Raw genomic sequence first — 287049 nt, 5'->3', positions numbered from 1 at the left:
GCCAGCCTAGAAATGAGCGTGAGGGTCTCCAGCCTGCTTTGGGCCTGTCCTGGGCCTCTGACATGGCCTCTGATGCCCTCCTGCCCCAGGCAGGAGAGAGTCTGCTGCCCCCCTTGGAGCTTCTAATAGGAACTGGGAGGCCTGGGCTCTCCTCCCTTCCCTGTCCCTGGACTCAGGGTGACCTTGAGCAAGGCCCTTCCTCCAGTCCTGAAAGTGTGGAGAAGACTCCCACTCCCAGCCCCGCCGTGGGGAGAGGCTATAAGGAAGGCAGAGAAAGCCTGCGGCAGGGAAAGGACTGTTAGCCTGAGCCTCCTGAATTATAAATGCGCTGCTGCTATGGCCCATTGGGACACTTAAGTGCCTCTTAACCAGCCAGTAAAACGTACCTCCGACTGCCCTTTAAGTCTTTCTGTGGAAGGAAGTTGTGTTCTTAGCATGCTGGCTCTCTGAGGTCCTGGATGCGGCTGTGATTGTGATGACTCCATGGGAGAAGTTTGCCGGGCTTGGTCTCTGAGCCACAGAGGAGCCCAAGGCCCACTTGGTGTCCATCCCTGAGCATAGCTCACGCCAGTGGGGCTCTTCCCTGTTAGTGCTCAGGGCCCTGTGCCTTGGAGAACAGATACAGGTGCAGGAGGTACAGCTTGGCCCGGAGACCAGCGGTCTGGGCTCCACTCTGCTCCTGTGTGACCTCCAGAGATATGCGTGACTCCTCTGGGCCACAAGCTCCCAGCTGCAAAAGTTGCAAACGCTCCTTGTGGAGACACTGATGCTGGTGACGGGGGCCAGCTGGGCTGCTGGGAGGAGCGGCTCCTACACTCCCACCCCTCTTAGGGGAGACAGAACTGAGGACACCTGGGATTTGCAGCCCAGCCGATGTGGGCCTGACCCATCACTTAGGAGCTGTGTGGCCCCTGGTGGCGACCCCACCCCTCTGAGCCTCACAACATGTAAAGTGGAGAGAACAGGGGTGACCTTGCAGTACTGTCACAACAATGTGGAGATGGAGCACCTTGCCTGGGTCTTAGCTCAGTCCCCTCAGCAGGCTCAGTCCTGCCTGGAAAGCGCTCATGTGTCTGAGGAACCCACATCCTAACCTCCTGCTCTCCCCACCCCCACGAAAACCTGGGATCAAAGAAAGAGCCTCTTCCCCACAAAGTCCGAATACCCACGTTGCTGGCTCACTGGGCCCAGCCCCACGGGCTCCTGGGTGACCTAGGAAGCACCAGCCATGTCCCTCCCGCATCCTGAGACCTGGCATCCAGCACCACATTGTTTTGTTCGAGCTTCTCCTTTCAAAGGGTCTTTTTTTTTTCTTTTAAATTTATTTATCTTTATTTATTTGGTTGCGCCGGGTCTTAGGTGGGGCTCGCAGGCTCCTTAGTTGCGGTACACGAACTCTTAGCTGCAGCATGCATGTGGGATCTAGTTCCCTGACCAGGGATCGAACCCAGGCGCCCTACGTTGGGAGCGCAGAGTCTTAGACACTGTGCCACCAGGGAAGTCCACAAGGCATCTTATCTGGGTCTGTGTCCAGGGCCTACCCTGGCCCCCAGGCCCTGGATACAGGTATGAGGGGCAAATGCAGGGCAGGGCCCTGGCTCTGGCAGCCAGGGGGCGGGCCCGCCAGGCTCGTGGCGGGTGGCGTGGGTGGTGTGGTGCCCCTGCTTGGCTGTGGAGAGCCTGTCCGCCTCCCCTTCCCCATAGCAGGAGCAGGGCTGGGGCTGCGTTTCCGCCTCTCCCCTCACGGGAACACGGGAAGCAATCAGCCTGAGGAAGCCGCGCGGCGCTTCCTTCCTTTCTCACCAGACCCTCCGGAGGCCTCGACAACCTGGGCTTGACCTGTGGGGGCTGCAGTTTTTGGGTTGTAGGCAGGAGACCAGCAGGCCCGATGGGACCCCCTGGAGGTTCCTGGGACCAGGGCTTGGGACTCCTGCCTGGGTGTTCCCGGGCCAGGGTACCCTTGCACACACACCTGCACACACTGAGACCACCAGGCCATGGCTGAGTGACCCCCTCAGGTCTTGAGCAGTCCGGAGACCCACCCTCCCTGGGGCTAATGGAACGCAGTCTCTCCCCACAGCCCCGGGGTGGGAGTGGGGGAGAAAGAGAAGCATCTCCTACCTCCTGCCCAGCCGCTTGGGCCCCTCATACTCCCTTTCATCAGAGGGAGGCCGGCCACCCAGAGACAGGGGCTTGGAGTTGGGGGCTTTGGGGAGGGAAGGCTGGATCCTTGGTCCTGAAATCAGAGCTGGGTGACTGGGTTCCCCCACCAAGAGCCATGTGCACCTCCCAGCTCTGAGCAGAACTGGGAATGGTGCAGGAAAGGGGGTCTCTCCAGGCCAACTTCTCCCCTCTCCTCCCACATGGCCTGCCCCTCCATCACCTAGCGGCAGTGCACACTCGCTTGCTCTCACCCTCCTGCCTCTCCCTGGTCAGATCTGCTGTCGGGCAAGTGTCTAACAAACACATTCACCTTGAAGTGTCAGAGCTGTATGAGAACTGTCCCAGGAAGGTTTGGGCCAGGCCCACGTGACGGTGAATCTCGGCCAGCCAGACGGGAGACTCGTAAATTGGCCTCTCTCACCCTCCAAATCCTTATAGATGCCCTCAACCAAGTCTGGTTTGGGCGGGGAGGGGGAGGGGGGAATAGGCACCCCTGGGACTGGGACCAGAGTATGATCTCTAGAGTCAGACTCAGATCCTGGTTCTAGCTCTCCTCAGCTGTGTGACCTTAGCCAGCTGCTTAGCCTCTCTGAGCCCCAGGCTCCTCTGTAACCGGGGCTGTAAGGAGGATTGAGGTAACACGTGGCAAGATGCCCAGCCCAGGGATGGGTCCGATAAATGGCACCTGCTGCTCTGCCTGAGGGGTACCCTGAGGAGGGACCCGCATTCCCAGCACCTTATCAGCAGGAGGATCCCTGGCCCTGGACACACAGAAAGGCTGGAAAAGGGTGTCCTGGTCTAGCCATAACACCATTCCGCCCATTTCCAGAGGGCTGCCGAAGCAGAGCTCGCTGGGTGCCACAGCCTCCTTTTCGTTCCTGAAATAGAGCAGGGCACCCTGTCTGCTCAGTGCTCGACTGTTAGGGCCAGGATGAGGGCCCATGCCGGTCCCCCTGGGCGCTCAGATCCAAGTCCAGTCCCCAGGAGCATCTGTCTTCTGTGGCTTAGGCCGCGCCAGCCTCAACTGGGCTCAGCTTTCAGAACTGACTTACTTCGAAGAATAGGAGCCACTCCCAGGTCAGCTAGAAACTTCCAGAACCCCAGCCCCTCAGCACCCCGGTGGTCAATGGCATAGAGTGCTCCCGCCCTGTCCAACCTCCAGGCCCCTTCCCTGCCATGGGTAGGCGGGGAACTTCCTGTGGTCCTTAGGCTGGGCCCTGGGGTACCCAGTCCGGGCCGGCTGGGGGTGGCCTCCTAAAGGGGAGCCTGCCACCTAGCACCTCATTCAGCCTCACAGCTGGTCCAGCAGGTAGGTAGTATGAGCCCATTTCACGTATGGGTAACTGAAGTCCAGAGAGTCCCTGCTTTGGCTGAGCTGGGACTCAGATCCTGTACCACTTCCTCCCCCAGGTCCAGGCCCTCCTTACCGTCTGACGGGGTCCCTGTCCTCAGCCTCTGCCCTCCAGACCCCAGGTGGCCTGGGGCTGTGTGGATCGGAGAACCTGGTACTGGGGACCTGGGCCCAGGCCCCCAGCAGCCCCCAGCCCAGGGGCCCCCCGACGCTGAGCAGCAGTGTCAGGATCATCTTGGCTTGGGGCGGACTCAGCCTCTGTGGGTGACTCCAGAAACTACCAGCGCTGGTGACGTTGTCTTCAAGTTAAGTCTCAGAAGGAAAAAAAAAGCACGGGGACAACAAAGAGAGGAAGTAGCCTGGGCCGGCCCACCCGGTGAGTCTCGTCCGGCCCCCCTCACCCTCGGCCTGGTCCCCACAGGGGCAGCCAACAACGCAGGCCAGTTCCCGTGTGCCCTGGGAGGACGCGGGTCTGGGACACTGGGGGTGCGGCAGACACGGGGGGAGGTAGCTCCACCAAGCGTGTCCCCATGGGAATCAGGAGAACCGCACCAGCACAGAGGCGGGGCAGCAGGAAGCGGTCGGATCAGCCTCAGGGAACCTGCTGCCCATCCACGCTGGTGGCCAGGAAGTGGGGGGCACTCGTGCCTACTCAGCACCTCTCACCACTGGGCAGTGGGAGCCAGCAGACGGGTGGAGGCTCAGAAGGACAAAGGAGCTGTCCTAGGGTCGCACAGTCTGTAGCTGGGGCCAGGGCCTGGGTCAGCTCTTTGTGGCTCAGCTCCCCAACCTGGACTTGCCCGAGCCCCAGGATGGGGGCATCCGTGGTGCTGGTGAGAAGTTGGGTAGCCCAGGCCAGTCTGGGAGGTTGGCCACTCTTGCCTGACAGACCGGCTTGGTCCTGACCCCTGCCCTACCTGGGACGCTGGTAAACAGAGGCACCTACCCTCTCTGTGCCTGCCCCCCTCTGTGACCCCTCTCTGCCCCAGATGCACACAGATACAACAGCCCCAGGCCTGGGAGCACCCAGTCAAGGCTGCCCCTGTGGGTGCGCAGGGCGGCAAATGAATGAAGGGCAGTGATGGATAAGGATGTGTCCGGCCCTCTGTGGCCCCTCCAGGGAGGGCAGGGGACAGGAGGGGAGGGTTGAGCCAGCAGGGGCTCGGGAACCCTGGGAGAAGGGGGCGGCGAGCCTGCTTCCTCCCTCCCTCCTTCCCCGCCCCCACCCCTGGGCTGGCTGGGCTCCCATCAGCCGCCGCTGCATCATCATTATTTCATTGGCAGCAATAAGAGGCAGCAGTAGGGACAGCAGCTGCGGCAGCACTCGAGCCAGCTCCAGTCACAGTTTGCCCGGGGAGTCAGGCCCCCGTCCCTGCCCACAGCCATGGATGTCTTCAAGAAGGGCTTCTCCATCGCCAAGGAGGGTGTGGTGGGCGCCGTGGAGAAGACCAAGCAGGGGGTGACAGAGGCTGCTGAGAAGACCAAGGAGGGCGTCATGTATGTGGGTGAGTTTGGGCGTGGCAGGGCCTGGCGGGGCAGGGCAGCTTGGTGGCTGCTCAGTTACCTGGGCCTGACTTTATCCCCCAGCCCCTGGGAGGCGTTTTGAGAGGGATGAGGACGTGGCAGTTGAGTCAGGGTCTCCCAGCCCTGGAGGACCGCCATTCTCCCGCACACCCCATTGTCTGTTTGGCCTCCTCAGGGCCCCAGGGGCCTCTGGGACAGAACAGCAAGGGAGGCACTTAGCCCTCAGACACACCTGTTTGTGCGCACACAGATGCACACACCAGCGCACACCAGCGCCCCCGCCCAGCATCACCCACAGGCCCCCTAACTCGGGTAAGAAGCCACACTGAGCCTGGAGCCCCGCGGACTGAGCAAGCAGGGGCTCAGCAGCCAGGCCACGGGCCCCCACCCCGCCCAGAGGGAAGGGGCGCGTCAGGCGAGATGAGACCAGCCCTCAGTGTCCTGTCCAGCCTCCCATGCACCCCACCCCCGTCAGCTCCTTCCGAAGAGGAGGCTGAGCCGATGACTCAGCTCTCGTTGACCCTGTCCTGCGCTGCTTCCGAGGCCCAGGCCATACCCACATGAGGTCCAGACCCTACCTCAGGCCTGGTCTCTCTCGTCCCCCCATCCTGTCCTGTCCACTTCCCATCCGTCCCCTTCCTCCAGACACAGCAGGAAGTGGCCTTTGAAAGGATGGCCGGCCCCCAGACACCATCCTTACCTCCCACTGACCCTGCAGCTTGTCCAGCTGTTCTGTGGTGTGTTTGCCTGGCCCACTCCCCCACTCCCAACACCAGGAGTGGGACTGGCCTGACGCCTCCACTTCCTCCACAGGAGCCAAGACCAAGGAAGGTGTTGTGCAGAGTGTGACCTCAGGTGAGGAGCCCCAGTACCCGGGGACATGGAGGCTAGGACATGCAGGGACTTTTGCACCCTGGTGCTAAAGGCCCAAGCCCAGGCACCTCCTTTCCCCCCTGCTGTATACGGACCCAGATTTCTCCAGAATCTGGGGCTAGACCCAGGGTGGACTGCCCCCATCGTCGTCAGAGCTCCCCTGGAGTCAGAAAGGGGACAGCCTAAGGTCTCCAGTAGAGCCAGCATTTTGAGCGCCCTGGGAAAGGGGCTACTCTGGCCTGACGGGAAGGCCAGGCCTGGGTGGGGTGGGGTCAGGGCCAAAGCCAGCCAGATTCCTCGCACAGTGGCTGAGAAGACCAAGGAGCACGCCAACGCCGTGAGCGAGGCCGTGGTCTCCAGTGTCAACACCGTCGCCACCAAGACCGTAGAGGAAGCAGAGAACATCGCTATCACCTCCAGAGTGGTGCGCAAGGTGAGACCTGGTCCCCAGCCCTGGCCCTCAGACCTGTCCCATCCTTTCCCCTGGGCCCCAGGGAGGCCAGCTGGGGAGGAGGCACTATCACCCCACTGACATACAGGGGAATGGAGACTCAGGGGCCCTGGTCTGCGTTTGGTGTTGTCACATCCATTAAGTCCTGGAATCCCTACGACCACCCCTGTGAGCAGAGCTGTGTGGGGCCCAGTTGGAATGAGGCTCAAAACCACATTCTCCTGATGGCGCTCAGCATTTAGGAGACACCCCATTCCACTAGCGAAAGCGGGGTCCTGAGGGCCCCAAGTGGTGACGGGCGGCCTCCCACGGGCAGTGGACACCAGCTCAGAGCTGCCAGGTCACCGCCAACCCAGTGTCCAGCCTCCCTCCGGGCCTGGCGGGGCAGGGCCTCCTCCAAGGAGCAGCAGGGAAGCAGCGCCCCCTGGTGGCGGAAAAAGAGTGAGGGTTCTGACCACACCCTCTGCCTCCACCTTTGCGAGCGTGCGTGTGTGCGTGCTTGTGCCTGGTGTGAGTGTGCCCGTGTGTGTGTGTGTGTGTGTGTGTGCGCGCGCACGCACACGTGCCGGGCAACAGAGAGCACAGGAGCAGGGGAGCACTCCCAGGGGGTGGAGGCTAGCTGGGAGAACTGTCCCAGAACCCACCACAGAAAGACTCTGCTTGAAGCATTTTACACCTACTAACTCATTTCTTTGGCCCCAAATCCCATGAGACAGGGTGTGGAAATGAGGCCCAGAGAGATATGGTAATCAAGGTCCCATGGCTAGTCTGAGTGAGCCTGCAATTCTCTGGGCAGCCTGGGTCCCGAGACTGTGCTCTGAAAGGGAGACTCTGAGCAGGAGATCGGGAGATCATGGTGGGAGCATTGTGGGCAGGAGGTTTTCCTATTCCAGAGATGTGCCGTCTCAGCTCTGTACGAGGCTGTGCTTTAGAAAGCTCTCCTACCTGGCACAGGCCCCGAGGGGCCTGTAGAGTCCCAGGCACCCAGCACTAAGAATCCCTGCTCCAGGGAGTGGGTGGGTGGAAGGGTAGGGGGTCACCCTGCCCCTGGCTCTGGGGGCAGCACCAAGGCGTCTGTTTCCAGGGCCAGCACAAGGTCTCCGGATCCTAGGAACAGGCAGGTGCCCTTGCTCCTGGTTCCCAGCTCTGCCTCGTCCTAGCTCTGTGACCTTGGGAAGCTACTCGACCTCTCGGGGCCTCCATGTTTTCAGCTGTAAAATGCCTGGGGTGGGGGGAGGGTGGGGCTGAGAGTATCCATTTCACTGGGCTGAGATGATGCAGGGAAATGGCCCCCATGAAGCAGCTTCGCCTTGCTCGTGGTGAGCACCCGACAAAGGGAGGTGACTACATCATCAGTGCCTCTGGGCACTACCCAAATGTACCCCAGGAGATCCGAGGCCCCTCCCTCCCCCATCCCCCAGCAAAAGAGGCCTTGGGATGGGGCCAGGCTGCCGCTGCACCTCTGAGCAGAAGCCTGGGCACTCCTCTCTGACTTTGGAGGAGGGCTGGTGAGCCCATGGAGCTACCCCAAGGAAGACATTTCCTGGTGACACCCAAAAACCAGCCGTGACTCACCCTCCAGTGAACCGTAGAAGGATGCAGCACTGCCAGTCTGTCTGACCGTTCATGCCACTGGCCTCATGCCCCCACCCTGGGGCAGCAGGACTAGGTAGGCGGCCACCTGTCCTTTGCCTGGAGAGCCTGCCCCAACTCTGGCTGCCCCAGTCCACCAAGGGGCAGGATGGCCCCATGGTAACAGAGAGGTGGCAGGACCCTCCAGAGGTCGGAGCTGAGACTAGTGTCCAAGCTGATCACCCAGTCTGGCCCGGCCTACCAGCTTCACACGACCACCCCCAGGCAGGCCGCCATCTCAGGCAAGCGCCTGGCCGGGTGGAGGTGGATAGAAGGAGACAGGAAGTGGGAGAGGACCGTATAACCGCTGCTGGTTCCAGCCAGACCTGCCTGAGCCCAGTGCCCATCCAGGAGGCAGGGAGAAGGAAAGTGGGTGGCACTCATGCTACTGGGATAGGGTTGGGCCTGGAGCAAGCCAGACCTGATCCCTGCAAGCCTCACTGCTTTGACCTCCGAGACCTTAAGCTGGATACCTGGCCTCTCTAGGCATAGGGTCCCCATGTGAATGGTGATAGCATGCACCTCCTCCTAGGGCTCTTTGGGGTCACAGGAGGACAAGGGTATGTGATCATGTGATTCAGGAACGCTGAGGGTGGGATCAGGCCTAGTGCTTCAGGGGCCACTGCCCACTCCACCTCACTGGGCTTCCTCATGGAGGAGGCCCAACCAGGGACTGTCAGTGACTCAGCATCTGCTTTTGGGGGTGAAGCTGGGCTCAAGGGTACTTGGTACCCCCGGCAGGCCTTGGCATCATCAGGCAGAGCCCCCGCTGTGAATCTTTACGTGAGGCTCTATCACCTCCAAGGTCAGTCTGGCCCTCATACCTCTGTCACCTCCAGCCCTCCACATAGAGCAAGATGATGAGGGCCTCTGCTCATCTTTGAGGCCAGGGTGACAAGGCCCTGCATGCAAGGAGCTGGGGACTCTGTGCCCTCCACCTGGTCCCACATCCCCTTTGCTTTCCCACAGGAGGACCTGCAGCAACCTGCCCCCTCGCAGGAGGACGAGGCGCCCAAAGTGGAAGAGGAAGTGGCTGAGGCGGTAGGACCTGGGCTCCTGGTGTTACAGGGGGGTCCCTGGGCAAGCTGCTTCCCTCCTGGGGCCCCAGAGCCCTCAAGGGAGCCTCTTGACCTGCAGGCCCCTGAGCCTGAGTGTGAGGTCTCCTCATGGATGGCCCCCTCAGGGCAGAGGGGCACAGATGACACCTGTCCCCACCCCGCCCAGGGTGGCCACTGAGGGCTGGGGCCCCAGAGCTGTGTGTGAAAGTCTCTCTCTCTCCCAGACCAAGAGTGGAGGAGATTAGAGGGCTGCAGGTGAGCTCGGAGGCCATGGTCCCCACGTCCTCCCCTGGCTGCCCACAGGCTAGTCCTCCCATGCTGCCGCCACCACCATCACCTGCCTCCCTTTTTCCCTCACCCCCTCTGGTCCTTCTGACCCCACCGATGCTGCTATGAATTTTTTTTTTTAATGATTCCAAATAAAACTCAAATCCCTACTGCATACCTGCTCAGGCCTCCTGTCTGTGCTGCCTCATTCATGAAGATGCCCTCTGGGCCCTCCTGGGAACAGGAGCTGGGCCAGGTATGCTACGGGAACACCTGGGCGTTTCTGGAACCTACTGATAGCGGGCACTGCCTTCAGGGAGTCCCCCTGCACCGCCACCCCGCCATTGCCGTTTTTTGTTTTTTGTTTTTCGGCCATGCTGCGTGGCTTGCAGGATCTCAGTTCCCCGACCAGGGATTGAAACCAGGCCACCCCCACTGGTTTTTCACATGGAGGTGGCAGCCCTGCTTTTGGCTCGGGCAGACACCTTCAAGGACACACTGTCCGCTGGAGCATGAGGCCGGGATGCCCCAGGTTTTGAGCTTTGGCTCACCCTCTGAGAATGGACCCCACTGACGACAGAGGGTGAGGATGGGCCTCCTGGGCCTTCCCTCCACGTGTGTCCTTGGTGGAAAAGTTCCTTCTGGGAACAGGGACACCTAACGCCCCTCCCTGGAGCAGATGGTAACTTTCAAAGATGGTTAGTCTAAACCCATAGTAGGGACTCTTTGCATCCTCCTCTGCGAAGAAGGACGTGACCCCAGGGTTCCTCCCGCCTGGTCCCACCCAGCCTTGAGCTCCCCACCAAGCTGGACCTGGGCTTTCCCTTTCACCGAAGAGTTCTGTCAAGTATCATTAGAAAACACAACAGCTTAGAAGCAGAAGAGCCAGCCTCCGCCTTGAGAGAAAAAGAGTAAAAACAACATTTGTTGAGCTCCTCCCAGGTGTGGGACACTGTACTGAGTGCTTTACCTCCTTTAATCCTCAAAACAAATGGCACGTCCCAGTTTCGTTGAAAATGAACTGAGAAACAGTTAAATAACTTGCCCCAGGGCACAAAGCTAGGAAGCTGGGACCCGGGCAGAAGTCCAGGTGGCCTCGCTCCAGAGCCAGGCAGCTGATTCCCATGCTCTGCTCCGTCCACCCGGACTGCGGGGGCTCCAGTGGCGTTATGGCAGATGCTGCCACCCCCAAGGTTTCAAAACAACCCGGGGACCAGGGTGGTCGTCGTCCTACACGAAGGGCTATTGGCATCACGCCCTGGAGTCTCGTCAGAGGTGCCTGAGCAGAGAGCAAGGCTCCCTTTCCTTTGACAGCCAGTTTGGGTTCAGAGCATCTAAGTGGCTCGCCCCAGCCCTCCAGCCCTGGGTGTGGGCACCAAAACTTGAGTCCACACCACCCTCCCACCCTGCCTCTGTAGTGGGGAGCAGAGGTCAAGGGCAGCCCTGGGGGCTGGGAACCAGTCAAACACAGCTGAGCTTCGTTGTATCCCAGCCTGCCGGTCATGGGTATCCACGGCTGAGGAGGCAGAAAGGAGCAGTGAGCTGCTGCTCTTGCAGCCCCCAAACCCTACCGTGGGAGGAATGAAGGGTCTGGAAGAGGTGCGGGCAGTCCCAGGTGTTCCTGCTCCGGGCTCAGACACTGCTCATCAGCAGGCCTGTGCGTGCCCCAGGAGGAGGGCATCTGGGGCCTGGGCTTGCGGGAGAGAAAGCGGGGAGGAGCTGGGCCCTCTCAGGTAACTGGGGGAGGAGGACACCTAGACTCGGCCCCTGGGGTCCCAGTGCCCTCTCCTCTGCTGAAGGAACCTGGGAGGGTCCCTGCTGCTTGCCCCCCCGCCCTCACCCCCATATTCAGGGCCAGTTCCTGTGATCAAACAACAAGGTCTGCCCGGTCCAGGTAGCCTCTTCCCCATCCCATGGGCACTGCAGTGCTCTTTGCCTTTAAGCCCCCTATTATGTGCTGTGGGATCTGTGGGGCTGCACCTGACTTCCCTAGAGGAGTTACTGCTCTCCCCCCATCCTCTCCTTATCCGAGAAGCGTCAGGCACCCTGTCCCTTTTTTTTTTTTTCGGTAGGTGGCAGTTTTGTTTTATTTTTTAATATTTATTTATTTATTTTGGCTGCGCCGGGTCTTAGTTGTAGCACTTGGGATCTTCATTGCGGCATACGGACTCTTAGTTGCGGCGTGCATGTGGGATCTAGTTCCCGGACCAGGGATAGAACCCGGGCCCCCTGCATTGGGAGCGTGGAGTCTTACCCACTAGACCACCAGGGAAGTCCCAGTAGGTGGCAGGTTTTTTGGGGTTTTTTTTTGTGGTACGCGGGCGTCTTACTGTTGTGCCCTCTCCCGTTGCGGAGCACAGGCTCCGGACGCGCAGGCTCAGCGGCCATGGCTCACGGGCCCAGCCACTCCGCGGCATGTGGGATCTTCCCGGACCGGGGCACGAACCCGTGTCCCCTGCATCGGCAGGCGGACTCTCAACCACTGTGCCACCAGGGAAGCCCAGGTGGCAGTTTTAATAAGAGAACTTACATATGAGGCTTGTCTTGGGCAGCCACAAGATGAATAGATCTCTGCCCCAGCCCACCAAAATCTTAAAAGTTAACAGAGGACTTAACTCGGGTCAGTCATATATTCAATCCAGAGGGTTTCAACAACACCTTACTCTGTCAAGGCTGTGTTCTTGAAATGGCCGCTGGTATGGGAATTGCAGGCAGGACATACATTCCAAGGACAGGGGAGGGGGTGAGGAGCCTCTGATTGCCCAGGTCCAGCTCGCAAGGCAACCAACAGTTACACCCTCTTGATGACCTCTTCCAGCATTGCTGTAACAGATTTTTCAATCATCTACCAAGTATCAGGCAAGGTGCTTGACTCTAGGAACCAAACTAAGCAAACTAGGTATGCTCTCTCCTCTCCAATTGCTCGGAATCTTGGAGGTGTCAGGGAGGAAGAAATTTTCCTTTACCTTTCTAGGTTCTTCTGGCTGGTTCAAAGAATCATACTGACATGAGACAGATTGACAGGAGAAAATCAAAATTTAATAGCGTGTATACATGGGACAGACCCAGGAAAACTGAGTAACTTGTCAAAATGGCTGAAGCCTTCACCTTAAATAGCATCTTCAGCTAAAGACAAAAGAGGATCTTGGGGCTAGAGATTTGCGGAAGAAGGCAATTGACGTGGAGATGGAAAAGCAAACGTTCGGTAAATAAATGTTTGCTGGGCCATGTACGACAATGGGACACAGAGAGGAATTTTAACAAATAGACTTTTTTCGGTTCCTCCCTGTCTACACACCTAGTTCATACTCTAGTTATTTACGGCGATAGCTCTATTCCTGTAAGGCCCTCTCTCTAAATTCAGCTAAGGGGAAAGATCAAAGTTTTTCCCTGAGTCTTTTGGGCCTTGATTGTTTTCACCTTGAAATAACTGGCTTGCCAAAATGACATTTTGGAGTGTCAAAGTTTGCTCTCCTACAGAGGGAAGAGAGAGAATTTGAAAAGCAATCACTGAAGTCTGGTGTCATGTTCGGGAAGTACAGAATGCTGAGAGGCCCAATCTGGCATACTTCATCTAATCTGTGATAGTTAAGGAAGGCTTCCCAGAGGTTGTGATATATACTTTTTAAATTAATTAATTAATTTATTTTTGGCTGCGTTCGGTCTTTGCTCCTGTGCGCCGGCTTTCTTTAGTTGTGGCGACTGGGGGCTACTCTTCGTTGCGTTGTGCAGGCCTCTCATTGTGGTGGCTTCTCTTGTTGCGGAGCACGGGCTCTAGGGCGCGCAGGCTTCAGTAGTTGTGGCGCACGGGCTCTAGAGCGCAGGCTCAGTAGTTGTGGCGCACGGGCTTAGTTGCTCCGCATGGGGGATCTTCCTGGACCAGGTCTCAAACCTGTGTCCCCTGCATTGGCAGGTGGATTCTTAACCACTGGACCACCAGGGAAGCCTGTGGTTGTGATATTTTCGATGAAACTGGAAGGATGAGTAAGAATTAGCAAGATTAAGGGGGCCTTCCCTCCCCCCACCTTGAAGGACCCTCAGCTGAGTGTCAGGCATCCATCAGCCCAGTTAATCCTCACCGTAACACTCTGGGGAGATTCTGGTATTGTGCCCCCACTGTCAGGCTTGATGAGGCTCCTTGAGACACTGAGGCGCAGAGAGATGAAGGAACTTGCCCTGGGGGTATGTGAACCCAAGAGGTCTGACTCCGGTGCCTGAGGCTTTACAGCCACTCAACTGTCCGTTTTGTCGTCTGCTTGGGCCCAAAAGCCCCTCCCAGAGAGGCTGCTGCCTCCCAGTCTCGCTCCTTGCCCACTGGGCCTGGTGCCAAATAGCAACAGCAGCTCAGTGGTGAGCTAACTTGGAGCCGTGTAAAAGGCCTTCCTGGCTAAAGGGACTGGTGCTGCTGGTGGTTTTTCAGGAGGGCTGGCAGGCCTGGGGCAGGGTCTGGGCGGGCCTCGCCGGAGTCCAGGAGGTACCATCAGGCGGCTCTGCAGCGCCTCCGTGCTCGGGGCTGGACCAGGCTCAAGGCCGGGAGGGGCGGGGCAGGGCGGGGCAGCTGCTTTCTTAGTCTGCGTTTGGTGTCCCATCCCCCCACCTGATCTCAGCGCCTGCCCCTTCCTCTTGCCCGGGAATCCTTCTCCCTTAATCAATTTCGTGTGTGTGTGTTTCCATATACCCCACACCAGGGGCTGACCCTCCAAGGCTTATCCACCCCTCCCCACGCATTACAGGCAGAGCTTGGGCCAGCCGAGTGGACCTGGGTAGGTGGGAGCTTCCCAGAGCTCCAAAATAAGGGAGACCCCGACGGACGTGCAGAAACAGGCCCAAAGAGGATGAATCAGAGAGCAGCCTTAGAGAGGGTCGAGCCGCCGCACCCAGACTCAGAGTGGGTGGTCTCCAGACTCCGAAGGCGGGCTTTGGAGCGGAGGAGCGCTGGGCGGGGTGGGGGCCCGAACTGCACCCTTGAGCGCCAGGATGTTGAGACTCTAACTTCCTGCCCAGAAAACAATGGGGCTGACAGGAAGGGAAGATGGGCTTACGCCCCACAACAGACCAACCAACACCTGGCCCTGCTGTATCCTCACCACATAAGGAATTACCCTGTATAGCAAACCACCCCCTCCCCTTGCAAGCCGCCTTCTGCTTTTACCCCAATAAAAATCCCCCTCGTCCAGTACTGGACGCGACTTCTCTGGCCCCTTTCTCTCGGACCAGTGAACCTCGCCCGGGAGCGCTCCCTAATAAAGCTCACTTGAAGCTTTCCTCTGTTTCGCGGTGCCGTTTGTTAAGATCCGACCTTACAGTGCCTCGAGGGTCTTTTGCTTTTTCTGAGATCACTGGCTGCCCTACTGACGCTCAGGTCACTAACTCCCCTCCCAGCGCCCCCGCTCGTCACCACGCCCCGCGCGCCGGTCCCAGGAGTGGTGACCTGAGAGGCCTGAGGCTTGGCCGCTCTCTTCTTCGCTGTTCGGCCTGGGGTGCTTCCTGCCCAAGTCGTTGGGCTTTGGTGACCGACAACGACTTCCTTGCCTTGGCTGGACACACACGGGCCGCCTTCTCCGTTACTCCCCCTCCACCTCAGGCTGCTTGGTCCCCAGCCAGGGTCGCACGCACGCCAGTGACTCACCCTCTCGGAAGGGGGTGGGATTTACTCGACCATCTCCCCACTGCGCTCCCTCCCTACCCCTGTCCCAGCAGCGGCTGGGCAGAGGGCCAGTCTGCAGTGTCTAGGCTGAGTGTGTGGGGACCGCCAGCTCGGCGTGGGTCAGGGCGCTAGGGTTTACAGCGCTAGGGTTTACAGACTCGGACTTGAGTCCCTGACATGTGAATTTGGGTGAGACCTAACTCGCCCTCTGTCCTCAATTGCTTCCTGTAAACTGCTAATAACACCCATTCCAAGAGTTGTGAAGGTTACACTAGAGGCTGTAAGCGTTAGGGCAGCGCCAGGCACAAGGTAAATGCTTAATAAAAGGCAGCTGCTATTATTAATTACAACTCCAGCCTGGAGATCCTGACCTGGTGCTGACCCCGCGCTCACAGGTTGGGGAATCTTCAGGGTCAAAGAGGAAAAGTCCCGCTCACGCGGTAGAGGGAGATTGGTGCGCCCCCCTCTGCCCCCAGCCGCTCTCTGGACCCCTGATCCAGTCCCTCTGCAGCCCCGAGACCCGCTCCAGACCCTCGGCCTTCCCACTACGGCCCGCCGGAGGCCAGGTTGTGCTTTCGGGCCGGCGGGGACTGGAGCAGGGCCCGGTCACTCCCCTGAGCTCGAGTCCTGGGAACCGCCCCGCGCCCCCTCCAACCCCCCTCCTTGCGGGGCGGGCCGGCCCTGGGGCGCCTTAAAAACCGGAGCTGGTGCTCGGGTCGCCGCCGCGTTGAGCAGGATCCAACGTCGCTACGGTTATCCTGAAGCACCTCGCAGACCCCAACAGCCATGGCCAGCAAAGGCTTGCAGGACCTGACGCAGCAAGTGCAGGGGGCGGCCCAGGAAGCGGGTGAGGACAGCGCGCGACCTGGGGCACATAGTGGGACTCCCGGGTGGACGCGGGGGTGGGGCCGGGGGCAGAAGCCTGGGGACTGCGCAGCCGGAAAGTCGGCGGGCGGTTCTGGCTAGGAAGGGCCCTCTCCGGAGCTGCAGGGACCCGGAAGGACGCCCACCCGGCCAGCCCGGGAATGTTGAGGGAAGTGGGAGAACAGCAGTGCCTGAGGAGTGGGGCGGGGGGGTGGGGTGCTTTGGGCATTGCCAGAGCCAATCCGAGGCAGCTGCTAGGGCCGGGAGCGGCCCCACCCGGGCCCTCGGGAGAGTGACGGTCCACGAGGAGAGCGCGCTCCGCCACCACGCCCGATCTCTGCCCGCCAGGTCCCAGAGGCGCACAGAAACAGGATGGGACGGGTGGCTTCAGACTCCCACCGGGCTTTGTTTTGAGCACTCCCCGCCCTCCTCCGAAATACTCATTTCTTCTTAAGTCCTCAGGCAGAGGATCTTCCCACCTTCATGCGGGCAGGGCAGGTCCCCAGTCTTAGTTTCTCCACCTCAGGCTCTTTCCCCCTCAGACCTGAGGTTATGCAGCTGGGGGCTGGGGATGGACTGGGGAGTAGGGTACGTGAGGAGACTTCAGCCCCACCAGCGGCAGCTCTTCCAGTCCCAGCTCAGCCTCCCTTGGGACTCCAGCTCCCAGTCTGTCCTACACATACCCCAGTCAACAGACAACACCTAAACCAACCCCCTCCTTCATCAGTGCCCCAAGGAAAGCCCACAGTTGCTCCCCTGAGGCTAAAATGGTACCAGGAAGCCTCAGTCTACACTACCCTTCCTTCTGGGCCTCACTTTCCCCATCTGTAAGCTGAGTGCAGAGTCTCCTTCCCTGTGGTCTTGACTGTGCTACGTCAGACAGAGACCCCAGGGACCTCTGTGAGCAGTAGACCCAGGGTCTGCCTGACCCCTGTACCCCCTGGTCCCCAGGGTCTGGGTAAAGCAGGTCCTTTCCTGTTCAACAGCAAGGATGAGTCAGATCTCTGAAGGCCAGAGCCACCTGTCTGCCTACCGAGCAGGTGGGGACCCACCTGAGCCCCTGGAAACCCTGTTCTTCACAGGCACGAACTCCGGTCTAGAGGAGATGGCCTGACTTTGGAAGTTTCACCTACTTTCCACACTTCGTTTCCTAATGCCTTACGCTGCCTTCTCACGGAGGCATTGGCAGTCATTGCTTGTGTGTCCTCTGGGGAGAGGCACAGGAGACAGGAGGTGGCGAGAGGGCCTTGCAAAGTAGAAGCCCCAGTGTTCTAAATGTGGGAATTCAGGCATCTGGGCCAAGCCTCTGGGGGAGAAGTTGTTAAAGGCGGCAGGGTTCTCCCTGGGCTGTGCCCAGCAGTAGCCACAGCCCAGATGCCAATTCCAGCCTGGCCCAGCCCTGCCTTCCTTCCTCACTTGGATATTTTTGCAGCAATCCTGGAGAGGCAAGGGAAGCAGGCCAGAGGGGAGGAGCCCAGAGTTACAAATAAACAAGAACAACCTGGAGTCATGGAAAGGGCTCATGCCCCTCACTGAGTGGCCTTGGTCAAAGAACTTTACCTCAGTGGCATCCATCCCTGGGCCTGTAGGACAGACCACTCTAGAGAACAGATAAGGTTGGCAATGGTGGGGCCCCTGTGGTTGGTGGTATCTCAACAGGATCCCACATGTCTCTGTTCTAGTGACGGCGGCTGGAGCAGCAACTCAGCAAGTGGTGGATGAGACCACAGAGACAGGGCAGAAAGGTCTGGTGGGGCTGGTGGGCAGGAGGGTGGACAGCCCCAGCGCGGCCCTGCCCTCCACCCAGCCCTTGCCCAGACACACCTTCTCCTCTGCAGACGCTCTACCAGCATTTCTTCCTGGGGAGGGAGACCCAGGCCAGGCTAACCCCGCAGGGCTGTGGTTCCCCAGGGCCCCGCACTCAACTGCCCTATCCTTTCCTTTCCCAGCCATGGACCAGGTTGCCAAGTCTACCCAGGAAACCATCGACAAGACTGCTAACCAGGCCTCTGAGGCTTTCTCGGGTTTGGGGAAAATACTCCGCCTCCTGAAATGACAGAAGGGAGACATGGGTGACTCCCTTCCAGGCCTGGAGCTCTAGCAGGCTCTTGGCGGGCCACCTCATTAAAGCACATATGCCTACTCTGTGTCCACTTAATGCCTCCTCCCAAACTGGGCCCAGCCCTCCCTCACTTAGAGCAGAGGCTCAGGTATCCAGAAACTCAGCCCTGACGTCCAGAGTCCTGGCATTCCAAATTCGGAAACCCAGACGGATTGTCCAATAACTCATTTCCCATGTCTTAACCGTGCGTCCAGACTCCCACTTATCCGAAGTTCAACCCCCCCATCTAGATACGTGACCCTCTCCCGCTCTATTGCCCCTGCCCCCGATTCCAAAACCGCTCCCTCAGCTCCAGGAACCCGCCCCTTCCTAGGAGGGGGATACTCGGTGCCCATATCCTCGAGGAGCTCAGGTCTGGGCGGGGGCCTCAGGAACTTCTCCCAGTGAGCTAAGCCCGGCGCGGGGAGCTGGAAGCATCGAGGCATCCCAGGGCCAGGCGCCCTCGAGGACTTAAGGGGGCAGGAATTCTTGGGGAAGAGGGGGGACGCAGGGACGGAGCTTTTGGCCATCATCACCCTACGCCGCCCGCCCGGTGCTTGCGCGACTGTCGCACCCGACGGTGAGTCACGGGGCCGGACCGGGAGGGCGAGGACACGCCCCGAAGATCTCAGTCCCACCCAGTTGTGTTTGGCGCGGTCGCCAGGAGCTCCGCCCAAGACGCGCCTCCTTGGGAGGTGCCTGCGGCGCACGGGGCGCTGCACGTGGGCGCGGCGCACGTGGGCGTGAAGCGCTGGGACCCGGCTGTGTGCGTGCGCGCGCTAGGCCACTCCCTCGGGTACCCCTTCCCTTCCGGATGCGCCTGTACTTTCTGGCCCAGCGCGGAGGTCGACTTTTTTATCGGGCAGGTTTCCCCAGAGGGTCTAGAGTTCGCTTAAACCTTATTCCCTCCGACCTCCCCAGCACGTGTCCACGTGTCCATGCACGCGATACCAACCCTGGGTAAGTCCTGCTGATGGGTGACTCAGTGTTGCCACAGGATAAGGTCCAGCCATGGCGCCGGCCGCTGGCTGCCCTATTCATCCGAACCCCCGCCACACCTCGGCAGGTGACGGCCCGTTCCGTTTCCCCACTTCCACGCCTTTGCACACACTATTCCCTCTGTCCGTAATGATCTCGTTCTCTTCTGGATGAGTACATACGTAGTCATGCCGTTTCAACTCACTAATATTGGCTACACAGCACTTCTTAGTTCTGGGGAGATTGAGGAAAAAAACCGTCATCTTTCCTTCACACGCTGACTCGGGGCCGGCTTTCCCAGAGGCTTTCCAGACATGCCAGCAGGGGCCAGTGTCGTCGTGTCCACCCCTATCCCTCCCCTTCACACCCCACAGGTGACCTTTCCCTTCTCCGATCTGAGATCCCTCCCAAGGAAGCAACAGGTCTCCTCCCTAACCCTTAGCATCTCTCACCCTCACCCCAGGGCCAGGCCCAGTTTCATGCTTGGTTCCTGTTGCTGACTGTCCCCCAAAGAAGGGCTCAGCTGCAAAATGGGCGAAGGCCTAAAGGGAAGGTCCTTGAAGAGATACCTGGGGTAATCTGGAGGTGCTTCCAGCATTTCCAGGAGCCCCTGCCCCCAGGAGAGGTTGCCAGGGTTGGGAGAGACCACCTGGGGCCACAGCAGGAGGCAGGTGGGGCTGGACTGGCAGAGCCCTCACATTTTTCTGGAATGCATCCTTCCCCTGCCTGACTCAGGAGAAATTCCAATTGGCCCAACAATCCCTCTTCATCCTGTTCTCCTTGTGGGTGTCGGCCTTAGGGATGGATGTGTGAGCCAGCTCAGGCCAAGGACAGGAGGAGTCAGGTCTAGGGCCAGGAGCCTTCTAGGAAAGGTTTTTCATCCTCAAAAAGAAAAGAAAAGAAAAAAAAACCAAGGAAGAAACATTTTCTCCTATTCCACTGAACATTTTTGTGTCTAGAAATGATTTTTAGAACTCTGACAGCTACTTCTAACCACAGGAGGAACAAGCCTAAGGAAAAGCCAACTTGCTGATTAGGGCAGAGCAGAAATATAGAAAGAACCTGGATCCCAAGTTACTTTATTCAGTCCCTAACTTAACCAGGCCTGCAGCTGCCAGGAGCTAGGTGAGAGGATCAATTTCCTCATTGTTTGAGCCGCTGTGAATTAGGTTTTCTGTTGCAAACAAAAGCTTAAATCCTGATGTTACCTCGAAGCTAACGTCCTGTATTTGCCGGTCTCACCCACCTCCCCAGCCTCCTCCCCCAGCACGCCCTCCCTCTCTGCCTCAGCCAGGTTAACTCTTGTTCATTTCCCTTAACATTGTGCTTCTGCTCATCTCAGTCTTTGCATGTGCCCTTTTTTTCTACCCGGAATGCTGTCCATGCTCCGTCATTAACCACCCTTGTCCAAGTTGCTCCTGCTCTTTCATCCTTCAGATCTCAGCTTCCCTGATCCTCCCCCAACATACACAGAATGGGTCTGGCCTCTGCCGATACGTTCTCACACCCCCGTACTTCTTTTCCACGGTTATATACTAATGAGTTGCTCTCCTGTGTGCTTCACTGATGGTTGTCCACGGGTTGCAGCCAAGTCCCTTCCACTGATTAGTGCACACCCAGAGCCTAGAGTGGGGCTCCGGCAACATCTGCCATGTGAATGCAGGGATGACGGTCCTTTGGTTCTCCTACCAGATAACAGAGCTGGCACATTGTCAGGTTCACCATGGTGCAACCTCCTACAATGCAGCCCCTTCCACAAACCCTACCGCCATGCAGCTGATCTCCCATGCACCATGCAAATGCCTGTTTCTGTGTGCCTCTATTCCCCCAACACTGAGCCCTGGGGCGCAGGGCCAGGTTGGACTTGTCTTTGGTCCTATGTCTGGGACAAGGTGGGCATGGTGCTGGGGAGCCATGGGAGCTTATAGGAGCCCAGGCCTGTCTCCGTGAGGTTCATGAAGCTAGCTGAGCCCAGATGGGCTGAGGAGAAGGCAGCTGTGGCCACTGCACCTGTTGGGTCTTGGTCAAATCTCCAAAGATTAATTCTTCCATTAGCAGTTCCTCAGATAGTTCCTAATTCTCCAAATCCCAGTTCCCCAACTAACCAAAGTCACTAACATCACATTTTGGTTCCACTGGACTTCTCAGCTCTGATTCCCATCAAATTACAGATGAGAAGGGGCAGAGTTTTCTGCTTTCCACCTTCTCTCCTTTTCTCCTATTTTTTTTTGTTGTTGTTGTTAGTTGTCTCATTCCTACTTTGTGAAAACACATAGCATTTGCATCCCATTCCTCCACACCTTCACCTTTGTTCTGTCTTCGATCTGCAACTGAAAATATTAGAAGCGCTCTGCCATTCCTTCTGCTGAAATGTTTTCTGTTATCTCTTGGTGGTTTGGAGTTAGCCCTCTAAAAGTTTCCTCAAGAATGAAATCTTTTCAGATGAATTGAGAAGACGTCTGGGATCTGAGCTGAGAACTGTTACAGCTGGGCCCCTTGGGTTATTGCATTGTGACCATGAGGGTTCACAGTGTCCTATTTTTGTGTATGGCATTTTGTATTTTTTTAAAAAAAGGTTAAAAAGTTAAAATAAAAATTTTTTTAAAAAAGAAGGGCTCATGTGAACCACATTCTGAGTTCTTAAACGTGCGGTAATGTTGGTCTGTAGCCTTTATACTGTATCCTCAACTGGGTTTGAAATTTACTTCTCACACTTTTTTCCATGGGCATCATCTAGGTGTGGCTGCCCCACTTTCTGCCACAGAAGGTTAAGCGGTACCTAGAAGTCTGATTTCTAACTCACTGGAATTTCTAATAAGTGACTTGATCTTTCTGGCTGGCTGGCTTTCTTTATCTTTTTCATCTTTTTTTATTGAAATATAGTTGATTTACAATGTTGTATTAGTTTTGTATATGATTCAATTACATATACAAAAGTGATTCAATTACATATACATATTTTTTCAGATTCTTTTCCATTATAGGTTATTGCAAGATATTGAATATAGTTCCTTGTGCTATACACTAGATCCTTGTTGTTTATCTATTTTATATATAGTAGTGTGTATTAATCCCAAACTCCTAATTTATCCCTCTCACCCCTTTATCTTTAAGGTACAATAATTTTTTTAGGGTTCGTCTCGGTGATGGTTGTTCTGGTTCAGTTTTCCCTAGTATGCTGTTTGCCCTTTCCATATTGATTCTAGATTTCTTTTATTTCAGGAACATTTCTTAATTGTATTTTTAAATATTTGCTCTGTTCATTGCTTGGCTTTCTTCTTTGGGAATTCCAGTTGTGGGTACAAAGTTTTCTACCTTCCACATCTGCCATTGTCTCCCAAACACTGTGTATGTCTTTAATACGACTCCTTCTTTTTTCTTTGTTTTTTTTCATTTCTGTTGCCATAGGTACCTACTGTGGCTCCTTCTAGTTTAGTCTTCATTTCTGCAATGGTTTGTTTTACCTTTTTACTTCTGTTTTATTCCAGAGTTATGTAAGTTCCTATTCTGCCTGCTCCTGTCGTCTGCCATCTCATCCCTGAATTCTGGTATTTCTGTTTTACAGTCTTCCTTCATAACTACTAATGCTTTATTAAGTGTCTTATTTTCTTTCTAAAATTCATGTTGGAGTTTAATTCATGTTAGGTAATAATTTTCATGTGCCTTCTTTGAGGCACACTTTTTTGTGGGATTTCTTTGTATGTGATGTCGTTTTGGTATTCTTTTTCATATTTAAAAAATAGTATGTTTTTACTGTTAGGTAGAAAAAAGTGAAGTCAAAACTGCGTATCTCTGGTATGCTAGCATTCCTGTAAAGAAAGAAGGAGGGTGCAAGAAAATATGCAGGGCACATGTCTCTGCATATTTGTGGGAAGGAAATGCAGGAGGATAAACCAGAATCAGAGAGACCAGTTACCTACATGGGACAGGTGGGAAGGCAGTGGAAAGAAGGAGGGAATGGCAACAGGGTAGCAGAGATGAGGAGAGAGTGACACTTAACTTCAGAAAAGTTAAATTTGATGTGTGAGTTGGTGATGGGCTTTTAAAAATTCTTCTTCCTGTGTTCTTGTTGCCCCATAGAGTTTCAGGAAGGAGAAATGGGCTGAATTAAGAATTAAGCTATAGCCACGTTGCTTCCAGACTTAGAAGTCTGGCAGGTTGAGCTGGTGTTCTCTGTTTACCGAGAATCCACATCCTGTCCTCCCTGCCCTCGCCCTGGTAACCTGCCTCTTGAACCGCATCACCCGGGCTCCCTCACCCTCAGGACTCGGTTGCGTTCAGCCAGTGGGGGATATTGATAGGAGATGGAGAAGAAGAGGAGAGGAATTTATTCCTCCTGCTTCCTTCTTGCTGGGTGTGGTTGGGCAGTGGCCCTCTTCCTCTGCTGACAGCTGCAGCTCCTGTCTGCTGACCCTCTCCTACAGCTGCAGCTCTCTTCGGGGTCTACAGCCCCTCCAGGCCCAGGGAGGAAACAACTCCCACTGCTCCTGGTCGCTGGGGGCCTCGCCATCCCTCTTTGGTTCCCTTAAGTCTGTCCACACCTTTGTGAACTGTCCCTTTCCTCAGGTATCCCTTTGATGTGCCCTCTGATTTTTTCCGGAACCCTGACTGACACCCATGGACGTATGAGTGCTGATATGCTGGGGAAGTCTTCCTTTGGTGACTGACAAACCGAGTCTCCAGGAGTCTAGTCTCCCTGTGGCTGGGAGGGGTCTGTATGTGCAAGGTATGTGGGCTGTATATACTGGGAGCTCAAGTCCATGAAGCAGAAGTAGGAGAAAGCATAGGCAGGATGACAGTCATAAAACTCTTGACATTCATGGCATTTGCAGTTCAAATCACAGGAGAAAAAAAACCATCATGCCTCAGACATAAGACAGCCCTAAGTATTTACTCACAGGTTTTATTTTCAGAATTATTAACTGCTCAGTTGGCAAATTGCTGTTTGAAAAATTGACTGTCCTGGCTTGACGATGTGGTCAGCTGGTCCTTTGCCAGCCTGGGCTGTTGAGCAGATTCTACTTGGAGAATTAGTTGACTCTTGTCAAGGCTTGATTCTCCCCGCCCCAAGTGCAGGACTTGACCTTCTGACTCAGGACAGGCTGACATGGGTGCCTGTGTTCAAGGCCTGCTCTGTTGGGGCCCAGCACGTACCAGGCTTCTTCCAAGATGGGGTGGTTCCCACCTGAGTCATCTCAACCTCACCCAGGCAGGTAACACTGCTCACTGCAGGAGTCACCCAACCCCTCAGACCAGAATCCCGGTTAGGAGGGTCTTGGGCTGTCCTAGTTTCTTTGGATGGGAGCCACAGATGGGCTGGGCTGAGCTGAGAGGACAGGGAGCTGGTCAGAGCTAGAGTGGGAAGGCCTGTGGGACTAGATGTGGGCCAGAGCACCAAGGTCCGGGGCCCAAGTCCAGTCTTGGGCCGCTTGGCCTCTCCAGCTCTCTTGCCTTCCCCCTGTTGGGCATTTGGGACCTGTGCCTGAACCCAGCCTTGCCAGGAGATCTGGGGCCATGGTGTGTTGTCACTGGAGTCTGGGTGCTCACACTGGGGCCAGGCATTAAGGAGGAGAGGGTCCCATGTGCAGGGGGGATGGGGTGAAGGCAACAGCAGTCTGACAGGGAGGGAAAAAGTGCAGCCGGAGTCCTGCTGAGTGGCCGAGCCGTGACCAGGGCCTGTCAAGGAGCTGGTGAGCTCCTGAGGAGAGGGGGATGGTGGGGAGGGGTCGTGGGCTCTGGAAGCTATCCTAGACCTGGTGGGTGACACTGCCATCCTGACGGGGAGTCCGGCGCAAAGGACCCCTCTGGGGGTGGGGGACACACACACGTCAGAGGAAACAGGGAAGGGGCTCTGATGGGCCTAGGGAGCATCTCTGGGGGTCTGTCAGACCAGTTCCCACCAGCCATGTCCCAGGAGTGCCCCCACCCTTGGCAGCATTGTCCTGATAGTGTGAGCAGAGCTCTCTGGTGTTTGGCTGTGGCAAGGGGAGGCCAGAGTCATCTGGACCTGCTTAAGCTCCAGGGCCCTCACTGTCATGGCCCCTCCTGAGTCCATAGGGTAGTGCATATATATTTATAAAACTTGCAAGAGAGAAGTAGTGTATTTTTTCTTACAGGGACTCTCCAGATTGTTTAAGACTTGATCTACTCCTGCCAGTGGCACGTGTGGGGCTGTGGCCTTGTGACCCAGAGTTCCTGCTGCCCACAGCATCCACTGCCCACCCCAGGCGGGCCGGCCACTGCCCAGGGCTCCCGGTACCACTCAGGAATGTGGGAGGGCCTCAGCTCCATAAAGCCTGTGTCAGGTAAACACTAATTAGATGCCACCACACCCTCCTGGACCCCTCTGAGGGATGAGGGAGCCTACATGGGGGGAGCAGCCTCAAACTCCTGCCCCAGGCCTGGACTTTTTGAGTAGGGCCTTGGGAGAGCCTTTCCTCCATGACTCCTGGCCAGTGGCGGCGGGTCCCATCTCCAGGCCCTCTCACTCCGAGGCAAGCTCATACCCCTGCCACTCTTTGCTCCACCCACTGGTTGGTCAGGGCTCACTGCCAAGCAGCCCCTCCCTAGCACATCAGTGACGAGGGGGTGGGAACAGAAGTTTACCAAGAGTTTGCGCGCATGGTTCCAGCAGCTGTCAGTGACAAGGCAAGGCAGGCATGGATGCCCCCATTTTACAGATGAGGAAACTGAGGCTCAGGCTGGGCTAGTGACTAAGGGAAGCAGCATGTAGTATGTGACTTGAGGCATCTCCCTCCATCCTGAGTAACTAGGGAGGCAGCCTGGCTCCCTAAGCATGTGTGTGGTGCATCAGGGGCTAGTAGAGCTGCTTTCTGGGAACTCTTGCTACGGCCAGAAGCACCTCCCCAGATGGTAGTGGGGTCCTCCATCTACTCCCCTAGAACCGCCTGGGTGAGCCCTGCTGACTTCATCGGGCTCCCCTGAGAGGCCAGGCCCCAAGGCGCAGGGCGGGCTGGGTTCCCTCACACGCTGGCTGTCTCAGTGCTGGGTCACTCAGGTGCTCCCATGAGTGAGAACCAGGTGACTGCAAGCCAGGGATGACTAGGCTTCTGGTCAATATTGTGTCCTCCTCTGCCTTGGGCCAGGCATGGCCCTGACTCCTCCTGCCCCCCAGCCTGTCCAGGGGAGGCTGCAAAGCCACTCTCCAGAACTGAGGTCCTTGGGAATGGGGAGGGCAGCGGCCCCCATTACACTTGTATTCCTGCCTGAGGGGCCGCCCAGGTCCCCAGGCCCACAAAACCCTAAACCCTTGATTAGGTCACTCTGGAGACTGTGGGCAGCGGGCTGGAAGGCCTAGCCCTTGTCTAGGTACCATGCCTAGGATACGGGGAGCCGAGGGGGCTGGCAGGGCTGCAGTCCCCAAGTGCCTCTCACCCCACAGGGCACTTGGGCCTCTTGCCTTGGGGCAGGGGCATGTCCCAGAGCTGATCTCTCTGTCCAGCCTCACCCTGCTCCCTGTCCCTGCCCCTCACAGGGTCCCAGGAGATGGGGTGTATGGGTCTCATGCTGCCAGAGAGGCACTGCCCCAGCCACAACGCTGGGGTGGCTCCACCCAGCCTCTTCCTCCTGCCGTCTGTGCTGACTCACCACCAGGGCCAGGGCTTGTGCCCCAGAGCCCAGCCAGGCATCTATAAAAGCAGACTGGTTCAGGCCCCAGCATCCTGCTTGATCACCACCTGTCACCGCACAATGTTGGGAGGCCTGGGGAAGCTTGCCGCCGAGGGTCTGGCCCACCGCACTGAGAAGGCCACCGAGGAAGCTGGTAAGGACCCTGAGGCTTCTTTCCACCTGCACCGTTCCTGCCACTGGGGGATCGGGACAGACTCGACTGGGCCTGTGCTGATCCCAGTAGGACTGGGGCAGGCCTTGACCCCATGGGGAGCTGATCGGCCGCATAGGGACAGGATGGAGGTGGGGGGCTATGGAAGCTGAGGAAGGGACCTCAGGGAGGAGACATGAGGGGTCCACTGCCCCAAGCAACCCTCCCAGTCAGACCTGCTCTGCCCCCTGGGCTTGATACATTCCTGGGGTCTGTGGCTGAGGCCCGGAGGGGGCAGCTCAGAGGAGGCCCCTGGTGGCAAGAGGGGAGCCAGGGTGCTGGGTGAGCAGCTGGTGGCTTAAATCCGTCACTCTGGAAAGCAGGGAGGGGCCCTTCAGTATTAAAACAAACTATTCCGAGTATCCTATACAAAAAAAGGAAGACAGAGTTTAATTTTTACCATAACTTTATTTTATTTTACATCTTTATTGGAGTATAATTGCTTTACAATGGTGTGTTAGTTTCTGCTTTATAACAAAGTGAATCAGTTATCCGTATACATATGTTCCCATATCTCTTCCCTCTTGCGTCTCCCTCCCTCCCACCCTGCCTATCCCACCCCTCTAGGTGGTCACAAAGCACTGAGCTGATCTCCCTGTGCTATGCGGCTGCTTCCTACTAGGCTATCTACCTTACGTTTGGTAGTGTATATATGTCCATGCCTCTCTCTCGCTTTGTCACAGCTTACCCTTCACCCTCCCCATATCCTCAAGTCTGTTCTCTAGTAGGTCTGTGTCTTTATTCCTGTCTTACCCCTAGGTTCTTCATGACATTTTTTTCCCTTAAATTCCATATATATGTGTTAGCATACGGTATTTGTCTTTCTCTTTCTGACTTACTTCACTCTGTATGACAGACTCCAAGGTCTATCCACCTCATTACAAAAAGCTCAATTTCCTTTCTTTTTATGGCTGAGTAATATTCCATTGTATATATGTGCCACATCGTCTTTATCCATTCATCTGATGATGGACACTTAGGTTGTTTCTATCTCCGGGCTCTTGTAAATAGAGCTGCAATGAACATTTTGGTACATGACCCTTTTTGAATTATGGTTTTCTCAGGGTATATGCCCAGTAGTGGGATTGCTGGGTCATATAGTAGTTTTATTTGTAGTTCTTTAAGGAACCTCCATACTGTTCTCCACAGTGGCTATACCAATTCACATTCCCACCAGCAGTGCAAGAGTGTTCCATTTTCTCCACACCCTCTCCAGCATTTATTGTTTCTAGATTTTTTGATGATGGCCATTTTGACTGGTGTGAGATGATATCTCATTGTAGTTTTGATTTGCATTTCTCTAATGATTAATGATGTTGAGCATTCTTCACGTGTTTGTTGGCAGTCTGTATATCTTCTTTGGAGAAATGTCTATTTAGGCCTTCTGCCCATTTTTGGATTGGGTTGTTTGTTTTTTGAGCTGCATGAGCTGCTTGTAAAGTTTGGAGATTAATCCTTTGTCAGTTGCTTCATTTGCAAATATTTTCTCCCATTCTGAAGGTTCTCTTTTGGACTTGTTTATGGTTTCCTTTGCTGTGCAAAAGCTTTGAAGTTTCATTAGGAACCATTTGTTTATCTTTGTTTTTATTTCCAGTTCTCTAGGAGGTGGGTCAAAAAGGATCTTGCTGTGATTTATGTCATAGAGTGTTCTGCCTATGTTTTCCTCTAAGAGTTTGATAGTTTCTGGCCTTACATTTAGGTCTTTAATCCATTTTGAGCTTACTTTTGTGTATGGTGTTAGGGAGTGATCTAATCTCATACTTTTATGAGATTTTTTTTTTTCTCCACTGTACATTCCTGCCTCCTTTATCAAAGATAAGGTGACCATATGTGTGTAGGTTTATCTCTGGGCTTTCTATCCTGTTCCATTGATCTAGCTTTCTGTTTTTGTGCCAGTACCATACTGTCTTGATTACTGTAGCTTTGTAGTATAGTCTGAAGTCAGGGAGCCTGATTCCTCCAGCTCCGTTTTTTGTTCTCAAGGTTGCTTTGGCTATTCGGGGTCTTTTGTGTTTCCATACAAATTGTGAAATTTTTTGTTCTAGTTCTGTGAAAAATGCCAGTGGTAGTTTGATAGGGATTGCATTGAATCTGTAGATTGCTTTGGGTAGTAGAGTCATTTTCACAATGTTGATTTTTCCAATCCAAGAACATGGTATATCCCTCCATCTATTTGTATCATCTTTAATTTCTTTCATCAGTGTCTTATAATTTTCTGCATACAGGTCTTTTGTCTCCATAGGTAGGTTTATTCCTAGATATTTTATTCTTTTTGTTGCAATGGTAAATGGGAGTGTTTTCTTGATTTCACTTTCAGATTTTTCATCCTTAGTGTATAGGAATGCCAGAGATTTCTGTGCATTAATTTTGTATCCTGCTACTTTACCAAGTTCATTGATTAGCTCTAGTAGTTTTCTGGTAGCATCTTTAGGATTCTCTATATATAGTATTATGTCATCTGCAAACAGTGACAGCTTTATTTCTTCTTTTCCGATTTGGATTCGTTTTATTTCCTTTTCTTCTCTGATTGCTGTGGCTAAAACTTCCAAAACTATGTTGAATAAGAGTGGTGAGAGTGGGCAACCTTGTCTTCTTCCTGATCTTAGAGGAAATGCTTTCAGTTTTTCACCATGGAGGACGATGTTGGCTGTCGGTTTGTCATATATGGCCTTTATTTTGTTGAGGAAAGTTCCCTCTATGCCTACTTTCTGCAGGGTTTTTATCATAACTGGGTGTTGAATTTTGTCGAAAGCTTTCTCTGCATCTATTGAGATGATCATATGGTTTTTCCCCTTCAATTTGTTAATGTGGTGTATTACGTTGATAGATTTGCGTATATTGAAGAATCCTTGCATTCCTGGAATAAACCCCACTTGATCATGGTGTATGATCTTTTTAATGTGCTGTTGGATTCTGTTTGCTAGTATTTTGTTGAGGATTTTTGCATCTATGTGCGTCAGTGATATTGGCCTGTAGTTTTCGTTCTTTGTGACATCCTTGTCTGGTTTTGGTATCAGGGTGATGGTGGCCTCTTAGAATGAGTTTGGGAGTGTTCCTCCCTCTGCTATATTTTGGAAGACTTTGAGAAGGATAGGTGTTAGCTCTTCTCTAAATGTTTGATAGAATTTGCCTGTGAAGCCATCTGGTCCTGGGCTTTTGTTTGTTGGAAGATTTTTAATCACAGTTTCAATTTCAGTGCTTGTGATTGGTTTGTTCATATTTTCTATTTCTTCCTGATTCAGACTTGGCAGGTTGTGCATTTCTGAGAATTTGTCCATCTCTTCCAGGCTGTCCATTTAATTGGCATAGAGTTGCTTGTAGTAATCTCTCATGATCCTTTGTATTTCTGTAGTGTCAGTTACTTCTCCTTTTTCACTTTTAATTCTATTGATTTGAGTCTTCTCCCTTTATTTCTTGATGAGTCTGGCTAATGGTATATCAATTTTGTTTATCTTCTCAAAGAACCAGCTTTTAGTTTTATTGAACTTTGCTATCGTTTCCTTCATTCCTTTTTCATTTATTTCTGATCTGATCTTTATGATTTCTTTCCTTCTGCTAACTTTGGGGGTTTTTGGTTCTTCTTTCTCTAATTGCTTTAGGTGCAAGGTTAGGTTGTTTATTCAAGATGTTTCCTGTTTCTTAAGGTAGGATTGTATTGCTATAAACTTCCCTCTTAGAACTGCTTTTGCTGCATCCCATAGGTTTTGGGTCGTCGTGTCTCCATTGTCATTTGTTTCTAGGTATTTTTTGATTTCCTCTTTGATTTCTTCAGTGATCACTTCTTTCTTAAGTAGTACATTGTTTAGCCTCCATGTATTGTTATTTTTTGTAGATCTTTTCCTGTAATTGATATCTAGTCTCATAGCGTTGTGGTCTGAAAAAATATTTGATACAATTTTAATTTTTTTTCATTTACCAAGACTTGATTTGTGACCCAAGATATGATCTATCCTGGAGAATGTTCCATGAGCACTTGAGAAAAATGTGTATTCTGTTGTTTTTGGATGGAATGTCCTATAAATATCAATTAAGGCCATCTTGTTTAATGTATCATTTAAAGCTTGTGTTTCCTTATTTATTTTCATTTTGGATGATCTGTCCATGGGTGACAGTGGGGTGTTAAAGTTCCCTACTATGAATGTGTTACTGTCGATTTCCCCTTTTATGGCTGTTAGTATTTGCCTTATGTATTGAGGTGCTTCTATGTTGGGTACATAAATATTTACAATTGTTATATCTTCTGCTTGGATCGATCCCTTGATCATTATGTAGTGTCTTGCTTTGTCTCTTGTAATAGTCTTTATTTTAAAGTCTATTTTGTCTGATATGAGAATTGCTACTCCAGCTTTCTTTTGGTTTCCATTTGCGTGGAATATTTTTTTCCATCCCCTTACTTTCAGTCTGTATGTGTCTCTAGGTCTGAAGTGGGTCTCTTGTAGACAGCATATATATGGGTCTTGTTTTTGTATCCATTCAGCCAGTCTGTGTCTTTTGGTGGGAGCATTTAATCCATTTACATTTAGGGTAATTATCGATATTTATGTTCCTATTCCCATTTTCTTAATTATTTTCGGTTTGTTATTGTAGGTCTTTTCCTTCTCTTGTGTTTCTTGCCTAGAGAAGATCCTTTAGCATTTGTTGTAAAGCTGGTTTGGTGGTGCTGAACTCTCTCAGCTTTTGCTTGTCTGTAAAGGTTTTAATTTCTCCATCAAATCTGAATGAGATCCTTGCTGGATAGAGTAATCTTGGTTGCAGGTTTTTCTCCTTCATCACTTTAAATATGTCCTGCCAGTCCCTTCTGGCTTGCAGAGTTTCTGCTGAAAGATCAGCTGTTAACCTTATGGGGATTCCCTTGTGTGTTATTTGTTGTTTTTCCCTTGATGCTTTTAATATGTTTTCTTTGTATTTAATTTTTGACAGTTTGATTACTATGTGTGTTGGCATGTTTCTCCTTGGATTTATCCTGTATGGGACTCTCTGTGCTCCTGGACTTGATTAACTATTTCCTTTCCCATATTAGGAAAGTTTTCAACTATAATGTCTTCAAATATTTTCTCAGTCCCTTTCTTTTTCTCTTCTTCTTCTGGAACCCCTATAATTCGAATGTTGGTACGTTTAATGTTGTCCCAGATGTCTCTGAGACTGTCCTCAGTTCTTTTCATTCTTTTTTCTTTATTCTGCTCTGCAGTAGTTATTTCCATTATTTTATCTTCCAGATCACTTATCTGTTCTTCTGCCTCAGTTATTCTGCTATTGATCCCATCTAGAGTATTTTTAATTTCATTTATTGTGTTGTTCATCATTGCTTGTTTCCTCTTTGTTCTTCTAGGTCCTTGTTAAATGTTTCTTGCATTTTGTCTATTCTATTTCCAAGATTTTGGATCATCTTTACTTTCATTATTCTCAATTCTTTTTCAGGTAGACTGCCTATTTCCTCTTCATTTGTTAGGTGTGGTGGGTTTTTATCTTGCTCCTTCATCTGCTGTGTGTTTTTCTGTCTTCTCATTTTGCTTATCTTACTGTGTTTGGGGTCTCCTTTTTGCAGGCTGCAGGTTCGTAGTTCCCATTGTTTTTGGTGTCTGTCCCCAGTGGCTAAAGTTGGTTCAGTGGGTTGTGTAGGCTTCCTGGTGAAGGGGACTAGTGCCTGTGTTCTGGTGGATGAGGTTGGATCTTGTCTTTCTGATGGATGGGTCCACGTCTGGTGGTGTGTTTTGGGGTGTCTGTGGACTTATTATGATTTTAGGCAGCCTCTCTGCTAATGAGTGGGGTTGTGTTCCTGTCTTGCTAGTTGTTTGGCATAGGGTGTCCAGCACTGTAGCTTGCTGGTCGTTGAGTGAAGCTGGGTGCTGGTGTCGAGATGGAGATGTCTGGGAGATTTTTGCCATTTGGTATTATGTGGAGCTGGGAGGTCTCTTGTGGACCAGTGTCCTGAAGTTGGCTCTCCCACCTCAGAGGCACAGCACTGACTCCTGGCTGCAGCACCAAGAGCCTTTCATCCACACGGCTCAGAATAAAAGGGAGAAAAAGTAGGAAGGGAGGGAGGGAGGGAGAGAAAGAAAGGAAGGAAGGAAGAAAGGACAACAGAAGAAGGTAATATAAAATAAAGTTATTAAAATAAAAAATAATTATTAAGAAAAAAAAAGGACGCATGGAACCCTAGGACAAATGGTGAAAGCAAAGCTATACAGACAAAATCCCACACAGAAGCATACACATGCACACTCACAAAAAGAGGAAAAGGGGAAGAAATCATAAATCTTGCTCTAAAAGTCCACCTCCTCAATTTGGGATGATTCGTTGTCTGTTCATGTATTCCACAGATGCAGGGTACATCAAGTTGATTGTGGAGCTTTAATCCGCTGCTTCTGAGGCTGCTGGGAGAGATTTCCCTTTCTCTTCTTTGTTCGCACAGCTCCCGGGGCTCAGCTTTGGATTTGGCCCTGCCTCTGCGTGTAGGTCGCCGGAGGGCGTCTGTTCTTCGCTCAGACAGGACGGGGTTAAAGGAGCCGCTGATTTGGGGGTTCTGGCTCACTCAGGCCGGGGGGAGGGAGGGGTGCGGATGCGGGGCCAGTCTGCGGCGGCAGAGGCCAACGGGAGATTGCACCAGCCTGAGGCACACCGTGCGCTCTCCCGGGGAAGTTGTCTCTGGACCCCGGGACCCTGGCAGTGGCGGGCTGCACAGGCTCCCCGGAAGGAAGGTGTGGATAGTGACCTGTGCTCGCACACAGGCTCCTTGGTGGCGGCAGCAGCCTTAGCATCTCATGCCCGTCTCTGGGGTCCGCGCTGTTAGCCGCGGCTCGCGCCTGTCTCTGGAGCTCCTTTAAGCAGCGCTCTTAATCCCGTCTCCTCGAGCACCAGGAAACAAAGAGGGAAGAAAAAGTCTCTTGCCTCTTAGGCAGTTCCAGACTTTTCCCCCGGACTCCCTCCCGGCTAGCCGTGGCGCACTAACCCCCTGCAGGCTGTGTTCACGCCGCCAACCCCAGTCCTCTCCCTGCGCTCTGACCGAAGCCCAAGCCCGAGCCTCAGCTCCCAGCCCCGCCCGCCCCGGCGGGTGAGCAGACAAGCCTCTCGAGCTGGTGAGTGCCGGTCGGCACCGGTCCTCTGTGCGGGAATCTCTCCGCCTTGTCCTCCGCACCCCTGTTGCTGCGCTGTCTTCCGCGGCCCCGAATCTTCCCCCCGCCGCCCGCAGTCTCTGCCCGCGAAGGGGCTTCCTAGTGTGTGGAAACTTTTCCTCCTTCACAGTTCCCTCCCACTGGTACAGGACCCGTCCCTATCCTTTTGTCTCTGTTTATTCTTTTTTCTTTTGCCCTACCCAGGTACGTGGGGACTTTCTTGCCTTTTGGGAGGTCTGAGGTCTTCTGCCAGCGTTCAGTAGGTGTTCTGTAGGAGTTGTTCCACGTGTAGATGTATTTCTGGTGTATCTGTGGGGAGGAAGGTGATCTCTGCGTCTTACTCTTCCACCATCTTCCCGATTCCCCCTACCATAACTTTAAAGCTTCAAAGATTTCTTGCTTAAGAAACCACCGAGTCTGATTCTGTTCAAAGTCAGCCCCCAGGGTTTACACAAAGGACATTTTCAGTTTCTTCAAAGTCCCCAGGGGCTTCCCTGGTGGAACAGTGGTTAAGAATCCGCCTGCCAGTGCAGGGGACAAGGGTTTGAGCCCTGGTCCGGGAAGGTCCCACATGCCGGGGAACAACTAAGCCCGTGTGTCACAGCTACCGAGCCTGTGCTCCAGAGCCCGCGAGCTACAACTCCTGAAGCCCGCGTGCCTAGTGTCCGTGCTCCGCAACAAGAGAAGCCACCGCAACGAAGACCCAATGCAGCCAAAAAACCCCACAAAAAACCCAGAAATCCTTTTTTGTACGTCAGCCGCTGGATGCAGGGAGGCTGATCCAGGCCCCACGTGTTGGACGTTTTGTGAAAAACAGCTTGTGCCGGAGTTTGCTGTTCTCTTTCTAAAGGGCTGCAAACCTGTCTGTGTTTCATTTGAACTTTGCAGCTGCTGTTGAGCACCCCCTTTCTTTTCACCAGCTCTCTGAGTGCTGTGTCACTCCCAGTCTGCACACGAGGGACCCAAGTGGTGGAGGTGATTCTAGGAGGGAGAAGCTGAGCCAGGTTTTCGGACCGTGGCATCTTCCAGGGCTACCCCATTACCAACCTGGGAGGGCAGAGAGTTTCGTGGTGCTGGAGGAGTTGCTCTGGGGAGCTTGGTACTGCCGGAGGGAGCTTTGACATTCAGCCTCCCACTGCAGCGCAGCCTCCGTCCGGCCACAGGCAGGACTGCAGCTCGCCTGAGAGGCCTGGTGACCTGGGAAACACGCCCGGCCTTGGCTCCAGGTCCCCAGCCAGCAGCAGGGCCTGCTCGTTGGCATCCAGGCCTCGCTGGCCAAGGGGCATGGAGAGCCCTGCGCCTTTACCTAGCTTACTCAGCTTATCTCCTGCCAGTCGGGCCCCTCTCCGGTCTCTGAAGGAAGCCAGCTGGGGGTCCTTCTTGGGAGCAGCTTGTCCTGTCCTGGCGGGGGCAGCATCCCCGAGCCCCTTCCAGCGTATCCAGGGTTGTCTGGGCCCTGCTGTGAGGACAGGCAGCTTACACTGTGCTCTCACTCTGGGCTTGTCTCATTGTTTCAGTTGACTTCGTGGAGGGAGTGGTGAAGGAGGTGGTGAAGCCTGCCAAGGAGGCTGGAGAGAATGGTACGGCCAGGGTCGGGGTGGGGAAGGAGGGAAGCTGGGTGCTGGCAGCAGCCTGATCCTTGCCTAACCAGATCACACCTTGACCCCAGTGTGGCATCCTTTCAGTTGGTGTATAATTATCTGTGCTCATTTGAGGTCACAGGCCGTACTTTGCTAAAGCAAGTTCCATCTAGATAGTCGCCTCTGTGGAATGTTAAGAGGATGACATCACAAAAGACCAGGTGCAGGCGTGCTGGAACAAAACATCTGAGACATAAGATCATATATTTACATGAATACATATTTACATAAATGTTTATATGTTTGTGCTGTGAGTATCACGATGTAAAAAAGCACGTGTATATCTCACTCCTTACAACAAAATAGATTCCGGATGGATTAGGACTTAAATACAAATACATGAAATTATTAAATTGTGAGAAGAGAACATAGATTTTGGCATAATCTCAGAGGAGGGAGGGTCTTTTTAACAATGACAGAAAATCCAACAGCTATAAAGGAAATACTAGGTAAATTGGACAATATAAAACTTCAAAATTTTCCATTGTGGAAAAAAAACTGTAAGCCAAACCAAAAGAAAAACCACAAACTGGGCAAAAATATTTGTAGTAGAAATGATAGCCCAATATAAAAATGACCAAAAGATACAAACAGGCAGTTCACAGAAAAATGAAGCATGAGTAGGCAGTACACCCACAAGCAGATGCTCTGTCTCACTAATAGTTGGAGAAATGCAACCTGTTTGGAGAAATAAAAGCAAACTTTAATGCATTCCTCAGGAGCTGTGCTGCCCTCTGCCCCACAGACTCCTCCAGGGCACGACCCGGTAAGACTGCCACATCCCACAGGCCACTCCAGGTGACTCCAACCCAGCGAGTGACTTGAATTGTTTACTTTGCTCACCTGGATATCATTTCTTCCTGACAGCCATTGCTGGAGCTTTAAAGAAGACCCATGAGACAAGGGACAAAGTGGTAAAGGAAGTCACTGAGACGGTGACCAACACAGTCACAAATGCTGTCACGCACGCAGCGGAAGGCCTGGGCAAACTGGGACAGTGAGCGTGCCTGCCACCAGCAGGCTCTTCCTGAATCGCAATAAACAGCTGTGAAATGTGTACACTGAGCCCTGGGTTTGTTCCTGTTTGGGTGGAAACATTGTGTTATGTCCTGAGTGTCGCACCACTCTGCAGGGACAAGAGGCCAGCACCTTGGCACCCACTGGGGGTCAGATAGATCCCTGTGATAAATCAGATGTGCTGCTCTCACGTTATGACTTCTATGTCAGCAAGGAGCTCTTGAGAACTGTTAGTGTCTGTGCTACATTTCTTAAAAGCCTATTTTCGCAGCAGCTATACATAGCTTTCAGACACCTCAGTGCTTCAAGGACACCCCAAGGGAGGACCACAGTTCAGCTTATGTGTTCTTTGCGTTTTCCTTGAAATATTCTTACAGCAATCAGGGATGATAACAGACCAACCTGACTGAGGGGTTAGCTGGGCAGGCTCAGGCAGGTTGAGCTGCTTCATGTTCTGAAAAAGGCTTCAGAGAAGTGTTTCTGCTGGACAGTCACAGAATCAGGTCATGGAGAAACCGAGTCCACTGCCTGTTGGCTGCTGGAGCTGCTGTCAGATCTCCACTCAGAGACTTGGGTTAGGCCTAACTGGCGGTAGTGGGTCAGAATGCCTGCTCTTCTCTCCTTCCTGCCACGAGTGAGTCAGTACCATTAAAGTTAAACATGTTTGAATAGCATTTAGCTTAACATTTTGGATTAAAGAAAAAGGAAATGACTTGTAAAGATATGGCATTGCTTATTTATCCTGCTGGAAGTTATTGTTCTTAGGGGAAATTAGAAGAAAAGGTGTTTTGTGGAATGAGTTAGTTGCTCCCCACATTTCTGGAGTTCTTTCAGAATTGGCTTCACACGTTTCTGAATGGCCCAGGAATATCCAGTGTTCTGGCTTGGAACATTCGCTATTGTCCAGCTAGATATGGACCTTATATCTTGGTTTGGGTTCTGATGACTTTTGAGTTCTCCCAATCCAGACCCAAACTCAAAAGGATGTGGAGGGCTTCCCTGGTGGCGCGGTGGTTGAGAGTCTGCCTGCCAATGCAGGGGACACGGGTTCGTGCCCCGGTCTGGGAGGATCCCACATGCCGTGGAGCGGCTGGGCCCATGAGCCGTGGCCGCTGAGCCTGCGCGTCCGGAGCCTGTGCTCCGCAATGGGGGAGGCCACGGCAGTGAGAGGCCCGTGTACCGCAAAAAAAAAAAAAAAAAAATGTGGATTGTGGGTGGCAATGTCAACCAGAACAGCCTCTTTGTTTGTTTTTTTAAATTTTAGGAGGCAAATGAAGTTTTTTTTACTTTCTGCAGGGTTTTTGTTTTTAAATTTTTATTGGGGTATAATTGATTTACGATGTTGTATTAGTTTCAGGTGTACAGCGAAGTGAATCTGTTATAGAAATACATACACTCTTTTTTTAGATTCTTTTCCTAGATAGGCCATAACAGAGTAGTGACCAGAACAGCCTCTTTGGATGGCAGTTCCTCTTACCAGACTTTATTCTTTGGGTGTACAGGCAGAGGCCTGAAGGGCGAGGATACATTCTGACATATTAATGATAGCAAGAGATTGGAAACACCCTAAAATGATAATCAGAAATTACTTGGACGGCAAGCTTTACTCTGCTTGTTAGATTTGACGGTTTAGAGTTGACACTTATTACTTCTAGTGTATTAATAATGCTTTAGCTTGAAAAATGGGACTTGTGCTTAGATGGCCACCTAACGACTGGTTAACATTGATCACATTTATATGAAATGGAATACTCTGGCTGTTAAGGAGGAAAGTATACATATATCATTAGGGAACATGTACAAATAAGTTAATAGTTTGTGAAATGTATGTAGAATAAGTTCATTTTTACAAAGCAAACATATAAGAATAGAAGAAAACTGGTAGCATGTATATAACAAATATTAAAAGTGTTCAGCTCTGTGAGAATATGAGGAATCCTCACTTTTTATATTATGTATTTCCATGATGCTTGAATTTAAGAGAAAACCAATACATATGTTTTAAAATGTGGTTGTGGAGGCCACGTACCAGCTTATTGAAGATTGCTTCCTCATTAAGTGCTACTCAGAGTTTGCCGGTTTCAAACTTTATTCAAACTTTATTTCAAACTTTATTGCCACTTGGCAACAAGGGAAGTAAGGAAACACAGTGTTTAGAAACTCTTAAAGCAATTGGGCATCTCCTGGACCTACAAGAGTGTGATCAGTGGAGAATTCTTGTCGAATGGGGTATAGACCAGTTCAGGTTGTTGAACTTGTACGGTAAGTTGCATGTGAACTAGTCACAGGAAGTAGCAGAAGTAGCACCACATGTCATGATGAATGAGGTTAAGGAACAAACCAAAATCAAAAAAACCGGACCTCCTTCACAGAGAGTTGGAGAAGCACTCCCACGTTCCTTTAACGTCACCTTGCAGTGTGCTGTTCTAAAATAGATACTTGCATCTTTCATTTTCTTTTTACTGTGTGTATTGTGCAGTGAGGGGCATGGCATCAACCCCAGACTCTAAGCATGTTATAAGAAGCAGGCAAGAGTGATGTCAAAGAAAATCGCTGACTTTCTCCAAGATCTCCAAAAATTCTCCATAAAAATCATGAGAAAACTGACAAAAATATGGTCAGAATCAACTTTTTTCAGAACTCTGGAAATTAACCAAAGGCTTACAGTAATCCAGGGAGTATTTACATAAAACAAATTTAAAACAATCTTATTTTAAGAACAGCAGCTTTGTAATGTTTTTAACTTGCCCTATTCTTTTCTCATCTCTCCCCCCCACCTTTCCAGCTCCACTGTAAGCCTTGAAAACCAATGTAGTAGGGAAGAACCTTTGTATTCTATTACAAGCTAATCACTAAAGGGATGTTGCCTGTAAGCTTAAATGATACACAACGGCCCATCTCAGGGAACCCTGCCTCCCAGGTAATGAGCATTAAGCTAAAATACCTTTGTTTAGCTCACAGGGAACATCCTGACCAGGCCCATCTGTGCAGGACTGCGGGGAGGAAGGAATTAACACATCGCCTCAGGGGCTGATGGAAACCAGAAGTGTTTGACTCTATTCCCTCCGCTATTAGTATAAAAGGAGCCTGAATGTTAACTCAGGCAAGATGGTTCTTTGGGACGTGAGGCCGCCATCTTCTTGGTCTGCTGGATTTCTGAATAAAGTCACTCTTCCTCGCCCCAGCAACTCATTTCTTGATTTATTGGCCTGTAGTGTGGTGAGCAGCACGAGCTTGGACTCTTAACAAATTTGGGCGCAGCCAGCCAGGAGCCTTGCTACTTGTGGCTAGCCAGCCCTGGTTGGGGAATTTGGGGTAAGGCCCTAGCAGCTGCCGGGACAGCTTGTCCTGAGGATCTTTACCTTCAAAATTCCCCAAAGTGGCACCGGCTTCCCCAGAGCTTGGCAGTTGGAGCAACAAATCGACGTTTGGGAGCCAACAAGCTCCGTACAGTAGGGTAAGTTGCTTCGGTGTGTACAGCCGGGAACTTTTTCCTCTGTTTGGGGCTTTTTCTCCAGAATAAGCCAGTTTGTTTTGTATTTGAGTGGAGTGCACTGTTGGGGAGAGGAAGGAGTTGTCGGACTTACATCTGATTTGTGAACTGGTTCGTTTGTTCCCGTGGATGCTAGCATTTGTGAGCGCAGTTTGTGTTTTGTTTGTCTTGAACTTCTGTCTTTAAAAATGGAGAACGTTTCAATTATCCCTGAAGTCCTCTGAGGCTCGTTTTGGGTAAGTGATCTGATTACAGCTATGAACCCATGGGTGAGAGAAAGATGATACTTCATCATAACAATGTGTGGCCACAGTACCTGTTAGGATCTGCACAAAGGATTTAGGCAGGGCTCTCTTGGGACCCTGTGCACCATGTACTGCTTTCCTTGCTGTGTTAAGTACTTTGTTTATGGTTTCCTGTGTTGTTGGTATATATAAAACCCCAAGACCAAACTTGAGGGTTTATTTAAGATTTTCTGTTTGTCGTTTGGGTTTTTCATTTCATTTTGTTTGGTACTGTTTCTCCATTTACAGCCAAATCAGTTGTGATATTTAAAACTTTTACTGATGTTAAATGGAGGAAAGGAACAGAAAAAACTAAACCAAACCAAACCAAAAAACTCTGTCTGTTCTTATCTAAGAGTGGGGCATTCTCAGGAAGAAGAGGAAGGTTCCACTTGGTTCCTAAAATCACCAAAAGCTACAAATAGAAATAGAAGCAAAATAAATATTAGTAAAAAGGGTTCAGCCATCAGCGGTCAGCCATCAGCCGGTGATCTTGACTTGTCCCATCTGCCAGAAACCCAATTTGAATCCAACCTCTTTTGTAACTGGTTAGTTTTACATTGTTGTACTTGATTCATGGCTGAAATGTTGGAATGGGAACTGTGAGGTCCCTGTGTTTGTGTGTTTGTACATGTTACAGATGTGTAGCACTGCCAACATTAATGTGCAAAAGAGCTATTTATTTGGCTTAAAGGAAATTAAGCACTTATGTAAATACTCAAATATAAAAGAAACTAGCTAGAATGAATTCTGGGTTCATGTGATCTAGGAAATACTCAGTATTGACCTAATATCTGGTATTAAGGTTTGCGTAAGCTTGTTGGTTTGATTTCCACAGACATATCTTTAGAGTCATCAACATTAAGTATAATGCTGTTATTGTGCCTAAGTTTGCTAGAAATCAAATAAGACCTATCCTTTTTTATTGTTTAAATAAATTTATTTATTTATTTATTGGCTGCACTGGGTCTTTGTTGCTGTGCCCGGGCTTTCTTTAGTTGTGGCGAGCAGGGCTACTCTTTGTTGAGGTGCATGGGCTTCTCATTGTGTGGTGGCTTCTCTTGTTGTGGAGCACAGGCTCTAGTTGCAGCACACAGGCTCAGTAGTTGTGGCTCACGGACTATAAAGCACAGGCTCAGTAGTTGTGGCACATGGGCTTAGTTGCTCCGCAGCATGTGGGATCTTCCCAGACCAGGGCTCGAACCCATGTCCCCTGCACTGGCAGGCGGATTCTTAACCACTGCACCACCAGGGAAGTCCCAATACCTATTCTTGTTAACAAAGTTTGTCAGCGAGAAGATAATAATATGACAAAGATTTTAACTAAATAAAATAGAGGTATATGAGGTAAGAGTTTTAGGTAAACTCTATAGGAATAATTATGTTTGGGGAAGGTCTATCTAAAATAGTTTCTCTAGATTTTCATAACTTGAAACTAAACTAAGTTAAATGAAGAGAATTCATTGACTCTCTGGGTCATTTCAAATAGGATAAAATATTAACATTAATTGCTGGACAGGTCTAAGTTTACCTACATTTGCCTTCTTGGAAGAGGAAGACTAAAGCATAAGTTTGTCAATCAGGAAATGCTGGTTTGACGGTTTTACAATCACTTCTTGATTTTTCACTAGAGATTAAGGTTTTAAAGTTAAGAATTATAAAGGGAGCATTTCAGTGTGCAAGATGTAGGATGTGTGTTTTCAGCAAAGAAGGTATGAGGAATGAAGACGCATCTTGTTAAAGGGAAAAAGGTGATTTTGTTTTAGAGCTGGCTGTTTTTGAATGGAAAAAGTGAGGGACAGATTAATGTGGATACAGAAAATTGTGGAAGGTTTTTGGAGGAGGAACACTGAAAGAATTTCTTGTGCATGATAGGGATTGGCTAAGATAAGACTGAATTTAAGAAAACAAATTTTTTTTTTTTTGTGGTACGTGGGCCCTTACTGTTGTGGCCTCTCCCATTGAGGAGCACAGGCTCCGGACGCGTAGGCACAGCGGCCATGGCTCACCGGCCCAGCCGCTCCGCGGCATGTGGGATCCTCCCGGACCGGGGCACGAACCCGTGTCCCCTGCATCGGCAGGCGGACTCTCAACCACTGCGCCACCAGGGAAGCCCAAGAAAACAAATTTTAAAGGTAAAGTGGTATACAACCTGAATTTGGTTTTCTAAGAGGACAAAGTTTTCTTAAAATATTGAACTGCTTTTGGTAATTGTTTGTTTAAGTGATCTGTATTTGCCATTGAGATCTTTTATCACTGGTTAAAACTTTTTGATATTTTTGATGAACTTCCCAAAGATCAAATTCTAAATGAAGTTCATTTGACCTCTAGCTAACTTTGAGGTTTTCCCAAGGGTCCCTATAACACCTCAAATTATTTGTTTTCTCTATCTCAGAGGAATATTAAACTAATTAGGCTTATTTGATATGTTAAATTATGTGGGAAGCATTGTCAAATAAGTGATGATAAAACTTCTTAGATTGTATCATATGGGTAAAAGTTATTAATATACACATTCTAGAAATTATATGGAACTCCTAAAATTCTGGTATATCCTGGTAAATGGTATCAGTCATAATTTTAGTAATTATCATAAATTGTTGTGTGTCACAGCAGTAACCAAGTTTCTTTTCAGTTGCATTGTAATCCCAGTTGGTTGATGCCAAAGCATAAAGGCATCCCTTTAATGGTTAGAGACAGTCAATGGCTATTTATGGTTTTACAGTGGCTTTCGAATGACTCTATAGCTATTGTGTGAAGAAGTGGGGAAGAAAGATGAAATCCTTTATGTGTAAGCATTTATGCTATTACATCAGGGAAAATAAAAAGGGAATGAGAGTGGGGATATGTTGCTTCAAACTGTAACTCCTACAGCTGAGCTAGCTGTCCCAGCCTGGCCAATATATCCAACTCCTCCAGCACCTTCCATTCCTATCCAGCCCCAATTCCTGGCACTGGGGCTCAGGACTTCCCTTCCTTCAAGGGATCAATTACAAAATCGTGCATTAGGTTTTGGGGCTCAGGTACATGGTCTGGTATCACCATCTAAGAACCAACAGGGCACCCAATTTGGGCCAGGAGCCACTCCCAGGGGACGGCAATTTCCCTTCCCCCATTACCTCATAGGTAAAACCTAAATGCAAATGATCTGCCCGCTGGGTTTCTCAGGCTTGTTTAATTGGAAAGATTGCAACCCTCCTGAATAGGGAGGATCCTCTACACCTGAAGTCCACTTGGCAGCTGAAATCCCTCAGCTGAACCAGATTGGGACTGCAGTGGGGGAAGAATGCCCTTATTAGAAAACTAGTTATTGGTGCATCTTGGCAGGGCTTTGAAAAGGAGAAGCAAAGCAAAAGATTTTCAAGAAATTCAGCAAAACAAATGAAGATGTCTCTGAATTTTTGGAAAGGATTTATCAGGTGTACAGATGTCATACTAATGCAGATCCCGAGGCCCCTGAAAATATTAGAATGGTAAATTTGACCTTTTGGTGAGGGCAAAGTGCCTCAGATATCGGGAGAAAGTTGCAAAGATTAGATGGTGCATTTGGAATGAACCCTTTTCAACTGGTAGATGTTGCTTTTAAAGTGTTCAATAGGAACAACAGAAGAAAGAAGACGCAAAACAAAACACCACTTTTTTGGTAGTAAGTCACCACTGGGGAAGGAAAACAGGTGGCCCTAGGCTAAAACATAAGCAGAAAAACAAAAGATGAGAGCCTCTCTCATATGGTAGAAAGAGAGAAACACTCTGGTGAATGAACAGTCCAGGGGCTCCCTTGGACTTGAGGCGCCTAATTCCTCACAGGAGCCCTGGGGAAAACTGACAGTGGGGAATGAGTTGATTAACTTTCTGGTAGACCTCACCCTGAAGTTTTTCACCAGAATAGCTTGACATCAGAGTCCCACCAGAACACACATTAAGCCTACGGATGGCACTCATGAAAGCCCCAGGAGAGGAGACAGCTCTTTCCCCACAGGTCTCTGAAAGGTGAGACCAGAAGTGTGTGCTAACCGCACCCCAGAGAAGGCCAAAAACACATGGCCAATACGAATACCATTAAATAGGGTCACTGGGAGGGGCTTCCCTGGTGGCACGGTGGTTGAGAGTCCGCCTGCTGATGCAGGGGACATGGGTTCATGCCCCGGTCCGGGAAGATCCCACATGCCGCGGAGCGGCTGTGCCCGTGAGCCATGGCCGCTGAGCCTGCGCGTCCGGAGCCTGTGCTCCGCAACGGGAGAGGCCACAACAGTGAGAGGCCCGCGTACCGCAAAAAAAAAAAAAAAAAAAAAGGTGGGGGGGGTCACTGGGACACTTAGTCTAAAAATATATCCTCTGAGGCAAGAGGATCACTTCTCCCACAGACTAACTTGTCAAAATACCAGCTGGTGTATTCCTTGTGTGTGCCCCTCCAGGACGTCTACAAAATTGGAAGTATTGGTACTGTCCCTGTGGGTGGAGTGGAGACTGGTGTTCTCATACCTAGCATGGTGGTCACCTTTGCTCCACTCAATGTTACAATGAAGTAAAATCTGCTGAAATGCACCATGAAGCTTTGAGTAAAGCCCTTCCTGGGGACAATGTGGGCTTCAATGTCAAGAACATGTCTGTCAAAGATGTGCATAGTGGCTGGTGACTGTGACCCATCAGTGGAAGCAGCTGGCTTTGTTCAAGTAATAATCTTGAACCTCCCGGGCCAAATCAGTGCTGGATATGCACCTGTGCTGGATTGCTGCCCAGCTCACGTTGCTTGCAAGTTTGCTAAGCTGAAGGGAAAGATGGATCATCCATCGTTCTGGGAAAAAAGCTGGAAGATGGCCCCAAATTCTTGAAATGTGGTGATGCTGCCATCATTGATACGGTTCTTGGCAAGCCCATGTATGTTGAGAGCTTCTCTGACTATCCTCCTCTGGGCCGTTTTGCTGATTGTGACATGAGAAAGATGGTTGCTGTGGGTGTCATCAAAGCAGTGGACAAGGAGGCAGCTGGAGCTGGCAAGGTCACCAAGTCTGCACAGAAAGCTTAGAAGGTGAAATGAGTATTATCCCCAATCCCGGCCACCCCAGTTTTAATCAGTGGTGGAAGAAGGGTCTCAGAAAAACTGTTTGTCTCAACTGGCCATTTAAGTTTAATAGTAAAAGACTGGTTAATGATAACAATGCATGGTAAAACCTTCATCAGGAAAGGAAAATGTTTTGTGGACCATTTGTTTTGTGTATGGCAGTTTTAAGTTATTAGTCTTTAAAATCAGTATCTTGTAATTGGTTAAAGCCCTCCTTAAGGAAATTATCCCCTGATTAAGGCCTTGGATTAAGGCATTAGAACTAACATTCATCCCGGAGACCACAATCAACAGGAAAAACTGAGAAAATGAATACCAACTTAACTTGGGATAAGGCCTTTCCAGTTGCCCTGCTACGGATCAATGGCTTCCAGAATTAGACTTAAATTGAGCCCCTTTGGGGGACTTCCCTGGTGGCGCTCCCAATGCAGGGGGCCCGGGTTTGATCCCTGGTCAGGGAACTAGATCCCATATGTGTGCCACAACTAAAGAGTTTGCATGCCACAACTAAGGAGCCGGCGAGCTGCAACTAAGACCTGGTGCAACCAAACAAATTAATTAATTAATTAAAAAAATTAAGCCTCTTTGAAATATTGTATGGTAGGCTGTTCCAGATGCCTGCCTAGGCGAGAATCTATAAATGCTCTAAAAGACCCAGCAGTTGGGCTTCCCTGGTAGCACAGTGGTTAAGAATCCGCCTGCCAATGCAGGGGACACGGGTTCGAGCCCTGGTCTGTGAAGATCCCACATGCTGCGGAGCAACTACGCACGTGTGCCACAACTACTTAGCCTGCGCTCTAGAGCCCACGAGCCACAACTACTGAGCCCACGTGCCACAACTACTGAAGCCTGGGCGACTAGAGCCTGTGCTCTGCAACAAGAGAAGCCACCACAATGAGAAGCCCGCACACCACGACGAAGAGTAGCCCCCGTTCGCCACAACTAGAGAAAGCCCGCGTGCAGCAATGAAGACCCAACACAGCCAAAAATAAATAAATTTATTAAAAAAGACCCAGCAGCAGTTGCCAATTATGTTGAAACTTTGGGCACTATACTAATCTTTGTTCATGACTTTGCCTCCAACAGGTCTGCCCATCCAAATGGGCAGAAGTAGATGGGAATTTCATTGTAGCTGGAGAAGGGTCAACCAATTTGTTTAATTTTGTCTAAATAAATAGCACAGGAATTTAGTATTTGTATTGGGAACTGGAACCAAAACCCCAAGTTCAATTACAAATTAGACAAAAAGTGCTAAGCAGTTTTATCAGGTTCAAATAGTTGTAGATAAAAAAGGACTAAAGATTCTAAGGAATATTCATAGCCTCTGGAAGTAGCCAGAGCAGTCTTCATCCCTTTTCCCACAAGACTGGAATGGACATTGACAATGGGGAATTGTCATAGCTAAGAAACTTTGCATTATATTACAAGCTAATTATTGAAGGGATGTTGCCTGTGAGCTTAAATTATACATAATGGCCCATCTCTGGGAACTCTGCCTCCCAGGTAATGAGCATTAAGCTAAAATACCTTTGTTTAGCTCACAGGGAACATCCTGACCAGGCTCACCTGTGAATGACTGCAGGGAGGAAGAAATTAACACATCCCCTCTGGAGGCTCATGGAAACCAGGATATGTTTGACCTTACTCCCTCCCCTTTTAGTATTAAAGAAGCCTGAATTCTAACTTGGGCAAGAAGATGGTTCTTGGGGCATGAGTCGACCATCTTCTTGATCTACTGGTTTTCCAAATGAAGTTGCTATTGCTTGCCCCAGCAACTCGTCTCTCAGTTTATTGGCCTGTCCTGCGGGCAGCAGTACAATGTTGGACACCAACAGCCCACAATCACAGTGAAAACCAACAGCCTGGCAGCTACTGGAAAGAGAACAGAGTTGGTGTCTCTTCAAAGCCTTATTCCCAGAGAAATGTCATTATTTGACTTGACTCGTGGCTCCTAGGAAGACCCCACTGCAAGGCTGTCTTTATTTGTATGGACTAGAAGCTCCCCTAGTGCAAAAAGGCTTTTCCCTGGGACTGTTTGCTATAAAACATTTAGAGGTAATTTTTTAAGTTGGTGGCAGGCAGTATGAGGTGAGGTGGTGAATAACAGTGTGAGCAAGCAATAGGCTAACCAAAAATCTTAAAAGGAAAAACTGGGGAATAAAACGTCCTTAGGGGCTTTGAAAATTCTAACATACTGCTGGGAATCTAGAAGGCCATGCACATGTGTGAGGCTCAGTAAAGGCCATGCACATGTGTGTAAGCTCAGTAAAGACCTGAGAAGGCCTGAAGTTCTCATCTCTAACCCTGAGGCTTTATGCAAGCAGGAAGTGAGAACCAAGGCCAAGATGTAAGTTGCCTGGCTGAGTGTTGAAGGTGAGGCCCAGCATAGACAGAGTCTTGGCAAAGATAGGAGACTTACTGGTTCTAGGTACTTGAAGAAATCTCTATCCAATCATTAGCTGACCACTAAGCTAACTGAGGAGAAATTTCAGTGGCCACACACAACAAAGAAAACAGACTATAGAATTAGTTCAGAAAGGTCACTAAACACTCAACAACAACAAATCTCTGGGGAGGAGTATGGAATCTGATTTCCAGAGTTGCCACTTTATATTATTTAACATGTCCAGTTTTCAGCAAAAACAAAACAAATATATGCAAGGAAAGAAATTATAACCCATTGGGGGGGGAGGGATAGAAACTGTGCCTTAAGACTTCAGAAGATGGACTTACTAGACAAAGACTTCAACTATTTTAAACATGTTCAAAGAGCTAAAAGAAACCACATCTAAAGAATTAAAAGTATGAGATCAACATCAAATGAGAATACAAATAAAGAATTAGAAATTATAAAAAGGAATGAAGTAGAAATTATAGAACTGAAAATACAACTGAAATAAAAAAATAAGGTTTTACCAAATCCAAGGCCATGAAGATTTACCAATATGGTTTCTTCTAATAGTTTTACAATTTTATGTCTTATAGTTAGGTCTTTGATCCATTTTGAGTTAATTTTTATATATGCAGTGAGGAAGAAGTTAAACTTTGTTCCTTTGCACGTAGATATCCAGTTGTCCTAATGCCTTTTGTTGAAGAGACTAGTCTTTTTCTCATTGGATAGTGTTATGTGTTGAATTGAGTTCCCCCCCAAAAAGATATGTTTAAGTCCTAACCCCCAGTACCTGAAAAAGAGACCTTATTTGGAAATATGGTCATTGCAGATGTAACTAGTTAAGATGAGGTCATACTGGAGTAAGGTGTACCCTTAATCCAATATAACTGTTGTCCCTATAAGAGACACACATAAGAGGGATGATGGCCATGTGACAACAGAAGCAGAGATTGGAGTAATGCAGCTGCAAGCCAAAGAATGCCAAGGAGTGATGGCTACCACCAAAAGCTAGGAAAAGGCAAGAAACTCTCCCCTTCAGGTTTCAGGGAGAACATGGCTGGCCCTGCTGACAATTTATAGCCCCCCAAACTATGAGACAATAAAGTTCTGTGGTTTTAAGTCATCCAATTTGTGGTACTTTAAGGCAGCCTTGGGAAACTAATACAAATGGTGTTGGCGCCAATGTTAAAAATCAGTTGACCATAGATGTTTCTGGACTCTCAGTTCTATTCCATTGGTCCAAATGTTTGTATGTCAGTCAGTACCACACTGTTTAAATTACTGTAGCTTTGTATTACATTTTGAAATGTAAGTGTGAGAACTCCAAGTTTTTTTGTTGTTGCTTTTTTTTCCCCCCAATATTGTTTGGTTATTTGGAGCCACTTGCAGTTTTGTTGCAGCAAGCAGGGGCTACTCTTCATTGTGGTCCGTGTGCTTCTCATTGCGGTGGCTTCTCTTGTTGTGGAGCACAGGCTCTACGTGCGTGGGCTTCAGTAGTTGTGGCTTGTGGGCTCTAGAGCGCAGGCTCAGTAGCTGTGGCACACAGGCTTAGTTGCTCTGTGGCATGTGGGATCTTCCTGGACCATTGGCAGGCAGATTCTTAACCTCTGTGCCACCAGGGAAGTCCCTGCAGTTTCATATTAATTTCAGAATCAGATTTTCTATTTTTTTGCAAAAATGGCCATTGGAATTTTGACTCTATAGATCGCTTTGAGAAGTAATTCCAACTTAACAATATTGTTTTCCAATGTATAATCATGGGAAGTCTTTCCATTTATTGAGGTATTCTTTAAACAGTGTTATGTAGTTTTATAAGGGTTTCAACTCCTTGTTTAAACTTATTCCCAGATATTTTCTTCTTTTGTATATTATTGTAAATGGAATTGTTTTCTTAGTTTCCTTTACAGATTGTGCATTGCTGATGCATAGGAAAATTTATTTTTGAGTGTTGGTCTTGTACTCTGCAACTTTGCTTAATTTGTTTATTAGTTCCAGTAGAGTGTGTGTGTGTTCTATGGGATTTTCTATATGTAGAATAATGTTATCTGCAAAATAGTTTCTCTTCCTTTCCAATTCAGATGGCTTTTCTTTTTCTTGCCTAAATACTCTGGCTAGAACTTCCAGTATAATGTAGAATAGGGTGAAAGCAAGAATCTTTTTCCTCTTCAGTGAAAGTTTTCTAATTTTCAGCGAGTATGATGTTAGCTGTGGGTTTTTCGTACATGTCCTTTATGTTTAGAAAGGGTCTTGAATTTTGTCAAATGCTTTTTCCACAGTGATTGTGGTTTTTTTCCCCCCTTTATTCAATTAATGGGTTTATTAGATTTTTTATAGTGAAAACTTTTATATTTAGAATTAGCCAGCTGACTCAGTTTAGATGGTCCCAATTTTGTTGGCAACATCCAAAGCATTGTAGCCAGGAGCCAGTTAAACAGATGCCTTCTTCTCTCCATCAGGCCTGATCAAGGTGTTGACCTTAGCCATGTCAATGTCATAGAGCTTCTTCACAGCGTGTTTAATCTGGTGCTTGTTGGCCTTGACATCCACAATGAACACGTGTGTTGTCTTCCATTTTCTTCATGGCTGACTCAGTGGTGAGGGGGGAAGCTGATGACGGCATAGTGGTCAAGTTTGTTTCTCCTAGGGGCACTCTTCTGAGGATATTTGGGCTGCCCCCTGAGCTGCAGTGTTTTGGGCCATTGGAAGGTGGATGATGGCTAGATCTTTTATTTTATGGCAGTGTTTGTGGTGGTAGACGCCTTTCAACACTGCTTCTTGGCCTTCAAAGCCTTTGCTTTAGCTCTGGCTTTGGGAGGGGCAGGGGCTTCCTTCTCCGCCTTTGCTGCCACCTTCATGGAAGGGGTTTCAGATTGATTTCTTATGTTGAACCATCCTCGCATTCCTGAGAGAAATTCTTGGTCATGATGTATGTATGATACTTATGAGCTTGGACTTGGTTTCTTAGTATTTTTGTGTCTGTGTTACTAAGGGATATTTTTATTTTATTGAAGTATAGTTGATTTACAATGCTGTGTTATTTTCTGGTGTACAGCAATACATATACTTTTCAGTTATATATACTTTTCCATTATGGTTTATTACAGGATATATTTTTTCTCCTGCAGTGTTCTTTTAGAAAAATTTTCCATTGAAGTATAGTTGATTTACAATGTTAATTTCTGCTGTATAGCAAAGTGACGTAGTTATACATATACATATATACACACACACACATATATATTCTTTTCCATTATGGTTTACCACAGGATAATGAATATAGTTCCCTGTGCTAAACAGTAGGACCTTGTTTATCCATCCTATATATACTGGTTTGCATCTGCTAATGCCAAAGTCCCAATCCTTCCCTCCTCTATCCCCTCTGGTAACTACAAATCTGTTCTGTTTCTATTTGGTAGATATGTTCATTTGTCATATTTTAGATTCCACATGTAAGTGATATCATATGGTATATGTCTTTCTTACTTTGCTTAGTATGATAATCTCTAGGTTCATCCATGTTGCTGCAAAGGGCATTATTTCATTCCTTTTTATGGCTGAGTAATATTCCATTGTACACCACATCTTCTTTATCCACTCATCTGTCAGTGGACATTGAGGATGTTTCCATGTCTTGGCTATTGTAAGTAGTGCTGCTATGAGCATAGGGATGGATGTATCTTTTTGAATTAGTTTTGTCCAGATATATGCCCAGGAGTGGGATTGCTGGATCATATGGCAAGTCTAGTTTTGAGGAACCTCCACACTGTTTTCCATAATGGCTGCACCAGTTTACTTTCCCACCAACAGTGTAAGAGGGTTCCTTTTTCTCCACACCCTCTCCAACACTTATTATTTGTAGACTTTTTTTTTTTTTTTTTTTTTGCGGGTCTCTCACCGCTGTGGCCTCTCGTGTTGCGGAACACAGGCTCCCAACACGCAGGCCCAGCGGCCATGGCTCACGGGCCCAGCCGCTCTGCAGCATGTGGGACCTTCCCAGACTGGGGCACGAACCCGTGTCCCCTGCATCGGCAGGCAGACTCTCAACCACTGCACCACCAGGGAAGCCCCTATTTGTAGACTTTTTAATGATGACTATTCTGACCGGTATTATAGGATATTGAATATAGTTCCCTGTGCTATAGAGTAGGACCTTGTTGTTTAACTATTTTATATATATGTTAACAAGGGATATTGGTGTGTAATTTTCTTTTCCTGTGATGTCTTTGGCTTTGGTATAAGGGTAATACTTTGTCTGGCTTTGGTATAAGGGTAATACTAGCCTCATAGGTGTTAAGAGTCCAGTATAATGCTGTAGTTCACAGTAAGCCTTATAGAACTATTTGGCTCTCAACACCGGTAATTCTCAATAGGGAGTGACTTTGTCCCTGACAGGACATTTGGCAATCTGAGTACATTGTCACAACTTAGGGATGCCGCTGACCTCTAATGGGTAGAGGTCAGAGATGCTGCTATATATCCGACAATGCACAGGACTGTCCCCCAAACAAAGGATTACCTGGCCAAAACGTCAACAGTGTTGAGGTTGAGAAATCCTGTCTACACTATGTGTAAGCTTTGATTTAAAAAAACAAGCAAAAAAAAGCCAGTAAGTTGTGAAAAAAATTAAAAACACACATATTACAAATAAAACTTTTGCAGAGGTTTCTGTGCAAGGTTCACAGATGTAGTTTTCTTCATGTGCCATGCTTTGACGGCCTTACACGTAGCAGGGCTGAGAAAGCCTGCCAGGGATGTTTAGGGGATAGGTAATTTACTTAAAGCTTGTGAATTAAGATGCAGGCTTTCTTAAAACTTGATTTTTTTTTAACTTCCCTAAACTTCAACCATCAAGGGGTAATCAGAACACATTTCTGGTGTAGGGGTTTGAGGCAACAGTTAAATAGGTGCTACAAAAGCCATCTGTGGCTATTTCAGAAACAATTAACTTTAGAGTATTATATATAAGTTTTAAAAAGAATGTTATAAGCAGATAAATTAGAACATTTCAGTGAAACCAAGAGTAATTGATCAGAATTTTCTTCTAACTCAAAACTCCAGGAACCAAAGTTGACACACTAGTGCTGTGTTGCCTTTATATAGCTAGTATGAACAATACCAGTTTTCTGACAATATCAATAACACCCATTAATGTATGTCTTTAAAACACCACTATAAATACTCCCAATATGTTAGCCAAAGACCACACTAAGATTTATCATCCTGCTTTCACATGACCAGACTCTACTGACCCACCTGGTACTGTTCCAAATATTCTGGAACTTGCTTTCACATCACTTTCCCCCTATTTTATTCATTTTTTACAATATTTATTTGGCTGTGTCGGGTCTTAGTTGCGGCACATGGACTCTTTGTTGCGGCATGCGGGCTTACCTCTAGTTGTGGTGCGTGGGATCAGCAGTCCCTCTCCCCTATTTTAATGTTCCATCTAGAGTGCAAGTAGATATCACTGTGCTCAGGAAGGCTAGGTGCCATGGGCTTGTATGTCTACTCCTTGACCCGATGCTCAGAACCATGGAAAGGCAGAATCAGGACAAAACAGACACGAAGTCCAGCTGAAGGTTATGTTTCAGATCTGGCAGCTGTGTAAGCTGGTGGAATCACGTCTAGAATCTACTTCTGTTGATTACAGTTAGTATTGTCTTCTTACATCTCGTGGCTAAATTATTAAAAATGGACCATAATCAATGCAACCTTCTTTCGTTAAAAAGTACTATGTATAAAAAGGTATATAAATTATGTTAGTATATCAGCTTTAAGCAATAGAACATCTTCCCTAAGAATAGCCATTGATATTGTTTCATAGAATGAAACACAAAAGAATTCAAGGAATAAAATTTTGGCAGCTCAAGGGCTTCCCTGGTGGCGCAGTGGTTGAGAGTCCGCCTGCCGATGCAGGGGACACGGGTTCGTGCCCCGGTCCGGGAAGATCCCACATGCCGCGGAGCAGCTGGACCCATGAGCCATGGCCGCTGAGCCTGCGCATCCGGAGCCTGTGCTCCGCAACGGGAGAGGCCACAGCAGTGAGAGGCCCGCGTACTGCTAAAAAAAAAAAAAAAAATTGGCAGCTCAAAACATTGTGGAAAGAAATGTTATATAGGTGGTGGTTTCAAAAATTTCAGAAACCCAATTATAGTTTTATCTACTAAAAGAGACAAATACATCAAATACAAAAACACAGAAAAGAAACATAAGCTTTGGAAAAGGTAGTCTTTTTAATAACTGCTTTTGTCACCAGGTTAAGTCATGCAGTTACAAAGTAGTTAGAAATTTCTGAAAGGATATTATTGTTAAAAAAAAAGAAAAGCTAATTCTTACATAAATAATATCTAGTACTTCATTGGGACACCACTACTGTTCAAAAGGCCCTGGCCAAACAACTCGCAAAACACAACCCCAGGTTGTTTCCAGCCCACTGGGAATGAAGCCGTGTGCAGAAGATGAGGCCTCTAGATGAGGACAGAGTCAGGGCCATTGGCAATGCTCAGAGCCGCCAGCCAGACTCCAGAGGGGCCCACGTGGTTTTCTTCTGGGGCACTCTACTTGAATTATTGTTCAATTAATCAACACAACAGATCTTCAAAAGAGGACAATTAATTAACATGATAAGGAGGTTACTGCATTCTTTGGACTATATGTCATAATTGTGGTTAGTAAATTCCAACAGTCTTAACAAAAATAGCCTCCGTCATTTGCAGGTATGAAGATAACTTAATTCTCTACCAGGCTTTTTATTTTTGCTGGATGACAATATGCAATTGACAAGTTATAAATGATACTGTTTTATGTTATAAAAATACTAGCTTTTTTCATTATGTTTACAGGCATTCACTGCTTGAGTCAAGGTTAGGCTTGTTAAGTGATTAAAGGCAATTTTATTACAGCAGCATGTACTTATTTTATTCTAAAAGAATAAAATGCATAAAGAGAAAGTTTTTTTTGTTTGTAACCTATAAAATTGAGTTATTTTGCTGATGTAAAATACCAATAACTCACTTGAGGACCATGCTACCTCCTGAAAATGCCATATACCTGCTTCTTAAATGTGTCAGAGCACCTGATAGATCTGTCCAGAGCTGAAGTGGCAAGTGACTGACTGCTCTTGGACAAAAGGTGCTTTTCCCAGGGCTACAGCTGACTGTGCTGGGAAACAGCCATGGAACAAGGCAGCACAGGCAGAGGGAAACGACTTTACTTAAAGGCAAAGTGCCCAAGTGGCTCTCTGACATAGCTCATTTCTACTGTCACTTATTAGCTTATTTATGATCCCCTACCGTTTCTTCTCAAGGGGCTGATTTGGATTGACTTGAGAATGGTGTCCATTATCTATTAAGTCATGAGAGAGAGATTTCTGTGGTTACGTGTAAACTTGTGATAGGTCTGCAGATGAAGAGGTGAAGAGGGTAGTGAAGAAGTCAGCTGCAGTCTGGTCCGGTCTATGTGAAGGTCACACCAGCTTCATTGTACACCTTGAAGACTTTCTCAATGGCGTTGACATAGGCAGCTGTTCTCAGGTCCAATCCCAGGTTATACTTCATGGCTGTGCGCATGATTTGCTGAAATGAAGGAGATGTGATGTGGATGGGATGTGAACCTGACTCAAGTAGCCAGGCCATGAACACACAAGGCACATAACAGCCTGGTACAAGTTACCCTAGTACCACTTCAGGACTGGACTTGGGTAGCCAAAGAGAAACTACTCAGGCAGTGAAACAACCTCGAGTCAGGAAGGACTAATTCTCTGGAATTAATACAAATTACTGTTTAGGTGACAGGAGGATGTTGCTCCTTAGAATTTAAGATGTGAGTTATCTCTGTGCCCTTTAGACATCCTGTAATCTGGAGCAAGTCTGATATACACTGTGGTAATTAAATGAACTAAGGATGGGGTGATGAAAATGTTCTGGAGTGAGTGGTGATGGCTACATAGCCTCGTGAACATACTTGAAGGCTGCTAAATTATATACTTTAAAAGGGTGAATATGGTATGCTAATTATCTCAAAAATTAAAATTAATATCTGCTTCTGCTATTTCAACTTGATGCCAAGCGGATAGAATCTGAACTCAAAAAGAAATTAAGAAAACTGGACTCGAACTGTGCTTAAGGCTTTGAAATAAGGATCAAGTGGTCAAAAAGCCTTTCACATCTACCAAATTCTATGTAGTAAGGTAGCTTCCTGTAGCTACAACAGAGTGGTGCACTAGGCTGCAACCCAGTTTGGCTGACTAAGCTAAACATGATTCCTTCTAACTTGGCATTATTTCCCAAAGTCTGGAAAACATACGGAAGATCCTAAAAACAACGCCCATCATTTAAGACTGAAAAAGCACGTTTTGGAACATTTAAACACATCGCTATTTTCTGTCACTGCACACACAATGTGGCAGCTGAGATGACACCGTTGAGCTGTACTTCACGTAACTACCAGAAACGCAAACAGCATCTGTGTACATACCCTTGCAGAGCGCTCCATGGTGTAAGCTAAACCAGAGTGCACAATGTCTTTCTCAGAGGCACCCTGTTAGGAAGAAGAATAGTTTAACAAAACCATAAAGACATGCTTCACCTATAAGAGCATAAAGGATTCTTAAGTCAACATACAGCCAGATAGAATTGTTTTTTGTCTTTCAGGAAAGATATACTTAATTTCTGTATAGTATCTTGATACCTATTTAAGTAGTCATGTTTTAACCATAATTTAGTTTTCACTATATTTGACAGCAAACAAATACTCATGAAATTAATATCATGGTAAAACACCACAGGAAAGTATGGACCAAGAAACATAGGCCAAGTAGTGGGCTCAGCACCGGTCAACCAACCATCTGAGATGCAGACCGCAACAACATGTTACCCTGTCGGTGTCAGTGTACATTCATCTCCGCTCCCCAGCACACCACACAGGGCACCGAAAAGAATCCAGCTACCTCCAATAGCAGCTGTGGGGTAAAATCCTGCCTGTATATTCAGCAATGCCACAAACTTTAAAGCTGGAGGGATCTTAGCAGCTCATAATTAACCACCCTAATTCTTCTGATGAGGAAACTGACAACCAGGGAAGTTGGCCAAAGTTACGGGTAGCTTTTTTTTAAATTTAATTTTACTTATTTTATTTTATTTTTGGCTGTGTCTGGTCTTAGTTGTGGCACGTGGGCTCTGTAGTTGGCAGCATATGGGATCTCTAGTTGAGGTGTGCAATCTCAGTAGTTGTGGCCCACGGGCTTAGTTGCCCTGTGGTATGTGGGATCTTAGTTCCCCAACCAGTGATCGAATCCATGTTCCCTGCAGTGGAAGGTGGATTCTTTACCACTGGACCACCAGGGAAGTCCCCAGGTAGCTACTTTTAGAGCTGGGATATAACCCAGCATCTTTGACCACCAAATCAGCTCCTCTCTTTCCTTTGCCAATTATCTCTATAAGTCAGTTTGTTTCAATGGGTTCCTCTAATTTGTTTTTTGGACTGCTTTCTAAAGTTAGGACAAATAACTATCACCACCACTCTTAATATGATATATATAGCTAGCAAACACATCCTGATATGCCAAATAAAAACTTGTTGTTGGTGAGCCACTTTTTATATATGCTGAACTTTATCTAAGAAAGTATATTTCTGTAACACTTGTATCAATTAAGAAACATATGGGGGACTTCCCTGGTTGGTGCAGTGGTTAAGAATCTGCCTGCCAATGCAAGGGACATGGGTTCAAGCCCTGATCTGGAAAGATCCCACATGCCTCGGAGCAACTAAGCCCATGCGCCACAACTGAGCCTGTGCTCTAGAGCCTGCGAGCCACAACTACTGAGCCCGTGTGCCGCAACTACCGAAGCCCGTGATCCACAACAAGAGAAGCCACCGCAATGAGAAGCCCGCATACCACAACAAAGAGTAGCTCCCGCTTGCTGCAACTAGAGAAAGCCTGCGCGTATGCGCAGCAATGAAGACCCAACGCAGCCAAAGGTAAATAATAAATAAATTAAAAAAAAAAGAGAAACATATGGAACTTCCCTGGTGGTGCAGTGGTTAAGAAACCACCTGCCAATGCAGGGGACACAGGTTTGAGCCCTGGTCTGGGAAGATCCTACATGCCGTGAAGCAACTAAGCCCATGCGCCACAACTACTGAGCCCATGTGCCACCACTACTGAAGCCTGTGCACCTAGAGCCCATGCTCCGCAGTAAGAGAAGCCATCGCACTGCAACAAAGAGTAGCCTCCACTCGCTGCAACTAAGACACAATACAGCCAAAATATAAATAAAATTAAATTTAAATTTAAAAAAAAACCTTAAAGAAAGAAAAAGAGAAACATATGGGTTAAGTTTTGTTTTGTTCTACCAAGTTAGGAACAGGAAAACTTGCTTTACAAGTGGAATACTGCTATTCCTTTCACCCACTCATTCATTCACCAAACATTTATTGAGTACCTACTATGTTCCAGGCACTCTTCTAGGTACTGGGGACACAGCAGAAAACAAAATAATGAAAATTCTCTGTTCTCCTGGAGTTTATATTCTAGTTAGAGGAGACAGCATATAAAAAACCATGAGGCTGAGTGAGATCACCAAAATTTTGAATTCAGACTGAGAAGTGGTTCAGGGACTGAGGACTTCCACTGTTAACAGGGTACAGGGATGACAAGGATCAGCAGAAGGACTGGCGAGTGAAGCAGGAGGAAACCCAGGAGGATGTGGTGTCCTGGAAGCTAAGAAATATTTCCAGCGGGAGTGATCACCTGTGCCCAGTGAAGTAAGATGAGGACTGAAAAATGACCGCTAGGTTTGGCGATGCTGCCACCACTGGTTACCTTGACAAGAACAGTTTTGGTGAAGTGGTGGGCAGAATAGGACGTTTGAGTATAGAAGAACTGGGGACAGAGTATACACAACTCTTAAGGAGGTTTGCTGTACGAGAAATAAAAATAGCAAGACCTGGAAGGGCAAGTGGGATTAAGATTTATATTTTTTAAGGCAGCATTTGTTACATTGATAGAAATGACTGAATAGAGGGAAAACTGATGATGCCCTGGGTAGATGTGGAAGTTCCCTGACTGCTTCACTTTTCTGTGAATAGATACCAGGTCATGAACTGGAGTGCAGGGAGAGAAAAAAGGAGAAAATATGATATAATTAACCAAGAGAATGAATGGAACAGGGAAAAGTAGTTTAACTGCTGGGCAGCTGAGAGCCTACTTTAAGTTTGAAGAGTCAGCAGGGCCTCCTGCTATAGCGGAGGAATGGAGGGGGCAGAGAGCTGGATTTCATCAGGGTTCAGGTGTTAACAAGGGAGTGTGATGAAGCAAAACAAGGCCACAGAGTTACTGTAATGATGGTCAATGGAATTTAAGTGCAGACAGGTGTGATGAAGGACAGTGAAAAGATGATGAGGTCAATGATGTAGGTCCTGGAAGGGCCACAGCATGGCTGGGGAGGGGGAAAGTAAAAGCAAGGAGCTGGGGGAAAACACTGGTTTTCAACTGACACTTATTACAAGACTCCTGCAATAAGTAAGTCACTAAGAGATGAGAAATAGCATTAAAGTCTAAAATTAGAAGCACCGAAAGCATTTGAAAACTGGAAGACTGATACATTGGGTAAAGATTATTTTAAAAAAGGATAAAAATGAAAGGCATCATGGATCTGTCTTCCTAACCAACTGGCTGTCCTCTTCACTCCCTCTCCACGTTTCAGTCTGATTGACTATGTGGCAGGCGTGTGTTGTGACATGGGGCGACCACAGGGAGGAGCAAGAATCCCATCTTAAAGCCGCAGCAACAGCAGGGCCTATAAACGCACTAAGTGACTTGTGATGGAAGGATGGATGAAATGCTGGCAGTCAGAGAGGACTTTCAGGAAAAGCCACTGAGATGTGCTACTCAAGCAGGGAGTGGGTCTGGGTGTTCCAGAAGGAGGGACCAGAACTAAGACACATGGTTCTGGGAAAGAGGAAGGTTCTTTGAGGAGAGTTACCCGGAGTGGCAAAAGCATCTTTTCTCCTTCAAAACAAAACCCTTAACATTGCCCCATTTTGCAATATAGTCTTAAATTATTTCCCATGACTGAATATTTCATAAGAAGACATATTATCACTTAGCCATTTCCCTGCCCCACACACAAACACACACGCACACTGGATTGTAAAATCAAACCTAATTTTAAAAATGACTGCAAACACAGTTCCAATGACATCGTGCATGGAATCATTCCTCTCCTTTAAAATTGTTTTCTTAGGATTAACTCCCAGAGGTGATGTTATTGTAAGTGTCAAAGGGCAGGAACTCTTTAATAAGTCTTTTGCATTGTCATCAGAATAAAGGTACAACTGCTTCACAACAGACATGGCGAGTATAAATCCATTAATTGTTTATGCTAGTTTAATACATTAAAGAATCCTTATTTTAATTTATATTTCTTTAACAACGAGGTTAAACATTTTTTTCTACCTCTGATTTTTTTCATGTCGCCTGCTACTTACTGGTAAAGAAATTCTCTTTGTGATGTGTATTAATATATCCTGTCAATAGCTAATTAACAACAAATGGTTTTTCTCATCTATTTTCTTTGACTCTTATTTGTGTCCATATAGTAATTTCAATTTTTTATATAGGTCAATCTAATGTTTACTTTTCAATTCTTTCCATTTCTCTAAAGCTTAAAATAGTTAAAATACACAATAACTCTTCACCATTATGTTAGAATCACTTGTTGAGTCATCTGTATTGTAAAAGTATCAAAAGCAGAACCATGAGTTATTTCAAACTAAATTTTTAGAATGTAAGGAAAGAGGAAGTCATGTAACTGTCATGTTGATGACCACGCCTTAATCCCATTTAATACAGCTGGCCTGACCTAAAGAAGAGAGCAGGCAGTGTATGTGATGCCGCCACAAGCACACTCACCGATATCCTGTCTTGGAACTCTGCTGTGGGTACAATGGGAATAGTTCCACCATGCTTTCCAAATTTCCTTTCCAAACTCTCTTGAACAGACACTATAAAAAGCCAAGAGATGAAGATACGATATTGCTAGTAGAAAAAAAATGAAGTAGAAACAAAAGTAGTCCCACACTATAGCCACAGCCCCAAACACTAATGACATAAAACCTTCAACACTAATAACATAAAAGGGTTACTCACTTAAATCTCAGTTAAAAGGAGTAAAAAGCACTTTGCCAAATTCCTATATAAATGTGAATTTAGGTCACTGCTCTGTTTCCATAACACCCATTAGCAGGGATTTTCCTTGGCTCTTTTAAAAAGAAAATGCTGAGGGAAAAAGGAATGGAAATCGATGGAACACTTCACCCAGATTCTCAGAGTGGGCTCAGTAAAGCTCAGCTGGAGGTCTTGGTCTTATTTCAGCTTGAGGAAAATTCTAGTGTCAACTCTGGAGCCTATTCTAGTCAAAGACAAAACAGTATTCTCATCAGAAGACTCAAAAAATTCTTGACAATAGATAGGGCTTTACCAAACGCAACCTGAGATAGAAATGGATGAGTATCAACAGGAGCTCCTGGTTTAAAATGATACTCTTTATACTATTAACTTACAGATTAGGTTCTGGGAACCAGAACATACTTGCAGAATAAACACTGGAATATAAATATATTCCAGAGAGTTAATATAGTGAATACCTATAAAGAAACTGTATATTTTTGGTCTAAGACGCATGAGTCAGAATAGTTTTCTGTTCTCAGACTAAACAAAAAGGAAATAAGCCCTTTTATTAAATGCAGGCTTTCCCCAACCTTTTAGATGGCCCAAAAGATTACTTTTGCAGAACAGGATAATCAGAACTTACTGAGCAAGTGGTAGTTAGAATCCCTTTCATATTTGAAGGTCAGACGGCCATAGCTGACATGATTTAGATTCTTCAGCCACTCAAAGTAAGACACTGTCACTCCTCCAGCATTCAAGTAGAGATCCTGTACACAAAAAAATGAGGAGATGATGGTCTTAATAAAAGCTTACAATGAACGTGAGCTCATGGTTTAATATCAAAGTTTTAATATCAAAGCAGATTAAGCTTCAAGCTTCCCAAATACATCTTAGATAGTATCAGAAATTTTACACTTAAACAAACCCCCTTCCCAATACATCTGAGGCTTTCTCCCTTTGGAAAAAAAATAATTTATTGGTTTATTAATCAGCAAGCATTTGATCAGAGGTTTTAGAGCCTCTTCTCCACCTAAAAAAATCTGACAAAATTGCCTGCCCACTAACCACTGGTTTGGATGGTCCAAGGGTGTCTTGCCAGAAGATTAGTGTTCACTCTCCCACTACATAAAGGCAGTCTATTTCAGTTAACCTGAATTTAAGTGCTTTCAGCAAAAGCAGTTCTTCAAAATGCATCACGCGTCCACACTAACTTCTAATTTCCAATGACCTTTTGGTACAGACCCCACGCTTAACCACTGAAAAACTTAAGCACACGTTACTCATATTAGCTTTCTGAGTAAGACAGCAAGGGACATTTGCAAGTTATAGTAGTACTTCTAGCACATTATATATTTATATAACTGGATTTAAGAAGTCTAAATACATACTCAAGAAAGAGCCTGAAGTTGGAAGAAAATGTTCAGGTCCAGTATAAGACAGGCTTATTATATTAACCACACTCTACTTTATTTTCTTAAAAGCAAAATAAAGGGACTTCCCTGGTGGTCCAGTGGTAGAGAATCTATCCTGCAATGCAGGGCACGTGGGTTTGATCCCTAGTCAGGGAACTAAGATCCCACATGCTGCGAGGCAACTAAGCCTGCACACCACAACTACTGAGCCTGAACGCCTCAACTAGAGAGCCTGCGTGCAGCAAACTACAGAGCCCACACGCCCTGGAGCCCGTGTGCCACAACTACAGTGCCCACACGCCCTGGAGCCTGTGTGCCACAACTAGAGAGAAGCTTGCGAGCCACAACCAAGACACTGTGCGCTGCAACAAAAGATCCCTCATCCCACAACTAAGACCCGACGCAGCCAGAAATAAATAAATATAGATAAATAAATAAATAAAAATTTAAAACAAAATAAAGATGAAGAATTCATCACTAAGCCTTGGGAAACTAACAATCCTCCTCTCCCCCCAGTTCCTTGCAAAAGACAATTATGATTCCAAGTACATATAAAATCTGGTAAATGTAGATTACTTACTGGAATAACCATGATGTTCCTCTCTAGGAAAATCTTATCAGCTTCTGGAGTTGTCGGTCCATTGGCACCTTCAGCAATGATCTGCAAGAAAGTCACGAACATAGAGAAATGCCAATAACACCGTCAAATCCCCTCCAGCTGAGCTCAAGAGATGTGTGGGGGATGGGGCTGTGGGAGAGAAGCAAAATCCCACTTTAAATTGTATGCTTGGGGACTTGTATGGCCAAAAAGTTTATTTGGGTTTTTCCATAAGATGGTAACGAACCCGAACGAACACTTTGGCCAACCCAATACATCCCAATAAAGCTGTTTTCTTTTTTTAAAAAAAGAGGAAACCCATTAGAGCTTTTCTATGACTCTCAGTGTCACTCCACATTGGTAAGGTTGAAGCCATCATGCTGTGTCACCTTGGCTTTGACTCTGGGTGCATTGGACTTGGTCAGCTGCTTCTCACTGGCAGCAGGGATCAATATGTCACAGTCAGCCTCCAAGATGCTCCCTTCATAGATCTTTGCTTTGGGGAAGCCCAGGATTGTTCCATGTTGCTATAATTGATTGAAAATCAGAATTAATGGTTGCAACAGAGTTTAAATGTTTATGTTTAGTGCCTATGATATGAAGACTCATTTAGTAGGAGGTCTTTGAGTTACATTAAAAAAAAATAAGCAAACAAAATGAAAAGACAACCCACAGAATGGGAGAAAATACTTGTAAATGAAGCGACCAACAAGGGCTCAATCTCCAAAATATACAAGCAGCTCATGCAGCTCAATATCAAAAAAACAAACAACCCAATCCAAAAATGGGTGGAAGATCCAAATAGACATTTCTCCAAAGAAGACAGACAGATGGCCAAGAGGCACATGAAAAGACCCTCAACATCACTAATAATTAGAAAAATGCAAATCAAAACTACAATGAGGTATCACCTCACACCGGTCAGAATGGCCATCATCAAGAAATCTACAGACAATAAATGCTGGAGAGGGTGTGGAGAAGAGGGAACCGTCTTGCACTGTTGGTGGGAATGTAAATTGGTACAGCCACTATGGAGAACACTATGGAGGTTCCTTAAAAAACTAAAAATAGAGCTACCATATGATCCAGCAATCCCACTACTGGACATATATCTGGAGAAAACCATAATTAGAAAAGCCACATGTATCCCAATGTTCACCGCAGCACTATTTACAATAGCCATGACATGGAAGCAACCTAAGCGTCCATCGACAGATGAATGGATAAAGAAGATGTGGTACGTATATACGATGGAATATTAATTACTCAGCCATAAAAAAGAATGAAATAATTCCATTTGCAGCAACACAGATGCAACTAGAGATTATCATACTAAGTGAAGTAAGTCAAAAAGAGAAAGGCAAATATCATGATATCATGTATATGTGGAATCTAAAATATGGCAGTCTAAAAAGGATGAAATATTGCCATTTGCAGAGACCTGGATGGACCTAGAGATTGTCATACTGAGTGAAGTCAGACAGAGAAAGACAAACATCATGATATTGCGTATATGTGGAATCTAAAAATGGTACAAATGAACCTATTTACAAAACAGAAATAGAGTCACAGATGTAGAAAACAAACTTATGGTTACCGGTGGGGCGGGGGGACGTGGGGAGGGATAAATTGGGAGCTTGGGATTGACACATATACAGTACTCTATATAAAACAAATAACTAATAAGGACCTACTATATAGCACAGGGAACTCTACTCAATACTCTGTTATCACCTGTATAGGAAAATAATCTAAAAAAGAATGGATATATGTATAACCGATTCACTTTGCTGTACAGCAGAAACTAACACAACACTGCAAATCAACTATACTCCGATAAAAATTAATTTTAAAAAAAAGCAATGCAAACAGATTTCAATAATACTTATTTCAACTTTACAACATTCAGGTGGTCAAACTGTTCAGATATTACATTAACATACCAATTTGAAGTCTTCCAGTTCCTTTGGGTCAATACCATCTGGATTCCATATGCTCCCATCAGATTCACCAACACCAACACATTTAGCACCAAAACGATGTAAATATCTCATAGAGTGCAGGCCCACATTACCAAATCCCTGTGAAGTACAGTTGTACGTGAAACAAAAATCAAAGTCCTAGCATAGATGATAAATGTCATATTCTGACCAATACAATTCTGTTGGTTTAGAAGTAATTCTCAAAATCCTTCTGATAAAAGAAACAATGTCTCTCTTCAACAATAAATTTGCTTTGGAATGTGGAACCCAACCCTTTGTCCTCTGTGATAATGAGTCCTGAGGACATTCAGTGACATGCAGCCTTGCTGGCCTATAAAGAAATGGCAGTGATGTCAATGATGCTATCTAGGACCTCAGTTCCTGATGACCAGATGTCCTATGGTCGTGAAAAGATAAGTCAGTAATTGGGAAGGGTATGGGTTTTATTTTAAAGTAGGATTCAACTTAATTTTGATTCCTCTAAGTAAACTAATCAATCACCACACAAAAGTTGAAATTTGGATCATTGTGTAAACCTTTCTGTATACACATAATAGTTTAAGAGATGTCCCCTTCTGGATACAATTGCAATTTAAATATCAAACAAAAGAAGTTGATGATAGTTTCATATGTTTGAGAGATACTTGGTTTAGTCACATGAATCTTACCAAGGTTCAAAAAATAAAGGATGTATTACTCTGCATATGTCCATTTTAAAACTTAAGAGATCCAAAGAATCAAATTTTAAAAACTGCAAATCTAGGGGCTCCAATCGAGGAGGAGTACAAGGATGTGCGACTCACCTCTTCCCAGAAATACATCAAAAATACATCTACAAATGGAACAATTCTCACAGAATACCTACTGAACACTAGACCTCAAACACCTGAAAGGACAAGAAAGATCCCCATATAATCAGGGAGGACAAAATGGAAAAAAAAAGAAAAAAGCAACTGGGATGGGACCTGTGCCCCTGGAAGGCAGCTATAAAAGAGGAAAGGTTCCCACACTCTGGGAAGCCCCATCACTGGTGGGAAGATCAGAAAGGGAGCTTCAGAGGCTCAGAGGAGAGAGCAACAACTGGTTTGTGGAAGCTTGGGATTAGCAGATGCAAACTATTATATATAAGATGGATAAACAACAAGGTCCTACTGTATAGCACAGGGAACTATAACTGAATCACTTTGCTGTACAGCAGAAATTAACACATTACAAATCTACTCCAATAAAATTTTAAAAAATGCAAATCTTAAAACAGTGAAAAAATTATTATTATATGTATATCAGTTATTCTTTAAGAAAGCAAACATTTTTACCTGAACAACAAATGTTTTATCTCCAAATCCTGGTGTCATTCCTAAAATACTCATGTAAGAAGCTTCATTGATGAAGTTTTCAATCCCATGGAAAACTCCCCGACCAGTAGCAGAGATCCGTCCGTGGATTCCACCCTGACTGATGGGCTTACCGGTAACACAGGCATGGGCATTAATATCCTGCAAAAGAAGGGCAAAACTTAAAAGATGAAATATCAACATCAATTTCTATGAGGACCAACATAAAGAAGCGTTGAAGTGCAAACACATTCTCATTTAACTAATATGCTCATTAGGAGTGTATGTGTGTTTAAGGTATACGTTCATCAATAGGGGTAAGTCTCGCCTTTTCAAGTTTCTGTTCCTAGAAAATATGTAATAAAGTAGACTATTTTCTGATGGGAGAAGCAGGGTTTTTAGGAATTAAACATCAAGGAAATACAAACAGCAGGATCACACAAGTAGAGGGAGTTCAGCTTAAAACTATTATTCCTTCACCAAGTGCTTAAGCCCTACTAAGTAAGGGTATACATGTCACCTGGAATTGTCTTAAAAGTTATCATAAGACTTGAGCACGTCACCAGAACAGAACCTAAGATAGGAAGAGCCACTACAGTGTTCATGGATGGGAAGACTCAACACTGTAAAAATATTTTTCTGCCAAACTAATCTAGAAATTCAATTAAGTGTCACTTTTAAAAAAGAACTTTAAAAGATAACTCAAGTTCACCTAAGAGTGGATTAACAAAAGTATTCAAGAAATAAAAAAGAAAGAAAAAATAACTAAGCTTTGCAGGGCAACTGGAATACCTATCAAGACAAAAAGCCATTAATCCAGAAATTCTAATTCCATACTATATATACAATTGTATATATACAAAAAATTGTGTATATATAGTATGGTATTACTGGAGTTAAAAAAAACGGGTACACGTGGGTGAGACACAGAGGCCCATGCCCATGTGTCAGTAGAGCACCTCCTGTAGTAGCTGTTAGCTCTAAGAAGCCGAGTGGGAGAGTAAGTCGTCTCCTTTCTGTACTCTCTGTATTGACAGTATGCATGTATTCTGGTTCAGAAACAAGAATAATTAGAAGGAAGAAAGGGGCTTGGGAGGGCTTCCCTTCCAAGGGATAAACTGGAAGCAACCAGTTTAGCATATACTATAAACTGTAGCAACCAGAACAGTGCATAATAGACAAATCTGTTGTCTTCTGTGGGACAGGAGAAACTTAGAGACAGTCTTATTGTATACAGGAAATGAGTATTACATACAGGAAGCATTTTAAGTCAGTGGCTAAAGTATGGACTATTTAATAAATTTGTTGAGGCAATTTGCTGCCCATGTGATGTGAAACAAGATAAAGTGCCGTACTTCATATCATATTCCCCACCCCTCAACATATGTCCTAGCTGGGTAAGTTAAAAAGTGACTGTTTAATAAGAACTTTTAGAATTGTATTAGCTGTATCGTTACCAACAAAAAGAACAAAAGTAAAAACAACAGAACAGTCTAGTAAAGTGATTTATGGAATTAGTAGTTTTCCCATGGTTTTCCTTCATGAATAGTTAATGCTTATGAATACAGAATTGCAAACCAAGTTAAGTGCCAAATGCTCTTGAACAGAGAAAATGCAAATGCTGGAGCTGACAGCAATCCTGTCAGAGGTCAGGCACGGTGCCGGTTGGCTGGCTGGCTGCGAGATGCCCAGCATACCTAATTGTTTTGGAAGCCTGGGCCCCGGTGGAGAACTTGCTTGCTCTCCAGCACCCACACTTCTGGGCGAGGCTAGGCAAAAGAAGCTGCGTGTTCAGGTATACGTCTGAAAATAAGAAACAAAAACTGCGGCTTCTTACCTTAGGCTCTGATTTTGTATTTCCTATCACTTTAAGGAGGACAGTCTTTTACCAGTGTTTAGTCCAAGGTTTAGTTGGCAGGGCCTCACAAAACTTTCTTTTGTCACCTTTGGGAGAGAGCTACGAATAACAATGTACTGCCCACTGTTTTGTACTATTCAATCTAATGCCTTGCTTAAAAAGAATGAAAGACCATAACCAGAGCTCATTTAACATAAGAAGGTGACATGGAAGAGCAACATTTTGGAAATGGCAGTCAAAACCAAACTTCTTTGAAGTGTCTCATACTGCTCCTGTTTTATTTCAGGGGATTTGTGGAATTTACCTGGTTCAGTGTTTATAAATATTTATTTTTTATGCTTACTGAGGGCCAGTTATAATTACACTATCATTCACTTAATCCTCATGACTGTCTCATGAACTAGGTGCTATTAGTATTGTCATTTCACATATAAGGAAAGTGAGGCACAGAGAGCTTAAGGCACTTGCCCCAGGTCACAGAGCTGGTATGTGAAGGAGCCACTCCCAGAATCCAGGGTGTCTGAGTGTGCTCCCAACTACACACTACATCACCCCCCAGGAAATGAGACAACCCTAAATTCCTCCATTAGATGCCCCCTTCCTTCCTTTTAGAGGAAACAATATTCCTCCTCTTCTAAGGCTGATCTTTCCACTAGGGCCCTTAAAAGATGAATCTGTGGCCCACACCAATCAACATGCCAAGAACAGCAAAAACCTTTCTCTTAGACAACAGGCACCTTTCGAGCTGTCGCCTCTAGTGCCATTTTTCTTAAGTGAGGGCTACTCTTCATGCCCTACTTCCCTCTCAACACGCCCTTGCAGTCTGGCTCCAACCTCACTATTCCAATCTAGTTGCCGAATTGCTTTCTTCTCAGAACCACCCCCTCAGGACATCCACAACGGGAAGCTCTTGGCACTTCTCATTCTTTTCTAACTAATTGTTCCTCCCCTCCACCCCCCAATCACTCTTCAATCTGTCCATTCCTCTCCAACTCTATGGCAGGCCAATATCATCTCTTTTGGACTCCTGTGTAGTCTCCTGTCCCCAACAATCCCATTCTCTGCTGCACACAGAGTGAAGCTTACTGTGTCACACACCTGCTTACAATTAGCACTTCACTGGCTTCCCTCTGTTTTCAGGACAAAGACCAAAGTCCTTGCTGTCACCAACAAGGTAGGAATCTGGTCCAACTCTCCTCTGCTGGCCTCTCTCATGCCCTCTCTACTCTGGCCACCATAGTGTTCCCTCAGCCTCTCAGGTTCACCTCTTTTCACATCAGGACCTTTACCCAGGTGCTTCCTTCTGCTTCCAACCCTTGGCCAGTGCCACTTCCCCTGGTTGATGTGTACTCATCTTTCAGAGTGCAGACCAGAAGGTTACATCTCAAGCAGGCTTTTCTGATCCTACTCCAGAGACGTGGTCAGGTCCCCAGTACTCTTCATAGCATCAAAACGTTTCCTTCCCGGGCTTCCCTGGTGGCACAGTGGTTGAGAGTCCGCCTGCCGATGCAGGGGACACGGGTTTGTGCCCCGGTCCGGGAGGATCTCACATGCCGCGGAGCGGCTGGGCCCGTGAGCCATGGCCGCTGAGCCTGTGCTCCGCAATGGGAGAGGCCACAACAGTGAGAGGCCCGTGTACCGAAAAAAAAAAAAAAAAAAACCACCACCACCAACAAAAAACTTTTCCTTCTAGCCTTTACCCCAATTGTATTGAACTCCTTGCTGTACTTTAAGCCTCCTGTGTAGTAAGTGCTCTCTCTATATTTTTAAAATAAATTGTGAGCAGTTAGGGTAGGGGGTCCCTGGAGGAAAGAGAACCAGGCATGGCTTTCTTGACATGAGAAGCCATTTTGTGATCTAAGCCATTTTGTTATCAAAGTCTGTCTACAATGCTTGGACTTGAACAGGTCTCAATTATTAATGATCTTAAGGGAACAAAAGAATGTTATCAAGCAAGAGAAGTAACAATAGCCAAGGTAATTTATCAGTTGTAAAGACTCCCAGTTCTGTTTCAATGGTAAAGATAAGCCTGAAGTGCTCAACCTTCAGATCAACTGGAACCTAAGGGATGACGATGTTGACCTTTTCTGATCTTAGTGACTTAACTAAAGCTTGGACTATGCCAACCACCCAAGTCCCTTCATGAATATGCAGGTACCCTTAACTTAAAACTTCCCCAATTTTGCTGTTCAGGGAGACACTGCTTTGGGAGAGATCCCAGTGTTCTCCCTACTTGCTGCAAGTGATAAATCCTTCTACCGATCTTTGGCTTGGTTGTGTCTTTTGGCTCGACACCACCAAGAGATGAACCCAGTTTTTGGGTAACAAAATGTCTTTTCAACTCACTTTCTCTTCCTACTCCTTAAGTGTTTTTCAAGGTTCCATCCCTTTCAAGGACGAAGTTAGTTGTTCTTCTTGTGTTCTGTATTAATAGCACTACTTCTGCTCAGTCCCCAGACTCTAAGTCCTCCTGGTTCTTTCTGACTCAATCCTGTCCTTTTCTTTGGTCCCACAGATGCAACCCAGTCCTGCTGAGTCTACCTCTGTCATGAGCCAATGCTTCTCCCCAGCCCTATCGCTCCCGGCTGTGAAGACAGACACTGACACTGTGGAGGCCATCTCTTTGCTCCAGCCTAACACTGCTGCCGCCCTCTCTCCCCTAAGGAAGGGTCAGCATCAAAGGCTCCCCCGCTGACTAGCAAGTAAAATAAAAACACTGGGACTTGAGTATTTTTCTACTCTTCCACTTACTTCATCATTCTCTTACTACCTTTCTAAATGTGCCTTATCTTCAGACAATCTGAGCTCTACAGTTTCCCCTCCTATCCTCCAAATCTCCATGTTTAAATTCTATCCATTTTCAATGTCCAGCCCTGACCAAATACCTCTTCCAGGAAGCCTGCTTTTAGAAACTCTGCACCCTGCTATTACACTATCTCCATACCTTATCTGCTTAATGTGTCTTAGTTCCTTTGAGGGAAAAGCCCGAATTTAATGCTTCCTTATTTCCCTTTAACTGTCTTGTAGTGTATCCTGCCCTGGGAGGTGATCTTTGAGGGCCCATCCCAGTGGTCAGGATAGGGTTGCATATGAGTAAAAGCTCAATCCAAGTTCACTGCATTTATGATATAAGATAGACAGAAGTAATATATAAAATCACGATATGATTAAAGGAGAGGAGAAAAACCCAGTGAATTCTCCCCTTATACATATCATCATTTGAACTGTTATTTCTGGTAGATAGCAAATGAAGCCCTCAGAGCTTTGGTGGGTACTCACATAGTGCCCTATGGTGCTAGCATAGGTGTCAGCAATCCAGGACATCTCCCGCTCGCCTGTGCTCATGTCTGGGGCAGGCACATCAATGCCAGGACCTGGGGGCACAGGGAAAGGGCATTGCACCAATTTTTAAGATAAATGCATCTCAAACACATAGATCCTTGCAATTCTCTATAATAACAAAGCTACCACGGCTAGAAAACTTTAGATTTCATCTAGGTTACCAATTCAAGACATAGAAATACTTATTAAATGTTTCATTACAAAATTTACAGATGCACAGTGTTACATGATAACTTCTCCCACTGGTGTTCACTTGCTATGTGAAATTAGCTATGCACAACTGATAAGCCACTCAACAGATTTCTGAATGTTGCAAGCATAGGCAAATCAGTTTAGCCTCTCCTGACCTCAGTTCCTTAAACTGTACTTAGAGATAACAGTACCATAAGGAGGGTTGTTATGGTTAGAAAGTTTATGTATATGAGACAGCACAGTGACATACTTGCTTACTGGGCGTGTAAGCCCTCCTCACCAAGTAGAAAAAGGGAAAAGACACACTGCTGAAGTATTATGTTAAGCCCCATAATACTTTTACCCATGACATAACGCTGCTTTGACCTATTACTCAAAGCTCACTCTGTACAGAAAGTTTTAGGCCTTGACTTTCAGTTCCTCAGATCAGCAAATAAAAAGTTCGAGGATAACAAGAAGCTAGCCCACAGGCAGCAACAAGTGCCAATGACAGCACTAATGCTGATGTCCAGTGAGATCTCAGATGGAAATGTATTAAATGGTGCCCACTCAAATCTGTAAAGGCAGGAATACATAGAAATATACCCATCAAAACAGTAAGAATACAATACAAAACAACCTAATTATTTAATGGGTCATCTATACAGCCATTACAAAGAATGATGTACATCCATGTAAATGACTTGGGATCATCACCAAAACATACATGTGGTGAAAAAAAGCAGGTTTCATATAGCATGTATAAGTTCCCATTCATATAAAATTCTCTTTATATATACCGCTGTATAATAACTATACATATTTCCATGTGTATATATGTATGCAGAGGTTTAGAAAGACATGCACAAAATTTTTCACTATGTTTAGACTTCAGCATTGTTTATAACTTTCTATATTGTTTTAATTGTAAAATACAAACTCGTTATCTTTATAAAAAGAAAAACACAACTTTTAAATGATTAAACTACTGTCTCCCAAATTAAGTTCTTTCTAAGAGGTATACTTGAGTTCCTCCTATAATTAGTACTTATAATCAACAGAATAAGGTCCATTCTAATATTCTTCTACATTTTAGGGGCCCAGGCCCTACATATGTACTTCTTGATACAAGTTGTGATGTGACGATACAGGATTGGTGTAAGACAACTTTGAAATGGTCAAAGTTTTGTTTTTTACACTCTTGCTCCCCATTCCGTACCCAACTTGTAACTCTTCTATGTCCTGGTACTCTTTTCCTTAGGCGTCTTACAAATATCAAGAAGTCTAACTTCCCCCAATCCACCCTCACCCCATACAACTTTCCTGCTTGAACAGTTAATGCCATATCCTAGCCTCATCCTCTGACAAAAGGGCTCTACTGTTCCACTGGCCACAATTCCCATTCCTTTACAGTGACATACCTCAACTAGAGGGTAATACAAGTATATTTAATCATATCGCTTTTCTCCTAAGGTATAAATGACAAATTGCTCCCACATCTCTTTAGAGATATCTACAAAAGTATTTATGCTTGTTTTCAGCAACACCAAGTGTTAAATAAGCTTGTTGCCTCAAATAACAATTCTATTTGGAGAAGGGCAAGTTTGAGGTATGTAGTTTGTAAATCAAAAACGTATAATGATAAATTGTTTTTCAAAAACAATTATTATTCTAGATATGCTGAAGTCAGATAGCTCCCCCTACCCAAAGCAAAATCACAAAATATTATTAGGCTTGTGAGTTTTCTACTCCATACAAAATCAATGTATAGGGATACAGATTACAAGCAATTCCTGGATTACAGGTAAATTCTCAAATACCTACAGGTGTGAAAGTCCATCCTTTTAAAAACAGGTAACTACCCTTAGGAAAGTTAAAATGCCATCACTCGATCCCGAAACAGTATAAATAAGATAAAAAATTGGCTGAAAAAAGCAACTGCTTTCACAGAACATGAATGTAGGGGTAAAGCTAAAAGGGTAATTTTGGTGCATAGAGATATAGTGGATGAAAAGGGAATTTCAGTTTACAAAGGTGGTATCAAAACTCACATAACAGAATTAACACCCCTGCACAAACTAAAAAAGAAGAGAGAAAGAAAAAGGAAGGACCACTTCTCAACTCATTCTATGAGGCTAGTATTATCCTGCTATCAAAGACTTCTTAAGAAAAGAATACGGCAGACTAATATCTCTTAGAACAGTATCAGAATGAATAAAATACTTATGAATAAACTTAACAAAAGTAGTGTGAGACCTGTACACACAAGCCACAACTACTGAAGCCCACGCACCGAAACCAAGAGCAGCCCCCGCTCGCCGCAACTAGAGAAAGCCCGCGCGCAGCAATGAAGACCCAACACAGCCAAAAATATATAAATAAAAAACCCCAAATAAATAAATAAATAAAATGTATGTTTAAAAACAAAAACAAATGGAAAGACATTCAGTGTTCATGGACTAGTTTAAAGTGGAAAATAGAATAAGGTATGAATGTTCTCCCTTGGATGAAAAGTGGCATTGTTGGGGGGGAAAGTGAGGGGGTGGGTGGTGGGATGAACTGGGAGACTGGGATTGACATGTATACACTAATGTATAAAATACACTATATATACACTACTATGTATAAAATAGATAACTAATGAGAGCCTACTTATAAAAAATAAAACAAAATTAAAAATAAAAAAGGTTAAGATGGCAACACTCTACAAATAGGTCTACGGAATCAAAGCAAGCCCTATCAAAACCAGAGCTGACTCTTTTCGCAGAAATTGAAAAGCTGACCTTAAACTCACACGAAGTGACAGAACCAGGACCCAGATTCAGGTCTAACTCATAATCTGAAACTCTGTGGAAAGGGAAGTGAGAAAATAACCGAAATGACGTCAGTTCCAAAGGTTTGCTCAGGAGTAGTTCTGTGCCCTAGAGAGGGAAAGAATGCCAACTGCATTCCCTTATGCTACAAAGCTTTCTGGGCCCAGATGTCAGTTTAGCTGCATGATGGCTTTTGCACATAAGCAAAAAAGTCAAATTGCTAATATTTAAGCTTTCGGTGTTTCAATGAATCACTTTTTAACCTTTGCAATTACAGGGTTCTTGTCAATATAGAGAAAATTAAGCTGGATATCCTCTATATATGGACAATAAATACAACTGAATAAAGTCTGAAACCCCTCAAGACTATTAAATACATTTGAGATTTAAGCTAAGAGTTTAAGCTAAGTTATGATATAAAAAATTATGAAGTCTATCAGAATTAGTAGATATTTCTGTGAAGGAGGTAGTTATCTCATTAACTAGTGCTACCCCTGTACAATGACTGTGTAAGTACAGCTCACGGCAGTGCCAGGGAGGATGCATGCCAAGAATCCAAATGCCTTTTAAATTATAAAAGACAGGACAAATCTAGTAAAGTTCTAGTGTTACTTAAAAGGGGCAGATGTCAAAATAAGGATATATTAAGTTCACAGGAACTTGTCAACAGTGAGAAGAATACTGGGGAAGGAAAACAAGAGGGATAGGAAAACAGAAATATCTTTCCTATTTTAGTCAGTCTTCTTAGTTTTAACTATTGTTAAAGGGGCAAAATTCTATTAAATGATTTTATTTTTTTAAAACAAATCAGAATCTTTCTAGGACAAGAAAATAAATAGACAATTTGCTTGAAATTTAAAATTATATATTACAGAAAAGAATATTAACATCTCATACACAAAATAACATATGACATAGATAATAGTACGATAGAAAATCAAGAAAATGAAGATCAGTACCCTCAGAAATTTAGTCCGAGTAACAAACATTAGGAGCCCCAGGAATCCTTAAAATCAGCCAGTGATGTCACAGTGAATGTCAATCAGCATGAGCCTCCACACTCCCAGCCTGTGCCCACTGCTTTGAAGGGAAAGGCCTGCTTAAGCCTCCAATTCTAAACAGCATCAGTTTTCTCACTGCTTTCGCAACAGGATTACTATTGCAAAACTGCTTTTTGCATATTAAAAACTGTTTATAATGCAGGCATTATTTAGTTCCTAAAATCTTTTTGGATGTCACAATTGTGATTGTGCTTGTTGTTCAATGCTGTTACACTGATCAAAAACCTTTATTATGTCTGTACAAGGAGAAGAGGTGGAAGTGACCTCTCCTCGTATCCACACTGTATACTGAGAACCTGAACTTTTCTATTAGAGAGGTGTCATGAACAGGCCCAGGTATGTTCACCATGTTTAACACAGAACCCAATTTCTCAAAGTAAGAGGACAAGTCTCTCTATGCATGTATAGACAAAAGCAGGAGTTTAAATTAAGACAATTACTTTTTAGATGTTCCCACTCTGTGTAAATCTACATGGCAATACATACCAATAAAGCCCTTCTTTGCCAGCTCCATGGTGAACCTCCTTGTGATCTTTTCCAATTCATTATCCTATAAAGGAAAAAGGTGAAACACAAACAATAATGAAAAAATAATTTTTGATAGAAAAACCACTTGTGGAGATAACTAATAGTTGCATTCTATTTTCTACTTATAGGATATTTTCATATATCTTCTTGTGTAATCTTCAGAGCAATTCATAAAGTAGGTATTTCCATTTTAAACGGAAATTAAATTTTAAATTTGACAGACCAGAAATTAGGTTACGTAAGGAACAGATAGTAGTGCTAAGGCTCAAACCTCTTCTCCTTGTATTAATATAGGATCTTATGAGCAATCCTTATGGTGTATTTTCATTTAAATTGCAAATTTAAAAAATAAAATCATATATATTGTTCGTATACAGATATTTATTCACATAATTTATTTAACTTAATACAGAGGTTAATTAGCAGCTTAAATTAACTTGGAATTGATAGGATAAATAATAAAATTTTTACCAAACTAGTTAAGATATGTCACTAGAACCTTAGGATCCCAACATAAAAACCTCAGAGCACAGTTATATATAGTATATGATAATATTTATATATAGAATACATTTATATTATAGTCGTATATAACACGCATGAATATAAATGCTTAAGAATATGAAGGTATACTAATTATATTAATTACATTTTAACCAAGTAAGGAAATGAAAAAGGACATTGATGTAAGTAGGTGACCTTTCATATGGCAAAACACTCAATGAGTTAATTATCTGCTTGTTTTTCCATTCCTTTTAAAAGCAATAGGATGACTTCCCTGGTGGCGCAGTGGTTAAGAATCCGCCTGCCAATGCAGGGTACACGGGTTTGAGCCCTGGTCCGGGAAGATCCCACATGCCGCATAGCAACTAAGACCGTGCGCCACAACTACTGAGCCTGTGCTCTAGAGCCCACGAGCCACAACTACTGAAGCCCGTGCACCTAGAGCCTGTGCTCCGCAACAAGAGAAGCCACTGCAATGAGAAGCCCATGCACCACAATGAAGAGTAGCCCCTGCTCACCACAACTAGAGAAACCCACGCGCAGCAACAAAGACCCAACACAGCCAAAAATAAATAAATAAAGAAATTTATAAAAGCAATAGGAACCATTAATCTCACTGGTATAGGGGATACACAGAAGTCCAGTAATTTCAAGTTCTTTGTAAATGCACCATGTGAACTAATGTCACTTTGATACTTACGGTATAGTTCTTGGGATTGATCTTAACACCAGCTTTGGCACCCCCAAATGGCACATCTGAAAGAGAAGTCTGAAAGTTATTCCATATAAAGGCTAAGAGAATTAAAAAGGCAGAAAGCACTGTGTAATATTATAAAAGTGTGATACTTTTAGCTTTAGTTTCAGAAAATTCAATAAATAAACCCACAATCTCTTCTAAAATGTTGTACCTCAAAATTCTAGTGAACAGAATACTAGACTAGGCAAATTACAATGCATATTTAATCAGTGTGCTTTACTATTTCTAAAATGTAATGGCATATTTATTTTCCTTATTACTGATTTGGTCTTATTTACAGAGTATAGAAAGGGATTTAAACAAAGATCTACACTTAAGGAAAATTCAATTAGTTCCTATAAAGTTCCCCGTTAAAAAAAAAAGACTAAATCTTAATTAAGACTAATTGAAAAATGGTATGTCAAACTGTGCAACCTAAAACAAAAACAAAAAACCGCCACTTCTGATGAGGTATATTTCTCTAACATCTTAAAAGTAACCTTGTATGCAAACATATTTCCCCAAAGAGTTCTTATTAGGTAGCAGCAAAAGGAGCCCACTTACCAACCACTGCACACTTATATGTCATCAGAGAAGCCAGAGCTTTTACTTCATCTACACTCACATCAGTGCTGTAACGGATACCTGGCGGTTTAAAAAAAAAGAGGGGGGTGAGAAAGAAGGGGATATATTTAGAACATCCTTCTGGCATGTTGAAAAAAGAATTCTAGAAATTGAAAATGTCCACACTTTTTATGGTTATTTTCAAGAACACCTAAAGTAGCTTATGACTAAAGAGTCAATAGGGGGACTTCCCTGGTGGTCCAGTGGTTAAGATTCCATGCTTCCACTGCAAGGGGGCTCGGGTTTGATCCCTGGTTGGGGAACTAAGATCCCACATGCTGTGTGGCTTGGCCAGAAAAAAAAAAAAAAAAGAGTCAGTAGGAAAAAAGCTGCTAATTAGATACCCAGAAAGAGCGACAGAATGAGCACTGAATTTGATTCAAGTATTTTCATATTTAAGAGAATAAGATTGGTGAAGTTCAGTGTTTGCTTTCTGGTATGAGTAGCATCAAGTAGGGTTTCTGGGGATTTCGAGATAAGATAGCCCTGTCCTTCAGGGACTTATAACCCAGTGGGAAATAACAGTAAATATGATTTCATAGACAAAAATTACCTTCAAATGAATGATTTTTACCCTTTCAGGGAGACAAGTAACTCCATGGAGGCTTTTCTTTCTTTTACTTTTTGCTTTAGGTGACCTGGTAGCAGAGAGTTCAAGAATTTTGCTATAGGCAAATGGACAGTTAACAGGCTTGACAGTTTCAACTTGAATATCAGATGTCTAAATAGAGGTTTTGGCTTCAATGGGGTATAACCAAAGAGATCCTTACCTGTAACTCCCTTCACCCACTGCCAGCCTCTTTCAACCAAGAAGTGAGAAGCTTGACAAAGTCATCTCTCCTTTCTGGAAATGAGCAATTCCCTTCACTCTTCTATAAGGATGGGAGGTAGCCAAGCAGACAGGTAACTCGGAGTCTTAATGCCCCCAATCCTCTACCAAACTAGATGTTTGGTAGAGGGGACACAGAAAGCGGCTATGCCCACTACTTTGGTTTTGGGGGTCTTAGTCAATAACCCTTACAAGTTTTGCAGGGTTAAGCCACCTCTCATCCTTTTAGTCTACTGCTTCTCAACCCCAAGGAAGAAGGCCTGAGTGAGGCTGATGTTTTGCACACTGCTTGGGGCTCCCTGACACTAAGTCACAAGTATGGGGGCCCAGGGACACCTCTTAAAGGATTCTGGGAATAAAAGAATCAAAAAATAAATATTTTTCAGATAGAAATACACAGTATTCTCATGGACCAGCAGTTTGAGAAAACTCCCTTAGTCATTTAAAAAAGCTGGCTTCTTGGATGTTTCAGAAAACACCTACCTGAACATAAACAACACGTTTCAAGAGAATTTCATCTGTCAGTACATGATCATAAAGAGCAAATTCTGAAACTGAACATATTTCTTTGTCCTATCAGAAAAATAAAATGAATATATTTAGAAAAGCAAGCTCTTAGAAAACTGTATCTTGCATATAATGGGTTCTCAGATTATTTGTGGAGTAAATTGTTATTAAAATTTTAGAATGAGAAATGACAGCGTTTTGGGGTTTTTTTTTTGCATATAGCAGATACCTGTTGCTATAAGCTTGCTTCCTCATTTTGTTCAGGTCTTTATTAAAAACCTTCTTCATTCTGAGAGGCCCTCCCTGACCACCCCTTTTAAAATAATTTAAAATAGCACTTCTTCCTCATCCCCACTCTCCAGCCCCTATTTACTTTAAATTGACTTTATGTTTGTTTACTCTCCAGCTTCCACCCCCACCACCCCCACCCCAGCAAATTAGCACCATGAAGACAGGCTTTCTTTTGTCTACTAATTCTTGGTGCCTCACACAGAAAATTTGCGTGTATTAGGCACTCAAATACATGTGGAATAAATATGACTATTTCTTGACTCTTAAAACTTAAGGTAGAAAGACAGAATCCATGTTAAAATTTTGACATACATGTAAGTCAGTGCCTGTGCATATTATGGAATAAAAAGCACTAAAAAGCAAAAGTACCAGGTCCTAAAAACTATTCCAGAAAAAAAAAAAAATCCAAAATTTGTAAGTAATATTAAGACCAAACACTGTCAACAAAAATTGTTTAATTAAAAATATTTTAAATTGAAGTATTCAGGTATACAACATAGTAATTCACTACTTTTATAGATTATACTCCATTTAAAGTTATTACAGGGACTTCCCTGGTGGTGCAGTGGTTAATAATCCTCCTGCCAATGCAGGAGACACAGGTTTGAGCCCTGGTCCGGGGAAGATCACACATGCCACGGAGCACCTAAGCCTGTGCGCCACAACTTCTAAGCCTGCGCTCTAGAGCCCGAGGGCTACAACTACTGAGCCCATGCTCCACAACTACTGAAGCCCGCACACCTAGAGCCCGGGCACTGCAACAAGAGAAGCCACCGCAGTGAGAAGCCCGAGCACCGCCACAATGGGTAGCCCCTGCTCGCCACAACTAGAGAAAGCCCGTGAGCAGCAACAAAGACCCAATGCAGCCAAAAAACAAAAAGTTATTATAAAATGTTGGCTATATTCCCTGTGCTGCACAATATATTCTTGTAGCTTATTTTATACACAGTAGTTTGTACCTCTTAATCCCCTACCCCTAACTTGCCCCTCCCTCCTGGTAACCACTATTGTTCTCTATATCTATGAATATGTTTTGTGAAATTCATCCATTTATTTAATTTTATTTTTAAAAAATTAATTAATTTATCGAACCTGTGTCCCCAGCACTGGCAGGCGGATTCCCAACTGTGCCACCAGGGAAGTCCCTATTTATTTTTTAGTTTCTACATATGAGTGATAACATACAGTATTTGTCTCTTATTTATTTTACTAAGCATTATACCTTCCAGGTCCATTCATGTGGTTGCAAACAGCAAAATTTCATTCTTTTTTAGGGCTGAGTAAAATTCATTTTTTTTTTTTTTGCGATACGCGGGCCTCTCACTGCTGTGGCCTCTCCCGTTGCAGAGCACAGGCTCCGGACGCGCAGGCTCAGTGGCCACGGCTCACGGGCCCAGCTGCTCTGCGGCATGTAGGATCTTCCCGGACTGGGGCACGAACCCATGTCCCCTGCATTGGCAGGCGGACTCTCAACCACTGCTCCACCAGGGAAGCCCTGCATTCATTTTTATATTATATATAGTTATATACATAACTATATATAATATATAAAAATTATATACATCTTTATCTGCTCATTTCTTGGACACTTAGAGTGCCTCCATATCTTGGCTATTGCAAGTAATGCTGCTCTAAACACTGAGGTGCATGTATCTTTTCGAATTAGTATTTTCATTTTCTTCGGATATTTACCCAGGAATGGAACTGCTGGATCCTATGGTAGTTCTATCTTTACTTCTTTTGAGGAACTGCCACAGTTTTCCATAAATTGGCTGCACCAATTTTATACACTCCCACCAACTCTACTAGCATTCCCTTTTCTCTATATCCTCACCAACATTTTTTATTTGTGGTCTTCTGTCCATTTTTTAATCAGGTTGTTTTTCTGGTATTGAGTTGCATGAGGTGTTTATATACTTTGGATATTTAACCCCTTATCAGTCATACCACTTGTGAATATTTTCTCCCACTCGGTAGGTTGTCTTTTCATTTTGTCGATGGTTTCCTTTGCTATGCAAACACTTTACAGTTCAATTAGGTCCCATTTGTTTATTTTTGCTTGTTTCCTTTGCCTTAGGAGACAGATCAAAAAAAAATGTTGCTATGATTTATATCAAAGAGTGTTCTGCCTATGTTTTCTTCTGAAAGTTTTATGGTTTCTGGTCTTATCTTTAGGTCTTTAATCCATTGAGTTTATTTTTGTATAATCCATTATTTTGTATAGCATGAGAAAATGTTCTCATTTCATTCTTTTACATGTAGCTGCCCAGTTTTCCCAGCACCACTTATTGAAAAGACTATCTTTTCTCAATTGTATATTCTTGCCTCCTTTGTTGTAGATTAATTGACCATAAGTGTGTGGGTTTCTTTATGGCTCTCTATTCTGTTCCACTGATCAATGTGTCTGTTTTTGTGTAAGTACTATACTGTTTTAATTACTGTAGCTTTGTAGTATAGTTGGAAGTCAGGGAGTATGATACCTCCAGCTTTGTTCTTTTTTCTCAAGACAGTTTTGGCTATTCAGGATCTTTTGTGGTTCCATATAAATTTTAGGATTATTTGTTCTAGTTCTGTGAAAAATTGTTATGAGATTTTTTTAAAATTTTTGGCTGAACTGGGTCTTCATTGCTGCGCACAGGCTTTTCTCTAGTTGCATCGAGTGGGGGCTACTCTTCATTGCAGTGTGCGGGCTTATCATTGTGCTGGCTTCTCTTGTTGTGGAGCATTGGCTCTAGGTGCGCAGACTTCGGTAGTTGTGGCACGTGGGCTCGGTAGTTGTGCCTTGTGGGCTCTAGAGCGCAGGCTCAGTAGTTGTGGCGCACGGGCTTAGTTGCTCTATAGCATGTTGAATCTTCCTGGACCAGGGCTCTAACCCATGTACCCTGCATTGGCAGGTGGATTTTTAACCACTGCACCATCAGGGAAGTCCTGTTATGAGATTTTGATAGGGATTGCATAAAACCTGTTGATTGCTTTGAGTAGTACAGGCATTTTAATATTATGAATTCTTCCTATCTATGAACACAGGATATTTTTCCATTTCTTTGTATCTTCAATTTCCTTCAATAATGTCTTTAATTTTTCAGAGTATAGGTTTTTTATCTCCTTGGTTAAGTTAAAAACTTGTTTAAATACTAAAATGTGTTTGTACAAATTGTCACTTAGTGAATAGGCATTACTTAGGCATATTATTTAGTGGAAACTATGCTAGGCCAGGGAGCTGGGTTGGGTGCAGTGCCCAGCATTTCCTAACTAAGTGAATTCACCCCAATAGCAACTGCTGTGGGCATCTGCACTTGCTCACCTGGGGAGGTGCAAACAGTGCTCTTAGGCTTCATGCCAGAATTGCTTGGGATAATGTGTTTGAGGCAGCTGGCACAGTGTCTGCATGTGGTCAATACTTCAATCTCAACTATTTTCACTGCTATTATAAGTACTGCAAAGTAGTAGCAAATAACAAAGAAATGTAGTTTTTAAAAATTTAAATGGATAGGATTTTAAACAAACAGCTCAATAAACTTTGAATTTATTACTTCTCAAGACAAATTCGTGGAGGTGGTAAAATAGTGCTCTATTAAGAATCAGCATTTTTCCTATTACAGTTGAAGCACTTTTTTCATTGTGCTTTTAGAGTCTATGGAAATAGTCACTAAGTTACATTAATTTTCCTTGCTTTCTTAAGTGCGGGAAAAGTTACTTTCCCTTACCCAGTGCTTATAACTAATGCATTCAGTGGGAAACGAAAAACAGCTTGAAATACTAACACTCATAAATCAGACAGCAATCCTAATGTTCTAGACTTAAATGCTCATTAGAAACCAGGCCCCTCCTTCTACAAAACAGTGTAAACAAAGTTTACTTTATTGCAGAAGTCCTGGAATGCTATGAGTCAGAAACTGCATGTAACAAAAAACATGTTTCCACTGGATGGCACCCAGGAATTCCTGTTTGTAAAGTCAAATTTTCTTTCCTAGCCACACCCATTTAGAGAGCTCAACTGCAAGACACTGAAGAGTAGTAGTTACATAAATCACCTCACTCCACAGGCATTTTCTGCAGGCTAGGAACCAATGAAGACTTCTAGTGAATTGAGGCAAGGGACCACTATAAGGAAAGTAGTGGAGTCAGGGGAATAAGCCCTGTAACTGATAAAGGGTGAGAGACCTAGAAATAAATGCAGGGGATGCCTAGGCTAAAGAAGACGTATGCTTTCATTTTTAACTTTCTAATTAGTGATACGTGAATGTTTTTACGTGTGGAATTTGGCAGATATACTAGTACAGACTCCAGTAATACAGGAATTACCCACACCCAAGGGAAGGCTAGTTATTCTTCTTCCTCTGCGACTGGAAACCAAAGATAATTACTAAAAATATACTGCCACCTGAAAATTCTTTACCACATTCTAATGAATGCTAAGAATATGACTGCAAAAAAGACAATATTCTCCAATAAATTTGTAAATTCAGTGGATAAGGAGATATTAGCACAATTGGTGTACATGAAGGACAAAATGATGTGACATATACTTTGAAGTTCTGAAAGAAGGGGAAAACCTAGCATTTTTGAATGCCTCCTGTATAGCAAGAATAGTAAATATGAAGACAAAGTCGTTCAATAAAGCCAAATACCCACATGCATAAAAGAAAACAAAAAAAATCTTAAAACATTTTAAACCAAAATGAAGCAAGAAGGACCTTATTTGCAGTATGAATATTCTCACTTTTTATAAAACCAAGCCTTTCTTTCCCTCTTTTCTGTGACACAGAAGGCTAAAGGTAAGCAAGACCAACAGGGATTGGATGGGGCACAGGGACAGAATCTAGAAGGAACAACTTTTATTACAAAAATGGAGAAAAGTATATTATAGTTTTTCAGTGTCCTAAAGTCTTAGAGCCTACGCTGACACTAGCATTGCTACTGTTTGGGAAGAGATCAACAGGATCTTTGAACGACAGATGTAATAATGGAGGTAGATGCTTCCAATGGAAAGCACAAGTCCCTGGCTGGGTACACTAGAAAGGGAACTGGGTGATTATACAGATGTGGACCACAGGTCTGATGTCATTATAAATGGGGTCTGGAGGTTGGGATTAACATTTACACACTACTCAATACTCTGTAATAACCTATCTGGGAAAGAATCTGAAAAAGAATAGAAATATGTATATGTATAACTGAATCACTTTGCTGTACACCTGAAACTAACACAACATTGTAAACCAGCTATACTCCAATATAAAATAAAAAAGAAAAAAGAAAAGAAATAAACGGGGTCTAAACTCAAGGACCACGGCTGAAAGAGTAATCTGTGCTTTCAGCTCACCAGAGGAAACTAAAGAAACACCACCCATGACAATGTTTATTATTTATCAAACTTGGTAAAGTTGGAGGAAAGATTGGTGATAGAACTTTGAAATCATACCTTTGATTCTCCAGATAAATTAACTTAACATATAGTTATTTTGAGCTAACTGATAATCAGATGTTTCAAAAGAACATTAATGAAATGCAGACCTCTGCAAACTATACACAGCACAAAACATTTCTCAGCCTTTTAACTTAATTCCCAAATATTTTCCTTACTACCCTCAAGAGCCTAAGATTGGTGTACAGTAAGTTTTTCTAGGAGGAAAAAAAAAATCAAAAGCAAAAACTGACTAAGTTGCTATGGTGATAAAGAAAACACATCAGCTGATTACTCTGAAAAAGATGCAGTGAAAAACAGAACTGAGTAGCTTGAATTTTTCTCCCTCTTGCTAGCTGACTCAAACTCAAAAACATACAAAAAAGCTCCTAGCGACTAAGTCACCATTGTTTTTTATGATGAATCATTAACTAAACACATTCATGAAAATTCAAATGGGGTTTTAAAAGTTACTTGAACCTGGATCTTTTAACAGGCTTTGATTTACTGACCAGAAATTCAATTTCCAACTGTATTGTCTCTTTTCAGAAACTATTTACTCAATAACCAAGAGTCCTACCCCAAGTACAGAACCCCAGAAAGGCAAAGAGGACTTAGAACTCTTAAAATTCATGCACTAATACACTTGCCATTTACTCATTAGAACCTATTTTCTCACTTAATATTCCCTAACTCGCAATAAAAGAGCATAACTTAATTAAAAATGAGGAGAGGAGGGAAAGAAGCAGTGAGGAACCAGTACCTACCCACCAGCAAGTAATGACCATGCAAAATACTAGAAGTCTCACAAAAATTCCTTCAGCTCCAGGAAGGAGCATTTAGTACAGAAACTAAAGCCTGCTTGACAGTATCCATGTACTGTTCCTTTTAAGAAGGCAGGGAACAAACACTTTACAGTCTTAACCCATTATCAAAATCTTTATTTTAAGCATTTTGAAAAGACAAAACTAAGCTTTCTGGGAAGCAAATGTTTAGCTGCTGTTGGAAAAACGAAATGAAAAATATATCTCTTCTTTCCATTAAAATTTCAAGATTATGTAACACATACGCATGTTTTCAAAATTCAAATACAGAAAAAGCTGATGTCTCCTGATTACCACTTATGACCCCAGCCCTTAGGGGTGACTATTCTTGGCAACTTAAATGTATATAGCCTTCCAAGTCATTTCCCTGCATTTATGTACATACATATCTACAGAACATAGAGTTGTTTTGTGTTTAAGTATTTAACTTACTGCCCGATGGATGGAGGAAAGAATATGAATTAAAAGGGGGATTCTGTTAATTTTTGTTTTATAGATTCCTTATTCTGATAACACTAAGCTTAGTCATATCTTCATACCAAACAGGTCCTGGAAATGATGTTAGTAAAATTGGTGAATATAAAGTGGATAGCACTTAGTAAAAGACAACAATTTGTTATAAAAAGGTTCAAAGAGGTAAAGGCTCAAAATTTCAGATATCTAGTTTCATATCTATTATTTACAAGTCTAGGTGATATCTGAGAGGGATCTTAAGAGAGGACGAGAAGAATTATAGGGATATGGGAGACAAGGTAGGGACGGGCACCACACTGTTTTTTTTGCAAGGGTAAGATTGAGAAAAACATACGCCTGTATCTCCATTTTTCCTAAGGATCATTTTACACCAGATTCCCTTTATTTTCAAAATTCAGTCCTCTTTCCTAGTAACACTTCTTTCCCTGATACCAGTTTTTCTACCAGTGTCTCAGATTAGAGTTACATCTTTGACTCCCTATTCCATATATTCTACCTGTAGGGGAACCCTGAAGCTAACCAGGAGCCCATCAAGAGTTGCCTCATTAGAACAAAAGGTGCTCTTATCACCCAGGAAATTCCAAGGGATTTAGGAACTCTCTACCACCCCCCATAACTCAGGAAATTACAAGGGTTTCAGGGGCTCCGTGTGAGCAACTGGAGTCAAAGGCCAAATATTAGAACAATGGATACTCCCAGAACCCCTATCACTAAGGAAATCACAAGGATTTTAGGAGCTCTGTATTAGGAACTGCAGGCAGAAACCACATAAATATTTATTATTCCATAAAACCTTACTTTTCACTATTTACAAACATATTCTGTCCTCATGACCCCAACACACAGTCCCACCTCCTGCCTGAGCTGATGCCACCCCCTCTAAGACATATCTATCTGAAATGACCTTTCCCCAGTCTAACTCCTAACCAGCCTTCCCTACTTCCAAATCAAGATGGTCTTTCCTGGGCATCTTCCTTGAACTCCTATTGCAGTAACATATTATCCAGTGTGCTTCCAACTGTGTCACTTATTGACTGGTTCCAGGAAAGGAAAATCAACCTTTATAATTTTCATTTGTGTCATCTTTCACATTTTCCTCTAGCCAAGCAGCAATTTAGAAAAATTAGAAGGTCTGAAAGACTTTCTCCAAGAACAATCAAGAGAACAGCAATTCACGATAAACAAAGGCTTTTCTTAGTTTTTAGGAAGAGACACCCAGAAGAAAGCCATTTAAAAATTAGTGACCTGGGCTTCCCTGGTGGCGCAGTGGCTGAGAGTCTGCCTGCCAATGCAGGAGACACGGGTTCGTGCTCCGGTCTGGGAAGATCCCACATGCCGCAGAGCGGCTGGGCCCGTGAGCCATGGCCGCTGAGCCTGCGCGTCCGGAGCCTGTGCTCCGCAACGGGAGAGGACACAGCAGTGAAAGGCCCGCGTACCGCAAAAAAAAAAAAAAAAAAATTAGTGACCTGAGTAGTAATAAATTTTGACTAACTCTAAAGAATAAACATATTGCAAAGTGCTAAAAGAATTATCGCACTGAAGACCCATAAAGATACATGAAATAACACTGGTGGAGAAATGAGTTTTTCTGGCCGACATAAACTGTTTAAACACCAAAGCTCTTGAAACCTCTTTCAACGGAAAACTCTTTAAAATGTTCCTTCATTGCCTAAGTAATTACAAAAAAAGGGACTGGTAAAGTCATCACCTGTGAACGCCATTTATTTTCTAGCAAGAAGTTAGGTCTTCTAATAGCTATCAATAAATTTCAAATGATCCAAAGTAGTAGGAATCATTGTGTTGATGGCATGACATGATTCTCAATCAGTGCTTACCCCATGATACAATTTGTAACTTTTTACATGAATAAATCCAGACAATGACTAAGAAGGTGGGTGCTGGAATCAGATGGCTGGAGCCTGAACCCAACCCTACTACTTACTGCTGTGTAACCCTGCCAAGGGAGACCTCACTCTTCAGCCTTAGTATCTGCATCTGAAAATCTGGGTCAACAGTGCATTCATGAGGTTGTCCTGAGGAATCAAAGCAGTGATGCACGAAAAGCTCTTAGCAAAATGCCTGGTGTACACGTAAGAGCTCAATAAATGCTATTATTGCTATCCCTTGTTTTGCCAGTTGACCTTTGTGAAGGCAGACTCTCCCAGGTACAGCTGCCTTTTGAAAGGTAACTAAAAATGTCTTGAGCAGCCCTCTCCCAGATTGTCTTCGTGCCCTTCATAAAACCTGTCCTGCCTTTATCAGTAGTATTTCATACATTAACATTTCAGTCTTGATAGTGAGTACTTCAATCTGCATTATTTTCTGCCTCTGGAAAGGGGAAAACACTGATTCATCTAGATAGCTAGGTCAGTTTTAGATAATAGCTGTGGACTTAAGACTGTTCACGGTTATCTTGTAGGAACGGATTGGGAGTAGAGCTGCTTCATTTTATAACTTTCACTATTATTACAACATTTGAGTCATACGTATGTATTTTAACAGGGGTTTGTTGGGTAGAGCAATTATGGGCCATTTATGAATCAATGTGCTTCATTAAAGTGATATTAAAGGTTTTTTCCTTTATTATTTACATTATAACAACCTAATTATTATTGGTTGTTGGCAAAGCCCTCAGTATCTTTAACATAATTGGATAAGAAACAATTTTCCCAAGCAATCTAAATTATCACCAACAATCTAAACCTAGATTCTTCCCACTGCATAAGTTATAAAATCTAAGTCATTTCTTAGAAATTTAAACGTTGTCAGTTTATCTGGAGTTTGATACATACTACTGGTGTTTGTCCTCCAATTTTTGATGCCCCAATTCCTGAAAAGTGTCTTTTGCATATTAAGTGAGCAGTAAGTGTTTGTCTTCCTGCAAATGGGGTTTTTACTGCCAAAGCAAACTAGCTAGAGGGATTCACACAAAGTGACAGGAAGACTGAAGGACAACCTGGCTTACAGGTCTCCACCGTTATCGTAGCTCTTCATTCCCTAGTATTTTCGGGGAGGGCATTTGGCTCCCATGAAATAAGAAGACCTTTATAACAGCAACGCAATTCATATTTAACTAAAAAAGTATTAAAAACAACAATAACTCAAGGCTAAGGGCTAGAGGGTAGAAGACATAAACTACCTGTGTTCTAACTGAACTTCCAGGTTGAGTTAAATTTATATACAAAGACTACATTTACCTTGTGGCAGCAGATGTAGACACATACTCACATTCTAAAAATATCAGACAGTGTGAATTTATTCAAAGTTACCCGTTTTGATGGTTGTCAATTCAGCATAGGAGAAGTAAGAAACATTTTTTTTCCAGTGAAAGCAGAGGATGTCTCATTTAAAACCAGTATCAGAGACCTACTAGAGAATGGACTTGAGGATATGGGGAGGAGGAAGGGTAAGCTGTGACAAAGTGAGAGAGTGGCATGGACATATATATACTACCAAACGTAAAATAGATAGCTAGTGGGAAGCAGCTGCATAGCACAGGGAGATCAGCTCGGTGCTTTGTGACTACCTAGAGAGGTGGGAGGGAGGGAGACGCAAGAGGGAAGAGATATGGGAACATATGTATATGTACAACTGATTTACTTTGTTATAAAGCAGAAACTAACACACCACTGTAAAGCAATTATACTCCAATAAAGATGTTAAAAAAACAAACAAAAACCACAGTATCAGTACTTTCTAGTGTTTTCTCAAAAAGCACTACCATTTACCACAAACTTAGATCCCAAAGGCCGAGGGGGACTTCAGTACTGTACTGACTCCAACCCTTAGCTGGCTGCCCTGCCCCCAACCCCTGTATCCTGCCGCCCAAAGACAAGAACAAAGACCATCTACCTCCTACTGTTTCTTTTTTTGCATTTTGGCTCTTAAAAACAAGTCAATGGGTCAACATAAGGTACACTTTTTTTGGGGGGTGGTGGTGCTGATATTTGCAGTTAAATGAAAGATTTAGGTCAGTGCATCAGGATTCCATCAACTTTATTTAAATGATAATTTTAGAAAGTTCTAAGAGGAAAAATCAGTCACAGGAAATTTGGACTCAACATTTTTAATCTGAAGACCTGAGGGGGGTGGAGGATGGGAGGACAGGAGGGAATAGAAAGTAAACTGACTCCTACATCAATGAATTGCTATCATCAATCTCTCTACTTCTCCCCCAGTGAGTTAAATAATAAATTTCCTTCTAAAAAGGTATATTAATCTCAGGTTGAACCAGGGCCAATAAAATACAGAAAATTTATTCTGAAAAAGTTAACAGGAATAATCACTGATAATGTTTTCAAACACATAAGAACCTTTGAAAGTCTTCTTAAAGTAAATTCCCACAAGATTCATCTTTGCTGAAAATATTTTTAAGGCCTCCCTTAAAACTTCCTTTCAGAGCATGAAGCACACTCTTTTGCAAATCCTTAACAGATGCAAATCTATTGCGTTCATTTAAATATGGTTATGTGGGAAAAGAGAAGCACAAAAACAGTATCATTAAATATTTACTTATTAAATATTTACTCAGTATAAAGTACACATCAGCCACCCTCAGGTCTTAAAACCACCTGTTTCACTTACCCATATTATAAATTAGATTGTTGCTTTGCTACAACCTTGAGAATTTTATGTTGGAAAACTCAGGTTAAAGGTTGCTCTTGATGAAAGATTAGAAAGCTGAGGGTTGGGAAAAGGATGATGCAGAGCAGACAAGGGTCCCCCCCAACCCAAAGAAGTTGGTCAAGAAGGCAGTTGAGTTAGGATGGGGAGAGAAAAGTGTGCTTAGGAGGGTAAGTTCACATGGCTTCTCCAAAGCATTTTAAAAAATCTCAGTCACCTAATATTCTAAAACAAGAGTGAGACCAAGGAGGTTAACAACTTTCTTGTACTGTTAAATTAGAGGGAAAAAAACCCACTGAAAATAAGTCCCTCTTGGAATATACATTCTCTGCAACAAGATGGGGGTGATAAATGGGTAGGAAAATCCCAGAGTGTCATGAAAGCAAAGCATGGATGTCTACAGTACCCCCATTTTGCTGATCATCTATTCATCATCACCCTGTTCATTATCTTAAGCACCCCAAAATATGTTGAAGAGCCTGCATAGCTATCTGATCCTCCCCCATCCTTTCTCTCCATAAAGTCTTTCAAATTTCTTAAGATAATAAATTTATCACTTTATATTGGCTGATTTTCTTTCATATTATCTTGCAATGCTTGCTACTATTTATTAGTTGCACTTCCGTTTCTCTGTTAATATGCTGGGATTTAGTAGTGCTTTCACTAGCAAGCCTTCTTGTAAATGGGATAAACAGAACAGAGAATTGTATCTTACGTTCTAGTAGGAACAAGTGTTACAGTAACAGTGCTTTCTATAGCTGATGCAATTTGTTGCTAGGTTTATTATTATTTTGGTATAAAACTGCTGTGGCAAGAGGAAGAGGACTAACAAATTAGGTCAAACTTTAGTTGCTTTATTGAGTCTGTGGAGTTGTGACTCATGATAGGAGAGGGCCTGGCATAGAAAGAACAGAATAATACAAAGAACTTCAAGGAAACGAAGTCAGATCCTGCAGAAAAACAAATATACTGGTTTCCCTGCATACCTTTTAAGCAACTGGAAAATACTGCCAATAAGATAGTATATAAACTAGATGTCCATTCTAAAGAAACACTGCAATTTAATATTTGCTAACTTTGCCTCTTCTTCCATCATCTTTGATTTTCTTGGGAGCTTGAACTTGTATTCTTGGTTTAGAGAATAAGGGAGTGGATAGGAAGAAGGCGCTGTAGATGGACAGTGTGTATGTTTTATGTAGTATTGGAGCTGGAAAGGGAAACCAGAGGTCAAAGTGGTTCAAAAGTTGGTTTTAGAAGAGGAAACTGAGAGCTAGAGGATAATTAAGCTCTAAAGGTTAAGTCCTAGAAGTGGGTGGGGTCAATGCAAATTTAGCAAGTAGTAGAGGTAAATCATTTACCTTTGCAGTTTGAAGCAACCTTTGTTCCTGGGCTAAGAATGCCAGCAGAGCTCAAATTTTTCTGCTAGAGAGATTTCTAAAAATCATCCTTAGAAGTCAGCTGGTATAATAGAACACTGGACCAGATTTACAGAGACAAAGGGTCTAGCCCAACATCCTCTGTGCTTATTAGCCAAGCAACCTCCAGCTAGACTGTACCTCCTCAGGCTCTTTATTCTACATAATTTTTTAATAGAAAAAAATGGTTTTGCCACGTTACTTTTAAGCACTATTAAAGATGCATTGTGCGATTTTAAGGGGGAAAAGTAGCGGGGGAGCCTTTATTTGCCCAAAGAAAGCAATCTGACTGCAGAAGAAGCCAAATCTACAGACATTCAAAAATTTAAGCTACAGGATAACTTAGTGACTATCAAATTTTAACCGACTCATCCCCTTTCTTCAAGCACTTTATCTTTTCCTCAAGCTCAAATCTGGTGCTAGCCTGAACCAGCACACACCCACAGGGCTATTTCATTCCATTGGCTGGCGGGCCGTCCTGCAGTCTACACCCTTTAGACTTACTGTCAGGATGCCTGGTGTTTGTCAGGTGTTACACTGCTCATGTATTACCTTTTTCTGTGTGTGCAAAACTGAAGCTGCCAGAGTAGGAAAGTAATTTAATAAAATGTCGAAGTATAATTAATAAATTCATCTGGTTAGTAAAACTCTGAATTTCAAACTTAAAAGGCAATTCATTTTGTATGTTCCTGTATCATCTGTCACTGTTGTACAAAGAGTGAAAAAATCCGAAAACAATTATTTTGTGGTTTGCGTTCGCCTGAGTCATAGAAGCCCACAAAATCTTGTAGAGGCACAATCTGATGGGCCGGTCATTTCCTTTTCTACAAGTGATTTCCGTCAAGACCCACCCTGTTTGTCACAGTCGCTAGGATCAAAAGAGCGGTGGCAGTGTCTTCTGCATACAGCATCAACAAGCATAAGCCGGGGATGACGGCTCGCGGGGGAAGGACCAACTACGTGGTGGGGATAGGGCGGAAAATTCACTATCCACCAGAGCCTGACACATCCCAGGCCGGGGCTGGGAGGGAGCGGGGAACGTGGGAGGTGGACAGTGCCCGCCGGGGCTGAGTCGAGCCGTGACCGGGAGGCAGGAGGCAGGAGGCAGGAGGCCGGGCGGGGCGGGGCGGGGCGGGGCAGGGCCGCGGGACAGGGCGCGAGGGGCTCACCTCCCTTGCAGGGCGTGCGGTGCTGGCTGTGCTGGGCCCGGTAGCCCTCGATGACCTCCCAGGAGCCGTCGTCGCGCCGGATGGGGAAGGACAGACTCAGCACATGGTTGCAGGGCTTGATGATCCGCAGGATGCCACGCACCCGGTTCCGCTTCTGCTCCTCGCTCTCCCGGATCTTCAGGTCCTCCACCAGCTTGTCCTCCACGATGCTGGCGCCGCGGTCGAAGAAGCCCTCCACCATCTTGAAGAAGTTGGGGTCGTCCTCGCGGTCGGCCGCCGCCTCGCTGTACTGTCGCCGGCCGGGCGGCGCGAGCCCCGGCTGCGGAGTGGCGGCGGCTGTGGCGGGCTGCCCGCGGGCCCGGCCCAGCAACGCGGCCGAGTCGGCCGCCGCCGAGCCTAGGGCTGCGGGCCCGACGCGGGACAGCTGCAGCGCTTCACCCAGGCACCGGTACATGTCGGCAGGACGGAGGCCGCAGAGGCAGGCGCTCTCACAGGCCCGGGGACGGACAGAGGGAGGAAGGGCCCCGCGCGGGCTGCCCTTTTAAGCTGTAGCTTCCTGCCTTCTTGGCTGTCCCCTCCCCTCCGGCGCTCGCCGCCTAACGGGAGGACGGACTTAGGGTGCAGTGGGCCAACGTCGCCTGTGCCTTGCAGGGCGGGGGCGCGCGCCGCCCAGGGAGCCGGGTCGGCGGCGTGCGCCGGCGGGGGCTCTCGGGGGCGCGCAGGCGTGGGCCGTCCTGGTGCGCATGCTCGCAGGGTGAGGGGCGGGGCGGGCACCCAGCAAGCTTCCGGAATTTGCGGGGAGCAGGTGTCTCAGGTTTGTACGCGCCCCGGGCCTCGTCCGGGGGGCTGTTTTGCCGGGGGAGGGGGCCTTCCTGGGGAAGGGGCCCACCCGCCTCTGGGGGGCGCTGAGAGTCCGGTCCCGAGACCGCGCGCGGGTGAAGGTGGTGCGGTCTGGCGGTGGGCCGAGGGCGAATGAGTCATGGGTGTCCCTCCTTTCCGCCCTCGCGCCCTTGGGCGCGGGGCAGCCATCCTGTCACCCTTGCATCTGTCTTGGGGCGGCCCGGAGAAGCAGCGTTTGGAGGCCGGGCTAAGAGCTTGGCTTTATCCGCTGGGACTTCGAAGAACTCTTGTCATCGGAGTTGGAGTTTTGAAGTGGCTTGCAGGAAGTGGAAGGGAGAAAGCCTGAGAGCTGGGGAATCCCTTACCTATTGGCTTTCACCACTTTAAGTTTTAAATTTTGTTCCATTCAACCACTCAATGAGGTTGAGATGAAATAGTTATGTTGTATCAAATGCAAATTTGATACAAATCGTTGTATCTTTCTGAAATTTACTGAGTGTGCTTCCCCATTTCAGAGAGACGTTCTTGAAATAGTCTAAAAACAAGGACACTGTAGAAATGCAATAATAACTCCCGGATATTGTTTCTCAGTAGTATATGTATTAATGGTCCAGAATAGGATTTGTAAACGTTAAGGGACATGAGGGTTTAATTATGTACTTACACATACTTGATGAGAAATACTAAAGTTATACATTAGATGCTTGGAAAAGTCTAATGACTCAGTTTTTAAGACAAGCTATCAAAGGCCGCATAACCAGCTTTAGCGGTCCCAGTGTACTTTCGTGATTTTAAAATGGCACTTTTTTGACCTGCAAAACGATTTTGCTTCCTGACATTCACTTTATTCATCTATTAGCATATGGAAGAGAATGTTTTAATTCTCACAGTATTATGTACAGTATAAGGTGATAACCTAGATGAACTAAATTACATTAATCTATTCAGTGTGCTGTCAAAGCAAAAAAGGCGGAGCTTATCTTATTTTTATCTTTTTTTTTTGTATTATCTTATTTGCTAGATAAATGATAGTCATTATATTTGTATTGTGTTTTTCAGTGATAACTATTCTCTGGACTGAATCCTGAATTTGTCTTGTTGGTCAAATGATTAAGGTACTAAATTTCCTTTTCACTTGATAGTATTATTTTATATTGCAAAAACAACAACAAGCAAATACAAAGTATCAGAATAAAGTGATTAGAATCAGTGAACGTGGAAATTTTTCCCCTTCAGATTAAATTCTTAGGTATGTTTTGAGGAAAGTGGTTTAAAAGCTTAGTTTTATTGCCCTTGTTTATCTCTTTCTTGATAACTATAGCCTTCAGAAAAATAAATGTTTAACTTTGCTTCTTCCCAGTTTTGTTCACCTGAATTCAAGAAGGTAGAAAGGCTATGGAAGGAGAGAGGAAATTTTAACTGGGAGTCTCCTATGTGTAGATGTTTTACGAAATATCTCTAAAAGAACCTCTAAAAGTAGATTTTTTAGTTTTTAAAATCATTATGTTTTTAAATTATTTACAAGTTGTAAAAAAAATTCAAATTGTATAGATAGATTTTTTAAAAAGAGTGGAATAATCCAAACTCTGTCCTGACCCCCACCTTCCCATTTAGTAAGTAGTTGGAATGTTTCTTTTCATTCTGAAGTAGGTATTAGAATTCCCGATTTATCTGGAGGGTGAACTGAGGCTCACAGAGACCAGGCAAATTGTTGATGATCACCTAGATGGTAAATAGCACGCTAAGATTCACACCGTGTATCTGACTCGAAGTTATGCTGTTTCTGTTATTCCAAGAAATATTTTAAGTGTTTGTTGCATTTAGTTTAAAATTATTTACTGTGATGTAAAGTCTAGCAAGTTTCAGCTTTACACTGATGATTCCTTTATAAAATATACAGATACTTTGTAAATTAAAGTTTATTGATAATAATTTTCAGTTCAAAAGGAGACTAGATTGGGATTGACATGTATACACTAATATGTGTAAAATAGACAACTAATAAGAACCTGCTGTATAAAAAATAAATAAAAATTAAAAAACAAAACAAAACAAAAGGAGGCTAGAATTTAACTTGAAGGGAATTTTGGTCATTTGATAGCATTCAAAAAAGGCAACTGGTTTTCTGCCTTTAAGGTTTATGAGTTTTCCTTAGCTGTTTCAAAATTCCAGGTCTTTTCCCTTTGATTCATAGCATGCGTTTGTGCTTTCAAGTGCTTTTAAAAATATTGTAGAATTATTTTAGGATTTAGAAAGACAGCATATAAATACAGGAACAACATAGTTGTTTTCAAAATAATTTAATTTGGAAAGGTAATACATACTTTCTACTTTCTGTCTCTAGATTTGTCTGTTCTGGACATTTTGTTTAACTGGAATCATGCAATCAATATATGGTTCTATATGGGAACATATGTATATGTATAACTGATTCACTTTGTTATAAAGCAGAAACTAACACACCATTGTAAAGCAATTATACTCCAATAAAGATGTAAAAAAAATTTAAAAAATAAATTAAAAAAAATATGGTTCTTTGTGACTGGCTTCTTTCACTTAGCGTATGTTTTAAAGATTCATCCGCGTTGTAGCATGTAGCAATATTTCTTTTCTTTTAATGGCTGAATAGTGTTCATTGTATGGCTATAGGCCTCTTTTTTTAATCTATTTATCTTTGATGGACATTTGGTTATTTCCACTTTTGAGGTATTGTGAATAATGCTATTATGAATGTTCTTGTACAAGTTTTTGTTGAGATGGATGTTTTCAATTCTGTTGGGTATGCACTTCAGAGTGGAATTGCTGGGTCTGTGTTTTATCTTTTGAGGAGATGCCCAGCTGTTTTCCACATAAGCTGGACCATTTTAATTCCTATAGGCAGAGGATTCTAATTTCTTTGTATTCTCCCCAACACTTTTTTTTTTTGCAGATTTTTGAGTATAGCTGCTTTACAATGTGTTAGTTTCTGCTGTACAGCAAAGTGAATCAGTCATACGTATATATATATATCCCCTCTTTTTTAGATTTCCTTCCCATTTAGGTCACCACAGAGCATTGAGTAGAGTTCCCTGTGCTATACAGTAGGTTCTCATTAGTTATCTATTTTACACATAGTAGTGTATATATGTCAGTCCCAATCTCCCAGTTCATCCCAGCCCCCCAATACTCATTATTATCTGGTGTGAAGGGGTGACTCATTTTGGTTTTGATTTGCATTTCCTTGATGGCTAATGATGTTGAGCATCTTTTTATGTACTTATTGATGATTTGTGTATATTTTTTTAAAAGAAATGTATATTCCTATCCTTCCACTTTTAAATTGGATTGTCTTTTTATTGTTGACTTGTAAGAGTTCTTTATATATTTTAGATATAAATCCTATATCAAATGTTTGATCTGCAAGTGTTTACTTCCATTCTGTGGCTTGTCTTTTCAGTTTGTTGATGATGTCCTTTGAAGGACATAAGTTTTGAATTTTGATGAAGTCCAACTTATAAATGTTTTCTTTTGTGGCTTGTGCTTTTGGTGTCATGTCTAAGAAACCATTGTCTAATTGAAAGTCGTGAAGATTTACACCTGTGTTTTCTTCTAAGAGTTTTGTAGTTTTAGTTTTTACATTTCAAGTTGATTTTTTGTGCATGGAGTAAGGAAAGAGTGCAATTTCATTCTTTTGCATGTGGATAACCAATTGTCCCAGCACTATTTGTTCAACAAAAGACTATTTCTTCCCCACTGAAGTGTCTTCACACTCTCTTGAAATCAGTTGACCTAGATGTGAGGGTTTATTTCTGCATTCTTTAGTTCTTTTCCACTCACCCATATGTCTGTCCTTATGCTGGTACCACAGGGTCTTGGTTAGTGCAGCTTCGTAATAAGTTTTGAAATCAGGAAGTGTGAGTCCTCCAACTTTGTTCTTTTTCAAGATTGTTTGGTTCTTCTGAGTCCCTTGAATTTTCATATGAATTTTAGGATCAGGTGGTCTATTTCTGCAAAGAAGTCAGCTGGAATTTTAGTTTTATGTTGACTCTATAGATCAACCTGTGGAGTGCTGCCATTTTAACAATATTACATCTTCTGATTCATGAACATGAGATGTCTTTTCATGTATTTGGGTCTTCTAAAATTTCTCTCAGCCATGCTTTGTCTTTTCAAAATACAAGTTTTGCACTTCTTTTGTTAAATTTATTTCTAAGTATTCTTTTTGATGCTATTATAACTGGAATTGTTTTCTTAACTCCATTTTCAGATTATTCATTGCAGGTATACAGAAATACAGTTGATTATTGTTTATTGATCTTTTATGCTTCGACCTTACTGAACTCATTTATTCGTTCTGATAATTATTGTAGTGGATTCATTAAGATTTTCTCTTTACAAGATCATGTCATCTGCAAGTAGAGGTAGTTTTACTTCTTTCTTTCCAATCGGGATGTGGTTTATTTTATTGCCTAATTGCTCCTTACTCTTTGTTACTGTTGTATAGTTCTTCACTGTATGGTTGTGCCATGATTTTTTTTGCTATTCTATCATTGATGGACGTGTAGGTTGTTTCCAATATCTTGAAGTTACAGTGGTGCAGCAGTGAATAACCTATTACATAGAATATCAGTTTTCAAACTCTTTCATCTCAGGACTACTTTACCTTAAGAGTGAGTAGTGAATTTGAACTTAGAAAGAATTTAATAGACATCAGAATTTTGTTTTTCTTATAGAGTTGTTTAGTTTATATTTGACATAAATTTTCCTATCTGGATATTAAAAATGATATAATAAAACCAAATGATATAACAAATCAAATATTTAATTTTTTAAAGGGCTTTTAAAACAAGGAACTAAAAATCTTGATTTTTTATTTAAATCAGGTCCCTTTGTTATTAATTTTTATTTATTTATTTATTTACAAGGCTGCTTTGGGTCTTTGTTGCTGCGTGCGGGCTTTCTTTAGTTGCAGCAAGCGGGGGCTACTCTTCGTTGTGGTGCGCGGGCTTCTCATTGCGGTGGCTTCTCTTGTTGCGGAGCACGGGCTCTAGGCACATGGGCTTCAGTAGTTGTGGCTCGCAGGCTCTAGAGCTCAGGCTCAGTAGTTGTGGCGCACGGGCTTAGCTGCTCCGCGGCACGTGGGATCTTCCCAGACCAGGGCTCGAACCCATGCCTCCTGCGTTGGCAGGCGGATTCTTAACCACTGTGCCACCAGGGAAGCCCCCCCCCCCCGACACGTTACTAATTTTAATAGGTTTTAGTTCTCAAGTGCTTGTCAGTACCTCATTAATCAGCCAGATGAGTGTGGGGGAGAGAAGAGTACCCCATAAAGAGGGGAGACCATTTGCAAAGTCCTGAAGATAAATGACAGCATGGTTTGAAAATACAGGGTAGTGTATATTTTGGTTAAAAGCAGTTTGATCATCATAACAGTTTGGCTTAAACAGCTGTTATGAATATCTCTAGTTCTGTTTTTTATTCAAGTATTGGTAATTTGGGTGCATCATGGATTGTTTTTCAAGTCTTTGTGCCATAGTTTTCAGGATAATTTTTTCTAATATTTGCTTTTGTGCTTCTGATTGATATTCAGAAAAGTTTGTAATTTTGGATTTTTTTCCCCCTTTAGTGAGTATGTTTTTGTAATAAGCAGAAAAACAGTAAAAGAAACTATATCCAAGAAAAGGATCTGAAATTTTCAGGGTTTGTAGTCTTTTTCCTCTTAAAAAGCTTTTTTTTTTCTTAATAAATCAAATGTCAGGTATATCTGCTTGGCTAGTTTGGCTAAGTTTTCATTTTGCTGTGTTGCTGAATAATATTCAACAAAGGTTTTATCAACTCTTGCTTAAGGGTTCTTTCCCTGTTATGAGTAAACATGAAAAATCGTAGTAGGTTCTTTATCCCTTTAAGCATAGCACGCAAGAAACAAGTGAGGTCTCTTAAAAATTAACTGTTCTAAGGTAGGATTTTGAACTCACGTGTATGTAATTCATTATGTCTCTGTCTCTCTCTTTTTTTAAATTGATGTTAAGTTTTTTGCTTTCCTTACAGGTAAAAAGGATAGTACCTTGAGTTATTCATTATTCAAGATGCCTCACCATTCAGCTCCACTTATTGATCTATGTGGATGACCCTCTATAACAGCAAATCTTTATTCTATCTTTAGCATTTTCTCTCTGGAAATTTTAGGTCAGTTGTGATTTCAAGATGGAATTAGGGAAAAGAAAGAAAGAAATTATAAGCTAAAAATTGCAACACATTTCTGATGCTGTTAAAAGCAAACGTAACTGAAAAATATACTGAGGAAGCAAAAAGTACCTTCCCGTTGGCCATCATGGAGAGTTGCAGAAGAAACAGACTTTACTGTGAAGCACAGATGTGTGTATAATTATACTGAGTTTGCTTCTTTGTGAAAGGCAGAAAAGAAAAACGTGAATGAAGCAGGTGGGATTAAGGTAGAGACACTGGTAATGTAAGCAGATAAGGGGTCCCTGGAGAAAGAGAACCAGGAGTGTTTTTCTTGACATAAGAGAAGCCATTTTGTGATCTAAGCCTGGCCACAATGCTTGCCCTTGAACAAGTCTCAGTAATTTTGATCTTAAGGGAACTGAGGGAATGCAGGAACAGAGAAAAGCCAAACAATAGTGCAGTGATAAAGCAGAGTCCTAGTTCCTCCTCAGGGGATAGACATAATAATATACCTTTGAGTTCTGCAGGAACTGAAGTCCCATCCAGGTGGAGGATGGAATGATGTTGACCCTCCTGACTTCGAAACACTAAAGCTTGGACTCTGTTGACCTTTCCCTCAATTTGCCCCAGTTTGTTTTTGTTTTGTGTTTCTTGGGCCATGCGTTATGCCATATTCTCCTCTGCTCAAGTGCCTACATGAATATGCAGGTACCCTTACCTTAAGACTTCCCCACTTTTGCTGTTCTGGGAGACACTGCTTTGGGAAAGATCCCAGGTGTTCTCCTTACTTGCTGCAAGTAGTAATAAATCCTTCCTTCTCCTGATCTTTGGCTTGGTTGTGTCTATTGGCTGGATACCCACCCAGAGGCCAACCCAGTTTTTAAGTAACAGTAATGGCTGGAGTTGGCTAAGTAGCAACAATTTAACTTCCTGATCTGGATAGCATGCAATGAACAGATATTCGTTAGCGTTGTTAGTTAGGATGCTTTGGCCCTCAAGTAACAATATCCAAATAAAGATGACTTAAACTAAAGCCATAAACTAACTAGTAACTGTTATCCAACAAGAAGTCCAGAGGCAAGGATATTCATTGTTGGTACAGGGCTTAGTGATCCATTGCTTCAGGGACCTAGGGCTTTTCTCTGTGTTATTTTTAGCAACTTGGTGATATCTCTCCTCATGGTTGCAAGATTGCTACAGTGATTCCAGGGGTCACATGCAGACACAACCAAGTATTATGTAGAAGAACAGCAGTTTCCTCCCATACATATCTCTTTATTGGTGAAGAAAACCTTTTCCAAAGGCCTGCCAGCCAGCTCAGCTCTCTTAGGCCCCAGTAACTAGGATTGGTTATTTGCCCATGCTTTTGCTGTAAGGGAGGCTAGAAAGAGGACTTTTTCTGGCACTTCTACCTTCGAAGTATAGGCAGGCTCTAACGGCAGGGGAGAGAGTTGTGGAAGGAATAACTGTTCAGTTGGCAGCCAACAGTGTTTACTGTATTTGCCATCAAAAATAACATCCTCTTCATGCTATCTTATTGTGATAATACATTTTTTTAGAATATAAGTACAGTTTAAGAGGGGTGAAGCCAGGGTCTTAACCATGACACTGGGAATAGTGATGCTTATGGTTTCATGTTCTTTACATCGAGAAATCAGCAGATTCTAGTTCCCTTTGAAACTATCGTCATTCTGTTTCATGTTCTCTACACTGAGAAATTTGCAGAGTCTAGTTCCCTTTGAGACCTTATATAATGATGATAGTTTTAAGATTATGCCTCCTTTTTTTGAACAGCTTTTTACCATTGACAGCTTGTGAGGCAATAACTCCATGCTGTGGTGTTTGCTCTGTTGCCACACAAGAGGACAGAACAGAAACCCATCCTCAACTTCTGAGGAAAAAATCTGGCATTTATAATGAAATATCAAGTGCTCAAATGATTTCAACAGATTTTCAGATGGAGCTGCCATCAGTAACTTATTGTCAGTGGTGTAACACAGAGGCAAATGGCTTAAATTAAGATGACTAATCTAGCATTTATGTTGAAATTAGAAGTTCTTCTTATCTTTGTCCTAAGGTTGGAAATGACAGCCTCATCATAGTCTCTGTTACAGTAACATACTGTCAGAAACACAGCTTGAGATAAGACTGTTTTGAAGATATATGGGTTAGCTATGTAAAGGTGCCCTTTACATAGTTTTGTCCTCCACAGTGTCTTCATCAACTGTAGAATCTTTATGATTGCATTCTTGTAGGGCCATCTAAAACCAAAGAAACACAAAGGGATTACATCTTAGATTCTAGAAGTTGATATCTGCCAGCCATACACACTGAAAATTCCAGTCAGCTGTTTAAAAAAAAAAGAAAAAAAGAATGAAGTATTGGTGAAAAGGTGTTAATACAGAAAGAACAAATATCTGGACTTCAAGAACATGGGGTATTTCTGATGAAAGGGTCAAATTAAAGCAAATATTTATCCTTCATGTGTTTTTTCTAGGTCAGGTATAAAATGAAATTATTTTGAATAATAATTATCTGGTATTTTTTATGTCTACTTTAATGAATTATAGACTTTGACTGCCTTCTGTAATTTCATATTCTTTTCTGCCTTTTTAAAAAATACAATACAAACACCAGAAAAGTGAACCCAACCACATTCAGCAAGCAATCACAATTGGCTTTAAATTAATTAGAAAAAATTTAAGTGGAAAAACTAAAAAAACCAAGCCCTGAGAAGTTCCAATTCCTTGCGTCTTATGGTTTTCATTTATTTTAACACTTACTTAGGGAAGAATGAAACAGTGTACAAATGAGAATAACAGAAGAACTACCCCTAAGTCCATGATACCTTTTTAACTACAGGTGTTCTTCACTGACCCAGCTCTTGGTGTCTGAACTCAGAAACAGGCTAGACAGGATAGCAAGTGTTGCTTAGATTTTATTCCTAACCTATTTCTATAGATACATGTTGTTTCTAATCTAAATCACAATTTTTTCATATTGGTTCTCAATATGGAACAGTTACGTTTTTCTAATTTTTCTCTATAGTTATCCGTGAAAGCAGAAATAACTGGCAAAAAATCAATTACAGGAAATTCCCTGGCAGTCCAGTGGTTAGGACTCAGCACTTCCATTGCAGGCGGCCTGGGTTCAATCCCTGGTTGGGGAACTAAGATCCTGCAAGCTGCACAGTGCAGACAAAAAAAAAAAAAAAAAAAAATTAGAATTTTAAAAAGTAGGATAACACCTGAAAAATTTGAAATATAAAAGAATAATGCTTAAAAATATATATCTAGGATCATAAAAGCACTCCATGATGTAATTAAGGTAGAATACAGGTATCCCCCACTTTTGGAAAGTTCACCTTACTCCACTTCGCTTTTATGAAAGACCTACATTAGTACCGGTTTTCAGTACCTAAAAGAAATCTGAAGAGGACTTTCACTTTATGAAAAAAGGTGAAAAGCAAAAATAGCTCTCGGCGTTTGTCTTGAAGGGAGCCAAGCTGTTATAGAGATGGTGCACCACCAAGCTCCTTCTCAGGAACCACACTCAGCATGTCAGCGTCAAACAGCCATAGCTTTGAACTGTTCCTGTGTGCATCTATGCTTTATCTCAGTTTATTTTGTGCATCCATTAGCTAGATGTCTCCTAAGGTAATTGCTTCTTCACTTTACGCCATTTCAGCTTATGAAAGGTTTCAGAGGAATGCTCTACTTTCGCATAGTGGGGGAGAACTGTAATTGGAAAAACAGAACCAAAAACAGTGACTAGGTATTTTTGATTTTTCCACTTTTGAAAATTGATTTTTTATTTATAATAATTTTTCTTGGAATAATTTTTCTTTAGAAATAATTTTAGATTTACAGAAGAGTTGTAAAGATACTACAGAGTTCCCTTCGACCATCTTTCCCTACTATCAACATCTTATATAGCCACGATGCATTTATCAAAACTAAGAAATTAATGTCGGTACAGGTATATTTATTTTTGATTGTCATTTCAGCCAAATTATCATGTTGACCAACATGCTTTTTGCCAAATTACCTGTAGCTGTACTGTGGATCTTAATCAAGATCACTGCTATGTCCTCATAGCAGGACGTGCTTTCAGGTGGTCATGTGACCTTAATCCCTTGTTCCTCAGGCTACAGATGATTGATTGCCTTTCAAGAAGGTGCCTTTGGGCAGCAGGTGCCTTTTGGCCAGCCATGTCCAGTCTAAATGCTGGCCTAGAAACCTATGATGTGACTTGGTCAGATAGATGACTTGCCAGTTTTAATTTCATTTCTCATCTATGTGTATCTTTATAATATCCTTGTCCCCCCTTCTAAATGTGGTCCAAGTGTTTTCTTTTTTTAAACAAAAGAAAATCCTGGTCAAAATGGTATGAATTAGGTAGCACTGTCATAGTTCACTGTGGCTGGAGTGTGAGTATATGTGTTGGGGGGGGAGGGGGAGAAGCAGGAGAAGAAATGGGAAGAGATCAGGTGGGACAGCTCACCAGATGGTGTGTCTCTTCAGAGGACCATTTCATTGGCTTTACTGATATCCTCTGTTGTATGTTCATTCTTTGTGATTTTTGATTCTAGAGATGGGGATCTTTCATAGTTCTATGACATTTTCAACTGTCACCTCTTCAAATACTGTCTCTACTCGGTTCTGGCATCTCTCACTTTATCTTCTATGTATCTTACCTATTCTTTTTATGCAACTTTTTTTTTTTAATGTTTTATTCTATAGGTGCCTGGGGTCAGGCAAAGTGCCACCTTAATCCAAGGTTTGTAATTCCCGGGACCATGACACAGTTGCAGACCTTGGTTATAGGACTTAAGGGACTGGTTTACTTTCAGATGACTGTTAGTGTGAGGGTGTTGCCCTTTAGGGTTACAGATTATTGTGGGGATACTCTCTTACTAGACTCATCATTTTATGTGGGTCCTGTGCTTTGAATTGTGTTCCTCATACACTATGACATCATCAAACAAAAATTTATATTTTCCCTCATGATCAAATGCCCTCGGATCAAAAGCAGCTCCATTGCTAACTTACTCTAGGTTCCTGGTTTTCTCTTACAGTTTTAACTAGGTAATTCCTTACTATCTTGTTATGGCTTAGTGACTTTTAAGGATTTGTTTTTTATATTTCACCTAGTGTTTTTAGTTGTTTTCATAGGATGAGTTGGCTTGACTCTTGCTCATCACTTTGGAGAGCTGGAACTTATGTTGTTATTTACATATTTAAGTATGTCTAATATTGTTCATTGTAAACACACACACACACACAAGATCCTTTTGTATTCTACTTAAAGTTGCATTACAGTTATAGATTCATATGGGAAGAATTGATATCTTACATTATTGAACCATAAAAGTATGAAGCACCTTCCATTATATTCAAACAGCCTCTATTGTTCTTCACAGTTTTTGTAGGCTAACTTTTATTCCTATGGACTTTATTTATTTTAATTTTTTTTTAAAGATTTTTTTTTTTATGTGGACCATTTTTAAAGTCTATTGAATTTGTAACAATATTGCTTCTGTTTTATGTTTTGATTTTTTGGCCATGAGGAATGTGGGATCTTAGCTCCCCGACCAGGGGATGAACCCATACCCCCTGCATAGGAAGGCATAGTCTTAACCACTGGACCACCAGGGAAGTCCCTATTTATTTTAATTTAAAAGAAACTTGTCTTGATTCTTTGCTGGATTTGTTTCTGTTTTGTGTTTCTGTTTTAAATGGCTTTAGCCTGGAGAAGGCACCCTATGAATTTACATAACTGTCTTTGTAAAACTCTGTAATTGCATTGTTCTTAAAATGGAAATAGGAACTTATTTATGGTCTTTTATTTGACTTTCATATCCAAATTAAAATGTGGTGGGTGTCTACTTTAAATTTTTTTACTCCTTAATACTCAGATTTATTAGAAGATTTTAAGGTTTATTTTCTCTCACATTTTACTTAATTATTCATTCATTCATATAGAACTGTTTATTGAGCACCTCTTATTGACCAGAGCCTGCAGTGAACAAGACAGACAAGGACAGAGCTTGGGAAGCTAGATTGCAAGGAGTGCTAGAGAGGAAGTAACAGGGCGCTGTGCTGCTTTAGATAGGGTGGCCAGAGAGCCCTTTTCAAGGAAGAAACATTTACATTGAAACTAAAGGCTGAGTTGGAGCAACCTATATAAAGAGCTGTGGGTACAAGTGAAGGAAACAGCATGTGGAGAAGCCATGAGAGAGGAAAGACCTCGACATATTTTAGGAATGGACAGAAACCAGTGTGATTTTGGAGAGGTAGATTATGTCGGCAAGGGCTTTACCTTTTCACTTTTTGTTCAGTGAGAAACCCAATTGTAAGTGTAATGGGCATAAATTTTGTAAACTACAAATTTGAATGTGCAAACATGTAACTTTCATTATTTCTCTATAACTAAAACTTCCTTAACTCTGGAGCTTCTTATTTCTACTGGGTAATAGAAAACAATCTTGCCAATTTAGGATAAAGTCAGTACCTTCTGGTCTAATTTGTTAGTTAATTCCAGGTTTACTCAGACCCTTGGGTAAATAATCAGTCCTTTGGATAAATGTTCAGTTTTTTTCACATCCCCCCCCTTTTTTTTTTCTGGGGTGGAAGGTATTCATAGAGAAGCCTTATAATATTTTCTGGCATTGAGGAAGTGGCCTCTCATCTTTGTGCCATCCTCTGCCCTTGGCCACTACTAGGTTGTACCTTGTACTGGCTTAATCTTGAGTGGCCCTGTCTGCTCTGCTGCATCTGAGGCTGATGTCCCTGATGCTTCCATGGCTTCTGGTCCGCGGGTCTGTGTGTGCTGGGTCCTCCTTAAACCCAGGCTCTTTTGGGCCCACTGACCCAAGGCAAACTCCTTAATGGTTTCCACGTTTTGCTGGCATGCTTGGGACTCTGAGGTAGCTTTTCAGGAGTGTGGTCTGGGCATGTCATTGGTATTGCTCCCCTACTACATTGAGGTAGTGTTAGTTGCAAGCTTTTGCTAAAAGGCTTGCGGTTCCCTGGACCATAACTTGGGAAGGGGAAACATGATTATCTTGTATTCTTGGCCCTTCCCCACAAACATACTGGAGATCTTTCTCACCCTTCCTCACCCTGAGACTTAGCCCCAGATGAGACAGAAGGTAAGAATTTTGAACTTGTATCTAAACTATTTCTAATTCCTCTTTCTTTCTGCACTCCTCTCCCAGGTTTTTATGTCCTCTAAATTGCTGGGGAAGAATTGCATTTACGTCACCACCTGCTACTTCCTCTGTGCTGTAGTTTACAGTATAAACTCTGCCAGCAGAGTTTTCTTGCCTTGGGATGTGATATTTAAAGCCATGGTTTTAGAATTTAAAAAGCTCTTTTTACTCTTAAGCCTTCAGATACTGCCATTGAAATCCTTATCTTTCAAGAATTATGGTTTCAGTGGATTAAGGAGCTAACTTGTAAGAGTTGAAGCTGTAAAAGTCTTAGAAAAAATGTAGGTATAAATATTTATGATCTTAGACTAGGCAGCAGTTCCTTAAATAGGACACCAAAAGCACAAATAGCCAAAGAAAAAATAGATACGTTGGACTTCGTCAAAATTGAAACCTTTTGTGTGTCAAAGGATATTATCAAGATAGTGAAATATCCAAGTACCAGTATCTTTTCATAGAGTAAAAGCGTCCAGAACTCCGGATAGAATTCTCAGCTGGAGATGTAAATTTTGTCATCATCAGTGAGTAGGTAATGTAAATACAGTCATCCTGGGGTGAACGTTAGAAGAGCAAAGAGAGGAGCCCTGGGGGAGTGTCAGAATCTAAGGGCTGAGTAGAGAAAGGAAGGATCTGAGAGGTTGAAATATGAGTATGAATTACCATAAAAGCTTCCCCAACTCGATTTTAAGTTTCTTGAGGACTAAGACCATCATGTTCATCATTTTATCCACAGTTCTTACCATAAAGTAGGTTTTCAGTAAATGTCATTAAATGAAGACTGAGAAGTTTCAAGAAAAGAGTGGTCAGCAGTGTCAAATGTAGAAAACAGGTCAGCTACTATAACGACAGAGCAGCAAGTAGCTGATTGATCATCTTCTATAGAACAGTTTCAGTGGAATCTCCATGGTAGAGATAAATGCCAGGTTGCTGAGAACTAGAGTGAATAGTTGTGAGAGAGTGGAAGCAGTAAGTGCAGGCATTCTTTTCAAAAAGCTTGTAGAGATACAGGATCATAGGTAGAGGGCATATTCTATCAAGATGAGAAAAAGTTCAGCATGTTTATGTGCTAAACAGAAAGAGTTAGAAGGAACGGAGAAGTTGATGATACAGGAAGAAGGAGGTATGTGAGATTGATTGAACATTGTCCTTAAGAGTAGAGGGAACAGAGTGAGGATACTAGGTTTCAGTAGGAATAGGAATATTGTTTCCATTGAAGTAGGAATAAAGAAAGGATGGTGCAGATGGAGAAAAGTGTTGGGTGGTAGGTGAGGAATTTGGGGTATCAACACACTTGATGAATTTTTCAGTGAAGTGGGGGGATCACCTCATCAGCTGAGATTATAGAGGATGGTGATGGTGATTTTAGGGGAGAGTTTGAGGAGAAAGGGAGAATTTCATTGAGAGAAATGAGAGGGCTAACTGAATGGGATTACTTAAAGGAATTGTAATAATTTTTCATGGCTCTGGTATATATAGTTGTGTGATGATTTTTTCCCCCCTCTCTCAGGCCTCACCAGCCTGAGGGGCTGAGCAGACAAGTTGAACAACTGGATTGATTTTGGTTTGAGTTTTACAGGCCAGTGTGGCAGACAGAGTAAGGATGCAAGAAATGACGGTAGTTAGAGCATTTCAAGTTCTGGGCCATTGAGTCTAGGCTCAGTAGCGAACAAATGAAACCAGAAAGTAGCTGCTGGGATATGAAGTGGTCAAGACTGGATATTGAATTTTACGATTAAATAGGAGCAGTTGCTGGTTATGACTGGATGCAACATCTGGCTATGGAATGGGTTTCTGAAGTGGAGAGAAAGTGAAGGTTCCTGGAGTTGAGATAAGGGAACTATAGAGCTAGAATTTTACAGGAGTCAGCTGCACAGGAAGTGAGTTGCTCAGAATGGTGGCAGAGCAAGGGGTGGAAAGATTTTGAACCAGGTTCCAAAGCCTTTAGTGAATGTGGGAGAGTGACCAAGAGACCAGTGGATGACAAGGAGAGAGAGGTAGTAGCAGCAGATGACTTAAACCTCAAAAGACGTACCTTTATCTGAGGGTAAAGAACTGTGATGGTGAACAAGGCATGACTTCCATGCTTCACGTTTGCTGAGTGGGAGAGAATAGCTCGCACCCAGATTAGTTTAGAGAGCAAGACTGCTGGCAACCAATTTAAATTGGTTGGGGTTTAGGGAATTTGTTTGCAGTGGAACAGTGTAAAGGGTTATCAGGAAGTATAGCTATTGGAGGGTGTGTGATGGTCGAAGAGAGAGACAGTACAGAGCAGAAATGAGATCAGAGTGCAGCAGGAAAGAGGGATTAATCGTAGGGGCTTACATTTTGGTTGATTGTAAGAATATGGTGATTTCAGCTAATCTCAAAATTTTTATTAATTTTGTGGGTAAAATGCGTTGATGCTGACAGACGGAGGTTCTGGGTTATGCACAAAGCTAGATGAGTTCATTGTTTTCAGGTCTACTTGGCAGTGTTTAGCCGTCTGTGGCCTTTGCTCAGCATGTCATAAAGAACCCTAGCATGGGGCTGTTTTCTTTTTGGCAAGGCTTAGCCCTGGGAAAGGAGGAAGGCAGGGGTGGAAGCGATTGGTGCTCACTTGATTTTTTCGCCTTGACAAACTTGTCTCTGAGGGGTGGGCATATGGGTAGAGGTAACCCTGAGTACATATTGGGTCTTGAGAAATCATTAGGTCTTCAGCCCTTTGCACAGCAGACGCCAGGTTAAGAGGGAGTGTAAAACTTTCTGAGTCACAAAAGGAGGGAATGGCAGTATAAATAGTTCTTGATCTCTTTAAAGGCATGTAAATTTAGTAATATTGCAGCAATAGTTTAGCCATATTTGTTATAAAGTATAACCTGAAATACTACATGTTAAATGTGGTTTTTTTTTTTTTTTTTTTTTTGGCCAGACCGTGCAGCTTTCAGGATCTTAGTTTCTGCACCAGGGGTTGAACCTAGGCCACAGCAGTGAAAATGCCAAGTCCTAACGGATGGACCCCCAGGGAATTCCCTAAATGTCTACTTTTGGACATTTAGAAAATGTATCAATTGATAAAGTTACAAAATAATATTCTGAGACTTTTACGTCTCCCAATATGCCTTAAAACCAAAGGTTACACTACATTAATATTTGGCATATTTTAAATATGCTTTCAGACTTCCTCAAGTCACAAAATACTTAGAATCATGATGCATGGTGTTTTGGCAGAACACTAAGAAATACTGATGTGTGTGATTTCATTGTACAAACTAAGAACAATTTTGCTAGCAGGTAATATGACTTCGTTGTATGTTTAACCATTTCTGCCTCTCACAAAACGATAAATAACCTTTGAAAGAAATCACATTTCATACTTTTCCCGTCTTTGACCACTAGGCCAGTTTGCTTTGTTTTGTCATCTAGTAGAACTTTAGCTCAAAGGCAAGTGGTATCAAGTAAGAGTTAAGCAAAATTGACATACTCCATAAAAAAACTTGGAAAATGTAGAGAAGTAGGAAGAAGGGTCACCTATGGCTCAAATCAACCATAGTTGACATTTGGGTGTTTGTTTATTTATTAATTTATTTTTTGTTTCTTGGTTTTTTTGGGGTTTCTTTTGGATTGGGCTAAGTGGCTTTATTAGAGAAAGCCAAGATTACAAAGGACTTAACAGTTGGCATTGGGGCCCTTCTTCTTGCTGAAGGTGGGCACAACATTGACAAAGCACTGGTTGTACTGCATACGCTTCTTGGCCCGGCCCATTTTCTTTTTCTCTTGTTTGGCCACCTTGGGAATCTGACCTCTTACTTTCCTGGCACGGGTCAGGGAACCATGGACTTTACCTCCAAACATGCGGCTGGCTACTTCCAGAGTGCTCGGAGTGCTCACAGCCTCCACCCCACACTGGCCCAGGGTAGCCTCATCCTGCAGGAGCAGGACCTGATCTTCTGGAGTGAGGCCCTCCAACGAGGCTACATGAGCCTTGATCTGGGTGACTGTCACCTGGCCAGTCACCTGGAGAGTGTGTAGCTCCTGCGCGCAAACAGCTGCATGTTGGCAACTGAACCGCTTTACCACTGCCGCTAACGTGAAGATGGAGTTGAGAAAGGAAGGAATGAGGGTGTGCACATCCTCTCCGCCTGCTGTTGCCATGTCACTGGGTGTACTTTTATTTTTTTATTTATTATTATTTTTTTAAGTTAATTTATTTTTGGCTGCATTGGGTCTTCATTGTTGCCTTCGGGCTTTCTCTAGTTGTGGCGAGCGGGGACTACTCATCATTGCAGTGCGCGGGCTTCTCATTGCGGTGGCTTCTCCTGTTGCAGAGCACGGGCTCTAGGCTCACGGGCTTCAGTAGTTGTGGCACGAGGGCTCAGTATTTGTGGCTCGCGGGCTCTAGAGCGCAGGCTCAGTAGTTGTGGCGCACGGGCTTAGTTGCTCCGCGGCATGTGGGATCTTCCTGGACTAGGGCTTGAACCCGTGTCCCCTGCATTGGCAGGCGGATTCTTAACCATTGCGCCACTAGGGAAGCCCTTGGCGTATTTTTAGATTTAGTTTTTGTCTTAAATTTTGATTACTTGGTGTTTTGTTGGCTTGTTATAGAAAATTATGCTTATACTACAAAAATAAACTAGTAACTTGCTTTTTCACATAGCATTATTCATAATCTTTCAAATATAATTTGTAATGACTGTGTAATGCAAGTAATGTACCACTCTTTGTTTCATCCTTCCACTAAAATTAGACTTATTTATTTATTTATGGCTGCACCAGTCAGCTTGCGGGATCTTAGTTTCTGGACCAGAGATGGAACCTGGACCAGAAATGGAACCTGGGCCCTCAGCAGTGAGAGCTCTGAGTCCTAACCACTAGACCACCAGGGAATTCCCTAGACTTCTTTAGTATTTCTAATTTTCCACAATATTGAACAATGAGGCAATATGTGTATTTAAGGTTTTATCTTGTATTCTTATTTATTTCCATAGTATAGATTCTTGGAGATTGATTTGTTTGATCAAAGGTTGTAAGCATTTCTGAAGATCCTGACACATACTGCTTAGAAAAAAATTCTAAATGGAAGGGTAGCATGATCAGCACTATGATAATGACTGTAAATTTGCCAAATGGGCACAATAAATACCAAACGGAAAACACGCCATCATTTGAATATTGACTTCTATACAACAGACATGAGACTTAAATAGATGTATCTTGATAACGGAAACTATTCATGTCCTTATTCAAATGATTGCAGGCTGGGTGATAATGAATAGGTTCCATATAGTATCTTGGATAATTGAATGACTACTGTGATGAGATGTGATCACTTGAAGCCACTGAGGGCTATGAGAATGGAAAATAAAACAATGCTCTATTCTACTACATGTATAGGTTCCAGGCACTGAACCCATGTGCTGGAATCTGTAAGGAGATACTACTGGCTTATTAAGGATACAACTCAGGAATAGTCAAGTGGAAGAGATGTGTAGGGCAAGGTATGGGGGAAGGGGTGTGGAGCTTCCCATGCCTTCTTCCACATGCCACCCTTCCTGCACCTCGATGTGTTCACCAACTGGGAAGTACTAAACTTGTATTTTTTTTAAACAGATTTAATTTTAGTGATGGAATTCTTTATTGTTTCTCATAGTGTTTTTTGTTTGTTTTGATTTGATTTTAAAAGACATTAATCAGTCTTGAGGGATGGTCTGTGGAAAAGTGGGTTCTATCATATAAGTTTGGGAAACTGCATACTAGGTATATCCCTTGACTCCTTGGAGATTCATGATGAGCATCAACTTTTATCAGGTTAATAAAGGCTCAGGGAAATGATGTTACTACTAATAATTTAACATTTATCAAGCACTTATTATTTTAAGGCTCTGTTCTAAGAACCCCAGATTTTTTTTTAAAACATCTTTATTGGAGTATAATTGCTTTACAAAGGTGTGTTAGTTTCTGCTTTATAACAAAGTGAATCAGCTATACATATACATATATCCCCATATCTCAACCCCAGATGTATTAATCTTTCTAATTTTTACAACAAATCTGTATTTGCAATTGTCTCCTTTTTTTTTTTTTTTTTTTTTTAACAGGTGGGAAACCTGAGACCCAGAGTAGTGAAATAACATGTTCCAAATCTCATGGCTAGGCCAGGAGGTGGAAGAGCAGGGATTGAAACCCAGATAGTCTGATTCCAGCGGGCTCCGGGCACTATGTTGTACTGCTTGTAACCAGTGAAGAAACTGGTTTAGTGTTAAGTCCGGCATTTCTCAAACTTGTTTGACTGTGGAAACTCATTATCTTTCAATATTTTTATAGGGATTAGTCTTCCATGAAGTTAACTCTGAAAAATGCTGCTTCGAGCCAGCCTACGCTGGTGATCTGCAGTCTTTCAAAAAGTGTTGCTTTAGAATAGAACTATTTTTTTTAACTTGGTTCTCTTTTGATAATATTAAATGTATACTTATTTATTTGTTACTTTTTTTCTACTCAAAAGCCTAATATTTTTGACTTGAAGGTATTTTATATTCTCTTTCACAGTCACCGTCACAGGAATTTTTAAAAGGGCGACATCACTCTTTAGTACTTTTGAGGTACTAAAACAGTTCATAATCCAAATCATTACTTTACTCTGCTTTCTCAGCTCTAATATTATCATAAAGTTTTTTTTTTTATTTTATTTTTATTTTTTTTTTAAACATCTTTATTGGAGCATAATTGCTTTACAATGGTATGTTAGTTTCAGCTTCATAACAAAATGAATCAGTTATATATATACATATGTTCCCATATCTCTTCCCGCTTGCGTCACCCTCCCTCCCACCCTCCCTATCCCACCCCTCCAGGCGGTCACACAGCACCGAGCTGATCTCCCTGTGCTATGCGGCTGCTTCCCACTAGCTATCTACCTTACGTTTGGTAGTGTATACATGTCCATGCCTCTTTATTGCTTTGTCACCGTTTACCCTTCCCCCTCCCCATAGCCTCAAGTCCATTCTCTAGTAAGTCTGTGTCTTTATTCCTGTTTCACCCCTAGGTTTTTCATGACATTTTTTTTTTCTTAAATTCCATATATATGTGTTAGCATACGGTATTTGTCTCTCTCTTTCTGACTTACTTCACTCTGTATGACAGACTCTAGGTCCATCCACCTCATTACAAAAAGCTCAATTTCGTCTCTTTTTATGGCTGAGTAATACTCCATTGTATATATGTGCCACATCTTCTTTATCCATTCATCCGATGATGGACACTTAGGTTGTTTCCATCTCTGGGCTATTGTAAATAGAGCTGCAATGAACATTTTGGTACATGACTCTTTTTGAATTATGGTTTTCTCAGGGTATATGCCCAGTAGTGGGATTGCTGGGTCATATGGTAGTTCTATTTGTAGCTTTTTAAGGAACCTCCATACTGTTCTCCACAGTGGCTGTATCAATTTACATTCCCACCAACAGTGTAAGAGGGTTCCCTTTTCTCCACACCCTCTCCAGCATTTATTGTTTCTAGATTTTTTGATGATGGCCATTCTGACTGGTGTGAGATGATATCTCATTGTAGTTTTGATTTGCATTTCTCTAATGATTAGTGATGTTGAGCATTCTTTCATGTGTTTGTTGGCACTCTGTATATCTTCTTTGGAGAAATGTCTATTTAGGTCTTCTGCCCATTTTTGGATTGGGTTGTTTGTTCTTTTGTTATTAAGCTGCATGAGCTGCTTATAAATTTTGGAGATTAATCCTTTGTCAGTTGCTTCATTTGCAAATATTTTCTCCCATTCTGAGGGTTGTCTTTTGGTCTTCTTTATGGTTTCCTTTGCTGCACAAAAGCTTTTAAGTTTCATTAGGTCCCATTTGTTTACTTTTGTTTTTATTTCCATTTCTCTAGGAGGTGGGTCAAAAAGGATCTTGCTGTGATTTATGTCATAGAGTGTTCTGCCTATGTTTTCCTCTAAGAGTTTGATAGGTTCTGGCCTTACATTTAGGTCTTTAATCCATTTTGAGCTTATTTTTGTGTATGGTGTTAGGGAGTGATCTAATCTCATACTTTTACATGTAGCTGTCCAGTTTTCCCAGCACCACTTATTGAATAGGCTGTCCTTTCTCCACTGTACATTTCTGCCTCCTTTGTCAAAGATAAGGTGACCATATGTGCGTGGGTTTATCTCTGGGCTTTCTATCCTGTTCCATTGATCTATATTTCTGTTTTTGTGCCAGTACCATACTGTCTTGATTACTGTAGCTTTGTAGTATAGTCTGAAGTCAGGAAGCCTGATTCCTCCAGCTCCGTTTTTCGTTCTCAAAATTGCTTTGGCTATTCGGGGTCTTTTGTGTTTCCATACAAATTGTGAGATTTTTTGTTCTAGTTCTGTGAAAAATGCCAGTGGTAGTTTCATAGGGATTGCATTGAATCTGTAGATTGCTTTGGGTAGTAGAGTCATTTTCACAATGTTGATTCTTCCAATCCAAGAACATGGTATATCTCTCCATCTATTTGTATCATCTTTAATTTCTTTCATCAGTGTCTTATAATTTTCTGCATTCAGGTCTTTTGTCTCCTCAGGTAGGTTTATTCCTAGATATTTTATTCATTTTGTTGCAATGGTAAATGGGAGTGTTTTCTTGATTTCACTTTCAGATTTTTCATCCTTAGTGTATAGGAATGCCAGAGATTTCTGTGCATTAATTTTGTATCCTGCTACTTTACCAAATTCATTGATTAGCTCTAGTAGTTTTCTGGTGGCATCTTTAGGGTTCTGTATGTATAGTATCATGTCATCTGCAAACAGTGACAGCTTTACTTCTTCTTTTCCGATTTGGATTCCTTTTATTTCCTTTTCTTCTCTGATTGCTGTGGCTAAAACTTCCAAAACTATGTTGAATAAGAGTGGTGAGAGTGGGCAACCTTGTCTTCTTCCTGATCTTAGTGGAAATGCTTTCAGTTTTTCACCATTGAGGACGATGTTGGCTGTGGGTTTGTCATATATGGCCTTTATTATGTTGAGGAAAGTTCCCTCTATGCCTACTTTCTGCAGGGTTTTTATCATAAATAGGTGTTGAATTTTGTCAAAAGCTTTCTCTGCATCTATTGAGATGATCATATGGTTTTTCTCCTTCAATTTGTTAATATGGTGTATCACGTTGATTGATTTGCGTATATTGAAGAATCCTTGCATTCCTGGAATAAACCCCACTTGATCATGGTGTATGATCCTTTTAATGTGCTGTTGGATTCTGTTTGCTAGTATTTTGTTGAGGATCTTTGCATCTATGTTCATCAGTGATATTGGCCTGTAGTTTTCTTTCTTTGTGACATCCTTGTCTGGTTTTGGTATCAGGGTGATGGTGGCCTCGTAGAATGAGTTGGGGAGTGTTCCTCCCTCTGCTATATTTTGGAAGAGTCTGAGAAGGATAGGTGATAGCTCTTCTCTAAATGTTTGATAGAATTCGCCTGTGAAGCCATCTGGTCCTGGGCTTTTGCTTGTTGGAAGATTTTTAATCACAGTTTCAATTTCAGTGCTTGTGATTGGTCTGTTCATATTTTCTATTTCTTCCTGATTCAGTCTTGGCAGGTTGTGCCTTTCTAAGAATTTGTCCATTTCTTCCAGGTTGTCCATTTTATTGGCATAGAGTTGCTTGTAGTAATCTCTCATGATCTTTTGTATTTCTGCAGTGTCAGTCGTTACTTCTCCTTTTTCATTTCTAATTCTATTGATTTGAGTCTTCTCCCTTTTTTTCTTGATGAGTCTGGCTAATGGTTTATCAATTTTGTTTATCCTTTCAAAGAACCAGCTTTTAGTTTTATTGATCTTTGCTATCGTTTCCTTCATTTCTTTTTCATTTATTTCTGATCTGATTTTTATGATTTCTTTCCTCCTGCTAACTTTGGGGTTTTTTTGTTCTTCTTTCTCTAATCGCTTTAGGTGCAAGGTTAGGTTGTTTATTCGAGATGTTTCCTGTTTCTTAAGGTAAGATTGTATTGCTATAAACTTCCCTCTTAGAACTGCTTTTGCTGCATCCCATAGATTTTGAGTCGTCGTGTCTCCATTGTCATTTGTTTCTAGGTATTTTTTTATTTCCCCTTTGATTTCTTCAGTGATCACTTCGTTATTAAGTAGTGTATTGTTTAGCCTCCATGTGTTTGTATTTTTTACAGATCTTCTCCTGTGATTGATATCGAGTCTCATAGCGTTGTGGTCGGAAAAGATACTTGATACAATTTCAATTTTCTTAAATTTACCAAGGCTTGATTTGTGACCCAAGATATGATCTATCCTGGAGAATGTTGCATGAGCACTTGAGAAAAATGTGTATTCTGTTGTTTTTGGATGGAATGTCCTATAAATATCAATTAAGGCCATCTTGTTTAATGTATCATTTAAAGCTTGTGTTTCCTTATTTATTTTCATTTTGGATGATCTGTCCATGGGTGAAAGTGGGGTGTTAAAGTCCCCTACTATGAATGTGTTACTGTCGATTTCCCCTTTTATGGTTGTCAGTATTTGCCTTATGTATTGAGGTGCACCTATGTTGGGTGCATAAATATTTACAATTGTTATATCTTCCTCTTGGATCGATCCCTTGATCATTATGTAGTGTCCTTCTTTGTCTCTTCTAATAGTCTTTGTTTTAAAGTCTATTTTGTCTGATATGAGAATTGCTACTCCAGCTTTCTTTTGGTTTCCATTTGCATGAAATACCTTTTTCCATCCCCTTACTTTCAGTCTGTATGTGTCTCTAGGTCTGAAGTGGGTCTCTTGTAGACAGCAAATATATGGGTCTTGTTTTTGTATCCATTCAGCCAATCTGTGTCTTTTGGTGGGAGCATTTAGTCCATTTACATTTAAGGTAATTATCGATATGTGTGTTCCCATTCCCATTTTCTTAATTGTTTTGGGTTTGTTATTGTAGGTCTTTTCCTTCTTTTGTGTTTCTTGCCTAGAGAAGTTCCTTTAGCAGTTGTTTTAGAGCTGGTTTGGTGGTGCTGAACTCTCTCAGCTTTTGCTTGTCTCTAAAGGTTTTAATTTCTCCATCAAATCTGAATGAGATCCTTGCTGGGTAGAGTAATCTTGGTTGCAGGTTTTTCTCCTTCAACACTTTCAATATGTCCTGCCACTCCCTTCTGGTTTGCAGAGTTTCTGCTGAAAGATCAGCTGTTAACCTTATGGGGATTCCCTTGTGTGTTATTTGTTGTTTTTCCCTTGCTGCTTTTAATATGTTTTCTTTGTATTTAATTTTTGACAGTTTGATTAATATGTGTCTTGGCGTATTTCTCCTTGGATTTATCCTGTATGGGACTCTCTGTGCTTCCTGGACTTGATTAACTATTTCCTTTCCCATATTAGGGAAGTTTTCAACTATAATCTCTTCAAATATTTTCTCAGTCCCTTTCTTTTTCTCTTCTTCTTCTGGAACCCCTATAATTCGAATGTTGGTGCGTTTAATGTTGTCCCAGAGGTCTCTGAGACTGTCCTCAGTTCTTTTCATTCTTTTTTCTTTATTCTGCTCTGCAGTAGTTATTTCCACTATTTTATCTTCCAGGTCACTTATCCGTTCTTCTGCCTCAGTTATTCTGCTATTGATCCCATCTAGAGTACTTTTAATTTCATTTATTGTGTTGTTCATCGTTGCTTGTTTCATCTTTAGTTCTTCTAGGTCCTTGTTAACTGATTCTTGCATTTTGTCCATTCTATTGTCCATTCTATCTCCAAGATTTCAGATCAACCTTACTATCATTATTCTGAATTCTTTTTCAGGTAGACTGCCTATTTCCTCTTCATTTGTTAGGTCTGATGGGTTTTTATCTTGCTCCTTCATCTGCGGTGTGTTTTTCTGTCTTTTCATTTTGCTTATCTTACTGTGTTTGGGGTCTCCTTTTTTGCAGGCTGAAGGTTCGTAGTTCCTGTTGTTTTTTGTGTCTGTCCCCAGTGGCTAAGGTTGGTTCAGTGGGTTGTGTAGGCTTCCTGGTGAAGGGTACTAGTGCCTGTGTTCTGGTGGATGAGGCTAGATCTTGTCTTTCTGGTGGGCAGGTCCACGTCTGGTGGTGTGTTTTGGGGTGTCTGTAGACTTATTATGATTTTGGGCCGCCTCTCTGCTAATGGGTGGGGTTGTGTTCCTGTCTTGCTAGTTGTTTGGCATAGGATGTTCAGCACTGTAGCTTGCTGGTCGTTGAGTGAAGCTGGGTGCTGGCGTTGAGATGGAGATCCCTCGGAAATTTTTGCTGTTTGATATTATGTGCAGCTGGGAGGTCTCTTGTGGATCAGTGTCCTGAAGTTGGCTCTCCCACCTCAGAGGCACAGCACTGACTCCTGGCTGCAGCCCCAAGAGCCTTTCATCCACAGGGCTCCTTAATTTGGGATGATTGGTTGTCTATTCAGGTATTCCACAGATGCAGGGTACATCAAGTTGATTGTGGAGCTTTAATCCGCTGCTTCTGAGGCTGCTGGGAGAGATTTCCCTTTCTCTTCTTTGTTCTCACAGCTCCCAGGGGCTCAGCTTTGGATTTAGCCCCGCCTGTGCGTGTAGGTCGCCGGAGGGCGTCTGTTCTTTGCTCAGACAGGACGAGGTTAAAGGAGCTACTGATTCGGAGGCTCTGGCTCACTCAGGCCCGGGGGTAGGGAGGGGCACGGAGTGCGGGGCGGGCCTGCGGCGGCAGAGGCCGGCGAGACGTTGCAGCCTGAGGCGCGCCTGTGCGTTCTCCCGGGGGAGTTGTCCCTGGATCCCGGGACCCTGGCAGTGGCGGGCTGCACAGGCTCCCCGGAAGGGCCTGTGGCTAGTGACCTGTGTTCGCACACAGGCCTCCCGGTGGCGGCAGCAGCGGCCCTAGCGTCTCATGTCTGTCTCTGGGCTCCGCACTTTTAGCCGCGGCTCGCGCCCGTCCCTGGAGCTCTCTCAAGCAGCGTTCTTAATCCCCTCTCCTCGTGCACCAGGAAACAAAGAGGGACGTAAAAGTCTCTTGCCTCTTCGGCAGTTCCAGACTTCTCCCCGGACTCTCTCCCGGCCAGCCGCGGTGCACCAACGCCCCGCAGGCTGTGTTCACGCCGCCAACCTCAGTCCTCTCCCGGCGCTCCGACAAAAGCCGGAGCCTCAGCTCCCAGTCCCGCCTGCCCCGGCGGGCGAGCAGACAAGCCTCTCGGCTGGCGAGTTCCGGTCGGCCGGATCCTCTGCGCTGGAATCTGGCCGCTTTGCCCTCCGCACCCCTGTTGCTGTGCTCTCCTCCGCGGCTCCCAAGCTCCCCCACTCCGCCTCCCGAAGCCTCCACCCGCGAAGGGGCTTCCTAGTGTGTGGACACTTTTCCTCCTTCACAGCTCTCTCCCGCTGGTGCAGGACCCGTCCCTATCCTTTTGTCTCTGTTTAGTTTTTTCTTTTGCCCTAACCAGGTACGTGGGGGGTTTCTTGCCTTTTGGGAGGTCTGAGGTCTTCTGCCAGCGTTCAGTAGATGCTCTGTAGGAGTTGTTCCACGCGTAGATGTATTTCTGGTGTATCTGTGGGGAGGAACGTGATCTCCGCGTCTTACTCTTCCGCCATCTTCCCGGAAGTCTCTTATCATAAAGTTTTAAAAATAAATTAAACTGACAGGTATTTAGTGCCATGGAGCATTATAATAATTGACATCAGAGTTTGAACCTTGGCTCTGCCTTTTTATTAGCTATGTAATCTTTTTTTTTTTTTTTTTTGCGGTACGCGGGCCTCTCACTGTTGTGGCCTCTCCCGTTGCGGAGCACAGGCTCTGGACGCGCAGGCTCAGCGGCCATGGCTCACGGGCCCAGCAGCCCCGCGGCACGTGGAATCTTCCTGGACCGGGGCACGAACCTGTGTCCCCTGCATCGGCAGGCGGATTCTCAACCACTGCGCCACCAGGGAAACCCTTAGTTATGTAATCTTAGAAAAGGTACTTCATTTCTCAAAACTTCTGTTTCTTCCTCTAAAAGGTTAAGGTGGCTGTGAGAATTAAAAGTAGTATCTGGCACATAGAAGGGTCACAGTAAATGTTAATTACCCTTCTTTTTTTCTTTTCTTAAGTTATCTCGATTCTATATACCATTAATGATTATGAAAGTAGTTGGAAAAGAAAAATCAGTTTTAAATTTGAACTGTCTCAGCATTATGCTGATATCAGCTACATTTCTGATAAAGTGATGTTGTCATGATACAGGTTGTATGGGAGTTAAAACCAGTTTCCTTCTGGCTTTCCAACTGGCATAATAAGCAAAACCTGACTAGGCAAACATAGACCTATTTATTAGATCACTTATTATTAATGTTAAACTAGCTTTGGTGCTGACTTTTCCTGTTCTTTTTGAAATTTCACTGTTGTCATTTAAAATCTGACCTTCAAAAGCTTTGTAAAATGCTTAATGGTTTAAATTATCCTTCAGAACATAAGAAGTATATTTTCCAAAGTGGTGTTCTCTATCTAGCAATAGGGTCAAAATCATGCAGGAGGACAGAATTGCTTATATTTTCACATTATCTACTGGAGGCTTATTCAGTTTTTATGGCAATCAACTTCTGGCTTTAGGGACAGTACTTAACATGTATAACCAAAGCATGAATAATCATTTAAAACAAAGCTACTAAAAGAAAAATCTATGGGGATTTTTCAATTTCACAATGATTTACTGCCTAAGCAAAAAGAAGATGGGTTTCGTTTGAGCTGTATGTGGGAGATCTCTAATATTCTATTCTAAGTGCTTCGTCTAGCCCTGGTACATAGTAAACACTCAGTAAATATTTATTGACTGACTGAATTTAGTTTCTAATCCCAACTATGTGCCTTGCAACTTCTGTAACCTTGGACCTTCTTGCACCTTCTAAACTTCAGTTTCTTATGTAAAAAAGGAGGCATCAATATTTACTTCCCAGTATTGTTGTAACAATTAAGTGTTCATGCATTAAAATAGCCAGTCCAGCACATGGCACATAGTAGGCAAACAGTGCACTGCATGTTTCCCCAGGCACATCACTTCATTCTTCCGTAATGTTCTTTTCAAGCACTCTTTTTCTTTCTCATTACCTAAACATTTAGAAGCTGTATTAAAGAGATAAGATGAATGTTTGCCAATTAAACTGAAATTATATTCCTTTGTAGCCCACACTTGGAATGTTTTAGCAAAAATGATTCTATGTCTGACAGACCTTGGTTTGAATCCTGGCTTTGCAGTGTACTAGTGTTGTGACCTTAGGGAAGTTACTTAACCTCTCTGTAAGGTATTGCGAGCAGAAATGAGTTAAATATATAAAGCCTCTATTTCCATTGCCTGGTTCGCATAGGCCCCAAATAGATGTTATTATTTTAAGTTGAAACTGTTATTTAATCTGATAATTTACATAATTAATTCATGTAAATTGAGAGCCTACTCTACTCAAATGCCATTAAGAGCAAGCAGGAAGATTGTGAATGGACTCTGGGCAAATTATTATGTAGGCGACTGAATTTTACCTTGCCTAGAATCAGGTTCAGCAGAAGTGGTATTTTCTATTATATTTGAGGTAAAATAAATTAATGGGCTATTATTGCATTTGGCATGGCCTTTTTTTTTTTGGATGTTGCTTTTCTGTATTGAATATCAAAATTTAAAAAAATGAATGTCAGAGATAGCTTCATGAGGGCTAAAGCAGACCAGGTAAATTTTGCTGTCTAAAAAGTTTTTCGGGGGACTTCCCTGGTAGTCCAGTGGTAAAGAATCCGCCATACAATGCAGGGAATGTGGGTTTGATCCCTGGTCAGGGAACTAAGATCCCACATGCCACGGGGCAACTAAGCCCGCGTGCCACAACTTCTGAGCTAGCGCGCCACAACTTCTAAGCTAGTGCATCTCAACTAGAGAGCCTGTGTGCCGCAAACTACAGAGCCCACGTGCCCTGAAGCCTGCACACCACAACTAGAGAAGAAGAAAAAAACTCTCATGCCACAACTAGGGAGAAGCCCGCGCACCGCAACAAAGATCCCGTGTGCTGCAACTAAGACCCAACACAGCCAAGAATAAAGTAAATAAATCTTAAATAAATAAATAAATAATAAATAAAAAGTATTTTGGGACTTCCCTGGTGGCGCAGTTGTTAAGAATCCATCTGCCAGTGCAGGGGACACGGGTTCAAGCCCTGGTCTTGGGAGATCCCACATGCTGCGGAGCAACTAACCCCCTGAGCCACAACTACTGAGCCCACATGCCACAACTACTAAAGCCCATGCACCTAGAGCCTGTGCTCCACAACAAGAGAAGCCACCACAATGAGAAGCCCATGCACCACAATGAAGAGTAGCCCCCACTCGCCACAACTAGAGAAAGCCCGCACACAGCAATGAAGACCCAGTGCAGCCAATAAATAAATAAATAAAATAAAAAGTTTTTCATCTTTTGCTGATCTTCTTCGTTAGAAATAAACATGTTCCTCTCCTGTACTAAAATTGAACATACGATATTGGTAAGCCAAATTTAATAAAACATTCTGCCTATTTTAAAACTCACTTGACTTGTTTAGATATTATGTAAAATTGATTCCTACCCTGGCAGACTAAGCATTGCAAAGCTGGCAATAAAAGATTTTTATGCGAATTCCTGACAAATAGAAAAGCTTAAGGATGGTATTGGGCATTATAGAAAAAGGTTTATTTCTGAAAATATTTCTAGGGACTTCCCTGGTGGTCCAGTGGCTAAGACTCCATGCTCCCAACGCAGGGGGCCCAGGTTCGATCCCTGGTCAAGGAACTAGATCCCACATGCCCAACTAAGAATTCGTATGCCACAACTAAAGATCTTGTATGCCACAGCTAAAGATCCTGTATGCGGCAACAAAGATCCCGCACAAGGCGTGGAAGATCCTGCATGCCACAACTAAGACCTGGCACAACCAAAATAAATAAATATATAAATAAAAATGTTTCTAATGTCCATATCAAATTAACAATAAGGTTTTTAAAGAAATACCAAAATAATCATCATTTATTTTGGAAGTTAACTTTCTCTGATAAGATGTTAGCATCTGTTTTTGGTTTTGTAGGGTTTCTTTCATTAATTAAAGTATAATTCACATAGCATAAAAGTTTCAGTGGCTTTGAGTATAATCAGTGTTGTGCAACCATCACCATTATCTAGTTCCAGAACTTTTTCATCGCCCTCAAAGGAAACCCCTCTTAAGTTTTCCCCCTTCTCCTAGCCCCTGGCAGCCATATATCTGTTTATATTTCTATGGAGTTGCCTGTTCTGAGTAATTTATATAAATAGAATCATACGATATATTGCCTTATGTGTCTGGGTCCTTTAGTGTAGCGTGTTTTCAGAGTTTACCTGTGATGTGGCATATCAGTACTTTGTAGCTCTTCTGGGCTGAATAATATTCCATTTTGAGGATATACCACATTTGGTTCATCCATTCATCAGTTGATGGATGTTTGGGTTATTTCCACTTTTTGACTGATAGGAATGATGCTGCTATGAACATTCATTTACAGGTTTTTGTGGACATATGTTTTCAATTCTCCTTGGTGTATACCTAGGATGTAATTACTGGGTTATATGATATCTTTATGTTTAACTTTTTGAGGAACTGTCAAACAGTTTTTCCGAAGCAGCTGCATCATGTTATGTAGTTTTTAGTGTTATTTAAGATACTTGGAAGAAATGAGAAAAAAGTTTATGAAAATGTTAACCTAAGCATGTTAGTACTCATGAGAGTCATTCTGGCAAGCCAGGTGGAAGTCTCAATTTGCCTCATTTGCTTTTCAGAATGAAAACATTAAAATATAAACCTACACTATAGAAGTAGTGTGAATTTTTATTCTCTCTTGTTCCTTCACCCACCCACTTCTCCTAAAAGTTTGGAAATGCTTGGAATTAATGCTGTTTACTTTCATCTAAGGATAGGTGTCTAAAAGTGACATATTAAGTTTCCTGCTTTGCTTTTCCTTAATGAGTTTCATATTTTATTATACAGTTTACTAAAGCAGAGAAACTGATCTGGTCTTTCTACAGAAAACATTCTTAATCAAAATTCAACATAAAAAACAATTAAAAAATTAAAAGTAGATTTAATTGCTTATGTTTAAATTTTCTTGGATATAAAAATATTTTTCAAAAATACCACATAAAGACCTTACTTAAAAATCTTTGTGTAAAAAATGTTGTGTTAATGTAGTGGATGCTTTAGAGATGCTTTTGTCTCCTCTGCTGATGATGCTACCCTTGTCTCTTGTTCTCACTAGTCATTATCAACTATTCAAACAAACTCCTATTCTAACAAATATTTATACAACCTTCATAAATTTACATGAAATGAAATCATTATAAAGAAATAAAGTATATTGGTTTCATTGGGGAAATAGACTTTCAAAGCAGAAAGGGTATTTATGGAGTAATTTCTAATGCTAGATTGGAGCTTACGTTCTTTTCATGCCTTTCTCATTTAAGGTGACAATCCACATGAATTTTATGTTTGGAAGAAGAAATGTGATTATCAGTCATTCCATAAAGCTTGATGTGAACCCTGGCTCTCTAGGCTAAATTAATCTTTATTTCTTTAAGGATGTATCATAGAGATTGAGTTGTTTTTTTGAGTAATGAAAAATTAAGGGTGTTCTTTTTTAGGTAAACTCAGGTTTTAAACTATGGAAGTCAGCTTTGCAATGTGGACATCCAATTCATTGTTTACTAAATTCTGTAATGTTAACCTATAATTTTCAGTTGTTTTGCAATTATTTTTGTTCTTAACATGATTTATGTTATTGGGTTGGGTAATTTTATCTACTTTCATTTCTGGAATGTTTAAGTATAGGTAGTTGGCATTTGAACTAGAGAAATGTTGGGTTTTAAACAGAATTTCTTCTGAATATTGAATCTTGGTTTTTTTTTTTTGGCCATGCTGCACCTGGCATCCAGGATCTTAGTTCCCTGACCAGGGATTGAACCTGTGCCCCCTGCAGTGGAAGCATGGAGTCTTAACCACTGGACCGCCAGGGAAGTCCCTGAGTATTGAATCTTTTAATAAGTGTTTTTTATTACATTTTTTGGTCCATTGTATTAATTTTTCAGTTGATAACCTTTGGTACTGACTAGAGGTAGTATAGAAACTGCTTTCTACCTCAAAAAAATTTAAAAATAAATTTTAGATTAAAAAAATCGACCTCAAAAAATTAAAAAATAGAATTACTGTGTGATTCAGCAATTCCACTTTGGGGAACATATTCTAAAGAAGTGAAATCTCTGTCTTGAAGAGATATCTGCACCCCCATGTTCATTGTAGCATTATTTATAATAGCCAAGACATGGAAATAACCTAGGTGTTCATTGATGGCTGAATGGATAAAGAAAATGTGGTATATGGGACTTCCCTGGTGGTGCAGTGGTTAAGAATCCGCCTGCCAATGCAGGGTACATGGGTTTGAGCCCTGGTCTGGGAAGATCCCACATGCCGTGGAGCAACTAAGCCCGTGCACCACTACTGAGCCGGTGCTCTAGACCCTGAGAACCACAACTACTGAAACCTGTGCTCTGGAACCTGCGAGCTACAACTACCTACCCCATGTGCCACAACTACTGAGCCTGCGTTCTAGAGCCCGTGAGCCACAACTACTGAGGCCCGCGCACCTAGAGCCCGTGAGCCACAACTACTGAGGCCCGCGCACCTAGAGCCCGTGCTCTGCAACAAGAGAAGCCACCACAATGAGAAGCCCACGCACCACAACGAAGAGCAGACCCCACTTGATGCAACTAGAGAAAGTCCATGCGCAGCAACAAAGACCCAACACAGCCAAAAATAAATAATTAATTACAAAAAAAGAAAAAATACTGACTTGGACCTGGGAGGCCAAATCATTTTAAAAAAAAAGAAAATGTGGTGTGTATATATACAATGGGGTATTATTCAACCATAAAAATAAGGAAATCCTGCCATTTGCAACAACATGGATGGACCTCAAGGGCATTATGCTAAGTAAAATAAGCCAGACCAAGAAAGACAAATACTTTATGATATCACTTAAATGTGGAATCTAAAAAAACTGAAGGCACAGAAACAGAACAGATTGGTGGTTGTCAGAGGGGTGGGCCTGGGGAGATAGGGGAAGGTGGTCAAAAGGTACAGACGTCAGTTATAAGATAAATAAGTTCTGGAGGTGTAATGTACAGCATGGTGACTATAGTTAACAGTACTACATTAAATATTTAAAAATTGCGAACAGAGTAAATCTTAAGCGTTCTCATCACAAGAAAAAAATTTATAACTATGTGAGGTGATGGTTGTTAACTTATTGTGGTAATCAATTTGTAGTATATACATATATCAAATTATTATACCCTATACCTTAAACTAATGCAATGTTATATGTCAATTATATCTCAATAAAACTGGGGGAGGAATCCTCCCAGATAAAATATTGATGGCTGCAATTTTTATATAAGATATTGGTGAAGGGAAAGAAGCAGGGAATTTTGGAGGTCAAGTTTTATATTATGAAACCCAACTTAGTGATTTATACATACTTCAAAACAGTAGGAGTGATCTGTGACCAAAATGTGATTTCTAGGAGAAATGACTATTATGTAGATGGAGTATCTGCCCAGGCTTTATTGTTCTTGGTGTTCAAACTCTGATCTTTTTGCCAAGATAAAGGAAAATGTTCCTTCAATTGCAAATTGTAGTGTATTTCTCCATAAAAAGAGTATAGTTCAAATAGTACTCTTAATTCTAGTTATTCATTTGTTAAATAAATATTTTAAGCTTCTAATAGAAGTCAGGTACTCTGTTTTACTGTTTATGTTTACAAGTATCCAAAGATGAATAAAACAAAGTGTGAGACAACTCTTAAGTAACTATTTTTTTGCTAGCTGTTAGAGCACAAGAGATTGAAAGCCACCTAACATGGTTATATTTATTCTTTTCTTTTTTCCACAGTTCTTAGGTATGTGTGGATTAAATTGGCCTTTATTTCTTGCCCAGGATCTGAACTTTATTTCATACTTTTCTCCTTTGGAAAAATGTTTCTCAGGTTTCATAACAAAGTAGAACTGAACTTGGAGAGCACAAGTTGGAGACTTTATCTCTTTAGAAGTGGAAAAATGCTGGTCTCAGCATTATTGAGTTAATGTATAGTTAGGACCAAGTTTTCAGTTCTAATTGCTGACTTACTTAGTGAGTGAATGATTGATCATAATCAACTAAGAAGTGTAAGATAAAGCCTGGTATCCTGAGTAGTTTTTCAGGTGCAGTCGGTTCTTCAGAATGATAAGCATCTTCAGAGACAGCCTTCATTAATTGTTATTTCTGTTTCTCTTGGGTCATCAGACAGTTTATCTTCTTCCCCCCACAGTGCCCCCCACCCTTTTTGGAGATATGGGAAAGGGTTAGAGGCCTTGATGTTTGAATAGACAAGGTAAGCATTCAAATAAACTTTTCAGTATCACTGTGACAATTAAGTTGAATGATTTGAAATAAAAAATAATTTCAGTTATTTAAAAAGAGTTAAAGTATTAACTGTGTTAATATTTATTTCTAACACTGCTGTAAGCACTTTATGTTCATTATTGGGTTGAAGCCTCATTACAGTCCTGGGAGAGGGATACTGTTACACACACTTTATAGACGGGGGAACTGAAGCACAGAAACCTAGGGATTTCTGCTCTTGACGTCACGCATTTGACAAGAGTTATGATAGCACAGGCGTAATGTTGCTTTTTTCTTGCTCTTTTCCACGCATCAAATGCATTCGTTTGTGTTGTTTTCTATTTTGCAGGACAATTTTGTTAGACTTCTTGGTTTCCAGAGGTCACATTTAGTTGCCAAGATGATTTTATGTCCTTGGGAAATCCTTAAGTACCTTATTTCCTTATCTTCCATATTTTTCTTCTTCAGAGTTATACAGTTTAATGAGCCAAGTAGTTTGTCAGGGATTGTCCAGACAGACAGTACTTCTTGGTCCCCACCTTCACTTCCCCTTCTCAGAGGTAACCACTCTCAACTCCTAGCTGTTTTGTGTTTACCTGTGATTTTTCAAGTAATGTATTTGATGCTTTCAGTTTGGGACATAACTTGTTTATATGGCTTTTTGTGTCCTTATCACTAACTCAACTCAAAATTTGCTACCAGTTGCCCAAATTTCCTGTTTTCTTTCACATAATTTATTCTGTCAATGTCGTCATCTCAGAGAAGTCCCTCCAGAGTAACGTGCTCCAGTCTGGAGTGGTTTCCATTTTCTCATAGTGCCCAGCTATCATTCTAGGCACTTCCTTTTCTTCTGTGTTGGATCTTCTGTTTCTTCTGTTCTATGTCTTCCTCTTTCTTGGTTTACTCCCACAATTTGCTGAAGAAAGGGTGAATGGGAGGCAGATTATTTGATATGTTGCATTTCTGAAAATGCCTTTATTTCCCTCTTAACTTTGATAAATAATTTGGCCTGAGTATAACATTCAGATTGGGAATCAATGCTGTTGTAAGGTTCTTAGAACAGGTTAAGCGGTACTGTCATTCTTTGTTATCCCCGGGAAGTGGTTCCAGGACCTCCCTTGGATACCAAAATCCTCAGATTTCTCAAGTCCATTATGTAAAATGGCACAGTATTTGTATGTAACCTATGCACATCCTCCTGTATACTTTAAGTCATCTCTAGATTATTTATAATACCTAAAACAAGGTAAATGCTATGTAAATAGTTGTGAATACAATGTAAATGCTGTGTTAATAGTTGCTGGCATGCAACAAATTTAAGTTTTGCTTTTTGGAACTTTCTGGGTTTTGTTTTTTTTTTTGATCTGCAGTTGGTTGAGTCTGCAGATATGGAACCCATGTATATGGCAGGCTGGCTGTATGTTATTTGAAGACTGTGTAAAGTTAAAGATGTAAATTGACAATCCTATAGCGATGGCTAAAAAACCAGTACAAAGCACAAATGAAACAAATAGTAGTGCCATTAAGCACTGTTTGGAGGGAAACATTGCATTAAATTCTTATATTAGGAAAGAAGAAAGCTCTCAAATCAATGGTCTAAACCAGAGATCAGCAAACTTCAGCTTGTAGGCCATATCCAGCCCATTACCTGTTCCTGTGTGGCTTGTGACCTAGAATGGTCTATATGTAATAAAATGGCTGAAAAAGAATCAAAAGGAGACTCATATTTTGTGACATGTGAAAGTAGGAAAATCAAATTTCGGTGACCGTAAAGTTTTATTGGAACATAGCCATGCTCATCTGTTTATGTATTTTCCATGGCTGCTTTCTTGCTACATCCACAGTGTACAGTAATTGTAACAGACTGTATGACCTGCAAAGCATAAAATACTTACTTTGTGACCTGTTGTAGAAAACATTTGCCAACCTTAGCTATAGATCCTAAAGATTTTAAAGCAGTAATGTGGATATTTATTTCTCTTTCATCACCTTTATTCAACATTGAACTAGTGGTCCTAGAAAGTGTAATAAGTCAAGAAAAAGAACATAATCAAGCATAAAAATTAGAAAAGAATTAAAACTGTTACTTACATATGACATGATTGTGTACATGGAAAACCCTATGGAATCTACAAAAAACAATTTTAATAAGTGAATTTAGCAAAATCACTATATGAAAATAATTCGTAGTTCTCAATATTAGCAATGAACTATTTGAAAACTGAAATAAAAACTGTTATTTCTGATAGCATAAAAAAAGTAAATACCTATGAATAAATCTAACTAAGGATATGCTCTCAACACTGAAAAGGTAGAAACATTGCGAATGTAAGTTTTAAAAAAAACCCAGATAAATGGTGATATTCCATATTCACGGATTGGAAGACTCAACATTATTAAGATGGAATTCTCTCTAAATTGACCGATAGATTCAACTCAGTCTTCTTTAACATCCTAGTAGGCTTTGTTTGAAGAAATAGATAAGACAATTCTATGAACTTACCAAGATGTAAAGGTCTAAGAATAGCCAAAATAATTTTGAAAAAGACAGTTGGAGGACTTTTGTTTACTGATGTCAGGATTTTCCACAGAGCTACAGTAATCAAGACAGTGTAGTGTTGGCATAAGGATAGACATTTAGATCAGTGATACACAATAGAGATCTCAGAAATAGACTCATACATTTTCCCACCAAAGTGCCAAGTCAGTCCAATGGGAGGAAGAAAGACAAATGTTGCTCTAACTTGATATCTATATGGAAAACAATGAACTATCACCTCAACTCATTCCATACACAGAAACTAATTTGCAGTGGATCATATATCTAAAATGCAAAAGCAAAAACGATACAATTTCTGTATTATCTCTCACTTCATAACAAATTTCCCAATACTTCCTGGCTTAAAGTAATAAATATTTATTATGTTACAGTTAATCTGTGTCAGGAATACAGGAGGAATTTAGCTAGGTAATTCTAGCACAGAGTCTCTCATCCAGTTGTAGCCAAGATTTTAGCAAGAATGTAATCATCTGAAGGCTTGACTGGGGCTGGAGACTCCCCTTCTAAGATGGCTTATGTCCCACGGCTATTGGCTAGAGGCCTCAGCTCTTCACTGGCTATTGGCTGGAGACTCAGTTCTTCACCACATGAGCCTATTCTTAGGGCTGTTTGAGTGCCCTCATAACACGGCAGCTGACTTCCCTCAGAGTAAGTAAGTGATCAAAGAGGGAGCACAAGGAGGAAGTGGCATTGCCTTTTATGACAAAGTCTTGGGAGTCACATACCATCACTTCCACCATATTCTACTCATTACTCCAGCCCATGTTTAAGGGTAGAGGAATTAAGCCTCACCTCCTGAAGGGAGGAGTATCAAATAATTTGTGGACATATTTTTAAAATGTCAAAGCTTCTAGAAGGAAAAAAAAGAGAATATCCTTATGACTTTGGAGTATTCAAATATTTATTGGATAAGATCCTAAAAGAAAAAAGATACGTAAAAGAAAAAAAATTGATAAATTGGACCTCAACTAATTTAACATTACTGCCTTTTACAAGATAACACTAAGGGACTTCCCTGGTGGTCCAGTGGCTAAGGCTCCACACTTCCAATGCAGGGGGCCCAAATTTGATCCCTGGTCAGGAAACTAGATCCCACATGCCACAACTAAGAGTTCTCATGCCACAACTAAAGATCCCATGTGCCACAACTAAGACCCAGCACAGCCAAATAAATAAATATTTTAAAAAGTAATAAAAGATACCACTAAGAAAAAGAGTAGGTAAGTCCAGAGTAGGGAAAAAAAATTTCCAGCATATCTATCTGTCAAAGGACTTATATCTAGGGAATGTAAAGAAGTGCAATAACTCAATAGTAAAATGAGGAAAAGAGGAATAACCCAGTAACAGACTTCCCCAAAGAGGATATACTAATGACCAATAAGCACTTGCAAAGGTAGTCAACAACACTTAGTCAACAGGGAAATAATGCAAAGTAAATTCATAATAAGATATCGTCTCACACACTCTAGAGTGGCTAACAAGAGAAAGGCTGAAGATACTAAATGTTGGGCATGATGTGATGCAACTGGAATTCATCCATTGCTGATGGGTGTGCCAGATAGGATAGCTACTTTGGAGAGCTGTTTGGCATTTTCTACTGAAGTTAAACATATACATCCTATGATTTAACATTCTACCCCTATATATTTAATGAAGAGAAATGAAAACATATTTCCTCAAAATTATGAATTCAAGAATGTTCATAGCAGTCTTATTCATAAAAGCCCCAAACTGGAAACAACTGAAATGTCCATGTACAGGAAAATGGATAAACTACTTGTGGTGTATTTTGTGTGTGTGGTGTATTCACAGTACCCAACACCTGATACACCCAACAACACAGGTGAATCTCAAAACCATTGTGTTAAGTGAAAGGAACTAGACATAAATGAGCATATACTGTATTGTTTATATGAAGTTCAAGAAAAGACAAAACTATTCTGTAGTGATAGAAATCAGAAGATAATTGTAGGTTGGGAAGGGAAGGAAGCTGTTTAGAAAAAGACATGAAAGAACTTCCTGAGATCATGGGAATGTTCTGTATTTTGTTTTGGGTGATGGTTACATGGGTGTAGACCATTGTCAATAGTCATCGAACAGAACTGTTAAGACCTGTGCCTATTATTGAATGTTTAATTATACTTCAAATTTTAAAAATAGTAAACAAGAGTCTAGGGGAAGAACGTTTAAGGCTGAGGGAACAGCTAGTGCACATAGATGCTGAGGTATACCTTGGGGTATTTAAGGTGAAAGGAAGAAAGTGGTTTAGGTCAGGCAAGTAGGTCTGTCATCTATGGTTTGTTACATTTACTCTGTATATTTTAACTTGCTAAGCAACAGGTTTTTATTTTTATTTATTTATTTATTTGGCTATGTTGTGGCATGTGGGATCTTAGTTCCTTGACCAGGGATCGAACCCATGCCCCCTGCAGTGGAAGCGCAGAGTACTAACCACTGGACCGCCAGGGAATTCCCAGCAACAGGTTTTTAAATTTGAATATTTAATGTCTAGGAAATTTATCATCCCATTGCCAGATGACTAAAGAGAGGGAGAGAGAGGGAGAGGGAGGGAGGGAGGGAGAGAGAGAGAAAATTTGTCAGATTTGAAGGAAGGTATTAAGAAAGAGAAAGAGAGAGAGGTCCTCTTAAAAGCTATTTATTATTCACTTCATTATTAACTTTACAGTAAACCTTCTAAGTGGAATTCTTTGATAATGTAGCTCCTTTATGTTGAAGTTCTTTTCTTACCTCTCTAGATAAGCCAGTGCTTTTTTAAAAAACATAAATTTATTTATTTATTTATTTTTGGCTGCATCGGGTCTTCATTGCTGTGCTCAGGCTTTCTCTAGTTGTGGCGAGAGGGGGCTCTTCTTCGTTGTGGTGCGTGGGCCTCTCATTGCGGTGGCTTCTCTTGTGGAGCATGGGTTCTAGGTGCGTGGGCTTCAGTAGTTGTGGCTCATGGGCTCTAGAGCAAAGCCTCAGTAGTTGTGACGCATGGGCTTAGTTGCTCCGAGGCATGTGGGATCTTCCTGGACCAGGGCTCAAACCCATGTCCCCTGCATTGGCAGGCAGAGTCTTAACCACTGTGCCACCAGGGAAGTTCCACCAGTGTTTTCTGAGTGTGTTTCATATGACTTAATGGCAGCGTTCCGGCTTGGATTCTAGCTCCACAGTTGTGCAAAGTCAAAAACCCAGAGAGCCAGTGTGGTAGACTGGTTAAGATTTTAGGCTCTGCAGTTTGATTTCCTCATTCCAGTCTTGGCTCCACTGCCAGCAGGCTGTGTGACCTGGGGCAAGTTCCCTTCACTTCTATAAACCTGTTTTCTGAGGAGGCAGTAGAATAAAAAGGAAAATCAGGTTACTGCAAATAATCCAGATGATGGTGATTTGAACCAGGGCAGGAGCAGGTGAAGGTGGAGAAAAGTGGTCAAGTTCTGAATGAATTTTAAAGGTAGGGCTAAAAGGATTTGATGACAAATTGGAAGTATGAGAGAAAGAGAGAAGTCAGAGAGGATACCAAGGTTTTTGGCTTGAGGAACTGGGAGAAAGGAGTTGCCATTTGCTGAGATGAACATGGACTTTTTACAAAGGAATGTCAGGACTGAAGTTGCAAAGTTTTTTTTTTTTTTTCCTTGATTTTGTGTTTTTCACCTTTTTTAGGGGGTGGGTGGAGATAAGAGCAAGTACAGGTGTTGGCAGGCAGACCCCTGGGACCCATGTTTTGCTTGAGGTCATGATTACTAATCTTACAGTTTAGTTCTTTTGCAGTTACATAGTGTGGGAGATGGGGGAGTGAAGTGTGACATTTTAGGATTGCTCCTTTGACTTCCCTTAGGAAGTGTGAGTCTTGGATAAGTTGACATCTTGCTGTCTGAGATATTTTCTAGGAAGACTGGATCCAAAAGATTTTATACCTGTATCTGCGGCCTCATTACCCAGAACCCAAAGCTAGATTCTTTAGCTGCCAAGCAGGTTAATTCTCTTTTCTACCTCATTTAATTTTTATCTGTGTTGTGAGATTTCTTAAATGCGTATTATATATTTTAGATGCAATTCAGCCTTATTTCTATTAGTGTTTTATTTTTAAAAACTTGTTACAGGAAAATGAAACAGAGTGTTTCTCTTTATTTCTTAAGTTGTTCCTAACTATTGTTATAATGTTTCTGATAAAATGTATTAGGAGGCACACTCTTCACTAATAGGACATTTATTCGTGTATTTATATGGTTCTTAACTAGGACACCATGTAATTTATTCCTAAACCGAGACTTTTTTTTTTTTTTTTTTTGCTGTACGTGGGCCTCTCACCGTTGTGGCCTCTCCCGTTACGGAGCACAGGCTCTGGACGCGCAGGCTCAGCGGCCATGGCTCACGGGCCCAGCCGCTCTGTGGCATGTGGGATCTTCCTGGACCAGGGCACGAACCCGTGTCCCCTGCATCGGCAGGCGGACTCTCAACCACCGCGCCACCAGGGAAGCCCCGAGACATTTTTAAGAGTGAGAAGGGAGACCAACGAAACAGGACACCAGGACAGCATGCTTAAACTAGGACCATACTGGGCAGATCAGGATGTCCGGTCACCCTATTCTTTAAGGCAGAAGAGCAGCTAGATTAAGGGTCACTTCCTGTTTAAATACTTACTGGTAGAAGGAAAATGCCTGGAATAGGGGCTGGGAGGAAGAAATTCCTACTGCATTGCAAGCAGGACTAAGAGGCTCACTGCACCGCACTAATCATAGGGTACCTCAGGTGGTGATGAGAACATGATTACAAATCTCTCACTTGAAAAACCAAAGCCTGTCGCAAAGGAAATGAGAGCTTATGCAAAAAGATTTAAGAAATCAATTGTCTGCTTAAAGGTTTGTTTTAGTAGCTATTATTTTAGATACAAGAATGAGTAATAGCTTTAAACTTCAATTGATTTTGTTTTTGAGGGCAGATGGTGTGTCTTATACCCTTTAGTGACATAAAATGTGGCAACATTCTATCTTTTTAAGTAGGAAATTCAGATAGTAGCATTTAGTAACTATTGGGTATTTGTAAGAGTGACAAGTTTACCATGAATGTGCATAGTAGGTGGGTTACTAATATTCAATGTTATTTCTTAGCACAGTGAATTAAGATAAATTGGATTGATTGAATGAGGTTAAAGAATAGAACTATTTCTTTTTTAGCACCGCTTGTATCAGTCACTATGGAGAACACGTGGAAACTGTAGAAATGGTTTCTAACTTCAATGTAAATAGTAGTAACCTGAATACTGTTTTTTTTTAATAAATTTATTTTATTTATTTTTATTTTTGGCTGTGTTGTGTCTTCGTTGCTGCGCGCGGGCTTTCTCTAATTGCGGTGAGCAGGCTTCTCATTGCGGTGGCCTCTCTTGTTGTAGAGCACGGGCCCTAGGCATGCAGGCTTCAGTAGTTGTGGCATGTGGGCTCAGTAGTTGTGGCTCGCGGGCTCTAGAGCGCAGGCTCAGTAGTTGTGGCACACAGGTTTAGTTGCTCCGCTGCACGTGGGATCTTCCCAGAACAGGGCTTGAACCCGTGTCCCCTGCATTGGCAGGTGGATTCTCAACCACTGCACAACCAGGGAAGCCCCTGCATACTGTTTTTATTTTTTATTTATTTTTTTGGCAGTACGCAGGCCTCTCACTGTTGTGGCCTCTCCCGTTGCGGAGCACAGGCTCTGGACGCGCAGGCTCAGCGGCCATGGCTCACGGGCCCAGCCGCTCCGCGGCCTGTGGGATCTTCCCGGACCGGGGCACGAACCTGTGTCCTCTGCATCGGTAGGCGGACTCTCAACCACTGCGCCACCAGGGAAGCCCCTTGAATACTGTTTTTAAAAAAATAAATTAAAATAAAATCTTTCCATATATAATCTTCTATAGTCTCCTTGTTTTACATAGCAGTATATTAAGGAAAATTTTTTGTGGTAATACATATCTTCATGACTTTAAATGGCTATATAGTTTTGCCTTTGTATGGATGTGCCATAATTTATCAGACCTCAGTCAATGCACGTTTTCCTCACTTTTCTAACATTTTACATGATACTGCTGTGAACATCCTTGTAGCTAAATCTATGAGAGTGTATACGATGTTTTTCTCTATAGGTTAGATCCCTAGAAGTATAATTATGGGGTCAAAGGGATACAGAATTTTAAGACTTTTGACATACATTGCCATATTGCCCTCCAGAAGGATTTTACTAGTTTAAACTCTTATTAGTATAAGCTATTGCCCTGCACCTTTGTACCCTTTTCATGAATCTTTACAAGTTTGATAGGTAGAAATGTTTTCTCATTCATTTATAAAATTTTATTTTATTAGGAGGTTGAATGTTTTCTTTGTTTCTAACCATGTATTTTTTTCTGTGCTATAAACCTGGTTATCCACTTTTTTTATTTTTTGGCTGCACCATGCAGCTTGTGGGATCTTAGTTCCCATACCAGGGACCGAACCCGGATCCAAGGCAGTGAAAGCCCGCATCCTAACCACTGGACTGCCAGGGAATTCCCAACCTGGTTATCTTCTTAACCCATTTTTCTATTACTTTGTGTGTCTGTGTGCACATGCTTCCATATTCCTTATATATTAAGGATTTTAATCCAAATGTAATTTAAAATTCACTATTTTTTCAATTTGGAAATAATTGGAGAAATGCAAATGAAACACCAGTGAAGTACCTCTGTACCCTCACTATTAAAGTTACTTAAAAAAAAATTCTATCTATTTATTTAGGCTGCACTGGGTCTTAGTTGTGGCATGCACGGGGGATCTAGTTCCCTGACCAGTAATCGAACCGGGGCCCCCTGCATTGGGAACGTGGAGTCTTACCCACTGGACCACCAGGGAAGTCCCAAAATTACTTTTTAATATGCTAACAAAGTTGTGGTAAGACTGGAACTCTTGGCCATTGTTTGTGGTGTTATAAACTGTCCAGTTCTTTTGCAAGCAACACGATAATAAATATTAAGAGCTATAACAATGTACATTATCTTTGACCCAATAATTCCATACCTGGGAATTTATCACAAGAAAATAATTAAAAGGAAATGCTAAATTCCTCAAATTATTTATTGCAGCAATGGCTATAATAGTGACAAGTTAGAAACAAATGAGTGAATTAGAGAGTAATGGTGAACTAAATTAGATTCATTATGAAAATATTAAGCTAGCGTTAAAAATGATTAGGAATGGGGCTTCCCTGGTGGCGCAGTGGTTGAGAGTCCGCCTGCCGATGCAGGGGACACGGGTTCGTGCCCCGGTCCGGGAAGATCCCACATGCCGCGAAGCGGCTGCGCCCGTGAGCCATGGCCGCTGAGCCTGCGCGTCCGTAGCCTGTTGCTCCGCAACGGGAGAGGCCACAACAGTGAGAGGCCCGCGTACCGCAAAAAAAAAAAAAAAAAAAGATTAGGAATGGCTTCCCTGGTGGCGTAGTGGTTAAGATTCCGCCTGCCAATGAAGGGGACACGGGTCCCCTGGTCCGGGAGGATCCCACATACTGTGGAGCAACTAAGCCCGTGCACCACAACTACTGAGCCTGCGCTCTGCAACAAAAGAAGCCACCACAATGAGAATCCTGTGCACCAAAACGAAGAGTAGCCCCCGCTCACGGCAACTAGAGAAAGCCGACGCGCAGCAATGAAGATCCAACGCAGACAAAAATAAATAAATAAATTTATTTTTAAAAAATGTTTAAGAATTTACAGGTTGACATAAAAGAGTAGCATTACATGGACTGAAGCAGAATACAAAATTATTTCAATTTTATGGTTACAACTATGTAAAAATACACACCAAAAAAAACCCCTGAAATACAATGGGCTGGTTTTTATGTGTCACCAAGTATCGATATGTATGTGTAGAGTTCCTGAGGTTTAAGACTCAAATCTTTATTAAGTACTCTGTGCCCATCTCACAGCAACACTGTAAGATAGGGATGGATGTTATTCTCATTTGAAAGATAAGGAGACAATTCTCACTGGACATATAAAGAAATTAATTTTGTTATTATGGATGTTTTCAACTATATACAAAAATATAAAGAATATCTATATCTATATCTATATATATGTATGTATGTATCTCACCTAGCTTCAACAATTTCAAGTTTACATTTTTAGTAAGTTGCAGAGTAGGGTTTTAACCCATGTCTATCTTGCTTCAAAACCCATACTTTTTTTTTTTTTTTTCAAAACCCATACTTTTAATTACAATCCTATGCTGCCTCTTCATGTTGTCATTTGATGCTTTTGAGTAACTTTATGATGCTCGGTTTTTTTTGGTAAAATTGACATGGAAAGGCCTTATAATGATGAGTTTTTAGGTTGGTAATAAGATGGAGAAAGCACTCCCTTTTAACCACATATATTTTGTAACAAGCATTTTTAGTTGCAGTGTTCTGCAAAGACAAACCTGCTGATATGGTTCATCCTGTTTTATAAATCTTTGACCCATTCATCAGACTCTGACCACTCTAAAGATAAAGGACTATGGTTGCATTGGTCTTTCTGACTAAAGTGGCCTTCTGCCGATTGAGAAATTGTATAATTATTAACTATGGTAATGGATATGTACTTGCAAGTTTCATCTGGTATCTTAATGAGCTTTAACCCTCTGAGTCCACCCAAAAGTTATCCAAAGATCATTGAAATATGTCAGTGTTCACAACTTAACTCTCAGTCAGTGTATTTTTGCTATAAATATTTTGTTTCCCTCTGGCCTCACCACATCGCATCCCCGTGCTCACAGACTCACAAATCCTATAAATTAAAGGAGTTACTAGCTGCAGCCTTAGATATAAAGACTTCTTTAAAAAATTACTCTCTTTTGAATTAACAGGACCATACTTTCACGTCAGTTTTTGTTTTTTTTCTTTTGAGCAGGAAGGGGGAGTCCCACACGTACACGGGTATATATTCAGACAAATAAGTGAAGGCAGACTAAAGTAATTGTTATATACAAATAACCTTGTATTTTATAGACCTTTAATTTATTTCAGACATCTCTCGTCCTGGGAGATCTTGTCTGAACTCTCAATACTGCTTCGTGTCACCCCTGTGTGCTTCAGCGACTTCCCCTGCCTAGAAGGCAAGGAGAGCTCTGAATCTTGGGAATCTGTGGCCTCTGGGCCTCATAACCTTCAACCCAAACTTGAACCCAAGGACTATGGAATCTAGTCGGATATAGGATCATTTAGTCAGATTTTTCCCTTCAAGAAAGAGACTAAATAGAACATTGCTTTCTTTTTTTTTAATTGAGGTATAGTTGATGTACAATATTATATGTTTTGTGTGTATGACATAGTGATTCATAATTTTTAAAGGCTATATTCCATTTATAGCCATTATAAAATATTGGCTATATTCCCTGAGTTGTATCCTTGTAGCTTATTTATTTATTTTATACATAATAGTGTGTACCTCTTTTTTTTAAAATTAATTTATTTATTTTTGGCTGTATTGGGTCTTCATTGCTGTGTGGGCTTTCTCTAGTTGCGGCGAGTGGGGTCTACTCTTCGTTGCAGTGCACGGGCTTCTCATTGCGGTGGCTTCTCTTGTTGTGGAGCACGGGCTCTAGGCAGGCTTCAGTAGTTGTGGCATGCGGCCTCAGTAGTTGTGGCTTGCGGGCTCTAGAGCACAGGCTCAGTAGTTGTGGCGCACGGGCTTAGTTGCTCCGCGGCATGTAAGATCTTCCCGGACCAGGGCTTGAACCCGTGTCCCCTGCATTGGCAGGCAGATTCTTAACCACTGTGCCACCAGAGAAGTCCCTAGTGTGTACCTCTTAATCCCCTCCCCTTATCTTGTCCTTCTCCCCTTCCCACACCCCACTGGTAACCACTTGTTTGTTCTCTATATCTGTGAGTCTGTTTCTTTTTTGTTATATTCACTAGTATGTTTTATTTTTTAGATTCCACATATAAGTGATACCTTATAGTATTTGTCTTTCTCTGTCTGACTTCATTTAGCATAATACTCTCCAAGTCCATCGATGTTGTTGCAAATAGCAAAATTTCTTTCCTTTATTATGGCTGAGTAATATACCATTGTATTGTATACCACATCTTATTTATCCATTCATCTGTCAATGGACACTTAAGTTGCTTCCACATCTTGGCTATTGTAAATAATGCTGCTATGAACATTGGGGTGCATGTATCTTTTTGAATTAGTGTTTTTGTTGGTTTTAGATATATACCCAAGAGTGGAATTACTGGGTCATATGGTAGTTCTATTTTTAGGTTTCTGAGAAACCTCCATAAGAACATTTCTTTTTTATCTACTGTGATTGTGTCAGATATAATGATACTAGAAATATAAGTCTGATGTTAGGGAGAGTGGTTGGTTCAATATAGCCTGGTAAAGCATAATTGGATATTTAGTAGTTAAATGAATGCAACTGGATGGAATTCTGCAGCGTTGTATGGAATGAAAAGATAGGATGGCCCAAGGAAAAAGAGAGAAAGAAAACCAGAGAGGTAGAAGAACTAGTCAGGAAAGAGTAGTGTTCTAGAAACTAAGGAAAGAGTTTCACAGTTGGAGTGGTGAAGTACTGTGGATACTTATTTGACAATTTGGGCTTCACTGTTGTCTTAATAGAGGTAGAAAATAGAAGTCAGATTGCAGGACATTTAGGAGAAAATGTTAAGTGAGGACCTAGAAGCAGTGAATGTCTTACACTCTTTTTAAACCTTTTGGAGATTACCTATTGCAGGTCTGTCCCTTGGGTAAGACAGTGGAGGCTGCTTTACTGGCTCCGGTGTTGGGGTGGAGTGCAGGGATGCCTTGGGACTGTATTGCACTCCGTTTTTATGAATATTATTTAAAGTCAGTTTCAAAATTTTGTCACTAAACGTAGTCCAGAGAGCCTATGAAAAATGCAGGTAATGGGCAGTCTTACTTGGTTGAGTTGCTCCAGGCTTCTCCCTCCTAGGGACACCCTGCATGTATTCCTGTGGTTACTCAATTTCTCTATTTTACAGTTGTCATTTGAGCTCTCCCATTAGACTATAAGCTCCTTAAAGCTCTTTTTTATTGTTGTTGAATTCCCAGTGCTTAGCATGATGCCTGGCACACACTACTGAGTATTTGTTATGTGAATGATTGAATTAATAAATCAAGAGTTTTCTGGTTTTTTAAGCAGAAAAGAATTCTAATTTGATGGTCTCAGAGAATCAAAAAAAGTAGAGTGTTTCAGGAAAGAGGAATGATAAACAGTCTCAAATGGCAGTAAGATAAGTGTTGAAAACTGACCTTTGGATTTGGATATTAGAGTTCATTGATTTCCATAGTAAAAATCGTTATAGCAAAATGATTGGAGTTAAGAGCCATATTTAAGTGGGTTGAAGAATAAATAGGAAGTGAGAACAAAGAAGCAACATGGGAGTTTAGTTTGTTTTGTTTTTAAAGATTTGAGGCTAAAGGGAAGAAACTATTGGAGAAAAACCCAAAGATTCTAGAGAAGGAAGTTAGTTAGCATAGGAATTTTATGCACTTGATTTGAACATATCTAATTGTTTCTACCTATGTGTCAGAATAATATATTCCTCCCTCTTCCACTTGGTTTTTTAAAATATTTTTATTTTTATTTTTTTTTACATCTTTATTGGAGTATAATTGCTTTACAATGGTGTGTTAGTTTCTGCTTTATAACGAAGTGAATCAGTTATACATATACATATGTTCCCATATCTCTTTCCTCTTGCATCTCCTTCCCTCCCACCCTCCCTATCCCAACCCTCTAGGTGGTCACAAAGCACCGAGCTGATCTCCCTGTGCTATGCGGCTGCTTCCCACTAGCTATATATTTTACGTTTGGTAGTGTATATATGTCCATGCCACTCTCTCACTTTGTCACAGCTTACCCTTCCCCCTCCCCATATCCTCACAGACCTCTCTAGTAGGTCTGTGTCTTTATTCCTGTCTCACCCTAGGTTCTTCATGACATTTTTTTTTTCTTAAATTCCATATATATGTGTTAGCATATGGTATTTGTCTTTCTCTTTCTGACTTACTTCACTCTGTATGACAGACTCTAGGTCCATCCACCTCATTACAAATAGCTCAATTTCGTTTCTTTTTATGGCTGAGTAATATTCCATTGTATATATGTGCCACATCTTCTTTATCCATTCATCCGATGATGGACACTTAGGTTGTTTCCATCTCCTGGCTATTGTAAATAGAGCTGCAACGAACATTTTGGTACATGACTCTTTGAATTATGGTTTTCTCAGGGTATACGCCCAGTAGTGGGATTGGTGGGTCATATGGTAGTTCTATTTGTAGTTTTTTAAGGAACCTCCGTACTGTTCTCCATAGTGGCTGTAAGAATTCACATTCCCACTGTCAGTGCAAGAGTCTTCCCTTTTCTCCACACCCTCTCCAGCATTTATTGTTTCTAGATTTTTTGATGATGGCCATTAATTTTGCATTAATTTTTATCCTGCTACTTTACCAAATTCATTGTTTAGCTCTAGTAGTTTTCTGGTAGCATCTTTAGGATTCTCTATATATAGTATCATGTCATCTGCAAACAGTGACAGCTTTACTTCTTCTTTTCCGATTTGGATTCCTTTTATTTCCTTCTCTTCTCTGATTGCTGTGGCTAAAACTTCCAAAACTATGTTGAATAAGAGTGGTGAGAGTGGGCAGCCTTGTCTTGTTCCTGATCTTACTGGAAATGCTTTCAGTTTTTCACCATTGAGGACGATGTTGGCTGTGGGTTTGTCATATATGGCCTTTATTATGTTGGAGAAAGTTCCGTCTATGCCTACTTTCTGGAGGGTTTTTTGTTTTTGTTTTTGTTTTGTTTTGTTTTTGCGGTATACGGGCCTCTCACTCTTGTGGCCTCTCCCATTGCAGAGCACAGGCTCCAGACGTACAGGCTCAGCGGCCATGGCTCACGGGCCTAGCCGCTCCGCAGCATGTGGGATCTTCCCGGACCAGGGCATGAACCTGTGTCCCCTGCATTGGCAGGCGTACGCTCAACCACTGTGCCACCAGGGAAGCCTCTGGAGGGTTTTTATCTTAAATGGGTGTTGAATTTTGTCGAAAGCTTTCTCTGCATCTATTGAGATGACCATATGGTTTTTCTCCTTCAATTTGTTAATATGGTGTATCACATTGATTGATTTGCATATATTGAAGAATCCTTGCATTCCTGGAATAAATCCCACATGATCATGGTGTATGATCCTTTTAATGTGCTGTTGGATTCTGTTTGCTAGTACTTTGTTGAAGATTTTTGCATCTATGTTCATCAGTGATATTGGCCTGTAGTTTTCTTTCTTTGTGACATCCTTGTCTGGTTTTGGTATCAGAGTGATGGTGGCCTCGTAGAATGAGTTTGGGAGTGTTTCTCCCTCTGCTATATTTTGGAAGAGTTTGAGAAGGATAGGTGTTAGCTCTTCTCTAAATTTGATAGAATTCGCCTGTGAAGCCATCTGCTCTTGAGCTTTTGTTTGTTGGAAGATTTTTAATCACAGTTTCAGTTTCAGTGCTTGTGATTGGTCTGTTCATATTTTCTATTTCATCCTGATTCAGTCTTGGCAGGTTGTGCATTTCTAAGAATTTGTCCACTTCTTCCAGGTTGTCCATTTTATTGGCATAGAGTTGCTTGTAGTAATCTCTCATGATCTTTTTTATTTCTGCAGTGTCAGTTGTTACTTCTCCTTTTTCATTTCTAATTCTATTGATTTGAGTCTTCTCCCTTTTTTTCTTGATGAGTCTGGCTAATGGTTTATCAATTTTGTTTATCTTCCCAAAGAACCAGCTTTCAGTTTTATTGATCTCTGCCATCGTTTCCTTCATTTCTTTTTCATTTATTTCTGATCTGATCTTTATGATTTCTTTCCTTCTGCTGACTTTGGGGTTTTTTTGTTCTTCTTTCTCTAATTACTTGAGGTGCAAGGTTAGGTTGTTTATTCGAGATGTTTCCTGTTTCTAAAGGTAGGATTGTATTGCTATAAACTTCCCTCTTAGCACTGCTTTTGCTGCATCCCATAGGTTTTGGGTCGTTGTGTCTCCATCGTCATTTGTTTCTAGGTATTTTTTTATTTCCTCTTTGATTTCTTCAGTGATCACTTCGTTATTAAGTAGTGTATTGTTTAGCCTCCATGTGTTTGTATTTTTTACAGATCTTTTCCTGTAATTGATATCTAGTCTCATAGCGTTGTTGTCGGAAAAGATACTTGAAACAATTTCAATTTTCTTAAATTTACCAAGGCTTGACTTGTGACCCAAGATATGATCTATCCTGGAGAATGTTGCATGAGCACTTGAGAAAAATGTGTATTCTGTTGTTTTTGGATGGAATGTCCTATAAATATCAATTAAGGCCATCTTGTTTAATGTATCATTTAAAGCTTGTGTTTCCTTATTTATTTTCATTTTGGATGATCTGTCCATGGGTGAAAGTGGGGTGTTAAAGTCCCCTACTATGAATGTGTTACTGTCGATTTTGCCTTTTATGGCTGTTAGTATTTGCCTTATGTATTGAGGTGCTCCTACGTTGGGTGCATAAATATTTACAATTGTTATATCTTCTTCTTGGATCGATCCCTTGATTATTATGTAGTGTCCTTCTTTGTCTCTTGTAATAGTCTTTATTTTAAAGTCTATTTTGTCTGATATGAGAATTGCTACTCCAGCTTTCTTTTGGTTTCCATTTGCATGGAATCTCTTTTTCCATCCCCTTACTTTCAGTCTGTATGTGTCTCTAGGTCTGAAGTGGGTCTCTTGTAGACAGCATATATAAGGGTCTTGTTTTTGTATCCATTCATCCAGTCTGTGTCTTTTGGTGGGAGCATTTAATCCATTTACATTTAGGGTAATTATCGATATTTATGTTCCTATTCCCATTTTCTTAATTGTTTTCGGTTTGTTATTGTAGGTCTTCTTCTTCTCTTGTGTTTCTTGCCTAGGAGAAGATCCTTTAGCATTTGTTGTAAAGCTGGTTTGGTGGTGCTGAACTCTCTCAGCTTTTGCTTGTCTGTAAAGGTTTTAATTTCTCCATCAAATCTGAATGAGATCCTTGCTGGGTAGAGTAATCTTGGTTGTAGGTTTTTCTCCTTTATCACTTTCAGTATGTCCTGCCACTCCCTTCTGGCTTGCAGAGTTTCTGCTGAAAGATCAGCTGTTAACCTGATGGGGATTCCCTTGTGTGTTATTTTTCCTTGCTGCTTTCAATATGTTTTCTTTGTATTTAATTTTTGATAGTTTGATTAATATGGGTCTTGGCGTTTTTCTCCTTGGATTTATCCTGTATGGGACTCTCTGTGCTTCCTGGACTTGATTAACTATTTCCTTTCCCATATTAGGGAAGTTTTCAACTATAATCTCTTCAAATATTTTCTCTTTCTCTTTTCTCTTCTTCTCTTTTTCTCTTCTTCTTCTGGAACCCTTATATTTCGAATGTTGGTGTGTTTAATGTTGTCCCAGAGGTCTCTGAGACTGTCCTCAGTTCTTTTCATTCTTTTTTCTTTATTCTGCTCTGCAGTAGTTATTTCCACTATTTTATCTTCCAGGTCACTTATCCGTTCTTCTGTGTCAGTTATTCTGCTATTGATCCCTTCTAGAGTATTTTTAATTTCATTTATTGTGTTGTTCATTGTTGCTTGTTTCCGTTTTAGTTCTTCTAGGTCCTTGTTAAATGTTTCTTGCATTTTGTCTATTCTATTTCCAAGATTTTGGATCATCTTTACTATCATTATTCTGAATTCTTTTTCAGGTAGACTGCCTATTTTCTCTTCATTTGTTAGGTCTGGTGGGTTTTTATCTTGCTTGTTCCTCTGCTGTGTGTTTTTCTGTCTTTTCATTTTGCTTATCTTACTGTGTTTGGGATCTCGTTTTTGCAGGCTGCAGGTTCGTAGTTCCCGTTGTTTTTGGTGTCTGTACCCAGTGGCTAAAGTTGGTTCAGTGGGTTGTTTAGGCTTCCTGGTGGAGGGGACTAGTGCCTCTGTTCTGATGGATGAGGCTGGATCTTGTCTTTCTGGTGGGCATGTCCATGTCTGGTGGTGTGTTTTGGTGTGTCTGTGGACTTATTATGATTTTAGGCAGCCTCTTTGCTAATGGGTGGGGTTTTGTTCCTGTCTTGCTAGTTGTTTGACATAGGGTGTCCAGCCCTGTACCTTGCTGGTCGTTGAGTGAAGCTGTGTGTTGGTGTTGAGATGGAGATCTCTGGGAGATATTCACTGTTTAATATTAAGTGGAGCTGGGAGGTCACTTGTGGACCAGTGTCCTGAAGTTGGCTTTCCCACCTCAGAAGCACAGCACTGACTCCTGGCTGCAGCACTAAGAGCCTTTCATCCACACGGCTCAGAATAAAAGGGAGAAAAAGTAGAAAGAAAGAAAGGAAGAAAGAAAGAGGATAAAATAAAATAAAATAAAGTAAGGTAAAATAAAGTTATTTAAATAAAAAAAAATTAAGAAAAAAAATTTTTTTAAAGTAAAAATACGGATGGATAGAACCCTAGGACAAATGGTGAAAGCAAGGCTATACAGACAAAATCTCACACAGAAGCATACACATACACACTCACAAAAAGAGGAAAAGGGGAGAAAATAATAAATCTTGCTCTTAAAGTCCACCTCCTCAATTTGGGATGATTCGTTGTCTATTCAGGTATTCCACAGATGCAGGGTACATCAAGTTGATTGTGGAGATTTAATCCGCTGCTCTTGAGGCTGCTGGGAGAGATTTCCCTTTCTCTTCTTTGTTCGCACAGCTCCCGGGGTTCAGCTTTGGATTGGGCCCCGCCCCTGCGTATAGGTCGCCGGAGGGCGTCTGTTCTTCGCTCAGACAGGACGGGGTTAAAGGAGCCGCTGATTCGGGGGCTCCGGCTCACTCAGGCCTGGGAAAGGGAAGGGTACGGAGTGCAGGGCGAGCCTAAGGCGGCAGAAGCCGTCGTGACGTTGCAGCAGCTTGAGGCGCGCTGTGTGCGCTCCCGGGGAAGTTGTCCCTGGATCACGGGACCGTGGCAGTGGCGGGCTGCACAGGCTTCCCGGAAAGGAGGTGTGGTTAGTGAGCTGTGCTGGCACACAGGCTTCTGGGTGGCGGCAGCAGCAGCCTTAGCGTCTCATGCCCGTCTCTGGGGTCCATGCTGTTAGCCGCGGCTCGCGCCCGTCTCTGGAGCTCCTTTAAGCAACGCTCTTAATCCCCTCTCCTCGCGCACCAGGAAACAAAGAGGGAAGAAAAAGTCGCTTGACTCTTCAGCAGCTCCAGACTTTTTCCCAGACTCCCTCCCGGCTAGCCATGGTGCAGTAACCCCTTCAGGCTGTGTTCACGCCGCCAGTCCTCTCCCTGCATTCTGACCGAAGCCCGAGCCTCAGCTCCCAGCCCCGCCCGCTCCGGTGGGTGAGCAGAGAAGCCTCTCGGGCTGGTGAGTGCCGGTCGGCACCGATCCTCTGTGCAGGAATCTCTCTGCTTTGCCCTCCGCACCCCTGTGGCTGTGCTCTCCTCCACAGCTCCAAAGCTTCCCGCTTTTGCCACCCGCTGTCTCTGCCCGCGAAGAGGCTTTTGGTGTGTGGAAACCTTTCCTCCTTCACGGCTCCCTCCCACTGGTGCAGGTCTCATTCCTATTCTTTTGTCTCTGTTTATTCTTTTTTCTTTTGCCCAACCCAGGTACGTGGGGAGTTTCTTGCCTTTTGGGAGGTCTGAGGTCTTCTGCCAGCGTTCAGTAGGTGTTCTGTAGGAGTTGTTCCACGTGTAGATGTATTTCTGATGTACCAGAAGGGGAGGAAGGTGATCTCCGCGTCTTACTCTTCCGCCATCTTCCCCTAGATCTTCCATTTGGTTTTGATGTAACTTTTGAACTTGAACATTTTTGCTGTGCTATTTGGGGCCCCCTAGTGGCCAATTTAATAATGATATATAGATAGTAAACTGTCAATTAGATCTAATGTTCCAATTATTCTTTATGCAGATTATTCTTTCTATGAGGATTAGATGGGGGTGGGATATGTAGTTATAGTACTTATGATACTTAGCCCTCTTTGTTTTGTTATGGGTCAAGACTTGACACCTAAACTTACTATAATTTTGTTTCCTTAGTAATAATTCACTATTATAAACTGTTTGAAAATAGCGGTATATCTTTGTTTTAGCTGCTAATAAGTTAACAGCTGACATCATTGTTCTCAGCTCTTTTTCTCCAATGTTAGATTTAGGTCCATTGTTGTATGTCTATTGGAACACCATATCCAGTTTGAAGATTATGAAAGAAAAGCCTGAATTACCAAACAAAAAAATCTGATTATTATAAAAATAATAGACATTCATTATTCTTCACAATAAAACTTTTAAAATATAGAAATCTTAAAAAAAATCATCCTTAATCTTGCTTCCCAATGTTTTTCTTTCTAGGATTTAAAAAAAATATTTATTTGGCTGCACTGCATCTTAGTTGCAGCACGTGGGATCTTTCAGTTGTGGCATGTGGGGTCTTTAGTTGCGGCATGTGACCTCTTAGTTGTGGCATGCAGGATCTTTAGTTGCGGCATGCAAACTCTTAGTTGCAGCATGTGGGATCTTTAGCTGTGGCATGTGAACTCTTAGTTGAGGCATGTGGAATCTAGTTCCCTGACCAGGGATCGAACCCCTGCCCCCTCTGTTAGTCATTAGTCATTAGTTGTGGAGATATACATCTGGTGGTCATTAGTCATTAGTAATGGAGATATACATCTGGTGGTCATTAGTCATGCCATCAGATATACATCTGGTGGTCATTAATCATGCCATCAGATATACATCTGGTGGTCATTAGTCACCAGTGATGGAGATATACATCTGGTAGTCATTAGTCATTAGTAATGGAGATATACATCTGGCGGTCATTACATCAGATATACATCTGGTTGTCATTAGTCATTAGTGATGGGGATATACATCTGGTAATCATTAGAAGGTATTTAGATCCTGAGACTGAAAGAAAATCACCTAGGGGGTGAGTGCAGAGAGAGAGCCAAGTACTCGGCCATTGAGTAAGAAGTTGAGGAGATGAGGAGGAGCTAGCAAAGGAGACTGAGAAGGAGTGACTGGGGGGTATTGTGAGGTGGGATGAGAATCAAGAGGATGTGGTATCCCTAAAGTCAGATAGAAAGAAGAAAGCGGTGATCAGTGGTGTCAAATCCTGCTGACAGTCCGAGTAAGTTGAAAATGGGGAGTTGACTGATGCTAAGGTGGAGGTTATTGGGAACCTTGAAATATGCCGTTTCAGTGGAGTGGTTTGGACCAATGCTTGACTGGAATGGGTTTAAGAGAGAATGGGAGCAGAGGGAATATTGACAGTTCTTTCTTTTTTTTTTTTTTTTTTTTTTTTTGCGGTACGCGGGCCTCTCACCGCCGTGGCCTCTCCCGTTGCGGAGCACAGGCTCCGGACGCGCAGGCTCCCCGGCCATGGCTCACGGGCCCCGCCGCTGCACGGCATGTGGGATCTGGCCAGACCGGGGCACGAACCCGCGTCCCCTGCATCGGCAGGCGGACTCCCAACCACTGCACCACCAGGGAAGCCCTGAAAGTTCTTTCAAGGAATTTTGCTGTAGAGGAGAGCGGAAAAGTGGTGCAATAAGTGGGGTGGAGGAGCTGAGGAGTAACACCTTGAGGAGCAATCACAGCATGTTTGTTTGTTGATGGAGATGCTCCAGTAAAGAGAGAAAAATCAAGATTTAGGAGAAAAGGGGAGACTTGTTGAAACCTGATTAGGAAAGAGGGTATAAGATCTAATGTCTAAGTGAGGAAGAGATGGCTTTGCATAGTAGCACGAACAGTTAGTTCGTCTGTAGTAATAGGAAGTTGGGCAAAGTATGTGGGTATGATAGAAGTGGGTAAATATGTTGTTGACAAGTTGTAAATGATCACCAGCTGCACTTGAAGGTAGGGGAGGAGATGCTGGGGATTTAAAGAGTAAAAAGGTATAAAAGAGTTATCTTGGAGAACGAATGGACAGGAAAAGATAAGATTGCTGGGTACTACCTTGAGGTTAGTGGTAATGAACTAACGAATGACTAGTTTTCATTGGTTACAGGTGTAGAGTAGGTGGAACTAGGGTTCGAGTTTAGCTGGCCAATACCTTGGAGATGAGAGCAGCAGAATTAGAGAAGTATGATAGGGAACGATTATAATAAGGGACCATGGAATCTAAGCTGGTTAAGGAGGGAAGTGAAGAATGAGGCTGTAAAAATGAAGTATGATCATTGTGTTCAACGTAGATCCCTTGTGGTCAAAGAACTGTTGGAGTTGTGCATTTAGAGGGGGTAAGTTGAAGATAGGAGAAAGTAGAGTTGAAAGCTTAAATTGAAATTAAGGAAAAGTATGTAGTTATTGATAATGGTAGTTATATGATTATGAGAATGGATAACTGAGGTAGGGTGGAGAATAAAATAAGTGGAGGAGAAGAGGGCAAGGAACCAAGAGGCCAGGTTATTAGAAGGAACACCCACATTGATACCAAAATCACAAGAATTATAATTGGATAGGTTATTAGATTTGGAAGAGATGACCATGAACAAATCTTCAAGGAATGATAAGAGTGATTGGGGATAATAGCTGTTGTTTCCTATATACTGCCATACTTCCCATACTTCCAAATGGACTTTTCATGATTTGAAACTTTCTTACCTTTTTACAAAGGACCCTGTACTCTCATCAAAAGTCCTCAAACATACCATGGTCTTTCATAACTCTGCCTTTTACAGCTGCTCGTTCTTTTGTTTAGATGCTTATAGCCATAGTGCTTACCTTCCATAGGAGCATTGCTCCCCAGGAGACTACTGTTTCCCATTTACAGCTTATAGTATTTATTACATTATTTTTAAACTATGAGTTTACATTCACTACTTTTCTCTCCTTTTTGTTCTTTTAAAACCAGGCTGACAGTTCTCTTAGGCCAGGGACTTAATCTGTCTTTTTGTCCCTGTAGCACTATAAAAAATTTATCAGCAAACTCTAGGAATAGATCTATTTAATAAATACTCTTTGGGGATTTCCCTGGCGGTCCACTGGTTAGGACGCTGCACTTTCACTGCCAAGGTCATGGTTGTATCCCTGGTTGGGGAACTAAGATCCCGCAAGCCACGCAGCGCGGCCAAAAAAAAAACAAAAAAAAAACCCACAAACTTTTTGAAAGTCAGTTATTATTAAGTAAATATTGGTATGTTTCTTTATTTCTATCTCACTAAATATGATGCTTACTTAGGTTTACTTATATCAAGTGCCACAGTTAATGAAAAACTGTTTAAATTATAATGAGTTTTTTTAATCTGTGTATTACAAAGTGACTTTTCTTAATCTGGTGTATTTTAGAGAAGATTAAAAATACAGAAGCAACTATTGATTATGCTAACAGATTAAAGATAGATAATACAGTCACTTGGACATCTTGAAAAGAGCCTTGGTTTGTTGGGTTTTTTTTTGCGGTACGCGGGCCTCTCACTGTTGTGGCCTCTCCCGTTGTGCTCCGGACGCGCAGGCTCAGCGGCCATGGCTCACGGGCCCAGCCGCTCTGCGGCATGTGGGATCTTCCCGGACTGGGGCACAAACCCGTGTCCCCTGCATCGGCAGGCAGACTCTCAACCACTGCGCCACCAGGGAAGCCCCAGAGCCTTGGTTTTTTATTTTCTCTCTGGTTCAAGCCTTCTGTTTTGATCTTGGGAATTGAAACGTGTGTGTGTGTGTGTGTGTGTGTGTGTTTACTTTTTTTTTTTTTTAATATTTATTTATTCATTTTGGCTGTGGGGATGTCTTAGCTGCAGCACTCGGGATCTTCGTTTCGGCACGCGGGATCCTTTATTGCGGCATGCAGACTCAGTTGCGGCATGCGTGTGGAGTCTGGTTCCCGGACCAGGGATCAAACCCGGGCCCCCTGCATTGGGACCATGGAGTCTTACCCACTGGACCACCAGGGAAGTCCCTAATCTTGGGAACTGAGTTCACAGTTGAAGGAAGGAGGCCCTAAACTTACATAATCAATGGAGTAAAGGAAACAGGAGATTTAAAGGTGACTATAGTGCAGTTAAACAAATGCTGTTTCCCGCCTTCTTTACTAAGTTATTGTTTAAATGGTGCAAGTTTTTCAACACAAAAAAGTGACCATGCTAAGGATTTACTCGTTTGATGTTAGTATACTGAGCTTTATTTTCCTTAAAGAGAGTCTTTATGTGAGCGATTTTTGTGGATGCTTTGGTTTCTCCTTACGATTTCTTATATATTTCTTACTTTTATAATTAAATGGAGTAACAATGTAAATCACCTATTAATTATGTTTTTGATTCATAGTTTATATTATATTTGCTTTGGGGATATAAGTTAATATCAACTTATAAAAATTTAATGACAAAGGCTTATTTTAGATTTTTTATTTTTTCAGAAACCATGAGTGGAGGATCTCAAGTCCACATTTTTTGGGGTGCTCCAATCAGCCCACTGGAAATGACAGTATCACAGGAACCAACTTCTTTAGTGTCCACTGCGGACCCCTGGAAAGAAATTCAGCTTTTGTACAATCACCATTCCTTACATCTGAAGGATGAAAAATGCAGGCACAAAAGTCTTGAGGATTATCAGGCCCTGGAACCTCTGGACCCTCCAGATCTTCCTCGTGGTCATTTTCCAGCAAACTCTGTGAACAGATCTGTTCACGTGAAAGATGACTTCACACATTGCATTTCTGAAACACAAACTATAAAATCCCAGAAGAGTCACCCCTTGGGGTTGAGTGATAGAACCAACTCCAGTGATCAAATATGTGGATTTAAGGCCGGATTTCAACATTTAACTGAAGAAGAAAAGTATCAAAAGCTTTTCAGTGAACATAAGAAAATCACAGTTGAACAGCCTAAAGATCAATCAAATATACATGGTCAGAATGTTCCAAAAGATTCCTTTCAGTTAGATCATAAGTGTGCAGCTATATTGGATGTGATCTGTGGTGCTGAACAGACTAATACGGGGCCAGGAGCTATGGAAACAAACTGTGCACCAGCAGAGCATCATGAAATACAAAACCAGTGTCGGGAATTATTTTCCTCTAGCACAGTAGACAAACCAAGGCCTGAAGGAACAGTTAGGAAGGTCTCAGGCCTTAAAATATCCACTGATACTGAATTTCTCAGTGTAATGACCTCCAGCCAGGTTGCTTTTTTATCTCAAAGGAAGTATAAAGGGCAGAATTCTATAAATAAAGGAACCATTAAAATGGAGATTGAACCAGAGGCAAGTCATGGGGAAATAAGAATCACTGAAGATAATTTGATTCAGCCCAATGATGATTCTACAGAAGGATATGAAGGTGGACAGAACCAAGCCTGTTCCCTTGAACTTTTTAGTCCTGAAACAAAAAATAGCCACATTCTCTTGAACACCGATAAAGGTCTTGAAGAAAATATAGGATCTCAAGAACTTTTCCGTTTTGATGATAAATTGAAGCCAAATGAGATGCGCATTGAGTCATGTAGCTCAGGAATACTGTGTTCCCAATTGAATACCTTCCACAGAAGTTCTGTTGAAAGAAGTTGGACCTCTGAAGATAAATCAGGCCATCCTCAAGCTCTATCTGAAGTCCCCCACGTCGCTAAGAAAAGCAAGTTGATTTCTAATCAGAGAGATCATACTGTAACAGTGCACCAGAGGAATGTGTCTGGATTTAAGGGCATTAAAAAGACATCGTTAATAAAAAACTGTGATTCTGAAAGTCAGAAGTATAATTGCTTAGTCATGGTGTTATCTCCGTGTCACGTGAAAGAAATAAACATAAAATCTGGACCAAATTCTGGCTCTAAAGTGCCTTTAGCAACAATTGTGGTAATTGACCAATCAGAAATTAAGAAGAAGGTTTTTCTGTGGAGGACTGCAGCGTTTTGGGCACTTACAGTGTTTCTTGGAGATATAATTTTACTCACGGGTAAGGTCATCATGGTATAGTGGGAGTTTATTTTACAAAGCTGTGGGCTTTTTCCCCCTCCCACTTTAAGCCTTTGAGGATTCTCCCTTTACCCTTTGTCTCTCAGGGTTCCAGCAATGATCGAGTTCCTTATGGCATCCGCGTTGGTCTCTTCACCCCTTCCCAGGGTCCTGTGCATTGCCATTTCTGAGCGTTTGTCTGTCCTTCTTAGTTCTGTCCCTCCTTCCCACTCATCTTCTCCTTAAGAAGGCTTCTCTGCTTGCTCCTCCTTTCATTCACTGTGCTAGCATTCATGTCGTGTATCATCAGACTCTTTCTTTGTCTTTTATAGTTTTATTTATATCTTTTTTTTTACCCTTTTCCTTAGGTGTATTAACCATCTTATGATAAAAGGACAATATATCTACTACTTAATCCCTAATAAAGCTGTGCACACTACATTCTTATTGAGGGAACATAGAATTTCTATTGCATTTTAAAATTATTTAAATTACTGTAAGGCCTTGAACAACATGGGTTTGAACTGCATGGGTCCGCTTATATGTGCATACTTTTCAATTGTAAACACTACAGTACTCCACTGTTTGTGGTTGGTTGAATCCGTGGATGTGGAGGAACAAGGGATATGGAGGGCTGACTGTAAAGTTATCGATGCGTTAACCCCATGTTATTCAAGGGTCGCTATTAATCACATTTGGAAATATGGAAAAGAGAAACTCCTGGTATTATACCAACCTCGTATAACCGCCAGTGGAGTTTTGGAGTGTTAACCTTCCTCTTATCTTCCCCGTACTTCTCAATCTGTGTCTGCATACATGGGTAATAGCTGATATTTATTGGGAACTTACTTAGTGTCAGTCCCTGTTTCAAACTTTACCTGTCTTTCAACTCTATGAGGAGAGCACTGATTATCATCCTCATTTTTCAGCTGGAGGAAATTGGGACCCAGGGAAGTGAAGTAACTTGCCCACTGTCACCCAGCTAGGAGGTGGCAAAGCAGGGTTTCACCCAGACTCCAGAATCCCTACTCTTAATATACAATTGTAATCATGAAAAACAGTTTGTATCCTGCTTTTTCACGTGAAAAAAGAAATCTTAACATTTTGTTACATGTCCTTTATTGATTTAAAGATAAACACACCAGTGTATTAGGGCAGAGATACCAGTCATTTTAAGAATGAATCCCAGGACTTCCCTGGTGGTGCAGTGGTTAAGAATCTGCCTGCCAATGCAGGGGACGCGGGTTCGAGCCCTGGTCTGGGAGGATTCCACATGCCGTGGAGCAACTAAGCCCTTGCACCACAACTACTGAGCCTGTGCTCTAGAGCCTGTGAGCCACACTACTGAGCACGCGTACCACAACTACTGAAGCCTGCGTGCCTAGAGACCCTGCTCCACAACAAGAGAAGCCACTGCAATGAGAAGCCCACGTACCGCAGTGAAGAGTAGTACCCGCTCGCCGCAACTAGAGAAAGCCCACACGCGGCAACGAAGACCCAACACAGCCAAAAGTAAATAAATAAATATAAATAAATAAATAAGTGGACTTCCCAATCTTAATTAAAAAAAAAAAAAAGAATGAATCCCAGGACTTCCCTGGTGGCGTGCAGTGGTTGAGAATCTGCCCGCCAATGCAGGGGACACGGGTTCGAGCCCTGGTCCGGGAAGATCCCACATGCTGCAGAGCAACTAAGCCTGTGTGCCACAACTGCTGAAGCCCGCGTGCCTAGGGCCCCTGCTCCGCAACAAAGAGAAGCCACTGCTGTGAGAAGCCCGCACACTGCAACGAAGAGTAGCCCCCACTTGTCAAAACTAGAGAAACGCCCGCGGGCAGCAATGACGACCCAACGCAGCCAAAAATAAGTGAATAAATAAATAAATTTATTTAAAAAAATAGCATGAATCCCAGACCAGGATGAAGTTGATTGAGCTTAATAGTACATCTAAAGAAAATGTGATAGAGAAGAGGTGTGGGTCAGCCTTAGAAGCTTATAAAGAAAAATCAAGGCAATCAATCACTGGTAATTCCTACCAGATGGTTTGCTGGGGGAGTGAGAACCTTAGCTAATATACGCTGGTATTTGTGTAAGATTGTGTAAGATTGTGATTTGTGTAAGATTTGTGTAAGATTGTGTAAGTCCCTACTGAAGAGATGAACATGGGATTGTAACAGCTTGGCGTAGTCTTGTCTTACTGGCGGTATCCTTATTCGTTGGCAGCTCAGGTCATCTAACTCAGCTCTGTTCTGATTCAGTGCTTGCTGAGCAGCCCTTTCCGTATGACTTGGCTTCCAAGGTGTAAAACTGCCTACAAGGTGAGAACAGGCTGCAAGTGTTGTTCTTTGGCAATTAATGCCTTGTTGTATATTTAAACAAAAAGATTGTGTTCTGTTTTGGGTTTTTTTGTCTCATTAACTGAGCTTATGCTGCAGAGCTGAAATCTATTTTTGGAGTGCTGAAAAAAATGAGGTTCCCCAGACCATAAAGAGAGGGTTAGACCGTGGACCATGGTTACTTTACCAAGGCATTACTGTCACTGTGTGTGCCTCCCAGGAGGCCTTTACCTAGCAGATGGAGACTCAACCCTGCTATCTCTCTATCTTTTCCTAGTGTCCATACAATTGTTAACAAGTAGGTAACATTCTGTGAAGTGATTTACCACAATTTACTTAACCATTTTCCTATTATAGAATATTTAGATTATTTCTATGAACACCTTTTTTTTTAACAGGTTTTTTTGTTTGTTCTGTTTTGCTTTATTTTCTTAGGAAAAAAAAGTATCTAGTTCACAATTTCTGAATAAGAATGGCTTACGTTATGCTTATTAGCAGAAGGGGTAAATGCATACTGAATGTGTTTATATATATATATGTATATATTTATTTATTTATTTATTTTTTTGCGGTACGCGGGCCTCTCACTGTTGTGGCCTCCCCCGTTGCGGAGCACAGGCTCCGGACGCGCAGACTCAGCGGCCATGGCTCACGGGCCCAGCCACTCCGCGGCATGTGGGATCTTCCCGGACCGGGGCACGAACCCGTGTCCCCTGCATCGGCAGGCGGACTCTCAACCACTGCGCCACCAGGGAAGCCCGTACTGAATGTTTTTTACTCTTCTAGGCACTACTGCTTTGGAATGAACCACTGCTTGGCTTCCTGGCCCTAAATTAGTCACTTTTTTTTTCCTGGCTGCACTGGGTCTTTGTTGCTGTGCATGGGCTTTCCCTAGTTGTGGCGAGTGGGGGCTACTTTCCGTTGCAGTATGCAGGCTTCTCATTGCAGTGGCTTCTCTTGTTGCGGAGCATGGGCTCTATGCGCGTGGGCTTCAGTAGTTGCAGCACGCGGGCTCAGTAGTTGTAGCTTGTTGGCTCTAGAGTGCAGACGCAGTAGTTGTGGCATGTGGGCTTAGTTGTTCCGAGGTATATGGGATCTTCCCGGCCCAGGGATTGAACCCGCGTCCCCTGCATTGGCAGGCAGATTCTTTTTTTTTTTTTTTTTTGGCGGTACGCGGATCTCTCACTGTTGTGGCCTCTCCCGTTGCGGAGCACAGGCTCCGGACGTGCAGGCTCAGCGGCCATGGCTCACGGGCCCAGCTGCTCCGCGTCATGTGGGATGTTCCCGGACCAGGGCACGAACCCGTGTCCCCTGCATCGGCAGGTGGACTCTCAACCACTGCGCCACCAGGGAAGCCCGGCAGGCAGATTCTTAACCACTGTGCCACCAGGGAAGTCCCTATTCACTGTTAATTTATCAGAAGTATACATTGTACCATTTACCTTAAGTGAACAAAAACCTTTAAACTTCTATCTGTGGAGCAGAGCTTCCATATTGATATTGTTTGAATATACAGAAGCAATTTTGTTATTTTACCTACATGCAGACATACCTACATTCAGAGTTCAGATTTGCTATTTTATCATTTTGTTCCTTTAGGCAGATGATTTACCCTATTTGAACTTCAGTTGGCTAGCATGTGAGAGGCATGCACAGTATTTTGCTATGATAGGTACGTTAACCACAATGTGAAGGAATTTTTGGCATGATCAGAACTTTTTTTTTCCCCTTTCTAGATGTTACTATTCATGAGGATCATTGGGTTGGTGAGACAGTACTGCAATCAACATTTACCAGTCACTTATTAAATCTTGGGAGTTATTCATCTGTCCATCCTGAAGAATGTAAGACACATTTTAAATATAATAATTTCTTAGTATTTGAAGTATATTAGAAAAAAGTAGGGTTAAAATGGTAATGTTACAAAATGTCTTCTAAACAAGTTAGCTGAAAGGTATTAGTTTATTTTCTTTGTAAGAATGAAAATAGAATTTACAAAAATTAACTTGTATAGTATAATTATTATACTATAGTATAATTATACTATAATTATAGTATTATAAATTATATATAAATTATATGTATATAGTATATATAGTATATATATAGTATATAATATATAGTATATAGTATAGTATAATTATATAGTATAATTATACTATAATAATATTTAAGAAATATTGGGGGATTCCCTGGTAGCGCAGTAGTTAAGAATCCACCTGCCAATGCTGGGGACATGGGTTCAAGCCCTGGTCCGGGAAGATCCCACATGCCGCGGAGCAACTAAGCCCATGCGCCACCACTACTGAGCTTGCACTCTAGAGCCCGCGAGCCACAACTACTGAGCCCACGTGCCACAACTGCTGAAGCCCATGCACCTAGAGCCTGTGCTCCGCAACAAGAGAAGCCACCATAATGAGAAACCCACACACTGCAACGTAGAGTAGCCCCCGCTCACCACAACTAGAGAAAGCCCGTGCGCAGCAATGGAGACCCAACACAGCCAAAAATTAAATAAATTAATAAAATAAATTTAATTTAAAAAAGAAAAAAAATTGGGGTTCATGTTTCATTTTCTTATTTTTCTTAGAGTCAATATAGTCATGGTTCTTAACCTTTTAGCAAGTCATAGACCTCTTTGAGAAGCTATGGGCCATTTCTTCAGAAAAATAGACTTAAGTAGATAGATATAAAACCTTGCATATCATTCCAAGTGGTTCCAGGGACCTCAGAAGTTCTTCTGTGGAGTTTCTGAGCCTCTGGAATTCTTGAGGTAATGAAAAGAGGGGGTTGTATGGCAAATACATGTTCGGTTTTAAAAGAAACCACCAAACTGTTTTCCAGAGTGGCTCCTACCAGCAGTGTATCTTGTAGTTTCTCTGCATCCTTGTCAGCATTTGGTATTGTCCTGTTTTGAAATAGTAGCCATTCTAATCAGTGTGTAGTGATATCTCATTGTGGTATTAATTTGCATTTCTCTAATGGCACAAGACAGATCTAATAGACAGAATACAACTAAGGACATAAAAGATCTAAATAACATAGTGAACCGTGTTGATCTGATGAATAGGGTAGATCCTATGGATATAAATTGAACTCTACATTCTAATGATAGAAATATGCATTTTTGTCATGTGTCCACAACACAGTCAGGAAAATTGATCCTATTAGGTCATAAAGAAAATGTCAGTAACTTCTATAAAGTGGAATTATTACAAACATGCTGATCAAATGGTATAAAACTAGAATTTATTAACAATAACAACAGCATGTCCTATATCTGGAAATTTTAAACCTATTAAAAAAATCCTGGGTGAAAAAGGAAATACAAACTGATATTATAGAATTAAAAAAAAATAATGACAATGAAAACACTGCATGTCAGAATCTCTGGGATGCATTTAAGGGAGTTATCAAAGAAAAATTTATTAGCTAAACTCTTTTTATCAATAAAAATGAAAGAATAAAAATAAATGAATTAAATTCCAAACTCAGAAAACTAGCAAAAGAATAACAAAGTAAAGCAGAGAAACAGGAATGAAATAATAAATTAATAAGAATAAGAATTTAAAAATGATAATTTTAATAATAAATCAAAATCTTGTTTCAAAAAAAGATAGATGAACCAACTAGTTAATTTGATCAAGAAAAAAGGGAGACATGCACCCCAATGTTCATTGCAGCACTATTTACAATAACTAAGACATGAAAGCAACCTAAACGTCCACTGACAGAGGAATGAATAAAGAAGGTGTATGTATATACAATGGAATATTACTTAGCCATAAAAAAGAATGAAATAATGCCATTTACAGCAACATGGATGGACCTAGAAATTATCATATTAAGTGAAGTAAGTCAGAGCACTCATATGTGGAGTCTAATTTTTTTAAAAAATGATACAAGTGAACTAATTTACAAAACAGAAACAAACTAACAGATATGGAAAACAAACTTATGGTTACCAAAGGGGAAACATGGTGAGGAGGGATAAATCAGGAGCTTGGGATTAACATACACACATAACTATATATAAGGTAGATACCAGCAAGGACCTGCTGTATAACACAGGGAGCCCTACTCGATGTTCTGTAATAACCTATATGAGAAAAGAGTCTGAAAAAGAATGAATATATGTATATGTAAACTGAATCACTTCATTGTACACCTGAAACTAACAAAACATTGTAAATCAACTGTAATACAATAAAGTTAAAAAGAAAGAAAAGAAAAAGAAAACGAAAAGAAAAAAGGGAGAAAGCACAAAGATACAGAATAAATGACAAGGAGGAAATAATCATTGAAACAGAAATTAAAAACCAATAAAAGGGAACTTCCCTAGTGGCACAGTGGTTAAGAATCTGCCTGTCAATGCAGGGGACACAGGTTCGATCCCTAGTCCGGGAAGATCCCACATGGCCTTGGAGCTACTGAGCCTGTGGGCCACAACTACTGAAACCTGTGCACTCTAGGGCCTGCGTGCTGCAACTACTGAGCCCACGCACCTAGAGCCCATGCTCTGCAATAAGAGAAGCCACAATAATGATAAGCCCATGCACTGCAACGAAGAGCCTGCGCTCACTGCAACTAGAGAAAGCCCGCACGCAGCAATGAAGACCCAAGGCAGCAAAAAATAATAATATGTTAAAAAAATAAAAGAGTATTTTACAGAACTTAATGCAAATAAATTTGAAAAAGCTAGATATATAATTTTCTAGGGAAATACAGATTGCCAAAATTGATCCCGTTAGAGATAGAAAGCTTAAACTGACCAGTTTCTATAGAAGAAATACAGGGAATTCCCTGGCCTTCCAGTGGTTAGGACTCTGCTTCCACTGCTGGAGGCCCCAGTTGGATCCCTGGTCTGGGAACTAAGACCCCACAAGTGGTGAGGTGCAGCCAAAAAAAAAAAAAAAAAAAAAGAAGGAACTACGATACAAAAAAGTGCCGGGCCCAGATAGTTTCATAGGAAATTCTACCAAACCTTCAAAGATCAGAAATTCCAATGGTGTTAAAGTTATTTCAGAGTATTTTTTAAAATTAATTAATTTATTTTTGGCTGTGTTGGGTCTTTGTTGCTGTGCGTGGGCCTTTCTCTAGTTGGGACGAGCAGGGGCTACTGTTTGTTGCGCTGCATGGGCTTCTCATTGCAGTGGCTTCTCTTGTTGCACAGGCTCTAGGCATGTGGGCTTCAGTAGTTGTGGCATGTGGGCTAAGTAGTTGTGGCTCATGGGCTCTAGAGTGCAGGCTCAGTAGTTGTGGCACATGGGCTTAGTTGCTCCACTGCATGTGAGATCTTCTCGACCAGGGCTCCAACCTGTGTCTCCTGCATTGGCAGGCAGATTCTTAACCACTGCACCACCAGGGAAGTCCGTGTTCCAGAGTATTGAAGAAGGAAAATTCCTAATTCCTTTTATAAAGCAAATATAACACTGACACCTAAACCAAATAAAGACATTACAAATAAAAATACAAACCAGTATTATACATGATTATTGGTACAAAAAGTTTAAACAGAATTTTAGTAAACAAAATCTAACACCAAATTAGGAAAATAATGACCAAGTGAGATTTATTCCAGAAATGGAAGATTTGTTCAGTATTAGAAGATACATGAGTATCATATTTCATATTAATAAATCTAAGGAAAAAATTATATGACTATCTCCATAGATGTTGAGAAATCCTTTGAAAAAATTCAACATCAATTTATCATAAAAAGCACTCCAGGAAGTAAAAATTGAGGGATACTTTCTCCTTCTATCAATAAGTACAGTTCAGTACAGTGCTACAGTTACAATACAGTTGATACTGTATCAATAATATAGATATGCTTAGCCCTAATGCCTAATCTTATTTAATGGAGAAACACTAGAGGCATTTCCACTAAAATCAGTAATAAGATAAGAATGTTCACTATCTCTGCTATTCTTCACCATTATATAAAGACTTATTAACGAATGCAATTAGACAAGAAGAGACATTTGAATGGGTGAAGAAGAATAAAAACTATCTCTATGTAAAAATGCTTTGAAAACATATCTGGAAAACTCCAGGGACTCAAAGATAAAATCAGTTCAAACAATAAAAGAATTCAGTGGTGTAACAATACAAAAATTACTGTTAAAAAAATCAATAACGTTGTATACACAAACACCAAACAGAGGGCATAATGGTAGGAAAATACTCATTTACAATAGTAATAAAGAAGATACTTCAGAATAAATTAAACAAGAAATGTGCAACACCTATATGAAGAAAAATTTTAAATACACTAGAAAAAAATGAAGACATGAACCAATGGAAAGACAACATTCCCTATTCTTGGATGGGATGACTCAACATTATAATGATACCAATTCTCCTTAAGATAATTTATAAATTCAATGCAGTCTCTATAAAAATACCAACATGCTATGTTATGGCATATACAACTTGATACTAACATTCATATGGAAAAACAAACATGCAAGAATAGCTAGGAAAACAGAAAAACTAGGAAAGCTAGGAAAAAGAAAAACTATGAGAGACTAGGCTTATCAGGCATTGAAACATACTCTAAAGCCCCCATAATTAAAGCAGTGTGATACTGGTGCATGAATAGGCAACTAGATCAGTGGAACAGAACAGGAAGACCAGAATTAGACCACATATGTATAATTTAGTATATGACAAAGATGGTATCTGAAACCACTGAGGTAATGGTTAGCTTTTTAATAAATGGTACTGAGGTAACTGGGTAGCCATTTAGAAAAAGGTAAGATTATATCCATTTTGGAACCAGATAGGGTAAGGGAGTCCTCAGAGAAAGAGAACCAGGCATAGCTTTCTTGACACAAGAGAAGCCATTTTTGACCTAAGCCATTTTGTGGTTTAAGCATGGCCATAATGCTTATCCTTGAACAGGTCTCAGTAATTAATGATCTTAAGGGAACAAAGGAATGCAGAAACCAATGACTGTTATCAGGGAAGAGAAGTAACAATAACAAAGATAAAATATCCATTGTAAAGATTCCCAGTTCTGTTTCAAAGGTAGAGAGATTAGCCTGAATTGCTGACCCACCAGATCAACTGGAACCTAAGGGATGATGATATTGACCTTTTCCAGCTTGGACTCTGCCAACCGTCCAAGTCCCTTCATGAATATGTGTACACCAGCCCAAACCCCTTCATGAATATGCAGGTACTCTTAGCTTAAAACTTATGCAATTTTGCTGTTCAGGGAGACACTGATTTGGGAATGATCACCAGTGTTCTCCTTACTTGCTGCAAGTTATAAATCCTGCCTTCTCCCAGTCTTTGACTTGGTAGTGTCTTTTGACTTGACACCCATGAAAAGGTGAACTGAGTTTTCAGGTAACAAATTCTCACAGCAAATAGAAGAATAAACTCCAAATGGATTAAGAATCTAAATATAAACAGATGGAGAGATATACCATGTCCTTGGATTGGAAGAATCAATATTGTGAAAATGACTATACTACCCAAAGCAATCTACAGATTCAGTGCAAACGCTATCAAACTACCAATGGCATTTTTCACAGAACTAGAACACAAAATTTCACAAATTATATGGAAACACAAAAGACCCCGAATAGCCAAAGCAATCTTGAGAACGAAAAACGGAGCTGGAGGAATCAGGCTCCCTGACTTCAGACTATACTACAAAGCTACAGTAATCAAGTTAGCATGGTACTGGCACAGAAACAGAAATATAGATCAATGGAACAGGATAGAAGGCCCAGAGATAAACTCACGCACATATGGTCACTTTATCTTTGATAAAGGAGGCAAGAATATCCAATGGAGAAAAGACAGCCTTTTCAATAAGTGGTGCTGGGAAAACTGGACAGCTACATGTAAAAGAATGAAGTTAGAACATTTCCTAACACCATACACAAAAATAAACTCAAAATGGGGCTTCCCTGGTGGCGCAGTGGTTGAGAGTCCGCCTGCTGATGCAGGGGACACAGGTTCGTGCCCCCGTCCGGGAAGATCCCACATGCCGGAGAGCGGCTGGGCCCATGAGCCTTGGCCGCTGGGCCTGCGCGTCCAGAACCTGTGCTCCGCAACGGGAGAGGCCACAACAGTGAGAGGCGTACCGCAAGAAAAAAACAAAACTCAAAATGGGTTGAAGACCTAAATGTAAGGCCAGGCATTATAAAACTCTTAGAGGAAAACATAGGCAGAACACTCTATGACATAAATCACAGCAAGATCCTTTTTGACCCACCTCCTAGAGAAATGGAAATAAAAACAAAAATAAAGAAATAGGACCTAATGAAAGTTAAAAGCTTTTGCACAGCAAAGGAAACCATAAACAAGATGAAAAGACAACCCTCAGAATGGGAGAAAATATTTGCCAGTGAAGCAACTGACAAAGGATTAATCTCCAAATATCCAAGCAGCTCATGTAGCTCAATATCAAAAGAACAAACAACCTAATCCAAAAATGGGCAGAAGACCTAAACAGATATTTCTCCAAAGAAGATATACAGATTGCCAACAAACATGAAAGGATGCTCAACATCACTAATCATTAGAGAAATGCAGATCAAAACTACAATGAAGTATCACATACTAGTCAGAATGGCCATCATCAAAAAATCTACAGACAATAAATGCTGGAGTGGGTGTAGAGAAAGGGGAATCCTCTGCACTGTTAGTGGGAATGTAGGTTGATACAGCCACTATGGAGAGCAGTATGGAGGTTCCTTAAAAAACTAAAAATGAACTACCTTATGACCCAGCAATCCCACTACTGGGCATATACCCTGAGAAAATGATAATTCAAAAAGAGTCATGTACCACAATGTTCATTGCAGCACTATTTACAATAGCCAGGACATGGAAGCTACCTAAGTGTCCATCAACAGATGAATGGATAAAGAAGATGTGGCACATATATACAATGGAATATTACTCAACCATAAAAAGAAACGAAATTGAGTTGTTTGTAATGAGGTGGATGGACCTAGAGTCTGTCATACAGAGTGAAGTAAGTCAGAAAAAGAAAAACAAATACCGAATGCTAACATATATATGGAATCTAAAACAGATGGTTCTGATGAACCTAGGGGCAGGACAGGAATAAAGATGCAGACGTAGAGGATGGACTTGAAGACATGGGGAGGGGAAGGGTAAGCTGGGATGAAGTGAGAGAGTAGCATTGACATATATACACTACCAAATGTAAAATAGGTAGCTAGTGGGAAGCAGCCGCATAACACAGGGGGATCAGCTCGGTGCTTTGTGACCACCTAGAGGGGTGGGATAGGGAGGGTGGGAGGGAGACGCAAGAGGGAGGAGATATATGTATATGTGTGGCTGATTCACTTTGTTTTACAGCAGAAACTAACACAACATTGTAAAGCAATTATACTCCAATAAAGATGTTAAAAAAAAGAAGATAAATTACAAAAAAAGAAAATCTAAATGTAAAAAATAAAACCATATAACTTCTAGAAGGAAACACAGATGAATTCCCATCTAAACCTGGTGTAGGGAAAGTCTTTCTTACTATTACTCAGAATCCAGAGGCAGTAAAATACAAGACTAACACATTTTCCTATGGAGAAATAAAAATTTGAATGGCTAAAAACAACATAAAGTCAAAACACAGCTGGCATACTTGGAGGGAATATTTGCAACATACATCTAAGACAAAAGGGTAGTGTTCCTAATATGTGGAGAACCCTTAAAAATTGAGCAACAGCGGACCTGATGGAAAACTGGGAAGTAGACGCGAGAAATTCAAGTTAAAACAACACAGATGTCATTGTTTGCCTATCAGATTGGCAAAAATTAAAAACTAGGACAACACATTCTGTTGATGAGGCTGTGGGGGAGAAGGCTCTTTTACACATCGCTGGTGGGAAGGTAAATTGCCACAACCCTTCTGGAGGGATATTTGGTGATACCTAACAGAATTACGTATGTACGCGGCTTTCAACCCAACAAGCTTACTTTTAGGAATCCATCCTGAAGATACAACTATCAATACAAAAATATGAAAATACATCAGAACAAAGTTATTGTTTGCAGTATTGTTTATAATTACGAGACATTGAAAAAATTGAAATGCTCATACATAGAATGGTTGATTAAATTATGGTACAGTCACATAGTGGAATACTATGCAGATGTAAAAAGAAAATGAAAGAGTCTATGAAGTGATATGAAGTGATTTCCACGACATATTGTTATGTGAAAAATAAAAAGCCCCCAAAAGCGTATGTAGTATGCCATCCTTCATCTAATAAAGAAAGGAGGAATAAGAAAATATACATGTAATTCCTCATTTGTGCAAAAAAAATGCAGAAAGGATAAACCAGAAATAACAAGATTGGATACCTGCAATCTTGGGAAAGGTTGGGAAAGGGGTAGAAAGAAAGAGGGAATGGAAATAGGGTAGTATCGATGAGGGAGATGAAAGAGGGAATGGAAATAGGGTAACATTGATGAGGAGGGAGCGACACTTCTTTGAGTATGTCTTTTTGTGTGGCTCTGTCTCACAGAACCACAATGATGTTTCATATACCCCCAAAAATAAATGATTAAAACCAATTAGAATCTGGTGGAGGGGGAACCCAAAATGGAATGAACATTGACAAATGAGCCTAACAGTATTACAGATGAATAAAATAACTACACAGAAGGGTGGCGGGGGGGAAAGAACAAACTTAAGAAACTGGAAAACAGTGTATTGACTGGATTCTGTAAGGCTAAGGGAAAAAACATACATAAATGCTGTAATCCAGTTAGTAAAAGTGTTTCTCAAAGAGGAATGGATTAGCAACAACTCTGTCTATGTACTAAAATTGAACAAGTAAGTAAATAAATTGTAGATAATGAGAATTGGGTTTCTCACTGTTAAAGAGAGAAGTTATATTTTAAAAAGAGGGAAGGGGGTCTTCCCTGGTGGCGCAGTGGTTGGGAGTCCGCCTGCCGATGCAGGGGACATGGGTTCGTGCCCTGGTCTGGGAAGATCCCACATGCCGCGGAGCGGCTGGGCCCGTGAGCCATGGCTGCTGAGCCTGCGCGTCCGGAGCCTGTGCTCCGCAATGGGAGAGGCCACAACAGTGAGAGGCCCGCGTACTGCAAAAAAAAAAAAAAAGAGGGAAGGTTAAAAGGAACCTTTTGGATTAGAGCTAGAAATACTAGTATAAGCTTATGGTTTTCAATATATAGACAGATAAGCACACAGATAAAGGGATACAGAAATATAGATATATGTGTATAGGTGGGCTACTATGCTTAGTACATATTTCCTAGTTCTGTCTGCTGAGAGGACACAGAAGTAGTGACACCTCGGTAAGAATGATCATACCTAGTGCCCAGATCTTGGTCTGTAAAAGGAACCAGCACTGCTAGAAGTGGTTGATTACATGACTGGGACAGCGAAAAGACAAGAGCCTGGAACATCTGGTGGTGTCAGAAAAGGGTTGTTTTGAAAGAACACAAGAGCTAACATGAAGGAGTACCCACTGGCCCAAACTGTAACAATTTAAGGAAAAAAAGAAAAGATAGTATTGGATTATAGCCCATAGAATAAGATATTTATGGGTTCATACTGAAATAAACATTCAACTGACTGACTTACAAAATAAATTAAGTAAACAAATAAACAAACAAATAAATAAGAGCTCTTCTTCACAATTCCAGTGAATAAATTGGAATTCCAATGAATAAATGTGAGAAGAAAAAGGTAAACAGAATTACCATTAGGTAACCACTTCAGTAATAAATATTGTAAACAAGGATCCACTGATGCTAAAATTAGTAGATGGAAGTTTGGGGAGAAATAACATTGCATAGTCTCAAAATGTCTCCCCAAGGTAGTTATCAGCTTACAAGGAGAAAACCAACTTACAAGGCAGACACCAACTTAACTGGGTGATTAAGGTAAATATCAGTATTAAGGATATCATGAATTCCTTGCTTATGTTGCATTGAAAGGGAGACAGCATAATTTTTGTGGTATTCTTGCCAAAAATGCGTAACCTCATTTCAGTCATGAGAAAACATTGGAGAAACCCAAATGGAGGGACATTCTACAAAGTAATTGATCAATACTCTTCAGAAGTGTTGAGGTCATGAATGACAAGAAACACTGGGGACTTCCCCAGTGGTGCAGTGGATAAGACTCTGTGCTCTCAATGCAGGGGGCCCGGGTTCGATCCCTGGTCGGGGAATTAGATCCCACATGCGTGCCGCAACTAAGACTCGCATGCCACAACTAAGGAGCCCATGTGTACAACTAAGGAGCCCACGAGCCACAACTAAGGAGCCCGCCTGCTGCAATTAAGACACCACGCAACCAAATTAATAAATAAATATTTTTTAAAAAAGACTGATAACTACTGCAGACTGGAGGAGACTAAAGAGAAATAACAATGTAATGTAGAATCCTGGATAAGATGCTACATAGAAGGATATTAGTGGGAAAATTAGTAAAATTTGAGTAAGATTTATAGTTAATAATATTTAAGCAGTATTAATTTCCTGTTCATAATTATTCTGTACTTATGAAGATCTTCACATTAGAGGACATAGGATAAGGAATATAAGAGAGCTCCACTATTTTTGCAACTTTTTTGTAAGTCTAATATTAGTTCAAAAAAAGAAGTTAAAAAAACCATATATGTTCATCTCAAAGGTACAAAAAAGCTTTTGAAAATAAAATTCAACCCCTATTCATTGGGAATAGAAGGAAATTTATTTTAAATTCATAAGGAGCATCTTTAAAAACTCCAGAGCAGTTATCTTAATTGGAGAAATATTAGAAACGTTCCTTAAAAAAATTAGGAATCAGACTAGGATGCTGCTGTTACTACTTTTATTCAGCATATTATTGGAGATACTAACCAGTGTGAGAAAACATGGAAAGAGAAATTTCCAAAAATTGGAAAAGAAGAAATAAAACTGTCATTATTTATAGATGATGTGATGGATTATTATAATTATTATTTATAGATTTACAAAGGATCTTTCCCCTCTTAAAACTACAAGCAGGGGCTTCCCTGGTGGCACAGTGGTTGAGAGTTCGCCTGCCGACGTAGGGGACACGGGTTCGTGCCCCGGTCCGGGAAGATCCCACATGCCGCGGAGCGGCTGGGTCCGTGAGCCATGGTCGCTGAACCTGCGCGTCCGGAGCCTGTGCTCCGCAATGGGAGAGGCCACAACAGTGAGAGGCCCGCGTACCACACACACACACACACACACAAAACTACAAGCAAATTATTAGAAATAATGGGAAAGTTTAGCAAGGTGGCCAGGTATAAGGTTAATATATACAAAAGTCAATTGCATTTCTAGAGTGGAGTGACTAACAACTAGAAACACAAATAAAGAGAAGGCACCATTTACAATATTATCATGTGGTACTAAATATCTAGTAAGAAATTTAACAATTTTGTTGTTAAATGAAAAAATTAAGAGAAATTAAAGAAGTAAATACCCATACTTTGTTCACTGAAAGGTTTAACATTGTAAAGATTTCAGTTCTCTCCAAGTTGATCTATAAATTCAGTAAAAATCCAATCAAAATCCCAATAAGATTTTCATGAAATTTGATAGGATTATTCTGAAAGTCAGTAAAAATCCAATCAAAATCCCAATAAGATTTTCATGAAATTTGATAAGATTATTCTGATAGGTAAAAGAGTACGTGGTCAAAAGCAGCCTGGGCATTTATTGTATTTATTTATTTATATTTATATATATATATTTTTTAGCCTGGGCATTTTTGAAAACGAAAAGCAGGAATAATTTGCCCTCTTAGATATCAGGATTTAGTGTGAACCTATAGTAATTAAAAGCGGTATGGTTTTGGCCAGTTGAAGTCAGCCAATTTTTTTTTTTTTAACATCTTTATTGGGGTATAATTGCTTTACAATGGTGTGTTAGTTTCTGCTTTATAACAAAGTGAATCAGTTATACATATACATATGTTCCCATATATCTTCCCTCTTGCGTCTCCCTCCCTCCCACCCTCCCTATCCCACCCCTCCAGGCTGTCATAAAGCACCGAGCCAATATCCCTGTGCCATGTGGCTGCTTCCCACTAGCTATCTACCTTACTACGTTTGTTAGTGTGTATATGTCCATGACTCTCTCTCGCCCTGTCACAGCTCACCCTTCCCCCTCCCCATAACCTCAAGTCCGTTCTCTAGTAGGTCTGCGTCTTTATTCCTGCCTTACCCCTAGGTTCTTCATGACATTTTTTTTTCTTAAATTCCATATATATGTGTTAGCATACGGTATTTGTCTTTTTCTTTCTGACTTACTTCACTCTGTATGACAGACTCTAGGTCCATCCACCTCATTACAAATAGCTCAATTTCGTTTCTTTTTATGGCTGAGTAATATTTCATTGTATATATGTGCCACATCTTCTTTATCCATTCATCCGATGATGGGCACTTAGGTTGCTTCCACCTCCGGGCTATTGTAAATAGAGCTGCAGTGAACATTTTGGTACATGACTCTTTTTGAATTTTGGTTTTCTCAGGGTATATGCCCAGTAGTGGGATTGCTGGGTCATATGATAGTTCTATTTGTAGTTTTTTAAGGAACCTCCATACTGTTCTCCATAGTGGCTGAACCAATTCACATTCCCACCAGCAGTGCAAGAGTGTTCTCTTTTCTCCACACCCTCTCCAGCATTTATTGTTTCTAGATTTTTTGATGATGGCCATTCTGACTGGTGTGAGATGATACCTCATTGTAGTTTGGATTTGCATTTCTCTAATGATTAATGATGTTGAGCATTCTTTCATGTGTTTGTTGGCAGTCTGTATATCTTCTTCGGAGAAATGTCTATTTAGGTCTTCTGCCCATTTTTGGATTGGGTTGTTTGTTTTTTTGTTATTGAGCTGCATGAGCTGCTTGTAAATTTTGGAGATTAATCCTTTGTCGGTTGCTTCATTTGCAAATATTTTCTCCCATACTGAGGGTTGTCTTTTGGTCTTGTTTATGGTTTCCTTTGCTGTGCAAAAGCTTTGAAGTTTCATTAGGTCCCATTTGTTTATTTTTGTTTTTATTTCCATTACTCTAGGAGGTGGGTCAGAAAGGATCTTGCTGTGATTTATGTCATAGAGTGTCATGCCTATGTTTTCCTCTAAGAGTTTGATAGTTTCTGGCCTTACATTTAGGGCTTTAATCCATTTTGAGCTTATTTTTGTGTATGGTGTTAGGGAGTGATCTAATCTCATACTTTTACATGTACCTGTCCAGTTTTCCCAGCACCACTTATTGAAGAGGCTGTCCTTTCTCCACTGTACATTCCTGCCTCCTTTATCAAAGATAAGGTGTCCATATGTGTGTGGGTTTATCTCTGGGCTTTCTATCCTGTTCCATTGATCTATCTTTCTGTTTTTGTGCCAGTACCATACTGTCTTGATTACTGTAGCTTTGTAGTATAGTCTGAAGTCAGGGAGCCTTATTCCTCCAGCTCCTTTTTTCGTTCTCAAGATTGCTTTGGCTATTCGGGGTCTTTTGTGTTTCCATGCAAATTGCAAAATTTTTTGTTCTAGTTCTGTGAAAAATGCCAGTGGTAGTTTGATAGGGATTGCATTGAATCTATAGATTGCTTTGGGTAGTAGAGTCATTTTCACAATGTTGATTCTTCCAATCCAAGAACATGGTATATCTCTCCATCTATTTGTATCATCTTTAATTTCTTTCATCAGTGTCTTATAATTTTCTGCATACAGGTCTTTTGTCTCCTTAGGTAGGCTTATTCCTAGATATTTTATTCTTTTTGTTCCAATGGTAAATGGGAGTGTTTTCTTGATTTCAGATTTTTCATCATTAGTATATAGGAATGCCAGAGATTTCTGTGCATTAATTTTGTATCCTGCCACTTTACCAAATTCATTGATTAGCTCTAGTAGTTTTCTGGTAGCATCTTTAGGATTCTCTATGTATAGGATCATGTCATCTGCAAAGAGTGACAGCTTTACTTCTTCTTTTCCGATTTGGATTCCTTTTATTTCCTTTTCTTCTCTGATTGCTGTGGCTAAAAACTATGTTGAATAAGAGTGGTGAGAGTGGGCAACCTTGTCTTCTTCCTGATCTTAGTGGAAATGCTTTCAGTTTTTCACCATTGAGGATGATGTTTGCTGTGGGCTTGTCATATATGGCCTTTATTATGTTGAGGAAAGTTCCCTCTATGCCTACTTTCTGCAGGGTTTTTATCATAACTGGGTGTTGAATTTTGTCAAAAGCTTTCTCTGCATCTATTGAGATGATCATATGGTTTTTCCCCTTCAATTTGTTAATATGGTTTATCACATTGATAGATTTGTGTATATTGAAGAATCCTTGCATTCCTGGAATAAACCCCACTTGATCATGGTGTATTATCCTTTTAATGTGCTGTTGGATTCTGTTTGCTAGTATTTTGTTGAGGATTTTTGCATCTATGTTCATCAGTGATATTGGCCTGTAGTTTTCTTTCTTTGTGACATCCTTGTCTGGTTTTGATATCAAGGTGATGGTGGCCTCATAGAAGGAATTTGGGAGTGTTCCTCCCTCTGCTGTATTTTGGAAGAGTTTGAGAAGGATAGGTGTTAGCTCTTCTCTAAATGTTTGATAGAATTCGCCTGTGAAGCCATCTGGTCCTGGGCTTTTGTTTGTTGGAAGATTTTTAATCACAGTTTCAATTTCAGTGCTTGTGATTGGTCTGTTCATATTTTCTATTTCTTCCTGATTCAGTCTTGGCAGGTTGTGCCTTTCTAAGAGTTTGTCCATTTCTTCCAGGTTGTCCATTTTATTGGCATAGAGTTGCTTGTAGTAATCTCTCATGATCATTTTTATTTCTGCAGTGTCAGTTGTTACCTCTCCTTTTTCATTTCTAATTCTATTGATTTGAGTCTTCTCCCTTTTTTTCTTGATGAGTCTGGCTAGGGGTTTATCTATTTTGTTTATCTTCTCAAAGAACCAGCTTTTAGTTTTATTGATCTTTGCTATTGTTTCCTTCATTTCTTTTTCATTTATTTCTGATCTGATTTTTATGATTTCTTTCCTTCTGCTAGCTTTGGGGTTTTTTTGTTCTTCTTTCTCTAATTGCTTGAGGTGCAAGGTTAGGTTGTTTATTCGAGATGTTTCCTGTTTCTTAAGGTGGGCTTGTATTGCTATAAACTTCCCCCTTAGAACTGCTTTTGCTGCATCCCATAGGTTTTGGGTCGTTGTGTCTCCATTGTCATTTGTTTCTAGGTATTTTTTTATTTCCTCTTTGATTTCTTCAGTGATCACTTCATTATTAAGTAGTGTATTGTTTAGCCTCCATGTGTTTGTATTTTTTACAGATCTTTTCCTGTAATTGATATCTAGTCTGATGGTGTTGTGGTCAGAAAAGATACTTGATACAATTTCAATTTTCTTAAATTTACCAAGGCTTGATTTGTGACCCAAGATATGATCTATCCTGGAGAATGTTCCATGAGCACTTGAGAAAAATGTGTATTCTGTTGTTTTTGGATGGAATGTCCTATAAATATCAATTAAGGCCATCTTGTTTAATGTATCATTTAAAGCTTGTGTTTCCTTATTTATTTTCATTTTGGATGATCTGTCCATGGGTGAAAGTGGGGTGTTAAGTCCCCTACTATGAATGTGTTACTGTCGATTTTGCCTTTTATGGCTGTTAGTATTTGCCTTATGTATTGAGGTGCTCCTACGTTGGGTGCATAAATATTTACAATTGTTATATCTTCTTCTTGGATCAATCCCTTGATCATTATGTAGTGTCCTTCTTTGTCTCTTTTAATAGTCCTTATTTTAAAGTCTATTTTGTCTGATATGAGAATTGCTACTCCAGCTTTCTTTTGGTTTCCATTTGCATGGAATATCTTTTTCCATCCCCTTACTTTCAGTCTGTATTTGTCTCTAGGTCTGAAGTGGGTCTCTTGTAGACAGCATATATAAGGGTCTTGTTTTTGTATGCATTCGGCCAATCTGTGTCTTTTGGTGGGAGCATTTAGTCCATTTACATTTAAGGTAATTATCAATATGTATGTTCCTATTCCCATTTTCTAAATTGTTTTGGGTTCATTATTGTAGGTCTTTTCCTTCTCTTGTGTTTCTTGTCTAGAGAAGTTCCTCTAGCATTTGTTGTAAAGGTGGTTTGGTGGTGCTGAATTCTGTTAGCTTTTGCTTGTCTGTAAAGGTTTTAATTTCTCCATCAAATCTGAATGAGATCCTTGCCGGGTAGAGTAGTCTTGGCTGCATGTTTTTCTCCTTCATCACTCTCAGTATGTCCTGCCACTCCCTTCTGGCTTGTAGGGTTTCTGCTGAGAGATCAGCTGTTAACCTTATGGGGGTTCCCTTATGTGTTATTTGTTGTTTTTCCCTTGCTGCTTTTAATATGTTTTCTTTGTATTTAATTTTTGACAGTTTGATTAATATGTGTCTTGGCGTATTTCTCCTTGGATTTATCCTGTATGGGACTCTCTGTGCTTCCTGGACTTGATTAACTATTTCCTTTCCCATATTAGGGAAGTTTTCAACTATAATCTCTTCAAATATTTTCTCAGTCCCTTTCTTTTTCTCTTCTTCTTCTGGAACCCCTATAATTCGAATGTTGGTGCGTTTAATGTTGTCCCAGAGGTCTCTGAGACTGTCCTCAGTTCTTTTCATTCTTTTTTCTTTATTCTGCTCTGCAGTAGTTATTTCCACTATTTTATCTTCCAGGTCACTTATCCGTTCTTCTGCCTCAGTTATTCTGCTATTGATCCCATCTAGAGTACTTTTAATTTCATTTATTGTGTTGTTCATCGTTGCTTGTTTCATTTTTATTTCTTCCAGGTCCTCGTTAACTGTTTCTTGCATTTTGTCCATTCTATTTCCAAGATTTCGGATCATCCTTACTATCATTATTCTGAATTCTTTTTCAGGTAGACTGCCTATTTCCTCTTCATTTGTTAGGTCTGGTGCATTTTTATATTGCTCCTTTATCTGCTGTGTGTTTTTCTGTCTTCTCATTTTGCTTATCTTACTGTGTTTAGGGTCTCCTTTTTGCAGACTGCAGGTTCATAATTTCCGCTGTTTTTGATGTCTGTCTCCAGTGGCTAAGGTTGGTTCAGTGGGTTGTGTGGGCTTCCTGGTGGAGGGGACTAGTGCCTGTGTTGTGGTGGATGAGGCTGGATCTTGTCTCTCTAGTGGGCAGGTTCATGTCTGGTGGTGTGTTTCGGGGTGTCTGTGGCCTTATTATGATTTTAGGCAGCCTCTCTGGTAATGGGTGGGGTTGTGTTCCTGCTTTGCTAGTTGTTTGGCATAGGTTGTCCAGCACTGTGGCTTGCTGGTCGTTGAGTGAAGCTGGCTGCTGGTGTTAAGATGGAGGTCTCTGGGATATTTTCGCCGTTTGATATTATGTGGAGCTGGGAGATCTCTTGTTGACCAGTGTCCTGAGGTTGGCTCTCCTACCTCAGAGGCAGAGCCCTGACTCCTGGCTGGAGCACCAAGAGCCTTTCATCCACACGGCTCAGAATAAAAGGGAGAAAAAGTAGAGGGAATTACTAGAAGTATGAGGAAAGAAAGAAGGAAAGGAGGAAAGGAAGGAAGGAAGGAAGAAAGAAAGAAAGAAGCAAAGAAGGAAAGAAGGCAAGAAGGAAAGAAAGGAGGGAGGGAGGGAGAGAGGAAGGAAGGAGGGAAAGCAGGAAAAAAGAAAGAAAGAAGATACAGTAAAAATAAAATAAAGTATAATAAAGTTATTGAATTAAAAAATTCTTATTTAGAAAAAAAAAAGGGATGGATAGAACCTTAGGACAAATGTTGGAAGCAAAGCTATACAGACAAAATCTTACACAGAAGCATACACATACACCCTCACTAAAAGAGGTAAAGGGGGAAAAATCATAAATCTTGCTCTCAGAGACCACCTCCTCAATTTGGGATGATTCGTTGTCTAAAGGAGGGAAGGAAGGAAGAAGGGAAAGAAAAAAAGAAAGAATGAACGAAGGTAAAGTATAATAACGTTATTAAAATTAAAATTAATTATTAAGAAAAAAATTTAAAAAAAAAACCATGGACGGAAAGAACCCTAGGACAAATGGTGGAAGCAAGACTATACAGACAAGATCTCACACAGAAGCATACACATACACATTCACAAAAAGAGGAAAAGGGAAAAAAAATCATAGATCTTGCTCCTAAAGTCCACTTCCTTTATTTGGGATGATTGGTTGTCTATTCAGGTATTCCACAGATGCAGGGTATATCAAGTTGTGGAGCTTTAATCTGCTGCTCCTGAGGCAGCTGGGAGAGATTTCCCTTTCTCTTCTTTGTTCTCACAGCTCACCGGGGCTCAGCTTTGGATTTGGCCCCGCCTCTGCGTGTAGGTCGCTGGTGGGCGTCTGTTTTTTGCTCAGACAGGACGGGGTTAAAGGAGCCGCTGATTCGGGGGCTCTGTCTCACTCAGGCCTGGGGGGAGGGAAGGCCGGCGTGACTTTGCACCAGCCTGAGGCCCGCTGTGCGTTCTCCCGGGGAAGTTGTCCCTGGATCCCGGGAACCTGGCAGTGGCGGGCTGCACAGGCTCCGCGGAAGAGGGGTGTGGAGAGTGACCTGTGCTGGCACACAGGCCCCTTGGTGGCGGCAGCAGCAGCCTTAGCGTCTCCCGCCCGTCTCTGGGGTCCGCGCTTTTAGCCGCGGCTCGCGCCCGACTCTGGGGTTCGCGGTTTTAGCCGCGGCTCGCGCCCGTCTCTGGAGTTCCTTTAAGCAGCGTTCTTAAACCCCTCTCCTCACGCACCAGGAAACAAAGAAGGAAGAAAATGTCTCTTGCCTCTTCGGCAGGCGCAGACTTTTCCCTCCGGACTCCCTCCCGTCTAGCCGTGGTGCACTAACCCCTTCAGGCTATGTTCAAGCCGCCAACCCCAGTCCTCTCCCTGTGCGCTCCGTCCGAAACCGAAACCCGAGCCTCAGAGCCTCAGCTCGCAGCCCCGCCCGCCCCGGCGGGGGAGCAGACAAGCCTCCCGGGCTGGTGAGTGCCGCTCGGCACCTATCCTCTGTTTGGGAATCTCCCCGCTTTGCCCTCCGCACCCGTTGCTGTGCTCTCCTCCGCAGCTTCGGCGCTCCCCCCTCCGCCTCCCGCAGTCTCCGCCCGCGAAGGGGCTTCCTAGTGTGTGGAAACTTTTCCTCCTTCACAGCTCCCTCCCACGGGTGCAGGTGCCGTCCCTATTCTTTTGTCTCTGTTTTTTCTTTTTTTTCTTTTGCCCTACCCAGGTACGTGGGGAGTTTCTTGCCTTTTGGGAGGTCTGAGGTCTTCTGCCAGCCTTCAGTAGGTTTTCTGTAGGAGTTGTTCCACGTGTAGATGTATTTCTGGTGTATCTATGGGGAGGAAGGTGATCTCCGCGTCTTACTCTTCCGCCATCTTCCTCTCATTCCGAAGTCAGCCAATTTTTAATTTTGGGATTTCTTTAAAGGATTAAAGTTTAGGAAAAAAAAGATTAAAGTTTAATCTTTTATTATGAGCATTCGAAGTTGCTACATCTTCGAAATCATATTTCCAAGGAGCTAAATGGCTTTTTATAAATGTTTTATAGATGTTAATACAATGGAAGGGTAAAGAATGTTTTACAATAATGAAAATAACATGGTATGTAAATATTTTGCAAGGGATTTGAGAGACAGATGTTGTAGATAGTTCTGGTTTTAAGAACCAGATATAGTTCAAGTAAGATTTGATGTAGATTCAAGTAAGATTGCTCTCTAGTTCAGTAATTTCATAAAAATCTTAGGATCTAATTCTGGATGGAGAATATCCCATGGAACCTGGGGAGCTTCAGGTTTTGTAGAACAATGTGAAAAACCTTGAGCTAATTAAATAACCTTTAGAGGTTACTTCAAATTTGTTTTTATACTTACATAGGAATTTATATTGCCTTGTTTTTCACAGGTTACACAAGTTAGTAGCTAAATAAAGTGTATTCTAAGGCTTTTTTTGTTTGATTTAGGGAAATAGTTAACAGTTGATACTTTGATAATATTGCAATTGTTTTTCTTCTGAAAGAATAAATCAATTTGGTTAGTTAAGAGCTTTTTTGTTTTTTTGTTTTTGCAAGTTGTTACAACTCATGAGAGCATTCTTACTTCTGATCCATATGTGTATTGTGCTCTTGTTCTTTCCTCATTACAGTAAGGTGTTATAAATTTTACAAACCTAGTCCTGATAATGTGACAGGATATAAATTTATCTTAAATATTATTAAATTAAGTATATAAATCTAAGTTTTAACACAATGTTTTCATGAAGTAGACTATTTTATTTGAAATCTAAGTAATCGGATGTTTCTGTACAAATTTTTATGAAGTAAGAATAAGTAAATAATTTGATATTAGCGATCTATTTTCCCCCAAAAAAGCTCTTATTGTAGATAAAGAATAAAGCCCAGAGATGTTAAGTACAAGTTCAGAGGAGTCATTATTGACAAAGTCAGAATTGAACCCAGTTTTTCTGATTCCAAATGTGCTGGAAATATTGTGAAGGAGGAATCAGGAGGCCTGGTGAATAAACTGGAGCTGTGGAAGGAGATATCTAGAGTTGGGTTTTGCTGTAACCTAATTGGTCTCCTTATCCCCACTCTTCCCCTTTTTCTCATTCATCTTTCATACTGTCTGTTCTTTTCTCTTATGCTCATTATCTTTGTTATGCTATCACCATTATTTTATAAAATTCATTTAGGAATTGAGTAACCTTAATTAGAATAGATTTCATTTTTCAGATTCTAAAAGCTCTAGAACATTTGTTTTTATCCATCCACTCAACTGTGCCAGAAATCTTTGTGTGTTCTGCAGTCTTTTCTTTACCCTCCACATCTAATTGCTTCTTGGATTCTACCTCAGAACTAGTTCACAAATCTATCACCGTTTTCCCCTTCAAGCAGTCTTGCCTGGTTTCTAGCCCTTTCATCTGCTGGATGGTCACTAGCCTTCTAAAAGTTCTTCCTACTCTTTCATCTATGAAAATTGATTCCTCTACATTAAAGCGTCCATAAACTTGGTTGGGAAGACATTACATCTTTTTTTCCCTTCCAGTTTTATTGAGATATAATTGACATACAGCACTGTATAAGTTTAAGGCATACAGCATAATGATTTGACTTACGTACATCATGAAATGATTATCACAGTAAGTTTAGTGAATATCTGTCATCTTATATAGATACAAAATTAAAGAAATAGAAAAATATTCTTTTTCCTTGTGATAAGAACACTTCGGATTTACTCTCTTAACCATTTTCATATATAATGTACAGCAGTGTTCATTATATTTATCATGTTGTACATTACACCCCTAGTACTTATTTATCTTATAACTGGAACTTTGTACCTTTTGACTGTCTTCATCCAGTTCCCCCTCCCCCCACCTCCATCTCTGGTAACAGTAAGATATTACATCTTTATTTTCACTAATTGCTTATTGAAAATTAGCATTTCCTTCCATTATGAATAAGGTGACAATCCACAGTAATATTATCAATACTTGTGGCTTGGTCACCAGTGGAAAACACATATATTTTCATATCACATTACAGCTGTTGAAGATAACTTGAGTATCATTTATGCCCATGATACTTTGGCATACTTTGAAATTATAGTAGTTGCTGCATACTTTGCTGTATCTTGTTATTTAATGTTTTAATGAGGCTCATAGGTTATCCCCAGTTTTAAAAGTATTTTGATTACTGTATTTCCATATAATTGGTTTTACTATCCTATTTCATTTCATGAACTTAAAAATATTATTCTGTAATAAAAATGTTCTAAAATTAGATAATGGTAATAGTTACACAACTTTGTGAAATACTAAAAAAAACACTGAATTGTACACTTTAAAAGGGTGAACTTTATGTATGTAAGTTATATTCCAATAAAGCTGTTATAAAAATATTATTCTGGGGACTTCTCTGGTGGCGCAGTGGTTAAAGAATCCGCCTGCTACTGCAGGGGACACAGGTTCGAGCCCTAGTCTGGGGAGATCCCACATGCCACGGAGCAACTAAGCTCGTGAGCCACAACTGCTGAGCCTGCTCTCTAGAGCCCATGAGTCACAATTAATGAAACCTGTGCACCTAGAGCCCGTGCTCCAAAATAAGAGAAGCCACCACAATTAGAAGCCTGCGCACTGCAACGAAGAGTAGCCCCCGCTCGCCACAACTACAGAAAGCACGCAAGCAGCAACGAAAACCCAACGCAGCCAAAAATAAATAAATAAACTCTATTCATAAAAAAAAAATTATTCTGATAATGGGTCTCTATGCTTTATCAGAATATCAAAAGCGTCTAAGGTACATAAAGGATTACCAGTCCCTTCTCTGGAAATATACTATCCTTCCCAGTTACTACCTAGAAACCTTTTTTATTAGGCATTTTTCCAAAACCTTGCTAAATATTTCCTCAGTAAAGCCTCTTCCAATTTCCCAGGGCAGTTCTTTTGGTGTGCTCTTAGGAATGCTTACATATACTGCATATACCCTAAGCCCATTGTTGGTTATCAACCTCTAGGTTGATAATTTCTTCAGCCTTGGGTTCATGTCTTTGTGTCCGTAGCACCTGGTATAATGCCTGGCACATAGTGGATGGTTTACTGATGAGTGAGTGAATAATGAGGCTTTAGTGTGGCACAAGAAATACATTAGGATGAAAATGATACTGGGAGAAGGAAAGAAGAATCATTTATTTTTTTCTATTGAAATCAGTTAATAGACTCTGCTTTTTAAAAAGTACTCCTGTTTTTTGCTATGATCTTATTTTTCGTCAACAATCAGTCACTTATTCAAACATACCTCCCTTTCCTTCAGGGAAATTAAATTTTAATCAGCAAAACTCATCAATCTGTACATTTAAAATGTGTATTTTATTGTATGTAAAGTACATATAAAAATGAGGAAAAAACTTGAGACAGGAGAGAAAAACATCTAAGTAGCATAATGACCTAAGCATTAAATAATCGATCTAACAATCAAGAGAAATATAAAGTAGCGCATGCACAAATGCCAAATGAGAGAGATAAAAACTAAGTTCAGGGGAAGGAGAAATCACTGGGAGTCTATAGTGGTTGTTTTTCTGTGTAGTATTTGGATGCAGAGAGAGGAGGAGGACAGCATTATAGCCAGTGAATATAGTGAAGGCAGAGGCTTAGCAGTGAGAAGGAATAAGGCATGTTCTGGGAGAGCCAGTTAGGGGAGTCTCCGAGTATTTCAGATGAGAAATGCTAACAGTCTTGAGGAAGAATAGCAGTGGCTGGGATAGTTGAGGAAGACGTGATCAGATCAGACTCCAGGAGTTAGGGAACTGGTTGGATACAACAGGGTAATGGAGAAATCAGAAAATAATTGAAATATTGGTCTTGGTTAAGTGGTGGAAAAATGATAGTATTAACAAAATAGAGAAGTAAGGGAGCAGGGCAAGTTTTCTGGAGATGGTAAATAATTCCATTTCCATTGGTTAAAAATATCAGGCCTATTTTGGCATCTAAACTGATTCAAGAATAAGCTACATGTTTTATAGAAATGAAATCATGTTTCACATTTAATCACACTTTACAACATAAAAAACAGTTCTAAGAAGATATCATGTTATCAGGAAAATATAATGTTTCCATTTTTTGTACATGTGGTCTTTTTTTTTCTTTCTTTCTTAGATTCCAGTATGGTTAGTGATATTGTACTTCAAGACTTACTGGCGTATGTGTCTTCAAAACATTCCTATCTCAGAGATCTTCCTCAGAGGCAGCTTCAGAAAATGAGCAGTATAGAATTTGTAGAATTGGAGCAGCTTCAGCCAGACGTATTAGTCCATGCGGTTCTAAGAGTTGTTGATATCACTATACTGACAGGTAAACATTTTGGGTTCCTCCTTAATTTTAGGTTATAAAAAAATTAAGGTACAATAAGGACCTACTGTATAGCACAGGGAACTATACTCAATATTTTGTAATAATTTATAAGGGAAGAGAATCTGAAGAATATATATATGTATATTCTTCTGAATCGTGCTGTATACCTGAAACTAACACAATATTGTAAATCAATTGTACTTCAATTAAAAAAAATTAAGATACAGGACCATCTTAGTGTACCATTTGGTTATCAGTAGATATCATTAGACACTGAAGTACAGTATCACAGGTAATAGAGTAATGCCAACTAAAATATTCCTTTTCCTTTTCCAGAGGCATTATACAGTTATAGAGGACAGAAGCAAAGGAAAATTATGTTAACAGTGGAACAGGCCCAAGGTCAACATTATGTGCTTGTATTATGGGGTCCTGGAGCAGCCTGGTACCCTCAACTTCAAAGGAAAAAAGGTAAATACACCAAAAAGCATTAAATCTATTTATAGTTAGGTAAATGATTAATGCTTATGGGCCTAAGATGAAGAGACTCTGGAGATCAGACTACGTTTGAAATATAATTGATCATGATTGAATATTCTTTTGCAGATTTCTTCTGTTATAATTTTATACCTCCTGTAAGCAATTCAGTGATCTAAAAAGTCTTCTATAATTAATGGTAGCAAAATAAAATCTTCTGTTTATTCCCAGGTATGCTACTTTACCTTTATAGTGAAGATCTTACCTTCTTTGGATAATGTTGTTTAAAAATTTAATTCTGGAGACGCGTCTACAATTTTTATTCAGCCAAAGTACTCTGATAAATAAACTTCTCTCTGGTTATAGGGCAGATGTTAGGGGAGTTGCAGTAACTCTTTCAAGTCGCAGTGTTACTGTTTAATAAATTACTGTGCCCCAGGTTTTTATTCCAGTTGTTTTAAAAGTGTGGACTATTAGCCATCCATAGAATGTTCATGTTTAAAGTATGACACATGATTACATTTTCCTTTGAAGCATAAGTTAATCACTTATGATGTATTGAATTAAATGGAATTGATGTTTCAATAAAATAGTATAACACCTTCCTTTTGATATTGTGAGATCCTTTAGCTGTAGCAATCAGAGACAGTTTAATTACTGGCTTATGAGTTATTTTACTCTGCTAAATTAATGCAAAGATTAAGTATGTGACCCATTCTTTTTTACCTGAAAGAGTTAATGTTTCTTTCAAACTTCTATTTCAAAATAGTTATCTAAAGATCTATCACAAAAATAAACAAACAAAAAAAAATAAAGATCTATCACATTGTCTCTCTTAATCATTAATAGCCCATAACTAGGATTTGACTTTTGACTTTTTTGTTAACATCAAACAGTGACAAATATTTGTTTGGTTGAGAAATCTGAAACATGTGTCAATGATAGACAAACCATCATTGTTGACCACCATGCCATGGCCAGGAACATGAGTCTACTGCATGTTGAGCAGAATGTAGGTCGAAGGTGTCATTCCAATTACAGTGCAGCTGTAGCAAAGCAGATTGCTCCATGCTTAATATGAATATTCTTTTAAAACTAATAGTTATTTGGTTAATAGAAGAGGAATTGTAGTTATCCCTAGATAATTCTATGATATTTAAGTTAATATTGAAAATTTATGAATCCAGGAATTAAGGTGTAGTTGTTCTTTGTTCATTCATTCAGCATGTTTATTTATAATCATTGTTTTTTAAGTTTTAATATCCACCTTAATACCTCAAGATCATTCTTTCTAAAATGGGAAAATACCAATTTTGAAGACTCATTTAAGTAAGTGATTCTACTTTCACAAATTGTTAGCATTCTGTCTATTCATTTAGTATTTCTTTTTTCTTCTTAAGGCATTCTCTGTATTATTCTTTCTGTACTGGGCCCTGGTTTTACTTGTTCCCAAGGAAAACAGACTCACATTTAGGTGATATAATCAGAAATGATCGTCAAGCAGTCATTACTGAATACTGAAGATAACAGAGTCAATGTTTTGAAGAAGAATAATAAGAAACTAATCCCCAATTTGCGTTTGTTAGAAATATGCATTGTTAGTAGGAATTTGGTATGCCTCATATGTAGAAAGTGTTGGTCACAGTTTAGGTCCTAATGAGGGTGGGCTTCTTGGGAATTGGGTATGCATAAAATAGGCTATTCAGAGCTAAATGCCTTTCCAATGCAATATTCTCCTGAAATCATTTAATAGAAGTCTAATACTTTAAAAGTATAACAGATTACAATAAAGTACTCTCGTGACATTACTAATTAAGCACAGAATAATACAAGTGATCTCAACCTTTATAATTATACTTCATGCAAAATCACAGTTATGTCTGCACGGAGGTTTGATATCCGTACATGCCTAAGGGCATGTATTCATGATTCAAATACAGAATTGTATCACGAATTGTCTCAGTACTGGTCAGTCTCCCTCAGACCTACTAGCTTAACTCCTTTCTGTTACTTGAACATGCCAGCCTTTTTCCTGCCTTGGGATCTTGAATTTACATGTTTCCCCTGCCTAGAGTGCTTTTTCCTGCGGCTCTCCCACACGGATGGCTCTCCAATTTCATTTCCCCAGAGAGGCCTCACACATGAATATACATAATCACTCCCTATCAGGTCACTCTTTGTTTTTTTTTGTCTACATTGGGTCTTCGTTGCTGCGAGGGGGCTTTCTCTAGTTGTGGTGAGCGGGGGCTACTCTTCGTTGAGGAGCGCGAGCTTCTCATTGCGGTGGCTTCTCTTGTTGCGGAGCACGGGCTCTTGGCGCACGGGCTTCATTAGTTGTGGCTCACAGGCTCTAGAGCACAGCCTCAGTAGTTGTGGAGCACGGGCTTAGCTGCTCCGCAGTATGTGGGATTTTCCCGGACCAGGGCTCGAACCCGTGTCCCCTGCATTGGCAGGCAGATTCTTAACCACTGCGCCACCAGGGAAGATTCTTAACCACTGCGCCACCAGGGAAGTCCCAGGTCACTCTTTGTATAGCACTCATGCCACCTAACGCAGACAGATGATCCAGCTTATTTGCTTGCTTGGTAATTAACTAAATTTCCCAGTAGGTTGTAAAGTCTGTGAATAAAAGCACCCTGACTAGCTTGTTCACCATTGTATCCCCATCACACAGCACTGCCTGTGCTAGTAGATATTTTCTTTATGAATGAATGAAGAATAAAGTACAGAGGACTTCCCTAGTGGTCCAGTGGGTAAGACTCCGTGCTTGCACTATAGGGGGCATGGTTTCAGTCCCTGGTCGGGGAACTAAGATCCTGCATGCCCCTCAGCATGGCCAGAAAAACCAAAAAAACCAAAAAAACCCAGATCAGGCAGCCATTCAAGGTTCCCACTGTCTTTAAGGAGTAAAAGACTCAAGTTTGAGGAGGAAATAACTTGGCTTGTTTCAAATGATAAGAAAAGAATCACAAAGTTAAAAATGCATGCACATGAAGGTTTTGCAATCCATTGGATGTATTAAGAAATTATATTTGAACTTGGACACTGAGGGCTTGTAGTTAAAACTAGAACTCTATTGTGGTTAACTTAAACAATTAAGGGGGATATATTGGAAGTATACAGGAGTATGTCATAGTACATAGGACAAGAGTGATGGGTTTCAGGGGGACTTGGAGCTAGGAGCTGAAAGGCTTTTTGGGTCCCAGGCACCATCTCTGTGGATCTGCCTTATTCACTCAGTCTAGACTTTCCCTGCTTCTCAACCTTACAGAAAGTAGATGGTTACTCTGTAGCTCCTGTTTTACTTTTCCTTTTAAGAGACCAGTTCCATTTCTAAGTTCCCAGCAAAGAGAATCTGATGGCCTAGGTTGAATTTGATTCAGTCAGCTGTGGCCTGGAGGACAGGGTCAAAAAGTAGGCAGTTCCCTGTCAGTCCAGTGGTTAGGACTCTGCACTTCCATTGTAGGGGGTATGGGAACTAAGTTCCCTCATGCTGCACTAAGTGGCCAAAAAAAAAAAGAAAAAAAAAGTACCAGTTGGAATATCTGAACTTATTTCAGAGGGTGGGGGAACAGTTAAGGGGGTTATTTGTGGTCTGGTAGACACACAAAGATATTCACTATCAAAGATATGTATGTTCACTAGCCTGGAGAAATGTATGTTATAGAATATTTAGTTTAAAAAAGTAGGTTATAAAACTTCATGTGTAATAGGATCCCATTTTAATAAAAGTGAATATATAAGTATGTATATACACATTAAAAAATCTGGAAATACAGGGACTTCCCTGGTGGCGTAGTGGTTGAGAATCTGCCTGCCAATGCAGGGGACACAGGTTTGATTCCTGGTCTGGGAAGATCCCACATGCCGCGGAGCAACTAAGCCCATGCACCACAACTACTGAGCCTGCTCTCTAGGGCCTGCAAGCCACAACTGCTGAGCCCACGTGCTGCAGCTACTGAAGCCTGCGCACCTAGAGCCCGGCTCCACAATAAGAGAAGCCGCTGCAATGAGAATCCCATGCACCGCAACGAAGATTAGCCCCACATTCACCACAACTAGAGAAAGCCCGTGCGCAGCACGGACGACCCAACACAGCTAAAAATAATTAATTAATTAATTTTTAAAAATCTGGAAATACAGATACTAAAATGCTAGCACTGGCTATTTCTATATAGTAGTATTATGTGGTTTTTATTTTTTCTTTATACCTTTAGTTTGAATTTTATGCATGTATGGAGTCTGCATTTATTTTTTAAACCTTTTAGTATAAAAAACTTCAAACTGGGACTCCCTGGTGATGCAGTAGTTAAGAATCTGCCTGCCAATGCAGGGGACATGGGTTCGAGCCCTGGTCCAGGAGGATCCCACATGCTGTGGAGCAGTTAAGCCTGTGCACCACAAGTACTGAGCCTGTGCTCTAGAGCCCTTGAGCCACAACTACTGAGCCCACGTGCCACAACTACTGAAACTTGTGTGCCTAGAGCCCATGCTCCACAACAAGTGAAGCCACCGCAATGAGAAGCCTACGCACTGCAACGAAGAGTAACCCCTGCTCGCCAAAACTAGAGAAAGCCTGAGCACAGCAACGAAGACCCAATGCAGCCAAAAATAAATAAATGTATAAATATATTTTTAAAAAACTTCAAACATATAGACAGAATAATATAATTAACTGAAGTACCCATTATCCATTTTATTGAAACTTGGGCAATCTTACCTTACCTATTACTTCTCTTTTACTGTCTAAATATTTTACAAAAAGTATATTTTATTTTATAATTTAAAAATTAAAGCAAATTTTTTTCCTTTAAAAAAGAGTAAATAATATTTGGAATATCTGGCTAACAATTAGAGAAAAAAATAAGAATTAAACTTATACTTTATATTTGTGCCAAAATAAATTGCAGGTGTATTAGAAATTCAAATATTTTAAAAAAGGAACAATGAGCACTAGAAGAAAATATAAGTGAACTTATTTGGAGCCCAAAGACTAGTAGGCTAAATAAAATGCAGCAACAAAAAACTGCATTAAAAATCAACTAAAAATCACTATATACAAAATTAAAATGCAAGTGAAAAACCAGGAAAAAATTGCATTTTGTCAGAAAGTAATGCCAAAGGCAAAAGACAAATACTTGTAAGAATGGGCAATAGATATGAACAGGCAAGTCCCCAAAGAGGAAATTAAAGTGGCCAATAAATGTATGAAAAAAGTTACTCTTACTAGTAATGGGAGACAGACAAATAAAATAATAATCATAGCTGATTTTTCTGCTAAGAAGTCAAAAGAGAAGATATGGGGAAATAGCCACTCTCCTAAACTATTGAAGATGTAAATTGGCAAACCTTTCTTTTTCTTTTCTGTTTTTCTAACTGAAGTATAACTGACTTACAGTGTACTAGTTTCAGGGGTAAAACCTTTCTTGAGGACAATTGACAATGCATATGAAAGCCTTAGAATTTGGAATACCTTTGGCCTAACAATTACAATTAATAGGAATTTATCATGGTTGTGCATAAAGATGTAGCTAAAAATATGTTATCACAGTACTGTTTATAATAGTGAAAAACAAGAAACATGCCCCAAAAGAGAGGATTACTCTAATAAGTTTTAAGATTTTGGTGTACCTGTGCAATGACATATTACGCAGTATTTTAAAATAATGTAGAATAATACTTAATGACATGTAAAAATATATTTGACATAAGTAAAAATCAAACAAATTGAGAACAACTAGATGGCCACTAAAATATTAACTGTGTTTATTCTGAGGTGTTGATTATAGCTGCCATTTATTTCTTTGCTTATCTGTGATGTCTAAGCATGTATTTTATAATAAGGCAAGAAAGCTATTTTAAAATAGTAATTGGTTTTAAGCAACAGCTTGGAATATATATGCTTTAGTTCTTTCTAATGATGCTCTGTCTATACAGATGTATTGACTTGTTTTAAGATTGTCCACAAAAAAAAAGCTGTCCAGTGAAAGAAACTGAGGAAGCCGGTAGGGTGTTGTGAATTAGATTTATGGCCTGAAGTATGTGGGAAACTAAAAAGACAACTGTCATTAGAAAACTTAGTGCTAAGAGACCTCTTTTTGTTTTGATATAGTTTTAAAGTTGAATCTATTAATTTATAGTCTGATTATTTGGCAAGAAGGTCTGTGCTACTGTGGTTCAGAATTATTACTAAGGGAATTAAAAATAGGAGCAACTGAGTCTAAATGCTTTTTTTTGTTGTGGAAAAATTAGCTAAATAAGAAAACTAAGGGGACTTCCCTGGTGGCACAGTGGTTAAGACTCTGCACTCCCAATGCAGTGGGCCCAGGTTCGATACCTGATCAGGAAACTAGATTCCCACATGCATGCCACAACTAACAGTTCGCATGCCACAACTAAAGAGCTCTCAAGCCACAACTAAGGAGCCCATATGCCACAATTAAGGAGCCTGAGAGCCACAACTAAGGAAGCCCACCTGCTTCAACTAAGACCCAGTGCAACTAAATAATAAATAAATAAATGAATAAATATAAAAGGAAACTAAGGTGTTGAAAAATCAATGAGTAATATTGATTATGGCAGACGTCCATTTCTGTGCCATTATTTTAAAAAATCTTTTCTGTAGATATCAAAATGAGAGTTTGCTACTTTGAAAAGCAGTTGGTTATGATAAATTATGACTGTTTAGGAGACCAAGTATTCTTTAGAAAAATTTTTGTTAAAATTGTCTCTAGCATTCTTATCTTATTGCCTTAATACAACATTCATATTTTGCATCTTTATATCCAAATTCCTTAATGTGATGAAAGTTGTATTTAACTGATTTAATCAGGTCAATCTATTTAATCTGATTTTGAGCCTAGATTATTTCCTTTTTGGTAACTTTTTGTTTTTGTTTTGTTTAAGATTATATTTGGGAATTTAAATATCTTTTTGTTCAGCGCAATTGCATCCTGGAGAACCTAGAATTGCATACGACACCATGGTCATCCTGTGAGTGCCTGTTTGATGATGATATAAGGGCAATTACATTTAAAGCAAAATTTCAAAAAAACACACCGTCCTTTGTGAAGATGTCAGATTTAGCGACACACCTAGAGGATAAGCATTCAGGTAAGACCTTTATTTATATAAGACATTGCTAGTTTGTTTTTTTAAATACATTTATTTATTAATTTTTGGCTGCGTTGGGTCTTCATTGCTGCACTCAGGCTTTCTCTAGTTGCGGAGAGCGGGGGCTGCTCTTCGTTGTGGTGCTCGGGCTTCTCATTGCAGTGGCTTCTCTTGTTGTGGAGCACGGGCTCTAGGCACACGAGCTTCAGTAATTGTGGCACATGGGCTCAGTAGTTGTGGCTCGTGGGCTCTGGAGCGCAGGCTCAGTAGTTGTGGCACACGGGCTTAGTTGCTCCGCAGCATGTGGGATCTTCCTGGACCAGGGCTTGAACCCATGTCCCCTGCACTGGCAGGAGGATTCTTAACCACTGTGTCACCAGGGAAGTCTGCTAGTTTTCATATAAGCAAAGAAGCTGCCATTTGTGGGGAAAATATGTAATTGAATATAAAAGTGAAATATAGATCTCTGTAAGTAGCTGAAACAGATACTGACATCTTCCTAACATTTTGCCTACAATCCTTTGAGGTTAATTTGTATTATTAGGGATTACCTAAAAATATTTTTTGCATGTAGTTAAAAGCAGCTTATCATTTAATAAGCCAGAAATAGAAAAATGACTCTAGCCAGAATCACTGTTGAGATAAACATTTTATCAAGTTACTAAGCTATCATCTATCACATGAGTGTTAAAAGTTAACATTGATACAGAATTTATGGAATTTACTTACTGCTTTGTATAATGTAATATACTTCCTGAACTCAAATATGTGTGTGTGAGTGTGAGTGTGTGTATAAATTTCATTCTCAGAAGCATACTACATGGAAGAATGCCTGATGAATTTTATACACACAGTCACACAATTTCCATGAACTAAATATAATTAATTTATTTTGAGTGCAGTAGTAAAAGGCATATGTTTTAGGTTCAGAATGCTATACACTTTGGAATGAAGAGAGAATAAAATAGTGAAAATAACTAGATAAACTGCTACAATTTTAGTGGGAAATACTTTTCACTAAATTACATTCCTAACTACAGAAATGATGCTAGAAAGATGCTAACTCCTGGTTGAAGGTATAACAAATTAAACAGGATTTAAAGCTATAGTTAAGCTTGCTAAATGCAAATGTCAGTGATTATCAGTTTGGGAAACTAATAGAAAGTTTTCCAGTGGCTACTATAGCAAATGTATTTATTTATTTTTAAATATTTATTTATTTATTTTTGGCTGCGTTGGGTCTTCGGGCTTTTCTGTAGTCAAGGCAAGCAGGGGTTACTCTTCGATGCGGTGTGCGGGCTTCTCATTGCTGTGGCTTCTCTTGTTGCGGAGCATGGGCTCTGGGTGCGTGGGCTTACTAGTTGTGGCTTGCGGGCTGTAAAGTGCAGGCTCAGTCGTTAGGACGCATGGGCCCAGTTGCTCCGCAGCATGTGGGATCTTCCCAGACCAGGGCTCGAACCCGTGTCCCCTGCATTGGCAGGCGGATTCCCAACCACGGCGCCACCAGGGAAGTCCATAGCAAATGTATTTAGAGGGCAAGTAAGGGTTGAAAAAACGGAGATGTATCTGCAGGTTTATTGTTACATAATTTAAGTGTTTTAATGAAGAAGAAAAATTTGGTCAAAAATTTTCCTCAGGGCTTCCCTGGTGGCACAGTGGTTGAGAGTCCGCCTGCCGATGCAGGGGACACGGGTTCGTGCCCCGGTCTGGGAAGATCCCACATGCCGCGGAGCGGCTAGGCCCGTGAGCCATGGCCGCTGAGCCTGCGCGTCCGGAGCCTGTGCTCCGCAACGGGAGAGGTCACAACAGTGAGAGGCCCAAGTGCCGCTTAAAAAAAAAAAAAAAAATTTTCCTCAGAATTTGTGTAAGATTACTATTTTTGGTGCTTTTATAGGTTGAGTTATCAAGAATAACTCAGGAACTTTGGATCTTGATACTGAATTTTAACTTTATTCTCCAGTCTGCATAAATAATTTTCTGAATTCTTATAGATGGTTTTAGATTTTGTTAAATGCTGAATGTGTTTTAAGTGGACTAAGATTATTTTGACAGTTTTGCTAGTGAAAAGAATCTGGTCCCAAATAAAATAAGTTGAAGCTCCTAAGAGATCACATGCTAAGATTCTCAACTATATTTCTTGGGCTTTTTTACTAGCATGCTATGCCCACTTTTGGTTCATCCACAGAAATGTAAGAGTTGTGTCATATGCAGTTAATAGGATACTTCAGAGTTAGTGGTTTTCTTTTTTTTAATTAATTATTTATTTTTGGCTGCATTGGGTCTTCATTGCTGTGCGTGGGCTTTTCTCTAGTTGCGGAGAGCGGCGTCTACTCTTTGTTGTGGTGAGCGGTCTTCTCATTGTGGTGACTTCTCTTGTGAAGCACGGACTTTAGGCACGCAGGCTCAGTAGTTGTGGCTCACAGGCTCTAGAGCGCAGGCTCAGTAGTTGTGGCACACGTGCTTAGTTGCTCCGCGGCATGTGGAATCTTCCCGGACCAGGGCTTGAACCCGTGTCCCCTGCATTGGCAGGCACAAACCACTGTGTCACCAGGGAAGTCCAGAGTTAGTGCTTTTCAAATGTGATTCAGAGTGTCAGATTAAAAAAAAAAATTTTTTAACAGGGTTTTGGGGATGTAATTTTCACATAGGAAATTACCCTTTTTTAAAGCATGCACATTCATATTGGTGAGTTTTGACATGAAACCCATGCAACCGTCACCACAGTCATGAAACCGTCAGCTGTCTCTCTGTAATCTCTTCTGACTCCTCATCCCTGCCCCAGATCCTTCCAGGCAATCAATCTGCTTTCTGTCAGTAGAGATTACTTTGAATTCTCTATGGTTTTGTATACATGAACTCATGCAGTATGTACATTGTTTTGTTTGGCGTCTTTAACTTAGCAAATTCTTTGAGATGTATCTATGTGGTTGTGTGTATCAGTAGTACATATTATATGAATATACTGTGATTTGTTTATCTGTTCAGCTGTGGATGGGCATCTGGGTTGTTTCCAGTTCTTGGCTGTTATAAATAAAGCTTCTATAAACATTCAAGTATAAGGCATTATATGGACATAGTCTTTCTTTTTTCATGAATAAATACCTAGGAACTGAGTCAATAGCTGGATTATATGGTAGGCATGTATTTAACTTTTAATGAAAGTGCCAAAAAATAAAAATAAACTGCCTAACTGTTTTCCAAAGTAGTTGTACCATTTTACATTTCCACCAGCAGTGTATGAGAGCTCTGTTTTTTCCACACCTACTTCAACACTTGGTATGGGCATTCTTTTTAATTTTGTTCATTCTAATAGGTGTGTAGTAATGGGTCATTGTGGTTTTAATTTGCATTTCCTTATTGACTGATGGTTTTGAACATCTTTTATGTACTTAATTGCCAACTCTATATCTTCTTTGATGAAGTGTCGATTGAAATCTTTTGCCTACCTAAAAAAATTGACTTGATTGTTTTATTGAATTTTGAGAGTTCTTTATGTTCTGGGTAAAAATTATTTTTCTTTCTTTGTTTTGTTTTGTTTTTTTTTTTTGGCTGTGCTGTGAAGTTTGCAGGATCTCAGTTCCCAGACCAGGGACTGAACCTTGGCCACAGCAGTGAAAGCCCAGAATCCTAACCACCAGGGAACTCCCTGAGTCAAAATTCTTTATCAACTATAAGCTTTGCAAAAATGTTGCTTGTCTTTTGCTTGCCTCTGTTGTAGTCTTTTACTTGTCTTTTCATTATTTTACCTAGGTCTTTTGAAGAGCACAAGTTTTAAATTTTAATGAAGTCCAGTTTATCCATTTATTCTTGTATGAATTGTGCTTTTGGTGTCATTTCTAGGAAATCTTTGCCTAACCCAATGTCACAAAAATTTATCTCCTACATGTTATTCTAAAAGTTTTAGAGTTTTAGGTTTTAAATTTGGGTTTATGATCTATTTTGAGTTAATTTTGTATATAACGTGAGGTATGGCTTGAAGTTGGGTTTTTTTGGTTTGTTTTTTGCTGTATGACTATCCAGTTGTTCAAGCACTAGTTGTTGAAAAGATTATTCCATTGAATTGCCTTTGCACCTTTGTCAAAATCAGTTGTCCACATGTATGGTCTATTTCTGGACTTTCTTCTGTTTTATTGATCTATTTGTCTATCTTTCCACCAATAGCACACTATTTTGATTACTGAAGTTTTATACTGATAAGTCTTGAAGTCAGGTATTGTTAGCCTTCCAACTTTGTTCTTTTCAAAGTTGTTTTGGCTGTTCTATAACCTTTGCATTTCCATGTGGATTTTAGAATCAGTTTGTCAATTTCTACAAAAAAAGCCTACTGGGATTTTGATTGAGATTGTGTTGAAGCTATAGATCAATTTGGGGAAGAACTGAAGCATCTTAACACTGAGTTTGCCAATCCATGAACAAGATGTATCTCTCCATTTGTTTAGATCTTCTTTAATTCCTTAGCTGTGTTTTGTAGTTTTCAGAGTATAGGACTTTCACATTGTTTGTCAGACATATCCCTAGTTTCTATTTTTATGCTATTATAAATGGTATTTTTAAGAATTTCAGTTTTAATTGTTTATTGGTAATATGTAGAAATACAGTTGATTTTCATATATTGACCTTGTATTTTGTAACTTTGCTACACCCACTAAGCTCAATAGCAACTCTTTGGTGGATTTGGATTTTCTACATAGATGGTCATTTTATTTGTGTTAAGACAGTTTTACTTCTTTCTTTCCAGTCTGGATGGAAAGAAAGAAATTCCTCGTTACACTTGATAGCTCCTCTAATACAATATTGAAAAAAAGTTGTAAGAGCAAGCATTTTTACCTTGTTTCTGATCTTAGGGAGAAAGCATTTATTCTTTCATTAGTAAGTATGATATTGGCTGTATGTTTTTCATAGATGCCTTTATCAGGTTGATGAAGTTCCCTTTTATTCCTAGTTTTCTGAAAAAAAATTGTTTTTTAATTCTTTTTTTTAAAATTTATTTTTGGCTGTGTTGGGTCTTTGTTGCTGTTTGTAGGCTTTCTCTAGTTGTGGCGAGCAGGGGCTACTCTTCGTTGCAGTGCACGGGCTTCTCATTGTGGTGGCTTCTCTTGCTGCGGAGCACGGACACTAGGCACGCGGGCTTCAGTAGTTGTGGCACGTGGGCTCAGTAGTTGTGGTGTATGCGGCATGTGGGATCTTCCCGGACCAGGGCTTGAACTCGTGTCCCCTGCATTGGCAGGAGGATTCTTAACCACTGTGCCACCAGGGAAGTCCTGAAAAAAAATTTTTTTTAATCAGAAATGGATGTTAGAATTTTTCAAATGCTTTTTCGCCATCAATTGAGATGATCATAGTTTTTTTCCAATCTTTTAATATAATTAATTACATTGATTTTTGCATATTAAACCAACTTTGCATTTCTGGGTTTTTTGTTTTTTTGGCCGCACCATGCATGGCTTGTGAGATCTTAGTTCCTTGACCAGGGATAGAACCTGGGCCCTTGGCAGTGAAAGCACGGAGACCTAACTGCTGGACTGCCAGGGAATTCCCACTAACACCTGTTAATAAGAATTTTTATGTCTGTGTTGTCTGCAGTTTTCTTTTCTTGTAGTAACTGTAACCGAGTCCAAGCTTACTTTGCTCACCGTGTGACAGGCCAGTAAATCGGGAGATGAGGTGTTGAGGCAAGGAATACGACTTTATTTGGAAAGCCAGCAGACCATGAAGATGGTGGACTAGGGTCCCCAAAAGACCATCTCATCGGGGTCTGGATGCCAGTTTCTTTTCTAGAGTCAGAGAGGGAAGTAAAGTAAAAAGGCAAACTAGAGAGGGAGAGGTGGCGAGGAAGTAAAGTAAAAAGATCCATCAGTCTTGCAAAACATCTCCTGGAATGGCCAGCCTCAGTGAGGGGATGTGTTAATTTCTTCTTTCTTGCAGCCATTCACAAGTGGGCGGTGTTCCCTGAGGCAGGCCATTATGTATGATTATAATAACAAAAGCAACAGAAAGCAAAGGTTAAAGTCAAAGAAACAGATCCAACATGGAGTCCCATTTAGCTCTTCCCCATTACATATCTTTTTCTGGTTCTGGTGTTAGAGCAATGCTCATAGAATGAGTTGGTATGTAGTTTTTCCTCTTCAGTTTTCTGGAAGAGTTTGTTTAGAATTAGATTGATTTCTTCTGTACATGTTTGATAGAACTCAGGGAAGCCATCTGGGCCTGAAGTTTTCTTTATTGGAAGGTTTAACTACAAATTAATTTTATTTAATAGATATAGGAGTATTCTGGTTATCTGTTCTTCTTGAGTGAGCTTTGGTAGTTTGTATCTTTCAAGAAATCTGTTCATTTCATCTAGGTTGTTGGCACAATAACAGCAACAACAATTTATTGGCATAAAGTTATAATATTCTCTTATTATCCTTTTTGATATATCTAGAATCTATAGTAATATTGGTAACGGGGAAGAGGTAAATCGGACTCAACGTTGGATCTGTTTGACTTTAACCTTTGCTTTTAGTTGCTTTTGTTATTATAATCATACATAATGGCCTGCCTCAGGGAACACCGCCCACCTGTGAATGGCTGTAAGAAAGAAGAAACTAACACATCCCCTCACCAAGGCTTGGTCAGTTCCAGGAGATGTTTTGCAAGACTGATGGCCCTTTTACTTTACTTCCTCACCACCTCTCCCTCTCTGATTGTATAAAAGAAACTGGCATCCAGACCCAGAAAAGATGGTTTTTCAGAGACACTATTCTGCCATCTTCTTGGTCTGCCGGCTTTCCGAATAAAGTTGTATTCCTTGCCTCAACTCCTGGTCTCTGATCCATTGGCCTGTCTGGTGGTGAACAGCGCAAGCTTGGACTTGTAACAGTATTACCTGATATTGCTAATTTGTGTCCTCTGTCTTTTTTTTTACTGATCATTTTCGCTAGAGTTTTACCAATTTTATTAATATTTTCAAATAACTACCTTTTATATTCATTAATTTTTCTCTTTTTTTCTATTTTCTATTCCATTGATTTCTTGTCTGGTCTTTATTTTTCCTTTCTTCTGCTTTCTTAGGTTTCACTTTTTTACCTTTCTTAAGGTGGAAATTGAGGTTGTTGATATGAGACTTTTTTTTTTTCCAATGTAGGAGTTTAGTGCCATAAATTTTCCTCCAAGTACAGCTTCTAAGTTCTCTATCCAGTGCCCTATGGATTACAAGATTTTCCACTCTAGCTGGTGGGAAAATACACTACTCCCAGCTCTGTACAAGCTTCAGTGATTGTTCCCAGTAATCCTTTTCCTTGGTTCTTTCCTTGGCCTCTGGTCACATATATTGGTTAATACTCAGTTGAATTCTCCAAGGGGTGGACCCTCTACATTTCTCCAGAGTTCTCCCTCTGCATTTCTCCAGAGTTCTCTCTCTTTGTAGCTCTCATCTTTCTAGTACTCTACCCTGAGAACTCTAGCCATATTAGCCTTCCAGACTCAAAGCTCTGTCTCCTCTCAACTCAGGGAAACCACCAGTCTCTGCCTGGGTACCCTTTCCTGCACCACAGCCAGGAAACTCTCTTTGTAAGCTGGGACAGTCACCAGGCTTACATCTTTTGCTTCTCATCTGTTAGGGATCACTGTCCTTTGTTGTCTGATATCTAATGTCTTGAGAATTGTTGTGTCATACATTTTGTTTGGTTTTTAGTTGTTTCAGGTGTCTGAACTATTTTTATACACAACACTTTTGACATCAAATGTATGGGGTTTTTTTGTTTGTTTTTTTCACACCAACAGGCATTTCTCTAACTCTGAACAGCAACTCGGTGTTCTACAGTTCAATTTTGATGCTACCTGCCTGGAGTTAGTATCAGACTCCACAGGTTTAAGAGCTCAGTCCCACAGGACTGTCCTCACTTCAGATGCCAGTCTCAAGTATTAGGTACCCCGGGTACCCTTCTGTCTGACTTGTCTACAAAGTTGGGAGTTCCCACAGCCCTCCCCACTTTCAGGCTCAGTAATTTGCTAGAACTACTCACAGAACTCAGGAACTCTCTTTATTTACATACCAGTTTATTATAAAGGATACAACTCAGGAACAGCCAAATGGAAGAGATACATAGGGCAAGGTATGGGGGAAGGGGCATGGAGCGTCCATGCCCTCTCTGGTGCACCAACCTCCCAGCATGTGTTCATCAATCCAGAAGCTCCTTGAACCCTGTTTAAGGTTTTTAATCAAGGTCTCCTCGTGTAGGCGTTATCGATTAAATCATTGCCTATTGGTGATTAGCTCAATCTCCAGCCCCTTTCCCCTCTGCAGAGGTCAGTGGGTGGGGCTGAAAGTTCTAACCATCTAATCTGCCTTGGTCCTTCTGGTGACCAGCCCCCATCCTGAAGCTACCGATGGGCCCCAGTCACCAGTCATCTCATTAGCAAAGAAAGATACTCTTATCACTCTGGGAGATTTCCAAGAGTTTTTGGAGCTGTGTGCTAGGAACTAAGGACAAAGACCGAATATTTACTTTTTATTATATCACAAGGTAGGAGCATAAATCCAGTTGCTTACTCTACCTTGGCCAAATGCCAGGTTAAAATTTTACAAGTTGTGTTAATTCAGGTATGTGTGTTTGAATATTTTCCAAGATGTGATTATAGGTTAGCATTATTACATTATGAAACTAAGCTAAGGAGACTGCAAGTAGAAAACAAAAACAACAGCCTCTCAAAAAATCCACCTTTTAATTGAATACAGAGATTTATTCTCAGAGAAGAACTCCATATACCCACTTCTACATGGAAACATTTATTGATACTGTGGTCGGGAACTAAGATCCCTCAAGCTGCATGGTGCAGCCAAAAATAAAAAAAAAAGGAAGAAAGGAAGGAAGGGAGGAGGGGAGGGAGGAGGGAAGAGAGGAGGGGAGGAAGGAAGGAAGTATCCTGCCATCAGCAGAATGTAAGTGCCCAGCAGGCCATGAACCCCTTGAAAGCTGTATCCACATTCATCATGAACTTTTAGTTCTTTTCAAGAGTTGTGTAAATTTGCAAAATGTTAGCAATTATATTAACATTCTTCTAAAATTATTGGGACTTCCCTGGTGGTCCAGTGATTAAGAATCCGCCTTCCAATGCAGGGGACGAGGGTTTGATCACTGGTCAGGGAACTAAGATCCCACATGCCGTGGGGCAGCTAAGCCCACGCACTGCAAGTACTGAGCCTGCACACTCTGGATCCCAAGCGCCACAATTAGAGAGAAGCCCACGTGCTGCAACGAAGAGCCCATGCACCGCAACGAAAGAACCTGCATGCCACAACGAAGATCCCACGTGCTGCAACTAAGACCCAACGCAGCCACATAAATAAATATTAAAAAAACAAAAAACATAGGTGAGCTATGCTTTAATAAAAATAAAATTACTGAGTTATTTCATTAAAAAATTTATTAGTGATTCATCATGTCTATGGAAAGGTGTGATGAAGAGTCTGCTATAGTTTATTAGGTATGCTGACCGCTACACACCCTTGTAATTTGTGTAGAGATATATGACATGATTGGAAGAGATGATGAAACTATCTTCAGGCACTAAAAGACTGAAGCAAACTGAAGGGCTTAGGAATAGGAAAGTCGCCATTAATGAGACCCCTGCAGAGATTACCAGGAAAGGGAACAGGATACTGAATAATGAGTTCTTGACCTGGAGTGTGCTAAAAGGATGAAGAGGAACAAATTCAAAGCCTTAAAAAAGCCTTTAAACTGAACATGGTAGAGGAAAAGAGAAGGTTGCTCAGATAAACTCATCAATCTCACTAGTATACAGTAAGGCAAAGATAAATTAGCAAAAAAGAATGTCTGGCAGATAAGAGATACTCAATATTTGTTGAATGGGTGAGTGCATGAGCCAGTGAGTAGTGAATGAACATGCTTGAGGTGCCTGGTGAGTCACACAGAAAATATTTAGTACGTGAGGACCCTCAGGGCTCACATGGCTATGTAACCAACACCCAGAGTATGGATGATGATGGGTGGGAAACTGAAAAAACAGTTTAAAAAGACGGTAAGCTAGTGGTGTATTATTTTTGGAATTACTGACCTCCTATTTGACTTTTGATGATGATTAATTAAAAGAAAAGAAGAGATGGCATGTTAGTTTCAAGTGTTTAGAGGGATTTCTTCTAAAAAAGATTAAACTGATTTTTCATGATTCCAGAGGACAGGGAGGAAGAAAACATCCACCTTTTCAGCCAAATTAACCAAAAAAGTCTTTAAGTTGCAGGCAGATCACCCCTTACACTCTAGAGTAAATACGGAAGTCCTACGTGAGTGAGACTGTCTAGGAAAAGAGTAGAGAAGACCAAGAACAAGACCTCGGTGTATCCTTTACTATAAATAACTGTGAATCAACTGTATAATTAACCATGTTTGTAAATTAAATTATGGTTTTGGCTCCTAATTTGTGATATTTCTTTGTGTTTGTCTTTTACAGGAGTGATTCTAATCAAAGCCCAGATTTTAGAGCTAGTGTTTCCCATTACAGCATCTCTGAAGATAGCTCTAAATGCTCACAGTTCTCTGAAGATTATTTTTTCTTCTCTTCCCAATATTATATATACTGGCTGTGCAAAATGTGGACTGGAACTAGAAACAGATGAGAACAAGATCTACAAACAATGTTTTAGCTGCTTGCCGTTTACCATGAAGAAAAAATACTATAGGTAAGGCAACTAAGCAAGCCAGCGGGATGGAAAACGTTTAATATTATAGGACTGGAAGTGACCAAAAAATTACATATATCAACTCTTTCTAATGAGAACTAACTAGAGCTAATCCAAGAGAATAAATTGTTCTGCCTGAGTGATAAATAGCTATTTATGAAAGCAGAAATTGCCCAGTAATCATAACAGGAATTTTTCAAAAGCAGTAATTGGGAGATTTTATTGTCTTTAAGCAGCTATACTGAAGAAAACTTTTACTTGGTTTACATTTTTAACCAAGTTCTAAATGGCTCATAAGAAACTCATTTCCCCACCTTAACATATTATTGGAATTTAAAGGTTAAAAGTAATTATATGATCTAACCTCTGAGTTGTGGAAGCTAGTAAGGTGTTTAACCTTTCTGTATCTCAGTTTCCCCAACTTCATATTAGAAATTAAGGATAGCAGACTAGCACTCAGTGTTTTATTCTCTTTTCTATTTCTAAATACTGCAATATCTAAAAACCGTATGCAAATATATTCAGCATGTTATCATGGAATACTTTAAGAAAATTTACAGAAGCTTAGTTCATAAGCTTTATTTCCCTTTACATATATTTATGTTTGTTATAAATAAGTAAATGAACTTTGCTCTTACTTTGAAAGTTGCTTGTCTGGAAAAGAAAATTGGATTCAGGTGGTCCCCTCCCTTCGCATCCCCCCAGTCCATTCTCCACAGCTGACAGAGTGACCACTCCCTTCCTTTAAAACCTTTCCAGAGTTTCCCATCACACTCGCCTCTGCTGGCTCATCTGCTGTACTCCTTGCCTTGCTCACAGGGCTGCAGCTGTACCGTCTTCTTTCAGTTCTTTAGACACTCTGACTTTTTCCTCCTTAGGGCTTTCTCACATGCTCTTTTCTCTGCCTGACTCCACTAGGCTGGCTCCTTCGTGTCTTAGTTCAGTGGCCGTTCATCAGAGAGGCCTTCTTAGTCACCTCCTTTGTTCTCTGTTAAGAGTGCCGTGTGTGTGTGTGTGTGTGTGTGTGTGTGTGTGTGTGTGTGTGTGTGTGTGTGTACCTGGAGTCGTTTACTTGCACATTGTCTTCTAAAAGACATCGTTACTGAGATATAATTCACATCCCATCAGATGAAGCCATCTAAAATGTACGATTCCATGGCTTTAGTATATTCACAGGCTTGTGCAACTGTCACCACAATCAATTTTAGGTCATTTTCATCTCCCTCTCCCCCAAAGCCCCATACCCATGTGCAACTGTCACCACAATCAATTTTAGGTCATTTTCATCTCCCTCTCCCCCAAAGCCCCATACCCACTTATTCTCCCCTCCCACCAACCCATAGCACCCGCTAGTCGAATTTCTGGCTCTATATGTATGCTTATTTTGGACCTTTCATATAAATAATCATACAGTGTGCAGTCCTTTGTGACTGAACTTTTTCTTAACCTGTTTCAAGTTTCATCCATGTTGTAGCATGTATCAGTACTTCATTTTTTTTATTGCCACGTAATATGGATATGCCACATTTTATTTATCCATTCATCAACTGATGGATATTTGGATTATCCCCACTTTTTGGCTATTGTAAATAACACTGCTCCGAACATTCATGTACAAATTTTCGTGTGGACATGTTTTCATTTCTCTTGGATGTATACTCAGGAGTAGAATTGCTAGGTTGTATGGTAACTTTCTGTTCCTTTTGAGGAACTGCCAAACTGTTTTCCAAAGCTGCTGCACAATTTTACTTGCAGTCTCACCGGCAATGTATGAGGGTTGCAGTTTCTCCATGTCCTTGTCAACACTTTTTATTATCTGTTTTTCTTTTTGTCACTTGTGCTTTTCAAGCAACATAAAGAAACATCGTATCTAAGAAAAGTATCATTCCTAACCCAAGATCAGGGAGGTTTACTCCTATCTTTTCTTCTAAGAATTTTATAGCTTTAGCTCTTATGTATAGGTCCATGATCTATTTTGAGTGAATTTCTGTATGTGGTATAAGCAAGGGGTCCAGCTTCATTCTTTCACATGTGGATATTCAGTTGTCCCAGTACAGTTGGTTGAAAAGGCTATTCTATCCCCATTGAATCATCTTGCCACCATTGTTGAAAAGCTTATTGTCTTTCTATCCTATTAAACTCTTAAGTTCCTTGAGTGAAGGAACCAGATCTGTCTTATTCACTAGTGTATACCCAGTGCTTAGCACACTGCATGGTACAAGATATCGAGTATGTATTTGTTGAAATAAAGAATGGAGGAAGAAAGATAGCCTGGGGAAAGAGTATAGAGTGTAAAAGAGGAAAGAAACTAGAATCATCATGTGGATAAAGGGGGAAGTAAGTTTTTAGAGGGAAAATCAGTAGTCATGTTTTAGCTGTTACACTAAATTCCCCTATACTAGTGAGTCTTTCTAAATTCTGTTCTCAGTTTATTTTTTCCCCCCCTCTGGGTATATGTATTTAATTCAAGCTTTATAATTTAGATTCAGCATGAATCACAATAAATGGATCATCAGCAGAGTTACTAATAGAAAAATTATCATTGCCATTGCCAGAAACATAGATTTTAATTCCTGTACAATCATTACCAATTTTATCTCCAGAAATAACATCACAATATGTACCAGCAGGAAGACCAGTTTGCAAAGTTGAAGATAATGCCCAATCATCATTGTTAAAGACAGTGAATCCTCTGTTTCCTCTTCCAAAAGTTACTTGGTTGCTACCATTGTGTTTGTAAAAGGTTGGCCCTCAACTACATTACGGAACACAACCATGTTCCTTATTTGACGCCACTGATGTTCACAGACCCAGTCATTGCCACAAGTAGTATCTTGATTTCAATTTATTTTTTAATAATTTATTTTTAAAAGACGTATATCCCTGTCTTTAAAAGTACTTAGATAGAATAATATTATCCATATCGTTTTGTTCATATTGTTTGTTCCTTAGAGTGTATCATGGCATTCCTCTCCTAATAGCACTTATAAATCTTCCTCATTCATTTTAACAGTCACATAATATTCCATTGCATGAGGTACTGAAAACTATTTACCTAGTTCCTTGTTTATTGACATGCAAAACAATTTGTTTTTGATGAGAAAGAATCCAGTAGAAAAAAATAACTTGAAATTGATTGTGAAATACATGATTATCATCTTTATTTTATTTCTAGAAATAACTTACACAGCAGTGTAAAATAATGTCTTCTTACATTAGTATCTGAAAATTTTAAATGAATATGGAATAAATAAAATTTATTAGTTTATCACTTGAAACTCTTTTTTTTTTTAAAAAGCCCTTCTTTTATTTCTGGGGTGTTTCAGGACATCCTAGAGTTGTTTTAGTAATTTAAATTAACCCTGCATAAAAACCCAGTGATTTTTGAAATTATATTGCATTTAAACATTTCTTTAATTGAAAATCTTTTTGAGGGTCCTGTGCTGTTTACTCTTTTGTAGGCCAGCTTTAATGACCATAGTTGATGGAATATATAAGGTTTGCGTCCATGTAGGATCAAAGCTGATAGAGAAGATTCTTCTCAACATTTCTCCTGACTGGCTCAACAGAGTTATAGGTAAGATATCAACACGCCATCAAGAGGTTGTTCTTGGTGAAACCATTCATTTCAGGAGTGTAGATAGTATATTGGAACAGAAGGAACACTATACTGTAAATTAAGAGGGTTTTTTTGTCAGTATATAAGTTTAAGTGAAACACAAGACTATACACACTACTATATATAAAATAGATAATCAACAAGGACCTACCTGGTGTCCAACACCAGGACCTTAGTTTTATAATAGTTAAGTAAATGAATGTGCGACACTATATAAACATATAAAGATTGTCCAGTGTCAGTGGTGTGGATATGTAGGATCTTCAGCTCTGATGATAGGTCTAGTCAGTGGCTAACAACAAAGTGAAGATGACCCATTTGTCACATGCTCAAACTCCATCCTTTTCTCATTAGTCTTAGACTCTCTAAGCAGTTGAGTTAATCTGATTCAATTGATTGCTCTGTCTGTTAATAGTGGATTATTTTTTCTGGCTTTCATTTTTGCTTGAATGCTGAACATTGCATATAGAACAATACAGACTGAGGTAAATAGTATTTGTACCTGAAGTGGGCATGCCTGTTTTCCTAGACCTTTACTGGGAGTTGGGAGTGGGCAGAGTAGTTAATCTTGTCAGACCCTGAGTCAGATTTGAGTTTTTTTTGTTCTGGTTACCTTCCGGTCACCACTGGCTTCCAGTTATGTAGCATTATGTATGCTCATGGTGGGGAGTGGTTCTCCAGAGAGTTTTCCCTAATATTCCTGCTTCACCAGTCAGCTTTAACCCTTCACTCTGTACCTGGGCCTCAGAGAGAGTTTCTCTTCATGTGCTTATACCTCCCCAGGCTGTACAACCTCTATTCGTTGTCATTTGGTGAATCCCAGCCTGGAGGGAAGGGCAGGAGTGATTCTCTTTGATTCTGGTCCAGCCTTAGTCTTACACAGGCTCTGCGTGTCTGGGTCTTGGATGTGGTGCTTTCTCAGTGACCCTGCCCCTCCTGCCAAGTCAGCCAAGCTCTGCCTCGTGTCCTTGGTGGGTATCTTTGTGTGGTCCTGCCCCTCTCTCAGCAGCAGGGCACCGCTAATGGTCTTGATCCAGGGTGGTTTTCTGCCCCTCCCCCAGGGATAGAGGGATTTTCCTTTCACCTTTCCTCCATCTTCATCCTCACCATCTGTGTCTTGGGGCAGTAGGACTTGAGGTCTTCCTCCAGCAGTTTAAGGCTTTTGTTCCTTAAGGGAGCCGTCCTGAGTGGTGTTTTGTGCTTTTCCTCCTGGCAGCTTCTCCCCTTTCCCAGGCCTTCACCACAGCTGGAAGCTTTCTCTGATGTGTTGCCCTGCATCCAGCCTTGTGAGTACCTGGTGAAGATGAGAAGAGCACGTGCCCCCTTGTCTTTGACGCTGGTCCACGCTTGGCTTTTAGCAGTTCATTGAAACTTGAAGCACATTCTTCATTCTTGCTTGTTTGGTGGACTGTCTTCTTTCTGAGCTCGGCCCCAGGTAAACCCGTGCTCCTGTCCTGTCTCTCCTTACACTGCAGTCTTCTTGGCAGCCGTACAACCTTGGTTCACTTATAGGTCCAAGAAGATCGTGATTTTGTAGTTTATTCAGCTTTTTCTAATAATTGTTAGGGTAGGAGACACACTCTTCCCAGTATTCTACTTCCTAATCGGAAGTCTCTGTTTTTTAAATTCACTTTCTTTATTAATTTTCATTCTTTCCACTGTTTTCATGCCTTTTCTCGTTGCTCTTTGTTTATTTTCAGTCTTGTCTTTTCATTTTTTGCACAATGGCAGTTAGTCTTCATTTCTCAGAGAAGCATCATTCTCATATACAGTATAGACCTGTGTTTTGCCCAGTCCTGAGACAATTAAAGTCCTCCTTCTTGGCATTAATTAAATCGTATCCATAAGTGAAGATGTGGGCACCGTTATAAAGTGTTCATCAGGTCATTCAGGTTATCACTAACCTTGATTTTTTTTTAGCTTATTAAAGTGAAAATTCAAAAATTTTAAGTGTTGTACAGAATTCTCACACCTCCAGGAATATGTCATGGGCCCTCCAGGAGTTTGTAGACTCAATCCAAGAAAGGCTGGTGGTGTTGGTCAGGGAACCAGTAGAGTCTGAGCATAGTCAGTGGTGCCTTGTCTGTCTAGTGTTGAGCAACTTGCTAATGACTTGATTGGATGTCCTCAAAAAATGAGAGGAAGCATATAGGACAGATGCAGAATACAAAGACATATCCACCTATAATCTTAGTATTTGTATATATTATCAAGATTTGATATTAAGTAACCAACTTAGAGTCCTGTTATATAAATAATAAATAAGGTATATGTAACTGTGATAAGAGCTATAGACTAGATAAATATAAGAGTACTTTTCTGATATGGACATGCCCTTTTTGTTTCAGCCTTAATTTAGGAAAAGATTAATCTCAGTTCTTCCCTTGATTGTTTGAAGAAGCCAGGGGCTGTACCATAACAGGAAACACTATCAGTCTGAACAGTGCATTACTTGTGCCTTCTCTCCAGATCAGCAGGAATTGTGCCTCATCATTCTAGAGTAACCTGTGACTAGAAGGAGAGGGGGTAGAAAGAGACATTTACAGTGGGTTTGGGACTTGAGAAACCAAAGGAAACAATGAACCCTTCAATGTGAGCATGTCCACACTCCGGGAAGGGATGCTAAGAGCCCTTCCTGTTTCCTCTTCCTCAGCCCCTCCCTCAGACGTCACCTACAACCTGGTCGCCGCAGACCTGCTCCATGCCTTGCTGGCGGGCAGTGGGGCACCTTGTGTCCTGAAGGTGCAGAGCCTCTTTGTGTTAGATGAAAACAGCTACCCGCTACAACAGGATTTCTCCCTCCTGGATTTTTATCCTGACGACAGGAGGGTCCATGCCCTTCTCTGAGACCAGAGGAAGGAACTGCAGGCACTTAAAGGAAGAGCACTGAAATGATTTGTCTTTTGAAATGAATGACAGGGTTTTTGCTCGGGGTTTTAAAATAAGTATATTTTTTTAAAGAGAGTTGTGTTAAAGATATTAATTAAAACTTTTTTTTCCCTGAGAAAATTCTTTGAGGTTTTTGTTTTTTGGTCTTTCCCTTTCTTGCTTCTAGAAAAATGATCTAGCAATGAAGGCAACACGCAGCATTTCATCAGGATGAAAGGCTCTCTCCATTTAGTCCCTGCTCCATTCCAGGTACTCTCCTAAGTACTAGGACGCGGACCTGAGGCGTTTCCGCAGGAATTGCTTTTCTGCTATGGTCACAAACTCTAAGTGCTTTCCTTACACCTACATTAATAAACCATAGACATGACATGATTTCCTTGATTATAACTATACATGACTATGGATTAGTTCATATAAGCCTATGTTTAGACAAGTTCCAGACGAGCATGTCTTTCGATAAAGAGGCATTGAAAATGCAGGAAACATGGTCATGTTTCAACTCTTTATCAGGGGAGGCAGAGAGTCACATTGTTCATTTCTAGGATTTGAGTGCCTCACTGAATTTGCTTGCCAGCAGACACTTTGCAGTTGGTTCTCTCATTACGACTGTAGCAGCAGCTCGTAGAGAAGGGTAGTCACCAATGAGGAAATAGGGAGCGGTACTTAACCTGGAAGTTTGGAGGATTACTAGATTAATCATATTGTTTGAACATAACTACATCCATGATAAAATGAACAAGTTTATTTTACTAGGTGTGTTTTTAAAAATTCTTTTGGTTCATTGAAATTGTTTTCTCTAATTCAGGCTTTTTTTGTTTTTAACTTGGCTTCCCTAAAAAGGAACCTCAGGAGTTTTGTGATTCTCCTCAAAACCATATACAAAAATGATTGTATGAGAGTGCACACACACAAAAGTACCTTCTTCTGTGGAGAAGGGTCTGTAGTTCCCAACAAAACCTTTTTATATAGTATATGACAATTTCTTGTCATGGGAGATCAAGCTCCTGCCTGATCTCTTCCACTCCACAACTCCCTCCAAATGGTAACTCCTCTCTCCATCCTGGTATCTCTGATTCACTTCACTCCGTGCTCAGATAAGCTCAGATAGCAGGTCAGCAAATTGTCTGCATAATCAGATACTAGACAAGCTAAGGAATTGTCCTTATTTGCATACGTGTATAGTACAATGTATGCAGCACTGTGAACATACTGTCTGGAAGAATCTTACCAAAATCGTGTAGTGATTTCCCTGGGTGGGAAATCCTAGTTTTACTTTATTCTTTATTTTTACTTGATGGAATTACTAGGAAAATGTTCCTAACTTCTAAAGAATATAAATTCCCTATATTAAAAAAGATCACTTCACTGGGAATTCCCTGGCAGTCCAGTGATTAAGACTCTGCACTTCCACTGCAGGGGGCATGGGTTCGACCCCTGGTTGGGGAACTAAGATCCCGCAACCCGTACAGTGTGGCCAAAAAAAATAAAAAATAATAAAAAGATCACTTCCCAAATATAGAAAAAAAATACATTCATGTAACCAATACCCCAATTAAGATTTAGAACATTTCCATCATTCTAAAAATTTCTCATTTCCACCTCCAGTTAGTCCCCTGCCACTCATGACAGGAAACCACTGTTCTGATTTCAATTACCATAGGTTAATGTGACCTGTTCTTGAACTTCATATAAATGAAATCATATAGCTTATATTCCTTGGTGACTTGCTTTTTTCACACAACATTTTTGAGATTAACCCAAGTTTTTATGTGACTCAATAGTTTATTCTTTTTATTGCCAAGGAATACGCCAATTTTATGAATATATTACATTATCCATTTTCCTATGAAAGGTCACTTTCAGTTTTTGGCTGTTACGAATACCTATAGATGTGTGGCTATAAACAAGTCTTCCTGTGGATGTATGTTTTCATTTTGAAGCTGGGGGCGTGTGGTAAATGCCTATTGAGATTGCTGGTTTATGGGATAGGTGTATATTTAACTTTATAAGACACTGTCAGTGCACAGTTTCCAAGACTGCACAGTTTTACACCCCAGTCATGTATGAGGATTCCAGTTTTACATCCTTGCCAACAATTGGGGGTGCCAATCATTTTCATTTTAGCCATTCTAATGGGTATAAAGTGGTTAAAAAAATCAGGTTAGTGGCTATTTTGGTGGGAGAGGGGAAGGTAGTCTTTGGGAGCGGGTGCAAGGGAAGATTCTGGGAGGGCTGGTTTACCAGTTAGCAATTGCCTCGCAGCTCTGAGGTAGGAGATAGGCCCCAGGCTGAGCAGCTGCAGCTGATCTCCTGCCAACGTTTTGAGATGGGATACCAGCAGGAGCAGTGGGCCCTGATTGGGTGCGTTCTTGTGGATTTCCTGGCCTGACACAAGCTCAGAGAAGGCCCTCAGTTTAGGGGAAGGACAAGAGGGAGAAGATGCCTGCTGGAACCCATCTTGGCTGAGTGATGTGCCCCACACCAGGACCAAATATGGAGACGATTGGCCAAAACCAAAACCCAGAAAACTGACCCTATATAAGCAACCTAAGTTGCCCCTATTGCGTGCAACTCACTCTGAGCCCGACTGTGTGCTCCTCCAAACGTATTTTGTTTTTTCCACACATACACTGCCTCTTCCACACGTATTTTGCTTCTAATAAACGCTTTTATCTTTTTCACATTCTTGGTCTCTTTGCTAAATTCTTCAAAGAAAACAAGAACTGAGGTCCTTTTTCCAGCTTTTCACCTCCGGAATCAGCTCCAAATTCGTCCTTCAATATATGCTCTGCAGACGGAATTCCCTTAATCGTCTCTCCTTCGCAGTGAGTGTGATGCTAAACAGTAGAGGGCGCTAGAGATACATTGAGGGAGGCAGGCGCTTTTCTTGCTGTTTCAGTAGCCGCGCATCAGTCCAGATTTGAGTGCGAGGACACCAACCGGGTGGCGCTCTGCTCCGGCCACATTCCCTGGACGCCGCCGGTCCCTCCACCAGCTTGCGGCCGGCCTGGCCCGTCAATCATGTTCCCATAGCCCTCCTGACAAGGAGGCCAGCAGCTCCAGCCCCCTATCCGGTCTGCACCGGTGTGCCACCCACCCATCACCTACTCCCTGCGTTTGTCCTATCAGATTTGTCAATCAGCAAACCGGTAAAAACATATTACCAAAGGACAGATAGAAATCAAATCTGGTCACTTGCTGGATTATACTTCATCAGTGGAGATGAACAGATAATTTATACAGACAGGAGTGAAAGAAAGAGGAAAGAATGGAGGGCGGGAGGGAGGGAAGAGGGGAAAAAGGGAGGATGAAATGCGGAGAAATGCACAGCCACCAAAGGTGCACAAACAGAAGCGGCTCTATCCAATAGGCCCTTAAAAGTCCTTTAAAGGATCCCAGGCTGTGGGACTGTTTTGGCACTACACCGCCGCTTTTTTGAGGTTTCTCTGGCTATATGTGATAAGGACACCATTTTTAGACATCTGGAGTCTGATTCAAATTCCAGCTTCACCACTTCCTAGTTCTGGGGCCTGAGAGATGGCATCTCCTCCCTGATGTGTACTTTCCTCACTTCTAAGTGTGGGGCAGTTTCTCCTGGACTGCTGTGGAGTTTAACAAGCTGATGATGTGCAATGACCTAGTACAGTTCCTCAGAGCTAGTGCCTTTCTCCCCACGTTGACAGTCATTCCACTCTGAGAAACCCAACTCTGAAATTGAGAGGGGAAGAGTGATCTGAGCAAATAATTCCATACTTGAAAATGAGGGGAAAAACCCCATAATAAGTAGATATTCCAATCTGTCTTCATAAAGGCATATTAAATTAATTAAATCAATTAAGGGGCTTCCCTGGTGGTGCGGTGGTTGGGAGTCCACCTGATGGTGCAGGGGACGCGGGTTCTTGCCCCAGTCCGGGAGGATCCCATGTGCCACGGAGTGGCTGGGTCCGTGAGCCATGGCCGCTGAGCCTGCGCGGAGAGGCCACAACAGTGAGAGGCCCGCGTACCGCCAAACAAACAAACAAACAAATTCAATTAAGAAATATATCCATTTTGTTGAAAGATCCGGCCTTATAGAATGTAATCAGCAAAATACTTGATCCTTTTTTTCCCCAGTCATCCATTCAAACCTGCTTGGCAGGTAGCTTCTCCCTGCCATTTGGATAAAATCTAGGGCAAGTCCCATGACTTTTTTGAGCACTCTTATGTAACAATAAATTTTTTCCTATAACTTCTACTTGCAAAAACAGGTTATGTTCAGCACTTGAAATGTCCAGTCATGCAGTGATCCAAACCTCCAACTTCATTTATTTTTTTATTTTTATTTAAAATTTTTTATTGGTGTATAGTTGCTTTACAATGTTGTGTTAGTTTCTACTGTACAGCAAAGTGAATCAGCTATACATATACATATATCCCCTCTTTTTTGGGATTTCCTTTCCATTTAGGTCACCACAGAGCATTAAGTAGAGTTCCCTGTGCTATACAGTAGGTTCTCATTAGTTATCTCCAACTTCATTTAAAGTGTACGCCTCCCCCTCACTCCTGCCCTGACCTGGGCTCATGCGTATAGCAGGCCACAGCAGAAGATCGGCTTGGAGCACTGTTTTCCTGTTTCTCCAATTTGTGCTCCCACTCCTCTTTTCCCAACTTGCTAACAGGGATTTCTGGTCATCCACACGGGGCAGGGAGGGGGTATGGGAAGGCCACCTAAGGGGCAGGAGAGGTTCTAACATGACCAGTTATGAGCTAGAGTACTCACGAGGGTTCTTCAAGAGCCTCCTTTCTCTGCAGGTTCCTGTGACTCAGGTTTGCCCCAGAGTGTGGGTTGGCACACAGCCCCCTCCCCATCCCCTTTAAAGGTCTTATTACATTTTTTGGAAATGGAAGTCTGGAAATTATGCTTCCTGACACTTACGAACAGGGTTCCAGGATGCGTTTACCAAATGTGAGACACTCAGGTGAAGCTAGAGGGTGGAAAGAAGGTAAAAAATCATCCTTTTCTCCCTTTGACTGTGACATTTATGACAGCAGGATGCTCAAGGCTCTTGCAGTAATTTGAGCAAAGAATTTGTGCAAATTCTGCCCAGTCATCATTATGGGATACCAAATAGGCAGCAATGGCTTTGAGACCTGGCAGCAGCTACGAGGCAGGGAGGTCTCCTCCTCAGGGACTGCACCTGCACAGCCAAGCACAGGGCCTGGCTTTCCCCATTTCTAGGGAACATCAGTATGGTGCACTGAGTTATCACCCCAATCCTTAACCCCCCCTGTAGCTGTATCCATTGCTATGGTGCTTTGCAGTTCCTCTCACAAAAAGTGTAGTTTACCTCCCTGCCCCTTGATTTTGAACTTGGCCGCATGACTTACTTCAGCCGATGGGATATTAGGTGACACAACACAAGCAGAGTGTAGAAATGTGTTTGCCCTTCTTCTGCCTTCCCCATGAGAAGAGCTTTCCCTGGGTAGCTGCTGCCCCTTCAGCTGGAGCTCAGAATGAACAAACATGGAGCAGGCCTGGATAAGGACCCAAGCCTGGCCAGACCCACAGCTTGAAAGTGAGTTGCCTAACCTAGATCAGCCCACACTCAGCTGACCCATAGATGTGTGAGAAATAAATGCTCATTTTAGTATAACACCGAGATGTTGAGATTGTTTGTTATGCACCATTATTCCAAAAATAGCCAACTGATACAAGCAACTTTTCTCCTTTTAGCTTCATCAGCCTCCCAAGAAGGCTGTGTAACTTGTGTCATCAAATTCCCTGTATAAAATCACTCTTTGCTAAGAATTCTTTTTCTGGGAGAAGAATTCTTAGAAAATAATTATTTTTCTGCTTGAGTCAGAGTTATGTTCATTGCTGAGAACAACTAGAAAACCTGAACAAAATACAGAAAACTTCTTTGCCGAAGAGCTGCCAAGTTGACAAGCATTTGGTGGACCACGATCTCAGAAGAAGGAAAACACAAGGAGATGAGCTGACGTGCTGTGAACCACTTTTCCCTTCAGAAAACTGGCTGATTCTAGTTAAGAGGCTGAGCATTTGGACAGAGGGCCATGGCTAAGAGGCAGAAAAGGCAGCAGACGCTCTGCAGCTGGAGAGACAAGACACTGGAGATTGGGGTTGCCAAGGCAGCTGGGGCTGGAGGGGCCAAGATGTCAGATAAAAGGGAGACACAGAAAAGAAATTCTAGGGAATTCCATGGCGGTCCAGTAGTTAGGACTTGGCACTTTCACTGCGGTGGCCCAGGTTCATTCCCCATTCTGGGAACTAAGATCCTGGAAGGGATGCTGCGTGGCCAAAAAAAAAAAAGAAAGAAAAGAAAAAGAAGTTCTGAAATGTGAATAACATTTTAAAGCCGTTAAAAGAAAAGGAAATGTCAACCTAGAATTCTATATTCACAAAAGTTTTTGGTGGATTTCTTAGGATTTTCTATATACAAAACCACGTCATCTGCAAATAAATATAGTTTTATTTCTTCCTTCATGATGTGGATGCCTTTTATTTCCTTTTCTTGTCCAGTTACCCAGCCACTGCAATTTGGCAAGAGATAAAGAAGGCATAAAGATTGGAAAGGAAGAAGTAAAACTACCATTCACAGAGGCCATGACTATATACAAAGAAAGTACAAAGAATCTACAGACAAACTATTACAAGTGACTTGAGCAAGGCCACTCACTAGGTACAAAGTCAACATACAAAAATCAATAGAATCTCTCTATATTGGAAACAAACAAATATAAAACACCTAAGAATAAATCCAAGAAAAGAGGTGCAAAAACATGTTCCTGAAAACCATGAAACATGTTTAAGGAAACTTGCAAAAGACTTAAAGAAATAGAGGGATACACCATGTTAATAGGTTGAAGATTCAACATTGTAAAGATACCAAATGGCCACCAAACTGATCTATATACTCCGTGAAGAATCCAGCCAAATTCTAGCACTTTTTTGGTGTGGAAATTGAGAAGCTGGTTCTAAATGTTTTATGGAAATGCCAAGGGCTTCATTCTGCTGGGGTCACCTTGTGGATAGTATCGAGATAGCCCAGGCTGGCTGTCGTCTCTGGTCTACGGGAGGCACTTGTGCATTTTTTACCCTGACTGCATCTGTAGACGGGGGCCAGTCCAGTATATCACCCCCACCTGCCCATCAGAGCAGAGAGCCTGCCTGTCTCTTGCCATTGAGATTTTTCAACCGTGAGTAGGCCATACCCGTCCATTCTGTCCTGCAAAGGGAAAACTTACCAACTTTTCCAAGTGGCCCTGGAAAGGTCACTGACAGCCATGAACCTCCCCTTGAAATGTGGAGGTGGTTGGCACCTGTGGTTTCATGACCCCAGGTGAAAGGGGAACAGTTCCATTTTAGTAGCTGGCTATACACACAGAGAATATACAAACAGAGAATGCCTATTATGTGTGTGCTACAGCACTATTAGAAATTCCTGGAGCGTGGACTACATTAAAAATGTACCCGTGAAATAAGTGAGGAAAAGCAAACACAAGGTATTCTGTGCGTATGGACCACCACCAGCAAAGCTTATATTTGTGCATTGGCAGACAATGGAGGTGAAGTCAAAGAGGCACAAACCGACGTCAACATTCACTACTTGCTTTTGCAGAAGTTGCTTCACTGCCTAAGAAAAGAGAAGATTCTGTTTTAAATGTTGTTCGAATTACACAGTAATGAGGCTTGAATCTGCAAGTTTAGTAGCATTTGGGTGAAAATACAAACTGTCTGATAAGTAACAGTGACAAGCACAAGGGCTGCCGGTGACCTTGAGTACATCTTCACGGGAAGTTGAGGGAACTTCCATCTTAATGAAGTTTACACCGACACCTACCATAACACAATAATCATAGTGGAATTGCTAGGCTTACAGGAAAAGCTTTCAGCCCTGTGGGCTATGCTTTGGCCACATGCTTTCACCATTTCATGCCCAAAGTGAGAGCCCCAGGAGCGGACGCCCAGAACCCGTCCACCACTTGGTACCTGGGTGGGCTGCTTTCTCCTGCAGGTGTGAAGCGAGTGAGTCGCGAGCCCCAGGAGCCTTTTCTCCCAAGCCGTGCTGCCCAGGCATCCTGGGGACTGTTCTGCACCTACATGCTGATCCAGTTTCTCAGATTGTGCTATTTATTGTGGACCAACCGAAATAAACGCTTTGGGCAGTTCATTTTCTCCACCAGGCAGAAGGCAGAGAAACCACAGAGGAAAAAAGTGGAGGCTGAGCATCAACACATCATCAGTTTTCCAAGTTTCCCCGGCACTCCGTGCAACGTGCACAGCTATGCTTTCGCTCTAGAGAGTATTTCTTCCCCATGCCTGAGATTCCGGTCCAGTTCGAGACTGGGATGACCAGGAGCCAGGATTCCAAGCCCAGGCAGCCCCACGGGTAAAGAAGGATGGAATGAGTCGGGAGGGCCTCTCGTGCTGGTGAGATGTAACCCAGCGGCCGCAACACTGTCCTGGCAGGGGCTCTCTTGTCGTCTCTTCTCTCCTGCACAACGGCACTCGTGATCCCCCGGCTCGGGCTGGTCCTGCAGCCCAGTGAGAATGCTGGATGCGGCGTCCAGGCCTGTGGCTGTCAGGCCTGGCTGTGGGGAGATAGGGCTCCTGGAGCAGACCCGAGGTCCCTGCCGGGGTCAGGGCTCAGTGGTGCAGCAGAGCGCGTGCCAGCGCCTCACCAGCTCCTTGGGTTTGCTAAGCATCTCGTTCCAGTGCTCCAGCTCTTTGCCTCGGGCGTACATGTAGGGGCCCACCACCACCCGGCCCAACTCGCGGCTCCCTGCGGGGGGGCGGGGCGGGAGAACACTGTCATTCTCTGGAGCCCAGAAGCCACATGACCTCATCCATCCCCAGTGCCTTCCCTCTCTCTCTCTCACTCCTCCCCTCGAAGGAAGTAGCCAGCCCCCTCCCTCTTTAACAGCCTTCAAAGAGGTCTTGACTTTGATCTGGAGTGGCAGCTGGCAGGGGAAGGGAGCCCAGGTGGAGAGCCTGCCTTTCCGTCGGGGCACCCACTCTGCCCCCACCCTCCCGGTGGGCCATCAAACCTGCCTCACATCAAAGAGCCGAGGGAGGACGGGGCCCCTCCAGAAGGAAGCCCTCTTCCATCAGCCTGCTTGTATATTCAGGGGGAGTATCCAACAATGATTTTCACCCACCAACTACCACAGTGGAGAAGGGGCTTGAGCTCTGGCCCATGAGACCAGCTGGCCCGACAGCTCTGCCTCAGTGACAGTGGACACTGGGGTGGGAGGCAGTATGGGAGAGCAGCCTGGGATAACTCCACCCTCTCATCCACACTGAACCTGACCCAGGACCCTCAAGACTTGTACAGAAGGCGTGAGGCAACACAAGGGCACGTAAAGAGCCACGGCACCAGGTCGTTGGGCTGGTGGCACGTAGCTGTGCCGTCTCCAAACTCTCTGGTGATCTGCTCCAGGAGGCGGTAGCAGAGGCCTTCCTTTAACCTCTTTCTAGGGTGCCATGGACAATCAAACCCGAGTAAAGCTGGGTGTGAATCCCAGCTCCCTCACTAGCAAGCTCCGCGTTCTTGGGCAATCATCTCAGTCTCTCTGAGCGCTAGTTTCCGTAGGCGGAGAACAGAAACCATGCAGCTCCCTCCAAAGGGTCCGTGCTTCCTGCATGCACAGCATTGCCCCCACGGCCTGAGGTTAAGGGGGCAGCCTTACTGTCCCCTTCGGCCCTCTGCAGCACTGCCAGGCTGAGGCTCGCCGTGTCCAGCTCAGCAGGGTCGGCCTTGAAGCTGAAGGTCTCGCTGTACACAGGGTTGGCGGAGCCCAGCACAGCCGAAGTCTTCTTGCACTTGACAAACTTGTTGTGGTTCATCAGAGACACCTTGACAAGCACACCTGGGGGGCAGTGCAGACCGCGGGCTAGGAGGGGCGAGCAGGGGCCCAGTCTCCAGCCTGTGGGAGGTCCGGCTGGGAGGGCACATGCCCCGCCTGGGCGCCAGGACCCCATTACTCACAGCTGCTGCAGCCAAAGGGCGTTACGAGAGGAAGCGGGGTTGATTACGGGGTTGATTAGTGTACTGCCTGCAGCCGAGGAAACGCTCGGCTCCCTTCCTCTTCTCTCCTCTCTGTCTCCGGAACGCACCCACGGCCGGGCTGGGCTTTGTTCCTGGAACCTAGCACCACACTCCCATCCCTCCCCACAGGGGGCAGGTCCTGCCTGCCGGGTGCTCAGGCCTCCTGGGGCCCCTAAACACCTTCTCCTTCAGAGGCCAAGTTTTTTTGGGGGGAGGCTTAGATGGGTTTTGGATCCGCAGTGGAGGGTTGAATGCCAGCTTGCTTACAGAGAGCCAGAGGCAGAGACGCATGGGGGCAGACACTGTGGCTGGGGGGGTTCACAGTGGGGCGGGACATGCGGGGTGAGCCCGAGCAGGGCTCCTGTGCCCCCAGCTCCCAGGCTCCAGTTGAGTGACCAGCTCTGCACGCAGGGGTGCCCCCGCCACCCCCAGCTCCCGGGGCAGGGGGGCTCAGGGCCTCTTCCTGGAGGAACTGGAACCTTCGCAGAAGGGCAGGGGCGGAGTCAGGCAGCGCAGGCAAGGAGCCAAGACACAGCTTTGCGAAAAGGGAGGGGCAAACTTGGTCTCAGGTGTCTTAGGGGTCTTGATGGAGGCCAAGGAGACGCAGCCCTGGGATTCACATAAGGAAGCAGCTTCTCACGCCACAGCCGCGCAGAGCGGGAGGGCGTGGCTCGGGAGGCAGTGATGCTCCCAGCAGCACATGCGAGCAGAAGCTGGACAGCGGGGGTGAGGGTCCTAAGCTCACGGGGTGGGCCCTGCCCCAGGGCGAAGGCTTACTGACAAAGCTCGCGTCATCCTGGAGGAGTCGGAGGCCCTTGGCTCGCAGCACGATCACCGTGAGGCGGTTCAGGCAGTCGTTGTAGCTGAGGCAGAACTGGAGGTCGCCAAACTTGGAGGGAGGCTGGAGAGGCCGAGAGGAAAGCACCCCTGTCACCCTGGTAGGTACTGGAGGCCCCCATGCCCTCCTCCTTCCTCCCAGCAGGCAGGCCCTGGGTACTCCGTGACATAGCCACACTCCCTCCTGGAGCCCACCCACCATTTTACAGATGGGGAGTTGAAGGGGCACGCTGAAGATCACACAGTAGTAAGGACCAGAGCTAAGGATTCAAACCCGGGTCTGGGGTATTCCAAGGCCTATTCTGAGCCACCCGGACCCTCACTGGGGGTTGGGGGAAGGGTAGGTAGTTTCCTTGGCTGGTCCGTTTGGGGTGTCATCTTTCACAGCTGTCTGATCTGGATGGGAATCCAAACGTGGATTTTTCAGGATGCTCCAGGTAATCTGACCTCCAGGGCAGAAGAGGCTCAGGCACCCCTCCCTACCCAGGCTCCACACACCCTCCTTGTCCCACGCAGCTCCGGCCCGGGCCCACCATGCTGAGTCACGCTTGTAGGGGTGGTGGGCAGTATGCTGAGGGCTGACACTGGCCAGCAGGTGCTGGGCCACACCTGCTGGCTGTCCACGGTAGTCTGACACATGGTGGCATATGTCTGGTGACCCTGACCTTTACCTCCAGGCTCTCAGCCTCCAGGTCTCTCCAGATGATGCGCCGACAGTCGCCCGCCAGGGTCTCCGTCCTCAGGGGGAACAGCACCTGGCCCAGGAGCTGGTGCTTCCTCTGCCTGTCCACGTGGTACACCGTGAACCTCAGCACCCTCTGGGTGACACTCTTGCTGGGCACCTGAGGGAGATGAGGGCCCAGCTGGGCTCAGGTGTGGAGTCAGGGGATGGGATGGCGTGGTATGTTCTGGATACAGGATCCTTCCATGAGGGGTGTCTCAACCAGGGACCTGTGCACCCCAAACCCAGGCATCCTCGGGGGACCCTTTGCTGCCGTTGGGCCAGTATCCCGGGGAGGTGGCAGGGTGTGCTCCAAGGACCAGCAGCACACACCACCCCCTGGACCTCAGAAGTGCAGGACCTTAGGCTCCACCCAGACCCATGAAGCAGAATCTACATGTAACAGGGCATCCAATGATTTGCCTACACATAACCGTGTAAGAGGCTCCTGCACTGGAGCCCAGGGAACCCGCCTGTCTCTGCTACCTGAGTTGGGCACCTGAACAGCCCTCTCCCTGAGACTCAGTCTCCTCACCTGTAAAACGGGATCATGTTTCTTACTCTCTGGGTTATAAAACCACGAATGGCAGATGGTTAATTAATAGTGATTTTCTTCTCTTTTCTTCTTCTCCTTCCCCTTCCCCCGTAAAGCACAGAGAGGCCAGGAGCAAGTCGGTGCAGGGACAGGGCAGGGAAGTGATGGGTGTAACTACGCAAGCATGACGTGCGGCTGATCCAAGCCTCCCCACCTTGGATCTGGATGTCCTAAGAGGAGCAGGTTCACCTGTGAATTCTCACAGCCTCGGCACCAGCAGGACAGCCAGGGGCTGGGCCGCGTGCCACCCCTCTTCTCAGTGCTCAGCCCCGGAAGAAGGCAGGAGTCACACTCTTCCCAGATGCAGACTGACCTCTCTGTACCTTGCCGACCAGCCTGCTGCCCTGCTCTTAAAAATGTTTGTCCAGGGCCTCCCTGCAGCTCTTGAGTGCTGGCTTCCCGTAAGGGCCCCAGTTACCTGCTGAGGCTCCCAGGCCGCCGTGAGCTTGGCTCAGTGCCCCGGCAACCTCAGCACCTCCAGACCCTGAGCGCATCCACCCACCATGCTGCCAAGGCACCACCTGTCGCAAGATGGCTCTCAGGTCCTGCTCTGGCTTCTGATGGGACGGGTGAGTTCCTGCCCCCACCCCAAGGGGCCTGGGGGGTCTCCCCCTCCACCTTCCGTGGATAACCTTGCCAGAGAGCTCCTCGTGTTCCAGGGCTTTGGGGTGCCTCCTTGAGCTCCATGAGCCAGGGCCTGGCATTCAGTGGGTGTTCCAAGAATATGTTTCTGTTTCTCACCTCCAGGCAACCTGGACAGGAGGAGCCTAGCCCGCTGCCCCCTCATCCCTCAAGTCTCTCATCTTCCCCCACCATGCAAGGGTGAGGGCTCTTGTACACCCTGACCTGGCAGGAGGGGTAAAGCAGAGCCTGTGGCACAGGGGTCCTGGGGGCTGCAGAGCCGTGGTTAGCACAGATGGCTGGGGCTCTCCTGCGCAATGTCTGTCCTTCCCAGGAGGGAGAGGGCCCCAGACCCTGCCCACTCCGGAGGCCATACCTGAAAGATGAAGTGCTCGTCGAACTGTGGGCTGGTTGTTCCGCGTTTGGTCTTGGACTGGAGGAAGCGCCGCTCATCCGGTAGCAGGTGGAGCTTCACCAGGGGGCTACAGGGCTCTGAGGGGGCTTGCAGCCGCTGTGCCTTGATCAGGCCCACCAGCAGTCGCTCGGCCCACTGCTGGTATTCCACAGAGAACCACAGCCGCCCCAGGCAGCCCTCAGGGAAGTGGGTCTCACTTTTGTCCTCCGGGATCTTGTAGAGCTCTGGATTGATGGTCCCCACCACGCATGCGTCTCCTACAACACAGGGGCTGGGAGGACTGGCAGGCCAGGGGAAGGCGGGGGCATGGGGGACAGCAAGCTCTGGGCTCCACTGCCACACCTCTCCTGGCCCAGCCCTTCCTGGCTGAGCTTTGACCAGGCGGTTCACTGGCCTCTCCTGACCACATTCGCCCCGCTCTCTTCTCCAGACTGAACACAGCCCCTCTCTCTAGTGCAGCTCCCCTAAGAGGCCTTCTCAGCACTAAGGCATTCTACATCCAGGCCTGCTCCTCCCTGGGGCTCCTAGCGGAGGCCACAGTATTCATTCAACCCCTGCTCTCGTGACTGACCCCCACCCCCAGAGGTCAGGGCCTGCAGGGCGGGGCGCAGTTCCCAGCATCTGGCCTGGCCCCTTTCCATGGTGTCCAGAGGGTGTCTCAGTAATATAGTGTTGTCCCTGTTCTTCCTCTTTAAATTAGAAGGGCCCAGCTGATTACTGGGTGGTTCCGGGGAGGCCTTCAGAGCACAGAGGCAGCAGAGAGCTGTGCGCCCAGCTTCCACCATGCCGCCTTCTGCATTGGCCAACCCATCATCCGGAAGCAGGACACAGCACAGGTTCTGCACCCAGGAACACCAGGGTTCCAATTCCAGATCTGTTGCTTACTGCCTCTGTGACCTTGGGCAAAGCACTGTTAACCTCCGGAGCCTCAGTTTTTTAATGTGTAAATTGGGGTGATAATCCCTCCCCCAGCCCCAGAGTTATGGTCTAACTCCAAAATGTCACATGAAACCACATCTGGCCCAGGCTGGGGTGCGGCAGGCATTTGGTAAACCCAAGCACCTGGTAAGAGTGGTCACTGGGCAACTCTGGCATCCCCAGGGCCATCCAGGCTCTTTTCTGGAGCCAGGCCCATGAAACCAGATGGGTCCGCCCTGGCCTGAGCAGACCATGACCCCTGGGCAGGCCCTGGTGGGCACACTCACCAAGATTGCTGCGGGTGGCATGAGGCAGGAGCTCCGGGGCTGGGCAGGGGTCCTGTGGGGCCTGGGCCCACTCTCTGCTGCTTAGGGGCACCCAGTCTTGGCTTTGGAGGGAAGGGGGCACCACGAATGGTACACCTGGTGGCCTGTCCAGAGGCACGGAGATAACACGTAGGTGGCTAGTGAACAGTGTGGCCTCAGAGCGCTCAGCCCAGAGGGGTTGAGTGCCAGGCACTGGAGGAAAAAAAGCCTGCAGGAGCCAGGAGGAGGCAAGAGCACCATTTTCTGGGCCCACACCAGGACACACACACACACACACACACACACAGCCAGAGGCAACACCTCTGTCTGCCCACAGCAGTGCTGACTTGGAGAAGGAGCACAGCTTCTGGAGTAGGTCTGCCTGGGTTTGAATGCCTCTTCTGCCACTTCCTAGTTGTGCTATCTGGACCCATTACTTACGTCCACTTAGCCTCACTTTCCTTAGCTGGAAAACGGGCTTCATAACACCTGCCTCACAGCTGTGGTGAGAACTGTGGGGTTTCTTTGTGATAGCTCCCGGCCTGCTGACAGCACAGAGGAGGCCCTCCATAAACAGACCTTTCCTTCCCCATGCCGCTCCAGGGGAAACGCCACAGGGAGGGCCCGAAGCAAGAGCAGGAGCTCCCTTGGCCCCAAGGCCCCAGTCCTGCCTCACCTGCTCGCCTGGGTCCTGGCATCCGGTGGGCAGAGCTTGTGTCCCTGTGTGCTGGAGGCAGCCGTGGTCCCTGACAGCTCCTCATAGGCGAATGTGGCGCAAAGCCTCTTCCAGAGACACCGGCTCACCACCATCAACAGCAGCAGTAGCAGCAGTCCCCCAAGGATGCCCGCAATCACCAGGGCCACCTGCTCTGGGGGCAGACACCACCGGGATGTGATGCCTGGGGAGAGCCACTCCCCTTCACACCACTGGCAGGCTGGGGACAGAATTTGAGCAGCAAGGCCACCCCCCTGGGTTGGACCCCAGGGATAACACAGAAGCAGGTTTAATGTATCTGCTGGGGAGGGGTGTTGCTGGCTGGGCTCTGCTGGGTCTCAAGGAGAAACCATTTCCCTTATGGTCCTAGTGCACTGGGCAGAGCTTTCTAGTTTCCCTTGGAAAGCAGCTGGCCTGGGACTTGGGATTCTGGGTGAAATGAACCATTTCCTTGTGCTCCTGCATAGAAATTAACCCTTCTCTTATGAGAACCGCCATCTTCCCTGGACTCCTGTTCAGGCTTGAGGGTGAGCTGGGCACCCTGCACTTAAGGAAAGCAGGGGAAGGGATGACGGCCTGGGGGGCACTCAGAGCCCTACCCTTTGGGTCCTGGAACCTGCTGAGAGGCTGGACTGTAGCTTGAATTCTGTAACTTTCTCTAAAAACCGCTCCCTCCACCGAGCCCTCTCTCACAGCAAGCCCACTTAGCGGAGTCGGTGGGAGGCGGTGGAGGGGATGTGGATGAAGATGGGAGCAGCGAGCGTGAGAAACCGAAACACAGGCACTCTGCTACCGGCACCTGCACCCCACACTTGCCCGGACCTGGGAGGCTTCAGTCTGAGCCGGCTGAGAGAGCTCGGACCCTCGATCCTGCGCTAAGCAAGGAAGGTCCCTCTTTCGGGTCACGTGCGGGCGCGGGGCTTCCCAGGCTCTGGGGTCAGGACCCGGTTGGGTGGTGAGAAGGAAAGACACCCACACCTCCTGACCCGCAGCTAGCTGCGAGGAGCGGGCCTTACGCTCCATCCCCGCACCCCGCTAGGAGCGGGAGGCAAGGCAGGGCTGCGCCCCAGCAGAGGCCCGCGGGGTGAGGGAAAGTGCTGCAACAGGTGGCTGAGGGGCCGGGGCGCGGAGCGCGGCGCCGGGGTAGCGGGTGAGGAGGCGAGGGCGCTTACCCTCCATGGGGCTGCTCTGGCCGGCCGTTGGGGCCGTTGGGGCGCGGGCCCGGGGCTCGGTCGCCCCTCCCGCCGCCGCCGCCGCCGCTGCAGCCGGGCGTATTTTTAAAGCGCCGAGCGGGGCCGTCGGACGGACGAGGGGGACAGTACCTCGTTGCGCTCCGGTCAGCAAAGAACGGCGGGGGCAGGGACCCAGCTCCCGGAGGCCGCGGCTCCGCCCCTGCCCGGCCCTGGTCGTGGCCCTGGAAGGGCGCGGAGCCGACCATGCGCTCCCGGAACCGAAGGGCTCCGCGCGGGGCGGGGCGCCCGGGGGTCCCCGCGGCTGAGGCGCGAGGGCCAGCTTTCTCGGGCGCAGAGCTAAAGCCTGCTCCGCCCGCGTCTGGTAGACGGCTCCGCACCTGGCTCTTCACCCCTGGCGGCCTTGGCACGCGCTGTGCCCGTCTAGGAATGCGCCTCCACCTTCCGCAGATCCTCTGCAGACTGAGGGCCAGCTCCGACCCCTGCTCCCGGGAGCTTTCGCGGATTTCGGGGCCGAGTCTCCGCGCCCTGTCCGGCCCCGGCGCTGCGGTCTGACCGCGGGAGAGCGCAGGGCAGCGCCCAGGTTTACAGGTTTGCCGGCTCAATAGACACAGACAGCAATGAGGCGTTGGAGAGCGCATATTCCGCAGCTCAGTTGGGTTAATAATAGTACTCCCTCTAGGGTTAACGTATCTAATGTATTCAGATAGGTGACTGGCTCAAGGCTGGGGGAGCGCGGCGCGTGCCAGCCTCTATTGTGATTATCTGACGGAGGGCGGTTTCGCCTAGGCCTTGTCCCTACTCTGCACCCACAGTAACCTTTGTTTGTTTGTTTTCTGGCCCAGCCGTGAGGCTTTCGGGATCTTAGTTCCGCGACCAGGGATCCAACACATGTCACCTGCAGTGGAAGCGAGGAGTCCTAACCACCCACTGTCACTATTTCTATAGTGATTACTGTCAGACTGCAGGGGCTACGCCAATGGAGGCTGGTGAACGCAACCTTGACGGAGAGGCTGGAGTAAAGGCCCTCCTGGTCCGCAGCCTGCTCTCAGCCAGCGTGCAACCCCGTAGAGGATGAGCACTCTCCCAGGGCCCCGCACGGCGTCCCTGCGGAGAGCTCTTGTGGGAGCGTCTTAGACTTCGAAGCATCTGTAAGTGGGGAAGGAAAGGAAGATATTTGTGGGCGGAGGGAGGGTCGGTCTTGTTGTTTCACGGTCTTGAACGTTGTGTCCAAAGACAGAGCCTGAGCCTGAGCCTGGACCTTGCTCCCAAGTGACACCTGTGCCTATCAAGGGAAGGAGGAGGCAGGGTAGACAAGGTGAAGAGCCCGCCAGTCTGTCAGTGTGCCTTAGGCCCCGCCCTGCCTGAGCCCTAAATGACCTGAGGTGGGATGGGTGGTGAACAGGGATCCCACTCCCTTCAGGGGAAGGAGTTTGTCTGGGAGCCTTTGGTCGCTAGAGTGCAGAGGAAGTGTGGTCAGTCTTTTTCAGGATCTAGATGGGCGTGGGGTGGTGAGAAGATGGGGGACCTCTCATTCCACTCCACCCCCTCACCCTGCTAGGTAGAGGCAGGGCATTTCCCCCACTGCCCTTTCCCCTCCCTCCGCGACCAGTCTTATTGGCTGGAGTGTCTAGAAGACCTGAGGCCCTGACCTCTGCTTTCACCAGACTGGAGATGGGGGCGGTGTCTCAGGAAATGGGGCTTTAGTGGCCCCAGACCTCCCCGTCTTTCCCCTCAGGTCTGAACTGGATGTCTGTGTTAGTTTCCTGTTGCTGCTGTAACAAATAACCACAAATTTAGTGGTTAAAAAACACAAATATGGGTTTCCCTGGTGGCGCAGTGGTTGGGAGTCTGCCTGCCGATGCAGGGGACACGGGTTCGTGCCCCGGGTCCGGGAGGATCCCACATGCCGCGGAGCAGCTGGGCCCGTGAGCCATGGCCGCTGAGCCTGCGCGTCCGGAGCCTGTGCTCCGCAACGGGAGAGGCCACAACAGTGAGAGGGCCACGTACCGCAAAAAAAAAAAAAAAAAAGAAAAGAAAAGAAAAACACAAATATATTACCTTACAGTTCTGGAGGGCAGAAGACTAAAATGGACCTGCAGGGCTGCTTCCCTTCTGGGGAAAATCCATTTCCTGACCTTTCCCAGCTTCTAGAAGCTGCCTTCATCTTCAAAGCCAGCAGCAGCACTTTCTCATCTCTCTGACTTCCTGTCATCTACATATCTACTTTTTCTGCCTTTCTTTCTTTTTTTCTTAAATTTTATTGGAGTATAGTTGATTTACAATGTTGTGTTAGTTTCAGGTGTACAACAAAGTGATTCAGTTACACATATACATATATTAATTCTTTTTCAGATTCTTTTCCCATATTGGTTATTACAGAATATTAAGTAGAGTTCACTGTGCCATAGAGTAGGTCCTTGTTGGTTATCTATGTTATATATAATAGTGTGTGTATTTTAATCCCAAGCTCCTAATTCATCCCTCCCACCCACATTTGCCCTTTGTTAACCATAAGTTTGTTTTCAAAATCTGTGAGTCTGTTTCTATTTTGTAAATAAGTTTATTTATATCATTTAAAAAAAATTAGATTCCACATATGAGTGATATCATATTTGTCTTTCTCTGCCTGACTTACTTAGTATGATAATCTCTAGGTCTATCCATGTTGCTGCAAATGGCATTATTTCATTCTTTTTTATGGCTGAGTAATATTCCATTGTATATACGTAGCACATCTTCTTTATCCATTCATCTGTCAATGGACATTTAGGTTGCTTCCATGTCTTGGCCATTGTAAATAGTGCTGCAATGAACGTGGGGGTGCATGTATCTTTTCGAATTATGGTTTTCTCCAGACATATGCCCAGGAGTGGGATTGCTGGATCATATGGTAGTTCTATTTTTAGTTTTTTAAGGAACCTCCATACTGTTCTCCATAGTAGCTGTACCAATTTACATTCCCACCAACAGTGTAAGAGGGTTCCCTTTTCTCCACACTCTCTCCAGCATTTATTGTTTGTAAACTTTTTGATGATGGCCATTCTGACTGGTGTAAGGTGGTACCTCATAGTTTTGATTTGCATTTCTCTAATAATTAGTGATGTTGAGCATTTTTTCATGTGCTTTTTGGCCATCTGTATGTCTTCTTTGGAGAAATGTCTATTTAGATCTTCTGCTCAATTTTTTGTTTTGTTTTGTTTTTTGCAGTAGGCAGGCCTCTCACTGCTGTGGCCTCTCCCGTTGCGGAGTACAGGCTCCGGACGCGCAGGCCCAGCGACCATGGCTCACGGGCCCAGCCGCTCCGCGGCATGTGGGATCTTCCCGGACCGGGGCACGAACCCGTGTCCCCTGCATTGGCAGGCGGACTCTCAACCACTGCGCCACCAGGGAAGCCCTCTGCTCAATTTTTGATTGGGTTGTTTATTTATTTATTTTTTTGACATAGAGCTGCATGAGCTGTTTGTATATTTTGGAGATTAAACCCTCATCAGTTAGTTTGTTTGCAAATATTTTCTCCCGTTCTGTGGGTTGTCTTTTTGTTTTGTTTATGGTGTCCTTTGCTGTGCAAAAGCTTTTGAGTTTAATTAGGTCCCATTTGTTTATTTTTGTTTTTATTTTCATTACTCTAGGAGGTGGATCGCAAAGATATTGCTGCAATTAATGTCAAAGGGTGTTCTGCCTGTGTTTTCCTCTAAGAGTTTTATAGTGTCCAGCCTTACATTTAAGTCCTTGATCCATTCTGAGTTTATTTTTGTGTATGGTGTTAGAGAATGTTCTAATTTCATTCTTTTACATGTACCCGTCCAGTTTTCCCAGCATCACTTATTGAAGAGGCTGTCTTTTCTCCATTGTATATTCTTGCCTCCTTTGTCACAGATTAATTGACCAAAGGTGCTGTCTCCCTCTTTCTTTTTTTTTTGGCTTTACTGCATGGCTTGCAGGATCTTAGTTCCCCGACCAGGGATCGAACCTGCACCCCCTGCAGTGGAAGCCTGGATTCTTAACCGCTGGACCACCAGGGAAGTCCCCTTCTTTCTTATAAGAACCTTTGTGATTACATGGGGCCCACCCAGATAATCCAGGATAATCTCTCCATCTCAAGGTCCTTTTTTTTTTTTTAAATTGGGAAATAGTTGTTTTACAATGTTGTTTTAGTTTCTACTGTACAGCAAAGTGGAGTTCCCTGTGCTATACAGCAGGTTCTCATTTTATATCTATTTTATACATATTAGCGTATATATGTCAATCCCATCCCCCTTTTCCCCCCTTGGTGTCCATACATTTGTTCTCTACGTCTGTGTCTCTATTTTTGCCTTGCAAACAGGTTCATCTGTACCATTTTTCTAGATTCCACGTATATACGTTAATATACGATATTTGTTTTTCTCTTTCTGACTTACTTCACTCTGTATGACAGTCTCTAGGTCCATCCATGTCTCTACAAATGACCCACTTTCGTTCTTTTTTATGGCTGAGTAATATCCCATTGTATATATGTACCACATCTTCTTTATCCATTCGTCTGTTAATGGGCATTTAGGTTGCTTTCAGGACCTGGCTATTGTAAATAGTGCTGCAATGAATGTTGGGGTGCATGTGTCTTTTTGAATCATGGTTTTCTTTGGGTATATGCCCAGTAGTGGGATTGCTGGGTCATATGGTAATTAATTACCATATGGTTTTAAATTAATTAATTTATTTTTGGCTGCATTGGGTAATCATTGCTGCGTGTGGGCTTTCTTTAGTGGCGAGCGGGGGCTACTCTTCATTGCAGTGCGCAGGCTTCTCATTGTGGTGGCTTCTCTTGTTGCGGAGCATGGTCTCTAGGTGCGCGGGCTTCAGTAGTTGTGATTCTCGGGCTCTAGAGTGCAGGTTCAGTAGTTGTGACACAAGGGCTTAGTTGCTGCGCAGCATGTGGGATTTTCCCGGACCAGGGCTTGAACCCATGTCGCCTGCATTGGCAGGTGGATTCTTAACCACTGCGCCACCAGGGAAGCCCCCAACATTGTAGTTTTGATTTGCATTTCTCTAATAATTAGTGATGTTGCATCTCAAGGTGCTTAACTTAATCATATTTACAAAGTCCCTTTTGCCTTACAAAGTAACCTGTTCCCGGGTTCCAGGAACTAGGGAGTGGACATCTTTGGAGCTTTTGTTTTGCTGAGCACAGTGTCTGGGCAGCCCTCTGGGAGAGATGGTTTATATTCTCCTTCCTCCTGCTGCCCGGAGCTCTCAGCTTGCTCCTAAGCTGGGACCAGGCAGCTAGCAAGGCCCATGTGCCCCCAGATGGCAATCCTCCAGCCACCATGACCCCTCATTACCACAGCATACCCCTTCCTTCTTCCTCCTCCATCCATCTCCATCACCATCAAGAACCTGGCCCAGGTCTCCGTCATGCCTCCCCTCATCAACTTTCTCTCTGTAGTTTAGATTCGATCCTATACCCCTGCCCCAGCTTATTTCTTCCAGGCTTCTCTCCCCATTCTCACCCACCGGGACACCCCATATCCCCCCGTCCCTCTGCAATGCTCAGGGCCCAGACTGGTGGAAATACTTCTGACAGCTCTGCCAATGCACCAGGGGCCTTTTCATTATGCTGCCCTCTCCCTGCCTGAGATATCCAGGGGCCCCCTCTCCTTCTTCACTGCTCATCCTTCAGGATGAGACTCTAGTATCTCCTCCTCCTCCAGGAAGCCCTTCATCACCCTTTCCTTGTCCTCACTGTACCTGCAGCTACCATGTTGCTTTATAGGAGTCTGTGTCTGTGACTGATACCCCAGCTCACTCTGCCTGGCAGACCAGAACCTCCATGAAGGCAGAGGGCCATGTCTTATTTATCTCAGCGTTCCCAATATCTACCTCCCGGCCAAGGCTGTGCTGAATGGTGGATGAAGAGCTTGTGCCCTCAGGCTGAGCTGCTTCCTGGCTTCTGCCACCATTGTCCATGGATCACACATCTTGGGCTTACCCTTCGGGGTCTGATAGGAGCTCCTTGACCTAGCCCTGGACACCAGCTGCTGGGGCTTGCACTTACTTTGCCAGCTCTATCTGCAAGCCCCTTACATGTCCAGCCAGCCCACTGAGTTCTGAGTCTTTCTTCTTCCACTAGAAAATGAGAGCAGATGGCAGGAGGGAAATCCACCTTCCTTGTTGCTCCTTATGTTCTGGTTATCATGATGCAGGCTTTTTTTTAATTTAACATTTATTGATTTAGGCTGCTCCAGATCTTAGGTTGCGGCATGTGGGATCTTTGTTGTGGCATGTGGGATCTTTACTTGCGGCATGTGTAATTCTTAGTTGTGACATGCATGTGGGATCTAGTTCCCTGGCCAGGGATCGAACCCAGGCCCCCTGCATTGGGAGTGCAGAGCCTTACCCACTGGACCACCAGGGAAGTCCCATGATGCAGGCTTGATGTACATGATCCCACTGAGCCCTGCCTTGTGTCAGCCTGTCCAGCAGGGACCACCTTTTCAGACGAGGAAACCAAATCAAAGAGGTTCCATGGCCCACCCAGTAAGTGGTGGAGCTGGACCTGACACCTGGCCCTCCTCATTCCTTCCTCCCCACTGACCCGCTGAAGGGCCCATGCAAGGCCCCTGGACACCATTTGCTGTGGAGATGACCATGAACAAGGCCAACAGCCACAGGCACTGTGGTCAGTCTCCCTCTGTCCACTGTCCCGTGGAGGCTCTGAGACCAGGCTGGCCTGGAGCCAACTCCGCAGAAAAGAATGGGCTCTGAGTCTGCCTGCAGCCCCGGCCCTGCTTCCTGTTTTCAGATCTTGTTCCTTACTGGGCCCCTGGGAGGTGGGAAATCTGGAAACAGCAGCAGGCAATGTTTCTGTTTTCCGTGGCCAAAAGGAAGTCATATTTCCACTGGAAAAAGCATTTCCAAGGAGGGTTGCAGGAAGTCCAAGTGTTTAAAAGCCTGCAAATGTCTGCAGGTGATTAATAATTCAGTGCAATGGATGATTCACGCAAAAGGCCACTTTCAATTAACCTTAAGAATCAGCCCTGTCTAAAGAAGTGTCATCTGTCATCACTTAGGAACAGAGAGGCCAGAGCAGGATAAAGGACACGCTGAGAAACGTGTGGAAGACTGTGTTTCTGACATTTATGTCAACTCCAGCCCAGTCACCCCAGGTCCCTCTTTGTGAGATGGAAAAGGGTTTCCCCCACCAGCATCATCGCTTTTCTCTGGTTTTATTAGGGTGGCCTCAGCCACCCTAATAAATTTCCCATAACCTGAATTTCCCATAACCCCTTCTGCTGAGGAGCTTGGAGGGAGCATCTGTCCTTGTCAGGTCAGAAGTCCCCTCCTTCTCTCCTACTCCACCACGCTGGCTTCAAATGTGTGCCATCCTATGGACGACCACCCAGGGTCCCAGGGTGCAGCCCAGGGCCCACGGCTCACTCCTACCTCCCAGGGATGTTCTCTGTTCCCCTGCGCAGTTCTCCCTGCTTCCTGTTCCCTGTTGGCAGCATTTTTCCTCTCCTGGCAACGGTGTCCTGCCTCTTCTTTCTCGGGAACGACTCTCTCCTCTCCTTGTCCACGTAGTAGCTGATAGAAGCCGATCTCTTCCCTTTCCCCCCTGCTTCTTTTCTGGAGCTTTGCACATGACCCAGACCACAGCGATAGGTTCAGGGTGGGGTCATGACCTAATCAGAATCAATCCTGGAATTTTTGTGGAATCACTCCCTTTATTGGTGGGAGTTGTTGAGCTGCAGGAGCTGAGTCTGGGGATGTTGGGAGCGCCCGTGTGGAGGAGTGTGTGTGAGACAAGAGCTCAGAGCAGCGTGGGAAGCCTGAGGAAGCTGTCTCGCTCTTGGTCCTGCTGTGCCGGAGGCCATTTATCCCGGGTGGTGCAATAAATTACCTTTTTTTTTTTTCTTAAGCCAGTATGAGTTGATTTCTGATATTTGCAACTAAGACTCTTAATTAATTGTTAGCCAAGGCAGGAAGTGAATGGGAGGTGGGGACAGCAAGCTCTGTGAAGCTCTTATTCCCATTTTACTCAGGTGGAAAGTGCGGGACATTGAGGAGATGAGGCTAGGGAGTGGCTGGCCAGGTTTGATTAGCTGTTCTAGCTCCGGGTTCCTTGACCACCAAGGCTGCCCCTCAGAGCAGAAATCAGGGATCAATGCAAGGCTTGCCCTTTCTGAATTGTCACCTCTGACCAGGCAGCTGTCCCAAGGATTGTTGGCCACTCGAGTGTAGGGTCTTATCGACCAGGGCCATTTGTGACAAACAACAGTTAATTTACTACTTAGCCTTCAACACCCACCCCAACCCTTCCTCCAGCTTCTCCGATGCTCACAGTGGAACCCAGATTTTGTTAGAGGCAGCAGTGTGCTTGGCCCCCAGGGATGCATCTGGAGGGTCTGAGCCATTCCTGACACCCACATCTCCCTTTGCTACATTCTGACTTGGCCAGCCCTCTTTGCAGCTAGGGGTGGCCATAGGATTGTGTTTTAGCCAGTGAGATCCATGAAGACATCTTCCAGGGGGCTGCTGGGAAAAATTTTTTTTCTTTTGATATTTCAAGTTGTTAAATTGACATTTTGGCTGAGATACTAAGAAGTTAGCAATCGAACTCCAAAGGGTGGGGGTAGACGATGATGTCGATTTTCAAAGGTGGCTGAGAACCAGCTAGATGACTGGCCCATAGTGGGAAAGAAAAGGCTGGGAGAGTGGAGGAGAGAGAGGACTTGGGAGATGCCATGGGGAAGGCTGGGCTGTGACGTGGGACCCTCGGCAAGCGGGGCAGGGGGGGAGCTACACCCTCCCCTCCAGCCCAGGGAGCTTCGGCTTCAACAGGACCACTCTGAGAGCTCGCTTTGGGAGGAAATGAACTGGTGGTTGGTGCGCACAGGCAATTGTGGCTTCTGGCTTGAGATGGTGGAGAGAGAGCCAGAGGCCCGAGCAATCTGCTGCTGTGGTGGGAAGTAGCTGCCCTCCCTCTAATGAGGGTCAAAGAGCTGTGGATCTCGGGGACTAGATGTGCCACTTGTGGTGGGAATGTGGGTCTGAGTGACAGGGAATTACCACTGGGGCTCCTGGGGCTTGTCAGGATGCGGGCTGTGTGCATAATTCCCATGATCGGATGTGGGCCACATGAACGGAAGAGCTGGGGTGATGGGGCTGCAGCAGAAGGAAGTAGGCGGGAAACTTTCTAGGGGCTGAGAAGTGAGCAAGTGGCTTCTGATTCATTTGTTGGGGGCTTCCCTGGTGGTGCAGTCATTGAGAGTCCGCCTGCCGATGCAGGGGACACGGGTTCGTGCCCCGGTCCGGGAAGATCCCACATGCCGCAGAGTGGCTGGGCCCATGAGCCATGGCCACTGAGCCTGTGCGTCCGGAGCCTGTGCTCCGCAACGGGAGAGGCCACAACAGTGAGAGGCCCGTGTACCGCAAAAAAAAAAAAAAAAAAAAGAAAGGATGTTCCCTACTCTTCCTTTCCTCTCTCCTTATGCTCTGACCTCAGAAGGCTGCAGTAGGCAAGGTGAGAGAGTAGAAGATGCTGACCACAACACTGTCTCAGAGATCAGGGGGTTGCCTGAGGCTGGCCCTGGCTATGGGAGACGGGAAGACTTAACTCTAGCTCAGGTTTTCAGATGCATTACTTGGGCCGGGCTTTTCTGAAGACTGAATCTGTTGTTGAACCCAAGTTTGTGTGCCCAATGCACAGTGAGGCCAAACAAGCTGAGATGTTGGATTTTGGAGCAGAGAAAGGTTTATTGCAAGGGCCAGGCAAGGAGAACTGGCTCAAAAAGCCTAACGTCCTCAATGGTTTTCAGGAAAGAGTTTTAAAAGCAAATTTGGGGGAGGGCTGCAGGGTATGTGACTTTCTACTGACTTGCTGGTGGTGAGCTAACAGGGTGATGTTCCAGGAATCTCAGTCATCAGCTTTCTATCTAGTTCTGACCAGCCTGGGGTCCAAGTGCTTACGCTCAGCATGTAGTCACCATCCTCCGCTTGGGTGGGAGCCTTAGTTCCTGTAGAAGAACTCAAAGATTTGTATCAAATTGCTATTCATATCCCCCACCCTCCCCAAGGAGGAACCAGGACCCTGCCCCAAGCTGCACTATTGTTTCTTTTTTTTTTATAGATTTTTTTTTTTTTTGATGTGGACCATTTCCAAAGTCTTTATTGAATTTGTTACAACACTGCCTCTGTTTTATGTTTCGGTTCCCTGGCCACGAGGCATGTGGGATCCTAACTCCCCTACCAGGGATCGAACCCGCACCCCCTGCATTGGAAGGCGAAGTCTCAACCACTGGACCACCAGGGAAGTCCCTGCACTATTGTTTCTTGACTGCAGGAATTTGTTTCTGCATTCCCTCATTTTCCTAATTAGTAACTGTTTGAATCTGCTCTTTGGAACTCAGGGAAGGTCTGAAGCCTTTTTCCTACAAGCAAGAAATGGGGGGTACTTCCCTGGTTCTCCAGTGGGTAAGACTCCACGCTCCCAATACAGGGGGCCCGGGTTCAATCCATGGTCCGGGAACTAGATCCCGCAAGCGTCCGCATGCTGCAACAAAGAGTCCACATGCCATGCCACCACTAAAGATCCTACATGCTGCAACTAAGACCCCATGCAGCCAAAAAAAAAAAAAGAAAGAAAGAAAGAAATGGGGAGCACAGAAAGGCTTTTATACCCAGGAGGGCCCCACAGATTCCTGCTCAGTTTCAAATCAAGACTGTTGAGGGCATGAGGGCAGTGGACAGAAGAGAAGAAATCTCTGTTGACTGTTGCTCCATTCCAGGTGTGGCCTCCATAGAGAGCTCAGGGCTCTCTCATATCTTACTCCTTTCCCCCCTCCAAATGGATCATGTGATGAGGGACAAGGCCATCTTATTGGACTTTAGGGCTCAAGGCTGAGCGTTCACTATACAGAGCAAATCAGTAAAAGTGCTGAGCCTGTGGGGAAGGTTATTCTTTGGGTACCTTCTGTGGCAGATTAAATTATCCGTCCCAAGTCCTCTTTTCCCTGTATTGGAATTGTACTTCCTCATTCTTGCACACAGTGGGGAAACTCACCTCCCTTCTACTTGACCTTCAGCTTGGCCTTGTTACTTGCTTGGGCCAATAGCACGTTAGCGGAGATGAGGCGAGCAAAGGCTGGACTTGCCTTGCTCTCTTGTGCTTCTGCCATTGAGGTGAGAAGAGCACGACCCAGGGAGCTGCTGGTTCCAGACTGATGAGAGATCTGTGGAGCAGATCCAAACCGGTCTGGGAGCCTGGAATCAACTAGGTCAGCTTATGCCAACCTACCCCAGCCAAGGCGCAGACATGGAAGGGTGATATAAATGCTTACTGCCCAAGAGATTCTGTAGGCAGCAAGAGTTGACTGAAACACCATCATTTTCTTGTTGATTACTTTGGTGAGACTAGAGTGGGGAGCTGAGCAGGGCTCACCTTTGACGAGCTGCATCCTTTCTCCTGCTTCACAAACCTTGCAGCTGTGGCCACAGGTAGATGGTCTTGCCACTTCTCCTTACTGGCTGACTTTGGTCTTCCCTGGACCAGCCTTAATCTTTTTTTTTAAATTAATTAATTTAATTTATTTATTTTTGGCTGCGTTGAGTCTTCATTGCTGCACGTGGGCTTTCTCTAGTTTGCGGCAAGTGGGGGCTACTCTTCGTTGCGGTGCACGGGCTTCTCATTGCGGTGGCTTCTCTTGTCGCAGAGCATGGGCTCTAGGTGCACGGGCTTCAGTAGTTGTGGCACGCGGCCTCTAGAGAGCAGGCTCAGCAGTTGTGGCGCAAGGGCTTAGTTGCTCCGCGGCATGTGGGATCTTCCCGGACCAGGGCTCAAACCCGTGTCCCGTGCATTGGCAGGCAGATTCTTAACCACTGCACCACCAGGGAAGTCCCTGGACCAGCCTTAATTGTTGTGGGAGTGGTAAAGCTCCAAGGCCTGGGTGCTGGTAGTGGATTTAGGGGAAAGAGAGAAAAAGGCTCAGGGAGGATACCTGGGGTTGTTGTAACACAGCATCCTTCATCCTTCTTCTGCTAAAATGGTACCCTGTGTGCATTGTCTCAGTGCTGATGGCTCAAGTGTGGTTGACCCCACCCTCTGTTTTGGAGCTGGCCTTGATTCCTCTGCAGTTCCCTCTCCTGGGTGCAGTGATGGGTTCAGAAAGACACAGGCACAGGCATGATCAGGGCCAATGAGATGTAACCCATTTTTCCTCACAATGGTGGGAGAGAGACAGGTGCTCTTCCCGAACGCCTTGAATATAACGCAGGAATCTTGCATGATTAGAAAAGAGCCCGATGAGAACAGGATCATCTTGGAGTTGTGGTGACCAGAGATCAGAGGGAGAGAAATATTGGGTCCTGGTGACAGTTGAATCAGACCATGTCTGAAGCCAGAACACTGTTGAACTTTTCTCTTAGGTGAGTCTACAAATTCCCATTTGTACTTAAGCAAGTTTGGGTGGGTATCTGCCATTTGTAATCAAGAATCTCAAATGATACAAGATTGCCACCCGCTTTGAGTTCTCCGTGGGCCAAACTTGTAACTCAGAGTTTGTTTACCTGGCCTTATTTTCTGGGCATCTACCCCTCTTAAGTGAGTGTATATGTATACATGTGTATGTGTGTTTACTGTTGGACATGGTAGAAAAAAAGAATTTATATAAAAAGATATTGAGCCACATCTCTACAAATGACCCACGCAGACATAAAGAATGGACATGTGGACACAGAGGGGGAAGGGGAGGGTGGGATGATTTGGGAGATTAGGTTTTACATAAATACACTACCATGTGTAAAATAGATAGCTAGTGGGAACCTGCAGTAGGGCACAGGGAGCTCAGCTCGGTGCTGTGTGATGACCTAGATGGGTAGGGTGGGAGCGATGGGAAGGAGGTCCAAGAGGGAGGGGATATATGTGTACATATATCTGATTCACTTCATTGTACAGCAGAAACTACCACAACATTGTAAAGCAATTATACTCTAATAAAAAACATATATATATATTGAGCCGCTGACCAAATACCATCCCTTGAAAACTGTCTACACAAAGTACATACTTTACTTACATTATTTTATTCATTCATTCTTCATAACCACCCTCTATAGTAGGTATTTATTTTTCAGATTATGAAGTTTTCTTCTTTTCAAAACAAACAACTTTTTATTTAAGTGTAGTTGACTTACAACATTGTGTTAGTTTCAGATGTACAGCAAAGTGATTCAGTTTATATATATATATTTTTTTCAGATTCTTTTCCATTATAGGTTATTACAATATATTGAATATAGTTCCTTGTGCTACACGGTAGGTCCTTGTTGTTTATCTATTTTACATATAGTAGTGTGTACCCGTTAATCCCAAACTCCTAATTCATCCCTCCCCCAACTCTTTCTCCTTTGGTGACCATAAGTTTGATTTTTATGTTATAGTATGTATTTTTTTTTATCAGTTAGGAATTATTTTGGCTACAGCTTACAGAAAACCTGACTAAATGTGGCTTAAACCATAAGGAGATTGGTTACCATATTTTATTAACTTGAAGATGCCATTGATTATGAAATGTATCATTAGTACACTACCTTCTTTGCATAAGAAAAAAATGCTATCAAACTATGAAGCAATTTTTTTTTTTTGTGGTACACGGGCCTCTCACTGTCGTGGCCTCTCCCGTTGCGGAGCACAGGCTCTGGACGCGCAGGCTCAGCGGCCATGGCTCACGGGCCCAGCCGCTCCGCACCATGTGGGATCTTCCCGGACCGGGGCACGAACCCATGTCCCCTGCATCGGCAGGCAGACTCTCAACCACTGCGCCACCAGGGAAGCCCTGAAGCAATTCTTTATTATCAAATCGTTTGTGAGATGTGACTTGATTTTAGAGGTATTACATGTGACAAAGAATGTGGATCTTAGAATTGGTGAAATATAGTATTACTTAACAAGAAATTGGAGCTAGATGGCCTCAGATTTGGTGTGGCAAAGAGTATCATCAAAGACTCAGGCTCCTTGTGTCTTTCTGCTCTGCCATCTCAGCATGTGTCAGCTTAAAGTTGCAACATTGCTACTATAGCACCAAGCGTGGTGTTCTCTATCACCAGGTTCAAAGGCAGAAAAAGAAGGAAGAGGACATGGGTGGGATAAGTGCTTCTTTCCTCACTCACTTCTCTCCTTCCATCAGAAAGCCCTGAGCATGTTGACTCATACCTCATGGGCAAGACCCACACACAGCCATGCTGGTTTCAAGGGAGACAAAAAAAGCAGGTAACTGACTTTTCAGTCTTACAGTGGGAGGTGGGCGAGGGACTTCAGAGATGGCTGTCCGTGTCACAGGGTTTTTGTTCCCATTTTATAGATAAGGAAATTAAGGCTCAAAGAACCTTAGTTATGTATCTTTAGTTATCCACCCAAGCACACATAATTAGAAATTGGTCAAGCCTAGATTTGAAGCCAGTGTTGAGTGATCCAAAGTCCATGTTCTTTTCCTTGTACCATGAATCATCTGTATGTTAAAGACACACAGTGAGAAACTTCAAACACAAAGAAGATAAATAATAAGGTATGTATTTGAATGCAAACACTGTACAACCCGACTATCAGTGGGTAAAAGAGATAAGGGTTTACTGTTCTTGGGTAACAAGCAGCCCAGAGATTGGCAGCCTAGGGAAAGGCAGCCACTCAAGGATTTCATTAAGATTCTAGGCTCCCTCATTCCCCTCCTTTAACTTCCTTATTGTGTAGCTCTGTCTTTATGGTCACAGCATGACTGCTGCATCTTAGGACATCACATCTCGCTTTCCTTACTGATGATTCCCTCTTATATCTCATTGGTCAGCATGAGGTCACAGGGCTACTCCTAGTTACAAAGGAAACTAGGAAATGTATATTTAGCTGGGCACATTGTCATCCTGGATAAAACTGTGACTCTGTTAGGAAGAAAGAAGAAGACAGAACTTGGGTAGTGTTTGTCATTAGTGCTGTGTGTGTACCTGGCCAGTGCAGTTGGCTTTCCTTTTTTCCTGCAGGTGGTACAAACCTCCGCTTGGGGCTTAGGCATGGATGTGTGATTTACTTTGGCCAATGAAATAAATATGAGTATAAGTGACACATACCACTTTCTAGTGGAAGCTTTAAGAGTTGGTGTGTGATTCCCCATCATTTTCCATCGATGTGGTGCCTGTAAAAGCATATGTCAAGAAGCCTCCAGCTGCCTGGGTTCCTGAGGAACTATGAGGAACAGAGCTCTCTTGCCAACTTATGATGGACATAAAGCAAGAGAGAGAAATAAGCCTTTGTTTAGTTAAGACACTGATATTTTCACGAGGTTTGCTATTGCCATGTAACCTAGCCTATCCTGACACAGGTAAGCAATCAGCAGTGTCCATCATTTGGTCCTCAGGCAATATAATGATAGGATCAGCAAGGAACCAACACCCTGGCCTGAACTGGCACAAACAATGTCCCAGTTTCGCCAGAGCAAGGGCTGTTTTAGTGGCCTCATAAAAAGAATTGAGTCCATAGGTTCTCAGGCATGAGCGATGCTTGCATATCTGGAGCAGCCATTGATGCCACATCTGAGCCCACTGACTCAGCCACCCTCCCACCAGCTGGCTCTTCAGCAGTGTCTCTATCTCTTTGTCAAGTCTTAGAAATAGATGTGGTGAGGATCTGCCATGTATACCTGCTTCCCTCATAGAATAACAGAAACCATGTTCCCTCTTCCATCAGATGCACTCTGTCCTGGTCAAGGGGGTTTGGGTATGGGATGCAGATTAGGTCAATCAGATGCTTTCAGTCTGAAACCTGAATCTTGAGTGGAATAATCCAGACGAATTGGAAACTGATTGGAATTTATTCGCCTGCATGCTAAAGAGATCATCCATTCGGTTCTGCTCTCTAGTCCTCAGAGCCTCACTTAGTACAGTTCTTTCTGGGCTCCCTGAAAGCATTGCACATCACCCAGAGATTATTGACCTGGAGCTGGAGGCAGTCACTGATTGAGAATCTAGGTCCCCTGTGGTCTCCTGTTGCAGTGGATATGAGTAGAATTTCGGTGGCATATGGTAAAATTGCATTCATTATCTTAGGCAAGAATATTTTAACAAGTATGTTTATGGGAGGAAGGATAGGAGTGGATGTCGTGTGGCCAAAGGTGCAGCTTGCAATGGCTATTTGGTGTTTTTGCCTGTCCAGAATCAATTCTTGCTTCTTCTGGTGACAAAATCCATGTGTTCTCCTCTGTTCTCAGACCTCTATTCTTAGGGTCGGCTGACTTCTCCTTGACTCTAGAGCTTGATCCAGACCTGGCCAGTCAGAACATTGCATTCCTTAGGCCATGGTGATGAGTGAAGAGCTGGGCAGTGATTCATGTTAGTTTATTATGACTCAGACTTAGAATTTAAGGGGAACTGTTGGGAGTGATAATAACAATAATAGCTATTACAATAATTTGACATTATTCTCAATTCCTAAAACTCTTTTCCATGGACTTAGAGCTGTGAGGATCTAATCCGGGAGCTGCTGAGTTAACAACGTATGGAAAGTTGAGCTAAAAGAGACGAAGAGGTGCCAGGTTCTTTTTTTTTTTTTTTAAATAAATTTATTTATTTATTTTTGGCTGCATTGGGTCTTCGTTGCTGCTCACAGGCTTTCTCTAGTTGCAGTGAGCGGGGGCTACTCTTTGTTGCGGTGCACGGGCTTTTCATTGTGGTGGCTTCTCTTGTTGCAGAGCATGGGCTCTAGGCGCGCGGACTTCAGTAGTTGTGGCACGTGGGCTCAGTAGCTGTGGCTTGTGGGCTCTAGAGCACAGGCTCAGTAGTTGTGGCACTTGGGGCTTAGTTGCTCTGCGGCATATGGGATCTTCCCAGACCAGAGCTGGAACCCATGTCCCCTGCGTTGACAGGCGGATTCTTAAACAGTGCACCACCAGGGAAGTTCCGAGGTGCCAGGTTCTGCTGACATCATTTAAGCCTCTGGATTCAGCCAAACCTGATTTTGGACTCTTGCCTTACAAGAGCCAAAGAAAAGTCCTTTGGTGCTTCACCCAATTTGAGTTGGTTTTTTGCCTCTCGAAGTCCAAAGAGTACACTGGCTAATACACTTCTTTTTTAAAAAAATATATTTTATATTTTATTTATTTATTTATTGGCTGCATTGTGTCTTCGTTGCTGCGCGTGGGCGTCCCACTGTGGTGGCTTTTGTTGTTGCAGAGCATGGGCTCTAGGTGCGCGGGCTTCAGTAGTTGTGGCGCGCGGGCTTTAGAGCACAGGCTCAGTGCAGGCTCAGTAGTTGTGGTGCACGGGCTTAGTTGCTCCGCGGCACGTGGGATCTTCCCAGACCAGTGCTCGAACCCGTGTCCCCTGCATGGCAGGCAGATTCTTAACCACTGCGCCACCAGGGAAGCCCTGGCTAATGTACTTCTATGTAGAAGTACAATACATCAGTGGTGGCACCTGCTATGCCCACAGCCCTAGCAGAGGGGACAGCTAGTAGGTGGACATGTTTTAGACCATGTGACCATTGGGTGGGAGAGGGCCACATGATCTAAAGTGCTGAGTTCATCGGCTGGGCAGGACTTGTGAGCTTTTCTTTGGCATTAAAGATCACGTATGTCTATCAGATTCCTCTTGTTTGAACTGGGAGTTTGGAAAGATGGCAGGAGCAAGGCAGCTAGCTGCAGAGGAAGACGCAGGATGCATTAAGAGATGCCACCAGGAGGAGCTGGGGCCTTGGTGATTCAAGGTGTCCAAGCAGCTGGAATTCTGCGTCAGCAGAGGTCTCTAGTTGGTAGAAAGAGTGGAAAAGAGGAAAGTCAAGAGGTTAGATGGTGCACTTAGCTCCAGGAAGGAAGCAATGCAGTAATGGATATTTCTGGATCTGTCTTGCTTGTTCCTGAGGACTCCCGTGTCCCCTGCATTGGCAGGTGGATTCTTAACCACTGCGCCACCAGGGAAGTCCCAGTGAGTGAGTTTCTTTCTCAAGACTCCTAGAGAAATTCTTTATTGTATGTCATTGGCGCTAAGTGGGACACAGACCTTTTATCCTGAACAACCTCTGCGGCCAGGGAAATGTGATGCAGTGATTGGCTTAGGCCTCGTCATATGCTCTTCCTCCTGAGACCCACCCAAAGCACATGGGCATGGAGGAGAGGAGAGGGTGAGTAATTTGTAACATACAGGTTGAACTGCTGGAAGGGAAACTTCAGGTGAGATTGGCTTAAGCAAGATAGAAGTTTCTTTCTCTCTTACCTGTGTGTAGGTAAGCAGCCTGGGAGCCCAGGTGTTTTCCTATCTTGTTGCTTCACTAGCCCTAGGTATTAGGTATCTGTGTGGTATGAGATGTTTCACCATCTCTACCACCCAGCCAGTGGGAACAGAAAAGAGAAAGAGGAGAGTTCACCCCTTCTGGTCACAGGCATTGCCTCTCCACACTTCAGTCCTACTGGTCAGTTACTTGGCCAAACATAGCTTTCAGGAAGATAATGAAATATTGTCTTTTTTTCCCCCTGGATTTCCATGTCCCCAGATAGAAGAAGGAGATCATGACCATTAGGGGCCAATTAGCAGTCTCATTCCCAGTCTGTCCCTTTGGCCAACCAAATGTCTGTGTGCTCCATTCTCCCAAAGCTTCAAATGTCCTCCCCCGGGGGAAGACAACCCCAAAGTTCCATCCAGTGCCTGTACCCAGCTCCCAGCCTGGGATCTGGGCATGGACAGCCTGCATTGTGGGGTCTGGATGTAGTTCTTCGTGGTGCAGTGCCCAGCATACACAAGTTAGCTGCCTCATCACACCCAACATACAACAGTACATTAGAACAGTATAACACAGTAGGAACCCCTGTCCAGAAGAAGGGAGAATGGAAACGCCTGCAGCCACTGGTTGGCTGCTGTCATCAAATCTTGGTGCGCAGAAATAGCAAAGAATCCCAGGGTGTGGAGCAAATTCCTTGGATGAAGGTCCTCTATCCAGGACTGTTCCCCACTTTGTTCACTCTCTTCTGTGGCCACATCTGAAGTGGGCATCGAAGGTGCACCCCTCTTGGGGCTGCATAGCTTTTCAGCCCACTTCCTGCTGGTGTGGGTTTCGTGAGTTGGGGTTCATTGCTTTGAGTCAACAACGCAGGCTGGTGCTGGCCGGGCTTGTGGTTTTTTGGGAAACACATGTCCCTCAAAATCTTAGTTTTGGGCATGTAAGAGAATTTAAAACTCTGGTCTTTTATTTATGAGCCTATATGATATACCTGTTCACCACCCTCTCGACTTGAGACCAGTGAAAACATTCAGCTTGGATTGGAAGGCAATATCCCCCACCTGGTCTTTGCCAGTGAGCTGGCTGTCACTGTCACACTGAGAACCTTTCACTGAAAGTACTTGAGAAAGACAGGGGTCCATGGTCTTGCCTCTTGCCAATACCACTTCTTCAGAAACATCTCCTATATCTGCCTCAGTTTGCGCTATAGAAGCAGTAGGATTTTTCAACCTGAAAACCTTTTCAGTTTAGGTTGTAGCCAATAGGCAAAGAGAGCTTCTCCTAGCACACCAACCCCCATCTCTGCCTGCACGCTGCCACCTCTATCCAGATCCTTCTGGCTCATGTAGGACTTTGTTGAGAGTGGCAAGAAGCAGCCCGCAAACCTCAACATCCTGAAATTTTCAACCATTTCCCTAGAGCTACAGATGACTTTCCAAGGCACTGGAGGAATCAGTTTATTAACTGCTTTCGTGTGGCATAACATGGGTTTCTGGCTTTCCAGCCTGCAATAATATGTATTTAGAACATATTTTAAGTTTGTTACCCGCAGCACTTCCCTCCCAGGTCAAAATTGTTGTTAATGAATAGATAAGCTTTCTTTCTGCAAGACAGCCCGCACCCCAAAGAGTGGCTCAAATAGGCTAGAGGTTAATTTCTCTTTCATGTGATACTCGGTCATAGATAGTCCAGGACTGATAGGCCATGCACAGTGTTGGGATTTAGGCCCCTTCTAGCTTGCTGCTCTGACATCCCTAGGGCCCTGCCCTCATCTGAATGGTACAGACTGGCTTAATGCCATGACTTCATCCCATCCAGTGAGGAGGGAAAGGGCGAGGCACATTCTTTTTTTTTTTTTTTTAATATTTATCTATTTGGTTGCACCGGCTTAGTTGCGGCAGGCGGGCTCCTTAGTTGTGGCATGCGAACTCTGAGTTGTGGCATGCATGTGGGATGTAGTTCCCTGACCAGGGATTGAACCTGGGCCCCCTGCATTGGGAACGCAGAGTCTTAACCACTGTGCCACCAGGGAAGTCCCAAGGCACATTCTTTCTGAAGGGCATGACCTAGAAATGGCACTCCATCACTCCTGCTAACATCCCACTGGACACAACCTAGGCCCTTGGCAGGCCTCGCAGCACCGTGTCTGGCAAATGTGGCTTTTATTCTGGGTAGTCATTTTCTTGGCTAGAGGAATTCTATTACTATAGAAAGGGAGAATAAATATTGGGGGATGACCAGCAATCTCGGTCTTGGGGTGATCCTCCAAATGAAATGGGGGGATGGATGGCGGGGAGCAAAAAGCAACAGAGGTCTATTTATAGGCTCTCTCCTGTTGTGCCCCAGCCCCTTCCGCCTCCTTTAATCACCATGATCTAATTGTCTGTCTGTGTGTCTGTCATTGCTGTCCCCGAATCTCCCATCACAGAGGCCTTGAGGACTGGTACTTATTAGGGACTCAGTAAAATGTTTGTGGACTAAACTGAGGTGGTAATAGGTACTCCTGGGTAAACTACCTTTCAACCCTTCCTCCCTCCCTCTTTTCCTTCCTTCCTTTGTTCCTTTGGCGAGCATCTATTAGATGCCAGGTCCCAGGGAGTCTTCTCTCTCCAGGAGGTTCTTTTCACTCATGGATCTTATGGCTAGAAGAGTCTCTCACACTCTAGGGATATTTTTGTCTGAAAAACAAGCATATACCTTTCAACTTAGTCAAAGCTCTCTCTTCCTTAGGCAATGACACATCGACACCTTTGAACTTTCAGCGTCTCCTTTTCTGAGACTCCCAGAGTTGCTGCCCCAGTGGTCACTGTTGAGCTAGCTCAGTGTCACTTCCCCTTTCGTCTGGCAACAGCATCTTGCATCTTCACCACCTTCTGGGACCCTGGAGGGGCTGTCAGTCATAGCACAATGTCCCCACCCTCCCGGGAGTAGCACACGACACACGCTGGCCAATCGAAGAACTCCCTCCCCCTGGCCCAGGATTGTCAAGCAGGGTAAGATTTGATTTGTGGATCCAGAGACATGAGGATGTAGATTTGGGGCTGCCGGCAACCCTTGTTTCCCAAGAGGAGAGAGCGCAGGTGAGAATGACTCTAACCCAGAGGGGATCAGAGGGAAGGAGTGCGAGAGACAGAGCCTTTGAATTTTGCAATGCTTGAAGCTAGATTCAGTAAGTTCTCTTCTTTGCCTAAACATTAGCCCTTTTACTCAGGGTTCAGTTCTGATCAATGATTGGTTAATAGGCAAGTTAACTCAGAGACATATGGGGAGCAATCTGATTCAGAATTTGTCTAGATGTTATGACTTTCTTCTTATGCTTTTTCAAGTTGCCTTTCCCACACTTAACTGGCAGCAGTTTTGATGACTCGCTTTCCAGAGCATTTAACCCAGTTTTCACAGGAACAAAACTTTCTTTTCATATTCATATTCCATGGGTTCATGTGCTGTTTAATTACCTTGAATAATGATAACACATATGGTTGGAATAAGTAAGTTTGGATACAAACTCAACTGACTCTTGGTAAGCCAGCAACTCAGCTGGGAGAGCAGAGGTGCCCAGCCAGCTAAAGTGTGTCCTCCTGGCTACCAGCATCCAGAAGGCTTTGCTCACCATCTTTACTGAAGGAATGGGGACCTTGACTCGTTCCACAAGTTGGTTAAGTGGAGATGCGTCAAAACACCTTTTATTTATTTATTTATTTATTCATTCATTCATTCTTATCTTTTGGCCACACCACCTGGCATGTGGGATCTTAGTTCCTCGACCAGGGATTGAACCCACACCCCCTGCATTGGAAGTGCAGAGTGTTAACCACTGGACCACTAAGGAAGTCCCAAAAGCACCTTTTAAAGTTTAACTCTCTAATTCTCTCATAACTGTGAGTCTTAACTAAAACTTGTTTTTCTTTGATGAAGATTCTTTCTTTATGATTTCTGGTTCGAAACTTGCGTGGCCCCCAATATTTCTTGGTGATCTTCTATGGCATTTCTTTGGCCAGTAGTCTCTTCCACTTTCTGCGACAACTATTTCAAACCTCCTCCTCCCTCCTTGCCCCTCCAACCTTTCCATCTTCCCCTGTCTGTCTCAGCACGTGATCTTGCATTTTATTACACAGAGAAAACAGAACCATCAGACAAGAAAACAGAGATCAACGAACTTCCATTTCCAAACCTAGTGCCCCACCTAGGTATTACCCCATCATTTTTTCTTGCCCTCTGGTTACACACAGAAATCGCCTGACTCCTGTTTACCACATTCAGGATCCCACTGGGGACCTTACGCCAGCAGTGATTCCCACTCTTTCCTGTTCTTCATGCACTCCCTCTCTAGGGGCCCTTCTCCCCACTGTCAAATATACTCAGTTTGTTACAATGTGCCGTGATCTGTCTGTGTCTGGCCACCCAGCCTCCATTCCTCCTTCTGGGGAAAATGCCTTGTGTGTGCAGTCGTGGTGGGTCCTGTGTGATGCTCCTAGAGATGCCTTCGGCCAGGTATTCCTCTCACCGTCCAAGGACAGAGGGCATGTGGCCTTAGCTCAGTCAAATGAGCTCCTGCTTCCCTGGTTCTTTAAATCTCAAGTTGAGAGGTATACGAAAGACAAACAACTGAAACCCTTCCTTCTAGATGGTGGGGTGGCCCTTGCTGCTGGGGTCTGCACTTGCCTGGCTCCTGTCTTGAGGGACCAAGGCCAGCTCTCTTGCATTAGTTTCCATCTGGGCTCTCTGCAATCTTCCAACAAGTTCCTTTTTTGCTTAACTTAACCAGTGTTGTTTTCTGTTTCTTGAAATCAAGGAAACCCACTACATGATGCATCATATTAAAAAGCAAACCAGGACTTCCCTGGTGGTGCAGTGATTAAGAATCCGCCTGCCAATGCAGGGGACACGGGTCCGAGCCCTGGTCCAGGAAGATCCCACATGCCTTGGAGCAACTAAGCCCGTGCGTCACAACTACTGAGCCTGCGCTCTAGAGCCCGCGAGCCCATGTACCGCAACTACTGAAGCCCACGCGCCTAGAGCCCGTGCTCCACAACAAGAGAAGCCACCGCAATGAGAAGCCCGCGCACTGCAACGAAGAGTAGCCTCTGCTTGCTGCAACTAGAGAAAGCCCATGCTCAACGAAGACCCAACACAGCCAAAAAAAAAGCAAACCAAAAAACAGCACCAACACCAAAAAATCTCTTTCTTGATCCCACACCCCTTTCCAAGTAACACCTTTTCTTCCTTTCCCCGTTACGGCCATCCTTAAAAGAGTTGTCTGCACAAGCACTGTCTTCCATTTTCCCCCTTGACTCCAGTGGCTCTGGCTCCATTACCTCGTTGAAGCTGCTTGTTCTAAGCGCCCAGGGTCACAGCAATGTCCCGGTTTCCCTCATTCCTTTCTGGCTGCTCCTTCTCAGTCCTTTGCCACCTGGTTACTCACAGGTGGGTCCTAGGTCCTCTTCTCCACACTCTCCCTGAAGACCTTATCCACTCCTGTGACTTCAGGGACCCCTGTGCCCATGATGCCCAGACCTCCTGGGGAAGCCCAAACCCCAGTCCTGTATGTGCCACTCGCCTCTCCACCTGCTGTCCCACCCATCCCAGCATGCCCCCACTGAACTCCTGAGCCCACCATACCTGCTTCTCTTCTGTCAGGGTCTGAGTCTCAGGAAATGGCACTTGGCCCATGAGGTCCTAAGTCAAGTGCCTTCTCTCTCTACCAAAGCAATCAACAAACTCCACTCCCATCCCCACCCCATGCAGTCCTAGCTTGTATCTCCAGAACAAAGGAGAAGCTCGATAAATATTTGATCAGATGACTGATAGCAGCAAGAAGACTCTACAGAACACTTAAACAAACTCTCTATTTCCTATAGTCCTGTGAGGTAAGAGTAAGTATCTGCAGATGAGGAAATTGATGCCCAGAGAGAGGGATGGTTTAGCTTGGGTGTGAGATCACAGAACCAGTGAATATGCGGGGGTGTTGGGATTGTCATCCCTGTCTGACTCTCCATCCTGGGCTCTCTGCCGGCAGCCACTGCAGCCAGGAGAGCTCCCATGACCAGCCACAAATGGAAGAAGAGGACCAGTGGGCCAAGGGGCCAAGGCCAGGGTGCTGTTCAGAGACCCTAATGGCAGGTTCAGTCAGGCTGTATCTGCGGGCATCCAGCATGGCAGACATCTGCTGACACCCACCTCCAAGCAGGGATCCTTGAAACACTTGCAGTGAGGTTCTCGGGGGGCTCTCTGATGCTCAGGGAGCTGGGAGCCCCAGGTCTGAGGCACCAACTCTCAGTATATCCCCACATAGCTCCTCCCTTCCTGGAACTCTGTTGACTTCCCTACAAAGGAAATAAGAGTAAGAGTCATGAGATGTTGGAGGAGGGGCCCTAATTCCTGGGCAGGGGCAGGAGTGGGTGGTGGTCTCAGCAAACAAACCCCCAACATGCCCCCTTTTGTCCGTATCCCCCTGCCAGGCTGTGTGTGGTGAGGAGGCCAGCCATCTGCTAGACCCTGGGAAGGAGACCCCACTGGAGAGGGGTGCTTGGGACAGTCTGAGTCTTCCTGAGCAGAACCCCACCCTCTTCACCAGTGAGTGAGATCCCAACTTGACGCTGTAACTGGAGGGGTGGGGTGGGTGGGCAGAGAAGGTAAAGCCAATGCTTCCAGGCCCTAAGCGGCAGGATCTCAGGCTGGGGGGAGTAGACAGTGATGCCCGTCATTAAAATCTGGGCAGAGAAGCGTGAGGGCATGACCCACAGGGTCAAATGCTGTGTGTGACATGGTGGTATAGTCGGCTCTCTGTATCCATGGGTTCTGCACGTGTGGAGTCAATCAACCACAGATGGCAATCTTAATACACGATCAGCAGTCGGTTGAATCCAAGGATGTGGAACCTGCAGATATAGAGGGCCGACTATAGCACTTGACCATCTGAGGATTTTGATATCTGCGGTGGGGCCTGGGACAAATACCCCGTGGATACCGAGGGAATGACTGTTTATCTGTTGCGTACTTTGGTCTATGAGACAAAATGATGAGGGGCAGCTCAGAGCTACAGAGAGGGGTACTAAGGCTGGGAGGGGTCTCACATGCAGAGAACACACCAAGGCATTGGGTGGGGGCAGCTGGGTGTGAGGGCCAAGCCACACCTGCTGCATAGTGCCGCACGCCCCCTCCTCTGGACTAGCTGCCAGGCTTTCCGTAGGGGCTACGGAAAGTGAATGGTGCAGGCTCTTGCCTGGGCTTTCCACTCTCCAATGGCTGGGGAACTTTTTGCAGGTCCCCTCTTGATGCTGGGTGGAGGCGCAGGGCTGGTGGAGACCGGAGAAGTGAGGCTGGGGCCTGAGGTCTTCCCAAACTGGAAGAGCAGTAGAGATGGTATTGCCTCTTCCACCACTGAACCAGAGGGGTGCAGCCCCCTCAGCAAAGGGCTGGGCAGGCAAATCAGTGGTCCCTGAAGCTGGGATCAACAGAGGAGGGTCGACACTGGGGCTCAATTCTCAGAGCCCAGAGATACGACAAGATTCTCTTACAAGGGGCCTTGGGGGTTGGGGGGAGGGTGGTAGGAATCTCAAGGGTGGAAGGGGTCAGGATCAGTCTGGGCTGGTGGACGCCTGTTGGGAGTCTGTGTGTAAGGAGCCCGTGGTTGTCAGAGATTGGGGGATATTGAGCAAACTGAGCTCACAGGCCCCCATCCTAGTAGGGCAGGATCGGGATTTCCCAGGGCCTGGACTGGCTCCTGGCATCGTAGGGCCGGGACAGAGTGAGACAGGGCGTTTGGGGGCTGCAGAGAGCAGCAGGAAGGGGTGCGAGCTTGGGCGGAGTCGGCCCGTTCCCACATGGTCAATGCACGAGCCAGCTGTTGGGGTCCCTGGGAGCGGGCTGAAGATTGAATGCCAGGAGTTGGGTTGGTTTGGGGACAAAGGTGGAGACAGGGACATGGGCAAGGAGCGGGATGAGGAAAGGTGTGGGAGAATACGGGCTTGGGGCCAGAGCTGGGAAGCAACTCTGGGCGTGGAATCTAGGTTTAGGTTGTGGAGGCCGGGTGGAGGGCTCTGGGGACAAGACCTGGGCCTTGGAGGGGCCGTGGAGGCGGAGTGCAAAGGACCAGGGTCGCTCTTGGGGTCTGCGAGAGTGAATCTGAGAGGATCGGACTCTGGGGTCCAGGGCTTGGAGAATGAACGTCCGCAGGGCGGGATCGAAGAGGCACCCGACCGACTATCCCAGGGGACAGGTCCTAGCGCTGGGGTTCTCGAGGGCAGGGTGGGAAGTCCGTGACTTGTGAAGGGCGGGGCCCGGGTGACCAAGAACACGGTGCGGACCGTGAGAAAGGGGGTCTCCAGAGCGGCTGTAGACCTCTGTGCGGGGCGTGGTGACGGAGGGGAACAAGGACCGAGGCGGTGGAGCTAGGAAGACTTGGGCTGGGGAGCTGGGTCGGGGGCTGGAGGATTGTGGGGAGCCGAGCCTATGAGACTGGGGACGGCGGGGTCGGGTCGGGAAGATGGGTGTCTTGGGTTGGGGGTCGTTGGACAGGCCTGTAAAACTGGAGATCATGGTGGGGGCGGGGCCGAAAAGACGGGACAGTGGGACGTGCCGCGAGGAGGGGGTCAGGAAGGAGGACTGGGGGCTCGCGGGGCAGAGTAGGGGAGGGTTCGTGGGGCTGTAGGATGTGGGGATAGTGCGGGGACCAGAGAGACCGTGGGGGCGGGGGCAGGGCCGGGGGCGGGGCCGGGACGCCGACGTGGGCGGTGGAGGCCGGGGCGGGCCCAGGTGAGCAGGGCCACCGCCCCCTTCGTCCCGTCTGCCCCGGCTCCCCACCTCGGCCTCCAGTCACCCCTTGGCTCCTCCCCGGCGCTGGCTCCGCGGGCCGGGCGGACCGCGGCTGGCGGCGTCTTCGGCCCAGGCCAGGTCCGGCTCGGCTCCATCTTGGGCCGCTGCGCCGGGCACCTGTGGCGGCCACAGGAGCAGCGCTTCCGCCGGCCTCCGCGGCCTTGGGCGGGCGAGAGGGTGAGAGGCCAGCTCCGTTCTCGCCAGTGTTAGGGCGAAGGAGGGTGGGATGGGCGGCGCCTCCCCTTCCTGCGCCCCGGAACCCCACTCCTCACCTCTCCCTGCACTCGGACCCTCCGCATCCCGGCCCCCGCCCAGTGCTCAGCGCCCCCCATGGCCGCATCCCTCCGTTCTCTGGTCTCATTGCCTTTCTTATCCCCTCTTCCACGTCTCCTCTGCCCATCCTCCCATTTCTCAATACTCTGCCCAGGACTCCGTCTCATTCTGCCTCCACCCCTGTTCCTATGGTTTCTCCTCCTCCCTTTTCCATCCCCACCGCCCATCCCACCCTCCTCCCACTGCCCCCAGCCCCAGACCTCCCTTCCCTCTCACTCCTCCTGCCCTCCATCCCTACCCCCTTGGCCCACAGCCCCGTCTTCCTTCAGTCACTGTCTTTGCTGCTGGGAAGGTCTGTAGCCTAGTTTGGGGGATCGCGTTGAGGACCTTCTCCCTGAGTCCCGGTGGGCTTTGTGTGGGAGGGTCAGGGCAGGGACCCTTGCCCCTGGGGGAGAGTGTGTGGTGTGGTGTGTTCGGGCCTTAGGCTCCACAGCCTGTACGTTTGTTGTGCGGTGCGCAGCTGCGCGGATGCTGCTTCCTGCAGGCTCACACAGCAAACGGGCCTGTGTGTCGGCCTCTGGTGTGTCCACGGCTGGGACGTGGGCCTATGCTGGTTCATTGGGTGCCCGTGGCCACACAGGTAGGGACACACCAGCCACCTGGGCTGCTTCGGGTTTGGGGCAGCTGGGCCTGGCGGCTGACCTTCTCCATCCCAGGTTCCTCCTGGGAAGTATGGGCAAATCCTCCTCAGGGGAGGAAGCTCTGGGGCTGGTGGGGCCTAGGCTTCTCTGTGGTGAGCAGAGCTGGGTCCTGGGGCCTCTGCCCCACTGTTACCCCAGAATCCTTTCCCGCATAGCTTGTGAGCTGGGCATCTTGTTCTTAAGGCTCTGTGATGGGTACGTTTTGTCCCTCTAAACACTTCTCAGTAGCTCAGGAATGCTCCCCGCTGCATTCCCCCACTTTGGCCCTAAACAGTCTGGTCCTGTCGGTCCCTCTTTTGCTGCTGGGATGGATCAGACCACCTGCTGGAGGCTGCCACACCCTCACTATGCAGTGAAGGATTTGGGTGGTGTGTATCCCTCCCTGGTCCCTGAGGGGTAAGATCCACATCTCAACATATGAGCAGTTTCCCCTCCTGACCACATAGCTTTGCTTTTTCCTGTCTTGGTTTTGCTGGAAGCAGAAGTCATCATCTAAATGCCTGTCCCTTAAAAGAGAAGAAATGGATGCCGCAGGTGTGGTCTGCGGTGGGGCCTGCTTGCACTGGCCTTGGTAATCCCCCTGGGCTCATCCCCAGAGGCCTTGGGCTCCTCCGCTAGGGCGACACAGCAGGAGTTGGAACCTCTGACCAGGTCAACCTAGCATTCTCTGTGGTTGGGCCACTGGAAGTTTTTGCAGAACTGGAGTTTTTTACTCCAAATGATATTGGTTGAATGCTGCATGTGAGGCTGGTTGCTCCTCCACTTGCTGACAAGCAGAACTGAGGCAGCAGGAGAGTGCTGCCTTGGCCACAGGGAGTTGGCCACATTGCAAATTTGACTGGCATCAAATGGGGCAGGAGAGAGAACATCACAGTGTCATCTAAAGAACACTAGGGGTCTTGGATACCTCTGTGCCTGTGCTTTAACTGGTGCTAAAACATCTTCCCAGGGTCTCTTTTTTGCATGAAACCAGAGCCTTTTCCATGATTTTTAAGGCAGATGGACATGCCATTTGGGGCACTTAGAATGCAGACTCCAACCTGTGTGTGTCCGTATGCATGCAGGTATGAGCGTGTGCATGGGCATCCTTCAAAGTTGAGGTTTAAAATAGACTTGGAAACAGTGTGATGATGGAGACATTGGGAACACTGTTGGTAACTAGGTCCTAGGATGAGGTGAGGGTAGGAAAGATTAAGAAGCGAGTCCAGGCTAACCTATAGAGTGTCTCGATGTCTTCCTAAAAGCCATCTTTCTGCTCCCCCCCAACCCCAAGTACTAGTCCTGTGATACCTTGAGCACAAGTCACTCCTGATGGGAGGAAGAAAGATAAGATTATTAACAATCACTGTTCCAGGCAGTCCATATGCCATCACGTTCAGTCTTCACTACAGCCCTGCAGGGTGGGGATTTATTTCCGATTTGCAGATTGGGGAAACTGAGGCTCAAAGTGGTTAGGGGTCCACCTGAGTGCACATATGTAGGAAGGGGAAGAGCCTGGATTGGAAGCAGACCCCTTGCCCCACCTGCTTGCCCCTGGCTCCAAGGTTCATTTGGTCAGCTCCATTGCTTCCTGAGAGGCCCCTCTTCCTGGTGGTAGGGTGTGTGGGAAACCTCCTTTCCCTGGCATAACTCGAGTAACTTCCCTCGAAGCCCTTTCCTCGTTCGGGCTGGGAAGGCCAGCCAGGGTTCAGCTGTGGGTTCTCTGACATTTCTGAGCTGCTCCAGGTCTCAGTTTTGTCACCTGCCATTTGTGGAGGTGCGCTGAGGAAGGGAACCAACAGAAATACACCTCCTCCCCCCACCCCCGGTGTCTTTGTGGTCACTGTTCTCTCACTGGGTGATGACTAACCCTGGACACTAGACAGCCATCTGGTGAGGCAGGCACAGCGGGACCCTTGTCACTGACGGCTTCTCACCAGCTCCTGGTGGAGTCTGAGGGTATCCCCAGCCTTGTCCCACCCTTTCCTTAGGGGGGCCAGGGCCTGGCCTGGCTTCTTAAGGACCTATTTGTGAGGAGGGTCCAGGGTAGGTGAGGCTCAGCCAGAAGCTGTGTAGGCTGTCCAGATGGGGCTTCCTTGGCACACTTGGCCTTGGGGCTCCGTGGCTGTCTGCCTGCCAGGGGCTATCTGTGACCACAGCCTTCCCACGCAGCAGGCGCTCCTCCTGGCCTCTTGCCTCTGGGCAGCCTATGAAGCTGCTAAGAAGCAGGTCGGCTGGGATGGACATCCAGGCTTTGTTCCTACTCATTCACTTGTTCCACTGGCATGTTGTGGGCCCCACTGGGAGTGCCAGACGCTGCACGGGGTTCTGGGACTCCAGTTGAGCCATGGCAACAGTAAGTAAAAAAGAACGACAGTGGAGAGTGATGGTGTCTGGGATAGAGGTCTGCACGGTGCCCAGAGGGAGCTCAGAGACCCTCAGACACTCTTGGGTTTAATTCCTGGCTTAACCACTTACCAGCTGTGTGCCCTTGAGGAAGTCACTAAACCTCTCTCATACGTCCCAGATGACATATGTCATGAGGTTGCTTGGACTATTAAATGAGACAGTGCTGGAAAGGAGATGGCACACGCCTGGCAAACAGTGGGTGACTGGGCACTGGGAGCTATTTTTTTTACTATCATCACTGTGATTGTTATTGGCTTTGTCGCCCTTCTCTGTTTATGTGTCCATCTTTTTTTTTTTTTTTTTGCTGTACGCGGGCCTCTCACTGCTGTGGCCTCTCCCGCTGCGGAGCACAGGCTCCGGACGCGCAGGCTCAGCGGCCACGGCTCACGGGCCCAGCCGCTCCGCGGCATGTGGGATCCTCCCGGACCAGGGCACAAACCTGTATCCCCTGCATCGGCAGGCAGACTCTCAACCACTGCGCCACCAGGGAAGCCCCTATGTGTCCATCTTAGAACCCCTTGAGGGCTGGGCCTGGGTCATAGTCCTCTCTTGCCTACTCATCCTTTTCCTGACTCTTCCAGGGACGAGTCTGGCTTCAGCCCCAAGGAGCAGCCAGGACAGGATACTCCTGCCCAGGCTGGGACCATGTCTATAGCTGCACAGTCCAGTATTAACCATATGTGGTTATATATCGTCATTAACCGTATGTGGCCCTTTAAATTTCAATTACTTAAATTTACATAAAACAAGATTTCAGTTTCTCAGTCACACTAGCCACACGTCAAGTGCCCAGTAGCCGCATGTGACCAGTGCCTACTGCATTGGATAGCACAGCAGCATCTTTCCATCATTGCCGGAAGTTGTGCTGAACTGGGCTTCATAGCAAGCCTGGAGCTCTCAGGGGACAGCTGCCCTAGAAACATCTCAGCGTTGGCTCGAACAGCCACCAGCCATCTCCTGAGCTCTGGGACAGCAAGAAGTCTGTAATATACAGAAACTGAGTTCCCGAGAGCCCTTCCCACATTCCCTTTCAAGCGGCCTTGCTCACCTGGCCAGGGTGGTTGGTTTCTTGACAGTTCTTATCAGCCCAGGCTGGGAAGGCAGGACTGGGGTTGCCCAAACTGCAGCTGTTGCCTGCTATCCCTGCCGTGTTTCTCCAGCTGGTCCTGCCTGGCTGGGAGTCTCAGAGTAATGTTTCTAATTCACAGCTTTGGCTGGGGCCAGGCTGGCCCAGATGCCCTGACCCCACTCCCTCCCTTTGGGGCCCTGCCCAGCCCCTAGCCTGCTGCCCCCTTGTTGTGCTCTGAACACATGCCTCCTGCTTTCTGCTCACCCTGTTCCTTGTTCCTTCCCCCTGGGCACCATCTCCCTCCTCTCTCTCCAGGCCTGACCTGCATGGCTGGTCCTCCAGGAAGTTCTGATCCATCATGCAAAGTGAGCTCTCCTGCCTTGGAAATGCCCTCCCTCAGACCCCGTTCTTGGCACTCAGCCCTTTCCCCTACGGGTTTACTCTTGTATTCGCTTGTTCTCTGCATCAGACACACGGCAGACACTTTCTGAGTGCCAGCCACGTGTTAGAACAGACAGTGGGGAACAGGCCACAGGCTTTGACAGCTTCAAGCTGGTGGGAGGCCCACAGTTGGCCAGACTTTTCCATCCAGGCCAGACAGTGCTCAGCCAGAGATGGAGCCAGTCCCATTGGGGAAAGAGCTTCCCCGGGAGGAGACACCAAGGTTGAAGGGGCCGGTGCTGACTCTGGGCTGCAGACGGAACAGTGGGCAGGTCTGGAGGAGTCTGTATGGCTAGAGGAAGGGACAGGAATGGCAGGGAGGGAATGGGGCAGGAAGGGTGCGGGTGTCTGATTGGTGGTACAGGTATCCCCTGCTTTTCAAAAGTTCACTTTACGTCACTTCACTTTTATGAGAGACCTACGTTAATTAGTACATGTTTTCAATAAAGGAAAGAAATCGAAAGAGGATTTTACAAGAAAAGGTAGTTATTTCTTTGCTTTACACCATTTTGGTTTACGAACGGTTCCATAGGAATGCTGTACTTTCGGATAGCGGGGGAGGCCTGTACTGGACCCCATTCTGGGGGGGCACAGCTGATCTAAACTAGTTCCATGTTGCCCAGTTCCGAGAGCCTGGCATGCAGTAGGTGCTCAGGAGATGGCTGTGGGAGGAATGAGCAAATGCCGAGTGAGTCCTGTGCATAGAGGGCTGGTATGGGGGCCTCTTCCTACGCTTGGAACCTGTGATGGAAGCCAGGAAAGCCCTTCCCCTTCACGGCAGCCAAGACTGATCCCCAGAGACGTGACAGCTCAGTCAGGCTACACGAGAGAAGATGGGGAGGGGGCATGGGAGAACCCAGGGTGGTTCTCAGTGTGCCCTGTATTCATTTCTTGCTTGTCCCACGAAACTTCTCTGAGCCCCCTCCCCGCACCGTGTACCAAGGAGGCTCTAGTCCAGGTGAAAGAGATAATGACAGTTGTGGGAGGAACCTGGCTGGTATTCACCAGTTGAGCTTTACTTGTTATTAAAATACTGCAATACTTCTGTGCTAAGACCTATTGTCCCCAGCAGGCTTGGCCTCTCCCCTGGCTCCCCGCTTCCCCATAACCCAGCAGTAAAGAGTCAACAGCTGGCCTTCTGAGTGGTCTCTAGGACCTTACCCTAGGGCTCGTTCTGATCGCTCGGTTCTGGTTTTTAGATATTTGAAGTGTCATCCCTGTGTATAATGTGTGGTGATCTTGATTTGAAGTGTTTAGTCTCCTGTCATCGTTTTGCTTGTGGCTTTGCCTGGTCAGGCAGGCTGGGACTGAAGCTGTCCCCGCAGTGTGCCTTGCACCCTGTGGGCCCCCAGCAGAGTCCAGCGGAAGTGCTGCACCCAACTCAACGCCGCTCCCTCCCTCTCTCTCTCCTGCAGGCAGCCATGAGATCCAGCCGCCCTGAGCGGGGTGCCCAGGAACCCCTCAGTCCCTGCCCTCAGCCCCTGTCCTGGAGCTCCTCCAGCCTGCTGGGCGCAGGCCGGGGGCAGAGGCCGGAGCTCCACAAGAGCGCCAGCAGCACCGTATGGCAGGCCCAGCCGGGCGAGGCCAGCACGGGTGCCCAGGTCCGGGAGGAGGAAGGGCACCAGGCTGAGAGTGAGGAACAGGCACGTGCCTCCAGCCCCCGGCCACAGCCCGGGGCCGTGGGTCACTGGCAGAGCAGCGCTGTGGGCGGTGGTGACCTGTGCTGCCTGCGGGACCCCAGCACCGCCGCTGTGCAGAGAAGCCACTCGGACCTGGTCTGCAGCACCCAGATCTGGGGCCACAGCAGTGCCCGGAAGGCCAGCCTCAGCTGCTCGGCCCTGGGCAGCTCGCCTGTCCACGGAGCTCAGCTGCAGCCCAGCAGCGCTTCTGGCCGGGGTGGCCAAGCCCCTGCAGGCCTGGAAAGGGACCTGGCTCTGGAGGATGAGACTTCAAACTCAGCCTGGACACTGGAGGAGAGTCAGGTGTGGGTGCCGCCACCTGACCTGGGGGGCACAGTGACCCACAGCAGCAGCCTCAAAGCCACCGGGCAGTCGGCCACCACCTCCTGCCATGCTCTGCCCCCAGCAGCGCTACTCTGTGGTGTGAGGGAGGTGGGGGCCAGCAGCTGCTGCCACGGCTTGCCTGCCCCAGGGATCCTGGCCTTTCCTAAACTAGTGGCATCAGTGAGTGAATCTGGGCTGCAGGCTCAGCACGGGGTGAAATTCCAGTGTAGGTTGTCTGCGGGGCTTCCTGGGCATTCCCACTGCTGTGCGTACCCTTGGGGTCCCACCGGGTTAGCTATGGAGGCTGGCGCCAGGACCAAGGATATGTGGACCATGACCTCAGCAAGTGACTTGGCCCCCATCTTGGCATCACCTCTGTCAGCCCAGGATGCTGGTGTGCAAGCGGCCCCCAAGGCAGTCTGCAAAGCTGTGGCCACCAGCCCGCCTCTGGAGGCCCCTGTGGCCCTGCACACATTCTCGGAGGCAACTCTGGGGTCCAGCCTGGAGGAGGTGCCACCCCCTGTGCGGGACGTGCGATGGGATGCTGAGGGCATGACGTGGGAGGTGTACGGAGCTGCAGTGGACCCTGAGGTACTCGGCCTGGCCATCCAGAAGCACCTGGAGATGCAGTTTGAGCAGCTGCAGCGGGCCCCTGCCAGCGAGAACAGCCTGTCTGCGGAGAGCCGGAGGGGGCCACTTCGAGCTGTTATGCAGTCCCTGCAGTGCCCCAGCTGCTGCGGCTGCTCCAGTGCAGTCCCTGAGTAAGGAGCTGCAGTCCCAGGAGCTGCCCTGGGCCCATGGACTCAGCCCCAGGGACAGTAGGGGCCCTGTGCCCTTTGGACCCACGGGCACCCATGGACGTGTCTCTGTTCTTGGCTGTCTGCGGACCGCAGGACTGCAGCCTGGGGGCTTCCTGCCCCCTGCAGCTGGGCTAGTTTTTAAGGGCTTGATTTCCAAGAGCCACATCTGCACATCCGGCTCTGAACTCTGGAACAGTTTCAACACTGTGCATAACGGGGATCCTGACTTTTCTGTCAAAACCCTCGACCTTCTGTTCAGTCTCTCGCCAGGCCTCTTGATGGCTTTATTTTCACAGCAGTGCTGAGATACAATGAATTCCTGCCATGAGACGTGGGGCCCCAAGTGGCAAGGACTGTCTGAGTCTTTAGGGGAGGGAACTGACATTGTGGAGGCCTCCCATGTGCCACAGCCTGTACTCATCCCCTTACTTTGTGGAGTCTTTACCTCTTCACTCTGTTTTATAGATGCAACCACAGACACTGGCATGGCTGTAACTGCCATGCCCTGGGTTGGACAGCTCGAGGTGGTGGGATGAGAGCAGAGCTGAGGCTGGCTGAAGCCTGCAGTGTTTTCCTGCAGCACGTGGCTGGCAGCGCAGGGCAGTTGTGAACAAGAAGAATTTATTGAGCCCATGTTCCGTGCCAGGTTCTGTGAATTCCTTGGGAAAGAAGCTGCCCGTGCCCTTGCTGAGCTCACAGTGTGTAGGATGGGGGGCTCTGAGCATTACAGAGGACTGCAGGGTACTTCTAAGAGCCAGCCTCCCAGTAGATCATGTGTCAGGCACTGGCCTCAGGAGGGAGAGAGCGGGTGGCCACCTGTCCCAAAATATGTTGCAGTGCCTGAAATTGTACCATTTTCACCTTGCTCCTTTGGCTTAAGGACTTATTCTCAGCTGGTGCAGTTCTTCAAAGGAGGGGGGCAGGAATGGGTGGGAAAAGGGAAGGAGCCTGGGGTGGGATCTCCCACCTAGTGGGAAATGGCGGGAGCTGGGAGGCCATGGGGGTCAGGGGACCATGGGGGTGGGGAGCTCAGGACACTGGCGCTTACTTAGCACAGGCTGACTTCATTGACAAAGGAGCTCTCAAGACCTGCGGAGGATAAGGGTGAGTTTGTGTCCTTGTCCTGGGGCTTAGTGTTGGGGATTCCAAGCTCCTGGGACAGAATCCACCAGCACCGCCTTGTGAGGGAGCCAAAGATTAGTGCCCTGCCTAGAGTCACCTGGCGTGGGAAGGTGGAGTCAGGGCCCACATGCAGCCCTGCCCATGGCCCGGTCCTGTTCCTGGGCCCCCTTCTCCTGGTGTGCAGGAGGGGACTTGACCTTACCCCCCTTTTAAAATGTGATCAAGCAGGTTCTCATGCAGTCATAAGGCTCTTGGCACTGTGCAGCCCGGGGGCCTGGGCCTGTCCATCCCGACGCCTGTGGTTCAGGGCAAGCATGTCACGCTCTGGGGAGTGACATGTGGGTACCAGGGTGCCCTCATCTCTGGCCCTGCATGGGGGCGCCAGGAGCCCCAGCTGTGAGGACACGGGGGGAGGAGTGATGAACTGGGTTAGGAAGGCATCTTCACACAGGGCCAGAGCTGAGCAGGGTCTTGACGATATAGCGGGGCTGGACTGGTGGGTGAGCAGGGAAGGATATACGAGGCAGAGAGAACGGCCTGGCCAGAGGCTTGGAGGTGGCTGTCTTGCCCAGGCTGCGGTGAATCACTGCGGTGCAGGCTGTGTTGGGGTGTTTGTTGTGTTGGGAGGCTGGCAAGGGGGTCCTGGTTGTGAGGCTCCTGGTGTGAACTGAGGAAAGGGACTTTACAGGAGCTGTGGAAGCAGGGGTGGACACAGACTTCATTACAGCAATGTCCCTTTGGCTGCCATGACGGGAGATTCGTGTGGAAGAGGTGGGAGGGAGGAATGGGAACCAAGGAGCGGCCTGTTAGGGGGAGATGGAGAGGGCAGCTAGGGCTGGGCGTGCGCGCGCGCGCACACACACACACACACACCCACACACACACAGCGTGTGATGGATTTGGGAAGGAGGAGGAATTCCAGGAAGCTGAGGCTTCCAGTCTGAGTAAAAGGAGGTGAGGCTACCACCTGGGACAAGGAGAGGCAGGTGGAGGTTGGGGAGGGACAGGTGAAAGGCTGCAGCTACAGGGCTGGGCTGGGACCAGTGACAGCCTTCACGAAGAGACTTTCTCCTCTGTCCTATGCAAACCATCATGAGTTCATTCTCCGTTTGCCACCTCTAGGCTGCACCCGGTATGTCAAGATGGCAGGCTGGGCTGTGCCCTGAGTGGGGAGGGCTAGCCAGCCACCCACCTCATCGCGACCGAGATGAAGGTTTGCAGGGTGGCGCTGGAATCCAGCCTGGCCTGCGTCCGAGCTGGGGGCTGCGCATGGCTGGGGCCCCCAGAACACCCTCCTAGGTAAGCTTGCCGCCCCAGACCAGCGGAAATGGTGTCCTCGGCCTCACTAGCCCCGGCTGCACAGCCTCTGCGGACAAGTCTACTTGGAGCAGCTGCAGCTCAATTTTCGAATTCAACCTGGAGACCCAACCCTCCCACCCCCTTCCTGCTGTGGCCTTTCCCTGGCTGGGCCTGACTGGCAGTGGTTTAGGGTCCCAGGACACGGCCACCAGCTTCGTTTACAAATCTCGTCCTCTCAGACTCCAGATTTCTGACCAGACTTTCTGGGACCCCTTCAGACCTGCCTCTGGAAGGTGGTGGATTTCATTATGTCTATGTCTGTTTTGTTTTGAATTTGAAATAAAGTAACGGAGATCACAGCTTTGTCAGGGAAGGGTCCAGTTGGTCCTGGCTGGTCTTGTTTGTTTTGTTTTGTTCTGGTAGCTTCTGTCCTTTGGAGCATTCCCCAGATTCCTAGAGCTCCCCGCTCAGGCAGGAATCACCTCTTCTCCAGGGATCTCCCTTCCGTCCACCAGCTCTCCTTCCTGGCAACCTGGGGCCCCAGTAGCTGAAGCCTGGCTCCCTGGAACTTGTCACCTGTGGGCCTGGCCGGGACGCAGGGCATGTGTCTCCTCTCCAAGTCCAAAGCTGCCATCACCGTCACAGGGATCACCTGGGGGAGAAGCTATTCCTGCCAGAGTGTAGGCTACTGCTGGGCTGAGGGCACAGTGTGGGGGAGGGTGCAAAAGCAGAGAATGGCCCTGACCCACTGTGACATCACCTCCCGAATCCGCTGAATTGGGTCTGTGTCCCGCAGAGGTACTGGATTTTTATTTCACAGGAGGCCAATGGGGTCTTCCCAATGCAGGTCCCGATACTTAGGATATCGAGGGGGGCACTATAGCTTAGTAGTCTAAAACTTGAGTTTGAATCCTGGATCTCACCTATAACTATGAGACCTTGGTCAAGTTACTAAACTTGCTGATCCTCAACTTCCTCATCTGTAAAATGGGGGTGAGAGTGGTGCTTCCCTTATTTGACTTACTGTGAGGAGTAAACGAAGTAGCCCACATAAGGTACCTGGCACTTAGTGCTTAGCACACGTCTGCTGTCGCTAGCTACCACTTCCACAGCCACCAGTGGGATCAGCTCTTGCCCTGTCAGCTTGGCCTTAATCAAGGCCCACGTTGTTTCCTTAAACCTCCCTCACTCAGAGCCTCTTTCCAGGTCCTTCACCCTCTGCCTTGAACTGTGCTTGGGACACATGTATTCTGGCCCCGGTCCTCTGAAACCCTGGCTCCCAGAGCCATGTTAAGGAGAAGCATCCCATCTCTCACTGCTAGTCTGCAGTGGGCTCCCTAGAAGCTTTTCATTTCCCAACGTCTTTCCTCAGAAAAGACACAGCGTGCTTTCTCAGCACCCTATTAAGACGGCGGAGGGAGCAGAGCGCCTCCATCGGCATCCATCCCAGGGGCCGTGGGGAGGCTCTGCAGGTCCTGCACCCACTGCCCTTGGTGCTCTTTCTCCCCCACCCCCTATTTATCTTTAATTTCATTTCCCCCCTTTTCTCCTTTTCTGTCTCATGTCCTCTTTGCCCCCAGAAACCTTCTTTCTCCCCACCATCCATCCCACTGTCCCCACATCCCGCTGCTTCTTTCCCTTTATGCCAAAGCTCTGCCTTGCCTTATCCCTTCTGCTCCAAACAGCAGTCTCTCTCTTCCCGTGGTCAGGGTCTTGGCATTCCTGATTTTCACTAGTCTAGGCCCTTCCTTCCCACCTGTCCTTTCTCTCTTCGGACAAAACCCAAACTGTTTGAGCTTGCCAAATAGCTTCTGAGCTTCTTCCTGGAGAAGGAGGCCTCCATGGGAAAACTTGGGGTTGCTTTGTCACGTTGTTTCCATCGCTTTTGCCCAAAGAGAGAAATCAGTTGTCAGTGGTCCTGCCCTGTGAGTGAAGAGGCTTTGATCGGGCTAGAAGGGCACCTATCGATCCTCAGTTTGGGTGACTTTTATTGGGCCCTGGCTGGCTAGGTCACCCAAGGGGCACGACGGGTGGGCAGTACCCACCTGCTGGCTTTAGGTAGGTCATCTCTCATGTTTTCAGAATCTTCTTGCTTGCCTTGTAATTAGGTTGGCGCATGGCCTGGGCCTTGGTAGGGATACACCACGCTGTTTGGTCTCTGCTTCCTTCCTGTGTGGGACTGGACTTGTGTCTAGGAGCCAGGGCTGGGGGCAGGGCGAGGAGACTTCTGAGAAGACTTCTGAGACACTGAGAAGGCCTGAGGTGGGCCCAAGCAGGGAGCCTTTGTTGGGCTGGGAATTTTCTATGGCTCACCAAAGAACTACACTTGGGGTGCTGGAGTCCAGCTGGGGAGGAGTGGAATTGCCTCTCATCCCAGGCCCACTTGGCTCGTCCCCTTTAGGCTTCTGCTTTGCCCGTCCTCTCATCACATTTCATTTCTAGCTGTCAAGGGTCTGGGAAGAAAGTGGCCAAGGACGCCATTTGGTTTGCAAGCTTTGTGGCTTTTGTAAGCCCCACTTGCGTCTTTTAAGGAAGACTCTCTGGTTTGATTTTCTTTCCCTTCAGACTTGGGGGAATTCAGAGAGAGGGGAAGGGGCTTCTTGAGACGATTTCAACCCAACTCCCCTCTCCCCTGATGCAATCCCCTGGGCATGGCCCACGGCCTCCTCCGTGGTCACACCACTGGACTGGGGAAAGGAGTGGCAGGAATCAGCAGAATTGTGGTCCCAGAGGGGCTGGGACACAGCTGGGCGTCGGTCCCAGGCGGCTGGTGGGGTCAGCCAAGGGCTTCGGTGCGGAGCTGGGATCCGGGCAGCGCAGCCCGCCGGAGGAGCACGGGCGCCCTCTTGTGGCCGCGGAATCGCCTTCCAGAGGCACCTGGGGGCGCAGGTTGGGAGCCACCAACACTGCCCCGCCCGGGGCGGCCTCGAGCGACCTTCCTCCTGTCCCGCCCGGGGTTGAAGACGCAGGGCGGGGTGGGGGGGATGGCGGACACTGCTAAGTTCGGTCCCTGTGCCTTCTCCTCCCCTTCCGCCACTCCTGACGCTCCACTGCCAACCAGGACAGCTGAACGGAAGATTCCAGAGAGGTGCAAAGGGCTGGAGGAGGTGGAGGGGGTGGAGTCCAGGCGGAGCGAGGCGGGGCGGAGAGAGGGCTGCGGGCGCCCAGAAGGGGAAGGGGGGCGGGGGCGATTTAGGCCTTTGAAAGGGAAGACAGCCTCACTTTACTTACACCCTTGACTCCAGATGTGAGTTATACACGCCGAGGGGGCTGAGAGTAGGAGCCTTGTTTTATAACCCTTCTTCTTCGGCTTGCCTTTGTCTTTAAGTTTACCTAGAGCCTCTAAATGTGCCCGTGGTCCCACCCCACGAAGGTCCTCTTCCTGGGCCATGGAGAGAGCAGGTGTGGACAGCCAGGAGTGTGCCTCCCGCCACGGGGGACTGACCCTGTCTGGCAGAGGGAGTACCGGGGGCAGTGGGCTTGAGGAGGGGGTTCTGAGCTAGAGCTGACTGTCAGAGAGGGACTGGGGCCTAAAGGTCACCGCGGTGGCGGCTGATTCTGAGGGTCTTTCCCCTGGTCGCTCCTTGCCTGGCATGATTTCCACCTGCTCTGTCTGGTGCCCAGGGCCAGCTGGGTGTGCCAGGGGTGATGGCAGCCAAGAGAGAGGTTGGAGGGAGAGCCTGTTCTTTGCAGCGTGTCAGGCAGGAGGATTGGATAGAGCCTCTCAACTGAAGTGTGGCTGAGGGCTGTGTCTGGGATGGAAAGAGAGAGTAGAACTTGAGCAGGGGTGGGCTTCTCTTCTTCGGTGGGGTGAGAGGGAGTGGCCGGGCCCAGGACAAGCACTCCTCTCTCTTTATATGCCCACAAAGCCTCCCTGAAATGGTCTCTCGAGGACTTTTTTTTTTTGGCTGCATTGGGTCTTCGTTGCTGCGCGCGGGCTTTCTCTAGCTGCAGCGAGCGTGGGCTACTCATTGCAGTCGCTTCTCTTGTTGTGGAGCACAAGCTTTAGGCACGCAGACTTCAGTAGTTGTGGCGCACGGGATTAGTTGCTCCGCAGCATGTGGGATCTTCCCGGACCAGGGCTCGAACCTGTGTCCCCTCCATTGTGGTCCGATTCTTAACCACTGCACCACGAGGGAAGCCCCCTTGAGGACATTTTTGATTGCAAGTAACTGAATTATGAATCAAAAGCTATCTAAACAATGAGAATGTTTAATTCACCACTTAATTCTTAATTTCAGTTAAGAATTTAGGAGGTCACTGTTCTAGAGTAGGCTCAGTGTCTCAATGAAGACATCAAGGATTCAGATTCTTTCCGTAATTCTGCTCTGCCATCTTCAGGGTGCTAGCAACGGCTAGCCTCATGGTTACAAGATGGCTGCGGCACCTCCAGACATCACATTCTCCTAGAAAGCAAGAGATCTACAATCTGCCGCAAGAACTTATTGGTACGCACAGTTAACCAGTTGAAAAACATCAGCTTTTCATAGTCTGTCAGTGAATGAAGGCAATGATAATAGTGGCTACCACACTCTGACACTAAACAAATGGTAGAAGCAGTGACGATATTTTGCACACGTTATCTTCTTTACTTCTCACAATTTGCCCCACTTCCCAATGACAATTGAGATTCAGAGAGGTCAAGTAACTTGCCCTGTTTTATGACCAGGAAATGAAGGAGCTGGAATTCAAACTCCAGTCTGTGTGACTCTAGGCCTGGCATTTTGCCTTTTTTAAATGAAAGCAATAGATAGTTACGATAAGAATCTCAAACAGTACAGACCTTGGCTTTTTGTTTTTTCAACATTGTACGGGTTCATGATAAGAACTTCAAATAGTGTAAAGTGTAGAGTGAAGGTTGCCTCACGCCCCGCTGGGCAGTTCCCACGGTTCCCACTGTACTTTCCATGGGTCCACCAGGAGATTTTCTCTGTAATCACAAGCTCAGATTTCTAAATATTTTGTATAAATTAGGTTGACTTAGACACTATTCTGCATTTATTTTTTAAAATTAATATATCTTGCAGATAATGTTGCCATAAGTAGATTCCACTTCCTTCTTTTTTGTGGGTATATTGTATTGCATAGAATACAGGTGCATTAAAAAAAAATTAAACCAGTTCTCTTCTGCTGGACTTTATCTTATTGCCTATATTTTTTGCTATTAAAAAAAACCATGTAAAAATAAATATCCTTGTATATGTATAATTTTGTGTACATCTGTGAGAATATCTGGGGATAAAGTTTTCAACTGGTGGTACGTATAAAGTGTCCAAGGATTCCAGCAAATTGGTCTCCAAAAAGATTGTACCAATAATACATGAAAATGTTTATGTTCTCACACCCATGCCAACATTTGAGTCTTATCAAACTTTAGTATTTTGGCTAATTTGGTAAGTGAAAAAATGATACCTTAATGCTTATTTTGATTTGCAATTCCTTTACTATGAGTAAAGATTTTTACTGCTTTACTACTATGAGTAAAGTAAAGATGAGTAAAGATTCTGTTTAGTCAGACTGCCTGGATGAGAATTCCTGTTTGGTCCTCTCAGGCTGTGCGATGTTGGGCAAGTTGCTGAACGCCCTGAATCTCAGTTTCTTCATCTATTAAATGGGGATATGAAAATGGCCTTATTAGTTGGATTTCAGGATTTAACGGCATCACACATGTAAAGTGCTAGCACAGTTCCTAACTCAAAATAAAGGCTAAGTAAATGTTATAGCTATTATTATTATCTAATATATTTACAGACCACTTGAATCTGTTTATGATCTGCCTGTTTATGTCTATTTTCCATTTGCATTGGATTATTCTTTTTCTTTAATAAGTTTATTTATTTTTTATCTTTGGCTGCGTTGGGTCTTCTTTGCTGCGCACGGGCTTTCTCTAGCTGCGGCGAGCGGGGGCTCCTCTGTTGTGGTGTGCGGGCTTCTCACTGCGGTGGCTTCTCTTGTTGCAGAGCACGGGCTCTAGGCGTGGGCTTCAGTAGTTGTGGCTCTTGGGCTCTAGAGCGCAGGCTCAGTAGTTGTGGCGCACGGGCTTAGTTGCTCCGCGGCATGTGGGATCTTCCCAGCCCAGGGATCCAACCCGTGTCCCCTGCACTGGCAGGCGATTCTTAACCACTGTGCCACCAGGGAAGTCCCGGATTCTTCTTTTTCTTATTGATTTGTTAGAGCTCATTGTATGTTAATAACATGTGGTCCTGTACATATATGTTACAAGTATTTTTTGTTTACATTTTACTAGACAATTTTTTTTTAGAGCAGTTTTAGGTTCACAGAAAAATTGAGAGGAAGGCACAGAGATATCCTCTATGCCTCCTGTCCCCACACATGCACAGCCTCCCCCGTTACCAATGTCCCCCGCCAGAGTACATTTGTGACAATTAATAAACCTACATTGACATATCATTGTCACCAAAAGACCATAGTGTACATGAGTGTCCGTTCTTGGCAGCCATGGGCAACCTGACCTTCTCAACCCTTAGCCACCCCAGTGGCTCCTTTCCCAGGCCCACGACAGTTGCTGTACCTGAGAATGTGGCCCAGGTAGACGGTGCATGTGCTGGGCTGGCCGACCTGCCCTGACCCGACCTCCGGGACCAAGGCTGGGGGAAGGAAAGCATTTTCTTTCAGCTCCTTGTTGGCGCTGCAGCCTCCTGTGGCATCTCCATGCTGGCTTCCATCGTTGACCCAGCTGAGGTCTTCTGGCCTTGTCCACGCTCCACGTGTGCCCTGGGTGGGGTTGGGGTGAGGCGCAAGCGGTCCGGACGGCCGAGCCTGCAGGGGTCCTTGATTTCTGCACCCACAGTCAGTGGTTGCTGGGCTCGGGTGGGCCTCCCCCACATTCCGTTTTAGTGGGTGCCGTAAGAAGGGTGAAGGCGACCCCCTTCCTCTGCTTTCATTGCCGAGCTCTCGTGGAGAACCCACTGTGTGCGAGGGAGTGGCAGCCGCAGACGCAGAGCTGAGAGCTCTGTGGAGCGTCCTCCCCATCCTGGGCCCCTTGTGCGTCCTCAGTCCAGCCCTGCGCAAAAGAGGAAGCACAGCAGGCTAGGTGGGGAGCCGGGTGAGCGTGCAGAGGTGGGGAGCTGCACCGCCACAGCCGACAGCCGGGAGCTCTCTACCTCCCAAGCCCGGCTTCTCCGGGGCTCTTGCTCCACCTCCTGGCTTCAAAGAGCCCAGCTGAGGATGACATGAGCCATGACACGAAGAGTGAGAGGTTTCTGACTCCCTGAGGTGCCCTTTCTGCTGTGGCCACTGCCTTTTTTTTTTTAAAGTTCAGTTTTTGAGATCCTGTTAGATTTACAGAAGCATTGCAAAGATTCTAAAGAGTTCTTGTATACCTCTCTCACCCAGCATATAACCATTTATCAAAAATTCAGAAATTAATCTTGGTACAGTACTAACTAAACTACAGACTTTACTCAGCGGTCCTCGGGTTTCCATGTGACGCCCCTTCTGTTCCACATGCCTTCCGGGAGCTCCCATTGTATTCAGTGGCCGCTGCCTTTTAACGCACCAGTGAAGTCGCCCCCCTTCCCTCCCGGGCCTTTCCCTTCTCTTCCTTTTCCCCTCCTCCCCTCCCCAGCCCTTCCTCTCTGTCCCATGCTCAGACACATTCCTACAGTGCCGACCACAGATGCTGGCCTAGGGCTGCTGTTTCAGAGCAGCACATAGCAGGCCAGGGGCAGGACCTAGGGTTATGGGGGAGGACGATGTGGGCAGGGTCTTTCCCATCCGGGGGTCCCTGGGAGTTGACTGTATACACTACAGAGGGCACATCACTGTGGAGTTTCCTGGGTCCAGCCTCCCTCTGGCCTGGATTGTTCTCTACCAAGGCTTCCTGGCTGGGGTGGAAGCACGGCAACCCTGGGGAGGAAGTGGGGGCCTTTTGTCTCCTGTGGGCTCAAGGCCCGTGCGCTAGGTGTGCTGCAGCCTGGGGGCAGCCTGTCGATGCCTGGAGACGCCAGGCCATTCCTCAGCCCCATCTGTCCACCGCTGTGCCCCACTGGGGGGCTTCAATGTGGGAGGCAAATGGGGGGGATCAGTGGGGGGACAGTTCCTTGAAGGGGAGAGTGCAGACCGCAGGAGGGAGTGGGGAAGCTGGGTGGGAGGAGTCTCCTGGAGCACCACCCCTTGCACTGGCCCACCGGGGCCTGGGGCCTGACACTTTATCCAAGTGGTCACACCCAGGACATCCTCAGTCCTGTCCTCTGACAGCTGGATGCTGTGGTCACACTCAGAAAGTCCTCGTGTCCCCTGTGAGGGTCTGGTCCCTGCCGGCTGTCTGCTGTGAGGACCTGAGGACCCCCAGCTGGGCAGTGCTGTCCCCACAGTGGGGACACTGGGGTCCCGTCTGGGGCGGGGCAGGTCAGCTCTGGGAGGTAGCTCCGCCCACACCCTCACAGGAGTGGGTATTTTACATCCAATCACGGCCCAGAGTGTGTGAGGCAGCGCGTGAGGCTCCCTCCGGGGGCCTGAGAGAGGACGCCGGGCCTGCAGCGGGGGAGTCGGCTGGACTCAGGGTTGCGGTGAGGACCACCTGCCTGTCTGAATTCAGGGTCTCCAGGTGGGGTGGGGGTCAAGGGTGGTCCACACGCCCCTCAGGCCCTGGCTCCTCCTTCCTGCTTGGGGCCCAGGGGCTGGAGGGGCAGCAGGTGGGGCTGGAGGGCCAGGCCCCCCGGCGGGGGGCCAGCACCCACGCGCAGGCTCCGGTGTTGCCAGCGTGAGGAGGGGGAACCACTGAGCCTGCAGGAGCCCCTGGACTGCAGCTCACGGGGCGGGGTGTGTGTGTGTGACGAGCCCACCGTCTCCTGTGCTGCCAGCCAAGGCCGTGGATCAGGTCGGGGGCGGGGAAGGGCTTGTCCGCTGAGGTCTCCTGTCCTGTGCGCATATGCTGAGGGGCCATCGGGGCGGGTTGGTGTGGCTGAGCATTTGTGGGGCTGAGTGCGTGTTCGGGGGGCCTGATGTGTACTTGAGCAGCCCGCTGAGCATTTGGGGGTCCTGGTGAGCATTCAGGGGTCTGGGTGAGGAGGAGGCCTGGAACGTCGGGTGGGTTTGCCGGCTGTGTGCACGTCCGTCCATTCCTTCACCTGAGAATTACTTCCTGAGTGTCTACTCTGTGCCAGTCATCACCTGCAGGTGCGCGGGGGGTCGCAAGGAGCCTTCCTGTGTTGTCACAGGTGGGCGGCTCAGATGTCTCACCTGGCCATCCAGGCAGGGCAGGGGACTGAGACCTTAACTCATCTTGTGCCCCGCTGCGTTTTGGGAAGGCCTCTCCTGGTGCTCACCTGAGCCCCATGTGGACCGAGAAGGCAAAGGATGGAGTGGATCCAGCTGGGGAAGTGCTCGGTGGGGAAGGCATCAGGGCACCCAGGTGCACCCGGCTTACTCCCAGGCTTGCTGTCCGAGGGCTCGAGGTTGGGACTGTACCTGGGAATGGGGCTCACCTGGCTAGTTCTGGGTTTGCACTAGTGCAGAGCACAACTGAATCTGTACTTGCAAACCAGAGAGCTGGGGTCTGCAGTCAACGGAGAGGACGGGTGACCCACACCTGTGCACCTGGGAGGAGGTGAGTGCCTGGCAAGTGCATGGTTGGTGTCCACGGGGATGGGACGATTTTCCTCCCACCATGGACAAACCCATGACCTTCTCAGGTGGGGACAAATGGGAGGATGAGGGACTTGTTACAAAGTGACCCAGAGTCTGATGAAACAGAGGTCTGGGGGATGTGGGACAGGAGGGGGCGGGACACCCGGTGTTCAGGTGACCTGAGTTATGGGGAGAGGCCTGGGGACATAGGGACAGGTGTGGACAGGATACTGTTAGTGTCATTTGACTTGTGTTTGGGGAGAGGTTTCCTCTGTGATGGGGACGCAGACACACACACACAGGTGTCCCCATGATGGTGACACAGGCACACCAACAGGCGCCCTACATGATGGGGGACACACATCCACAGGTGCCCATGCCGGGGCCCTGCAATAAGTGTTTTGCTGTATGTCACTCTATGAGGCCTATGAAATAAAATCAAATCTGGGTTAGAAAGGAGACTTTTATTTCAAAAGAAGTATTGCGAGGAGAGAGGGGGACTGTTACGAGGGCATGAGAGTATACTCATAGGGAGAGGGACTGTTACAGTAGAGGGGGGACCATTACTGTAGAGGAAAGACTATATCTGTACAAGGGGCAATATTACCATAGAGATGTGACTCATGATAGAGGGGGAATGTGACAATAAATGGGGGTATGACAATGTGGGGAGATATTACTGTGGAGAGGGGATTCTTACAATAAAGGAGGACTACAACTGTGGCGGGGGGACTATTACTGTAGAGGGGGGCATGTTACAATGGGGGGACTATGAAAATGTGGGAGCTGTTACAATAGAGGAGGGACTATGACAATAGAGGGGGACTATTATCATAAAGGGGACTCTCACAATAGAGGGGGACCACTCTGTAGAGAGAGACTATTACAGTAGAGGAGGACTATTACTGTTGAGAGGGGACTATTAGAGTAGAGGTGAGACCATTACAGTAGATGGGGGTTTATTGCTGTAGAGGGGGGACGATTACCATACAGAGGGGACTATTACAGTAGAAAAGGGACTTTTACAAAAGAAGGGGGACTATTACAATGGAGGACTATTACTGTAGAGGGGTATTGTTATAATGGATGGAGGTCTGTTACTGCAGAGGGGGGACTGTTAATATAGGAGCATTATAACTGTAGAGGGGGGACTATTACTATAGAGTAGGGACTATAACAGTAGAGGATCACTGTTACTGTAGAGGGGGAACTATGACAACAGAGAGGGGACTGTTACTGTAGAGTGATGACTGTGACACTAGAGTGGAGATGTTAGTGTAGAGAGGGGATTATGGCAGTAGAGGAGGACTAAGACAATATAGAGGGACTATTACTCTAGAGGGTGGACTTACTTTGGAGGGCGGATTATGACAAAGAGGAGGATTATTACGCTATAGGGGAGGCTGCTACTGTAGAGGTGTTATATGACAGTAGAGGAGGACTATTACTGTAAAGGGGGACTGTTACTGTAGAGGGGGGATAGAAAAATAGAGGAGGACTGTTGCTATAGAGGGGGGACTATGACAATAGGGATAACTCCTGACAAGGTCTGCAAGCATCTGGATAGTTGGGCCTAAGGAGGTTTTTCCATGGAGAAGAGTAAACACAAGTATAAAGGCCTGGGCGTGGGGTTGGCATGAAAGGTGGCCTGATGGCACGTGGATCAGAGGCCCCAAATCAGGAGGTGCTCTGCGCAGGGCTTCTGCCCCGTCAGAGGGCAGTGGCTGCAGCTCAGGCCGGGGAGGAGGGGAATGCATGGGTAACCAACCCTTGTTCTGACAGATTCTGGGAATGAGCAGGTCAATTCCTGGCTGATGAGCCCGGGGAGGGACTGGGTCTGTGTGGCCTGGTCAGAAGATGGGGGATCCTGGGTCTCAGCTGGGTCTTTGTGGGGAAGGGTCTTTGTGGAAAGTCGTCTCCTGGACACAGAGGGTGAAGGGATTTCTGGACCTTCAGGTCACCTTTAACATTGTCAAAAGGCAATGGGCTATGACAGGAGGTAGGGGACACTCATACCCTGGGCTCTGACAGGAGGGAGGGGACACTCAGATCCTGGGCTGTGGCAGGAGGGAGGGGACACTCAGATCCTGGGCTCTGACAGGAGGGAGGGGACACTCATACCCTGGGCTCTGACAGGAGGGAGGGGACACTCAGATCCTGGGCTGTGACAGGAGGGAGGGGACACTCAGATCCTGGGCTCTGACAGGAGGGAGGGGACACTCATACCCTGGGCTGTGACAGGAGGGAGGGGACACTCAGATCCTGGGCTGTGGCAGGAGGGAGGGGCCATTCCACAAACATAGGAGAGAAAACACCTTTTATTCTGGAACCAGCATGAAACCACAGTGGCTCACAGGTGGCATCAGGGGCGAACCCGCTGAGAGACAAAGCGTCTCACCCTTTGTGCAGCTGAGCGGAGACCACCTGCTCCATCCATGTTCCCAGATAAACAATCACTGATTTCTTCATGGTGGAGGTGAGTTTGTGTTTGGAGCCAGGCCCCGCTGGAGTCAGGTTCTCCTCTCAGGAGCTGGAAGTCGGGTTTTTTTTTTTTTCTCCATCACATTTCAGAGACATGCCCAGTCCTGCCGGAAACATTCTGAGATGTGATAGTGTCAGACACGTGTCCACTTTTAAAAGATGGACTTCAAAGAGACAGAGAAGGAATTCCCACGTGTTCTAAAGTAAATGTCCTAAGAAAAGGGAAGGGGGAAGTCTTTATTCTCGGAGAATTAAGCCCAGAGGTTTGAATTTGGATTTGCTCTTACACTGCCCAGGGTGAGTCCCAGGTGGGCTCTGTAGAAACCGAGTTCTCCTACCCGCTTTGCACATTTGTCTGTGCTGTGGATGGATGTTTTCTGTTCTGTCTCAAGGTAGATGAGGCCCCAGGAATTATTTCATTCAGTCGAGGATTAAAATGGCAAAGCAACATACTAGTAATGGAACAATTGCCACCACCACTTCTGGAACACCCACCGCTAATATTAGTCACAGCAAATTGAGCAGGTGTGTGCACCTGAGGATGCGGAGCAGGTGGGTGGGCCTAGGGGAGGTACAAGGTAGGTACGGGGAAGGGGTGATCTTTCCACCTTCAAGTTTACATTTTAGCTGGATTTTCCTGGAGGAACACTGGATCCTGTAGATGGAAATGTCTGTGTGCTTCTAAGGTAGGGGCTCTAGCGACTGTACCTGGGGGTGACGTTCATTCACTCAACAGACTTGTGTTTGGGGTCAAGGAGAGCGTGTTGAGGGCCCACAATGCAGGTGTCTGGTGACCTCCCTGTTGGGAGCAACTGTGGAATTTCTCTGGGGGAGGGGTTGGGTCCCTGTGGATGCCCTGCCCGTTCCTTCCTTCATTCTTTCCTTCACTCAAGCGTGAGTGAGGCTGAGGTCTACTGGGGTGACCCTTTCTCCTGTGGTCACAGTGCCTGGATGCAGACATCCTGGAGCGACAGCATCTTTGTCTGGTTCTCACGTGAGGGTGCCCAGCTTCACCACGGCCATAATCGGTGGACCTGCTGTTAGGACACATCGTGTTTCTCCTCCTCCGTCTTGTAGGATCTCTGCCCACTGCTCTTGCTGACACCTGAGTGTGCAGAGTGGCCGGGTTCTTCCAGTTCAGCAAGTTGTGGAATTGAGGTGAAGATCTGGAAAATCCATACCCCTGGACACCTAGGCTTTGGGTGTGAGTCCAGCCAACGTTTCAGGGCCTGAGTTCTGCCAGGGATGGCCAGTGGTCAGGACCCCACTCTCCAGCGAAAGAAGAGCCAGCACACGTGCACAGTTTATGATGTAAGATGACGTGAAGGACGGTGGTACACAGATAACAAAAATGAAAATATGCTATCATGGGAAAACAGATAACACACAAGCCTCTATTGTCAATGGGCTCCCCCCAAAATGGTGCATGTATGGGCACATACGTTTATTAGGTAAACTGATATACAGGATGTGTAGTACATAATTAACAAAAAATACTAACGGACAAGACTCTGGTGTAAATTCCAGAAAGCCCAGGGCCTCACGGGATGCTTTTGTGGATGTTTGCCTGGCTCCAGTTCCCCCACCACCCATGGTCCCCTAGTCGACACACGAGAGTAGTTCTGACATTGCTTGGTTTTTTTGTTGTTTTTTTTTAATGAAAGCTTGTTTATTTATTTATTTATGGCTGTGTTGGGTCTTCGTTTCTGTGCGAGGGCTTTCTCTAGTTGCGGCGAGCGGGGGCCACTCTCCATCGCGGTGCACAAGCCTCTCACCGTGGCGGCCTCTCTTGTTGTGGAGCACAGGCTCCGGATGTGCAGGCTCAGCGGCCATGGCTCACGGGCCTAGTTGCTCCACGGCATGTGGGATCTTCCCAGACCAGGGCTCGAACCCGTGTCCCCTGCATTGGCAGGCAGATTCTCAACCACTGCGCCACCAGGGAAGCCCTGCTTGGTATTTTTTTGTAATTAAGTAGTAAGACTATGGACTCCATGTGTGTAAAACCTCACTCCTTCCTCCATGACGTCAGCAGCCTCTGCTGAATCACGTCCTGGGTTTTGGACGCGGAAGAGTGTTGTCTTAGTCATTACAATGCAGTACCGCAGACAAGCACCTGTGCATCTGGTCTGCACAAGTCACACTCTCCCCATCACTTTCTAAGTCTAGACCATCAACAAAACAGTCAACCGAGGCTGGGTTGTGGCATTTGTGGTGTAGATATTCCCACGGTGGCCAGTTTCAAGTTTCCAATGTGATGTTCCTGAACACGGAGTCGGGAAGAAGCCCAGAGAGCATTTCCACCACACACGCTGTGGGCGGGAGGGGGTTAGAGCAAGCAGAGATGGTAGTAAAGGCAGTACCACAGCCAGTGAGGTCTACAGTGATAGTGGTGAGTTTTGAGAATTTGCTGCCTTTATTCTTTTTTTTTTTTAATAAATTTATTTATTTATTTATTTTTGGCTGCATTGGGTCTTCGTTGCTGCGCGTTGCTTTCTCTAGTTGGGCGAGCGGGGCCTACTCTTCCTTGCAGTGCGCGGCTTCTCATTGCGGTGGCTTTTCTTGTTGCGGAGCACGGGCTCTAGGCACGCAGGCTTCAGTAGTTGTGGCTCGCAGGCTCTAGAGCGCAGGCTCAGTAGTTGTGGCGCACGGGCTTAGTTGTTCCATGGCACGTGGGATATTCCTGGACCAGGGCTCGAACCCGTGTCCCCTGCATGGACAGGCAGATTCTTAACCACTGTGCCACCAGGGAAGTCCGCTGCCTTTATTCTTTTTTTTTTTTCTTTATTCTTAATATAGTTTATTCAGTGTAAGGTTTTAAGTTAATTTCTAACACTAGCTGTGTTTAACAATGGCTCACGCCATCCCTGAAGATTCCAATATGGCTTTCACAATGGACGGCAGCCAGCCCAGTGCCCTCTCCCCTTCCAGGTTCCGTGCTTGGAACCCAGAAATTAAACTGAGAAAAGAAAGCCTAACAAGAGAAAAGAAAAAGTCTGAATGATGTATGTATATGTGGGAATAAAGAAATGCTACTTCAGGGGGCAGTGAGAACTGGGGACGTAAATACCATCATGGACAAAGGAAAGTGGTTTGGGGGGATTAAGTTATGGGAAGGCGGTCCGGAAAGCACGGTGAACAAGGGTGTTTAGTGGAGTTTGTGATGCAGATTCAAGTTGGTGACTTTTTTATTGATGAGAGTTGCTGAGCGGCCTCCTCTTCCAGGTATGAGAGAAGGAGAGGTCCCTACAAGTGGGCATCTCCTTTATAAACGTGAATTTCCTTTGCAGGAGGAATGCTTGTGCCCTGTTCTAGAGCTTTGCCTGCACCTGCTGGTTCTTGGTGGCCTTTAGCTCACGCTAATCCACACACCAAAGAGGCACATTCTGGGGTGTTCTGGTGCCCTCATTTCTGCACCGACTCGGCAGGATTCTTGCTGAGACCGGGCTGTGCAGGCCCCACAAGGATGGGGCCAAGGTGGAGGCCAAGGACAGGGTCTGGGTGAGATATGGTTGAGGAGAGTTTTGGTCATCTAGAATGGTCCTAGGCATGTGCCTGGTGTCTCTGTGTCCTGATCTCCTCTTCTTAAAAGGACACCTGTCCTATGGAGTCTGTTACCTCAGAGTGAAGGGGAATTGTGTGTTCCATCCCCCACCATGGAAAAAGACATCCACATCCTGACCCCAGGGCCTCAGGACATGACCTCATTTGGAAGTAAGGACTGGTCATGTAAGAAGTTAAGACAAGGGCATTAGGGTGGCCCTAATTCTGTGTGGCCCTAATCCTTTTAAGATGAGGGGAGACACAGACACAGAGGAGAAGCCATGTGAAGAAAAAGGCAGAGATGGGAGGGATGCAGCCACATGTCCAGGGATGCTTGGAGCCCCCAGAAGCTGGAAGAGGCAGGAAGGATCCTCCCCTGGAGCCTCAGCACTTTCCAAGTAGACAGTTGCCATGGGTAGGCCTGAACTGAAGGCAGTGCTGTGGACCCTGACTGTTCTGTGTTCCCTGCATGGTGCCCTGGGGACAGCTTTCACAGGACACTGACCAGCAAGTTGGTTTCATGTGAGACTGCAGGGCTCTGGTCCTCTAAACATTCAGGCCCATCTCACCCTTCCTCTGGCCTTGGTCATACAGGGTGACTGTGCACCGTATGGGGCTGGGCTCTCGGCCCCTGCACAGGACCCCTGGTTGTTGGTTAAAAGTGCAGCTTACACCCCAAGAAAGATGGAAGGTGAATTTCTCATCAGCCCTATGCAGTGTGGGCAGGGAGTCACAATAAATGATAGAGTTAAAAGTAGAGGGGGAATACTACTCAGCCATGAAAAGGAGTGAAGCAGTGATACAGGCTGCAACACGGATGAACCTTGAAAACATGATGCTCAGAGAAAGAAGCCGGACCCAAAAGGACAGTTAGTTAATTCCACTTGCATGAGACGTCCAGAACAGGCACAGCCGTAGAGACGGAAAGTGGTTAGTGGTGCTGGGGCTGTGGGAGGTGAGGGGTGACCCCTAAAGGGCAGGGGTTTTGGGGAGATGATGGGAATATTCTAAAATGGATCGTGCTGATGACTGCACAACTCTGTGGATGTGCAAAACACCCCTGAGCTTTATGCTTAAAATGGGTGAATTGTATGGTATGTGAATTCAGTCTCAAAAGTGAAAGACTGGAGGCTTCCAGGCCCACCTCCAGAATCTTGACCCCAGAGGTGCAGGGTCGGGCAGGACCTGTGTGTCTGAAAGCCCCATGTGTCCAACCAGGCGGTCTGAGGGCACCTCATGAAATTCTCCCCATGGCACTAGACACATGGGGCCCTAGTGTGGTTAGGCCTCAGGCCGTGAGGCTGGATTCTGTGGCCTTGCTGTCCCCTCTTAGGGACGGTGGCATCATCTCCGTAGAAGGTGGTGGGTCAGCTTGAGCCCTGCTTCTTTCTTCTGCCCGTTTCCTCTTTCTCTCCCAGCAATGGTGATGGCCGAGCTGTGCCAGGGCAACCAAGGCAAGAGCATCATGCCCAGAATGACCGAGAGGTTTGACCAGGTGGGGTAGGCGCTCAGAGGCAGTGACCCAGGACTGAGGTCCCAGGGCCTCCTTCTGAGTGTCGTGGCCCCGGTGCCCCGCTCATGGGCGTTCTTGTCAGGCCTGATGGTTGAAGCAGCCACGGTATCAAGATTTCACTGGTAGAAACTGTCCTCCTTTGCTTCCCTGGGAGAAGTAGGCATCCTTCTACTTTGTTGGGGAGACACCTCTTTTAATAAACAAAAATGATAAGCTTTAATTACATATTAAGAATTATGTTCTAGGGCTTCCCTGGTGGCGCAGTGGTTGAGAGTCCGCCTGCCGATGCAGGGGACACGGGTTCGTGCCCCGGTCCGGGAAGATCCCACATGACGCGGAGCGGCTGGCCCCGTGAGCCATGGCCGCTGAGCCTGCGCGTCCGGAGCCTGTGCTCCGCAACGGGAGAGGCTGCAACAGTGAGAGGCCCGCGTACCGAAAAAAAAAAAAGAATTATGTTATATACACATAAATAATAATCATAAAGATCAAGAAACAGAACATGATGAGTGGGCACCCAGGGGTGCCCTTCCCTCGTGACGGCCTCCTCCCCACCGTGAGATAGCTGTTCTCCTGATTTTGTGACAGTAATCTCGTCCTCATGGTTTACCCCCAGGCAGGCATCCATAAATAACGCAGCCCAGCTCGCCTAGTTCTGAACTCTGAACGTGGGTGTACTGCCCAGCTCGCCTAGTTCTGAACTCTGTGCGTGGGTGTACTGCCCAGCTCGCCTAGTTCTGAACTCTGTGCATGGGTGTACTGCCCAGCTCGCCCAGTTCTGAACTCTGTGCATGGGTGTGCTGCCCAGCTCGCCTAGTTCTGAACTCTGTGCGTGCTGTACTGCACGTGCTGCTTTGTGGCCCTTGGTGTCTTAGCTCTGTGTCCATGAGATTCTTTCATCTCGTGGATATGGCTTTTTAAAAATAATTTTTATAGCTTTACCTACTTTAAATAAAAACCTACTCAATGGCTGTGGAATATTCCGTCGAATGAGATGCATAGTTCATGTCTGCATCCTCTTGTGATGGCCTTCAGGTTGGTTTCGAGTTTGGCTCCTGCAGCTGCAGAGTCGTCGTGTGTCCTGGTCCAGTGCTCGTGGGTCTCTTGTTTAACTGGGAGCAGCATGGTGGGTCCATGTGTGCACAGACTTCGCTGAGGCCAGATTGTTTCAGAAGTGGTTGCACCCCCGCTGGGTACCAGGCTTTCCATTGCTCCACATCCTGCTGATACTTCACACTGTGTCTTTAATATCTGCCAGTCTGGTAGGTGTATGCATAGTTGTTTCTTATGGTTTTATTTCCTGGGTTATTAGTGAAGTTGTGCACCTTACTGCATTCATGGACTATTTCCTGTGGTTCTTTTAAAAGTTAAAAAAATTGTGGTCAAATACATATAACATAAAAGTTACCATCTTAACCATTCTTAAAAAAATTATTTTATTTTTGGCTGCATTGTGTCTTCATTGCTGCACGTGGACTTTCTCTAGTTGTGGTGAGTGTGGGCTACAGGGCACGGGCTTCTTGTTGCAGTGGTTTCTCTTGCGGAGCACGGGCTCTAGGCGCACGGGCTTCTGTAGTTGTGGCACGTGGCCTCAGTAGTTGCGGCTCGCAGGCTCAGTAATTGTGGTGCATGGGCTTAGTTGCTCCACGGCATGTGGGATCTTCCTGGACCAGGGCTCGAACCCATGTCCCCTGCATTGGCAGGTGGATTCTCAACCCCTGCGCCACCAGGGAAATCCCCATCTTAACCATTTTTAAGTGCACATTTCAGGATCAGGAAGTAATTCACACTGTTGTGCAACCACGACCACCATCCATCTCCAGAACTTTTTCATCTTGCAAAACGGAAACTGTCCCCATGAAACATTAACTCCCTATTCCCCTTCCTGCAGCCCCTGGGACCTACCATCCTACTTTCTGCCTCTATAGATCTGACTGCTCTAGGGGCCTTATATGAATGGATCAAACATTATTTGTTCTTTTGTGTCTGCTTTATGTCACTGAGCATAACGCCCTGAAGTTTCATGCTGTAGCCTGTGTCAGAATTTCCTTCCATTTTAGGCTAAATAACATTCCATTGTATGGATGGACCATGTTTTCCTTCTCCATTCATCCATTGATGGACACATGTAATATCTACATTAATCTCTCACGTCTTACAGTATTTGTGGAATAACTTCAGAAAGTCCTATGAATCAAAAGTCACTTACCATTAACGTTTTGCTTAAACTTTTTATTTTGAAAAACGTCAAAGTTAAGAAAAAGGGAAGAATACACATGCGCCTCACTTGTGTTCAGGAATTAACGCTTTACGATATTCACTTTATTCCCTGTGTGTGTGCTGTGTGTGTGCATGTGCCTGTGTGCATACACTTGCTGTGCATGTGCTTGGGTATGTGTAGGTACACGTGTGCATTTGCACACGCATGTGTTAGTGTGTGCATGGGCATATGTGTGCTATGCATGTGTGTGCATATACTTATGTTGTGCAGGTGCACGTTAGTGGGTGTGCTGTGCATGCCTGTGCGCACACCTGTGTGTTTGCCAGAACCACTTGCAAGTTGGTTGCAGACTTAATTAGGCCCCAGATACCTCAGCACACACCTGCTCAAACAATCCTGTGTAGCCATGTAAAGGTCACGGATCTCGGGCATTTAAATGGATGGAGCAGGATGTCCTAACGCAGAGTCTGTCTTCCAGTCGCTGTAACTATCTCAGTAACATCATTCACACCTTCTTGAAGCTCCATTCAGGGTCCAGCTTAGGCCCCCATTACATTCAGTGATCTGCCCCGGGTCCCCTTTAAGCTACAACGTCACGGGTGGAGAGCACAGCCAGGGCTGGGGGGGCCGCCCCAGCCTCCAGGCCCTGAACTTAGCGCCTGTGTTCCCATCGCTCAGTAAGGCCCTGACTCGGATGGGGCCACCAGCTCTTTCCTCAGAGGTCCTGTCACCCAACGAGGGGAGTTCATTCTCCCCAAACTCAGCATCAGGACTCGAGGGTGGACCACTGGGTCTCCTTCATGAGACCCTCTGCTTTTGAAAGAGCAGGCACTGTGTCACGGGGGTGATGGGCGGGTGGCGTGCGGCCCATGGTGGGCAGGCGGGCCGCCACGTGGAGATGGACAGGTGCCCTAGGAGCTCGGTCTGTGAGTTCTCCGCTCGGATGGCTTCTGTGCCCCAACCTCTCCACGTGTTCTCCCCTTGAAGACAGTGCAGTGCATGCTCTGGGCATCAGAGTAACTTGACTGGAAGCCCTCGGAGCCATCAGCCTTCCACTCGGAATCGGCTTGTGGGATGGACGGTCTTGCCCAGGGTTCCAGTGCGGCCACCTCCTGCTGGGAGCTCGAGATGCTGGAATCAGGCCACTTCTGGTCTGTCCTTGCAAAAGACTAGGCTGTACTACAAGAAGCTCCTGGCTTACCCCGGGATCCTGACCATGATGTGACCAGAGAAATCTGTAACCTTTTTGTTTTGCATGTTGAAATGTTTAATGACAGAAAGATTTTGTTCAGTTTCCTGATGTGAGTCCGATGTTAATTTATTTTCCAAGAAATGTACATCCTAGTTCCCACACAACAGTAAGCCCCCTGTTCAGAGATGAGAACCCACGTGTGTGACCTGTGCCTCGTAGGAGATCAAACCTAAAGTAGTTTAAACCTGGCCAAGTTCTGTCTACACCATAGAGTTAGATCTCTCCATGGCCTGTCTAGATGGAGTATGTTTTCGACCTGACCGTGAGCTGTCTAGAAATGAGAACATGTAGAACAGACTGTGTTCTGCGAACCCTAGAACGTGGAGACCTGGGTAGAGACGCAGCCTGGCTTCAATCCTGGGAGCTTCAAGATGGAAGTGGAGACATGAGTAGAGACCTGGCCTCAGTCCTGGAGCTTCAGGGGAGATGTGGAGAGCAGGGTACAGACCCAGCCTGGCCTCAGTACTGGGAAGCTCTGGGCTTCTGTCTGCATGCCAGTGCTCAGATGTCTGGGGTCTGGAGCTGAGGTGGGCTTGTCTGGGTAACAGCGCTCTGCTCTGAGCGTGGTTACATGGCCCCCCCAGGGTCAGTGCTGTCGTAGGGGCCTTAGTCCTTACCCCTCTGAGGTTCACCTTCCCTGGGGCCACTGGAGACTCCTCAGGTGGGCTACCTGGTAATTATTCCAATTCAGCAGCACGCAGAGGGCGAGGAGGGAGGCAGGTTTACCTGGTGAATTGATTGCTGGGCCCATGGATCTGGGCTTAAAGCTGAGGGGCAGCAGGTGAGGTTGCTACTGCGCTCACCTTCCGGTCGGCCATCCCCACTCAGCAGAGCCGGGCCCTGCTGCTCCTCTTTCAGCCCTGCTGTTGGGGAGTTTTCTGCACACCTCGGTGAGCAAGGAAAGGGCCGAGCCTGCCAGAACCAAGGTACTGTGTTCAACTTTAGCCTGAAAGCTTTAGAACAATGAAAATAACACGGAACCAAAGTGAAACAGGAAGGGACTGACTTTCCTGGGACAAATGTCAGGTGTGGAGATGGAACCTACACTTCTTTCTACAGTCCTAGGAGGTCCCAGGGACCCGGCTTGTTCACACGTTGGGAGCCCACGCAGCACAGCCACGGTGTCCTGACCAAGGTGGATGTGTGAGCCCAGGTACAGGGTCTGGGGATGTGGGGTCCCCCTGGTGAGTGTGGACGTGTGACCCCAGGTGCAGGGTCTGGGGACTGTGTGGTCTCACCCCATCTGCATGGGTCAGGATCACATATAGGGGGAGACCCCATACCTGCTTTCTGCCTGCAGTGTGTCTTGTCCCCTCTGAGACTTCCAGTGTCTGAGTTGAAGGCTTGCCATGGTTAACCTGTGGTCCCTTTTCGTCTCTTTATGCTGCTGTGTTCACGTGAGGATGGACAACCTGCAACGGGTGCTGCTCCATGTTCTGCTGAGTGATCAGTAACCCTGATCTGATGTGGGGATTATAAGGGAGTCAGAATTGAAATCTTCATAATCTGTGTATCAGTAGCTTCGGTATCATTGCTGACCCATCTTTTTTCCTGTTAGGGAAGCGTTATTGATTTCAGGTGACACGTAGAGGATTCGCAATGACGATAGGACAACTCCGATTAGAAGGATGGTTGGTAAATGTTTCCAGTTGTCTCTACTTGGCCCTTTCTGGATTTGTATACAGCCTCGGATTTTCCATTCAGTTAATGTAAGGAACGCTATAGTGAGTAAAATTGGGTCATTAGTGAAACAACGTTGATTATAAACGCATTCTTAGGAAGAGGACTTGAACCTCTGCGGATACAAGTTTGCTGAATGCAGTTGCTGTGCTCTGCAAACCCTAACAAACCCTGTCTACAGTAGGGTGTGCATAAACTAATTGCATGGAGATTTTATCATCATTTAGTTTGAGGACATTTTGTAAAGTATGCCTTACTTGTCTTGAACTTGCATACTGGGAGAAATCTATAGTATAGGTTGAAACCGACTGGGATTACACCAGTCTGAACTCAGATCATCTAGGACGTTCATCCCTGAACAAACAGACCATTAATAGCAGTTTTACCATTAGGATATCCTGATCCAGCATCATGATCGTAAACGCTATTGTTGATGTGAACTCTGGAAAAGGATTGCGTTGTGTATCCCTAGGATAACTTGTACCATAAGCATAACCAATATGCTTGATCAGTGTTTCAGAACAATAGGCAATAAAGCATTGTGACTAGTTGGTCTAAATTTTAATCACTAGAAGGTTGTTTTACTCTCCAGGGTCACCCCAACCAAAATTGTTAATACATTAAAAGCTATGTTATCCCTTAAAAGTTCAGTTGTTTATTTTTTTGGATTAATTAAGCTAGATAGGGTCTTCTCATTTATTTTATTCCCACCTCTTCACGGGAAGGTCAATTTCATTGCTTAAAAGAGACAGTAAAAGCCCTGTGTAACCAGTCATGCAAGTCCTTATTTAGAGAACAAATGACTATGCTACCTTTCCACACTCAGGATACCACAGCCGTTAAACAGATCTCACTGGGCAGATGGTGCCTCCAACCAGAAGTGCTAGAGGTAATGTTTTTCATAAACAGATAGGTTGGTATTGCTGAGTTCCTTTTACTTTTAAAAATTTTTTTCTTCTTGAAAAAATTTCTTTCTTTTTTTTTTTTTGGCTGCGTTGGGTCCTTGTTGCTGTGCGTGGGCTTTCTCTAGTTGCTTTGAGTGAGGGCTCCTCTTCGTTGTGGTGTGCGGGCTTCTCATTGTGGTGGCTTCTCCTGTTGAGGAGCATGGGCTGTAGTCGTGTGAGCTTCAGTAGTTGCAGCACGTGGGCTCAGTAGTTGTGGCACACAGGCTTAGTTGCTCTGCGGCATGTGTGATCTTCCCGGACCAGGGCTCGAACCCGTGTCCCCTGCATTGGCAGGTGGATTGTTAACCACGTGCCACCAGGGAAGCCCTAAAATATCTTCTTAAACACATACTTGTGTTGGGTTAACAATGTTTGAATAGGTGAAGTATTAGTTTAGGTTTCTTTTATTGTTAACTGTCATGGGTTATCTATTCTGGTATAAGCTTATGCAAGGAGAAATATTTCTTGTTACTCATGTGAACAGTATTGCTTCTAATAATGAATAGATTAGCCCAGTATTAAATTAGGAGTTGCTTTATCTACTGTTGGTATTAAGATGAAAGTGTGTGTGGTTGACCTTGCACACTTGCTTAATTGGTGGCTGCTTTTAAGGCAACTACGGTATTGTTTATGCTTTTTCTCTAGAGAAGGTTGTATCCTGTATCTGAAAAGCTGTAGCGTTGCAAAGTAAGATTTAAAATTACAGTAAAAGTTATGATTTTGTAAAGTAATATATAAATTGAACTAAAATTCCTTTCTGGACAACTAGCTGTCACCAGGCTTGTTGGGCTCGTCACCTCTACTCACACGTCTCCTCACTAGTTTGCCGTTTAGATGAGTTTGTTCCTGTACACTGTTCCTAACTAGCTCATCTGGTTTCAGGTATTTAACTTAAGTTCTCTTTCTCAAAGTTTCCTAGTTAAATCATTATTCCAAAGGTAAAAGGGGTAGTAAGTTTTTTGGGTACTTTCCATGCTGCTTTCATCATTCCCTTATGGTTCTTCATCTGTAGCACCAGATTTAGATTTCTATCTTCTATACATTAGTTGTTGACTGAATGTTTTATTTAATTTACTTATACCCGTTGAATTTGGTGGGACATTTGGGCTACTTCTAGTACAGACTGTTCATGCAGTATGAAATGTCCTGGGTATAAACTAGGTGCTTTTCTTTAAGCTACACTTGGATTCATCCAAGCACACTTTCCAGTCTGCTCACCTCAATACAGCTTATCTCCTCTTTTACGTTTGGTACTTGTTAATAGGTTATAAAAAGTTATCTATATTTAAGGAGAGTGATAGGCACTGTGCCCCTGCTTCAGGGCCTGATTCCATTAAGCACTCTATTAATTTACTAGGAAATCCTCCTCTGAGTTTTTAATGTCATAAGAACTTCCGTATAAACTATTTTATGTTCTTGAGGTAGAAAATGTAGCCCACTTCTCACCCTCCCATGGGTTACACTTTGACCTGACATTTTTATGTCTGATAATTATGCTTAGAGTTGTTCTTGACCAGGGTTTCCTGAGGATGGCGGTATATATGGCTGGTGAGGTTTCTCAGAGTTTATCGATTATAGAACAGGCTCCTCTAGAAGGGTGTGAAGCACCACCAAGTTCTTGGACTTTCAGGCTGAGGCTAGTAGTGTTCGGTGAATGATTCTGTTGTTACAGTTATTTGGATTTAGGGCTAAGCGTGGTGGGACATGTAATCCTAGTGTGGATCTTAGCTGTCATGGAATCAGAAATGTTAAAGTCACCTTCATAGCTCATTTTTGTTTTAGCTATGTCTTGTTACAGCTTAGCTAGGACTTAACTTTATTTGGGGATAATCTTTAACATTCTTTACATTGGGTTTCTATTAATGTGAGTTAATCTCTTGACCAAGGTGGCTGATACGAAATTTACCAACCCTA

General features: G+C 44.6%; 7 protein-coding genes and 2 pseudogenes across 13 annotated transcripts in view; 4 read left to right on the top strand and 5 right to left on the bottom strand.

The window, feature by feature from the left end:
• MMRN2 (multimerin 2) overlaps positions 1-3772 on the bottom strand; it is a 19624-nt gene extending 15852 nt beyond the window's left edge. The window contains exon 1 of the mRNA XM_030862810.2: positions 3591-3772. Within this exon, the coding sequence (XP_030718670.1) occupies positions 3591-3748 (158 nt within the window). The 5' untranslated portion in view covers positions 3749-3772. The remainder of the gene's footprint in view (positions 1-3590) is intronic.
• Positions 3773-3871: 99 nt separating this feature from the next.
• On the top strand, positions 3872-36537 carry SNCG (synuclein gamma). Of its 2 annotated transcripts, XM_060286399.2 has the most exons (7): positions 3872-3890; positions 4799-5019; positions 5852-5893; positions 6217-6344; positions 8964-9035; positions 35379-35441; positions 36369-36537. In XM_060286399.2, the coding sequence occupies exons 2-6, from the start codon at positions 4899-4901 to the stop codon at positions 35400-35402; spliced, it is 387 nt and encodes a 128-aa protein (XP_060142382.1). In that variant the 5' UTR covers positions 3872-3890; positions 4799-4898; the 3' UTR covers positions 35403-35441; positions 36369-36537. The 2 variants fall into 2 exon arrangements, with proteins under 2 accessions (XP_060142382.1, XP_030718674.1); XM_030862814.3 differs by lacking the exons at positions 3872-3890; positions 35379-35441; positions 36369-36537 and adding an exon at positions 9277-9494.
• On the top strand, positions 15620-17966 carry ADIRF (adipogenesis regulatory factor). The gene is made up of 3 exons (XM_030862825.3): positions 15620-15813; positions 17513-17575; positions 17780-17966. Exons 1-3 carry the CDS (start codon positions 15753-15755, stop codon positions 17884-17886), a joined length of 231 nt encoding a protein of 76 aa, XP_030718685.1. The 5' UTR covers positions 15620-15752; the 3' UTR covers positions 17887-17966.
• A 13585-nt stretch (positions 36538-50122) lies between the features above and the next one.
• LOC115856472 (large ribosomal subunit protein uL23 pseudogene) lies at positions 50123-50604 on the bottom strand (annotated as a pseudogene).
• A 3359-nt stretch (positions 50605-53963) lies between these two features.
• On the bottom strand, positions 53964-94117 carry GLUD1 (glutamate dehydrogenase 1). The gene is made up of 13 exons (XM_030862821.3): positions 93423-94117; positions 77824-77904; positions 77224-77279; positions 75978-76041; positions 71384-71478; positions 66229-66408; positions 64874-65011; positions 63320-63457; positions 62913-62993; positions 61564-61687; positions 60663-60754; positions 56225-56287; positions 53964-55323 (listed from the first exon to the last, which is right to left on the bottom strand). Exons 1-13 carry the CDS (start codon positions 93874-93876, stop codon positions 55204-55206), a joined length of 1686 nt encoding a protein of 561 aa, XP_030718681.1. The 5' UTR covers positions 93877-94117; the 3' UTR covers positions 53964-55203.
• Positions 94118-94182: 65 nt separating this feature from the next.
• Positions 94183-208520, top strand: SHLD2 (shieldin complex subunit 2). 6 transcript variants are annotated; one of them, XR_004040862.2, is made up of 12 exons: positions 94183-94236; positions 95322-95377; positions 153928-155460; positions 159529-159636; positions 183435-183629; positions 183966-184100; positions 191013-191219; positions 201672-201900; positions 205362-205477; positions 206303-206490; positions 206736-206954; positions 208173-208310. XR_004040862.2 is itself a non-coding variant. In XM_030862815.3 (10 exons), exons 3-10 carry the CDS (start codon positions 153933-153935, stop codon positions 208364-208366), a joined length of 2712 nt encoding a protein of 903 aa, XP_030718675.1. In that variant the 5' UTR covers positions 94183-94236; positions 95322-95377; positions 153928-153932; the 3' UTR covers positions 208367-208520. The 6 variants fall into 6 exon arrangements, 4 of the variants coding, with proteins under 4 accessions (XP_030718675.1, XP_030718676.1, XP_060142460.1 ...); XR_011376797.1 differs by lacking the exons at positions 94183-94236; positions 95322-95377 and adding an exon at positions 153485-153558; XM_030862815.3 differs by lacking the exons at positions 206303-206490; positions 206736-206954 and having other exon boundaries at positions 208173-208520.
• Positions 111286-121148, bottom strand: LOC132593596 (ubiquitin-like FUBI-ribosomal protein eS30 fusion protein; annotated as a pseudogene).
• An 8447-nt stretch (positions 208521-216967) lies between the features above and the next one.
• Positions 216968-224607, bottom strand: LOC115856476 (synaptotagmin-15-like). Its single transcript, XM_060286010.2, has 8 exons — positions 224571-224607; positions 223546-223738; positions 222852-222994; positions 221608-221903; positions 219966-220136; positions 219235-219358; positions 218099-218278; positions 216968-217191 (listed from the first exon to the last, which is right to left on the bottom strand). The coding sequence occupies exons 1-8, from the start codon at positions 224605-224607 to the stop codon at positions 217049-217051; spliced, it is 1287 nt and encodes a 428-aa protein (XP_060141993.1). The 3' UTR covers positions 216968-217048.
• Positions 224608-257807: 33200 nt separating this feature from the next.
• GPRIN2 (G protein regulated inducer of neurite outgrowth 2) lies at positions 257808-260389 on the top strand. Its single transcript, XM_060286396.1, has one exon. It carries the CDS (start codon positions 257919-257921, stop codon positions 259458-259460), a length of 1542 nt encoding a protein of 513 aa, XP_060142379.1. The 5' UTR covers positions 257808-257918; the 3' UTR covers positions 259461-260389.
• Positions 260390-287049: the final 26660 nt, after the last annotated feature.

The sequence above is a fragment of the Globicephala melas genome, chromosome 16 (assembly GCF_963455315.2).
Source record: "Globicephala melas chromosome 16, mGloMel1.2, whole genome shotgun sequence".
Lineage (NCBI taxonomy): Eukaryota > Metazoa > Chordata > Mammalia > Artiodactyla > Delphinidae > Globicephala > Globicephala melas.
The sequence above is the reverse complement of the archived record's forward strand: the minus strand, read 5'-3'. Positions and strand labels throughout refer to the sequence as shown.

Excerpts from the sequence above, each read along its gene's own strand:
- GLUD1 (XM_030862821.3), bottom strand. The coding sequence starts at position 93,876 with ATGTACCGGTGCCTGGGTGAAGCGCTGCAGCTGTCCCGCGTCGGGCCC. Across the intron at positions 66,409-71,383 it reads CTAGCACCATAGGGCACTAT|GATATTAATGCCCATGCCTG; the intron begins GTGAGTACCCAC and ends CTTCTTTTGCAG. Across the intron at positions 55,324-56,224 it reads CCATGGAGCGCTCTGCAAGG|CAAATCATGCGCACAGCCAT; the intron begins GTATGTACACAG and ends CCTTCATTTCAG.
- LOC115856476 (XM_060286010.2), bottom strand. The coding sequence starts at position 224,607 with ATGGAGCGTAAGGCCCGCTCCTCGCAGCTAGCTGCGG. Across the intron at positions 222,995-223,545 it reads GCCAGGACCCAGGCGAGCAG|GCCACCAGGTGTACCATTCG; the intron begins GTGAGGCAGGAC and ends GCCTCTGGACAG. Across the intron at positions 217,192-218,098 it reads GCAGAGGGCCGAAGGGGACA|GGAGCCGCGAGTTGGGCCGG; the intron begins GTAAGGCTGCCC and ends GCCCCCCCGCAG.
- SHLD2 (XM_060286477.2), top strand. The coding sequence starts at position 153,933 with ATGAGTGGAGGATCTCAAGTCCACATTTTTTGGGGTGCTCCAATCAGC. Across the intron at positions 155,461-159,528 it reads AGATATAATTTTACTCACGG|ATGTTACTATTCATGAGGAT; the intron begins GTAAGGTCATCA and ends TCCCCTTTCTAG. Across the intron at positions 205,478-206,302 it reads CTGGCTCAACAGAGTTATAG|GCTGTACAACCTCTATTCGT; the intron begins GTAAGATATCAA and ends ATACCTCCCCAG.
- SNCG (XM_060286399.2), top strand. The coding sequence starts at position 4,899 with ATGGATGTCTTCAAGAAGGGCTTCTCCATCGCCAAGGAGGGTGTGGTG. Across the intron at positions 5,020-5,851 it reads GGAGGGCGTCATGTATGTGG|GAGCCAAGACCAAGGAAGGT; the intron begins GTGAGTTTGGGC and ends CTTCCTCCACAG. Across the intron at positions 5,894-6,216 it reads TGTGCAGAGTGTGACCTCAG|TGGCTGAGAAGACCAAGGAG; the intron begins GTGAGGAGCCCC and ends TTCCTCGCACAG.
- ADIRF (XM_030862825.3), top strand. The coding sequence starts at position 15,753 with ATGGCCAGCAAAGGCTTGCAGGACCTGACGCAGCAAGTGCAGGGGGCG. Across the intron at positions 15,814-17,512 it reads GGGGGCGGCCCAGGAAGCGG|TGACGGCGGCTGGAGCAGCA; the intron begins GTGAGGACAGCG and ends TCTCTGTTCTAG. Across the intron at positions 17,576-17,779 it reads CACAGAGACAGGGCAGAAAG|CCATGGACCAGGTTGCCAAG; the intron begins GTCTGGTGGGGC and ends TTCCTTTCCCAG.
- GPRIN2 (XM_060286396.1), top strand. The coding sequence starts at position 257,919 with ATGTGTGGTGATCTTGATTTGAAGTGTTTAGTCTCCTGTCATCGTTTT.